The 210,459-nt window shown below is 38.4% G+C and overlaps 6 protein-coding genes and 2 long non-coding RNA genes across 12 annotated transcripts; 4 read left to right on the top strand and 4 right to left on the bottom strand.

Annotated features, from left to right (window-relative positions):
- Positions 1-5,546: 5,546 nt before the first annotated feature.
- On the bottom strand, positions 5,547-19,499 carry b4galt7 (xylosylprotein beta 1,4-galactosyltransferase, polypeptide 7 (galactosyltransferase I)). The gene is made up of 6 exons (XM_077532818.1): positions 19,052-19,499; positions 12,696-13,034; positions 10,746-10,971; positions 9,403-9,486; positions 9,219-9,323; positions 5,547-7,015 (listed from the first exon to the last, which is right to left on the bottom strand). Exons 1-6 carry the CDS (start codon positions 19,105-19,107, stop codon positions 6,860-6,862), a joined length of 966 nt encoding a protein of 321 aa, XP_077388944.1. The 5' UTR covers positions 19,108-19,499; the 3' UTR covers positions 5,547-6,859.
- Positions 19,500-19,581: 82 nt separating this feature from the next.
- Positions 19,582-23,732, bottom strand: LOC144025353 (transmembrane emp24 domain-containing protein 9-like). The gene is made up of 5 exons (XM_077531232.1): positions 23,546-23,732; positions 22,586-22,686; positions 22,392-22,517; positions 22,165-22,311; positions 19,582-20,878 (listed from the first exon to the last, which is right to left on the bottom strand). The coding sequence occupies exons 1-5, from the start codon at positions 23,691-23,693 to the stop codon at positions 20,729-20,731; spliced, it is 672 nt and encodes a 223-aa protein (XP_077387358.1). The 5' UTR covers positions 23,694-23,732; the 3' UTR covers positions 19,582-20,728.
- Positions 23,733-23,975: 243 nt separating this feature from the next.
- Positions 23,976-27,334, top strand: tmem216 (transmembrane protein 216). Its single transcript, XM_077531233.1, has 6 exons — positions 23,976-24,047; positions 25,270-25,283; positions 25,367-25,460; positions 25,549-25,641; positions 26,901-27,102; positions 27,183-27,334. The coding sequence occupies exons 1-6, from the start codon at positions 24,038-24,040 to the stop codon at positions 27,196-27,198; spliced, it is 429 nt and encodes a 142-aa protein (XP_077387359.1). The 5' UTR covers positions 23,976-24,037; the 3' UTR covers positions 27,199-27,334.
- Positions 27,335-35,039: 7,705 nt separating this feature from the next.
- On the top strand, positions 35,040-57,272 carry sparc (secreted protein, acidic, cysteine-rich (osteonectin)). Its single transcript, XM_077531231.1, has 10 exons — positions 35,040-35,159; positions 41,933-41,998; positions 42,217-42,339; positions 44,443-44,527; positions 46,447-46,568; positions 49,294-49,414; positions 52,299-52,432; positions 53,974-54,122; positions 55,183-55,331; positions 56,495-57,272. The coding sequence occupies exons 1-10, from the start codon at positions 35,067-35,069 to the stop codon at positions 56,521-56,523; spliced, it is 1,071 nt and encodes a 356-aa protein (XP_077387357.1). The 5' UTR covers positions 35,040-35,066; the 3' UTR covers positions 56,524-57,272.
- Positions 37,099-72,796, bottom strand: LOC144025355 (uncharacterized). Of its 2 annotated transcripts, none has more exons than XR_013284842.1 (4): positions 72,639-72,796; positions 58,431-58,588; positions 39,613-39,695; positions 37,099-37,418 (listed from the first exon to the last, which is right to left on the bottom strand). It is a non-coding gene; the product is annotated as an uncharacterized LOC144025355 (long non-coding RNA). The 2 variants fall into 2 exon arrangements; XR_013284841.1 differs by lacking the exon at positions 72,639-72,796 and adding an exon at positions 59,920-60,195.
- g3bp1 (GTPase activating protein (SH3 domain) binding protein 1) lies at positions 60,206-70,367 on the top strand. The gene is made up of 12 exons (XM_077531230.1): positions 60,206-60,361; positions 61,178-61,283; positions 61,351-61,432; positions 63,710-63,883; positions 64,000-64,090; positions 64,169-64,265; positions 65,830-66,082; positions 66,162-66,266; positions 67,140-67,260; positions 67,344-67,469; positions 69,049-69,158; positions 69,957-70,367. Exons 2-12 carry the CDS (start codon positions 61,189-61,191, stop codon positions 70,218-70,220), a joined length of 1,518 nt encoding a protein of 505 aa, XP_077387356.1. The 5' UTR covers positions 60,206-60,361; positions 61,178-61,188; the 3' UTR covers positions 70,221-70,367.
- Positions 72,797-75,011: 2,215 nt separating the features above from the next.
- Positions 75,012-144,344, bottom strand: glra1 (glycine receptor, alpha 1). 4 transcript variants are annotated; one of them, XM_077533013.1, is made up of 11 exons: positions 143,611-144,344; positions 134,865-134,989; positions 133,115-133,126; positions 121,144-121,182; positions 104,306-104,373; positions 99,706-99,929; positions 95,691-95,773; positions 93,695-93,832; positions 90,286-90,500; positions 82,121-82,267; positions 75,012-77,292 (listed from the first exon to the last, which is right to left on the bottom strand). In XM_077533013.1, exons 1-11 carry the CDS (start codon positions 143,679-143,681, stop codon positions 76,960-76,962), a joined length of 1,455 nt encoding a protein of 484 aa, XP_077389139.1. In that variant the 5' UTR covers positions 143,682-144,344; the 3' UTR covers positions 75,012-76,959. The 4 variants fall into 4 exon arrangements, with proteins under 4 accessions (XP_077389139.1, XP_077389140.1, XP_077389142.1 ...); XM_077533014.1 differs by lacking the exon at positions 133,115-133,126; XM_077533016.1 differs by lacking the exons at positions 121,144-121,182; positions 133,115-133,126.
- LOC144026369 (uncharacterized) lies at positions 111,149-127,813 on the top strand. The gene is made up of 3 exons (XR_013285118.1): positions 111,149-111,381; positions 111,713-111,817; positions 127,331-127,813. It is a non-coding gene; the product is annotated as an uncharacterized LOC144026369 (long non-coding RNA).
- Positions 144,345-210,459: the final 66,115 nt, after the last annotated feature.

Below are 210,459 nucleotides of genomic sequence, written 5' to 3'. Positions count from 1 at the left end.
CTGGTTGCCAACCAATCGAAGGGCACACAGAGACGAACAACCATCCACACTCACACGCACACCTAGGGACAATTTGGAACGCCCAATTAACCTGCCATGCATGTTTTTGGAATGTGGGAGGAGACCGGAGTACCCGGAGAAGACCCACGCGGGCACGGGGAGAACATGCAAACTCCACCCAGGAAGGTCCGAGCCAGGACTCGAACCGGAGACCTCAGAACTGGGAAGCGGACGTGCTAACCACTCGACTACCGTGCCGCCGTTAACGAAATAGTTTTTTGAAATTTAGTTTTCCTTACTATTCGTTCACTAAAATAACCTTGGTGTTGACCAAATTATTTTTGTTCAGTTTTCATTTGGCAAAATGAACACTGTTGACGAGCAGAAGATCTAACCCGAAGAGATGCTCGCGAACACGCTAACAAACGCACTTTTAACGCGTTGTTAGCTTGCGAGCTAACGTCGCCGTGTCGACCGCGAGGGCCTTTTTTGGTGGTCACGTGCGAACTTGATGTCCAATCAGCAGATGACGCAAATCGGACACACGTTGTGTGTCGCGACATCTTTCTTGTTCTCGTTATGGTGGCTAATTGAGATGATTAGCCGCAAGTGTCACGACATACTAGCGCTAATGCTAATGAGCTTTTTTTTTTTTTGCATCGTAAACACCCCCCTACTGATCCCATATTTAATTGATTCCAGCTCAGCACAATTAAAAACACTCACACTCGCCGTGGGGTGCAGATGGGGGGAGGAGGGGTGAGAAGAATTTGGGCGGGAGGGGGCGGGAGGTGTGTAAGGAGGAGAGGAAATGAGAGGAGGAGAACAGAAGGTTGAATAGAAGTGACGACTTGAGTTGTTTTTGTCTTGTGTGAGCAAAGAAACAGCTTGGAAAGAGGTGTCACGCGCACACGCACAAGCCGTGTGTGCGCGTGAATGTGAGGCGACAAGGAGACAAATTAAGGAGCAATTAGACTTTGGCATGATGAGCGGCATGTGACCACTATGTGGCGCTAATCCAGCTCGACGCTCTTTGACGCCAAGTTTGGCACTTTCAAGCCGCACAAATAAAAAAAAAAAAAGTTCAACATTCTCATCAACGAACGCGCTTCATGAGATTGGAAGCAGCTCCTCCTCCTCATGCATTATATGTCAAACAGATAAATAATTTAAAAAAAAAAGTCCGATATATCATAATATATATGTAATAAGAAAATGTAAAAACAAAAAATCAGCTCATCAGCTAAGGCTCTGCAGAAGCTTATATTTAATAATTATCATCATCATAATATATGATAATAAAAAATAAAATGTAAAAAAACAATAAAAAAAAAATCAGCTCATCAGCTAAAGCGCTGCAGCAGCCTATAATATTTAATAATAATAATAATAATATATAATAAAAAAATAAGAATAAAATGTAAAATAAAAAAAATCTGCTCATCAGCTAAAAGCTCTACAGAAGCCTATATTGAATAATATATAATAAAAAAATAAAATGTAAAAAAAACAACTAATTTTGTAAAAAAAAACAACTAATTTTTTTTTTTTTTAAACAAAAAAAACAACAAATCAGCTCAACAGCTAAAGCTCTGCGGAAGTCTTTAATATTTAATAAAAACAAAAAAGTAACAATAAAATGTAAAAACAAAATAAAATTAAAAAAACTTTAAAAAAATCAGCTCATCAACTAAAGCGCTGCGGAAGCCTATATTTAATAATAATAATAATAAATGTTAAAACTATTAAAAAAAAAAAATCAGCTCATCAGCTAAAGCTCTGCAGAAGCTTATATTTAATAATAATCATCATCATCATAATATATGATAAAAAATAAAATGTAAAAAAAAACAACTAATTTTGTAAAAAAAAAACAACAATTTTTTTTTTTTTTTTTAAACAAAAAAAACAACAAATCAGCTCAACAGCTAAAGCTCTGCGGAAGTCTTTAATATTTAATAAAAACAAAAAAGTAACAATAAAATGTAAAAACAAAATAAAATTAAAAAACTTTAAAAAAATCAGCTCATCAACTAAAGCGCTGCGGAAGCCTATATTTAATAATAATAATAATAATAAATGTTAAAACTATTTAAAAAAAAAATCAGCTCATCAGCTAAAGCTCTGCAGAAGCTTATATTTAATAATAATCATCATCATCATCATAATATATGATAAAAAATAAAATGTAAAAAAACAAAAACTAAAAAAAATCAGCTCATCAGCTAAAGCGCTGCAGCAGCCTATAATATTTAATAATAATAATAATAATAATAAAAAAATAAGAATAAAATGTAAAATAAAAAAAATCAGCTCATCAGCTAAAAGCTCTACAGAAGCCTATATTGAATAATATATAATAAAAAAATAAAATGTAAAAAAAAAAAACTAATTAAAAAAATAAATAACAAATCAGCTCAACAGCTAAAGCTCTGCGGAAGTCTTTAATATTTAATAAAAACAAAAGTAACAATAAAATGTAAAAACAAAATAAAATAAAAAAAACTTTTTAAAAAATCAGCTCATCAACTAAAGCGCTGCGGAAGCCTATATTTAATAATAATAATAATAAATGTAAACACTATTAAAAAAAATAAAAAAATCAGCTCATCAGCTAAAGCTATGCGGAAGCCTAAAAAGCATCCTGATGATTTGATTCAGGCATGTTGGAGGAGGTAGACACACAAAAAAATAAAAAACAGCTCGATGGTCAACAAAATGATTGACCGGTTCATCAAACTCAAATGCTGTCATGACAACACAAACAACAAAACCATCAAGACTGACACAGGTGAGTCTATAAATGTGTTTGCATTAGTGTTGTTCCGACACCGTTTTTTAGCCTCCGATACCGATTCCGATACCCAGCTTTGCAGTATCGGCCGATGCCGATACCATACCGATATCTAAGGTTTTTTTCTCGACATGAAAAAGCTGTCCTGCCATTGGTTCAGAGCATTCAAGGACCAATAGGATATCTTAGATCGGCATGCAGTGAACATGTCACATATCAGTGAATGTCGTGCACGAGCAAGACACAAGATGCTGCATCCAAAACCCTATATTAGCGTTGGAAATAATGGTATCGGCATGTTACTTGTGAGTACTCACAGATACCGATACCACTGTTTTAATGCAGTATCGGGGCCCTGACGATACCAGTATCGGTATCGGAACATCACTAGTTTGTATCTGATCCGCTTCACCACTACACCTGTGATGTCTACAAACGCCAACCAGAAGCACGACGGGGGGCCGGAAGTAGCAACAGGAAGCCCCACCCCCAAATTTACAACACAAACACAGAACAATTCCAGACCAGTCTGCAATCGCTGGCATTTCAACAAACTTTTGATGCTAATATTTTCTCTGTTACTGCAAATGAATATTGGCTTGAAAAATTGGTTAAAATCGGCCTCCTGGACTACTAATAATAATTATCGGTATCAGAAAGAAAAAAAAAAAAAAAAAAAAAAAACATATCGGCCTCTACAACTAAAATATTTATTATATGACTTCAAGTCATTGAAAATACTTGATGGACTGCTGGACTAGAACGTTCATTAGCATGACTTCAAATGCATTAGGATTAAATGGCACATACAGCGGCTCCTACCGCAAATGAGTGGAAGCGGCGTCAAGAAGTCGGACGAGCGCCGTTGACGTTCAACGACATTTGCAAAGAGCGCAACTCAAAAATAACCGAACGACAGTGAGCAGATGGCGGCGAATGCGAGGGACAGATGACGACGGCTTGCGCCGACGTATGCTGTTTTGTTTTTCCACACCGGCGGACGACGGCGTCCGTCGCTCATCTGCCGCTCGTTTGTATCTTCTGACAACAAAATGTTCTGTCAGACCAAAACTCAAAACTTTACGAGTTGCCAAAGTGTCAAGGGGAGGCGGATCGATCCAAACATCGATATCATCGATACCAAGTCAGTATCAATTTTTGCACTAAAATATTGATCTAGTATTTTGTTTGATGATCACTTTGTGCACTTTGCTTGAGAATGTGAGAAATTTTTTTTGTCATGGTTGGAATGTTTGTTTAAAAAAAAACAAAAAAAAACACTTAAAGGTTAAAATTTGATTGCGAATAAGTAATTCAATGATACAACTACCCTATTGTTTTTTTTTAATTATATAATTTTAAAAAAGTATCGATATAGGTATCGGCGATACAGGCACTGTATTTACTTGGTATCGTACTGATACCAAAATTTGCAGTATCGCACACCACTAAGTGACGACAGACAAGATGGATGTAAAGTATTCAGCCCTTTAGGTCCCGTGACCACTGCCTGTAGGACCCCATCAGACATGCCACCAAAGCTCCAGAGAGCCAATCACAAAGCTCCTGACTTGATGGATTTATGTTGCATTCCAAACAATCATGCAAATGAAATTATCTTTTGCAAAAGTCGTTCCTTGGTTGGTTGGTTGATTCTCACTGCTTTACGTCAACACGCAAGATTGAAATGCCAGGAAGATGTCATGTGACGTTTGCTGAACATCACGTTTCACGTCTCTATGTTGCCAACATTATCAATTTTTTGTACATTAAAGTGTGTGCGTAAGTGTATAAATGTCACAAAGAGCAAACATTTCATCACCGAGGCACAAAGTGTCAATCGCCGTTTCCGGAAAGATTTATTGAGACAAATTACGGCAGTGGGACGAGATGCTAGCTATTAGCTACGCAAAACGCGCACGCATGCTACAAATAAGAAGAATGTCGCAAGCTCCATCAGACATGAGCAGTCGATTTCAAGGTTACTCTTTGCCACCGTCAGACATGGCTAGTCGACTTCGGAAGAGAGAGTTTGACTGTTGCATTTCAAAAGTTCTGATGTTCAACTCCAACTGAAGCTTGAAGAACATGACTGGCTGGCCCGTACATACCTGTGTAAGGCGTTGAAATTGCAGTGTGGCCATCTTGCTCCTCCCACCTCGCGAGCAGATAACTGTATCACCTATACACACTTTTTTTTTTTTTTTTTTTAAACAAGTTAGAATAATGATGATGATAATAAAAATGTCTGAAGTCTTCTTGTTTATGTTTAAAACATTTAAAATACCGTCAATCATGCTGTTTCTACTAAGTACTGTCTCAAATGTCTGATCCTGTAACTGTATAGGATGGTATGGTGAGAAACTTTCCTTGGGAGGAGCAATATGGCGGCCTCGCCATCTCAAGTGTCTTGGCCTATCAGCTATCCAGTCATATTAACGTAACATGCATCAGAACTGCCGCCGAGCTGTATATGTCTCATCTGTACGTATAGTTGATACAGTAGACTGCTTGCGCGATGGGCAGAGCAAGATGGCCGCCCTGTGACTTCAACGACTTGCACTGGCGATCTGCTATCCAGTCATATATTCAGGTCAGTGAACTAACCGCACCATTGCAAGTAAGCTGCATATTGGAATGAATGGGGTTGGAGCGCCATCTAGTGGCCAGTCGTTGCTCGGCTGTCCGAAATCTTTGAGACAGTTGAAGCACATGGAAGGAGCAAACGACAACAAAGGAATAAATAAATGAATAAATCTCATGTTATCATTTATTAGCAACAAAATGGATGACAGCAGTCTAAGGTTTATTCTCGTCAGAATAATTCAGTGATGATGTCATCATCTTACAACAAAGTAACGAGGCGTCTGTCAGTCTGTGGCGCTCCTCAAGCAAAAACGACACTTTTGAAAAAAGTAACAGCACTTAAATAGGAAAAATATAACAATAATTCAATAATAATAATTGTCTTGTATGGTGTCCACTTGATGTCAAGACTGAGTTTAAAAAAAAAAAAAAAAAAAAAAACTAAGAGGCTACGTGCTGCTAGCGCAGTTGAGGGGTGTGCAGACTTTTGATCTCAGGGTTTGGTTTTTCGAACCGACGTACCGACTGTATGCTTGCTTTTGACTATTAAAAATAAATCAATTTTCAAATGAGCGAGTCAGAAAAATGAATACAAAATAAATATATATTTTTTAAATATCATGTACCCCAAAAATATAAATGAATGCAGCAAATGTAGTTGTTTTATTAACAATGATAGAATACTGCTCACTTTTTTGTATAATTTAAATTAGTTAACCAATTATTTCATACAATTTTAAAAACTTGCAATAAAAATAATTTGCGCTAACCTTTGACTATTAAAATAAAAAAATATAAGAAAACGTATTCAATATTTCAGAATGAACCTATTTTTGGAACACTAAATGAAATTATTATTAAAATAATTACTTATCTGTATCAATTACTTTCAGTTTATTATTTCACAAAAACTTCAATTTTGTACACTTTTGACTTTTTTTTTCTAATTTTGTTCTTTATAACAAAGCAACTAAGTAGTTATTTAATTAGATAAAAAATGAATTTTAGAGAGCAAACCAATGCAAAATTAATGCAAAAAAAAAAAAATGAAATCGTAGTAAAATAATCCTCATACGTATTTTCAATTCTAAATCATTTAGCAATAATTAAAAACAATCAAAAATATTCAATGTCATTCTTTCATTTGACTAATACTGTTGACATTTTAAATTTGGTGTGAATAATAAGGATGATGTGGTCACTTAAATGTGTCGGAAAGTTGCAAAAAGTGGTGGCAGTAGGGAAGGACACCAGTTGGGGGCACTGTTGCACACATTGTTCAGCATCCTGAGGGAACCCCCCCCCCCTGTATTAAAAAAAAAACAAACAAAAAAACAAACAAAAAAAACGCCATTTTATTGTTTTATATGTCCATGTCTGTGATTTGATAGGGTTGTTTCCTCATCCGCTTCCTGTTCAGGAGGAGCTTTCCAAAATAAAAGTGAAGCCTGTGTGCGTGTGCATACGTGTTTGCATGTCCTAGGCGAGGAGGCACCAGGGTGTCTGGTCTTGGTCGCACTCCAGCCGGGTGTTGATGACGGTGCAGGGGGCGCCCCCTATGGTCAGCTCCTGGCGGGAATCCACTTGGTAGCGTAGGTTGCTGAGGCCCCCTTCAGGATCCACCTTGAACTGCTCCTGCACGCCAAGCAAAAACATTGGACTGGGTGAAAAGACGGCGAAAACAAGTTGCAATTTGGAAAAATTAATTAATTTGAAATTCTTCAAGGCCACCATGTGTCAAAATGTGGAATAGTAAGCAGGCTGGACAGAATTCACCAAATGAAATTGCATACGTTCAATAACATTTTTATGTTGTTCAAATTTAAATTCTAAATGGATTTAAATAAAAATAAATTAATTAAGTTAATATGAATTCTTTAAATAATTTTAATTAAATTAATGTCATTACCATATATATATATATATATATATATATATATATATAAACATTTAGAATTTATTATTTAAATTAAATCAAAATTAATTATTTATTAATTAAATTATTATTAATTCTAATAACTAGTGAAAAATACATTTTGAAATTTGGTGAATTCCAATAATTCACCAAATAAAATTGTATACATTTAAGAACATGTTATTCAAATTTAAATTCTAAATTCATTTATATTAAATTAAATAAATTAATAAAATTATCAATTATGCAATTTATTAAAGTGAAATTAATTTTAATATATAATTGTATAAAATATAACAATTAAAATAATAACGTTATATGATATATATATATATATATATATTTATTGATTATGTGATAATTATTTATAATTTTATTTCATTTTATTAAATTATTAATTCTAATAACTAGTGAAAAATAATACATTTTCACCAAAATTCACCAAATAAAATTGCATACATTTAATAACATTTTATGTTATTCAAATTTAAATTCTAAATGTATTAAAATTAAATAAATTAAATAATTAATATAATTAAAATGAAATGTATATATAATTGCATAAAACATAATGAATTAAAAATAACACTAAATTTATTATTAATGATATAATATATATTAAATCTAATAAGTATTTATAATTTATTATTTTATTAAATTATTATTAATTCAAATAACTAGTGAAAAATAAATAAAATAAATTTAAATATTCATTTACTGTTCAGGAGAAAACCTGAAGCAGCTTCTGACTACTGTGTATGAATTGAATACTCTATAACAATAAGGATGTTCTGAATATGAAATTATACACATTATATTGTTCATTATTATAACCATATTTGACTTATTGTATGGAAATCTGGGGAAACGCATATAAAACAACTACTAACCCTGTTTTCAAGTTGCAAAAAACGAGCCATAAGAATTGTTAATCAATCAAAATACCAGAACCAACACATTCACTATTTATTAAATTAAACACAATGAAATTTTATGACTTGGTTGAGTTTAAAATAGCCCAAAAAATGTATAAAGTATATAACAATCTGCTCTGCCACAGTATTCAGAAGCTATTTGAAATTAGAAAGAGCCCTTATGACATAAGGGGTACATGTCTACAAAAAAATCTTAAGAAGAACAAATGTTAAGCAAAGGTGTGTTTCTGTAAGAGGTGCTCATTTTTTTAAAATCATTTTGATAATGACTTGAAAAGATGCAAGTCAATAGTTGAGTTTAAAAAATGTTTAAAAGTAAAGTTCAAGAGTATTATTAAAATCAGACATGAGATAGTACAATTGCAGAAATGAAATTTTCTTTTTCGATGTACCATTATGAGTGTAATGAAAATTGTATAAGTGAGTACGATGATGTATTATTTACTGTGTAGGCCAAAGAAATTCATGCACATATGTTTCTGACAAATGTATGTATGTTAAAGTGAAATTGTCTACATGAATAGGATTACACGTTTTCTTTTATTGTAATGTATTAATTTACTGTATTAATAATGAAATAAGATACAAAGAATAAGGGGTAGGATTGGATAAGTTGTTAACTTCTTCCTACGCCCTTTGGACATGTAAACCATCACTAATGATTGTTATGAGTTTTATGAGGTTTTTTTTCCTTCTTTCTTTCAATTTTTATTGGCTATTTGTTTATATGTTCAATAAACTTGAAAAAAAATACATATTTTTAATTTTATTTATTAAAATAAAAATTCACCAAATAAAATCACATGCATTTAATAACACTTTACTTTTTTTAAATGTCATTATTTACAATATATGAATGAACTAATGATGAAATGAGACGAATAAAAAAAATAAAATACAATTGTAATCAGGTCAATTTGTTAGCATATTTTGGGGCTGCAAACAGTTGAGTGGTGAGTGGTCAAAAGTAAGCAAAAAGTTGTGCCACCTGCTTCTGGGCTGCCACCCGCTTCTGGTCCCGCTTGCGCCAGGCCGGGTCGTGCACGTGCAGGAAGGTCTGATAGCCCGTGGTGACGCCCACCGGCCGAGATAGCTGCAAAAATAGGCCGTCAACAGGAAAATGCACGTCATCGGCCTTGGATTTTGAAAAGATGGCGTCAGGTGAGGCTCACCTGCAAGTTGGCCTTTCGCAGACGTCTGTAAAACTCGTCGTCCTCGCGGCCCCACCCCCAGAAACGATTAGACATCCCGTTACACTGACGACAAAAACGCAAACATGAATTTATTCCAATGTGAAATTGATCATGTCCAAATGAGAAACTGATCAGGTAAAAATGCGAAATGACGTCCAAACGAAAAATTTATCACAGGAAAAATTCATCATGTCTAAACATGACACTGGTAACATCAAGATGAGAAATTGATTACGGCAAAAGAAGTTGATCATGTCAAAATGTGAACTCCATCACAAAAACGTGAAATTGATCATGTCAAAATATGCTAACATGCGAATTGATCAGAGACAGTTGATCACATCAAAACAAGAAATCGATCATGTCAAAACGAGAAATGGATCACATAAAAATGTGAACTTGCGTCAAAACGAAAAGTTGATCACGGCAAAAATTTATCATGTCAAAAATAAATTGATCATGTCAAAATATGAACTCGATCACGAAAACGTGAAATCAAATCATGTCAAAATATGCTAACACATGAAGTGATCATAGTAGGCAGACAATTGATCACATCAAACAAGAAATTGATCATTTCAAAACGAGAAATTGATCATGTCAAAAAAGAGGAATGATCACATAAAAATGTGAAATCACGTCAAAACGAAAAAATTGATTGCAGTAAACGGCCAATTGATTGTGTCAAAACATGAAATTGATCACACTGAAATGTAAAATTGATTACGTCAAAATGTGAAATTGATCAGGCCAAAAAGTGAAAACTGATCAGATTAAAGCGATGACTTCAAAAACAAACCGTAGTTTGTAAAGTAATAACGCAAACCGGATTGTGTCCAAATGTGAAATTTCTCCTGCCAAAAAGGTGAACTTCGTGGAGGTGATGAAATTGATTTTTAAGTTAATTAATTTCAAACGGTAAAGTCAACTTTTTAAAATTAAACCTAAATGTATTTATTAAATTAAAATTATTTATATATATATTAAAATTCTCTCTCTATATATATATTTTTTTTAATATATAATTTTATTTAAATTAAAATCTCAATTTATTAATGATTTCTATTTTTAAATTTCGTTGACTGATTTAAATTGATCATAGTAGCAGACAGACAATTGATCACATCAAACAAGAAATTGATCACATCGGAATGTGAAACCGATCATGTCAAAAAGAGGAATTGATCATGCAAAAAAAAAAAAAAGTGAAATCACGTAAAAAAAATAAATAAATAAAAAGATCACAGCAATCGGGCAATTGGTGAAAAGGTGAAATTGATCACACCAAAAGGGGAAATTGATGACATGTGACGGTCGTTTACCATGCGGAAGTGATTCTTGGTGAGCAGCAGGATGCCACCCACGTAGGTGTTATAGTGGTAGAGCGGGTGCAGTTGCGGTGACGCCACGTGAAAAGGCCCGTCGGCGGGGAAGCCATAATCCAGTGCCTCGTTGAGCGGCAGCAGGTCCACGTCGTGCATGGCCAGGTAGTCGCTGTCGTTGGCGCTTTCCAGGTAGCCCACGTTGATCAGCGACGCCCGGTTGAACCTGCAAACGTGACTACGTTAACGTTGCCTTCAATGTCATGTGATACACTCATCGATATAAATATGACCGGATAGCCGATAGGCCGAGAGTTTTGAGGTGGCCATAGTGCTCCTCCAAAGAAACGTTTCTTGCCATACCATCCCATACATTTACCGCATCGAACATTTGAGACAGTACTAAGTACCATCAGCATCATTTATCGTGTTTTAAATGTATTAATCAAGATGACATTTTACAACTTGCCTTAAATACATGTAGAAATTATATGCTTAATCATGTTTAGTACAGGAGGAAACGTACATTTTTTTAAATTAAAGAATTATAACTAATTTAGTGCTGCCCGATTATGGAAAAAAATAATCACAATGATATTGGCAATCATTGAAATCACGATTATGTATTCTTTTTGGTAGAAAACTAGAAAAATGTTTACTCATTTAAAAATAAGACCAATTAAAAAAAAATAGAAATACTCTAATTATGTAAGTTCCTTTTGGACCAAACAGAATTTATAATAATATATATTTATAATAATATATATATTTATTTATTTATGTTGGCAAAAACTTAAAGTTGGAGTGCAGCATGTGCACTGTGCAGGACGACAATTTTTTTGGTACAAAACAAGAAAATGTTTAAACATAAAAAAATAAATACAGAAAAATATTAAGACAAATAAAATTATTTGAAACACTAATTATGCAAGTACCTTTTGGGAGAAACAAAATTTAATAGTTATTTTAAAATTTTGAAAAAGATGCAAATGTATACATTTAAACAACTCAAAAATCAGTATTAATAATCTTTTTTTTTTAAATGATTATGCTGATTTTTTTAATTGTGGAGTGTAATAACTGAAATTGTAATTGAATTTCCATTAATTGCACAGACCTACTGTAAATCAACAAGAGATGCCACTGCCAAATCTAATACAGTGTTCCCTCGTTTTCCGCTGGGGTTCGGTTCCAAAAAATACCCGCAATTAATGAAATCCGCGAAGTAGTTAGCTTTATGTTTAACAACTCTTATAAATGTTTTAAGGCTCTAAAATCCCCGACCACACAATTTATACACTTTTCTCATTGAGGCATTTACATGTTCTCACATTTCTCTCTTGTTCAAACATTGACAATGTTCAAACCTTCATAAATTTTATAAAATGGGTATATTACTGTAAAAAAATATGCAAAATTGCACTTAAAAAAAAATCCGCGATACAGCGAGACCGCGAAAAGTAAACCGCGTTATAGCGAGGGAAGACTGTATTGTGGTCTAAGGAACTGAGCGATAAAAGACAAAGGTGGTCTTCAAAGCAGCACATAATAATAATAATAATAACTATTATTATTATTATTATTATTATCATCATTTAATTTTTTTTTTTAAACCTGTTAAAAAATAATGAGCACCCGCCTCCGGCCTGCTACTGCCCGGCTCCAAGCTGTATATGTCTCATCTGTACGTATAGCGCATAGTTTATACAGTAGTCTGCTGGCGAAGTGGGAGTAGCAAGATGGCTGCCCTGTGACATCAACGGCTCGCACTACCGTGTATGGGCTCTTGGCTATCCAGTTATATATACAGGTCAGTGATAGGATGGTATGCCCAGAAATGTTTCTTGGGAGGAGCAATATGGCGGCCTCGCGACCTCAAAAGTCTTGGCCTATCGGCTATGCAGTCCTATATCCAAGTGAGTGATGTGATCCCACATGACGTGTTGTCACCTGTAGTGATCCACCTGGTTGATGATGAGGATCTCGTGCTTGATCTTCTTGTTGTTGAGGAAGGTGTGCATGAAGGGTACAAAGACCAGCAGCTCCTCAAAGCGCTCGCGGAAGGGCACCAACAGCGCCATCTTGTGGGGGCCCCACCGCACCTCATCCTGTGGCCGGCTCTCCGAGCGGCACGGCGACGGTGGCGGCTGGTGCGGGAGGTGTCCGTTCCGCTGTGCAGCGGCGGCCATGTCGGACGAGCAGCTGAGCTGCAGCCACAGCAGTGACACCAGCAGCAGCAGCAGGCAAACGCCGAAAAGCTTGTACGACCAACAGCGGCCCCACGACAACCTGGACATGCACGACAACACAACAAGACAGAAATAAATGATTTTTTTTTGGAAGGGGGGAGTCAGTCAACTTTGACAAGCAGCCATTTTGAAAGGATTCCAACAAGCCACAACAGGTGGAATGCAACATGCTTTTTTAGGAACATTTTTGGATGGTGTAACTAGCTAATGAAGTGAAGAATTATTTGACCCCCCCATATTATTAGTATAATATTCTTAAGTATAAGAAGAAAAACAAAAATTCAAATCACAATTTTGTTAAAATGAAAGACGAAAATGCTTTTTAAAAAACGAAAACTAACTGAAATACGTTTTATGTCCACAAAACTAACTAAAACTAACTAGAATTATAAGAAACATAATTAAGTTAATGCATGAGCCTTTGTGGATAATTTTAAATGTGATCATAAGTTTATTATTGATTTATTTTGATATTAATAGAAGTGACGTCATCTCGCAGAAGCCAATAGAAAAGCACCTTCATATGATGTCACTCCCATGGTGTTTTTTGTTTTGTTTTTGTTTTTAATATTGTGCACAAGTCTTACACACTTATTTAAAAACTAAAACTAACACTGAAACTAACAAAAACTAAGCATTTATTAAATAACTAAAAAACTAATGAAAACTAACAGAACCACCCTGAAAACTAACTAAAAATAAATAAATAAATAAAATAAAAGTACAATGAAAAACTAACTAAAATTAAAATTCCAAAACTATAATAACCCTGGTACGCTCCCAAAAAAATGTGACAATGTCACCAAAAATCATGTGTAAATGTGATAATCCATCCCAAACAAAACTCATATTTTAGATGACACTAACGTACAAATGTGGCAAAGCTTCCCAAAAGCTAACTAAAATATTGCAAGTTTCATTCTAATACTTTCATACCATAATTATTAAATGCCCAAAAAAGTTTGGGTGACAAAAAATGCAAGTACCTTTCTCCAAGGAAGAATATCAAGCCTGGCACAATTAGCGCTGCAGTGCCATCAAAATTATAGCAATACTTGACAATGCCAAACGGCATTTTTAAGAAACAATAGGCCAGGAAACCAGGAAGTCCAAAATGAACAGTCATGCTTGTAAGTGATGACGTAGACTGAACAAAAATGTCCAATATGACAGCGGGCAGGTGAGAGGTCAACATTTGGATAACTTAATCAGTGTAAACCTCAGATGCCATATTTGCACTTTTAATGTTGTTCATACACACTGCTCCATAAGATGAAGGAAAATGCCGCATGTAGCTTAAATAGCTTTCTGTTGTAGAATTCAAACATGGATGCAATCTCGTTTGGAAACAATTGAAATGATTACAATGCAAGAAGACAAAGTCAAATTCATTGACAGGCTGGCACGCCGCAGGCAACCGTTTAAAAGTACACATTCTACCATCTGGTTTGATGTCCGTTTGGATCATTGATTTTGCATTGATGAATCACAAAGTGAGAGATCTCTGAAGTGATATGTCAAACTATTACTGAACTAAACCAAAGTTGTTGTTTTTTAAAATCCTGTACAATATTTTAATTTTTATTATATTTTATTAGTTCATTTCAGTGACTATTTGAATGGCGCATATTGCACATATGCATTAGTTCAAACCTTTAAAGGAACACTTTACTTATTGATCCATTTTTAGCAGCAAAAAGTTGCTACTTTTTCAATAATTAAAGGAAGGCTCCTTTAATTTTACATGTATGGCTTGATCGGCAGTAAATAGTTAGTTTAGCTACGAAAAATGCATAAGAGCTGAAGAATACACCCTTATATTGATTTATTTAACTTTTCTTCAACATAGAAGTACTTCCGTGTTGGAACGCCCCCGAGTGGTGACGTAACAAGTGTGTATACTCGCTTGGCGAACAGTAGTTCACGCAGACATAACAACGAGGAGGACACAAACTGTCACTTATGCCTTTGTGTATTGCAAAATTTTGCAAGGCGTCGGCAAGGAAAAACCCACGAGACCCCCCTAAAAAAAAAAAAAACAAAAAAAAAAACGACTTGAGTAGACAATGGTTTGTTTGCTAAGTGCTGTCAACCTCCCGAAGGACAAGCAGGCGTGCGCGCAGCGAACATTTCAGGCATGAGGACTAAGAAAATATGTTACAATTTGAGATGGGGTACGCCACACGCCTAATACTAAAGCCCAACGCAGTACCGAGTATCTTTAAAGAACCAGACGTGGGAAATAATCAAGCCGATGGAGGATCTCTGGCGGCTACTTTCGCAACTGCTAGCAACACGGAGCCTGCACTCTCACAACAGCCGGCACAAATCGAGGTCTCCCTACGGCCACTGAAAGATCTCGGAGAAGCGAAGCAAATTTAAAGCGAAAGGTAGGCATGTTTCGTTATTATACTGCACGGACTGTTTTATTTCATAATTCATTTGAGTGTGAACATCGTCAAGTACGGGGACGAGGACGTTATGTTTTATTAGCTCGTAAGTTGTTTATACTAAACAAACTGACCATGTTCATAATCTTATTTTAACAAAAAAAATTATAGAATGTGGATTAGTGTCATTATCATGTGTCATGTGCGACGTACTACATTTGTGTTCTGTCCCGCTGTTCTTCCTGTGGTAACCAGCCTAGGTAACGGCGTCTCGCATTTCCTTACTTCATTCTGTCTATAAATAAACACGGTTAATACACAACCTTCTGGCAACCTTTCGTTTACATCATCGGGACGCTACGCAAAAAAAGAAAAGAAAACAAACAGCTAGGGGAGGTTGGGCGCTGTAACGATGATACATTTAATTTTACTATTTTTTCCTTTTCCTGAAATAGTTCGTCAGTTCCACACGTTTTGCATTGCTCGTGCTGTGTGTCACTTTACCTGTTGGATATTGGCAGTTGAGATTGTCCGCAAGGAACCGATCCTCGAGTTCTTTCATTTCCAGACAGCACACATTCATTAGCGGATTGTCCATTCCTGTGCAGCTCCCGCACCACCCCCCGCCTGATTCACTCGTTCGTTAAAGTTTATTTTGTGCCCGAAAAGACCATCTGGCGCCACAACTTTCACATCCAAGGCAGACTTTCCTTCGGTGGGGTTATTTTGTCGTGTTGGATCGAAGCGATAAGGTTTAATCCTTCCGGGTTTGACGCTAGATGCACGGCTGCGTTGCATAGTGCTTCCATAGTGTAGCGTTTACACACTAGTGACGTAAACATCCGGGTTATTTAGTCACGTGTAACAAACATGCCGGCGTTCGATTCATTTTAACATCGGTTTAAAAGTTATTAAATGTACATAAAAAAATAATCACGTCACCAAATTAATTATTGAAAAAGTAGCAACTTTATGCTGCTAAAAATGGATCAATAAGTAAAGTGTTCCTTTAATTTGGTGACGTGATTATTTTTTTATGTACATTTAATAACTTTTAAACCGATGTTAAAATGAATCGAACGCCGGCATGTTTGTTACACGTGACTAAATAACCCGGATGTTTACGTCACTAGTGTGTAAACGCTACACTATGGAAGCACTATGCAACGCAGCCGTGCATCTAGCGTCAAACCCGGAAGGATTAAACCTTATCGCTTCGATCCAACACGACAAAATAACCCTACCGAAGGAAAGTCTGCCTTGGATGTGAAAGTTGTGGCGCCAGATGGTCTTTTCGGGCACAAAATAAACTTTAACGAACGAGTGAATCAGGCGGGGTGGTGGTGCGGGAGCTGCACAGGAATGGACAATCCGCTAATGAATGTGTGCTGGCTGGAAATGAAAGAACTCGAGGATCGGTTCCTTGCGGACAATCTCAACTGCCAATATCCAACAGGTAAAGTGACACACAGCACGAGCAATGCAAAACGTGTGGAACTGACGAACTATTTCAGGAAAAAGAAAAAATAGTAAAATTAAATGTATCATCGTTACAGCGCCCAACCTCCCCTAGCTGTTTTTTTTCTTTTCTTTTTTTGCGTAGCGTCCCGATGATGTAAACGAAAGGTTGCAAGAAGGTTGTGTATTAACCGTGTTTATTTATAGACAGAATGAAGTAAGGAAATGCGAGACGCCGTTACCTAGGCTGGTTACCACAGGAAGAACAGCGGGACAGAACACAAATGTAGTACGTCGCACACGACACATGATAATGACACTAATCCACATTCTATAAATTTTTTGGTAAAATAAGATTATGAACATGGTCAATTTGTGAAGTATAAACAACTTACGAGCTAATAAAACATAACGTCCTCGTCCCCGTACTTGACGATGTTCACACTCAAATGAATTATGAAATAAAACAGTCCGTGCAGTATAATAACGAATGCCCCCCCACCCCCTAAACATGCCTACCTTTCGCTTTAAATTTGCTTCGCTTCTCCGAGATCTTTCAGTGGCCGTAGTTAGACCTCGATTTGTGCCGGCTGTTGTGAGAGTGAAGGCTCCGTGTTGCTAGCAGTTGCGGAAGTAGCCGCCAGAGATCCTCCATCGGCTTGATTATTTCCCACGTCTGGTTCTTTAAAGATACTCGGTACTGCGTTGGGCTTTAGTATTTTTTTTTAGGCGTGTGGCGTACCCCTTCTCAAATTGTAACATATTTTCTTAGTCCTCATGCCTGAAATGTTCGCTGCGCGCACGCCTGCTTGTCCTTCGGGAGGTTGACAGCACTTAGCAAACAAACCATTGTCTACTCAAGTCGTTTTTTTTTTGTTTGTTTTTTTAGGGGGGTCTCGCGGGTTTTTCCTTGCCGACGCCTTGCAAAATTTTGCAATACACAAAGGCATAAGTGACAGTTTGTGTCCTCCTCGTTGTTATGTCTGCGTGAACTACTGTTCGCCAAGCGAGTATACACACTTGTTACGTCACCACTCGGGGGCGTTCCAACACGGAAGTACTTCTATGTTGAAGAAAAGTTAAATAAATCAATATAAGGGTGTATTCTTCAGCTCTTATGCATTTTTCGTAGCTAAACTAACTATTTACTGCCGATCAAGCCATACATGTAAAATTAAAGGAGCCTTCCTTTAAATGGTTTTATACGGAAGCGTATTGCATTCACTTGCCCCCCCCCCCAAAAAAAAAAAAAAAACTGAATTTTTTTTTGAGGAGCTTTTTTTTTTTTTTTTTTTTTTTTTTTAACGGTCATTAAAAAATATTCAGGAAAAACAGGGAAAACAATATTCAGAAAAACTGGGAGAAAAACAGAAAAAAAAAACAGAAAAAATAATATTCCAAAAAACAGAGCACCAACTTTTTTTTCTTAGCTTTTTTTTATGTAATGTTTTCCCCCTGTTTTTAGTATTTTGTCCTGTTTTTCGGAATATGTTTTTTTTATGACAGAAAAAAAATATTCAGTAAAACAGAAACAAATTATTCCAAAAAACTGGAAAAAAAAATATTCCAAAAAACAGAGCACCAACCTCTGTTGTATTTTTCTGTTTTTTTTCCAATAATGTTTTCCCCTGTTTTTCTGAATAATTTTTCCTCCTGTTTTTCGGAATATATATATTTTTTTTAATCACAGAAAAAAAAATCAATAAAACAGAAAAAAAAATAATCAGAATTTTTTTTTTTTTTTAAATACTTAAAAAAAAAAAAAGTCAGAAAACAGTTTTCCAAGTGAATGCAATACGCTTCTGTAGTTTTAAACACTTCCGTACACATTTTTTTTTAACTTTCTCAAATTTACACTTCGTGTCGAGCCTGTGCACGTTAACAGTGGCTATACAAAATAAATAAATAAATAAAAAAACAAAAAAAACAAAAAACAAACATGAAATACACTTTTTAGGGGTATAAAAATGTCAGGTCTTATTGTTTTAGGTGTACAAAGTTTGAGAAGCAGTGTAAAGATGTTACAGTGTGCACATGCCAAGTTTGTGTCCAATTCCAAACTTTTCACTTACTGTTTGAGGTCTTCCTGCTCGACAACTTTGGAGGCGACATTTCTTCAAACAATATATTTGAATTTAAAATCATGAAGGTCCATGATAGATTGTGAATGTTGGTTGAAATGAAGTTGCTTGAGATTTTTTTTTTTTACCTTCTCTCTGCCTTAAAGTAGAGCACAGGTTTCCTCCTGGACGAGAACATCTTCATCGTTGAGTCTTCAAAAAAAGTTGGCTTTTTCAAGAAGACATTTCAAAGTGGAGCGAGAGTCCTCCTTATTGTTCGCCATGCTGACAAGTGCTTGCGTTTAATCGGACTTGTCAGCAGTCGCTCATGTCGGCGGCGTCCGTCCTCTCGCGCAATGGTTGGACACGTAGCATTAGCATACCTCCGCCAAGCTAAGCTAACGTGTTGCTAGCTAGGCGAAGACTCGCGACAGGCGGCCCGGCATGCGACAAGCGCCTTTAAAACGGACTTGACGTCAGCTGAAATAAAGCGCCAACATTGATTTTCTTCATTTTTATCCGCAACAAGAAGAGAGGGTGGAAAAAAAATTCCCTCAAAGCGGAACGTGATTGGGTTCAACCTGATTTACTGCACGAGCTGCAACAAAGCACACATGCTGAATAGTCCTACCCACTTATGTACGCTACGGAAATTTGAAGGACAAAAAAACAATAAAAAAATGTTTACATTAACGTTTATTTCAACAACAGCTTTCAAATGATTAAATTTATCACATTCAAATGATAAAAGCATTAAAAACTCGTTTTCTCATAAAGAGCAAATTGGGCTAAACCTCAAAACACGAGTATTGTAGTGAAAAAACATCACTTCTCTTTCAAAAACAATTTTTTTTTTCTAAAATCCAATATTGACACAAACATCCAGAAACACACATAACAGTGTCACACTACTGAATTCAACTTCCTACCTGCATAGATCAAATGTAGAACACATTAAAAACAGCAAAAACGTCAACATTCACCACTGATCTGGATATATGTCTGGATTCAACTTCTGAAGTCGTGGGGCCGCCATATTGCTCCTCCCAAGAAACGTATCTCACCATACGATCCTACACATTTACAGGATCCAAATTGAAGAACATTTGAGACAGTACTTAGTAGAAACAGCATGATTTATGCTGTTGTAAATGTATTAAACATAAACAAGAGGACTTCTGACATTTTACAACTTGACTTAAACACATGTAGAAATTATATGGTTAATGTTTATAGGAGGAAATGTACATTTAACAAGCCATATATGACATTACTAAAGAATTATAACTAATTCAACATAATTAATTTTTGTAAAAAAAAATAATAATAGCGACCCGCCCTTATACTAACTGCCTACGAGCCGTATACGTCTCATCTGTAAATACACCGTGTAGTTTCGTCTGTTCGCAAGATGGGAGGAGCAAGATGGCCAACCTGTGACTTAATTGGCCGGATATGTATGGATTATCCTGTCATATATACAGGTGAGTGACATTCACACTAGATGCAGTAACTCATTTTCTCATTGCAGACAAATCTGATTTTTTTTTTTTTTTGGTGGCTGGGAGGGAGTAAAACCACATAAATGAAATTGACACGAGTATGCTGTCGTCCAGCCATCAGCCAAGACTTTTTGCAAAAACAATCTGTCAACACACGATGCCGCAGACCCACTTCACATTTCACTGTATGATGCAATTTTTTTTCCCGTCTTTAAAAAAAAAAAAAAAAAAAAATCATAAATATGAGTAAGTCTCAAGTAACTTTTTGTGCACGCCATCTCCTCTTGGTGGAACACTGCAAACGCACGTGAGCAAACGTGCGCTTTAGACCAGCTTCTTGGCCTCAAAGAAGCTCTTGAGGTGCCTCATCTGCCAGATGCCAATGGCCACCAGGATGAGGGTCTGCACAATGGACCACCACAGGACGCGCTGGTTGGTGCTCTCGCTGGTCTGCCGGAAGCGCTCCTCCCGGAACTGCACCGAGACATTGGACAGCAGGGGGCGCATGTCAACATCTGCGACACTGCATATTTGATACCTTTTTTTTTTTATGTACAGCCATTTTTTTTATGTACAATTAATACCTTTATTAAAAAGTAATGTTTCTACTTGCTGTCGACTGATGATGACATCACCTGTGCTGAGGAAGTCGGTAACGACCAATCATGGCTCAGTTTACTGACCAAATCCAGAAAACAGGTGAGCCGTGATTGGCCATTACCTACTTACTCAGCACAGGTGATGTCATCAGTCGACAGCAAATAGGGACATTACTTTTTAATAAAAGGTATTAATTGTACATGAAAAATAATGAAGTTATCACATTAATTATAGGCAAAATATGAACTTTTCACTGCTGAAAATAGTTCAATTAGTCAAGTCTCCCTTTAATTAAAAACGTGATAAAATCGAAATCGTGATTTTTTCTCATTATTTTTCTCGTTATTGTTTCTTAATGAAGGTTTTAGTCTAATCTAGTCTATTTTTAATCCGGTGAAAAATGTGTGTTGATGAAATTATTTTTACTTTTGCGTTGACGAAATTAACACTAATCTGCACTGCTGCTCGATTATAGAAAAAAATAAACAATTCAATTATTTTGGCAATAATTGAAATCACGATTATTCAAATGATTATTTATTTTTGGGTAAAAAAAAAAAAACAAGAACATGTTTACACAAAAGTTAAAGTTCATTTTATTTTTTTTAAATTATTGTTTACTTTTGTTGACGAAATTAACACTAATCTGCAGGGTTGCTCGATTATGGAAAAAATAATTATTTATTTTTGGGTAAAAAAAACAGAACATGTTTACACATTTAAAAAAATATTAAGACCAATTAAAAAAAATAGAAATACTATAATTATGTCAGTTCCTTTTGGATCAAACAGAATTTATAACATATTTATAATAATAATAATAATAATATGTATTTATTTATGTTGGCAAAAACTTAAAAAGTTGGAGTGCAGCATGTGCACTTTGCCAGTAGGATGATGATTATTTACTTTTTTGGTACAAAACAAGAAAATGTTTAAATGTAAAAAAACAAAAAAAATATTAAGAAATAAAATTCGTTGAAAACACTAACTTTGCAAGTTCCTTTTGGATGAAAAATATATATTAAATTATTTTAAAATTTAAAAAAAGGTGCAACTGTATAAATTTAATCAACTCAAAAATTAGCATGAATATATATATATATATATTTTTTCTGATTTAGTAATTGTGGAGTGTAATAATTGAAATGTGCAGCGACCCTCTGGTAGTTCTGCTCCTTCTGGATCTGGTCCACCTGCTCCACCAGCTGCCTGACTCGCAGCTGCAGCTCCGACAGTTTGTCTTTGGCAGCGATCTCGGCGTAGTTGTTGGCATGCTCGCCCACCTGGATGTCCAGGTGGACCCTCTGCGGGGGAAAATGGCGGTGGTCAGAGCAAAAAACGGGCGGCAGAAAGCCCAGCGGTCAGCGGTGGTCGGCGTCCTCACCAGCATGCCGCCGGCAAACAGGGCGAACTTGGACGAGTTGGAGTGCAGACAGATCTGATGTTCTCCCGGCGTGTGAGACGTGAAGGTGAACCTTCCCTCAGAGCCGTACTGGCGAGACAGGATGACCTGAAGGGAAAATAAATGGATATATAACATTATTTGTCGGGAACGAGTCCCACAGAGAATAACCGAACCTTCTCATCAGGGTCTTTGACTTCCACAAACATGCCCAGACCCTGAGTGGCCGGCAGGTATTCTTCTCTCTGTTTGTCGTACAGCTGAGTACGATAGTTGCCTGCAAACCACAACAACAGAGGCATGAAACTCAATTACAATTTTGATTATTACACTCCACAATTACAACATCAGCATAATGGTTAAAAAAACAAAACAAAAAACAATTATTAATACTAATTTTTGAGTCATTTAAATTTATACGTTTGCACCTTTTTGAAATTTTAAAATAACACTTGTTACATTTTGTATCAACCAACAAAAGAAACTTGCAGAATTATAGCCTTTCAAAGAATTTGATTTGTCTATCAATTACAAGATTAGCATAATGGTAATAATTAAAAAAAGATTATTAATACTAATTTTTGAGTTGTTTAAATTGATACATTTGCACCTTCTTGACATTTTTCACTTCACTCAAGTGCCATCACGTAAAGACTTTACTATGGAGGACCAAAACTGCCAAATTTCAAAATAAATAAAATGCCTAAATAAATGACTCAATAAATAAATGGCTAAAAGTGAAAATAAAAACTGATATTAAAAAACACAATTCAAATATTGAATACAAATGTATTATTTTTATTTTCACTTTTAGTCATTTATTTAGGCATTTATTTATTTTGAATTCTGGCAATTTTGGTCCTCCATACTTTACTACGTTCTGTGCATCACAATTCAGACCTCCTAAACAAGACAACTTGAAGAAATTGAACGCTATTATAGCTGAAGTATCGCTAGATTAAATGACAGAAAGTTGAATAGAAATCCCAGGCTTAAAAAACAAACAAAAAAAAGTCACACTTTAAGAAACTGTCAAGCAACTTTGACGAATAACTATGTTAACATCTCCAAAAAGTTTGCGAGCTAGCGGTTAGCTTGTTTAGCAAGGCCGCTTCCGCCGTCGCCGAGGCGCTCACCGATGATCATCGTCTCATCTGGGATTTCTTCGATGAAACACTTTTTCTCTGTTTCTCCGATGTGAAAGTACAAGGCGGCAACGAGGCCGTAAAAAACATTGAGAAGGAAAAACGACAACAGAGCCGAGCACATCCTGACGGCCGCCATCTTTTAATGTCAGGAAAGCGCGCCACTGCGGCTGCGCAGAAGCGGCAGTGCCACATCAACCAAAGAGCAATGTACAGGCCAATCAGCGCCTTTGGGAGTTTTTTTTTTTTTACTTTAGAAAATGTGTATATATTTTTTGTTGGAACCTAAAACTACAGATGCGATGATCAGATAAAAAGTAAAAAAAAAAAAAAAAAAAAGAAGAAGAAAAAAAAAGTCGAAATAGAAAAACACCCAGCAGTGCTCCTTTCATACACTAGAGGGCAGCAGAACAACAACCAGCCAGCTACGTCGACAAGCGAAGAAGTGTCACTTCCGCCACGCTGTTTCCAGGGTAACCAGAAATGGCGCCGGGTAAGTAGTTCGTCTGTCTCCGAGTCTGAACCGATCAAATAAATCCATATGTCGTTCTATTTGTATTTCCTGATGTGCTTTAGCGCATTCTCATGTGATGAATATGAAAAGTAACACGTAAGACTAGTTAATTGCAGTATTTAGGCGATGAAAACAGTTTTTTTTAATGTCGTGAATGTGTTTTAAACGATTACACAGCCAATTGAACTTTCAACAACGTTTTTCCATCAATTATTTTTGCTTCTCCGAATCTGTTACGTCATGGTTGTTAACGCTGCATCGTTCACATGCTTGCGTGTCACCGCTGTTCCTGTTTTTGTTCCCCTTCTTGTAATATACGTTGATAGAACAGAGACAGATGCATTCAATTTAATATTATTTGAACAAAAGAGATCATGTGACGCATTCAGGTTTTGAGCCACAGCTAATTTTTGCAACTCTTGTCTGGCACTGCAAGGTTAATTTAGTGAACTCAAACAAACGAGAAAAAAATACAACTAAAATAATAAAAAACAAAATAAAAAAAAATTGTTAACCAAATTAAAATAAAATCGAATTTTTTTTTTTTTTTTTAAAAGAAAAATAACTGAAACTACATTTTATGTTTACAAAATTAACTATAATGATAGCAAAAAATGTCGTTTGTTTTAGTCTTTACTTTAATGCATGAGCTTTTGGGAATGATTTTAAATGTGATTTAGTTATTTTTATTTATTTTATTTATTTATTTTATTATGTATTTACTTTTTTATATTTTTTTATTTTTATATTTACTTTTTATTATATTTTTATTTTATTTTTTAGATTTATTTTGATATTAAGCGGAAAGGGCGTTTGAAATTGTGTCACACAGAAGTGATGTCATCTAGCAACAGCCAATAGAAAAACACCTTCAGACGACGTCGCTCTCATGCTGTTTTTTTTTTTTTTTTAATATGGCGCACAAGTAATATACATAAAAAAACTAAAGCTAATACTGGAACTAACTAAAACTGAACTATAACTGAGCATTTATCAAATAACTAAAACTAATAAAAACTAACTGAACCACCCAAAAAACTACTTTTCACTACCATGTGAAGTAGTGCAACTAAAAAGGAAAAGATGAACATTAAAAAAAATGTAGTTTTGCTAACTGCAACAAATGTTGAAAAAAAAAATACACGGTAAACATGACTAAACGTATAATAGTTTTGAGTGTGACATCATCATTTGTCTACAGGCAACCAGCCAATCGTATCCTTCACGTGATGTCATGCGTGCGTGCGTGCGTGTGCTCGACCTTGACGCGCGGGACCTTGACGCGCACCCTCCTCTAGCTTTCGTCGACGCTCCTGCAGGTGCTCCTATACCTGAACTGCTGGTACTTTGCCGCCTTCTTCCTGGCGCATGTCCTCATGTTTGTCTACAAAGGTCAAAGGTCGTCCGCAACAACGTCTCAACTATTGCGAGCGTTTGCAACGCGTTTCTTCAACATCTTCTTCTTCTTCTGGGCATGCAGGCCTTCTGCTGCCCTACCCGACGAGCAATCTGATCCTGGACGTGATGCTGCTGCTGCTCTTCCTCGGTCTGGAGATTCTAAGAATCTTCTACGGTGGGTGCAGATCAACAGGTCCAGATCAGCAGGTCCTTTTCAGTGTAAAAAAAAATAATAATAAAAAAATCCACAATAATATACAAATAAATAATACATTTGAAATAAATAAAATAATAAAAATAATAAAAATAAATATAAAATATATAATAAATATACATAAATATAAAACAAATATAAAAAAAATATAACGATTATCTCACGATACGACAACACCCGATTATCGATATATTAGTTAGGTAATAAATCCACGATGATCTACTGATAAATAATACATCCATCCATCCATTTTCTTGACCGCTTATTCCTCACAAGGGTCGCTGGGGGTGCTGGTGCCTATCTCAGCTGGCTCTGGGCAGTAGGCGGGGGACACCCTGGACTGGTTGCCAGCCTATCGCAGGGCACACAGAGACAAACAACCATTCACACTCACAAGCACACCTAGGGACAAATCGGAGCACCCAATTAACCTGCCATGCATGTCTTTGGAATGTGGGAGGAGACCGGAGTACCCGGAGAAGACCCACGCGGAGAACATGCAAACTCCACCCAGGAAGGCCGGAGCCTGGACTCGAACCTGAGTCCTCAGAACTAGGAGGCGGACGTGCTAACCACTCGACGTCAGGTAATAAATCCACGATAATCTACTAATAAATAATACATTTAAAATAAATAAGATAAAATAATAAAAATAAATATAACATATAATAAATATAAAACAAATATAAAAAATATAACGATTATCTCACGATACCCGATTATCGATATATTGGACAGGTCACAAATCAACGATAATCTACTAAAAAATAATGCATTTAAACAAATAAAATAATAAAAATAAATATAAAATATATAAATATATATTCATATAAAACAAATAAATGTAAAAAATATAATGATTTTTTGTGAACAAATTTGTGTCTTTCGTAAACACTATTGTCATGCAACATGTCAGTCAGTTACATAGTTAAGGTTTTAATTTTTAAACTGACCATTTTTTTGCGTAACATTGCAAAAGTAAATAAATAAATATATAAAATCCAATTAAATCAATATTCCTCAGATATTGCGTGCTTTCAAAAGTCTAAACATAAAATATGTTTTAAAATGTTCAAATTGAAGATATAATCCACATTTTTCATCGAAAGTATGCAAAACTGCTGGACAGATACATATCGCGATACGTGCGTCGCTGAAATGATAATCTATCGGGAGACAAAGTATCACGATTTATCGTGATCCGTATGCGTTCGTGTCAGGGTGGAAGGGCAACCTGTGCGAGCACGCGGCGACCACGGCGGTGTCGGTGTTCCTGCTCCTGCCGTGTGTCACGTTGTCCGTCTACTTCCTGCTGCTGCAAACGTTCGTGCTGCGTCTGGAGTTCCTGCTGGGTTTGGTGCTGATCTGCTTCTACGGCCTACAGTTCCTGCTCGGCGTGATGGCCTTGTCCACCTTTGCCAGGTGAGCCGCAGGCGCCCTCGCCCAAGCCTGACATAACCGATCAAAAAATGTGCTTTCGTGTTTGTTCTTTCTTCTTGCAGGGCCAAAGTCTACTGACGAGCATCACACACTTCAGATTGGATTTGTACATCATTTTGATACCCGTCAGACATGTTTTGACATTTCTACTTTCATACAAAAATAAGAAATAAAGCTCTGAATATCAGAGAAATAAATAAAATATAATCAGGTATTTTCTTGTGGTATTTTATATTTATCTTCAAGTGGATAAGAATTTGTGAAATACTGTTATGTATTAATAATAGGGGTGGGAATCTTTGACTCTCACGATTCCATTCCGATTTTTGGGTCTGCGATTCGATTCAGTATCAGAACACATGGAACCACACTGCCCCTAAGTGGCCAAATTGGGTACAACAGCATTCCCAGGACACAAACATGGGCAAATATTGAAATAAAATCCATTTTAGGACATTTGAAATCAATTCTGAATCATACTAAATGAGTGGTTGGAACAGGAAGAGAGTTTGTACTTCTTCCTGATCCTTTCAAACATGCAAATGATCACGTTATGTGGAAGCAGCATAAACTTGTATTGACAATTTCTATTCTTCAACTACAATATTTAACTTTTTTTTTTGTATTTGTTGTTATTGTCAATTGTGCTTTTTTTTTTTTTTTAAGTAACCTTATTATACATATGTCTGAATGTTCAAAATAAAACAAGGTGCCCACGGGAGCAGATTGCAACATGTCATTTCGAGGTCTGAAGGTCAACCAAGAAACTTTTTCTTTTGTGTTTTTGCCGCGCACACCTGAAGACAAAAACATGTGTCCTGGCCAAGGTTATTTTAGTTAACTAAAACTAACAACAACAAAAAAAAAACTAAAACTGAAATTCAAAAAACAATTTAGTTAATTTAGTTAGTTACGAAATAAAATAAAAACAAAATTCTTTAGAAAAAACGAAAACTACTATAATTATGGCAAAAATGTCCTTCATTTTCGTCTTTGGTAATTAATTTAATGCATGAGCCTTTGGGGATGATCTTAAATGTGATTTGAAGTCGATTTACTTTGATATGAACCGGAATAAGGACTTTTTTTCTTTTTTTTTCACACACAAGCTCACTTCATGTAAGCCACATGGGTCTCCCAGGCGGAGGAGCGAACCCACGCCAACCGGCATCAAAGGCAAGTTACGGTTCCACTCCTCCACCTGGAGCCCAGAATAAGGACATTTGAAAGTGTGTCACTCACACAAGTGACATCATCTAGCAGCAGCCAAAAGAAAAGCACCAAAAGATGACGTCGCTCCCATGCTGTTTTTTTAAATATGGCGCACAAGTAATACACCTTTAAAAAAAAAAAAAAAACTAAACTAATACTGAAACTAACTCAAACAAAAAATTTATTAAATAACTAAAACTAATAAAAACTTACAGAACAACACTGAAATCTAAAACTATCCATCCATCCATTTTCTTGACCGCTTATTCCTCACAAGGGTCGCGGGGGCTGCTGGCGCCTATCCCAGCTGGCTCTGGGCAGTAGGCGGGGGACACCCTGGACTGGTTGCCAACCAATCGCAGGGCACACAGAGACGAACAACCATCCACACTCACACGCACACCTAGGGACAATTTGCAGCGCCCAATTAACCTGCCATGCATGTCTTTGGAATGTGGGAGGAGTAATTAAAACTAACTAAATTCAAAAAATAAAATTCAAAACGAAATCAAAACTAAATAAAATGAAAATTCCCAAACTATCACAACTAGTATCTGCTGAAGAGAAAATCTCCAAAGGTCACCAGGTCATCTGGAGACCTTTCAGACCAGCATCGCGAGAGAGAGACTTCTTTCCTGAGCACGATGACAATCCTCAGCAGGGGGCGGCAGAGTGCTTGAGTTGCGTTGCAACAAGGTCAGAGGTCAGAGCAGAATCCAAAATGAATATTGCACGCCCTCCAGACGACCTTCAGAGTATCCTCAGATGATCCCCATCTTGTTTCCTTTCATGATGAGGATCTTGCTTTGTCTTGACAGGTGAGCGAGCGCACGTGGTCAGGTAACGCTCATCATCCAAACGTGTTTTTGTCTCCCAATCGCCACCAATCTGATGTCGGCGTGTCGGGTTTTGATCGTGTCCTGACCTGACGATCTCATCCGAGACAAACAAACTCTGGGAACATGTCAGCGCGCGCGTGCATGCGTGTAGAAGCATGTTCCAACGCATTCAGAAAACATGAAAAACATTTCACTGCACTGTTCAAACTATTTAGTGATATATAATTTCATTTAAAAAAGTACTGTAAAATAGTTATTATTTCGAATAAAATGGAAAATAATTCAGTTAAATTAAGATAGACTAAAATATAAAATAGTTATTAGTATATATTTTCAAGTTAAATCTTAAGCTCTTATTATTTATATATTAATTATAAAATAGTTATTAATTACAACTACACAACTGCGATTGGCTGGCAAACAGTCCAGGGTGTCCCCCGCCTACTGCCCAGAGCCAGCTGAGATAGGCGCCAGCAGCCCCCGCGACCCTTGTGAGGAATAAGCGGTCAAGAAAATGGATGGATGGATATAACTACACTATATACAGAGCTGGGATGTCAGCACGTGCGTGCAGCAGCACATTCCATCCTGTGCAGAAGAAACATGAAAAACAGTTCACTGCACTGGTGAAACTATTTAGTAATATATAAATTCATTAAAAAAATAGTAAAACAGTTATTAATTATTTAGAATAAGATAGAAAGTAATTCAGTTAAAATTAAGACTAAAATATGAAATAGTTATTAGTATATATTTTTAAGTTAAATTTGAAGATTTTATTAGTTATCTATTAATTATGAAATAGTTATTATCACTACACTATATACACAGCTGGGATGTCAGCGCATGCGTGCGTGCAGCAGCAACAACATGTGCAGAAAACATCAAAAACATTTCACTGCACTTTTGAAACTATTTAGTAATACATAAATAAGTAAAAAAAAAAATAGTAAAATATTTATAAATTATTTAGAATAAAATATAAAATAATTAAGTTAAAATTAAGATTAAGATAGATAGAATAATATATAAAATAATTATTAATATATATTTTTAAGTGAAATTTTAATATCTTATTACTTATATTTTAATGATAAAATAGTTATTAATTATACAACAGCTTCTCTCACACTAGTTTTTTGCTAGCTTCTCCCGCGAGCTACTTTTGTTGGCTACTCCAGCTAGTTCTCGCTAGCCGCTCTTGCTAGCTTCCTCCCTCCAAATAATCATTGGTAGTAATTGGTGGTGGGCTTCAAAATGATTGCATTCTATTATTTCACCACAAGATGGCACTAAATCCTACACACTGTCACTTTAACGTCATCTCCTCGTTCCACTACTCTAAATGATGTTTCAGAACTTGCTTAATTTAAGGACGCTTGGATAGGCCTGGGAATCAAACCAGCAACTGTTCGGGTCACACTAGTTTTTTGCTAGCTTCTCCCGCGAGCTACTTTTGTTGGCTACTCCAGCTAGTTCTCGCTAGCCGCTCTTGCTAGCTTCCTCCCTCCAAATAATCATTGGTAGTAATTGGTGGTGGGCTTCAAAATGATTGCATTCTATTATTTCACCACAAGATGGCACTAAATCCTACACACTGTCACTTTAACGTCATCTCCTCGTTCCACTACTCTAAATGATGTTTCAGAACTTGCTTAATTTAAGGACGCTTGGATAGGCCTGGGAATCAAACCAGCAACCCTTCGGGTGGGCAAACGACACGCTCCATCACCTGAGCCATGCCACCTCTCAAGATGATTTTTTTTTTTTCCCCAAAAAGCTTAATTTGGGCGAACGCGACCGACGTTTGAATTTAGTTGCACGCTTTCAGTGCAGTACCACGTTCTACCACAACATGCCAGGGCAGCACTGAGCTCTATCGGAAGAGATGCAGCGGAATTGTGGAAGGGTTAAGAATTCTCGCTTTTTAAACATTGCACACTTTCCCCCAAAAGAATTACACAATAGTCGCACCTTCAGACAAATACCCGTGAAATTACAGTACATTTGTGAATGTATTTTAACAGTCAATATATGTATTCTAACGCTCAATGTTTTTTTTTTGTTTTTTGTTTTTTAAAAGAACAGAAATATTGTGTGTATTTTTTTTTTTACAGTTACAATGATCTCATGTTATTTTACATTTGACATGTAAAATTAGTCTTTATTTTTTGTACGTTAAAATGGTATTTTTAAAATACTGAAAAAAACTAAAATTTCTCAGCGGATTGACAAAAAAAAAAGAGAAAAAAATCAACTTCAGCATGATTGACTCATTTAAACCAACGTGAATTATTCCCATTCATCAAATTCCAAATAAAATTTTTGAATATTCATCAGCAGTTTGGATATTTCTTACAGATACATTCAAACTTTCCAAATGAAAGTTTCAAATCAGGGTTATTATAGTTTTTGGAATTTTTCATTTGAATCAGTTTTGATTTCATTTTTGAGTTTCTATTTATTTATTTATTTATTTTTGTTTGTTTTAATTAGTTTTCAGCGTGGTTCTGTTAGTTTTTATTAGTTTTGGTTATTTCATTAATGCTTCGTTTTATCCATCCATCCATCCATTTTCTTGACCGCTTATTCCTCACAAGGGTCGCGGGGGCTGCTGGCGCCTATCTCAGCTGGCTCTGGGCAGTAGGCGGGGGACACCCTGGACTGGTTGCCAACCAATCGCAGGGCACACAGAGACGAACAACCATCCACACTCACACGCACACCTAGGGACAATTCGGAGCACCCAATTAACCTGCCATGCATGTTTTTGGAATGTGGGAGGAGACCGGAGTACCCGGAGAAGACCCACGCAGGCACGGGGAGAACGTGCAAACTCCACCCAGGAAGGTCCGAGCCTGGACTCGAACCAGAGACCTCAGAACTGGGAAGCGGACGTGCTAACCACTCGACTACCGTGCCGCCCTGCTTCGTTTTAGTTTAATTTTATTTAGTTTCAGTATTAGTTTTAGTTTTTTTAAAATGTTTATTACTTGTGCGCCGTATTTAAAAAAAAAAAAAAAAAAGCAGCATGGCAGCGACGTCATCTTTTGGTGCTTTTCCATTGGCTGCTGCGAGATGACGTCACTTCTGTGTGACACACTTACAAACGTCCTTTTTCTGCTTAATATTAAAATAAATCAACTTCAAATCACATTAAAAATCATTCCCAAAGGCTCATGTATTAAATTAATTACCAAAGATGAAAACCAAGGACATTTTTGCTATCATTATACTTAGTTTTATAAACATCAAATGTAGTTCGAGTTAGTTATTAAGTGGGAGGAGCCCAAATGTTTTGGCTACCACAGGTGAGTGCAGAACCCGATGGAAAAACAAAACACGCCTCCTCCTCTCCTCTACCTTTGACTTGAATCACACCCTTTTCAACCGCACTTGACCTCTGACTGCTCGGTACCGTGACGGCGCCTCCACGCACCAACCTGCCCGACGCCACGTCGGCACACCGGCGAGGAAGAAGGGAGGAGGAGGTAAATAAAAGAGGGAGACAAAAAAAAGTTAGCAGTCTGGCAAGCAAAAGGGGGAGTGCCTCCCTCCCTCCCTCTTGTCAGCCTTTTCTGGAAGGTTCCCGGCAGGATGGAAAATGCCACGTTTCGTGTCACCCACCACCAAACGCTCCCACCCAATCCAGCTGTTCCTGTCATCAGGGATCAGCACTCGATCGCTTCTGTCTGACTCCATGTGAGAAATGGCTTGATTGGAGTTGCGGCAGCAGCGGCGCCCACATTTGACATGTAAATATCGCCGACAATCAAGATAATGGCAGCCAAAATTGGTGGTCACGCTAAAAGTTTGATTAATTGTACGGCAGCGCCTGAACCACACAAGAAAATTGCCCCAAATGTGCTGGAAACAGGCCACAGTTGTAAATAATTTGTTCTTAATCTGTCTTACCTTGCTAAATAAAGGTTAAATAAAAAATAAAAAGCAGCCAGATGCAAGAAAACGCAGAATTTGGATGGACGCAATATGACATGACTCCTTCTTGTGAGTGCAGGACAAGTCAGTCGTTAAAGGGATACTTGACTCATTGAGACATTTTCAGCAGTAAAAAGTTCATATTTGGCCCAGAATGAATTTGATAACTTCATTATTTTCATGTACAATTAATACCATTAAAAAGTAATTGTTCTACTTGATGTTGACTGATGATGACATCACCTGTGCTGAGGAAGTACGTAACGGCCAATCATGGCTCACCTGTTTTCTGGGGTTGTTCAGCAAACTGAGTCACGATTGGCTGTTACCTACTTCCTCAGCACAGGTGATGTTATTATCAGCCAACAGCAAGTAGAAAAGGTACTTTTTAAAAGGTATCAATTGTACATGAAAGATAATGAAGTTACCACATTAATTTTAGACAAAATATTCACGTTTTGCTGCTGAAAATGGCTCATTGAGTCAATGAGTTTTAAAGGGATACTTATCCCTTTAAAAGGAACCCCGGCTGTCATGACAAGTTTTCTCTATACAGTATTATTTATTTGGTTGTTACTAACATAACTATGGGATTCATTTTTCACAAATAATTTCCAGTTTAATACATTTTGTAGAAACATTATTTAGACGTACGCCCCATTGCGTGCGTAGTGATGTCGAATGGCGGTGGTTCTCAAACTTGATACAATATGATCAAACCATTGTTTTAAAAATGTCAAATATTTTGGAAAAAAATCCATTATTTGGATTTTGTTTACAATATTTTGAGGGGGGAAAAACATTTCAAAACATTTTAAAAATTTCCGCAGTGTTTCACCACCAGCACCAGCCAGTCCTTTTTTCTTTTGGTATATACTAGTGTAATTTTGTCTGCCATTTTTAAATTTAGTCTAAGTTTTAGTCCAATTTCAATCACACTTGTTAGTTTTTAATCACAGTTAGTCAACCTCCTCCCATTTTTATTTAGTCCATTTTTAATCGACTATAAATCTATCATTTATAGTCCAAGAACATGTAATTTTATTTGTCTAGTTTTAGTCAAGTTTTATTCACGACAACCATTTTACCCCTGTAGATTTTTTTTTTTCGTCAGCAGATTTTATTGAACTTTTTCGGGTCTAAAACTATTTCACATCAAATTTTCTCGCATGTTTTTGATGAAAAACAACTTAACACACAATTACAGTGGCTACTATGGCTCCATGCTACAAGCTAGCAAGTTAGCCAGCATTAGTTAGCAGTCGCATTAACATTATTGTTGGAAGGTTATAGCCGTTGGATTCATGTTACGTTATAACTATAATTTCATTAATTTTAATTTTATTTATTTATTTATTTATTTATTTTCCCTTTCACTATTAATCCCCCTCTTGTCTGTTCCGTGTTTGTGCTATGTCACATGACAGCGTAACAAACGTGACACAATTTTACAAAATCATATCATTTTTGACGTTTTTGTTTATGAACTAAAATGTCCATATATTTTAGTCCAGTTTTTTATTAAGTGACGGATATTTTCGTCTCGTCTTCATGAGTCGACGGAAAATGCAGACTGATTTAGTCCCAGTTATTGTTTATTAATCAGGGTTTTAGTCTAGTCTAGTTTTTGCCAATGGAAAATGTGAATTGACGACATGATTTTTGTTTAGTTTTTGTTGACGAAATTAACTGATTGAAATGGTTGGTCTATACTGACCAATCCTTTGTTTGTCCCTGTGCACCTATATAAAAAAAAAAAAGATGTTTTTTTTTTCCATCTGGTTGACATAAACATGAGTTATTTTTGACGTTCTTTTTAGCAGCACTTTGGTCTGCAATGTCAACAAGAGCAGCTCAATTTGTGGTCACACAGTTTTTGGCCTCTCCCATCAGGCGGGGTAAGAAAGGGAGGGGTAGGGTGGTGGGGGGTTGAGGGGGGTGGTCCTACCACAGTGCATGTCCACAGTGGGAAGCAGCGTTCACAAGTCCTCAAGATCTTCTTCTTTTTGTGCCGACTTGGTCTGCTGCTTGTCTGCTCCCCCCAAAAAGGTAAGACTTCACTTCGATCCTTCTCGTTTGTTTGAAACTTTCTACACTTCAGCAAAAACACCAAAGTGACATGATTGTAGATCTTTTTTGTCAACAACACGTCACGTGAAAAAGCAAAACAAAAATAATCTTTGAGCATTTGGAGGAAAACAGTGGCGATATGGATGAAGATTGTTTGCCAATGCGGGGGAGGCAAGGGGTGGGGGTTGCGGGGGGTGAGGTTGTGTGGGGGAGGGGAAGAAAGGTCCCGAGTCAGACGTTTGACTTGGAACGGACAAGAAAAGGACCGGCAAAAAAAAAAGAAAAAAAAGGCGACAACACCTCTCAGCCGGTGCGCCCTCCCCAATGTGAAGGAATGTGGGTTGTCATGGCAACCGCTCGTTTGCTTACAGCGCCACTTCAAAGAGATTAGCAAACATTTACAACTATAAGACGTCCAAATGGAATTTGCTTACATATGCACAAAAAAGAGCTCAAAACAAACTGAAAGCGCTCCCAAAATGAGACCAAAATGTTTTTTTTTTTTTTTTTTTTTCCAAAATGTCATTCTAGTTGTTGACGCTTGATCCTCTCCCACACGACACACACAAAGGGCCCGTTTTCATCAACGTCGTCAATGTGGTTATTTCGGGGACCGGCACAGCCCAGTGGATCTGCAGGTGGGGCAGGCTGCGCCGATGTGGGAAGGACGGTTTGCAGTTCATTGACGACTCATCTTTTGCCCTTTAAATATGATACAACTGACAGTCTGGAAAAAGACATCCATTTGCCGAAAAGGAATGACGTGTATTGGCAGCAATTTTCACCTGACTGTCTCTGCTTGTGGCAACCAAGGTTATTTGAATGAACTAAAACGAACAAAAAAAAACCTAAAACTAAAATCCAAAAAACTATTTTGTCAATGAAATAAAATAAAAACGGACATGCTTTCACTGAAACTACATTTTATGTTTACAAAACTAACTAAAACTATCTATAATTATAACACAAATGTCATTTGTTTTCGTCTTTGGTTATTAATTTAATACATGAGCCTTTGGGGATGATTTGAAATGTGATTTTATGTTGATTTATTTTGATATTAACCGCCGGAATAAAGACGTTTGAAAGTGTGTCACACAGAAGTGACATCATCTCACAGCAGCCAATAGAAAAGCACCAAAAGATGATGTCACTCCCGTGGAGTTTTTTTTTAAATATTGCGCACAAGTAATACACATAAAAAAATAAATAAAAAACAAACAAACAAAAAAACCTAATACTGACACTAAGTAAAACGAAGCATTTATGAAATAACTAAAACTAATAAAAACTAACAGAACCACCCAGAAAACTAATTAAAATTAACTCAATTAAAAAAAACAATACTCAAAATGAAATCAAAACTAACAAAAATGAAAATTTCCCAAAACTATAATAACCCTGATTTGAAGCTTTGATTTGGAAAGTTTTGCAAATAATGAGCTGAACAGTTTGAATGTGTCAAGAAATGTCTGAATGAAGATGACATCGCTCCCATCAGCTTTTTACATCAGCTTTTTAAATATTGCGCACAAGTAATACACATTAAAAAAACAAAAACAAAAAACTGAAACTAACTAAAACTAAACTAAAACAAAGCATTTATTAACTAATAAAAACTAACAGAACCGCCCTGAAAACTAATTAAAAGTACAGAACCACCCTGAAAATGAATTAAAAGTAACTACATTTAAAAAAAACAAACTCAAAAACAAAATCAAAACTAACTAAAATGAAAAATTCCAAAACTATATTAACCCTGGTCAGCAGGTGCATATTTGCAAGCCGGGGTGGGGGAGGGGGTTAGGGTTAGACAAGCCCCTCCCACACACATTCCCCACCAAGCCCCAGCACCTTGCTAGAATGCTACTAGCTGTGCTAATGACAACAATAAATTTTGCGTTTTCTGTAAAGGGGAGAGAAGCAAGCATGAATATCTGAAAAAAAAGAAAATAATTGCTTTAATTGTTGTTATCTTTTAAGAATTATTTGGGGGCAAGAGACAGGATGAACCCTGCAACATATACAGTATGTATGTTCACAACTAACCAGATAAAAGTGGGCGTTGAGGTTAAAGTTGCAGATGGATGAGAATCTCGAGGGAACGTCACAGAAAAGACGAAGAAAGGAGAAGAGAAGATGAAAAAGTCATCTCAGGTTACTTTTGCACTCCGCTGAGCTCAACTTACCTTTTCTTTTTCTTTTTTTTCCTCAACTGTGGAGCCTTTGTCTTCACACCTGAAAAGAAAAAAAGAAAAAAAAAAAAACAGCATGACTTGGATGGTGTCCAATGTTCTTTCAGGGGCATGAAAGTGAAACTAGTAATTTATTCCACCACTTTCACATGTTGCAAGTTTCGCTGCAATTTGATAACCATCACAGTGGACCAAAGTTAGAAAAAACAAAAACAAAACTAATATATTAAAAAAAAAACATTTTCGTTAACAAAATAAAAATTAAAATGCTTTTAAAAAAACGAAAACTAACTGAAACTACACTTTATTTTACAAAACTAACTATAATTTCACCAAAAATGGCCTTAATTTTAGTCTTTGGTAATTAATTGAATGCATGAGCCTTTGGGGATGATTTTAAATGTGCTTTTTACTAGATTTATTTTGATATGAACCGGAATAAGGACCTTTGAAAATGTGTCACACTGAAGTGATGTCATCTCGCAGCAGACGACAGAAAAGCACCTTCACATGACGTCGCTCCCATGCTGTTTTTTTTTTTTTTTTTTAATATTGTGCACAAGTCATACACACTTTTATTTAAAAATTAAAATTAAGACTGAAACTAACTAAAACTAAACATTTATTAAATAACTAAAACTAATAAAAACTAACAGAACCACCCTAACTTAGCATTAGCATGCTAACTTAACATTAGCATGAGCACGATACATTAGCATTAGCATGCTAAGTTAGCATTAGCATTAATATGCAAACTTAGCATTAGCATACTAATTTAGCATTAGCATGATAAGCTAGCATTAGCATGCTGACTTAACATTAGCATTAGCATGCTGACTTGGCATTAGCATTAGCATGCTAAGCTAGCAGTAGCATGCTGACTTAACATTAGCATGCTGACTTGTAATTAGCATGCTAACCTAGCATTAGCAAGCACATAAAACTAAAATAAGAAAAACAATAAAAAAAATAAAATAAAAAAATAAATAATAATAAAAAAATAATAATAAAACCTCAAAACGAATCAAAAACTAACTAAAATGAAAATTTGAAAACTAATAACCCTGCAGTGAACATGCATGTACAATAAGCAACTGCCGGCCTGCTTTAGCATTAGCAACACTGTTATTCGAGTACTTGGCACAGATTCAATCTCATCATTTTTCAGCAAGCGGTATCATCAAAAACTGACAAAAAAAAAAAAAAAAAAAAAAAGGAGTATTGAATTGTCGAATGTCACGAAATATTTGATTGGTTACAACATTTTTATGGTCTCCACTGGAAACGGAAGTCGCAGTCGGGACAACTTCCTGTTTTATGCGTTGACACATCAGGATGTTTACGGCTATTTGCGTCAATCTCGCCTGGAAAGCACAACACTCTATGTGTGCACGTCAGGTAAGTTTTCCTGGCAAAGCGACGCTACAGAGTACCGACAGCAAATCAAACAGGTTCGCGTAGCAAAGAGCTACTTTATAAGAGCAACTGGGTGCCTTCCAAATAAAACACTTTTGTTTGCTACTTGCGTCACCTCCTCCTTTTCCTCGTGGCCCAATGAGGATGGTCCTCCAAGTCAAACACTCGGATGAGATCTTTTTTTTTTGCCCCCTTCTTCTTCTTCTTTTCTCAATGTTGCCTTCTGGCTATTTTTAGAAGAGATGCTGCCTTGTGCGCAATGTTCCCGTTCGGGAACTTTCCACCAACGAACAAACATGCTGGATGATGATGATGATGATGATCATCATCATCATCATCATCCTCCTCGTTGGGGTACAATTGTGTGCTTTCGTCTTGTAAGAACACAGACGTTGCTTTTGTGGGGAAAAAATGGAAATGTTCCAAGAGAAATGAAGACAAATACAAGTCATTCGTCATATACGATGCATGCACGCTAAAATTGGCAGAAAAAAAAGCTGAAGATTTGTTTCATTGGTTATCAAGTCATATATATATATATATATATATATATATATATATGTATATATATATATATATATATATATATATATATATATATATATATATATATATATATATATATATATATATATATATATACATACACATACATATATATATACAAAAACAAAAAAAATAAAAAATAATTCCAATAAACAGAAAAAAAAAATATTCCAAATAACAGAGCACCAACTTCTGTTTATCGGAGTCTTTTTTTTTTTTTTTTTTTTTTTTTTTTTTACCTCTGAACTCCAAGTGACTTGTTGCAGACCACTGACCTGCATATGACTGGATAGCCGAAAGCCCATACACGCCAGTGCAAGCCGTTTAAGTCACAGGGCGGCCATCTTGCTACTCCCACCTGTGGATATATATATTTATTTTTATGACAGAAAAAAACAACAAAAAAAAAACAGAAAAAAATACTCAAAAAAACAAAGCTCCCTAAAAAAAAATTGTCAGAAAAACAGTGTTTTTTTTTTGTTTTTTTTTAGTCATCTGATTGTACTTTAGTTTTAATCCAATTTTAGTCAACGAAAAAAAGAGCAATTTTATTTGACAAAATTGACATTTTAGTCACTATTTTCCTTCAGCATACATTTAAACTTTTATACAGAAAATTATAACACACCTATTTGTTACTAGTTTAACACGCAAGAAACATTTAATACAACGGCGTGTTTATTGTTTCAATGAAACATGTTGAACTGACAATAATATCACTTAAAAAAATGTGCAAAATTGCTTGATATTAATCTTACAGATGCGCAATGAATGTAAACACATTTGAACATTAAATAAAGTGTTTATTTCATTTCATTTTCGTTTTAGTCAGACGAAATTGTCAGTCTATTTTAGTTATCATTTTCATCTCATTGAATGGCTTCCATTTTAGTTTTTGTTTCATTTTCGTCTGAGAAAAATTTTCGTCAACAAAATTATCACTGCTGCTACTGACTACTCACAACATACATCATAGGAATAATCAAAGTTTCAGGAGCGAACGTTGTTTACTTCTTGTCGTCCGCATTGGCTCAAACAAAAGTTCAACTTGAGTTTTTTTTTTTTGTGTGTTCTGTTGTCGAGCAGCTTTGGCCTCTTTCATGAAGCAGATCAAATCTTGCCAACACTTTCAACCTGCTGAGGCAGGAACTCAAAAAAGAAGATAATCAGATCATCTGCAGGTGGATCGAGGAGAAGAACATTCCGGATGTTGATGTTGAAAGCAGTCCAGAAGAGCAGCAGGAGATTTTTATTTTTATTATTTTTCATGCTTTGATCAGCCTGCGAGCGTTCCTGGCGCATTCCTGATGTCTGCACCGATAGAGGAGACGCTGAGCGAGAGTCCAGCCAAAACAAAAGCGCTTTTATGGAATTCTTCGTTTGACGGGAAGATGGAGGCGGATGGAATTCCTCAACAGTGAAAGCTCACACAGACTCAGCCGGACCAGACAACGCTCGCTTGTTCAACATCTGGAAAGCAAACGAAGCAATCAAGCAGAACCAGCTAAAAGGTTCCGAAACACCTCGTACGTCCCTCAGGGGACCTTCGCAATGGTTGCACATGTTCTCCAAACTTTAGTGCAAGTGTTTATTTGTCAAGGAAAATGGTCCAAAAAACATCCAACAAAAGCAGAAATGCTCCATACCGGATTATAGCTTTGGATTTCCATCTGCATTCCTTATCCGCAGATAAGAACATGCAATCTAGCAGCAATCAACAAACAGGTGTATCAGGGAACGCAAAATTTGATGTTTTGATGATTTGATTTGAATAGTAGTTTCGTTTGTGCTGCCTTTGAGCCATAAAAAGTTTCGTTTGTGCAATTACTGTTTTTCAGTTATTAGAAATTATTTTTTTAGGTCATACAGAGGTCCCCCCCCCCCACCCCCCCCATCTATTGAGAAACTGACCCGAAATGGGTCAATTTGTTTGTGCCACTTTTGTGCTGTTAAAATTTTTGTTTGTGCCTCAACCAATAATCCATGAGTCTCCGTCGGACGCGACTGAACCACCAGTGCATTAAAGGGTCACGTCATCAATTGTTTAATATCTATAAAACCGTCGCAGCACAAACGAAAATTTTAAACAGCACAATCCAGCACTAACGGAGCACAAACGATTGGCACCATTTTAGCTCCATTTCAAACTAAATGGGGGGCTGGGTGACATCATTGCACAAAACTAAAATGTTTAATATCTATAAAACCGTCGCGTCCGGCGGAGACTCACAACCACATGGTTTCGGCACAAACGAAAATTTTAACAGCACAACACAGCACAAACAAAATGGACCTATTTCGGGCCCGTTTCTCAATAGATGGGAGGGCTGGGTGACCTCTGAATGACCTAAAAAATAATTTCTAATAACTGCAAAACAGTAATTGCACAAACATTTTATGGCATAAACCAGCACAAACACAGCACAAACGAAACAGAAACAGACTATTTCCATCAAATTTTGCGTGGGATGGGGGGCCAACTACACGCACGTCCTCAGGGAATCGTCTGAGGGATCCTACTGATTCTCACGTTTGGTTTCAAAGCATGTTTGTTGAAATCCAAATAAAAAGTCATCTTGTTTTTTGTGTCCACAGATACTGAAGATGAAGGTGTGGATTATCTTCCTGGTTTGCCTGGCCGGACACGCCATGGCCGCTCCTGTAAGTTTTCTTGATCTCTGACGAACAATTGCTGCAACGTCCTCAGCTTTCTCAGAAAAAAACTCAAAGGTTCCGTTAAGAGATCTTGAAATCATCAGTCACTCCAAGTCCATAAATTCCAGATAAGTTCTTTGTAGTCGTGTTCCTGTAGGAGTTTCTTGCAAATGCACCGCGCGTGTTTAATTTAAGCGGCGTTTTTTTTTCCTCGTGTTTGTCAGACTGAGGAGCAGCCGATGGACGAGGAGCTGGTGGCAGTCGAGGAGCAGCCGATGGACGAGGAGCTGGTGCCAGACGAGGAGTTGGTGGTGGACGAGCCCGTAGTGGAGGATTCAGTTGTTGAAGTGAGTTACAAACGGTCATGCGCCAACAAATGTTTGCAGTTTTGTTAGCTTGGATCTCAGGCAAACCTTCATGTCACCTCCGAGGAATCGCTCAGTTGAGTCCAAAGGTCTTTGAAGAAGATGAAGACCATAAAGCAGAATTAAGGGTACAAAGGGAGGCGATAAGGTAGTACGGCAGAAACGACAAGGTAAGGAATGGGAAGATTAGGTAATACGGCAGACACCCAGAAACCAGAAGGTTGCCTGTTCTATCCCTGTCATGTCACCTCCCAGCAACCTCTGAGTTGAGTCCAAAGGTCTTTGAAGATGATGAACACCATAAAGCAGAATAATGGTACAAAGGGAGAAGATTAAGTAGTACGGCAGAAATGACGAGGTTTGAAATGAGAAGATTAGGTAGTATGGTAGACATCCAGAAACGAGAATGTTGCCTGTTCCCATCCCTGTCAGGTCACCTCCCAGGAACCTCTCAGTTGAGTCCAAAGGTCTTTCAAGAAGATGAAGACCGTGAAGCAGAATTAACAGAACAATGTGAAAACCACATTGAAGCATATAGACTCTCCAGGGACCAGTAGTTCAAAAAAAAGAATCCGGATCAGATTGATACAATTTTGCTAATACCTTTTCTTGCTATTCCGGATCAAATTAATCTTGTAGATTTTACCCAGGTTTTTCACACAACTTTCGGATCTGATCCAGACACCAGAACCCAGATTTGAGGTCTTAGGATAGCGAGACTTCATGGATTCATCCCACTTGTATTTTCCCCCCTTCATTCCAATTTTTATGCTGCTATGCAGCACAAGATTATGCGGTTCGTCCCTAATTCTTTTAGACAAAATAAACGTGTGAATTTCCTTTAAGAGCTATTCAAAGTATCTTGGAAAAAGTGCCTCCTAAATACGCAAAGGAGAAACCGAATCTTCATTTCCACCTTTTTGAAACGATTTAAGGAAAGAAAAAACATCTGATAGATCAATGGATGTCCAGCAAGGAGACGGTTGCATGTGCGATCTCAGGTGAGTCCAAAATGGCATTCAAGACTATGCAGACCAGGAAGCAACATGGAAGGTGACACGGAAGCATCTAGAACAGAGGCGGGCCTCGAGGGCCGAAGTCCTGCAGGTTTTGGAGGGTTCCCTCTTCCAACACAAGCTGATTCCAATCAACAGGCTCGTTATCAGGGTTATGCGGAGCTTGCTGATGAGCTGATCATATATCAGCTTTGTTGGAGAAGGGAAATCTCCAAAACCTGCAGGACTTCGGCCCTCGAGGACAGAGTTTGCCCAGGCCCAATTTAGAATCTTCCGGAATCCAAAAAAGACCACGGACCGACAAGAACGTTGTGGATGTCTGTCCTGATTTGTCAGTCATCCCGGTCATGGTCATTCCAAAATGATGACTTGAGGTTCACGAGGAACTCCATAACTAATATTTAGAACTGAAGGAAAAGACTAAACGAACCGTCTTCAATAACCAAGAAGAGTCCAGTTGCCTTAAAATATTTGCGGAACATTCTGGACGTTGATGTTGAAAAGAGGAAAGTGTTTTGATTCTGCACCTGCTCCTGATGATGTCACCATGTTTACTATCATTCCCCCATCATATTCTTTATGGTTTTCAAATCCCAAATTTCCGTCTGGAGGCCTTCATGCGAATAAAGAGAAGCTTGGAAGTCATTCAGCAGGAAATCAAGCGCCAAGACAGAATGTTCTGGAAGCAATTTGTTGTTTTCAGAAAGAAAAAAAAAAAAAAAAGCAACTTGAGCGTGTGAATGTTGGCTCCCGAAGGACCACAAACACCACAGCTGGAAAAATCCATCTCATGCGACCTCTCAGGAAACGCTGACGTCTTCTTGGCCTCACCGCATGCAGACGCAGCTGCCTCGTTACCCGTCAGCCTTGCCGTTTGGGTCCTGCCGCCGCTCACGGGCGGAACCTTCTGGAGGCGACCAGAGTCCCACCTCAAAAGCCTCGGAGGTCACAAATAAAACCTTTACCCGAGCTAGGAATCACTCCCCACCCTCTACTTTTTCAATGAAAATTACATGTTTTGCCTTTAAACAAACACGCAGCTTAACCTTTAGCCTCCTTTTTTTCCCAGGAGACAGAGGTGGGTGCCAACCCGGTGCAGGTGGAGATCGGCGAGTTTGACGAGGCCATCGAGCTGGAAGACGACGTTGTCGAGAGTGAGTGAGCTCGCACGCGCGAGCACGGTTCGCTGCAACTGTTACAGTTTGGCGGGTTGAGGACCCAGGTGCAGGGAAGCAGGGCGTGGAGGCAGAGGTGTGGTCAATAAAGGGATTTAATTAAACAAAAACAATGATCTTGCTAACAAACAAAACATCCCAAAAAAAAAACAAGCAAGGCAAACCATGGTGGGAACTCCAAGGCAAAAACGGGCAACATGACGGGAGGAAACCACAATGAATTGACGCGGACAGCAGGGAGACAAAAGACTAAATCCACACACACTAATTGACACAATTAGGGCGAGACCCAAATTTCATGGTATGCTGATTAGTTGACACTTGAGGAAAGGCAAGCAAACCCAGGTGGACATGACAGTGCTTCACAAGACTCGGGGGGGCACACAAGGACAACAACGCACAACACAGATCATGACTGAACTCAAAAGAAATATGAGGACAAAATCAAATTAAACCAAAATTAAACCTGAGCCATGACAAAAGTAACAAATAAAAAACAAACCAAAACCCAACCCAAACCATGACAGCAACGGTTCGCCGCAACGGCTCGCCGGCTACATGCTCGTCTGGACTCCAAATTCAAAGCATGGAAAACCACAAGCAAAATGATATGTTAAAAACCAGAATTGTGTAGAATCAGGACAACACTCGTAAAGTACACACTGTGGTTGATTGCGGTAGTGCAGATGGCACAACATCACAAGAAATGCAAACACAACACACACTGTTTGAAAGCGCTATATAAATAAAGATGACTTGACTTGATAACCAAATGGGATCATTCCCAAAAATCTATCCAATCTACTATAAATATCTCCTGACAAAAAAAAAACACCACCACCACCACCACCACCAACAATAACAACAACAAAACGAATTGCACACAAATATAGAGGGAATCCTCCAGTTCAGGGCTTGACTAGGACCAAAAAATAATAATCTGCCTCTTGTCTAACGTGTAGTTCTGCAAATGATGTTTATTGATCACGTTTGTTATCGATATTCGCGATGGATTAACAGGATTGGTCCCTCCAAATTTGTGGGCCAGTCTCTTGGGGTAAAATGTAGGAAAATAATTTTAAAAACACTGCATCGACCCACCGGGCATCTGCCCTGTATGCCAGATGGCCAGTCCAGAGCCCTGCCGCAGTTTTTGACAGAGTTACATTCCGATAGCTCAATCACTAAGCTAAGCTAACACAGTCATAAATTTTACCCCCATAAACCCAGAACCATGAACATGAGCGAAAATTCTGATTCAATTTATTAGTCCTTTTGAACAAACACTACTTTTTTTTTCTGAAAATCAACTTCCACATGTGACTTTTGATTTGTGTCATATTTGATACATCAGGTCACAATGCTTTAAAATCGTACATTTAGAAATGTCAAAAATATAATAATAAACAGACATATCGAACATATTAGTATTTCCAAAAATCAGAAAGAACATTTCCTCCCTATTAATAAGTATAGGTGTCGCCCCTTTCTCAGCTGAAAGGTCATTGGAAAAGCCATCAGCTGTGTGATACTGCCCTCTAATGGATTACCCGTGCAATGCATGTGTCAGATCATATACGTCAGGCTTTTAATGGGGAAAAAATATATATTCATGAAATAGAGGGCTCAAAACGTCTTGTATTTTTAATATGATACATTTGGCTTTATAGGGATAATTATTAACCTTGTTTTAATTTCAAAATGAATTCCAATTTATTTATAATTGATATTTGTGCATTTTCTCCATCTTATATTTGGGTAATTCTTCTTGCATTAGCCTCGCTGTCTTTATGGGCCTTAAATATGCTTTTGTTTGCACTTTTTGGAGGAAGCGTGTGACTTGCACAAAATGCCACTTTTGATGACGCTGTGTTTTTTTTTTTGTTTTTTTTATCCAGACCCGTGCCTGCAGCACCAGTGCAAGAAGGGCAAAGTGTGCGAGGTGGACGACAGCAACACCCCCATGTGTGTGTGTCAGGACCCCTCCACCTGCGCCGCTGCCGAGGGACAGTTTGAGCATGTCAGTTACCAGTGGCGACCATTCCATACACTTTACCCATCAAACAAAAAGCTTTTCGTCCTACTTCCTGGAAGTTAAACAGTTGTAAATAGGGATGTAACGATATCCAAACATCACAATACGATATTATCATGATATGATAAGACTTGTCGTGAGTCTATGGGGTGAATACTTCGAAGTAGGGGTGTTAAAAAAATCGATTCGGCGATATATCGCGATACTACATCGCGCGATTCTCGAATCGATTCAATAATCGGCGGAATCGATTTTTTTTTTTTTTTTTTTTTTTTTTTTTTCTTTTTTTAGGATTCACACCTTGAGCATGGAAGAATGTTATATGAACGGAACATTAAGCCTTAATATTTTATTTTAATGCTGTTCAAACATGAAACAGATTACAACCTCTATAAGACTGAAATTTCAGATAAATAAATAATACATTTTCATATAAATCTTACACTCTACAAGCTTACTGATTAGTATTTTCTAAATTTGAATGAAAAAAATCGCAACAATCGACTTATAAATTCGTATCGGGATTAATCGGTATCGAATCGAATCGTGACCTGTGAATCGTGATACGAATCGAATCGTCAGGTACTAGGCAATTCACACCCCTACTTCGAAGACCTCCTCAATTCCACTGACACATCGTCCTTTGAGGCAGCAGAGTCTGGGGACTCTGAGGTGGGCTCTCCTATCTCTGGGGTCGAAGTCACTGAAGTGGTTGGAAAGCTCCTTTTGTGGCAGGGCCCCAGTGATGTGGATGAGGAGGAAGTGGATGAGGTCCGCCCGGAATTCCTAAAGACTCTGGATGTTGTGGGGCTGTCGTGGCTGACACGCCTCTACAACATCACGTGGACATCGGGGACAGTGCCTCTGGATTGGCAGACCGGGGTGGTGGTCCTCCTTTTTAAGAAGGGGCACGGGAAGGTGTGTTCCAACTATAGAGGGATCACACTCCTCAGCCTCCCTGGTAAGGTCTATTCAGGGGTGCTGGAGAGGAGGGTCCATCGTGAAGTCGAGTCTCGAATTCACGAGGAGCAGTGTGGTTTTCGTCCTGGCCGTGGAAGAGTGGACCAGCTCTACACCCTCAGCAGGATCCTCGAGGGTGCGTGGGAGTTCGCTCAACCAGTCCACATGTGTTTTTGGATTTGGAGAAGGCGTTCGACCGCGTCCCTCGGGGTGTCCTGTGGGGGGTGCTTCGGGAGTACGGGGTACCGATCCCCCTGATACGGGCTGTTCGGTCCCTGTACGACCGGTGTCAGAGTTTGGTCCGCATCGCCGGCAGTAAGTCGGATTCGTTTCCAGTGAGGGTTGGACTCCGCCAAGGCTGCCCTTTGTCACCGATTCTGTTCATAACATTTATGGACAGAATTTCTAGGCACAGCCGGCGTCAAGGGAGTCCGGTTTGGTGGCCTCAGCAGTGCATCTCTGCTCTTTGCAGATGATGTGGTGCCGATGGCTTCATCAAGCCGGGATCTCCAACTCTCACTGGAGCGGTTCACAGCCGAGTGTGAAGCGGTTGGGATGAGGATCAGCACCTCCAAATCCAAGACCATGGTCCTCAATCGGAAAAGGGTGGCGTGTCCTCTCCGGGTCGGGGATGAGATCCTGCCCCAAGTGGAGGAATTCAAGTATCTTGGGGTCTTGTTCACAAGTGAGGGCAGGATGGTGCGGGAGATTGACAGGTGGATCGGTACAGCATCCGCAGTGATGCGGACTCTGTATCGGTCTGTTGTAGTGAAGAAAGAGCTGAGCCTTTTGGCTCAGCTCTCGAGTTACCAGTCCATCTACGTTCCGCCCCTCACCTATGGTCACAAACTGTGGGTCGTGACCGAAAGAACAAGATCCCGGATACAAGCGGCCAAAATGAGTTTCCTCTGCAGGGTGTCCGGGTTCTCCCTTAGAGATAGGGTGAGAAGCTTGCTCATCCGGGAGGGACTCAGATTCGAGCTGCTGCTCGTCCACATTGAGAGGAGCCAGCTGAGGTGGCTCCGGCATCTGGTTCGGATGCCTCCTGGACACCTCCCTGGAGAGGTGTTCCGGGCATGTCGCACCGGCGGGAGGCCCAGGACACGCTGGTGAGACTGTGGCTGGGGAGAGGGAAGTCTGGGTTTCCCTCCTAAATGCTGCCCCCGCGACCTGACCCCGGATAAGCAGCAGAAGATGGATGGATGGATGGATGGATGGATGGATGGATGGATGGATGGATGGATGGATGGATGGATGGATGATATGACTTAATATTGAGGCACTTACTTGCTAATGCACGCACACATCGAGTTCCTCAACATGTTGACTCGGTTCACAAGCATATTATGTTCCCCTTCATCTGACCATTAGTGTGGATTTTAAACATAGAAGGGCCAAAACATGCCTTGTGAAAATTAACCTGCACTAAAAAACTAGCCACCAGAGGGTGCTAAAACTGCACAAATGGAAATCAGCTGGACTTTTTTTTTTCTTTTTTTTTTTTTAACAGATGTGCTTCTTTTAATATCGTGACATGACGACGATGATATATTGTGGCAGTTTTAATATTGCGATATCACGATATTGCCGTTATCATTACATCCCTAGTTGCACCCCAAAGGCTCCTGGACCTAGCTAAGTGTAAAAAGTCCCAGTGTTCAACTCAACGAGAAATACAAAAACTTAAATGAAGAACTATTGACGAGACACAAATGATTGCATCTCACTGTTGTTGTGTCGTCGCATTCAGGTTTGCGGCACCGACAACAAGACCTACGACACTTCCTGCCACTTCTTCGCCGCCAAGTGCGCCTTGGAGGGAACCAAGAAGGGTCACAAGCTGCACCTTGACTACATTGGACCCTGCAAAGGTAAACCCTCCCTTCCCCCAGCAAATATTTAGACGGATAAATAACACTATTGTTATTTCCAACAAAATGCCCAAGGAAAACATTTGCAAATTGAAAAAAAATCCACATATTGTACAATTGTTGCCCATTTTAACTGCCTTAAAATAATAATACAAATACCTTGACTTATAAGTCGAGGTAGCACCGTACTGCCAAGCGTGAAAATCATTCCAAGCGTCAGCAGCAGCAGCTGTCAGCGGAGATGCGCCCAAACATGTTTGTGCTCACGCTCAAGCTGGGCTGGCGTGCGGGAGTGCGGGGTTCAAGCGGAGAACAGGCCGACGGTTTTGATATGTTGAAGTTTTCCCACCGGTCTCGTGAATAAGATGCTAACTTGCTGGCATGTCAATGTTAGCATCAAAAGCTGTTCTCATCAAGAACTGGCCAGTGCTTTTTTTGTTTTTGTTTTTTTTGTTATAAAGGTCCTACACACAGCAATTTTCAGCAAAATTGCGGAGTTTGTCATAAGATTTGGGCCAAATGCTGGGCGACCCAAAAAGATCATAGTAGTGTTAATTTTATTTGCCATTTTTTAATTTAGTCTCAGTTTTAGTCCCGTTTCAATCACGCTAGTTAGTTTTTAATCATAGTTAGTCAACCTCATCCCGTTTTTATTTAGTCCATTTTTAGTCGACTATAAATCGAGCATTTTAGTTTTTATTATTAGTCTAAGAAAACCTCATTTTATTCATCTTGTTTTAGTCAACAAACACTGTCAACGTTTTAGTCTAGTTTTCTTAAGGACAATCATTTAACCCCCGTTAACATTTTGGATCTAAAACTATTTCGCATCAAATATTCTCTCATCTTTTTGATGAAAAACAACTTCAGACACGATTACAGTATATCAACAAGTGGCTACTATGGCTCCATGCTATGAGCTAGTAAGTTAGCATGCATTAGTTAGCAGTCGGATTAACATTATTGTTGGAACGTTATAGCCTTTGGCTTTTTTTTTTTTTTTTTTTTTTTTTTTTTACAAAATCATATAATTTTCATCTCATTTTTGTTCTTGAACTAACATTTTTAGTCCAGTTTTTAGTCTAGTTAAGCACATTTTTGTCTAGTCGATGAAAATGTATACTGAATTAGCCCAAGTAATTGTTTACGAATGTGGGTTTTAGTCTAATCTAGACTAGTTTTAGTCCGGTGAAAAATGTGCATTGAGGAAATTACTTTTGTTTAGTTTTCGTTCACAAAATAAACACTAGATTGCAGGACTTTTTGTGTGAGGGACTTTTATTTTTCTCCAGACCAGATCATTTCAACCTGTGCAGGCAAACAATTTCAATCATTACCCAGACAAAAGTCTGATTTACAGACGTTTGGTAAGTTCAGGACCAAAGGAAGTGTTCAGAACCTGAAGTGGTCCAAACTAGATGAGGTTTGAGAGTTAATGTGGATGGGAATGTTGAGAGACTGTCGCTCGCAGTCCTAACAAGTTGATTCGGAGGCACAGCCGGGAGCTAGACATTCCTCGGAAATTACTCAGTGGGATTTGGATCATGGACATCAATAACATTCACAATCATAAGCTTCACGTACAGGATTCGGGACAAAACAGTTGTCATGCAATTTGTGCTTCTCAAACGAGGCTCACTTTCTCCTCTCCGGTCATATAAAAAGCAAAAAAAAGTGCAATTTCTGCGGTACAGCAGCACCACCAGAGGCCATTCTCAAGTGTGGAGGCACCGACTGGACAAATACATTTCTGGAAGAAAAATCAGTTTTCCGTTGTAGAAACTGCAGGCACATATAGGCTGCAATCATTTTGGGGTCCCTTTGCCCAACTTTTCTTTCCCGCAGTAAGTTGGACATAGCATGATGTTAAAATTTAGATAGATAGATAGATAGATAGATAGATAGATAGATAGATAGATAGATATAGATAGATAGATAGATAGAGCTAGCGATCTTGTTAAGTTTTGGCAGCTTAACGATGCATTCGGATGAATGGATGACGGAAAGATGAAGTTTCTTTAGCCAAGTATGGCGTATTTTTTACGGAGCACAACAAAGCACCTCTGCACTTCAACAGCCTTCAGCCTCAACACGGAAGTAAAAAAAAAAAAAAAAGAGAGAAAAGAAAAGTGTTTGAGCGCCTCACGGTGGCACAAGCGCAACATTACACATCAATTGAATACATAATCTCTCAACATATCTTTTTAGCGCGCTAGAGCTAGCTAGCTAGTTAGCGAGCTAGATATAGCTCGCTATCTAGCTAGTTAGAAAGAGCTACCTAGCTAGCTATCTAGAATGAGCTAGCTAGCTATCTAGATAGAGCTAGCTATCTTGCTAGCTAGATAGAGCTAGCTCTAGCTAGCTATCTTGATAGCTAGCTCGCTCTATCTACATAGCTAGCTCGCTATGTAGATAGAGCTATCTATCTAGATAGAGCTATCTTGCTAGCATAGATAGATAGATAGATAGATAGATAGATAGATAGATAGATAGATAGATAGATAGATAGATAGATAGATAGATAGATAGATAGATAGATAGATAGATACTTTATTAATCCTCACAAGGGGAAATTTGACCATCATTCTGCAATTTCTCAGAAAGCGTTGAATGCCAAATCTCGTATGTTGAGCATAAAAGCATGGATGTCCTTATTAAATCTTTGACTTTTTAAACGATAGAAAGATGGCGGTCATATTCAAACTAACAAACTTGATCTTCAGAGTAGCTCAGTTTTCAAGTCAAGTGTTTTTCAACTAACCTTCCACTTTTCATATGTGAGTGAAAACACGACATCCAAGCAGGATGATTATTTTTTCCTTCCATGTGAAAGCGTACGTGATTCCTCGCAGGCAGCTTCACGGGCGTTTTTGTGCTCACGCAGACATCGAGCCCTGCATGGACAACGAGCTGAGCCAATTTCCTCTGCGTATGCGCGACTGGCTGAAGAACGTCCTGGTGACTCTCTACGAGCGAGACCAGGACAATGACCTGCTGACCGAGAAGCAGAAGCTCAGGGTGAGTCCGCCCCTTCACCTTCACACCACGTCACTCACTCGCCCCTTTCACACCGTCACTGCACCAGGAAAGTGAGTGGCAGGTGTTAAACTTCACACTGCAGCTTCAACTTTCAACAAATATCCTACTGTAGCACTTCTGTTACCCCTCAGACGCAAGGAAAATTCCAGGTGGCCTATAACCTGTCGCTTTCTATAGCTACCGTCCACACAGAACATAATCAGGCCACTTTCATGGAGGACTACAATATTAGGAGAACATGCTTTCTATAGCTACCGTCCACACAGAACATAATCAGGCCACTTTCATGGAGGACTACAATATTAGGAGAACATTCATTTTTGAGAGGCTGAACCAACAAGGCAAGGTCTCCAGTGCCACAAAGCTCCCAGCGATGCCACATTCTGTTACCCTAAGCATCCTTTAAGCTGTTTAATGACACCGTAGTTGGAGTTAATTGTAAAACTAAATACACGACATTAAGAATTACATCCACTGTATTTTTAAATACAAAATATGCTTAATTTTTAAAACATCGCTAACGTAGCACTAACAGGAAGTTAGCCAATGCTAACAGGAAGTTAGCATCAACTTCAGGAGTGTTTTTCCTTCAAATAACGAATATCCACACTCAAATGTTTTGGGAACACATACCCACAGATGAGATAACACTATGTAAAGGCACAAATTCGTCCCAAAATGTGGAAAAAAAACCCGAGTTATTTTAATAGAATTCAAACACAACATTCTCTGGACTCACTTTAAGTGTGTAGCCCAATGGATGCATAGCACCACACTGCCCCCAAGAGGCTAAAACGCACAGGAACAGTCAGTATTTGTTCTACTGTTTTTTCAGTTGCTATTTTTTTTAGTTTATTCTATTCTTCTTTCACTTTCTTATTGTTTTTATTTTGTCAATGTCCTTTCCAGTTATATTATATTATAAAGTTATTTCAAGAATTCAAAGACTTTCTTTTATCAAAATTCCAGGATGCAAACATCCAACATTTTTTTTTTGTCTTAAAACACATTTCCACATGAAATGGCACAAAATACAATCCCCAAGGTCTCAGGTTAACAAAGTAAGTCCCAAGACTTGTGAAAATAACACAAGATAAAAATACATAAAAGAAAAGGTTCATGCTTTACAGCAGTTGTAAACAAGTAAGAATGGTTTTATTATTGGTACATAAATCTATACAATAAACTTGTCTAACTTCATGAAATTTTTTAATATGGATTTGTCATTCAAAGCACAGAATCTTAATAGCGAGTTTGTGCCTAAGTGGCACCCATTGAAAAAGGAATTTGGGAAGGGGTTCATTTTATGCATTATATATATTTTTAAATAATCGGCAGATTAATCTGTTTTTTTTCTGCCAATAATCGGTATTGGCCTAAAAAAAAAAATGCATATTGGTCGGGCCCTAAAATAGTTGTCAATGGTCGTCTATGACATCTTCTTCCACTGCGACACGTCAACAAAAGGACGCATTTGTTGTTGTTGCTGTGTGTTGACCTGCTGACTCGGGGCGTGGCAGGTGAAGAAGATCTACGAGAACGAGAAGAGGCTGAAGGCAGGAGAGCACACTCTGGACCTGCTGGCTCACGACTTCCTGAAGAACTACAACATGTACATCTTCCCCGTGCACTGGCAGTTCAAACAGCTGGACCAGCACCCCGCCGACGGGTACGTGCGCGCAAAAATGCTCCGATGCCTACGCCCATTCCCAGAAACCTCCGTAGTGGTTACAGGTTTATCGAGTGGGGGGGTCATGTTCCAGGAACCCAATTTGAGACCCCTCGCAAAAAATTCCAAATTTCCATCAGTTTACAAGATTTTCTCTATTTTTTCCCCCAATAATACATGTATGTGCTGGCACTAAAACATGGTAGATGGACCGGGCTGGCCTTCAAACAACAAAAATCTGCGTGTAATTGCTGCTTGTGAAAAATGCAAGATACAAAAATTCTGAAATAAGCAGTGATGATGGCCTATTAGGGCCACGTATAAATATATATAAATTTTTTTTTTAGAGGGCGGGGGCAATATGCCGAGAACCCCCCCCCCCCCTCAAATTTGCCACTTTGCAAATTTGCCACTTAGAAAGTAGCAAATTTGCGAGAAAAAGAAATCGTAAATTTGGGAGTTTAGAAAGTGGCAAATTTGCGACTTTCTAAAGAAGCAAATTGCAAGATAAAAGTCAAAAATTCGCGAGAATAAAACTCATAAATTTGCGAGTTTAGAAAGTGGCATATTTGCAAGAAAAAAACTGATAAATATGCGAGTTTAGAAAATGGCAAATTTGCGAAAATAAAACTCCTAAAGTTGCGAATTTAGAAAGTGGCAGATTTGTGAGAGAAAAAAACTCGTAAATTTGCGAGTCTAGAAAGTAGCAAATTTGCGAGAAAAAAATTCGGAAATTTGCAAGTTTAGAAAGTGGCAAATTTGCGAGAAAAAAACTGAGAAACTTACAAGAAATACACATAGCGTACTAAATTATGACTAAAACTTTAATTAATTTTAGTCAAAAGACTATTAGTAAAACTAAATGAAATTTTCCTGTCAAGATAAACACTGCAAGGATGACTGAAAAATCTGAAATTTTCTCTCAATGATGTATTTGTTGTCAAACTAGTTGCCAATTAATGTAACGAATCGGTTAGTTGCCGATTAATCCTAACCACTAGTAAGCATCCATAAAAAATATAGCAGTGCTTGACGGTACCCGCGCATGTTTGATCGGCAGCTACCTGACGCACAGCGAACTGGCGCCCCTGCGCGCTCCCCTCATCCCCATGGAGCACTGCACCACGCGCTTCTTCGAGGAGTGCGACGCCGACGCCGACAAGTACATCGCCCTGGAGGAGTGGGCCGCCTGCTTCGGCATCAAAGAGGGTGAGTAGCCCACACCCCGAGCCGACCGATTACTTCCCTACGTTCCTCGGCCGCACGCACGTGGACATGATGCCTTCAACGTCTCAACCGGCAGGTTGCAAAACATAGCTGCAGTGTTGCTATCGCGATCCGTGGGGGATAGCCATGCAGACATGCTGGCCATAGGCAAAATGTATATAAAAATCATGAGGGATGTCCCCTCCCAAGGTTATTTGAGTTAACTAAAACTAAGGAAAAAAAACAAAAACAAAAATTCAAAAAACAAATTAGTTAACAAAATAAAATAAAAACAAAAATTCTAAAAAAAAAAAGAAAAGAAAAGAAATTCTGAGAATAAAGGCATAATTCTCACTTTAAAGTCGGAATTCTGAGATTAAAGTCAGAATTCTGAGAATAAAGTCAGAATTCTGACTTTAAAGTCAGACTTCAAAGTCAGAATTCTGAGAATAAAGTCTGAATTCTCACTTTAAAGTCAGACTTTAAAGTGAGAATTCTGACAATAAAATCAGAATTCTCTCTTTAAAGTCAGAATTCTGAGATTAAAGTCTGAATTCTGACTTGAAAGTCAGAATTCTGAATTGAAAGTCAGAATTCTGAGAATAAAATCAGAATTCTGAGAATAAAATCAGAATTCTGAGAATAAAGTCTGAATTCCGACTTTAAACTCAGACTTTAAAGTCAGAATTCTGAGAATAAACTCAGAATTTCAGAATTCTGAGAATAAAATCACAATTCTTTGACTTTAAAGTCAGAATTCTGAGAATAAAGTGAGAATCCTGCCAACCTTTTTTTTTTGTCTCTCTCCACTGGCCCTAATCCTCTTCCGTAGGGTCTGTAACCGCCGCCAGAAAATTGTCAAAAAATGTTCATCATTGTTTTCCAGATGATTACGCACAAACATGATTGATACATGTTAATGCTGAGAAAATAGTCGTTTGAACACTTGTTTGCTATTAGATAACATTAACATTCTCAGTCCATAGACAGCGGAAATACTTGCGTCTTCTCAATTTATTTTGATCATTTGAAAGCGCTGCTGACATGTGTAGGACTTCCCAGCAACAGCTGCTATTTGAATTTGAATTCAATCGGGCTTTCAAATTCTTTCCTGCCACTAATATGGTCAACGTCACGTGCTGGTAAACGCTTTTGTGTCTTTGCAGAGGACGTGGACAAGGAGCTCCTCATCTAAGTTCCAAGCAGAGGCGCCACACGACCAACCGGCCGGTCGCTTCTCTGGGGACGAGGTGCTCATCGCTCAGTTTAAGAAAAAAAACAAAATTCACTTTTGGTGCTAATTGCTTTTTTCATTTTGAGTTTTAAGTAACAACCTTTTCTGCCTATACCACTATTAAACAAACACAAATTCCAAAACGTGAGAAACGTGCACAAACTAACATCAAGCTAAAGACTTCTGATGTACATTTTTTTTAATTTTTTTTTTATCTCTCTCTCTCTCTCTCTCTCTCTCTCTCTCTCTCTCTCTCTCTCTCTCTCTCTCTCTCTCTCTCTCTCTCTCTCTCTCTCTCTATATATATATATATATATATATATATATATATATATATATATATATATATATATATATATATATATATATATTTAACATTTTGTTTCAGGTCTTCCATTGGACATCAATTAGACTAAAGTCGGAAAATAAAGTTTGGAAATAAATGTTCCCGGCGCTTGCTTTTCTACTGCACGCTTACGTGGTTTAGTTGTTGTGCTCCACTACTGCGCTCGCTCGCTCTTGCCTGGTTTCCATGGCGACGTTCATTGCCGCCCGGTCTCCACGGCGACAGCGCTCAAAGAAGATGGGCATGTTTAAACAGGAGAAAGTCTCGCAGGCTGAGTTTTTTTCTCTCTCCAAAGTGTTTCTACTGACAACAGCGGCTAGTTAAGCTTCCTTGAAGAAATACAATAAAGTCAATCAAACCATCAGACGTCTGCATGCCTTTCGTATCTTCATCACAACCTCAGCACGCACTACACATTCCGACATCCTCCCCTCTTCATCACATCGCTGTCTCTAGATATAAAATTACATTATATAACATATACATATTTATTGTAAAAAAATTACATGATAATAAATTTAACTAAATTACTAATTTAAATGAATTAAATTTAATGAATAAATTAAAATATTAATATTTTAAATCATTAAATATAAATATATTTAATATGCATAATTTATAATAGATTACTCATATTTTTTAATTAATTTATACATTATTTATAATTTATAAAATAATCAAATGAATTATTAATTAATTTTATTATTTTTAATATATTATTTAAAAATGTAAATGTTAACATTTATTTAAGTAAATGTAAAATGTTATATATATATATATATATATATATATATATATATATATATATATATATATATATATATATATATATATATATAATTCTAATAATTAGTATAATTTTTTTAAATAAAATAATAAAGTCAATTAACACATTCACTGCCAGCCCCGCAAAAATACATCATTTGACGTCTTTTTCCGTCAATGGCAGTGAATGAGTTAAACCTCAGCACACACTACGTTCGGACATCCTCATCTTCATCACATCACTGTCTCCAGGTATTAAACACGCCCCCACGCTGACATTAGCTTCATTAGGAGACCTGCTGTTAGCATGAGCATTTTATGCCCATCAATTTGGATTGCTTATATTTAGCAATGTCGTAAAACAAAATCATTTTGAGATTTCTTTTGTACATGACTCCCGTAGCTTCATCAGAACCTCCGGGGACACTTTTAAGTTTGGACCTCCTCAATTTGACCATCAGTCATCATTGAATCAATTGTGTAGCACTAAATATTAGCTACAATCACACACTGACATTTAGCTTCCTTCATGAGACCTGACGTTAGCGTTAGCATTGTGTGCTAAGCAGTTTGGACAGTTTAGTCTTCACAGTGGCACGACCTTTTCATTAAATAATAACAACTTTGAAGAACAATGTTGAATTAAAGGCAAACTACATGACTTGTATAAATAAATGTGATGGTGGAAAAACATTTGAAGAAAATGAAATCATTCATTTCTATTGTTCCACATCAAAAGTGAACAAGACGCTTGCACCTGAACTATTCCAACGTCATGCATGTCTCGACCCATTGCCTGCCGTCGGAATGCTAACATTAGCATGGCAGCCAACGGCTTCCTCCCGGCGGCGGGCCCCTGGGAGAAGACGGAGGGCCGCGCCCAGTCACCGTGCACACCTGCTCATCCCGACTAGGCTGCAGAGGGAAAAACACGAGAGACCACAAGATCGTTTTCCTCCTTAAAAGGAAACAGAAATGGCTGAGTGACTCAACAAATCTCAAGTGCTCAACAAAATGTCCAAACAATCCATTAGCGTTATTGTCCAGTAATCCTCAGACTAGGTGATAAAAATCAATCACCAGAAAAAGACACTTTCACACTGAATTGAGCTTACACTTTATTTTTAATGTATCCTATTCACTTGATGATCATGTGTGAACACTGATTACAGTAAGTCATGCAAGTTTAAGCTACTTTACTTTCATACTTTCACACTTTAAGCAACCAGTCTAAAGTATACTTATTTAGGGGACTTCTTGTGCATTTATATTGTTTAAATCCATAATGAACTTAATATAGCAACTAGGGGTGTTAAAAAAAAAAAATCGATTCGGCAATATATCGTGATACTACAGCACGCAATTCTCGAATCGATTCAATAGGCAGCCGAATCGATTTTTTAACATCCATTTTTGATGAAAAAAATATTCAACAAAACGTCTTTCACACCTTAAGCATGGAAGAATGTTATATTAATGGAACATTAAGCCTTACTATTTTATTTCAATGCTGTTCTCACATGAAAAAGGTTACAACCTGTTTGTTAAATACAGTGGCTCACAGTTATAACACTGAAGTTTGAGATCAATAAATAATAAATTTTCATACAAAAATCTTACAGTGTACATTTACAAGTTTAGTGAATGGTATTTTCTAAATTGAGTAAAAAAAATCGTTAAAATCGACTTGTAAATTCATATCGGGATTAATCGGTATCGAATCGAATCGTGACCTATGAATCGTGATACGGATCGAATCGTCAGGTACGAGGCAATTCACACCCCTAATAGCAACTATAAAATATTTAACGACAATTCCAGATGCTTCCCCGTTGTTTTGGTGCAAATAATGACTACGTTGGAAAAGTAGTCACATTCATTGTTTATTACTTTGTTACAAATCATTTGAATAAGGATTATTTTTTAATAAAAAAAAATATTATACAAAAAACAAACATAATACAGTATTTTTACATAAATAAATAAATTCAACTTGTCTATGTAAACATAGACAAGTTGAATTTATTTAGTTATTAAAACATTTGGATAACCGGTACTTACATTTAGAAATATTCAGTTTTGTTTCTATACAAGTACAGCTAGCTAGCTAGCTATATTAATGGACTTTGCATTTAGCTACGTTTGAAGAAGAAGAAGAAGAAGAAGAAGAAGAAGAAACAACAACAACAACAACAACAACAACAACAACAACAACAACAACAACAACAACAGTTTTAGGATCGTACAATTCTGTAGAAAGACCAACAGTTTCAGGAACGTAAGATTCTTGCCAAGTACAGTAGCATGTACAGTACACAATCCATTCTTCAACTTTACGGACGGAGCTATTACGGCCGAGTTCGCCTCCAAGCGGCCAACCAGTAGCAGCGCAGCCTCCTCGACTTGCGAAGCATTTTTTACGATTGGTTGCGCCGTCGAGGCACATTTCGTTGCGATTGGTTGACGGCAGGAGTGACCGGCGAGAGCTGCGTTTGATTGGCGGCAAGCAGCCGAACGCAGGATGTGATTGGCTCAAAGTGCGGCTGTGGGAGGGGAGCGTCAGGGGGGCATGCGCGGCTGAAACCGGCGAGCGAGAGAGCGAGCACGTTGTTAAAAGTGCTTGTGTTTCACTTATTCTAAGACCACTTTTTGTACTAAAGCGACTAAAACTGAGACACCCGACCTCTGGTGAGTAACATTTACGATTGTGGCGCGAATAACAGCGTGAAAGATGACAGTTGTTCTCCTTCCGCCGCATCGGGTTACTTAATTGGGTCGGAGAGGTGGGCGCCGTCTATGTCCTGGGGAAAAAAAAAAGAAAAAAGAAGGCTATCTGTTAGCAACACTTGAAAGGCGTCATTTTCAATAATTGACGCAATTTCACACGGCCGCGAGACACTTGACGTGAGAGGGCACGTGTAAGATTTTATTATGAGGCCTCTCGTCGTTTTTGTCCTGGAATTAGCCAGCATCATTGCGGTTCTCCCCCCGCCATGCTGCGCGCTTTCGTTTTTGCTCCAGGCCGCTGCCTGTCTTTCTCCTCGTTTTTATTTCGTATATGTATATATATTTTTTAATAAACCATCCCTAGATTCGCCTACCACTTCTCACAAGACTTCTCCTGTTCTCAGCTCGTTTTCGTTGAGCAGCTCGTCAAGGAATAACTCTAAAGTCGACCAGGCACGTGCTATAGCCGGCGTCGATGAGCCTCCCTCGAGGCCCCACCGAAAAAGTTCTCGAACCTTCACATAACGTCCCCTTCGGAAAAAAAAACAATTCCAACCACTTTATTAGCAGAGAGGTGGCCATTTTGGACTGCTTTTATTATAGGTTGTCCCTTTATAAAACGCGATCAATTTCAGGTCGATGACGATGATCAGCAAAGTTAATGATGATGATCACCTCACCGGATCATAAACTCATGCTCGACTACCTCATCATTCCAAAAATGATTTGAAATATTTCAGAAAGCTGATGTTGCCTTTTTTTTGCTTTTGTTAACAGAAGAAGAAGAAATGGTGATGGAGAAGCCAAGTGCCCAGCTGGTCGGGCGGGAGTTTGTCCGACAGTACTACACGCTCCTCAACCAGGCGCCCGACTACCTGCACAGGTACGCCCCATACCTCAATGTGTGTGCGTGTACCCGCCAGCGTTCTCAGCCTTTTATGTTTGTGCAGGTTCTATGGCAAGAACTCGTCGTACGTCCACGGCGGGCTGGACGCCAGTGGCAAGCCGCTGGAGGCCGTCTACGGACAATCGGTGGGTGACGCAAACTGCCACGCGAGAATTTGCTGTGCAGCGACCGTTGTAACACGATTATTACACAATAATTATTTGGGCTAGTGTTGATTTTAACGGGCATCTTTAAATTCCGTCTCAGTTTTAGTCTAGTTTCAATCACTGTTGTTCGTTTTTATCATAGTTTTTATCATCCCCTTTTTATTTAGTCTTATTTTTAGTCGACTATAAATCTATCATTTTAGTTGCACAGCACTTACATCTGCAGCAATGAATGGATTATTTGATCGTATGTGATTCCGATTGTTTTGCAATGATTTTCCAACCCGAATCATTGTGACACAATCCCAAAGCGGCACTGTTACACTACATATTGCGACACCGCTTCATATGCTTACACGTGCTACGAAACGTCTTCAAAATGCTACACAAGCCTTGTGAAAGGGCGGCTTGGATCAGTGGTAGAGTGGTGGTCTCCCAACCCAGAGGTTGTGGGTTTGATTCTGTGCCATTGTGACCACGTGGACGCATCCTTGAGCAAGGTACTGATGCTCTTGATGTTTTCGTCATCCGTAGATGGATGAGTAGTCGGATGTAAGGCGCTTTGAGGGTCTTGTAAGGTGGGAAAGCATTTAATTTAAATTTCAAATTTTTACATTTTTTATTTAAATGTATTTTTAATAGTATTTAAATTTATTTATTTTTAATTTTTTTTAAATGTTTTTTTTTTTAATTCAGTTAGTTGTAATTAGTTTTCATTGTGGTTCTGTTAGTTTTTTATTAGTTTTAGTTATTTAATAAATGCTTAGTTTTAGTTTAGTTTGTTAGTTTAGGTATTAGTTTAAAAAAAAATAAAGTGTATTACTTGTGCGCAATATTCAAAATATATACTGATGCTCTGTCATCCCTAGGTGGATGTGTAGGCGAATGTAAGCTGCTTTGGGGGCCTTGTAAAGCCTGTTTCACACGGAAAGATTTTAAAATTGTCGGCCGATTTCCAATCTTTGACAGACACCACACATGAAGAGAAAAAAATCACGGGAGTTCCAGTTTTGAACGTACCGTGCGTGGTGTGCGGCCACACTGCACAATCAACACTCCACACGAGCCGAGTTCATTCAAGAATGTGACGGGAAGTCTCGCAAAACCTCTCGAGATTAAACGTGGCTTCCGAGTCGTCAACATGAGTGGATCCTGGTTTTCAGCCGAAAAGCGGCATAAAAAGAAAAGGTGTTGTTTAAAAGGAGTGTAAATTGGCACTGGCGAGACATCGCTTGCCCTCGGCTCGGTGCTGGCGGCGCGCGTTGGCGGCCCACCCGGAGACCACGTTTATTTGTGGAGAATGTGTGTGCGTGTAATTAAAAAAAAAATAAAAAATTGGGCCAAGCGAAATCGGGCCAAAAAAATCCAACATGTTGGATATGCCCGATTTCAAGTCGGGGGTCCTTCCCAGCGCCGATATCGGGAGGCGATGTGTGTGGTGACAAGACACACGGCAGGATTATTTGTGAAGATTATCGCTTGCGTCTCGGCGCGTCCTTACGATTGTCAGGAGGGGAAATTCGGGGCTAAAATCGGGCCAATTCTCCTGCCTGCCGTGTGAACCAGGCTTAAGGTGGAAATCGTTTAAATTAAAATTTTTACATTTTTTTTTTAATTTAAATGTATTTTTAATCGTATTTAAATTGATTATTTTTTTTTTTTTTTTTTATTTAAAATGTATGTCTTTTAAATTTAAAATAAAAAATATCCATCCATTTTCTTGACCGCTTATTCCTCACAAGGGTCGCGGGGGGTGCTGGCGCCTATCTCAGCTGGCTCTGGGCAGTAGGCGGGGGACACCCTGGACTGGTTGCCAACCAATCGCAGGGCACACAGAGACGAACAACCATCCACACACACACACACACACAAACACACCTAGGGACAATTCAGAGCGCCCAATTAACCTGCCTTGCATGTCTTTGGAATGTGGGAGGAGACCGGAGTACCCGGAGAAGACCCACGCGGGCGCGGGGAGAACATGCAAACTCCACCCAGGAATGGCCGAAGCCTGGACTCGAACCGGAGTCCTCAGAAAATAAAAAATAAACATTTTTAAATTTATTTTATTTAAATTAAAAAATAAAAAACTTTTTTTACATTTATTTTTTTTTTAATTTTAAAAAGAATTACATTTTAAACTTATTTTTACATTTATTTCATTTAAATTATTTTAATTTTAAAAACACTTTGTAACTGAATGCTTGCTATCTGCTTGTTGCGCAACCAATGTTCCACATGCGTGTCGTGTTGCAGGACATCCACAAGCGCGTGATGGCGCTGAGCTTCCGCGACTGCCACACAAAAATCCGCCACGTGGACGCGCACGCCACCTTGAGCGAGGGCGTGGTGGTGCAGGTGATGGGGGAGCTCTCCAACAACATGCAACCCATGAGGAAGTTCATGCAGACCTTCGTGCTTGCCCCGGAGGTGAAAAAGGGGGAAAAAAAAAAAAAAAAAAAAAAAAAAAAAAAAAGATTCTTCGTTTGATGGTTTTGTGTGTCGCTTCAAAAGATGCAAACGTTGTCGTCGTTGTCCTTCCCTAGGGTACAGTGGCAAACAAGTTTTATGTCCACAACGACGTCTTTCGCTACCAGGATGAAGTCTTTGCCGATTCGGACTCTGAACCACCCGAAGGTTCGTTAGCTTGTTTTAATAACAACATCAAACGATGGAAAAGGTGCTCAGTGTGTGCGCGCGTGTGTGTGTGTTCAGAGTCTGATGAGGAGGTGGAGGAGCTGGAGGAGCGAGTTCCATCGCCGGACGTCATGGCCGACGAGTCGGTCCCCGCGTTCTATCAACCTACTTCCATGTAAGCACCACGTTTTTTTTTTATTTATTTTTTATTTAGTTGGTTTTTATTTTGTTTTCAGGGTGGTTCTGTTTATTTATTTAATAAATGCTTAATTTGAGTTAGTTTCATTATTAGTTTTAGTTTAAGAAAAAACGTGTGTTGTGTGCAGTATTCAAAAAACAGTATGGAAGCGATGTCATTTTTTGGTGCTTTTCGATTGGCTACTGCGAGATGATGTCACTTCCGTGTGACACACTTTCAAACCTCCTTATTCCGGTTAATATCAAAATAAATGTACTTCAAATCATATTAAAAATCATCCCCAAAGGCTCATGCATTAAATTCATGACCAAAGATGAAAACAAAGGACATTTTTGTTATAATTAGTTAGCTTTGTAAACATAAAACGTAGTTAGTTTTCGCTTTTTAAAACAAATTTTTGTTAGCGAAATTGTTTTTTTGAATTTTTGTTTTTTCGTTAGTTTTAGTTCACTAAAATAATCTTGGCAAGCGCGCACACAGATGCATTCACTCCTTCCCTGATCACGATTTTCACGATTTTTATTTTTTATTTTTCCTCTAGAGGACCTAGAAAGCTTCTAAAATGTCCGCTGACAATCTTTCTGAAGTTCCTCTGGAATCAGTTTATGAATACATGTCGCTTGTTTTCATAATAAATGAAAATGTATATTCTTGTTTTTCAAGATCAAATGAAGTTTTTGCAAATTGAAAAAAAACAAACAAACAGATAAATCAGTGTGCTTTCATGGAGCGAGCGCTTGTTGAGCAGCTAAAATCAAGGCAATTTGAAGTGAAGCAATTAATCAATAATGTCAATAGTTTTCTGATCATTTGATAAATGATTAATCATAGCGATTCACTACAATATTTCAGCAGCATCACAACATGGCCAAGTCACTATAGTTTCTCACAAAAGTGAACATACCCCGCTCACATTTTTAATGGCTTACTGCAACCATGTCCAGTGGTCTGATGAGACCAAGTGTGGGTGTAACATATCCAAACATCATGATACAATATTATTACGATATTGTGGGGCGGGTGGCCATACAAAAAGGTCACAATATTGTGTTAAAAAAAAAACAAAACAAAAAAAACAGTTCACACTTTAAAACACAAAAAAACATAATATTTTGCTTTTGTACAACCCTGCCATAAAAAATATAAATATTATATCAATATAATAATGCAAGCACACATTGAGTTCCTCCACATATTGACACGGTTCACAAGCATATTCCGTTCCCCTTCATCTGACCAATTTAAAATATTGAAGGGCCAAAACATGCCTTGTGAAAATTAAACTGCACTAAAAAAAAAACTAGCCACCAGAGGGTGCAACAACTGCAGAAATGGAAATCAACCTGACTTTTTCAACAGATGTGCTGCTTTTAATACTGTGACATGACTATATATTGTGGCAGTTTTAATATTGCAATATTACGATATTGCCGGTATCGTTGCATCCCTAATTGTGACATGCTGTATGTTGTGTCTTGGGAGTCATTCCCCAAACACTACACAACAAACGGTGACACTTTTTTTTTTTTTTTTTGTTTAGTCCGGAAGTAGCACACCCTGCTGATGAGCCGGAAGCGGCGGCGGCGACAACGGCGAGTCCAGAACCGGAACCTGAAGCGGAGAAGGACGTCGAGGCAGTGGACGCGGTGGAGCTGAAGGCCGTCACCGCCGCCGCTGCACCCGAGACACAAAGCGACGCGCGCGCACACCCGGCCAACGAGCAGACGGACAAGACGACGGAATCCAGCACGGAAGCCGCTGAGATGGCGCCCGCCGCGCCGGAGGAGAACCGGGTCAGTGGCTGCTTCCTCCCGCACTAACCGGACGCTAGCTAGTGAGATGCTAACGTCTTGTTATTGTTGTCGTTTGCAGCCGTTCTCCTGGGCGTCGGTCACCAGTAAGAACCTCCCGCCCAGCGGGGCCGTCCCCGTGTCGGGCATCCCGCCGCACGTGGTCAAAGTGGCCCCCGCCGCCCCGGTACGTTGCACCGTCAAAAAGTATTTGAGGCCCCCCGCAGCCATTTTTTGGAACACATTCAATGGATTATTATGTTTTTCATAAATTAATTATGATGTGCCGGAAAATTGGAGTAAAATGTTGATCATTGTTGTCCCAAGTAAAATGAGATGTTTGCAAATGTCTTATTTTTTTGGGGGGGGTAAGATAGCACTGAGCAGCAACACATTTTAAATCAGAGAAGGCTTTGTGTCCCGAAACATATTTTTGACCAAAAAGCCCCCCCCCCCATTTTATTACATTAAAATGTGTTATATTTTTTTTCATTTGTATTCCTTTTTTTTTTATTATTTAATTTTTATTATTTAATAACATTCACATACATCTGTCTACTTTGTGGACAACATTTGGGACATTTTAAGGTACCCAATGTATTAAACGTAAATTAAATGTATTAACATTTAATAACATTATTTAATTTTCAATTTAATTATTTAAGTTTTTTTTTTTTATTAAATAATGAAATTAAAAAAAAATTTCACTTTGTAAATTATTTTTTATTATTTAATTTTGCAATAGCTATTATTATTATAATTATTATTAATATTTAATTATTATTATTTAATAACATTATTCACATACATCAGTCTGCTTTGGACATCAACATTTGGGACATTTTAAGTTAATGTATTAAACATGTACATATAAACACAATAAGATTTGTCATTTATGACCAAAATATATTTGTCGAGTTTTCATGCAAAAGAAATCATACTTGCAATCGATAAAGTGTAACTTTTTTTTTTTTTTTTTTCCCCTCCCCCCTTGTGGTAAGGGGATCCGGGTCCCAGCTCCCTAGCCCTAATCTCAAGATGTGCGTATTCTTGTCCGCAGGTGCGCGTCGACGTCAAGTCAGAGTCTCAGTCAGCGTCACAGAGACCTCCGCTGCGCGACCCTCGACCCCGGGAACTGCGACCGGGCGCCCCTCCCCCTGCGCACAGAGGACCACGCCCCGGTACGCACAAAACAGGAAGTGATGGCGTCAAAAAAGCCGACTGCGCGCTGCCAACTTTTGTGTTTTGTTTTGTTTCCTTCCAGTTCGCGAGGGCGAGCAGGGCGAGGTGGAAGTGCGGCGGACGGTGCGTTACCCCGACGCACATCAGCTGTTTGTGGGCAATGTCCCGCACGCCGTCGACAAGAGCGAACTCAAGGAGTTCTTTGAGCGTAAGTCATGTGACCGCTCACCTCCCGATGATGGAAGAGCCACCATACGATCATTATCGTGAATTTGTGGAAATGTTGGCGAGACAAAAAAACAACAACAACAAAAATCACAATATTGTGCTTTCCAATATTGCAGTAGCAATGCATATAAACGGCATACAATCTATAAAAAGACTTCATATTGAGGCACTTACTTGTTAATACTAGCACACATTGAGTTCCTTCACATATTGATAGTAATAGTATATTATGTTCCCCTTCATCTGACCATACGTGTGGATTTGAAACATAGAAGGGTGAAAACATCCCTTGTGAAAATTCACCTAAACTAAAAAAAAAAAAAAAAAGTAGCTTGAACTGCACATATGGATATCAACCTGACTTTTTTTTTTTTTGAACAGATGTGCTCCTTTTAATATCGTGACATGACGACGACCAAAGTTAGTTTAGTTAAATAAAACTAATGAAATAACTAAAATTCAGCAAAATTTCATTAATAACAACATAAAAACGAAAAGTGCTTTTTCCAAAAATGAACACTGAAACTACATTTTATGTTCATAAAACTAACTAAAATTATCGAAAAAAACGTCCTTCATTTTAATCTTTGGTGATTAATTAAATGCATGAGCCTTTGGGGATGATTTTAAATGTGATTTGAGGTCAATTTAGTTTTGATATTAAGCAGAATAAGGACGTTTGAAAGTGCGTCACGCGGCAGCGACGTCATCTCGAAACAGCCAATAGAAAAGCACCAAAAGACATCGCTCCCATGCTGTTTTTTAAATATTGCGCACAAGTAATACACGTTTAAACAAAAGTAATAAAACTCAGCATTTATTAAATAACTAAAACTAATTAAAAAAAAAAAACTAACAGAACCAGCCTGAAAACTAATTGAACTCAAAACAAAATCAAAACTAACTCAAATGAAAAATTCCCAAACTATTATATCCCTGACGACGACGATGTATTGTGGCTGTTTTAATATCACAATATTGCCGTTATCGTTGCATTCCTAACGTGGACTGGAAAAAGTCACGAAAATACGATAGCTTATTAACTCATTTGCTTCCAAAGACGTATAAATATGTTTGATTTTAAATGTGTATTTATACTTTTTTTTTTTTTTTTTTTTTTTTTTAATGTTTTTTTAATGCTAGAGCTAGAGCATACAGAAGGCTTTGATGCAGCCACTGAATGGAAGCGAACAGTTGAAGCAATGGTAGTTGTTAAAAAAAATAAAATAAACGGCCAGCAGGTGGCAGCAAAGTATAAAAGATTGGGACACTGTTGCAACAAGCTCCACGGTTTTCAACAATTTGTGAATAATGATGACAATTCTAATGCAAATTGCTGAAAAACTGAAATGGATAGAAATGCTATTTGACCCCCACGGTGGGTTCCATGTTTTGATAGCAATAGAACAGAATATTGTGTGGGCCTTGTAAAATCCGTCAAACATCTGGGAGTGAACAGGGTTGATGGGGGTGCTGGAAAAAAACAAAAGTATTTCAGTGATGTCATGACATGTGACGTGGGGTGAATGATGACATCACACGTGCATGTTGTCCCGCAGAGTACGGAACGGTTCTGGAGCTGCGGATCAACAGCGGAGGCAAACTTCCCAACTTCGGCTTCGTGGTCTTCGACGACTCGGATCCCGTCCAAAAGATCCTCGCCAGTCGGGTCAGTTTGTTTCACATTCACAAACATGAAATATCCATCACCGCTCCGCCCGCTTTGGGATCACAGGGGCAATTACAAAATTAGCAGCATCAGTTAAAAAAAAAAATATATATATATATTCATATATATTTTTGAGTTGCTTCAATTTATACGTTTGCACTTTTTATTTTATTTTAAAATAACTAATTTAATACATTTTGATTAATCCAAAAGGAGTTTGCATAATTCTCGTTTCAAATAATTTTATTTATCTTCATTTTTATGTTTTTATATTTAAACATTTTCTTGTTTTGTAACAAAAAGAAATTAATGATCGTCCTACAGTCCACAAGCTGCACTCCCAAGTTTTTAAGTTTATTTATTTATTTATTTTATTTAGTTTTTTATGGGGCATTTATTTATTTATTTTTCTATTTGGTCCAAAAGGAACTTGCATAATTAAAATGCTTCAACATTTTCCTGTTTTGCACCAAAAAATAATTGTTTGAATAATCGTGATGTCAATTATTGCCAAAATAATCCTGATTATTCTTTCCAGAATTGAGTAGCCCTAAAACGATACCACTAGTAAATAAAATTTCCCAGCCATAAATGACCCAATATTCCTTAATTAAAATTGCATGAAGTTAATGTCAACTTTGTATCCATATCATTTCACATTTCTTGTCCTGATGGTAAAAACGGCTTTGTATTGGTTACCGGCGTGAGTACCGATACCTTTTTAAAATAAGACGGGTATCGGCATCTAACGATTCCTGCCGCTGACGTTTGCTGTCGCATGTGGTGTCGTTCCTTCAGCCCATCAAGCTTCGCGGCGAAGTGCGCCTCAACGTGGAGGAGAAGAAGACGCGGTCGGCCCGCGAAGGCGAGCGGCGAGACATGCGACCACGTGGGCCGCCGGGACTGGGAGGGGGCCCCCCGCGGGAGCGCATCGGCGGGGCTCCCAGAGGCCCGCCCGGCGTGGGCCGCGGAGGAACCGGAGCCGCCCAGAAGCCCAGCTTTGGTGCCGGCGGCCGTGGGGCGCCGTCCGGCGAGGGCCGCTACTCGGCACAACGCCCGTGAGACCACCCGACCCAACCCGACATCGGCGACGAACATCTCCACGATTGGACTTGACCAAATTGACCGCCAAGCGTCCTTCATGTCTTTGCATTTCCCGTTAGTTTGCAGGTTTTGGTCATGTCACTGTCCCGCCCTGTTTTTATTTTTGTTTCCCCTCCTCCAAGCGGACTGGAAGTGGACTTGAATCTCCCGCCCGTTCTGTTTCTTAAAGGAACGCTACATCGGTGCTGGAGGCACCGGCGGCCTTTTTTTAAATTTTTTTTTAAGCGAGCTCAGCACTTCCCGCCGAGCCCGCCAACCACAATTAAATTAAAAAATGTCTTTTCGAAAGCTGCCTTGTCTTCTTCTCAACCTCACTTGGGCTCGAGATCGTTCACACAGGACACATTAGTAACGAGCCTCCATCGTAGGAGTAAATAAATAAGTAAATAAATAACTGGTGATACTTTCTCCCGATAGATTATTGATACGCCTACGCAAGTATGGCGATATTTGTAGTTAATATACAGCCGCTTGAACGGCTCCATTGTTGATGACTTATGGAGCAATGACTCGGCGGGCCACTAGGGGGGGGGGGGCCTCATAAGAGTGGCAGGGAAATGGACGCAAGTCTTCAGGCGAAGAAGACTTTCTTTTATTATTTTTAATTTATATTTTTATCTATGTATGAATTTTTTAAAATGTTTTTATTTTTTTAATTATGTATTGATTATTTTTATATATTTTATTTTTATTGATTGGTTCATATTATCATTTATTTTATTAGTATTATCGTGGATTTATTACCTGAGCAATATATCAATTGCGGTAAAGAAAAGTAAGAAAAACTCATCTTACAACTGACTTAATTTTGCATACATTTCTATAGAAAATGTGGATTATATCTTCAATTTTAACGTTTTAAAACATTTTATGTTTAGTCTTTTTGAAGCACACAAAATCTGATTTAATATTTATTTACTTTTGTAATGATATGCAAAAAATTGTGTCACAGTTTATAAAATGAAACAAGTGATTATGTAACATGTTGCATGACAATAGTGTTGAAGACAAATTTGATCACAGAAAGTTAAGAACACATTTGTATTTGTTTTTAAAAAAAAATACACAAAAGTACTCAGTGTGAAGAAGACACAAAAAGAAACGATTTTCTCATTGAAAAAACATCCGTTTATGTGTTCAGTAGTTTTATAGATTAGCATGGATTTATTACTTGACCAATATATCGATAATTAGCCGTTGGATTAATGTTAAATTATGAGTTTTTTTTGTTTGTTTTTTCACGGTAAATCCACCTCCTGTCTGTCCCATGTTTGGCCATGTTGCACTCGCTAGCTGCAGATTTAAAAGGGGGGGTGTCACGTGCAAGATTATTTTAGTTAACTACAATTTAAAAAAAAAACTAAAATTCAAAACCAATTTCATAAAACGACATGTTTGTTTACATTGCATCTCAAACAGAAAAAACATTTACCATGTCACCTAAGTCAATAACTAGCGAAAAATAACCCTCCAGTGTGGACTGACAAGGAGTAGGTATAGATTTGTGAGAAAATACGAAATGTGCCTAATTGTGACGTAGTCGAGTGAATCCCAACAGAAAGCCAAAACTTGCTCCGTTCAACAAAAGCAGTACAGTACACTGCCACCAGGGGGTGGTGACGCATCACAAGCAAAATTGTAGACCTTCCGTTTTAGTTGTGATGTCATAAACGACAAGGTCAGCCAAAAGGCGTCACTTTTGACACTTGAAAAATGTCTTGCTTGTTTTTCACGTGACTTTGACAATCATACAATTGACATCTGAAGCTTTTCACACGCGCCAACGTCGCTTACAACACATTTAATTTAATTTTATTTTTTTAACCACCACCTCGTTCAAACAAAGCAGCTCGCCACCGTGACGTCTTCACGGAAGTCAATCTAACGCCTCAACTGTCCACGTATTTGTCACCATTTTTATGTCACCATGCATCATTATCATCATCAATGTGATCATATGCTCATGGATGACCATGAGCATATGATCACATTTTAGGCTTAAGGATGATAACATTAAAAATAAAGATGCAGTAGGCAGCAGTCGCAATTAATAATAATAAAAAAATGTTCACATTTCTTTGTTGGTCCGCTTGCAAAGTTCCCCTAAATTAAATCATTTAAAATCATTGGAGGTGAAATGATTAATCAACAAGTAATCAATTACCAAACTGAGCAATTTGGACAATCAATCTAACCAAAAATTGGTCAGAATCCTCAGAAATTGGGTCCCTCAGTAGCAAATCTCCTAATTCTGTCGACCTTCATGAAAGCAATCGAATCTTTGTGTTGATCCAAGTAGGAAAAAAAAAAAGACACTTGCAAACATCTGCTGCCACTTTTGAAAACATGACATTTGTTGTTGATTTTTCCACTTACCACAGAATTAATTGCAGCGTCCGTTTGACCATGTTAGGTTTGTTTGTTAACTCCGGCGTCGGAGCTGGCTTCCTGGTTTCGTCACAGTTGGATACCCCCCCCAAAACACAATGTCGCTCTGTGATTGGTCCGAACCACTGAAAGGCGGTTATCGGCGGGAGCGGTACAAGATGTCTTCTCCGGGGTTTGTGAACTTACAAATACCGCGAGAATTCATCTTGCGAGAGCAAGGCACCATAAATAAATAAATACCTCGCGGTGAAAAGTGTGGCAGCTCGAATAGGCCAGCTGAACAACAACTCGGAGGAAAGTGAAATGTTGTCAAATACTGCCACCTACTGTCAACTTTGTCTTAGTGTCAGCTGCCAGCCTGTACAACATTTCAATTGGTTGCACAAAGTCCAGTTTTTGTTGTTGCGCTTTGAAAGGCACTCAACTCAAAAGAATATAGCACTTATCATCCGATGATCAGCAAATCTTATTAATAAATAGCATAATCAAATATGACCACAAAACACCAAGGAGAGAAATTTCAATCAACAAATCAGCCATCACAGTGTCAAGTTTTATTTGCACTTTTTAATCTTTCTGTTATTTTTTATTTTTTGGAACATGACACAGATCTTGGCGCGAGCAGTCGTCGACATTGTTCGAAATGATGTTGATAAAAGGTTGTTAATAGAATAATTAGTAGGACATATTTCAATAAATAGAATATGTATATTTATATATATATGTACAGTTACAGCAGAAATGCTACATTCTTTTTTTTTTCCTTCAAATTGCTTCACAGTTTTTGTTGTTGTGTGCAAGCAAACAAAATAAAAAATAAATAAATAAATAAAAAAGCAAAAACAGCCGCCAATCTCGTCACCTTTATATTCATGCAAAATATTCTTGGTCAGATTTTGGGGAAATCCAAAGTGATTTGCGCCACCTTTATTTTTTTTGTTACATTTTTTTTTTTCATCCGTCCGTTCTGCTCGGATGGAGCACGAAGCAAAGCCAAAAGGCTCCAAAAGCCAAACAAAATGGAGGAGAGAAGCGTAGAGAAGAGAAGAAGAGTAAGGCCATTCCGACGTGTGCAAAAAAGAATCGGCAAGAAGAATCGAGAATCGGTCGTCTCAGACGTCCGTCAATGCAACAAATTCAACATGCTACTTCAAAAGACAAAAAATCCCCCCCCCCCCCCGACAATAATCATAATTCCTCATAAGTGTGGTGTGAGAAAGTCACATGACCTCATGCCAGCACGGCTTTGAAGCGGCGGCGCTCCTTTGGAAGCACAAAAAGGTTTGCAGGTCAGAGGTCAAAGGTCAGCTAGAGCAAAAACAAACACGAGACTCCCAGCATTTACATCAGCAAACCCTCGGAAATATATTGCACGGTTCTTTTTTTTGTTTTTCCCTCAAAAGGTATTCCTTCTGTTTTTTTTTTCCCCACTCAACTTCATTAAATAATTTGATGGATGGAAATAAAAATCAAAATTCATCTAATTAGATCATTTGATGGACGTATTGTAAATAATACAAATAAAAAAATATCAAAATGAATCATTTTACATAAATGCCAAAGAACAAATGCATATATTATTAGATTGGTTATATATTTTTTTCTATATATTTTTTCTAACAAAAATCTAATTAAAAATAAATTCATAAATATAGAAATATTACATGCAAATAATGAAATGTTAAAAACAAACATGCTTTAATTAGTCATCTCATTAATTTGTCAATTGATTTGCAGCAAATAAAATATAAAAATAAACAATTTTATATAAATGCAATAAGGACATTTTATTAATAACTAGTACATTATGATTTATTTCTATTAACCATTATGACTCAATAACTAAATATTAAAAAAAAAAAAAGTAAAAAATGATTAAAAATAAAAACGGTGAAAAAAAAACTATTTCTACTTTTAAATATCTATAAAAATGAGAATAATATATGTAAATACAATAAAGGCATTTTATTAATTACTGGCTAATTACAATTTATTTCTATCAACCATTATAACTCAATAACTAAATAATATAAAACAAAGTCAAAATGATTAAAAGATAAATAAATAAAACAACAGTGGAAAAAAGGTAGGTACTATTTGTAATTTTACATATCTATAAAAATGAGAATAATTTTGTTAGCATTTTTTTTTTTCTGCCCTCACACTTCAAATCAAACGGGGTCCAAAACTTTGTCCACCCCCGATAGGTATTCTTTTAGTTTTCCTTTGCGTGCCCTCAAACTGTTAGCCAGCTAGCTTGTTTGCCAGCTAGCTCGCGAGTGAGCAGCGGCGGCTATATGGCAGAAAACTGTCATCATAAAAACATTATTTCAACATCATAAGATGATAAAATATGTGCTGTTAGCATGGAAACAAGCAGCAGGAATTTTAATCTCTGAAGCAAAAAAAAACAACAAAAAACAAAAAAAACAAACAACTGCGTCAAGTCACCATTTGCATTTGTTTACGCACCATGTGACATCTTTTAGCGACATTTAGCGCATTTTGTTTGTTGCTACGTGATTCGAACAACAAGCAAGCTTAACAGCTTTTTTTTTTTTTTTTAAATCGTGTTCATGAAATGACGAATTGCTAGTTGCAAACATCCGGGAATGATTTGCACGTTAATGCTAATAGCGCAACGCTAGCCATTACCCAACTAGCATTAGCGTCTGTCCCAGATTCATTTTCACACGTTTGAGACAGTTTTTCATCGTTTTAGGGCCAAATGGAATGCAAATAAAGGATTTGCCCGTGCTACCTGATGCTAACTTGTTAACAGCAGGTTCAAGATGCTATTAAGCTAGTGTCATTCACACCAAATAAATCACGAAGAACACAAAAAAGCAGAATGATTTGAATATGTTGAAAATAGCAGCTGCTGATGAGACTAGCGTTGTAATGCTAGCTGTTTGTTAGCCAATTAGCATTAGCACTTGTCCCGCTAGTTCCAAACCATCTTTGACCCTTTTTATTCCTTCCTACGAAAATCGAACACAAACGTCGTTAATGTTCACGTCGACATTTTTTTTGCACAAATTGCTGCTGCCCCCTGCTGGTTTGGAGTGTGGTTGACACACACGACATCTGCTGGGAAAGGAGAAAAAAAGAAAAAAAGACAATAAAAAAAAGCAAGGCTTTTCTGTTTTGCGATCGGAGAAAAAGTCTTGTTTGTCCAAATGAAATGATTTGAGTTCTTGTATGACGTGTCACGTGACACAGATCATTGGTGGATGATTGGCAGGCGATGGCGACATCATTTGCATACAGAGCGCTTTGCATAGAGAAGCCGAGGTGAGGATCAAGTTCAGGAAGCACGAGTCACACCAGTCAAGTTTGGCACAAACACCCCTCGCACTAAAATAAAAATAAATAAATAAATACATTGAAAAATAAAAATAATAATAAAAAACAATATAATAAAAAATAAAATCATTTTATATATACACAAATAAAAAAATCGAATAAAAAAAAAACAAGCCTTCAATAAATTAGGAAAATAAAATAATTTTATACATACACAAATAAAATAAAAAAAAATCGAATAAAAAAAAATAGCCTTGAATAAATCAGGAAAATAAAATAATTTTATAAATACACAAATAAATAAAAAAAATTGAATAAAAAATAAGCTTTAAATAAATTAGGAAAATAATAAAATATTTTTATACATACACAAAAAAAAAAAAAAATCTCTTTTATAGAAATTAAAGGGGAACAACAATCTAAAAAAATAATACTGTACAATAAAAAAATAGAAATAGTCAATCATAAAAAAAAATGAAAGAAACTACTACAAAAAAGTATAATCCTTATGAAACAAATCCACAAAAATACAATAGTACAATAATCGAATATTAAAAACAAACACAATTTAAAACAAAAAATCTAAATAATCATAAATAAAGAAAGAAACTAACACTAATAAAAAAAAATATATAATAAATTGGTTGAATAATTCGATAATAATGACGAGTAAGTACAGGCTGCTGTTGCGCGCATCACGTGACGGGGTTAGCGTGCTAGCATTAGCATCAAAAGCAAAAAAGTTCATAAATATTCTGGGAGCTTCCGGGTTGGGGGGATTGAGTTTGTGATGCTTATAGAGTGGCTCCGCCCCCTCCACACACATGACTCCACCCACCCGACCAGGTGGGCGTGGCCTCTTCTGCTCAATAGACTTTCTCTCCGCCCCCCCAGGTTTGTTTGTCATGCAGCCGTTCACTTCCTGTCCGGAGGAAGAGGAGGACCAAAGGCAGGATGAAGAGCTGACGGAAGATGATGCTGCTGCTGCTGATGATGACGGCGCTCATTGTTTGTGTATGTCCTCGCTGCGTATGATCTTGTAGGTGATCCAGTAGAAGATGTTGAAGATGAGGAAGACGAGGGGGAAGGCCACGCGCGACACCGTGTCGATGCGTTTGGCGCGGCTGATGAACAGTTTCTTCATCTCCTCGATGCTCTTCTCGGGCGCCGCCCCGCCTCCGCCGCCGCCGTGCCCCGCCCCCACGCCTCCGGCGCCCGGCGCGTTGTTGTTGTTGCCCTTGATGGCCGCCATGCCGTCTTTCTGCAGGCACGCCGGGCCCACGCCGTAGCCCGAACCCGGGAAGCTGAAGCGACCGTCGCCGCCGCCGTCGTCCTCCTGCAAACAAATGCGAAGTCACAGGGAGGCCGTCTTGCTACTCCCATTTCGCGAGTGGTCTACTATACGTACACATGAGACATATCCAGCTCATAGCCAGTTATGATATATGTTACGATAATATATGACTGGATAGCCGCGAGGCCGAAACTTTTAGAGGTGGTGATACGGCCATATTGCTCCTCCCAAGAAACGTTTCTCACCATACCATCCGATAAATTTACAGGATCCAAATGGGAGAACATTTGAGACACTACCTAGTAGAAACAGCATCATTTATAGTGTTATAAATAGAGATGTAACAATATCCAAACATCATGATACAATATTAGCACGAAATGAAGGTCACGATATAATTATTACAATATTGTGGGGAGGTTGGCGATACAAAAAAAAAAGGTCACAGTATTGTAAAAAAATGAGCTCATAGGAAAAAAACAAAACAAAACGTAATATTGTGCTTTTGTATGTTACAGCAATGAAAAATAGTCTAAAAATATTACATCTAAAATATGTATATAAATATATATATTCCTCCACATATTGACTTGACACAAGCACATTACGTTCATCTGACCAATAGTGCATATTTTAAATATAGAAGGGCCAAAACATTCTTGTGAAAATTAAACTACAGTAAAAAAAAAAAAAACTAGCCACCAGGGGGTGCTACAACTGCACCAATGGAAATGAACCCGACTTTTTTTTTTTTTAACAGATGTGCTGCTATTGATAAAAAAAAAAAAAAATGACATGACAACGACGAATAATTGTGGCAGTTTTAATATCGCAATATCACGATATTGCCGGTGTTACATCCCTAGTTTTAAATTTATTAAACATAAACAAGAGGACTTCTAACATTTTACAACTTGCCTTAAATACATGTATAAATGATATGCTTAATGATGTTTAGTTTTTATTAAAGAATTCCAAGTGTAATTCAACAAACGATGCCTCTGCCAAATCGAATATTGGGGTCTTGAGCGATAAAAGAAAAAGGGTGTCTTCAAAGCAGCACATTTTGTTTAGAACTAGTTAAAAATTTGTGAGCACACCGGCACAAATGCCTCCAGCCTTATACTAACTGCATATGAGTTGTATATATCTCATCTGTATGTCTACCGTATACTTGATGCAGTAGTCCGCTTGCTAGGTGGGAGTAGCAAGATGGCCGCCCTGTGTATTGGCTATCCAGTCATATACTGTATACAGGCCAGTGGTTCCAAAGTACTTGTAGGCTAAATACTACAAGCATAGCATATTTTCCCATAATGCCATGAGGTAGTGATTAAAAAAACAACAACCAATATTTAAATACATTTAAAATTATTTGGCCCACATTATGTCAATATGTTCAAAAATCACATAAAAAAAAACATTGTTTATTCAATCACAACTTGTATGATTAATTATTGTTTCCACAACGCACGATTTAGGTTTGTCATTTTTCCCCACAATGCACCTGGCATATGACTTGCACATCTGCACGCAATATCCCTGGTGCATTGTGGGAAAACATGCGATGCTTGTAGCATGTAGTCTACAAGTCCGTTTTCAACATATTTGCCAGTATGTATTTGAATACGTTTGCTCGCCAGTCAAAAATGTTTGCGTATGCATGAGCGCTTCCGGAAAGCGCCAACAAACAACATGCACACGCACACACGTGTGCGTGCGTGCGCATCAGGTAGCACGCTCCATTTTTAGCCTTGGTGTCCCAATTCTGTCCTTGACTTCAGGCAACACCATCTATTACACTTTTTTTTTTTTTAACTTCACACACACGCACGCCTGATGGCCTCGGTGCGCCCTTGAGCTAAACGATGACAGATGTTGGCCGCCAGAATCGATGGGAGACAAAAGATAGGAGACACAATGAGGAGGAGGAGGAGGAAAAGGGGAGGAGCCTCCATGGCAACTTCCTGGGAAAAGTCAACAGGGAGGAGAGGAAGCGAGCGTGAATGATGCGGAAGAAGCGACAACGAGAAGGAAGTGGAACAGGAAGTGGATGTAACAAAACAGGAAGTTGAATCAAAAACAAGCTAACGTGGAATAAAAGCAGCAACAGAACAAAAAGTCACCAACAGGAAGTTGATGACAAAAACAAACAAACAAACAAACAAACAAACAAACAAAAAACAACGCGCGTGACAAACAGGAAGTGGAAACAAGCGGCGTCCCTCAGGGCTCCGAGCGGATCGATGGGTGCGCCGGCTAACGAGTCGCTGCCGTCGCCACCGTGCTAATGACTTCGCCCCTTAATTGGAGCTGACAACGTGGCGGCGTCTCCTTATCGACCGGTGTCCAATCATCTTTCGCTTGAAATGACAACTTGGAAGAGAGTAAAATATTCAGAGTCAATTTTACTCGAGTATTTTTACTGGGCACAAGAGATTTGGACTATCCATCCATCCATTTTCTTGACCGCTTATTCCTCACAAGGGTCGCGGGTGTGCTGGAGCCTATCCCAGCTGGCTTCGGGCAGTAGGCAAGGTACACCCTGAACAGGTTGCCAGCCAATCGCAGGGCACACAGACGAACAACCATCCACACTCACAAGCACACCTAGGGAGAATTTGGAGCTCCCAATTAACCTGAGAATTGGACTATCTCATGACAAAAACCTAGTAAACTTTTTTTTTTTTTTTTAACTCAGAAACTTTAATTACATTTTAGAATGAAATTTTGTGAGTACATTTATTTGTTTATTTATTTAAAAAAAAGAAAAGAAAGAAAAAAGGTTGCACAAGGGTTGAGGAACAAACTGAACCAGCTTGGGAGACAGTTACTCTACCACGTGAGCTATGCCATTCCTACTGTTTGCTACTATCCAAAACGAGACCAAAAGAAATTTACCCTGATAATAATTTGTTAATTTAATTTGTTAATGTTCATTTTAAATTTAAATTAAATTGATTAATTAATTAATTAATTAAATTTTAATTTAAAAATTTAAATTAAATTTTAATTTTGTTAATTGATAATTTTGTAAGTAATTTGTTAATGATTTGTTAATAACCTGTAAACTATGATAATAAAATAATAATAATAAATAAGATATTAAAAATGAATTAAAGTAAATGTTAAATTAAAAATGTACTCTGATCTGTTAATCTGTTAATAATTTGTTAATGTTAATTTTAAAATAATTAAATTAATTAAATTAATTAATTAAATTCGAATAAAAAAAAAAAATTAGATTTTTGTTAATTGTTCATTTGTAATGTAATTGACAATTTGCTATCTTTCGACCCGGTAAAGAAAAAAAGCAATTTCTAGAGTGTTAAGTTTGATTTGTAACGTTCCCTTACCATGTCTAGTATTAAAAACGCCTGGGAGCAGGATCTGCAAATCTCGATCAGTGAGACAGTCTGGTCTGAAGTGTTGAAGAAAATACATTCGTCCTCAATGAGTGCGAGACATGCTCTTGTCCAGTTCAAGGTGGTGCACAGGGTTCATCTTCACAAGGCTAAACTAGCACGCATTTACTCTCATATCAACCCTATATGTGACCGATGTAAATTGACTGATGCCACATTAATACACATGTTTTGGTTTTGCCCCAGGATACATTATTTGTTTGGTATTTGCGATACACTTTCGGCTGTATTCGGGGTGAAAATACCTATGAATCCACTGAGGTTACTTTTTGGGGTTGTAACTGAGGAGCTTGGACTACCTGCCAGGGGGCGAAGAGTTATCGCCTTCTCAACCTTGCAAGCACGCCGCTGAATTCTTCTGTAATGGAAGGACGCATCTCCTCCGACAGTGCCACACTGGATTAAAGATGTATTATTCCATCTCAAACTTGCGAAATTTAGATGTGTGATGGCGGGCTCTGAAAAGGAGTTTCATCGGATGTGGGAACACTTTTTGACATTCTTTAATCATCCATCAACATTGGTGCAAGAATGAATATGTAAGTAGTATTCTGGCAGACTTGTATATTATTGGCCTATAGGTATCTGTTTGTTTGTTTTTGTGTGTATTTTTTTGTAAGTGACAGGAGAGATGGGGGATTTGAGTTTTGTTTGGGGTGGGTTTTTTCTGTTTTTCTATTATTGTTGTATTGTTTGCATTGAATTGCAATAAACATATTGAACACTAATTGTTCATTTGTAATGAATTTGTTAATAATCTGTAAACTGATCATTTTAAAAATAGAATATTTTACCCTCTTCCAAGTGTAAATCTGACTGTTTAGAGTGGCATCAAATTGGCTATCCCATGACAAAAATCTAATAAAGTTGTTTTTTTGTTTTTGTTTTTTTAACTCAGAAATTCTAATTAAATTTTAGAAGGAGATTTTGTGAGTAGATTTATTAGTTTATTTACAAAAAAAAAGCATGGATTTTAAACAGAGAAGGGCCAAAACATGCATTGTGAAAATTAAACTGCACTAAAAAACTAGCCACCAGAGGGGTGCTACAACTACACAAATTGAAATCAACCCGAATTTCTTTTAACAGATGTGCTGTTTTTAATATCGTGACATGACAACGATGATATCTTAGGGCAGTTTTAGTATCACCGTATCTTTTTTTTTTTTTTTGTTAAGTTTTTGTCAACGTTTGTCTTCTGAAGCCTAATTGAAAGCATTGGTGTCAACATTTTTTTGTTGTTCAATTGTTTGTGTGCATTTTTTACTTGATTTTCTCGTACCAACCAAAAACAACATTTGTTTTCCTTTCCTTTCCGACAACAAAGTGACTTTTTGTCAATGTTTGACTTTTGTTTGGGTTCTGACACCACAATAGCAAGATTTTCAGATTTGCGTGTCAAAGACAAAAAAAAAAAGAAAAAAAGAAAAAAGTGATTATGTGACCTTCATGTGCCGTCGGCGGCGGCGGAAGCGCAGGAGCTCCTTGTGCTGGCGAGCGATGAAGTTGACGGCGGCGTACTCCAGCAGCGCCGAGAAGACGAAGAGCAGACAGACGGCCATCCAGATGTCGATGGCCTTCACGTACGACACCTGCCCTCAAAAAAAACAACAACAAAAAACACCACTGACTCCTCCTTCTTCATTTTTTGCCATTGTGTCACATGCTTGACGTTTGATCATAACGGCTTTATCCTGGTGAGATCGCCCCCTCTGGCCACACATGCTTATGACATGCAAATTGTTTTTGGTGCCTGCCAATTTTCAGGGAATTTTCGAAACATTCCGGCAGCTGCGATGTGCGCAGGAAGCTAACTGTTAGCGCTAACACCGTTCCGCTGGATGCCCGTGCACTCGCATCCGTTTGCTCGTCTCACCTTCGCAATGACGTGCAGCCACCGGATGCGCAGCAACGTGTGTGCGTGTGAGCGACACTCAGGTGTGCGTGCGCGCACGTGCGTGCGCAAAAGCTCAGCTGTACGGCGTGATCATGATTGTGACAGCTGAACTGCAGCGGAATCACGGTTCACTTGTTCAATTTTTGGAGCGCATGAAGCGCCGAATGGCCACAAATCGTTTGTGTGTGCGTGCGCGCGTGTGTGTGTGTGCGTGTTGGGGATTACATCTTCACTGGACGTAATTATACAATCTGATAGTGGGTCACGCAAGCTACGACTGTTTTACTTTCTTTAAGCTGAAAATCCCTCACAGGAAAAAACATTTTGTTGCCTTAAAAAAAAAAAAAAAAAAAAAAAGTCCTCTTGTCATTTTGGTTTGTCTTTTTTTTCCTGGCTTGTGAATGTCGTCTGTGTTGAAATTCAATGAGTCCAACATGATATCAGGATACAAAGATAATCCACAAAATGGGGATTGCCCCCTCAAAAAAAAAGTGAACAGTTTTGCCTCGTTTATCACAGGTGTTATGTTCCAAAACCTACCCGCGATAATGGGAATCCGTATGCCAACCAATCGCAGGGCACAGAGAGACGAACAACCATCCACACTCACGAGCACACCTAGGGACAATTCGGAGCGCCCAATTAACCTGCCATGCATGTCTTTGGAATGTGGGAGGAGACCGGAGTACCCGGAGAAGACACACGCGGGCACGGGGAGAACATGCAAACTCCACCCAGGAAGGTCCGAGCCTGGACTCGAGCCTCAGAACTGGGAAGCGGACGTGCTAACCACTCGACTACCGTGCCGCCTAAATGGTATTTCATTCATGATAAATGTTTTTTTTTCATTTACATTAATTTTTTCCCATTAAAAGTATGTTTTTTTATTTACTTAATACAGCATATATATATATATATATATATATATATATATATATATATATATATATATATATATATATATATATATATATATATATATATATATATGTTGTTTGTTTTGTTTTGGTATGAGTTTTAGTTTATTATGATTTTTTTTTCATTCATCATTTTTTATTTTCTTTCTTTATTATTTATTTTTAAATCAAAATCTCTTTATTTATTTTTTGCAATAATAGTGCATAGATTTCCAGTGCAAAAAAGACAAAATGAAATGAAACACAGGACTGACATCCAGCACACACACACAAACAAAAAAAGAAACAAAAATAAAATAAACCATAAAATTAAACCCCGTCACTGCCAATAAGATTCATGACCATTAAATATTCAGCTTTAGTAATGATTATGGATAACCAATGTCAACAAAATAAACAACATAAAAAAGAAGTCAAATTGTGGAATGTCAAGGGCCTGAGAGGACTGACACATGTTTAAAAAAAGGTCCCCAGGCACGCAGGAATCTCCCATTAGAATAATGGAGAGAGTATCTGATCTTTTCAATTTTCAAGCATGTCATTAAAGCTGCCAGCCAATCGGCGTGCGTGGGAGGAGAGGGATCCCTCCACCTGAAGAGGACAGACCTCCGCGCCAGGAGGGTGGCAAACGCTAAGGTGCGGCGCTGTTCAGAAGAAAGTCGAACGTCCCCTGTGACTCCGAATAAACCAACAAGGGGGTTCGGCTCCACCCTCACTGTCAAAACCTGGGAGAGGGAATAAAAAACCTCTGTCCAGAATTTGCTAAGTTTAGGACAAGTCCAAAACATATGAAAGAGTGAGCCGTCTGAGATATTACACTTGGTACAGAGTGGGCTGATGTCAGGATAAAAGCTGGCCAGTTTGGTTTTGGAGATGTGAACTCTGTGAACCACTTTGAATTGGATTAAATTATGACGAGCACACAGAGATGAGGAATTGACTTGTTTTAAGACGGATGACCATGTTTCCTCAGAAAAGGGGGCACCTAGGTCCTCTTCCCATGCCGCCCTGATCCTATCCATAGACGTCATCTTCAGAACCAACAGCATGCTGTAAAAAAGAGAGACAAGCCTCCTCTGGTATGGATTTGAGGAGAGGACAATGTCAACAATATTCCTGTCGGAACTTAGTGTGGTGGGCAATTTAGAAAGTATAAAATGTCGAATTTGCAGATAACGGAAGAAATTAGAATTTAAAAGTGCAAATTTATTACGTAATTGTTGGAATGATGCCAAACTATTATCAATAAACAAATCTTGGAAGCGTGCTATTCCCCTCTGACTCCACTCTTTGAAGGCGGCGTCATTGAGTGAGGGTTTGAAAAAATGATTACATAATATTGGGCTAAATGGTGAGAAGTCGTGTAATTTGAAAAACTTCCGGAACTGAGACCAGATCCTCACTGAGTGTTTAACCACCGGATTTTTTAAAGATCTGGTTGAGAGTGGAAGAGAGGAGCCGATCAATGCAGCCAGGGATACGTCATCCTCTGATCTCAACTCCATTGCCACCCAGCCAGGAGGATCCGGACGATTATGAAAGTGAGACCAGAATGTGAGACACCGCATGTTGGCAGCCCAATAATAAAAACGGAGATTAGGCAAAGCCAGACCACCGGCGGCCTTCGTCTTTTGTAGATGGGCTCTGTTAAGACGGGCCCTTTTCCCCTTCCAAATATAAGAAGAGATTGTTGAATCAAGATCATCAAAAAAAATTTTGGGAATGAAAACTGGTAGAGCCTGAAATAGGTACAAAAATTTCGGTAAAACGGTCATTTTAATAGAATTTATTCGCCCAACGAGGGACATGGAGAGTGGTGACCATTGTTTGAGCATTTGTTTGATATAAGCTGATAAATTCAAGAAGTTCTCTTTAAAAAGGTCTTTGTGCTTTCGGGTAATCGTGACGCCCAAATAGGAAATTTTGTAATTTTCAATTTTAAATGGAAAATTACTAAAGTCTGAAGCAGATACGATATTGCCAATTGGAAACAGTTCACTTTTTTCAAAGTTTATTTTATACCCAGATAATTGACTAAAGTGATCGAGTAGTGACAGAGCCGAATGGAGAGAGGTGGTCGGATTCGAAATAAGCAGCATAAGGTCGTCCGCATAAATCGAGGCCTTATGTTCAATGCCGCCTCTCCATACACCCGTGATGTCATCTCGGCTACGGATGGCGATGGCGAGAGGTTCAATAACCAGGTCAAATAACATGGGGCTGAGAGGACAACCCTGGCGGGTTCCACGATGCAGGCTAAACGGATCAGACAACTGGGAGTTGGTTCGGACCAAGGCCGTAGGATGAGAATACAACAGTTTAATCCACGCAATGAAGTTCGGCCCAAAACCAAATTTCTCCAGCACTGCCCACAGGTAGACCCACTCCACGCGATCAAATGCCTTTTCAGCATCAATGGAGACTATACACTCAGGGGTATCATCAGGAGTGGAATAGATAATATTTAATAATCTACGTATATTAAAGAAGGAGTGTCTACCCTTTATAAAACCAGTTTGATCCTCAGATATGATGGTCGGAAGGATGTTTTCTAATCTGTGAGCGAGAACTTTGGCCAGGATTTTTGCATCCGTGTTAATAAGAGAAATGGGCCTATAGGAGGCGCAATATGTGGGATCTTTGCCTGTTTTGGCAATAAGGGTGATGCAAGCTTCCGAAAATGATTTAGGAAGGGAGCCTTGCCTAAACGATTCGCAAAGCACAGAACAAAGTTGTGGAGACAAAAGCAAAGAGAACCTCTTAAAAAACTCAACTGGGAACCCGTCGGGGCCTGGACTCTTGCCTGACTGCATTGAAGTGATAGCTGAGACTATTTCAGCCTGTGTTATGGGCTCATCCAGTCTCTTACCTTGGTCTGGTTGGAGTTTGGGAACATTAAGGCTGTTTAGAAAATCGTGTATGGCATTAGGATCAGGGGGAGATTCCGAAGAATAGAGATTTGAATAAAAGTCTTTGAAGGCATCATTAATTTGAGTATGGTCCATGGTGATTTCACCGTTATATGTATGGATTTTAGTTATGTTTTGCTTCGCAGAAAAGCCCTTCAACTGGTTTGCAAGCAGCTTGTCGGCCTTGTCTCCATGGGCATAAAATGTGGCTTTGTTTTTCAGGAGCAAATATTCAACCGAATGGGTAGTGAGTAGGTCAAACTTAGTTTGGAGCGCTAATCGTTTTTTATAAAGATTTTGATTTTCAGTTAGCGCATATTGTTTGTCAATTTCCCCAATTTGATGAGCCAAATCTGAACGCTCCTTGTTAGCTCTACTTTTCATTTGAGCTGTGTAAGATATGATTTGTCCCCTGAGGTAGGCCTTAAGGGCATCCCATACAACCAGACTGGAGACCTCAGGGGATATGTTAGTGGACAAGAAAAAAGTTATTTCGTTTTCTATGAACTCCACAAATTTGTCGTCAGACAGCAGAGTGGAGTTGAAACGCCACTGTCTGCTCCTCCGGGGGAGATTTGGGAGGGAGATGGCCATGGAGACGGGCGCGTGGTCCGAAATGACAATACTATGGTAGTCACAGGATCGGACAAGGGGGAGCAGACCATGGTCAAGGAAAACATAGTCTATGCGTGAATATGTGTGATGAACGTGTGAAAAAAAGGAGTATTCCTTTTCCTGGGGATGTAGAGAACGCCACACATCACAAACACCATACTGCATGAGGAAGGCCTGAATAAGGTCGGCTGATTTACTAGGCGTGCCAGGGTTGGTGGAAGACCGGTCTAAGAGCGGATCCAGCCAGCAGTTCAGGTCACCTCCAAAGATGAAAGAATGTGTATTTAGGTCTGGGAGTAATGAAAATAGGTGCTCAAAAAAAGTTGGTTCATCCACGTTGGGGGCATAAACATTAACAAGAACCACCATTGTGTTGTATAATTTCCCAGTCACAATAACATATCGGCCAAACTTATCAGAGGTCACATTATGAGGCTCAAAGGTAATATTTGGAGATATTAAGATTGAAACTCCTCTGGCCTTAGCCTGAAAGGAGGAGTGGAATGCTCCTCCCCCCCAACCCATCAGCAGGCGGCTGCTGTCTGAGCTGCGAACGTGGGTTTCTTGCAGAAAAGCGATATCTGCTTTAAGCTGTTTCAAGTGTGAAAAAATCTTCCTTCTCTTCACTGGGTGGTTCAAGCCTCTAACATTCCAACTAACAAAATTCACACAACTATCCATGTGCGATAGAAAAAAGTAAAGAGTGTGAGATTAGATAAATGGCAGGTCAAAAGAAAAATATATGTATGTACATTTGATTCCCCAACTGTTGGCAGTGACACCCCCCCACCCCCCACCCCTCCCAAGAAAGCTGCTAAAAAGAAAAGCAGCAAGCTCTCAAACCCAAACATCTAACTCTAAATCTTCCTGTTTCAACTCAAACTACTCCTCCGGTATCAAACATTAGAACAGTAAAAATAAAACACCCCTATAAACAATATTAGAACATTAAACAGTCCTGAAAGATTTACCAGACTCAGATTAAATCAAATTAAAAAGAGTTGAACAGAATTACATTACATTAAATTAAATACGGACCTAGTACAAAAAAAAAAAAAAGGAACAACTGAATGTAAAACAGTGCACACTGACATGACTGTAATCTTAAAGTTATAAATGTGCTGGCTCCACTACAGCAGTCAATCAGATTGCGAACATATAAACAAAGAGACAAAACAAAACATATAATATGTATGGCACGCACACACAATTGTAACTACGGGCAAATTATTTAAGTTCTTTCATATTGAAACAGTTACGATAAACGCGTTCCAAGCGTGTCCTGCATGGCTCGGCTGCGTTGTTGTAATAAAGTAATTACGGTCGACATGTAAACAAACCAGCGTGTCGGTGCTCCTTGGCCGTCCGGAACCACGGCAGAGTTACCTCTCATCCAGTCAGGTTATAGGAGGTGTCTATGAAGCATGGGATGACTTGGGAAGGCCGTCGATGTACTTCTGCGCCTCCTCGACTGAGCCGATCCATTTCCTGGCTCCACCGGCCAGCGTGAGCCGCAGCCGGGCTGGGTACAGCAGCGCGGGTTTCAGACTCCGCTTGTACAGCTCCGCCATGACATCTCGGTACTCTGCGCGCTGGCTGGCCACCTCGGGAGTGTAATCCTCCACCACTCGGATCTTGTGGCCGCGGTAGTCGAGCATCCCCCTCCGGCGCGACTCCCTGATGAGCAGGTCCTTGGTCTGGTAGCGGTGGAGGCGGACGATCACCGGCCGCGGTCGCTGCCCGGGAGCCGGTTTGGCCGCCAGGGTTCGGTGGGCTCTGTCGATGTCCGGCTTGGAAGGCAGCACCTCGGGGCCGAAAACCTCCAGCAGCAGGTCCGCGAAAAACTCGGAGGGTCGGCCGCTCTCGACAGACTCAGGGAGCCCCAAGATGCGGATGTTCTGCCGGCGGCTTCGTCCCTCCAAGTCAGTCACTTTGGCTTTCAGTTTGGCGTTGTCGCTGCCAAGCGCGGCACAGGTATTCTCCAGGTCGCTAACCCGTTGGCTCAAGTCGTCCGCGGCGAGTTCTAGTGAGGACACACGCTGGTCGTGGTCGTCCACAGTCTGTCTCAGCGTGTCCAACTTTGAGTCCAGTTGATTGAAAGAACTTTTGAACTCGGCCGCGAGCTCCTCGCGGTGCCGCTCAAGTAGTGTCGTGATAGCATCCAGTGTTAAGCTAGGGCTAGCTTCTTCTTTCTTGCTCGACTTACTGCCTTTAGAAGCCATTAGAAAAGTTGATTTGGCCGTTTAGAGCGTTGTCAAGCAAATAAATGAGTGACTTAAGTTCGAATGAACGGATTCGAGGGCTTTGTTGTTGTTAAAAAAGGTAAATTAACCGGAGAGCACGCACTGCACAACTACTCCATCTATCTCCGAAACCGGAAGTCTTATTATTTATTTTTATTCATTTATTATTATTTTTATTTACAGTCATTTTTTTCCCATTAAAAGCATATTATTTGAATTTACTTGTCCAGCATAGTATATCTTTTTTTTCATGCATTATATTTTTTCGTTTTGGTATGATATTTACTTTATTATAAATGCTATTTCATTCATGATATATGTTCTTCTTTCATTTACATTTTTTCCATTAATAGTATGTTTTTTTAAATGTACTTATTAATACATTCTAAACCTTTTTTTTTTTTTTTACCAAAAAAATCCAAACATTTCTTTTTTTTTTTTTTTTTTTTTTTTTTTTTTCAAAAAATCCAAAAATTCTCAACCAGGGACGTATTTTTCCATTTCTTATGTTTTTTTTTTTGTCATGAAGAGGGATAGAAAAGTCTCTGATGACGTTCCCCTTAAAATGTCAAACTTTTGAAGTATGCTAATGAGGCAAAGCCACCGATAGATGACGACGATGCAACATTTCTCATTTAACGTTGCCACCAAAGCAGACGTTTGCAAATGCGGAATTTGGAACAAAAACAATCAATTTGCGCTCATGAAGGATGAGACGGATGAGAGAAGACTTCCTATTGGCTGGCTGCAATTTTAAAGATTTGGACAATGTTCTCCTTCTCAATGACGAATCGATACTCAAATTTGTTGTCGATGAATTTGATAGTTTATAATTATTATTATAGTCGAATATCTGTTGATGAATCGATACAGCAATGCTTGTTTTCAAGTGCTTTAGAAATAAAGTTTTGTTGAGAGCAGCGTGAAAGGTACTACGCGACTGGCGTACAGCATGTGGGTCACCACCTAGTGGCCGGGAGGTGCGATGTTTTTTTTGTTTTTTTTGTTTTTGACTTGGGGCTGTCTGACCTTGGGCAGGGAGGCTCTGGAACCCGAGCTCTGCGTGGTCATGGTGAGCACGGTGGTGATGCCCAGGCCCACCCGGGCGGGGGCGGCATCCATGTTGATCCAGAAGGACACCCAGGACAGGATGACGATCAGCAGCGACGGGATGTACATCTGGATCAGGTAGTAGCCCATTTGACGCTCCAGGTGGAAGCGGGCCTCGATGCACGTGAACTTGCCTGAAGCGAAAACAAAAAACAAAAACAAAAAAACAAAAAACAAAACAAAAACAAAAACGCAAAAACCGTGAATGCCGTCACATCCTCGGGCACTTGCACGAGTGCCACAAAAACGACAAACTCTCATTTAGGTACAGCCAAAGATCCATCGTTAGTTCATTTCAGCTTAAATTAATAAAGTAAAATTAATTTTAAATTAAAATTTAAGATACAATTTTAAGATAAAAATTACAAAAATAAAAAAAAATAAATTAAATAAAAATAAAAATTACTTAATTAAATTAATTAATTAATCTTAATTAAATAAAAAAAATTAAATTAAAATTTAAAATTTTTAAAATTTCAAATGAACATGTAAATGAATAATTAAAATGAATTAAATTACTACATTAAGGAAAGTTTATTTTTATTATTTATTTATTATTTATATTTAAATCCATCTTTGCTTCACTTCATCTTAAATTACTAAATTAAAATTAATTTTAAATTAAAATCTCTTAAAAGAAAAAAAGAAGAAGAAAAAAAATTAAATTAAAATTTAAAATAAAAATAAAAAAATATTTAAAATTATATTAAAATAGAAAATGGCTTAAATAAATAAATTAATTAAATCTTAATTAAATACAAAATAAATAAATTAAACTAAAATTAAAAATTAAAAAAACTTAAAATAAAAACGTAAACTAAAAATTAAAATGAATGAAATTATTAAATTAATGAACATTTGTATTATTTATATTATATTCATCCTTGCTTCACTTCAGCTTAAATTACTAAATTAAAATTAATTTTAAATTAAAATCTCTTAAAAGAAAAAAAGAAGAAAAAAAATTAAATTAAAATTTAAAATAAAAATAAAAAAATATTTAAAATTATATTAAAATAGAAAATGGCTTAAATAAATAAATTAATTAAATCTTAATTAAATACAAAATAAATAAATTAAACTAAAATTTAAAATTAAAAAAACTTAAAATAAAAATGTAAACTAAAAATTAAAATGAATGAAATTATTAAATTAATGAACATTTGTATTATTTATATTATATTATATTCATCCTTGCTTCATTTCAGCTTAAATTACTAAATTAAAATGAATTTAAAATTAAAATTTAAAATAAAAATTAGTTTTTTTTAAAAATTTAATTAAAATTTAAAAATGGCTTAATTATTAAATAATTTTTTTAAATTCAATTAAACTTTAAAATTAAAAAAAATTAAATACTAATTAAATTTAATTAAATTACTAAATTAATGAACGTTTATTGCAACAAAAATTGGTTCTGTTGAGCAGTCGTGTGGATCCACAGGTGCCACTTCAAATGTGAAAGCTTTGCATTGCTAAAATAACTTGTTTACAAATACATTCAAATTTCTCGTTTATGTTGTGATGCGCAATGTTAGAGTGAAGGATTCCAATTCGACCCGAATCTCAAATTTTTGGCCCCGCCTCCAAACAAAGAGTCGCGTCCGCCATCGACGTTCGCTCGTCTCAGATGAACGAGTTGCGATTCTGCAGCGAAAGTTGACGGTGGTGAATTCGGTTGGAGAGCGGATAAGGTCAAGGGTCAAGGAGGCAGCGAGGAGAAGGAGGCGAAGGAGCATCTGTGGCGGCTGAAGCGTGAGGACGAGTTGAGGAGTAAGAAGTTGACGGCGTAGAAAGTCGACTGGCGTCTTTGTCATCTCGGGCAACATTGAAACGTAGAAGAGCAAAACGATGGCAAGTCAAATGGCCGCTGACGGCAACAACATGGCCGACGTCACGCTGGAAAACCGTCAACAGACGGTTTTCACTTGGGCCGCCCGTTGCCCATTCTCGCCGAGTTGACTCAAATGGCCGTGCAAAATTGCTGCTTGCTGAGATTGAGACGTTTACTGACTTGAGAGTTTTATGCTATTATTTAAAAATAATAATAATAACAAACATGACGGCTTCTGCAGTTATCAGCAAACCAAATGTCATGCTTTGAATGCCATTTTTCATGCAGTCAAACTAATGAAACTCCCCTTCCCACATCACATTCAAATACGTACACACATATATGCATATGCTGTTCATATATTACAGCTGTCAGTTCATTATAACTTTTAATCATAATTAATTGCATGATTTCCATAGTTGACTCCTGATTAATTGCAAATTAATATTTTACATCATTTGCAAATGTATAGTAAAGTATTTTTTTCCAGTTCGTCATACTCTTGTAAATTAACAAATGTGGACAAATATGGTTATCAAACACAAATCCTCCCTCCCTCCTTCCCTTCGTTCGTAATTTCCTTCTTTCCTTCCTTCACTGTAGCCTTCCTTGTTTCCTCTCTCCCTTCCTTCCTTCCTCCCTCCCTCCCTCCAACCCTCCCTTCCTTAGTCCCTCCTTCCTTCATTGCAGCCTTTCTTCCTTCCTTCCTTGCTCCCTCCATCCCTACCTGCCTCCCTCCCTCCGTTCTTTCCTTCCTTGTAGCCTTCCTTGCTCTTTTCCTCTCTTCCTTCGTTCCTTCCTTCCTCCCTCCTTCCCTCCCTTCCTTCATTGCAGCCTTCCTTCCTTTCTCCCTCCCTCCCTCCTTCCCTTCCTTCGTTCATTCGTTCTTTCTTCCCTCCTTCCTTCCTCCCTTCCTTCCCTCCCTCTTTCCTTCCTTCAGATGGAAGGCAGATTGTTGCCAAGTAGTGATGACCATTTTGACGGTAGACTGTTGTCCAGTAAGGGCAGTTGTGACTCGTATTGCTGTTGTAGATTTTTTCAGTCCAGTGTTGATCTTGTGAAGACGCGCAAACATGAGAGCAATATTGTCAAGATTATTGCAAGGTGCGAAAGACGCATTGCTCGGGTTGTGGTTGTGTTATTGTTCCTGCGGCGTGCAGGGAAGGCGAGTTGTGCAATGCAGCAGGCGGCGAGTTAATTAGTATTTCAAGAGGCTTTTTTTGTCGCCCCCTCTTTGTGTTGCCGGGCGGAATCGCTCCTCTGGCAGTCACACTGCAGCTAATAAATCCCGGCCGCACAAAACAACGCACCTTCACCGGCGTGTTTTGGGAGACAGCCAACAAAACACGCACGCACGCATACTGAGAGAGGATGGACGGAGAAAAGTGTAGGAAGGTTTTGAGTCCTTTTTTTTTTTTTTTTTTAAAGTGTCTGTGGAGTTTTAAGGTGTTACGGCGTAAACGTTAGCCCGTCGTGTTTGCGCCACTCACTCACCCGTGTTGTAGTGCTTGGTGCAGTATCGGAGGTCTTTTTCCTCCTTGAGGATGAACTGCGGCAGCGTCAGGCCGTCGGCCACCTGCACGGCGCCCTTCTCATCCCACTCGAAGATCAGGTCGTTCATCGTGTAGCCAACTGCACGCACGCAAACACGCTAGCTTAGCATCACTCAGCATCTTTCACTCATTTGATGCCAAAAACGGAAAAATATGTTCCATATAAATGTGTTAAGTGTGCCAAAGACGGATTTATACGTTTTTTTTTAATGTTTATTTTTATGCTAGAGCATAGAGAAGGCTTTGTTGCAGCCTCTCAACTGCAAAAAACGCTTGAAGAAATGGTAGTTATTACAAAAACGGCCAGCAGGTGGCAGCAGAGTATAAGAGATCAACCAGGGCCATGTTGCAACAAGCTCTTCTTGCCAGTGGTTTCACCAGGAATGTGACGAATAAAACTTAGCTATATTCTAATGCTAATTTCTGCAAAACGGAAACAGGTAGAAAGATACTTTTTTTTTCGTGATGAAAGAAGAGACTTTAATCTTTCTTTTGGCAGGTTCCATGTTTTGATAGCAATAGAACAGAATATTCTGTGGGCCTTGCAAAAGCAGTTCAAATCTGGTCAATCAGCCAGAGGTTGCTTCAGTCAAAATGGCCGCCAGTCAATTAGTTAATAACTTGTAGCCGCTTAGCGTAGCACCGTTGGCAGCGTGTCCGCTTTTACTGATCACATGGATGCTTTTCTTTTCTTTTCTTTTCTTTTCTTTTCTTTTCTTTTCTTTTCTTTTCTTTTCTTTTCTTTTCTTTTCTTTTCTTGTTGTTATTGAAAAGCAAAAGTAGAGAGGAAGGAGGCGGGCCAAGGGATGCGGTCGCTATGGTTACTAAGTGACGTCACCGCCGGGCCCGGAGTGCATCCGCCCTGCTTGCCAGCCGCCTCACGTCTGCGCACACACATCTATACGTACGTGCGTACGTGTGTGGATCATTTCACTGTTTGCACATGCACTACTTTAATTATGTGAGTGTGTTCATACATGATAAATGTGTGTTTATGTGTATATATTCGAAATGTGTGTTTTTGTTTGGATATTTTGTGTGTACCATATGTGTGTATATATACTACAAATGTGTGTGTGCTTTTACTATAAATGTGGGAATGTGCGTCTTTGTACTCCTTGTGTGGGTGTATATATACACAAGAAACGTGTAAGTGGCAGTGTATTAAAATACAAGACTACAAAATAGTACTACAAAAATACTAAAAATAAAAATATAAAAAATACTAAAAAACTAAATACACAATACTACAAAATACTAAAAATACAAATGTAAAAAAACCTAAAAAACAAAATACAAAATACTACAAAATACTAAAAATCAAAATATAAAAATACTAAAAAGCAAAATAGACACTACAAAATAGTACTACAAAAATACTAAAAATAAAAATATAAAAAATACTAAAAAACAAAATAAACAATACTACTACAAAATAGTAAAAAATAAAAATATTTAAAAATTCTAAACAAAATACACAATACTACAAAATACTAAATAAAAATATAAAAAAATACTAAAAAACAAAATGCACAATACTACAAAATACAAAAAATACAAATGTAAAAAAAAAAAAAAAAAAAATACACAATACTACAAAATACGACTAACAAAATACTAAAAATAAAAATGTAAAAAAAATACTAAAAAACCCCCACAATAAACAATACAGCAAAATACTACTACAAAATACTAAAATTAAAATACAAAAAAATACGAAGAAAATACACAAGACTACTGAATATTACTAAAAATACTAAAAATAGATGTGAACACTATAAATGTGTGTATATGTGTGTGTTTGTGTATTATATGTGCGTATAATATATGAGCAAACGTGTTCAAGTGCGTGTACGTACATATATTACAAACACTTGTGCACATTAACTTTGAAAATGTGTGTGTGTAGGTGTGTGTGGGTGTGCGTGCGTACTCACAGCTTTCCAGTTGCATGATGCACGTTTGCACATCCATGGGGAAGTTCTTCAGATCCATGGGACAGGCCAGCACCAGCGTTATTCTGACACACACACACACATACACACGCATGCGCGCAGTATCAGTGTGTGCGTGACGACGGCGTTGATGTGCGTCAGCCGATTAAACATCCGACTGCATTTGCTGCAGTCGTTGAAATCATTGAAAATAAACAATTGCTCGAAACAAATTGATGCGGGTGTTGCGTAAGTGACGGTCAGCGCGGTGCGCTAGTGGTTGGCGCGTGCGCCCGCCAGCCGAGAGCTTCCGGGTTCGAATGCGGGCTTGCGGGTCTTGGCACGCGTCGAGCGAAAGGGACGGACGGGGTGGCGATGCGGCAAAGCGAGCAAGCGAGCGCTCCGCCTCTAATGCGGATTTTTCCCTGGCAGGAGGCAATAAAAATGCGGCCATCAAATGCCGGCGTCATAAAAATCGCCCGCTGCTCAAAACTCAACAAGTGAAGGCAGAAGGAGGACATTTTAGACATCCGAGCGTGCGAGCGCAGCGGACGCCGTTAAACACGTTTTGAGCAAATGAAATTCAACAAAAGGACAAATAAATGCCACAGCAACCATTATGATTTTTTTTTTGGTAATATTATGAGAATAAAGGTGGATTTTGATTTTGTCAAGAAAAAGATTGTTCATCATTTTTACAACAATTGAGACATTTTTTTAGTGTGATGAAAATTCACTATCTTAACAGAATTTTTTTTTTTGCATTTTTCAAAGCTGCACTATTACAAGAACAAATTCTTGGTTTTGTGTTTTATAAAAGTTGAAATGTGAGAATAAAGTTGTACTTTTTCAAGAAAAAAAAAGTTGTTTATAAATTATAATAATAAAGATGTATTTTGTTAGGGCAAAGAGTTGCAATCCGAGCAGAATAAAATCATATTTTCACAAGGAAAAATATATAAATAATAGAATAATTGCAAAATATACGTTGTAAAATGTAAATATAAAAATAAATTGTAACAATAAATAAATAATTGTAAATAAATAAATAAATTACAAATACATTGTTACCGTTCTGCTTTGAAGTTGAAGCTGAAAGTTTGTGGGAATCAAGTCCTAGTTTGCATATAATAAATAAATTGTAAATAAATAAACAATAAAATAATTGTAAAATATAAATTGTAAATGTAAAAACAAATTGTAAATGTAAAAAAAATAAATCATTGTATATATATATATATATATATATATATATATATATATATATATATATATATATTAGGGGTGTGAATTGCCTAGTACCTGACGATTCGATTCGTATCACGATTCACAGGTCAAGATTCGATTCGATACCGATTAATCCCGATACGAATTTATAAGTCGATTGTTGCGATTTTTTTTCATTCAAATTTACAAAATACTAATCAGTAAGCTTGTAGAGTGTAAGATTTATATGAAAATGTATTATTTATTTATCTGAAATTTCAGTCTTATTGAGGTTGTAATTTGCTTCATGTTTGAACAGCATTAAAATAAAATATTAAGGCTTAATGTTCTGTTCATATAACATTCTTCCATGCTCAAGGTGTGAATCCTAACCCGAAGTCAGACGTTTTGTTGAATATTTTTCCATTAAAAATGGAAGTTTAAAAATCGATTCACACACACACACACACACAAAAAAAAAAGGCAATGATGATAAGACGTTGAATCGGTAAGACTACCGAATGAACAATTCTGAGTACTTGTAATGTACCTGTAAAAAAAAAAAAAAAAAAAAAAAAAAAAAAAATTAATTGAATCGATTCGAGAATCGCGCGATGTAGTATTGCGATATATCGCCAAATCGATTTTTTTAACACCCCTAATATATATATATATACACAATGATTTATTTTTTTTACATTTACAATTTGTTTTTACATTTACAATTTATTTATTATATGCAAACTAGGACTTGATATATATATATATATATATATATATATATATATATATATATATATATATATATATATATATATATATATATATATATATATATATATATAAATAAATAAATAAATAAATGAATAATAAAATTGCAAATAAATTGTTCCTTTTCTGCTTTGAAGTTGAATCTGAAAGTTTGTGGGAATCGAGTCCAATTTTGCATTTAACAAATAAAGTGCAATTAAATAAATAATAAAATAGTAAAATATAAATTGTAAATATAAAAATAAATTGTAAATTGCAAAAATAAATAAATAATTGCAAATAAATAAATAAAATATAAATAAATTGTTCCTTTTATGCTTTGAAGTTGAACGTTTTTGGTAATCGAGTGCTATTTTGCGTTTAATAAATTGTATATAAATAAATAATAAAATAATTGTAAAATATAAATTGGAAATATAGAAATAAATTGTAAAACAAAATCAATAATTGTAAATATAGAAATAAATTGTAAACAAATTGCTCATTTTCTGCTTTGTGGATATCGAGTCCTATTTTGTCTTTCCTGTGAAATAACAACATAAACGGAGGCCTCCGTCCTAATCATCCTTTTTTCAGTCTCGCCAAATGCGCCAAACTTTGAGACTTGCAAAATGCGCGTTGAAAATGAAGTCATTTTCGGGGCCCGCAAACGACAAAGCCTCGCACCTGCCACCCGTTTTGCAAAGGAGCACTTTTCATCCCGCTTTGCGAAGGAATCTCCATTGTCTCGTCATCATCTGATGTGATGCGATGCGATGCGAAGGACTCTCGGAGCTTCTCCTCCTCCTTCTGCTGCTGCTGGTGGACACCATGATGGACGCCGCACGCCGCCGGAATACTAAAAAGCTTCCGTAGATTAGCGGCGAGGCGAGTCCGAGCAATAAAAGGAAGCCAGAGGAGGAGGAGGCGGCGGCTATAAACTGGCGCAGCCTTGAATCGGACGCGCACGGGCCGTGAAAAGAAAAGCGGCCGGCCGGTCCCACTCTGATCACTTGCTTGGTCAGGAACGACGTCAATGTCGACACGAGACCATACATTTGTATTGTAAAAGTCGTGATTTGTACCTGTAAAAAAAAATGAACTGTAAAAATAATTATACCGGTAAAAAAAGAAAAATCAGTACATAAAAAAAATGTACCTGTAAAAAAAGTGTACTAAAAAAATGTGTACCCGTAAAAAAAAATAAAAAAAATGTACCTGTAGAATTTTTTTTCGTACCTCTAGAAAAAAGTGCAAATTTGAACCAATGAGGTTGAGCTTCAGCCCACGCAAATCCTCCAGAGCCCGCCCCCTTCTCTACGAGTACAAATCAGTTTAGCACCATCTGTAGCAAGGGAAAAATTTGGTGCAAAAGTCACATGACTCCGAGTGGCGACTTCTTTGACTACAAGTTGTCATTCCTACAGGTAGAAATCACGACTTTTACAGATATGCACATATTTTTACATGTATATTTTTTGTACATTTTTACATGTACATTTTTAAAGTGCAATTTTTTACAGGTACAAATCACAACTTTTTCAGATGTATTTTTACACTTTTTTTCTACAGGTACAAATTTGTTTTACAGGTACAATTTTTTTTAATTTATTTTTTACATGTACATTTTTCATTTATTTTTTACATGTACTTTTTTTTGTACTTTTTTTACGTGTACATTTTAAATTGATTTTTTTATAGGTACACGTTTTTTACAGGTACAGATTATGAATTTTATAGATACATATTTATACATTTTTCTACAGGTACAAATTTGTTTTAAGGTTGATTGTTTTACATATATTTTTTTTACATGTACATTTTTTTAAACATTTTACATATATATTTTTGTACATTTTACATGTACATTTTTAAAGTACAATTTTTTACAAGTACAAATCACGACTTTTACAGATATATATTTATACTTTTTTTTTTTTTACCAGTTACTTTTGCAGCAGATGCAGCTGCATAGGCAACCAGTCGACTTGCTGTCCAAGTTGCGCTTGCACCCAAACGATAGGAAAGCATCATGGGATAATAAGAAGAAAGCGTTTGTTACCGTATGCTGTAGAGCACGTTTCCGTTCTTGGAGATGCGCAGCAGCTTGTTGTCGGTGGTGACCTCGTGGAAGTTGGCCCCCTTCTCGTTGGCGAAGAACAAGTCGGGCTTCCAGATGGAGTCCAGCATGGACGGGTCCAGGTCCAACGAGTCGTCCGGGTACTCGCTGTACGCCAGGCGCGGGTCGTTCCACTGCTGCCTCAAAAAGATGTTCACGCGGTAGTCCTGGAAAAAACCCAAGATAGTCCTCGCAATAAACAAGTCCGACATCAAACGACACAAAAAGAAGGCGTCAAATAAGTGCAAAAGGCATTGGACGCAAAACCGTTATTTAGGCAATTGCGAGCAGATCACAAGCCGGACAGTCATTTGGTGCGCAAAAACTGACAATCACAGGTTTGAAATATAGCAATATCTACCATATTAGGGGTGGGAACCTGCAGGTACCTCATCATACCATACCAGACCATATGCCATACAAAGGCGCACCAGAACGATGATCTCACGATATAACGATACCATGGTCATCGATATATTGCTCAGGTCATAAATCCACGATCATCTACGATAAAACTAATAAAAAAATAAATAATTAAATACATACATTCATAAATAATAATTAATAGTAATAATAATAATAATAAAATAAATATCAATAAATAAATAAAAAATACCTAATAATAATAATAAAAAAAGATTCATAATATTATAACAAAATAATATAAATATAAATATAATATAAATACATAATATAATCTATATATACTTAATATATATATAAATATATAAAAAAAATAATAAAAACAAAAATAAATAATATATAATAATAAACTAATAATTAAGATAAAAATAAAAATAAGAATTCATAAAATTATAACAAATATAATATAAATATAAATATAATATAAATGCATTATATATATATATATATATATATATATATATATATATATATAAATGTATCAATAAATAATAAAAATAAATAAATAAATAATAAAAGTAAAAAAATATACAAAAAATAAGAATTCAGAATATTATAACAAACATAATATGAATATAAATATTATATAAATACAAAATATAATATATATATATATATATATATATATATATATATATATATATATATATATATATATATATATATATCCATAAATAATAAAACATAAATACATAAATAATAATAAAAATAAAAAATACCAAAAAACAAAAATTCACAATATTATAACAAAATAATATAAATATAAATATAATATAAATACATAATATAATATATAAATATGTATAATAACTATCAAAATATATCAATAAATAACAAAAAATAAATACATAAATAAAAATAAAAATAAAACATAAATACATAAATAATAATTAAAATAAAAAATACCAAAAAACAAAAATTCATAATGTTATAACAAAATAATATAAATATAAATATAATATAAATACATAATATAATATATAAATATGTATAATAAATATCAAAATATATCAATAAATAACAAAAAATAAATACATAAATAAAAATAAAAATAAAACATAAATACATAAATAATAATAAAAATAAAAAATACCAAAAAACAAAAATTCATAATGTTATAACAAAATAATATAAATATAAATATAATATAAATACATAATATAATATATAAATATATATATAATATATATATATAAAAATATATCAATAAATAATAAAAATAAATAAATAATAATACAAATAAAAAATAATACCAAAAAACAAAAATTCATAATATTATAACAAAATAATATAATAATAAATATAATAATACAGAATATAATATATAAATATATATAATAAACATCAAAATATAACAATTAAAAAAAAATATTAACGTTGAATTTTTGCTTGTTTGTGTGAGTGTTTCCATCAAATGACACAAAAAGATGAAGTCGTCCAAAAGATTCAAATGAATACGTTCGCTATCAAATATTTTTTAGAATTGACTTATCTATTGGGTATTCAATTGATTAATCAACTAGTCAGATTCATTTTATTTTTGCATTAAAATGGATTACCAAAGCATTATTTTTCTCTGATTACGGTTTGTCAATTAAGTGATTGATTGGTGTGTTTTTTTTTCTTCCGTATTTTGTACTCGTATAGTGGTTTAAAAATCAAAAAAATATATATTAAAAAAAAAAGGGGGAGATTGATGATTGATGTTGTACTATGTTACCGGTTCGGTGATTGTTTTCCAAAATAAAAACAGATGTTAGCAAATGTCTTATTTTGAGTCAACACAGAAGATAATCAATAGCAATAATCGTCTTCTTTTTTTTTTTTTTTCCACATTTAGGGCGACATAAATCAGTGAATCATTACTGCTATGTTGAAATCAGAAGATTTTAAATTTAAAAAACATGGCCCCAAACGATTACTCCATTATTAAAATAGTTGTCGATTAATTTGATAATCAATCAATTGACAGCCCTAATTCAAAGTGTGCTCACACACACACGCACACAAACACAAACACGTTGTTGTCACGGGATCGTCTAAATGAATTTGGCGGCGGGATAAAAGATGAGAAATCCGATTATTGACGTACTTTGTTGTTTTTCTTTCTAATCTGCTACCGCGGATTAGCGAGCGCCACTTTTCACTTGTTTCTCTCTCTCTCTCTCTCACAAACACACAGACACACGCGCACTATATAAAAGCTAAATATGATGAACATATGCAACATTAACGATGTAAATGCTGTATATTATTTCAGAGTTACATATAACAATTATTTGATTAATCTATCAATTATTTTTTCCATGTAATCGATGATGTCTTGTTGATATCCTGTAATTGTGTGTTAAGTTGTTTTTCATCAAAAATTTTGATGTGCAATAGTTTTAGATCCGAAATGTTCAACATTATATGCTAACAAATAAAAAAATAAAATAAATAAAAATAATAAAATAATAATAAAAATAAAAATAATAATAATAATAATTATGTATATATATATATATATATATATATATATATATATATATATATATATATATATATATATATATATATATATATATATATATATATATATATATATATATATATATATATATCGGGGTCAAATGATTGTCCTGACTAAAATGTTGACAGATTTTGTTGACTAAAACTAGACGAATAAAGTTATGTTTTCTTGAACTACAATAAAGAATAAAATGCTCGATATATGGTAAACTAAAAATGGACTAAATAAAAACGGGATGAAGTTGACTAACTACTAACTAAGTTGACTAACAACTCGCCGTCATGTTCACAATATTTAAATGCAACACATCTGTTAAAGTCAAGTTGATTTGCATTTGTGCGGTTCGAGCACCCTCTGGAGGCTAGTTTTTTTTTGTGCAATTTAATTTTCATTAGGGATGTTTTGACCCTTCTATGTTTAACATATCCGCTAATTGTCAGATGAAGGGAAACGTAATATACTTGTGAACAAGTCACTATGTGGAGGAACTCAATTTTGTGCGTACATTAACAACATAACATAATAATAATAATAATAATAATAATAATAATAATAATAATAATAATAACATAACATTGCTGTTATGTACAAAAGCACAAAATTGTGCTTTTTTTTAGTATGAGCCCTTTTTTTTAATTTTACAATACATTAATTAAATCTCGCCCACCTCCCCACAATATCGTGATAATTATCGTATCGTGAGCTTCATATCATAATAATATTGTATCGTGACGTTTGGATATCGTTACATCCCTACTAACTACTAGGGGTGTGCCCCCCAAAATAAAAAATAAAAAATAAAAAATAAAAATAAAAAATAAAATCGATTCTCAAAGGGAATGGCTATTGTCATTTACAGGTACCGGTAGTATGATTCAGAATCGATTTTAAATGTCCCAAAACCGATTTTATTTCAATTATTTTAGACTGTATTGGCCCTAGTTTGTGTGTGTCTTTATTGGGAGCACTGTTCATGTTGTAAACGATTTGGCCAGTTAGGGGCAGTGTGGTTCCGATACACTGTTATGTTTTAGCCACAATAGATAGGTAGAAGGAAAAAGTCATGATCAAGTTATGCCAATAAAAGTAAATTTTTTGGGGGGAAGAGCATGTGCCGGTGAGTCATGTTAAGATGCTTCTCTGTAAACATTCCTGAAGCATTTTTGTATGAATAGCCGATTCTTTTAAGGGATAAAAGTGCAGCGAGTAGCGCGATAATTAGCATTAGCGTGCGACGAATAGCATGCTAATTAGCATTAGCGAGTCAGACTGGAGTAGATTGTGACGATTATTTGCACATCTATAAATTGAAGCAGAAACCATTGTCAATCAAATCATTGTGAATCGAAAATCAGACCCAAAAATCTGAATCAAATCGAATTGTGAGAAAGTCAAAGATTCCCACCCCTACTAACTATGATAGAAACTAACAAGCGTGGTTGAAACTGGACTAAAACTTGTGACTAACTTGAAAAATGGTGGATAAGATTCACTAGTGTGCTTTCAACATTGGAAGCAGGAACCAAATTTACGATTATGGCCCCGAGAGGGAAAACAAAACCAATTGGTGACATTTGATGAAGCCAAGCGAGAGAGGGAGAGACTTACCATGGTAGTCTCGGCGATGGAGCCAAAACTGTTGATGAAGATGTTGCAGGTGACGTTGACGGGAGGACCTGAGGAGGAGGAGGAGGAGAGCAGCAGTCACATGACACGCATCAACATTCGTGTCATCAAGATCGGCACCAGATTCAGAAATATCAATTTCAATAGCCCCCACTCGGTTTATTTTGAAAAGAAATATTGGCGGTCCAATGTTGTCCCACACGGGTTCAAGTGCCCCCCCCCCGACAATGTCAACGACATTCTGTCAATCACCAGACGTCACAAAATTGATCCAGGAAGTTACAATCACGTCATGATGACCTCTTCCCTACCGTCAAGTCACATGACTTCCTTCCAACATCCAAACAAGTTCTGGAAGGAGCCCAAAATGGCTGCCTCAAACCTCATGGCTCACTCAACAGGAAGTACAATTATGCTCCAATTTTCGCACCTACGATTTTGGTTTGGGGAACCCAAAAATTGGTACGTTTAGTTCTATTACTATCAAATATTTTTACAACTGATTCATCTATCAATTATTCAACCGATTAATCGGATTTATTTTGGGGTACCAATAAATTGATACGTTTGGTCCGATCGTGCTGTCACTATCAAATATTTTCACAATCAATTAATCTATCGATTATTCAATCGATTCATTGGACTTAATTTCATTGTGCATTAAAGTGTATTACGAAAAAACATTTTCCCCCGAATTACTGTTTATTAACTAGTGATTGGTGCTTATTTTGTACTTCATAATTGCACAACATTGGAAAATCGTGCGATATAGTTGCTGAATATAGCGATATCGATATTATTATGATAGTTAACATGTGCGTAAAGAAATTACATTTTTATTATCTAGTGAAATAATTACATTTTTTTTCATGCAGACAACATAAGCAAACTCAATATAATAATAATAATAATAATAATAATAATAATGTATTTTTTATTTTATTTTATTACCTGTTCTTGTTGCTGCTGGAAATGTAAATTTCCCAGAGGGAGCCAAGTCTAAGTCTAAGTCTAAGTCTAATCTTAATTAATTAATTGTAATGATCTCTCGATAATCAACTATTGGATGGTAGTGCACATTTTAGTTAGCGGCTGATTGGTCAAATAAAAGCATCAAATTCCATATGGAACTTGTTGCATGTCTTTGCGATACGCATTTCGCATGGGCCAATATCGCAACATCGATATTTTTTCGATATGTTGTGCAGCTGTACTTCATATTCGTATAGTGATTTATAAAAAAGGAGGATTGATATTGGACTATATTACCCATCTGGTCATTGTTTTCCAAAACCGATGTTTGCAAATGTCTTATTTGGATTCAAGGCAGACGATAATCGGTCTGCTTTCATCAAGGGTAACAGAAATCAGTCAACGATTACTGTTACTGATATGCTAAAATCAGAAGATTTGGGCCATTCTAAATGTCTATTAATCAATTAATTTTGACTGCCCTAGATAATTTTCACCAAGGACACAAACTGTTGAGTTTTTTTTTTTAGGCATGTTGTGGCCCTCCGAAGGCCAATCAATAATATTGATCAACACAAAAATTGTAATATCACAACAAGACATACGCAGCGAGTACGCTCAAAAAAATATCATCATCATCATCATTCAATTTGTCTTCTTTCGCAAGTTGCAAGACATCACTTTTCTTTTACATGTTAGTTGAGTTGAACTCCCCGATATCAGAAACACAAACATCTTGAAGAATATTTCATACTAAATATGTCAACGTCAAACTTTTAAGTCCACTACCAAGCATGCACACACACAGACGTAGAGGTCAATCAAAGTGTTTTATTGTCTTTCACGCCGCCATCTTGCTGAAATATGACCTATAACGCAGATGAAAAATCCATGTCACGTGACCCGTGAGGACACCTGCATTCATCAATTTGCTTCAAAGTCAAACGTCCTCCTTCATAAACACTCACGTTGCTCAGCGCGTGCGCGCCATCTTGGACTCCAAATCCGAGTTCCCACTTGGGATGGAACAGCTTTTACCGCTAACAATTTCTCCCCGTCAGCATGAAATATGATTTTGCTGATTGTTGCTGATGTTTTTTTTTTTTTTTTGCATTAATCTGGCTCACCACTCAAACGTTGCAAAGCAAAAGATGCTAAACGACAAAAATGGCAGCCAACAGACTTTTTTTTTTTCAAAAGTCTAGAGTATATATACATATATAGATATATTTTTACTGTGTTCTTTTAAAAAGCGAGAAACGTTTAGCGATAACCCTAACCCTAAACCATAGAGTATTAAAGTGATATTTAAACAACAAAAACACAGAACACCCCCCTCCCCTTCATCTGATTGTAAATGGTTTGTTCCACCTCGACTCCTACCACCTGTGTTTTCGCTTTAACAAGGCACTGATGATGCTCAAAATGGCGCCGACGACAATGAAATCCGATTTCAGGCTCGCAGCGTGAAATGTGACCGTGAAACATCGACGAGTTGACTTTATACGTGATGGCGGCATGTGTGTGGGGAGTGTGCGTATACGTGTGTAATACTGCATTCGAGGATGGTCGGAAGTCGGATATTTTTCCCAGTTCCGACCTGAAAGCGTTCAAGGCGAAAGTAAACAACCAAAATTGCGGATAGTGGTAAACTGTTTTTGATTTTGGTCATCAAAACTCATTTTGACCTCCAGCAAACTTACATTTTCGTGATTTTGCTTCATTTTTATAATCTTATTTCATAAGCATTCCATACAATTTAATAGTATAATTTCATACAGGGAGATAGCAGCATAATGTCCTGTATGTTGCGTTTACGTGAAGTTATGTCAAATATTTATGAATGAAGAACGATATCTAGTTTTATGCTGTATTGGAGGACGGTCAGAAGTCAAATATATCCGAGTTGGTTTTTCCCAGTTCCGACCTGAAAGCATTCAAGGTGAAAGTAAACAAACAAAATGGCGAATAGTGGTAAATTGTTTTTCATTTTGGTCATCAAAACTCATTTTGACCTCCAGCAAACTTACATTTTCGTAATTTTGCTTCATTTTTTAAATCTTACTTCATAAGCATTCCATACAATTAAATAGTATAATTTCATGCAGGGAGATAGCAGCATATTTAGTTAGTTTAGTTTTAGTTTAGTTTATTCATTTTTTCCTTTCGGACACATTACAGTTTACATCAATCACATCACATTATTTGCAACATTGACATCCGAAAGAAGGGCTGACGGGTAGAAGCCGAAGCTTATTCGAGACCCGTCCCCATCGACCCATTACTATAACGCATCAATCATATACATTATTTATAATAGTCATTAATTTTTATCGTTATCCATCCCATACTATCCCAGACACTGCTCGCTCAGTTCATCTTGAATGTCCGTGTGTAGATTGTGGCTAGTCCCAGTCATTTGGAACTGGTGAGTCGGTCCCCAGACGCCACCAGCAAGCCCACCCCGCCAGGCGAGCGCAATTCTTCTCTTTCACCAGTAGGGTCTTCGCTGACCTCGGATCAGCTTTCACACATGTTGTGCTTTCCAGAAGAGTAGATCGGCTTGCATTCGGCCCATTGCTATTCAAGCAATTTCAGCACTCGATTCTGGTCAGGTAGCACCACTGGTTGCTAGCATGTTGTGGATCTGATGACTCCTGTGCGCTGCCCAGCCTAGCTCACCCAGCAGAGCGGCCCACGCCAGCCGCATTCCAGGAACCAGACCACCAACCCCCATTTTGCGTATTGACAGCAGATTCATTGTAGCCACAATACAGCCTTATCATGTAGCCTTGACTGTTACAACAAATGTCCAAACGGAATTCGAGCCAGACAATATTTAGATTCAAACGGGAACAGCAATACATGTTATCAATGCAGGTGTATAAACAAGAGTTAGCCTTGGCAAAGTCAGCAAATAATCATATACAACTCCAGCTTTGGGTAATTAGTGATGTTGTTGTTGTTGTTGTTGTTGTGATATTGTGAATTACTGTTGTCTCTCAAGCGCTGCCAATTCCTCAGCTCCTTTCACGATTCGTGTTTTTAGTTGACCAGAGTTATCTTTAGTTTGAATAAAAATTCGGCAGTCTTTTGTCCACGTGCTTTCGATAAGTCCATTCTTTCTCATTTGTCGAGCTTTTTTGGCGATGTCAGCATTCCGTTTGGTGAGGTTTTCGTTGATGTAGACATGTTTCCCACGAAGCTTGTGACGGTCTCTCAGAAGAGCAATCTTTTTCTTTCTGTCAACAAACCTGATCAGAACTGCCGGTGGTCGTGTCCCTCCAGTTGGAAGCGAAAAGCACATCTGAATGTGCGCAGGATCAACAGTTAATCCCAAATCTCTGAGTTGAAGTGTCACTTGCTGTTCCACAGTCTCGTTCCCTGAATATTGGTCAGAATCTTCCGTGCTCGTGCTAGCCGCAGCTCTCAAAGGGCCACGGCGCGGCTTGATCTTGATACCGGTGACTATCACATCGTTGATACGAAGATTTTGTTCCAAATCATCCACTTTTTGTTCCAAGGCAACAATGCGTCGATCTTTTTCCTGTGTCTCTTTCTTCAATTGCTGTATCCTGAAGAAGTGGCTCAATGCTCTTCTTCATTTCAAGTAATTCGGCAACCATTCCACTGAGTTTTCTAAGAGAAGATTTTATCTCCTCATTCTCGTCAGCTCTTTTTCCGCCAGGCATTCTGCAACAATGTAGTTAAAAATCCCAATGCAAAAATCAACAAGTAGTTAGATTCACGAGCGAGTGCAGGAGCAAGTACAGATGCGTCCTTCCTCAACAGATGCGTCCTTGAGTATATTGTCATGTATGTTGTGTTTACGTTAAGTTATGACGAATATTTATGAATGAAGAACGATAACTAGTTTTATGCTGCATTGGAGGACGGTCAGAAGTCGGATATATCAGAGTTGGTTTTTCCCAGTTCCAACCTGAAACCATTTGAGGCGAAAGTAAACAACCAAAATGGCGGATAGTGGTAAATTATTTTTTATTTTGGTCCTCCAAAATCATTTTGACCTCCAGCAAACTTACATTTTCGTAATTTTGTTTCATTTATTGTTTTGATTTTATTTCATAAGCATCTCATACAGTTGAGTAGTTGAGCGTATAATTTCATGCCGGGAGACAGCGGCATACTGTCACGTATGTTGCGTTTACGTCAAGTTATCTCCAATATTTATATGAATGAAGAAAGCTATACGACGCTGAAGTTGGCCCCACGGTCGCGCTCCTGTCAAATCATCTTTTCATACCGCCTTAAAAACCCGCAATTGCGCTATCTCGCCTGTAGATGGCAGCGTTTGCCATTGCAGAAGTACCACTCACTTTGGGTGAAACCTGTTTATTTTGGAGGGCTCCCGTTTCCACAAAAACGAAATGGCGTTCACTTTCTCACCTGTTTCACAATCTACACATTGCCAGCTATCAAATAAGACCTATTTTGAAAAATCTGTTTGGCAAAAAAACGAGAATAAATTGCGTTTAAAGTTGCCAGCATCGGCGTTTTGACTGCAGAGGCTAATGGATGAAATTGGTGATTTTGGTGACCTGTCATTGCCACAAAAACAAAATGGCGTTGATCTTCTCACCTGTTTCACACTCTACACATCACCAGCTATCAAATAAAACCTATTTTGAAAAATTCGATTGGCAAAAACTGGAATAAAACGTGTTTAAACTTGCCAACATAGGCGTTTTGACTGGAGAGGCTAATTGATGAAATTGGTGCGTTTGTCATTGCCACAAAGACAAAATAGCGTTGACTTACTCACCTGTTTTCCAATCTACATGTTGCCAGCTATCAAATAAGACCTATTTTGAAAAATGTGATTGGAAAAAATGAGAATAAATTACATTTAGTTGCCATCAATTTCACCCATTAGCCTCTGCAGTCAAACGCCTTTGTTGGCACGTTTAAACCAATTTCATTCCAATTTTTGCCATTCATATTTTTAAAGATATGTCTTATTTGATAGCTGGTGATGTGTAAAGTGCATAACAGGTGAGAAAGTCAACACCATTTTGTTTTTATGTCAACGGGAGACCACCAAAATCACCAACCTCACCCAAAGTGACTGTAGCCTCCTCAGTCAAAATGCCGATGTTGGCAACTTTAAACGCAATTTATTCTACTTTTTTGCCAATTGGATTTTTAAAAATAGGTCTCAATTGAAAGCTGGCGATGTGTACAATGCAAAACTAGTGAGACAGTCAACGCCGTTTCGATTTTGTGGAAACGGGACTCCTCCAAAATCAACAGGTTTTACTCAATGTGAGTGGTACCTCTGCAATGACAAACGCTGCCATCTACAGGCGAGATAGCGCAATTGCGGGTTTTTAAGGCGGTATGAAAAGATGATTTGACGGGAGCGCAACCGTGGAGCCAACTTCAGCATTGTGAAAGCTATCTAGTTTTTTCTCGAGTAAATTGTGTTTCACCATTCACAGTCTGTGGTCGCCATTTTGTTGAGTGACGTCACTCGTAGCCCGTCGGTGAAGTCGGGGTCCTTTTTTTTTTTTTTGACTTTGCAAGTGGAATTTCACGAGTTCAAGGGGCCACTTCCTGTTTGAACTCCCACTTCCGAGCATCCTCGAACGCGGCATAAATGTGGGTAAATATCGGCAAGTATATTACGAGCCTGTACAAACATGGTGGCAAACATTGTTTGACTCCAACCCTGGAAACGCGCCGCCCGCATTTGTTTGTTGAACTTTGATTATTTATGGGATTTATTTGCCTTCAGGTCACAGCGGACTTTGGGCAAACACGCACCCACACTGGCTGGGGCGTTTAAATCCCCTGCCTGCGAGTGGGTGTGTCATTCCACAGGAAGAAGCGCACGGGATGACTTTGATGACCAATTACTTGCCCTGTCAGCGCGCGCGCGCATCCCTGCAGGCGCTCTCCCCGCGTGTGCACGTGCGTGTGAGACCATTTCATGGCGAAGGATGAGTGCACGAGTGGCGATTTGGCCGCCCGTGGGTGGCGTGACTGAAGGCCGGCGAACGGGCGGGACAAAAAGAGTGCCTTTGTCGTTGCGGTAGGGAAACACAAACACAACAAAGAACAACTAGGTAAGAAATGTGTTAACGAAAACTAGTACTGAAACTAACTAAAACTAAGCATTTAAAAAAATATAAATCTAATAAAAACTAACAGAACTACCATGTATGCTAATTAAAACTAACTAAAAAAAAAGTCAAAACAAAGTAAAAACTAATGAAAACGAAAATTCCCAAACTATAATAACCCTGTTTTGAATTGATTGTAACTCCTGTAAGTGTTTGTTGCCAGGTCACTCCTAAAAAAAGAACATTTTCATCTCAGTTTTTTTTTTTTTTGACCTGCTTAAATCAAGCAAATGAAATGACAGAGACAGAACTGATCCCCATCTCTCGATTCCAGTTGGAACTTGCAGCGATATGAGACCCACAAAAACCACAAAAAAAATCCGCATTTGACCTGAACCAAAAGAAGCGGGAAAACCTACACAACAAAATGCTCCAAATTGTGAGTTGATTCCAGTTACAATTGTTGTTGTTTTTTTGTAGGGATGCACGATAATATCAGTGGCTGATAATTATCGGCAATTATCGTCCTATTTGATGCCATACAGGTAAACCAGATAAAGAAATTCGCCAATAATCATCGGCAAATATCAACCAATTTGACGTCATACAAATAAACCAGATAATGAAGAATTTGCCAATAATTATCGGCAATTATCAACCAATTTGATGTCATACAGATAAACCAGATAATGAAGAAATTCGCCAAAAATTATCGGCGACTATCAACCAATTTGATGTCATGCAGATAAACCAAATAATAAAGAAATCTGCCGATACTAATCGACATACAATGTTGGTCATTTTGCAAACCGTTATCAGTTGACTTATCGGTTATCAACATCGGCACTTTCTAAATGATTGGTTTATCGGTATCCGTTGAAAACAGCATTATCATGCATCCCTAGTTTTTTTGGGTTGTGTTAACTTGTGGCACAAAATTTGAGTTACAAGCAAGTTTAGCTTAGCTTAGCTAGCCGAGTTACATTCAAAGGTCACGTTGACGTCAACACGCGCGATCCAATCGCACGATTAGCAATCGAGTTGCCCCCGAATCATTCACAAGCAACTCCTACTTGCTCGACCAACAAATGGCGTCAATTCAACTCGTAAGTCCAGCTTGTCGCTGAATTTCCTTTGAGCCACCAAAAGCCAAACAAATAAAGTGCAATTAAAGTCCGCCATCGTCGTGAGCTCGACTGCGACGTTTGCGAGGACGTCAACAAACAAACACAAACACAAAGAACTTTCAGCTGAGCTCGTTAAAGCAAGGGATAAAAAACAAAACAAAAAAAAAACAAGCAGAATTTGTGACTTAATGAGGATTCTGCCGCTTTATTAAATATTCATGGCGTGAGTTTATTGAGCTAATACTTGCATTTAGTGCACACCCGAACAACTCTTAGGTGGATGAAAACACAAGCCCAATCTTGAAAGCACATTCTCACACCTGCTTCTGGAAACTTTTTCATCAAGTCCTCATAAATACACAAAGAAAATAAAAATACATGTTTTTTTTTGTCACAGCAGCATATCATGAAGACATCCAAACAATCTTTTTCTTCCTGTGAGTCTTTTAATGAAGTCGCATTTGCGAAGAATGCAAACGCTGCGAGACGCATTTTTATTGTCGCCGCTGATGTGACGGCTAACAACAAACGCTTTCAAGCTGCTTTATTTCCTCAAACTTCATCACGCACGCACGCTCATTTGCATACAATCTGTTAAAAGAAGACAACTCAAGACAAACGATGACTGAACGGTCGCTTGATACATTTTCTGTCCACCGTGTCACACGGGCAATCCTTGTTGGCACTGTAAAGTACGGGTGGGAACCTGACGATACGATACATTATAAGGCTTACGAGAACGAATATCTCAAGATATGATGATACCATCATTATCGACGTATTGCTCAGGTTACAAAGTTGAAAATATAATCCACATTTTTCATAGAAACATATGCAAAAGCCAGTCAGATAAATGTCTTCCACAAGTCCAAAGTGCACTGATCAGTCTTCTTTGCCTGAAGACTTGCGTCCATTTCCCTGCCACTCTTATGAGGCACTCCCCCTAATGGCCCGCCAAGTCATTGCTCAATAAGTCATCAAGAATGGACCTATTATTAGTGGCTGTATATTAACAACAAATATCGCCATACTTGCGTGGGCGTATCGCTAATCCATCGAGTGACAAAGGATCATGATTTATCGCGATATCGAAATATCGTCACACTCCTCGTCATGAGACGAGAAAATGTGATTTCGTCACTTGAGTCCAACGTTCATTCTCGAACCAGAAGAATTTTCTCGGTGATGTAAACGTGAGCATGGCACTGATCCTTGTGGCACGCCAAAGAATTGTTTCGTGCCGAGTTGTAGAATTGTAAGCATGTGTTGACCAAGGTTATCTTAGTAAACTAAAACTAAAGAAAGAACTAAAACTAAAATTCAACAAACAACTTCATTAACAAAATAAAATCAAAACGAAAATGCTTTTTACAAAAAACGAAAACTAACCAAAACTACATTTTATGTTTACAAAACTAACTAAAATTAACTATAATTATAGGAAAAATGTCCTTGGTTTTAGTCTTTGGGAATTAATTGAATGCATGAGCATTTGGGGATGATTTTTAACGTGATTTTAAATTGATTTATTTCAATATGATCCAGAAAAAGGACTTTTGAAAGTGTGTCACACATAAGTGATGTAATCTAGCAGCATCCAATAGAAAAGCACCTTCAGATGTCACTCCGATGCTGTTTCTGAAATATTGCGCACTGTAATACACATTTAAAAAAAAAAAAAACTAATACTGAAACTAAACAAAACTAAATCAAAAGCATTTATTAAGTAAATAAAATTAATACAAAAATAATGAAAACTCCCTAAATTTAAAAAAACAAAACTCAAATGAAAATTCCAAAACTATAATAGTCTTGGTTCTGACATCCGACATCAAGTCACAACGACGTGAGCGTGGCATTGATCCTTGTGGCACTCCAAAAAAGTTCATATGAATGAAGGAAGTCCATATTTGGGCATAAGGTGGCGGGACTTAGTCAAGAAGTGAAGGGTGCGGGACTTCGACTGGAAGTCAAGTGGGTGGGCCTTAGACCGGACGTTAGGGGGCGGGACAGGAAGTGATGTCACACGTGTCAAAATGATTGAATGATACTCTTAATATCGAATTAATACTTAATTAATATTTGCGGCAAAGCGGTCATCATCTCCATTCAGCAAAAACTCGTCAATCCCAGTTCGGCCGGCAAGCGCTCAAATATTTGACTTCAAGCTCAGCACACACGCCGACAATCGCAGATGCTCCGCTCGATGAATTGGCAACCAATTTCAATTTCAAGCTTCGGCGGGTGTCGTTAGCCGTGCGCTCCAAAGTAAGCAAAGTCTGCGTCGTCATCTTTACGCATTTTGGTTTGTTGAGAGACATTTGTGACCACCATCACAACATCAATTGTTTTTTTTGTGTGTTTTTTTGGTTTTTTGTTTGTTTTTTTTGGGCTAAATCCGATGTAGTCGTTCACATTTGACAACCAAAATGTGACTCATAATGTAAAAGAAATGAATCCATCAAGCAAAAAACACGACATTTGTGACATCTTCTCGCAACTTGTGTCCGCCTTTCATCAATTTCTTTTTGTTTGGTTTCTTTTTTTTTCTTTTAATTGTGGGAATGCTGAAAATGCTTTTTTTGTGCTGATTTTAGCTGAAGTCTGATGATAATCCCCTTTTTCTGGCACCAGCACCCAAAGATGTGATTAAGGAGTATAGGCATTGCTTATAAATAAATAAAAAAATAAATAAAAACTCTACTATACTAATAATTTATGGTAGGTGACTACTGCTGACTTCTGACTGAGAATGGGTGGATGCCTGGATGGGTTTGTATTTGTTATTTAACTACAAGTTACTACTTAATAATTACTACTAATACTACTACTGTTTCATTCAGTAGCATTCAGCTATTAGCATTCAACCTTCAGCATTACCACGCAATTTCTTCAGAAATTGCACTTAGTCTAGTTCAGTTAGTTATTTTTTCAAAAAGGCTTCGTTTTAGTTGAGCTTTTATTAGTTTTAATAATAGCTTGTATTTTTTTTAAATATACGGATTATTTGTTGAGTACAAGATTAAAAAAAAAAAGGTAACAAAAATGTTGCGGAATAAAATAAAGTACAATTCTCTAACTTCCTTCTTCTGCAGCTACAAATGGAGCAAAATACACAAATCAATAAGTTTCATATCAACCCCGATAGCACATTTATGATTGACAAAGAGGAAAACAAAAGACATTTTTGCTATCATTAGTGTGACTTTTAGCTAGTTCTAAAAAACATCACATGTATTTGCAGTTTTCATTTAGAAAAAAAAAAAAAAAAAAAAGATGAGATGTGACACTGTTCTGATCAGGTGGATTGGGTTTGGACGAGACCTTGCATTTTATCGACTGTAATATTTTTATTTGCCTGACTAATCAATGACATCATTAATCAGCTCCGCAAAATGATATTTCATGTTTAACTTTTTTTTTTTTTTTTTTTTTTTTAGGGGTGTGAATTGCCTCGTATCTGGCGATTCGATCCGTATCACGATTCATCTAGGTTGCGATTCAATTTGATACTGATTAATCCCGACACGAATCTGCAAGTCGATTATTGCATTTTTTTTTTAAACTCAAATTTAGAAAATATTAATAAGTAAACTTGTAAGATTTGTATGATAATGTGTTGAACTGAAACTTCAACACTGTTTTAAACAAACCGGTTGCAATCTGTTTCATGTTTGAACAGCATTCAAATACAAATATTAATGCTCCATTCATTTAACATTCTTCCATGCTTCAAGTGTGAACCCGAAGTAAGCCTTTTTGTTGAATATTTCCATCAAAAATGGATGTTTAAATATCGATTCGTCCGCATATTGAATCGATACAAGAATTGCGCGCTGTAATATCGCGATATATTGCCAAATCCATTTTTCTTAACGCCTCGTTTTTTTGGAAGAATTTGTTTTTATTTTTTGGTTGTGTTTTTTTTCTCTGCATTTCAATTGATGTCAACCAAACGTGAGTTTTCACAATTAGTGATGAAAATGGCGCCCGGTTGACTTTGAGTAAACGGTTTTTTTTCTTGTTTTTGTTTTTTTTTTTTAAATACATATCCTCTGATAAAATCTGTGAATGGTTAGTTTTTTGTTTTTTTCCAAACTTGATCATTGATTGGATGAAAAATCCTGATTGTGTAAAGCCCAATTTTCATTTTGATTTTAATAACAAAAAAAACATTTTCTTCAACTTCAGTTTGATTTCGTTATGAACCTGTCATCAAAATAACAAATTTAGCAGACAGATTGTATGTTGAGTCCAATTTTTTTAAATTGGTCGAGTGACGGCTTGTATCTCAAAGCAGCGCTGTCATTATCATCCTCATCATCATCATCATCATCATCATCACTTGCTGCTTCCCGTCGAGGTTTGCCTCGTAGCTTCTTCCCGTTTGAAAGATAATCTCGAGTCATGTTTCTTTTGTTTTCGTTTTTTGTTTTGCTTGACGTTGCCGTCAATTGGATTTTGCGTCTCGTCTTCCTGCCGGCACCGCACCTCCGCCTCTTGAACTTCATTAGCGCGTGCATGCGTGCACGCTTGCATGCACGTTTACAGTTGCGAGTCAACACACTAAAGTCGCAGATAAACAAACGAGAGACGACGACGACAGCAAGTTTGATCAAGTGTCGCCTCCACACTAGGATTATTATTATCGTTTTGCAATTTTTCATTTTGATTTCGTTTTGATTGTTGTTGTTTTTTAAATTTACTTAGTTTTAATTCAATTTCAGGGTGGTTCTGTTAGTTTTGATTAGGGGTGTTAAAAAAATCAATTCAGCAATATATCACGATATTACAGCACGCAATTCTCCAATCGGTTCAATATGCGGGCGAATCCATTTTTAAACATTCATTTTTGATGGAAAAATATTCAACAAAACGTCTTTGGGTTCACAACTTAAGCGCGGAAGAATGTTGTATTCATGGAATATTAATTAAGCCTTAATTTAATATTTGATTTCAATGCTATTCAAACATGAACAAGAGTACCGTATTTTCCGCACTATAAGGCGCACCAAAAAGCCTTCAATTTTTTTCAAAAGCTGACCATGCGCCTTATAATCCAGTGCGCCTTATATATGGATCAATATTGAGCCGCAACAGGTCTCGCTGTCAAGACGCTGTCGGTGACCCTGCACGGTCGGTGACGCACATGCGCAGAAGATCCCGCCATCTTGGATCGCTTGCTAATACTAATACTTTACCTCAGAGAAAATAATAAAACAGCTGTTTATTCATTTTGGGAGTGAATGGAGTTGTCAGAAAGCTGGTTTGTAATCTATTAATAAAGTTTGACTGACCTATCTGACTGTTTTGTTGACATTCCCTTTAGCTCAGCACCATCTAATGGATGCATAACATAACCCCAGCCTCTACTGTCGCGCCTTAGATATGGAAAAAGTTTGAAAATATGTCATTCATTGAAGGTGTGCCTTATAATGCGGTGCGCCTTATAGTGCGGAAAATACGGTACATAAGAATGACGTTTCAGATAAATAAATAACACATTTTCACACAAATCTTACGCTGTACATGTACAAGTTTACTGATTAGTATTTGCAAAATTTGAGTAAAAAAATTGCAACAATCGACTTATACATTCGTATCGGGATGAATCGGTATCAAATTGTGGCCAATGAATCGTGATACAAATTGAATCGTCAGGTACTAGGAAATTCACACCCCTAGTTTTTATTAGTTTAATAAATGCTTAGTTTTAGTTTAGTTTAAGTTAGTTCCAGTATTAATTTTAGTTGTTTTTTTGTTTTTTTGTTTTTTTAAGTGTGTATGACTTGTACGCAATATTTAAAAAAAACAGCATGGGAGCGATGTCATGTGAAGGTGCTTTCCTATTGGCTGCTGCCAGATGACGTCACTTCTTGAGTTTTGTTTTTTTAAATTGAGTTAGTTTTAATTAGTTTTCAGGGTGGTTCTGTTAGTTTTTGTTTTAGTTCTTTAATAAATGTTTACTGTTTGTTTAGTATTAGTTTTTTTTTTTTTTAAATGTGTATGACTTGTGCCCAATATTTAAAAAAAAATCAGCATGGGGGCGACATCATCTTTTGGTGCTTTTCTATTGGCTGCTGCTAGATGACATCACTTCTGTGTGATACACTTTCAAACGTCCTTATTCGGCTTCATATCAGAATAAATGTACCTCATATCACATTTCAAATCATCCCCAAAGGCTCATGCGTTCAATTCATGACAAAAGACTAAAACCAAGGACATTTTTACTATAATTCTAGTTTTGTAAACATAAAATGTAGTTTCAGTTACTTTTCCTTTTTTTTTAAGGGTTTTTGTTTTCATTTGATTTTGCGAACAAAATTGTTTCTTGAATTTGAGTTTTTTTCCGTTAGTTTTGGTTGACTCTAATAACCTCGGTGTCCATTTCCTCAACATTTGGCCTTTTACGATTTCTTTCGAGAGCATCTCGTGAGCGCGCCAGCGGCACCTGCAGGACCGAAGCGGAAGTGCTGCCATTGGATTACAAAAATGGCGGCCGTTGTTTGCATACTGGATCACTTTGTGTGTGTGTGTGATCAAATGAGTGTGTTTTTCATGTCGGCGCGTGTTAACATATGTTTAAATGTGTGTCTGTAAAAATATTTTGTGTGTGTATTAGGGCTGCACGATATTGGAAAAACATGCGATATACGATATAGTTGCGATATTTAACATGTACCTAAAGAAATGACATTTTTATCATCTAATGAAAGGATTACATTTTTTTTCATGTGGCAAAATATTCATATCAATGTATTCTTAACTAATTGTAATTACCTCTATTGGATGGCAGTGCACATATTCGTTAAGTACACTGTGTTCCAACTATGTTTTGCATTTGCATTATTCGGGTTGGAACACCCATGGAACTAGGGACGTGGAAACCAAATAAAAGGAGAGGGTGAGGAGGGGATTTTTTTTCAGAGCGCAGTTGTGAATTGGATCAGTCACTTCCTCTCCTTTCTCCTCGCAACCTTTGAACTGAGTGTCTTTTTTGTCATGTTTCATAAATGTCAAACAGGTAAACCTGACAATGTGACTGGTCAAATTCAGATCAAAGCATCAAAGCCGTAACAAACTTATTTCATGTCTTTGCAATATGCATATTGCATCGGCCAATATCGCGATATCTATATTTTTTTGATATATTGTGCAGCCCTAGTGTTGATGAACGTATGTGTGTGATGGTTAAAAGAGTGTTTGCGTGGAGTTGTAAGTATGCGTGTGGGTGCGTGTGTGTTTATGTTCATAAAATAGGCGGCCATTTTGTGTGGCGTGCGTTTGTGTGTGTGCATTTGAATGAAGTGTGTGGAAGCTGCGCTGTTAAACTCGATGCTTGGAATCATCTTGACAGGGAAAAGGATGTATCATTGCAGCTGAGTGCGCGCGCGCATACGCACACCGAGGTTGAGTCAGTGTGTGTGTCTACATGTAAATGTCATATGAAGGTGAAGCGATGTGTGTTTCCGCCGCTGTAATCATGTTGTCAGCCCTCCCCGGATAATCAGGACTGCGCGGTGATCATCACGCTCGCTTCACTTCAATTTTGGTCTTTAAAAAACAACTACAACAAAAAAAGTCTCTTTGAAAGAAAATCTAGTCACGCAGTGTATGGTATGATACGTACAATATGTATTTCGTATCATTGGGGAAAACAAAAACAGAAAACTCAATTTGCTGTCTGGATTCTTTAAGCCGAAAAGAAAATATGACTTGTGTATCGTTTATTGTTTTGCATCTCATGTTATTTTCGAGCAATGCCTTTCATATCATATCAATTAGGACTGCAACAAACGAACATTTCAGTCATCAATTAATCTGTCGATAATTATTTTTTCGATTATTAACTGATGTGTAAAAAAATGTATTTCTATCCTTTCCCCCCAGAATGGAACATTATTCCAAATTGACAGTACACAAACAAACAATTTTTGGAATGTAACATGATAAAAATGCAAACATGTTGATCATTGTATTACAAAGTAAAAATTAATTTTCTTTTGCTTCAAAACAAAGAAAATCGATCCACTTTCATGCACGATGACAGAAATCGGAAAAGGTTTACTCTTGACGAGACAAAATTTGGAGCATTAATACAGTACAAATCTAAATAAATAAATATATATCAAAATGTTTCATCGTTGATCAAAAATAATTCTCAATTCATTTGATGAGTTGTTAATGAATTGATTAATGGTCACTGCTCTAATATTAAAATCAGAAAAGACAAAAATGTTCGGTGTGATTTTGTTGCGTTTGTGATATTTGAAACGGGCCGGCGTTGAATCGCTATCTGGAAGGTGGCTCCGCCCAGTGCCAGACGGGCCATCATTAATATGTCAAACCCGGCAATTGCACAAAAAAGTCAAATCTTGTCAATCTGATCGCAACTTTTGCGGAAGAAAGTGAGCGCAATCCATTTTGGAATGCGGCAAAGAAAGACACGACGGCGCTCGCATGCATCAACATCACAAGTCAAGGAAGGAAAAAACACGATTGCAATTAAGATTCTTCTTCAAGTCAAAAAAAAAAAGTTGGCTACGCCCATGTAGCGTCACCGCCATGGAGGAAGAGGACAAAAAAAACAAAAGAAAGGGTTTGTGGGAAAGAAAAAAACAAAAGAGGAAAGTACCTTTCTTGTGAGTAGCTTCATTTTTGGAGCCTTTGGGGTCTAATAATAAACAAAAAAAGATGACAATTAAACAACAACACCAATTTGTTTTCTTTTGTCTATTGAACACGAGCTGAGCGACGACTCGTTCGTTGTTTGTCCCGCTTGAGGAAAACAACGCGGCTATCGGGCAGGGGGGAGCAGGGGGGGGGGGGGGGGGGGGGGGGGGGCATCGCACGCTGCCAACAAGGGAGGGGGGCAGAGGGGGCGGGGCACGTTGGCAGCAAGGGTGGAGAGGGGGCGGGGCAACATACTCTGAAGGCAGTAGCAGCAGGGCAAGAGGAGGAGGGGGGGGATGCACAATTGGAAAAGAACAAAGTGGCGGCCGGCCATGGACAAGATGACAAAGAGGAAGAAAGAAGCAAAAAAACGCGCCACTCGCTTACTAGAACCCGAATGATGATGCAAGGGGCGGGTGCTGGTGCTGGGGGGGGAGGGGTTTTCTCAAAATGCATCAAGACGACATGTCAAAATGGCTTCCTTGTCATTTTAGCTCGGCATCGTCCACACAGGAAGTGATGTCACACTGCCACGCCCGCGTTGCCATGACAACACGAGAGCGACCCAGAAAAATATTGCGTCACGTACGCCGTGCTTGTTCCAAAATGTCAAACTTTTGACCCACATCAGAAATACAAACCACAATATGAAAACACAATTGAGTAGTCGGCTTGCGACGTCATGTGACCTCAACTATCCTCGAACCGTTCACAGACTCAAGTTCAATTAAGTCAACAAAATACTCTTACAACAAATAAACCCATCCATTTATTTTCTTAACCGCTTGCTCTTCACAAGGGTCGTGGGGGCTGCTGGAGCCTATCCCAGCTGGCTTCGGGCAGTAGGCGGGGTACACCCTGAACTGGTCACCAGCCAATCGCAGGGCACACAGAGATCAACCACCATCCACACGCCCAATCACACCTAGGGACCTAGTGTTCAATTAACCTGCCATGCATGTCTTTGGAATGTGGGAGGAGACCGGAGTACCCGGAGAGGACCCACGCAGGCACGAGGAGAACATGCAAACTCTACCCAGGAAGGTCGAATCCTGGACTCGATCTTGCGTCCTCAGTCCTGGGAGGCGGACGTGCTAATCACTCATCCACCCACGAATAAACACAACACATTTATTTAAAGGTTTCATATTTATTCCAAAATTATTTCTGTGCAAAATGTTGAGACAATATTAATGTATACTGATTTGAAATCAGTTTTACCTAAACAAAGTAGGGGTGCACCGATCGATCGGCCGGCCAATTTACCGGCCCTGATTTCCTTAATTTTGGAAGATCGGTGATCGGCTAATCCCTTAAAAATAAACCGATCTTTTCCACCAATCTCATCTCCCTCCTCAGAGGTCCGAAAAAGTCAATAACAAAACAAAACAACCCATTCGTATTATTTCGCCGATACTGTTCAATGTTTTCCAATACGACAAGATTGGAACAGCGAAGGTGTGTGCTGCTTGTAATGAAAAAAAATCGATATCGGCAAAAATCGGGATCGGCAGGTCACACTTTTTAAAAGATTGGCGATCGGTGATCGGCCGTAAAATAGTGATCGGTGCACCTCTACTAGAGGTAAGATCTTTAGCGCGAGCCCGAGCCGGCCCGAAATTCGGGTCGGGTCGGGCCGGGCTTCTCTCTCGCTGACTTTAAAAATAAATAAATATATGTTTATAAAAATGAATACTAAAACGATGTGTGGATACTAAACTAAGGAATACTTGTAAAGAAATAATTTGGATAAAACAGAGAAGGCGGCGCTGCAGTATTTCTCCGCGTAATTAAGCGAGTGCGCATCAAGATCTCTCTTTCACTCTCTTTGTCTGGCCTCTTTTTCTGTTCCAGCGTTATTTCGTTGTGCAAATGTATTTATCATGATCATAAAAATATGTAAATTATTTTAACCTTAAAAAATCTTGTTTTTTTTCTGCCAAAAATACTATGGGATAAATTGAAATTTCGGGTTTGCTTCGGGCTTGGGCCTGCAAATCAAGTTAATTGGTCGGGCTCGGGCTGGGTCGGACTTTAATGCCGGGGTGGATTTTTTAGGTTCGATTTTACCTCTAACCTCTACTAATAATAATCCAGACAAGAGTGTCATTATTTACACGCACCTCACAATTTAACTCATTTCCAAAGATTTGATTTCTTAAACGATGAATTCATTCAGTTTATTGCCCAGCCCAAAGAGGTGCAGTACTTTCAAAGTAAAAGTAGGTGTTTGGTGTTTGCAAAGCTCTTATTTTGTTTTTTGTTTTTTTTGTTTTTTTTTTATTTATTTTTATTTTTATTTATTTTTATTTTTATTTATTTTTTATTTATTTATAAAAAATAAAAATAAAAAAAATAAAAAAAGCAAAGCTCTTATTTTGAAAGAACGCCCAGCAGACAATCAGTTACACTCTTCCGGAAGACGATAGAAAATGGAGAAGATTTATTGTTGAGAGGCTGGAATTTAAAACATGTTTTCTAAACGATTCAGCAATTATAATTAATTTGATAATTTAGTTGTCAATTAAATAATTGATTGCGTCTTGATTGCGTGTGGCAGGGGCAAAACAATGGGGAAAAAAAAAAGATTTTTTTTTTTTTTTTTTTTAATCATGACTTCACCATATGACCGATTCTCACTTAGAGTGTGCAACATATCTCCAAGATAAATGTGGCTTGCCTACAAAATGATGGATGGACAGACGGATGGATGTTTTTGGGTTTTTTTTGTACATTTTTGTGCTAGCTTGAAGCCGTGTTGTCACGCTTCAGGATGAAAGACGGACTCGGGTGGTGAATTGTTCTCCGGATTTCACACCGTGTCGACGTTTACCTCCGCGCGCGCTCGCTAGCTCGCTCAGCCCGCCCGCCCGCCGCTCGTGTCACGCTAAACCCCGGCTTAAGTCGGGATTAAAAGTGAGCCGGAGGCAGAGCTTAGCCTCGGGCTGTCCCAAACATCACGCTAGCTGGCATTCAACGAGCATGCGAGCGCGTCACCGCTATTCCCCGACGCCACACGGTGAGCGCGGATAATTAGCGGCGCCGTGTGGATAACCGCTGCTAGCATTAGCGACGACAATGATAAGGCGACACTCGCTTGCAGGTGTGATGGGATTCCACACGGGCACGAACATATTAGCATCACATGAGCTGCCAGTCACGTTGAACCAGGAAAATATTCATTCATACCTTTTCAAAGATGGCTTTTCACTTTTTTTTTTTTTCTGTTCAATTTCTAAAAGACAATTTGTGTTGCGTTGTAGCGTCGTCGTGAAGGAAGGTGGTGGATAGTGCATTTCGTCTGCAAGCTTTGTATTAGTTTTAGTTATTTAATAAATGTTTAGTTTTAGTTTAGTTTTAGTTAGTTTCAGTATTAGTTTTAGTTTAAAAAAAATGTGTATTACTTGTGCGTATAATTTAAAAAACAGCATGGAAGCGACGTCATCTGAAGGTGTTTTTCTATTGGCTGCCGCGAAATGACGTCATTTACAGTATGTTAATATCAAAATAAACCAACTTCAAATCACATTTAAAATCCTCATGCATTCAATTAATTACCAAAGACTAAAATGAAGGACGTTTTTGCTATAATTATAGTTTTGTAAACATGAAATGTAGTTTCAGTTAGTTTTTGTTTTTTAGAAATCATTTTCATTTTTATTTTATTTTGTTAACAAAATTGTTTTTTGAATTTTAGTTTTTTCATTAGTTTAACTACAATAACATTGACTGTGACAATTTTTTTTTGTGTAACAAAGCAAAAGTAAATAAATAAAATTATTTAAATATGAAATCAATTTTAATATTCCTCGGAAATTGTGTTCTTCCAAAAATTATATAAAAATATAAATATGTTTTCCATCCATCCATTCATTTTCTTAACCGCTTATTCCTCACAAGGGTTGCGGGGGTGCTGGAGCCTATCCCAGATAGCTTCGGGCAGTAGGTGGGGTAGACCCTCAACTGGTTGCCAGCCAATCGCAGTAAAATATGTTTTAAAACGTTAGAATTGAAGATGTAATCCACATTTTTCATAGAAACGTATGCAAAATGTCTTCCACAAGTCAAAGAGCACTGATGAGTCTTCTTCGCCGGAAGACTTGCGTCCATTTCCCCGCCACTCTTATTAGGCGCTCCCCCTAGTGGTCCGCCAAGTAATTGCTCAATAAGCCATGAAGAATGGAGCCATTCTAGTGGCTGTATATTAACTATAAATATCGCGATACTTGCGTCGGCGTATCGATAATCTATCGGGAGGGAAAGTATCACGATTTATCGCAATATCGATATATTGTCACACTCCTATTCCTGCCTGTCCTGGTTTTCCTGTCTTCATTGTCCTTCTGTTGTTCAAGCTATTCCTATCTTTCCCATGTCTGCTTGACTTCCTGTTTTTCGTTCTTCACTTCCTGTTCTCATAGTTTTCTTTTCTGCTGATCTCATCTCCAGTACTTGCCTTTTTCATCTCTTCCTGTACTTCTTACTTTCGTTTCTTCCTATTCAACATGCTTTTCCTTTTCTTCCATCGTCACGCTATTCCCAATTTTTACAGCACTTCCTTTTCTTGCTATCGTAAATCTCTTGCATAAATCTCAGTTAAATCGCATAGTGTCTGGTGTTAACATGGATACTCCAGCTAACAACTGTCCGACAGTGCTCTCCTTTTTTAATAAAATATCGCTTAAAAATCTTACACATTTGATTAGCGCGGCAAAACAAACAACTTGTATGCTTGACCCACTTCCGGGCAAACTGGTTAAAGAATTGTGTACAATCTTGGGTCCTTCCATTTTAAATATTAGAAATTTATCACTTTCTACTGGCATTGTCCCAGTAGCTTTTAAAACTGCTGTTATTCAACCTCTACTTACACGACCTAACCTCGACCCAGATAGCCTCTGCAATTATCGGTATCAAATTTACCGTTTACTGCAAAAATACTTGAAAACTAGCAATGGACTGTAATACCTCGTCGGTTTTATTATTACTTGATCTTAGCGCCGCCTTCGATACCGTCGATCATAAAATTTTACTAGATCACCTTCAAACATGTATTGGTATTTCATGCTTAGCACTTTCGTGGTTTCGTTCGTACCTCTCAGAGCACCGTGTAATTCATGGCAATGCGACCTCTGAGCTCTGTAACGTCACGTGTGGAGTCCCACAGGGGTCGGTACTAGGCCCTCTCTTGTTTAGCATTTATATGCTTCCGCTTAGCGATATTATATGTAAATATAATATAAATTTTCACTGTTATGCTGATGATATCAATTATATTTGCCTATAGAAATAATACATTCGCAAAACTGCAGTAATCTGGAGGCCTGCCTCGCCGACATTAAACAATGGATGTTGTTTAATTTTTTGCTTCTTAACCCAGATAAAACCGAGATGTTGATTGTCGGTCCCGCTCGTCATCGGCATCTGTTTACTAACACCTCTCTAAACCTTGATAAATGTACTATTAGCCAAAGTTACTCAGTAAAAAATCTTGGCGTTATTTTTGACCCAACTCTCTCTTTTCAAATGCATATTAAAAATATTACTTGAACTGCTTTTTTTCATCTCCGTAATATTGCTAAAATCCGCCCGATTCTGTCTGATGGTGATGCAGAGATTATAATTCATGCGTTTGTTACGTCTCGCCTTGACTATTGTAATGTATTACTCTCTGGTCTTCCAAGCCTTAAAAGTCTACAGTTAGTTCAAAATGTAGCAGCTAGACTTTTGACGCGGACGAGAAAGTTCGATCATATTACCCCGATATTAGCCAGCTTGCATTGGCTTCCGGTCCACCTGAGATGCGCTTTTAAGGTCTTGTTACTTACATATAAAATAATGTATGGCTTGGCGCCTTCCTATCTCGTCGATTTAATAATACCGTACGTTCCGACAAGAAACCTTTGTTCACAACACGCTGGTCTTTTGGTGATTCCAAGAGCTAAAAAGAAGTCCGCTGGTTCAAGAGCGTTTTCGATCTGGGCTCCAGTGCTCTGGAATGCCCTACCCTTGGAGGTCAGCGCTGCTACCTCTGTTGAAACGTTTAAATCACATCTTAAGACGTATTTTTATACTTTTGCATTTGGCTGAATGTTATGGGCCTGGTGACTGCCGCTTCTTTCTTTCCCTCCCTTCTTCTCGGCTTGGAGGGGGAGTTAGGTGTCAGTGACTGTTTGGATGCTGTTTTACGTGTTCTACACTGGCTGATCGTGATGAGATCCAGGTTGGACCATTACCTTGAAGTTGCTGTCATGGAGATAACTACACCGATTGTCCCGCCTGGTTTTGGATGATGACCCACTTCCCTGATGACGTCTTCTTGCAGTGCTTCAACTTCCTCAATGGACTTTTGCACTATTCTAGTAATAATGTTTAGTATCATAAACTATGTCAATTGTTGCCCATTTGGCATCCATTGCAGCCTGGTCATCCTGGGAGGGGGATTATCACATCTGCGGCCCCTTCTCAAGGTTTCTTATTTTTTTTCCCTGATGGTTTTTTTTTTTTGAGTTTTTCCTTGCCCTTTTGTGGTTTGATCAGGGGATGTCGTTACTATTTGTCAACTGTGGGCATGTGAAGCCCTTTGAGACTTTTTGTGATTCAGGGCTATATAAATAAACTTGACTTGACTATCAGCGTTCACGTCTTGTTTTGTGCTTCCGTCCTCTTACTGTTTTTCTTCCTCCCTTCCTGTTCTTTCTTTTCCCTGATATTCCAGTCTTCGTGCTACTCCCATTCTTCCTGTTCGTCCTGTCTTGCTTTTTTTTTTTTTTTCTGTCTTTCCCTGTCTCCCCTGTTCGTGTCCCAAAGTGACATTTGGGATTTTCCGCGTGACGGCCAAAGCGTGCGCTAAGCTAAAAGCATCTGAACTTGTTCTTGGTCAGCATGTCGTTCGCACGCTACTACCTTAGCTCCATCACCCCCAGCTGCTGTGCACCCCCCTCACCCCGAAGCTGATTACTGCACGTCCATTCGTGGCATGAAGCGGCTATTAAACAAGTGCTGACGGCAGCAAATCGACGTCAGTTGCTGACGGGTCATAAAGCACGACGGCCCACCTGGACACATTTCAGCACGCCTTCTTCAGTTAGCAAAAGGGGAAGGACTAGATCCGTTTTTAACTTCTTCCTACTCCCTTTGGACATGTAAGCCATCACACGAATGATTGCTTTGAATTTCTTCTTTCTTTGAATTTTTATTTGCTACTTATTCATGTTTATATGTTGTGTTTATATGTTCAATAAACAAACAAACAAAAGCCTGTTAGCTGATTCGATAACTTCTGATGACTGTTAACGCCTGCCAAAGAAGCTCATCTCAAGCATCAATAGCACAAGTTGCTCATTTCTAACGTTTTTTTTTTATTTTTTATTTTTTAGCAGAGCTAGCTAACCATTATAATAATATATGACGTGATTTACCAAAAAAATGAGCAAAAATACTTGTATAGCATGTTTAGCTCATGTATAGTTCAGCATTAGCAAGGTGACAAGATTGGAAAAAGATGAAAGATGATCTGGTTGGATTGAACGTGTCTGCTTGTGGATTTAGATCAAATGTCGATTAAAAATCCCGTAGCAGTGCTTAGGTATCAAAGAATTTATTTACTTATTTTTTAATGCCGTAACTGCCACTTAAGACATCATTTACAAGTTTAAAAGCACTCCAACAAATACATCGACATAATGACATCTACACAAGCAAGGGGGAAACAAGTACAAAATAAATAAAAGATACGAAAAGATAAAGTCATGAATCCCAAAAAATAAACTCAACTATAAAGGGCCCTTGCAGCCCGAGCCACTTTGGGGTACTTGCACGTTGGGGCACTGGCACACTGGAAGCAGAATTTCTTTGAAAATTGCATAATAAACCTTAAATATGTTGGGGGGGGTTTTGCCAGGTGTGATGAGTGTGTAAAGCTCAATGAGTTTTGGTGAATATCAAGATCCTCAAAAATCAGCGTCATTTTTTATTTTTAGGCCCTGATTGGTATTTTTTTTAGAAAAGTATATACATACTCATCATTGTTCGTTGTACTCATTGCTCAATATTGCTTTTATTGTCCATAGAGGCCATCAAAAATAAATAATAAAATAAAAGTACATATATATATATATATATATATATATATATATATATATGTATATATGGATCGTCTGATGCCACTGAACATTTTGAGTGGCGACAAGTAAAAGAATATTCATAAATGATTTAGTTATCACATTTACAATGAGTATCCAAATTTTGTACAAAATACCGTATATGGGGTATTTTTTGTTATTTTTGCCTCAAGGGCTAGGTGGAGCTGTATTTATCACTGAATGTTGTCATAGAGATACCTTCAGCCTTGACCCGAAGAGTGTGAAAAGTTTGGTGAGTTTTCGGAAATGTTTAGGTCCCGAAAAATGCGATCGTTTGCGAATAATAATAATAATAATAATAATAATAATAATAATAATAATAATAATTTGAACGAAAAACAAAAGGTATCTCACAGCGGCAGCTGCTCGGGCCCTAATAAATAATAGATATTAAAAAAGTAAATAAATAAATAAATGGTGTTTGTTTAAGACATTTACAAGTTTAAAAGCACTTCAATAAATACATCGACAAAATGGCATCTACTCAAACAAGAAAAAAAAAGTATAAAATAAATAAATGGTACAAAAAAGATAAAGTCAGGAATCCCAAAAAATAAACTAAATAAATAATAGATACAGTGGTACCTCTACTTACGAAATTAATTGGTTCTGGAAGAAAGTTCTTAAGTAGAACATTTTGTAAGTCGAGACGCATTTTCCATGTAATTGCCCTAATCCGTTCCAAGCCTCCCAAAATTCAGACATAAATGTTTTATAAAGCATAAAAATGCATCAAAACAAGTAACAAATACATGTTATAATTAGATTATTGCACAATAAATGAGAGTTGTGCATAATGTAAAAAACAAAGAATAGAGTAAAGAATAAAAATGATGGTCATTTACCTTTTTAACCTTTTTTCGTTTTTTGCCCTCTGGTTCATGTTCCTCTCTCTCAGAAGTGTTTTTTTTTTTTGCCTGGTGTTTTGTAAAGAACTGATCCATGGATGTTTGCTTTTTTTTTCTTTTTTTTTTAAACAATCCTTCGGAAATGTCCAAGGCAAACATCATTTTAGTGAGCAAACGCCTGACTGGTGAACACTTTTTCTGGGCGATTCTTTGAAACAAATTCTGAAACTTTATGGAAACTTCCGGTATGGCGAGGCATCTTTTTCAAAAAAAGGCCCATCTCGTCGCAATTAAAAACTTACTGTGCCTTCATCAATCACCAATTGTTTGAATTTTTGCACAAATTCGTTGGCCGTTAGTTCATACATTTACGAAAAACTATCGAACACTTCATGGGCCGCGGGATGAATGATGAGGACGCTGTATAGACACCAATCTAGTATACGCTCATAGATACCTATGGTAGAGGTTCCTCTTAGCCAATGGGATGCCAGAAACATGCACCAACACCGATCTAGTATACGCTCATAGGTACCTATGGTAGGAAATAGCCATAGCCGAAAGTATGTTGCGTTCGGTAATGTATTTTTACCTTTCGTATCTAGAAATTTCTTTCGTAACAAGAGGCAATATTTTCCCGTTGAGGCGTTTCGTAACTCGAAAATTTCGTATGAAGAGACGTTCGTAAGTAGAGGTTCCACTGTATTTAAAAAGTAAAAAATTAATAAGAGTTACGAAGATAGTCAGGAAGTAAAATAATAATAATAATAATAATAATAATAATAATAATAAATATTTAAAAAGTATAAAATAAATAAAAGGTGCCAAAAAGATAAAGTCAGGAATTCCAAAAAAATAAAAATAAATAAAATAAATAAATAAATAATAGATATGAAAAAAGTATAGAACTAAATAAAAGGGACCAAAAGATAAAGTCAGGAATCCCAAAAATAAACTAAGTCAGTAAATAAATAAATAAATAAACAAATAAATAGTGTTTTAAGAAAAAAACAGATAAATACTGGTTATAAAACAAAGTAGTCTTCATCCATTCCAAGTTCAACTCAAAAATGGAGACGTGAAACTCCTTTTTAAAAATATCAATACTCTCAGCGCGCCTGACGTTCTCCACCATCTGCCGACAACCGTAGACTTGGGAACAAAGCCTTGCCGTGGCTCTGACTAAAAGCACAGGCCACTAATGGTCCGTGAGGGTTGATCATGTGACAAAAGGTGCGAGATACGAAGGGGCCCACGCCGTCAAGCGGTTCATACGTCAGCAAAAACAACCTAAAAAATGGAGCCAGAAACAATCCAAGCGCAAAATCCAAACAAGCTTCTCTTCAATTCAAAATTCACTTCAAAAAGGGGGAGCTCGGACACTGACGTCCAATTTGTCAGCGTCCACGTGATTTCACTTTCACAACGGCCGTATGAAATAAATACACATGGAACAGTATTTGTGTGTGGTTTGTGTTACGTTGGATTGTTTTGTGTGATTCACCAGTGTCGTGTGTGTTTGTTGGTTGTTGTCGTCAGCCCTCTATTGCGTGTCAGGGCCGACTGAGCTGGGCTGCACTAGTTTGCCTTTTATAAGTGACGCACACACACGCACACAAATTAAAGTGCATGATGAAGGAGCAAGTGTGAGCTGTCACGCTGCGCAGGCGACACGACGGGCGTGATAGAGCGCGGACAATCAGGTCACCTCGTCACAATTATCTCTTTAAACGATCCCTGAGACCAAGACGGCCTCCTCCTCCTCATCCTCGGTCATGTCGCAAACATCAAAGGCTTTCATTCGTTACGTTCGTTAATCAGGCGCTAGCTTGAGCGGAAAACGCTGAAAGCTGGCCCCACTTTGGTTGCTAGCGTAATGTGCTCATGGTGACACGTTCGCTACGGGAAACAAGCAAGCACGTCTGTCCAAAGTGTCCAAAGCGCTAGCTCGCTAATGCTAAGGAAGTTAGCGTCCGTGCCAAATACTCAGTTGTTTCCCCGCAAGCGGCTTTGAAAGTTAGCATTGAACTGCTCGTTAAGACAATGTCATGTTAGCGCTGATCAAAATAATGATATTCGGTTGAGGTTTTGCTGACACAAACATTCTCTATTCTTATTTTCTCATTAAATACATAGAATGATGTCTTTCTGCCATTTATCCACTAGGTGGAGCTCCAACTCAATTTGATGGAATAAAAAAAAATATATATATATTTCTTTCGATGAGGCGTTTCTCGCAACCACGTCGGTTCAGCTTATGTTTTTACTTTGACAGCGAAGTTTGTGCATGACAACGCCAAGTGGAGATAGAAAACACATCTTCAACGTTTTGTTTCAACCTTTAAGGGACTAAAAACAAATGTTTTTATTCATTATTTATATATATTTTTAATTCATTGGTTGGTTAGTCATTTTTTTTTCTGCTAAATATTGGAATCGGCCTCAAAATTTCCGTACAGAAGCAGACTGAAAAGGGCTTTAGACGTGTTCCGTAACAAAACCTGCCTGCCTGTGGACCGCTAGCTCACTAATGCTAAGGAAGTTACCATGACCAGTCAACAACCACATGAAAAGTGAAAACAAACAAAACAATCAATTATGCAAAATCAAACGTTGACCTCTTTGAATTGATCCGTACTTGCTAAAAAAAAGTGAGAAACCTGTGACATGTGTCTTAAAGGGGGAGTGTCCATTCAGGGAGGGTGGGCGGTTGCTTCATTTGTTATCATTATCATCATCATCATCATCATCATCATCATCAAAAAAAAAAAAAAAAGCAGTCAGGATAGCATGTGGCTACAAGCAATGTAGCCAGCTAGCATCGGAGGCGGGGAAACAACATCCTGCGAGCCGGGTGCAAAAAAGGGAGAGCAAGGAATAAGGCGGGGGCAGGGCAAGGATGGTGGGGGGCTTAAGGTCAAACATTTTATCATTCCTTTACCTTTGTTCCACACTGAAAGTTGAGAACAAGCACATGAGACGATTAAACAGAGCGTTCGCATTAGCACTAGCCAGTCAGGGGTGTCATCGTTCTCCGGTCGGGATTTTCCCGTCCGACCGCCAAGTCCATATTGCGGATGGACCCAAGTCCGTTACGGACTCCTGCTAGCTCTGCAAATGCAAACTTTGTCAGAACTGATGAAATGATTTAAGGTGGATCTGGGAACTTCTCTTCAAGTGGAACTACCTTGTCTAGGAAGTTGACTTAAGCTGGAACAGCATGATGTGGGAATTTGACATAAAGTGGAACAACTCTATCTGGGAATTTACGGTGGAACACGATTTTGGATCTAGACCTAAGGTGGGACAACATTCGTATTCAGGCCCGATTTAAGGTGGAACAAAATGATCTGGGAAATAAATTTAAGGCGGAAAAATGTGATGTGGTAGTTTGATTTACGACGGAACAACAATATCTGAGACCTTGACTTAAGGTGGAGCAAAGTTATCTCAGAACATATTTAAGGTGGAACAAACATCCGGCAACTTGAATTAAGCTGGAACAACAAGAACTGGCGACTTGACGAACATGAACCGTTTTTCAATATGTGTTCTTGTTGTGTTGTTCTAACTGTTGTGATGATTTAAGGTGGATCTGGGAACTTCTCTTCAAGTGGAACTACCTTGTCTAGGAAGTTGACTTAAGGTGGAGCAAAAATATCTAGGAACAAGGTGGAAATTGAGGTGGTTACTTGAATTAAGGTGGAACACCATTAACTGGCGACTTGACTAACATCAACCGTTTCTGAATATGTGTTCTTGTTGTGTTGTTCTAAATGTTGGGATTATTTAAGGTGGATCTGGGAACTTCTCTTCAAGTGGAACTACCTTGTATAGGAAATTTGACTTAAGGTGGAACAACATAATGTGGGAATTTGACATAAAGTGAGTGGAACAACGTTATCTAGGAATTTACAGTGGAACATGATTTCGGATCTGGACCTAAGGCTGAGGTGGGACAACATTGTATTGCAGCCTGACTTAAGGTGGAACAAAATGATCTGGGAAATAAATTTAAGGCAGAAAAAGGCGATGTGGGAGTTTGATTAACGACGGAACAACAATATCTGAGACCTTGTCTTAAGGTGAAGCAAAGTTATCTAGGAACAATTGGAACTTAAGGTGGCAACTTGAATTAAGGTGGAACAACATTAATATGTTCTTAGTAAGAACATACTTGAGAAACATATGTTGAGAGAAACGGCCACCATCTGGGAGCAAAATTTGAGGCGGAATAACATGATCTGAGCTTAATCTACGGTGGAATAACACAAGGCGGGGAATTTAAGGTGGAGCAACCGGCTAAGGTGAGGTTGATTTAAGGCGGAATGACAGGAAGCGAGAGTTTGTCTTAAGGTGGAAGCGCATGATCTGTCAAAGTGTTACTATCCACATGGACTTTTAAGGCAGAAGAACACAATTTGGGCGCAGGCGAGCTAGTGAGAGTCCGTTGTCGTGCTAGCGTGCGCTATCTAGCGGCTCATCTTCAAAGTGCGATGACACCCCTGCTACAACTTGAGATAGTCGACAATTGAGTTGAGGAAAAACAGCTGCTAAAAACCCTGACGAGCGACGAGGAAGAGATTTCAAACAACCCAAGTGACAAATACAAACCTTTTTTGGAGAAGTTTCGCAGCGTCATCAAAAAAAAAAAAAAAAAAAAAAACAAGTCTCGTCTCTCTCCTTCCTACCTTTGAAGTTGGGTCGGATCCTGGCGTCGTAGCCCGACACTTTGCCCATCAGCTTGTCCAGGAACTCGGACGGTGGCATCGGCGAGGCAGCTTTCCGGGCCGCCGCTTCCTTTGACGCCGCCAGGCTGTCGCACACACACACACACACACACACAAAAACACAATTCACATTCTGATTCATTTAGCAGAGTGGAAATTAGTTTGTTACATGTTACTCGATAATGTTGTAATTTATTAAAAGAAAACAAACGGTATTGACATGAACTTCGAACTAAGCTGTTTTGCCGACGGATGGCCACCGATCTGCGCCTTTTGATGTGCCACCAGGGGGCAATATAATACAGACAAATGGCAATATAAAGTAGGAGTGTGACGATATATCAATATCGCCATATATCGTGATACTTTGTCTCCCGATAGATTACTGATACATCTATGCAAGTGTGGTGATATTTGTAGTTTAATATACAACCACTAGAACGGCTCCATTGTTCTCCATTACTTATTGTGCAATTACTTGGTGGGCCACTAGGGGGAGCGCCTCATAAGAGTGCCGGGAAATGGACGCAAGTCTTCAGGCGAAGAAGATTTATCACCTTACTTTTTTTTATTATTTCCATATATATATATATATATATATATATATATATATATATATATATATATATATATATATATATATATATATATATATATATATATATGTATATGTTATTTTTATTTATATTTATTCATATGATTTTTTTTTTTTTTATTATTTATTTATTGAATATTTGTTTTATTATTTATTTTGTTTTAATTCAATATTTATTTATATTATTATTTATATTATGATCAGTTTTATCGTAGATAATCGTGGATTTATTACCTGAGCAATATATCGATAATCGCAGTATCGTATCATGAGATAATCGTTATCGCATATCTTAGCGTAGCGTGAGGTAGGCAGAGGTTCCTACCCGCAATATAAAGTCACTAATATTCATCGTTTTTGGTTTCCTGAAAGTGTTTATGACACGTCGACAATCGATGCTAATCATTACCGCCCCAATGGCGTTTTCCATTATGTACTAGCATGAAGCTAGCAGGGACTTTTCTCGAGCTGTCAAAATGAATTGATTCATCGACAAGTACAGGAAGTCGTCGAGTGAAGGCGCACTCAACCTAAGACGTTTCGACTTTTACAATAGTTACGCCCGGTCCGCCATTTTGCCTCCTCGTCCACCATTTTGTCCACAGTGTTTTCCTCTCGTCTGCTATTTAGCGGTTGCTCGCTAGAGTTAGTTGCTAGCGCTTGTGCACTTGTGGGAGTATCTTTGGCTTTTTCGCCCTCTTCCATCCACCTCTAAGCAGTAATATTAAGTACAGCATCTTATTTTTTTGTTTTTTAATGTATTTTAGATTTTTGATGCAAATTATTTTGATGTAAATATTGAATTAAGGGGAAAATCAGAACTTATGTCGAAATTCAGGTTACATCGCCAGCGTAGGAATGGAACGTCAACGAACTTCAACGAATATATATATATATATATATATATATACTAGGGGTGTGAATTGCCTAGTACCTGACGATTCGATTCGTATCACGATTCACAGGTCACGATTCGATTCGATACCGATTAATCCCGATACGAATTTATAAGTCGATTGTTGCGATTTTTTTTCATTCAAATTTAGAAAATACAAATCAGTAAGCTTGTAGAGTGTAAGATTTATATGAAAATGTATTATTTATTTATCTGAAATTTCAGTCTTATAGAGGTTGTAATCTGTTTCATGTTTGAACAGCATTAAAATAAAATATTAAGGCTTAATGTTCCGTTCATATAACATTCTTCCATGCTCAAGGTGTGAATCCTAAAAAAAAAAAAAAAAAAAAATCGATTCTGCCGATTATTGAATCGATTCGAGAATCGCGCGATGTAGTATCGCGATATATCGCCGAATCGATTTTTTTTAACACCCCTAATATATACATATATATATATACATATAGATACATACATATATACATATATATACATACATATATACATATATATATATATATATATATATATATATATATATATATATATATATATATATATATATATATATATATATATATATATAAATCTTTTATCACTATACAAATACTAAAGTACGACATAATCGCCAATCACTGGTTAATAAACAGGAATTGGGGGTAAAAAATTCTTTTGTAAAACACTTCAATGCTAAATTAAAATGAAACTGATTTGTCGATTAATCAAGTGAATAATCGATAGATTAATCGATTCTAAAAATATTCGATAGTGACTTTTCCAAGGCAGATTTGTTCCTTGTTTAACTCATTCACTCCCAACCATTTTCACTGAAGTGTTTTCCTGGATTTTGACTGATTTTGCCAGGCCCGCGAAATATTATGTTCTATTGCTATAAAAATATGGAACCTACCAAAAGAGAGATTAAAGTCTCTTCTTTTATCAGGAAAAAAATGTATCTTCCTATCTGTTTCCGCTGTGCAGCAATTTTCAATAGAACATAGCTAAGTTTCATCATTATTCACAATTATGCTTAGAACTGTGGGGAAATCAGCTAGTTTTAATATGGCCTGGTTGATCTCTTATACTCTGCTGCCACTCAACCATTTTCTGCAGTAGAGAGACTGCATGAAAGCCTTCTCTTTGCTCTGGCATAAAAAAACAACAACAACAAAAAACGTATAAATACGTCTTTGGGACACTTAAAACATTTAAAATATGACGTTTTTATACGTTTTTGGGAGCTAATGAGTTAAAATACGCAACTTGCAGTTGTCTTTGTTTTGTGTCCATTTGGCTCCGGCTCTTTTTGGAACATTTGCCGACTATTTGGCAAATTTTCGTTCACTTGTTTCTGTTTTTTTGTTTTTTTCCCACTATGATAACAAACATGTCTGAATATTTGTCATTTTGTTTTAAAACGGTTGACGGGTGTGGAAGGACAAGAAAAGGTGGAGCAGAATTATGTAAAAAAAAATAAAAATGAATGCCTCTTACAATAGCAACATGTCAATGCACGCAAACGCACACACAAACAGTCGGGCGCGTGTGTGTTTGCGTCCACAAGAGGTTGCAGAGAGCAATAATTAAAAGATGCTAATTGGCTCCCAGGACACAACAAGCATCAGCAATTAATTAACAGTGGACTCATTTAGCTTCAATGTCAAAGTTGTTGCAACAAGAAGCAACGTTGACGTTATAAACACACTTCATCGTTTGTGACTCACCCTCACCCGCCCATCATAACGTACCATTTTTTTTTAAGTATTATGGTCTGTATTCTGTACAACAAAGTCCCAATTTTACATTATGCATCGTGCAGTGCCACGTTATGCCACAACATGTCTAGTGGCAGCACCGAGTTCTACATGCAGACAAGCAGCTGAATTAAGAGCAAGAAGAGGACACGAATGGCATTCTCGTTATTTGCAGTTTTTTTTTTTTTTTTTTTTTGTATTTTATTGCAAAACAGGAAGTCAAGTCAAAATTTGTCTTGATGATAATAATAATAATAATATATTTTATGTGCCCCACTTGCACAAACACGACATTGTGATGTTCCAACCACTGACCTGGACCATATGACCATATGACTGGATAGCCGATAGCCCAATGTAAGCCGTTGAAGTCACAGGGCGGCCATATTACTACTCCCACCTAACACTTTTTGTCGCTCAGTTCCTTAAACCTCAATATTACCATAATATATATATATATATATATATATGTGTGTGTGTGTGTGTGTGTGTGTGTGTGTGTGTGTGTGTGTGTGTGTGTGTGTGTGTGTGTGTTAGAAATTCATTTGACTGTTTAACAAAACCAAAATATTTTTTTTAATATTGAAAAGATTCCACCCCAAATTAAATTGAAAAATTTTGAAAAAAAAAAAAATATCTCCTCAAAAATTGATACACTGAAAACTATTTGGGGGAAAAAAAATCTCCTAAAATTTACTTTTTTTTTTAATTTAAAAAAGGAAATTAAAAATGTAGTATTCAAAAAAACGTAGCTCAAAGGTAAAAAAAAAAATTAAATTGGAAAAACAAACATAAAAAAATAAACCTTAGCAATTGTTTCAATTTTATTGATTGAAAAAAAGCTTTTTTTTTTAATATAATTTATAATTACAGTTATCGTTGATGACGATTTGCTGACACGATTTTGCTGACATGATTTCGACGAATAGGATCTGGCGAGTGTTTTTTTATTCTGAAAAGCAACCAGAATTTTTTATTTTTTTTTTAAACCGCGTCGGTCTTCCTGTCACGCTTGATGTGTTCTGGTGCTTGTTCGCCATTTTGACGGATGCTGATTTCTGATATGGCAATGGGGTATATGCCACGGAAGAGGCGGGACTGTTTTTTGCACAACAGTTTGTTTCCGGTTCGGTTTGCGACGTGTGGGCTACTTCAAAAATACTTCCGACTTTGTCCCCCTGGGTTGCACGTTCGCAACCCGGACCGGAAACAAACGGTTGTGCAAAATCACGTCCGCCTCTTCCGTGGCATATACCCCATTAAAAAACAAAAAACAAAAAAAAAACGATGCTAGTTCTGTTGTGTGATGTGGGCGCAACCAGATGAGCGAGTGTCTCTTGGGGTCGTGTGGGGGTCGTTGTGTCGAGACGAGGCCAATTAGGAAGTGGAGGTCTTCAGAGGAACATAATGAGCAACACTTAGCGCTAACGATCGCAGGACGGCCTCGGCGCATGCCTTCCTCTCGCTCGCCACCCGCGCATTACGCACACACACACACACGCGCGGCCAGTTTGTTCTCGACGCCATTGATCCGGAATAATCACAGCAAGCGCAACTTTGATCATGAGAGCGGGAGAAAGAGGAAAGCGACGGCTGAGGAGGATCGCTCGGCTTCTCGCAAAACTGTCCTGGCTCGGACTCTGTTTGAGTTTAGCGTCCGTTGCATCACGTTTACACGCACAAAAATTCTAGAAAAAAATTGTTTTCCGCCTCTGTTTGGAGCCCCTCGTCGATCGATCGGTTGATGTTTTGTTGCACACTTTTTGTCAACTTAACTTTATTGTGGGAATGCTGAAGCATTCCCACATGTGTTATTGTGATTTTTATTCTCCACACTTTTTTGACGCATAATAACTCCCACATAATGCTTCCGATTTACACCGTTCAAATTTCAACTTGCTTAAAAAATTCACGCCTCCTGGGGTATTTATCGCCTGATTCCACATTACTTACAGTGTTTGCACAATTTAACGTTTAATATCAACTTTTCCCCATTCATTTTCAATGAGACAGACATTGAACTTTTTCTAAGTATCACTTTCCACGCCTACTTCCATACACAGAACTTATCATCATTAACAGGTGTCTGATACTGCTCAGAGGCACAGTTGGTAAAGTGCATTGTCCAGTAACCAAGAAGTCATCATTTCATAATTTATCTCTCAATTTACTTCATATGCATTCCACATGCATTCAAAATCTTAGCATTCAACTTTCAGCATTCCCACACAATTTCTCCAGAAATTGCATTTAGTTTAGTTTTTTTAAGCACTTTAAAACAAGCACTGCTGTATACAAAGTGGTGTACAAGAATCAGAAATCGGTCAGCCAGGAAAAAAAATTAGTAAAACAAGAACAAAACAAATATTGTAAGTAAGTATACAAGTGAATACAATTGACATTAATAAATCCATAACAAGAAGTAGGTAAGTGAAAGAATTTCTGTATGTTTGAGATCATCGGCATGTTCGACGGGCTGTCCCAAAAGTCCCGCTTACATGTCGACACTCTCTTTCTCCAATTTTTGCTTCAGGTATCGGACGTGAGGCCATCAGCGTCAGCAACTCAGGCTGGCTCGTTTTTTGGGTTTTTTTTTCCTTCCAAGTACGTCGTGGCTCAGCAGTTGAAATTCATTAAAAAAAAACAAACAAAAAAAACACAGGAGTTGAGGACTGAAGTGAAAGATCTGTTCAACTGCCCTTCTCGCTAATCATGTTGCACAATTTTGCTCCAATTATTTGGACAATTAATTGATCATGTTTGGTCAACTTGGAGAATTTAGTGGTGGCGATTGCCAGATGAAATTTGTCAGCCAATCGGAGAAGGGCTCACTGGAGGAGCAGACCAAATCCAGGAAATATATTGAGAAATAATCAAATTGATTTAGCAGCTGCAACGATTAATCGACAACTAATTGATTATGAGCTTCATCAATAATTTTTTTCTACACTAAACTAATTGTTTAGAGAACTTGTTGAGCTTAAAATTGCCTAAAACATCCCATTCCAGCTTTTCACCGGTGAATCTTTTCCGATTTCTTTCGTCCTCCCTGAGAGAATACTGATCATCTTTGTGATGAATCCAAATAAAACATCAATGATTAACTTTTTTGCAGATTTTTTTGGTGTTACAGAGTAAATTAGGAATGGAATCTGAATTTATTTATTTAACTCGATTAATCGGTGATTCAAAAAGATATAGTTGCAGCCCTACAAATATCCTTTTTTTTATCACAAGAAAACGATCCCCAAAACAGAAAAAAAAAAAAAAAAATGACTCCAGCGCTTCATCATCCCAGTCCCAAACGTTCAGGACATATTTTAGAAATAAAAACGATGACATCAAAACATTCTTGCTATTTACCTCAAATCTTATGCATTTGTAACCTTTTGAATGGATCAAGACATTTTACCGCGCACATTTGAAAGACATTCAATATGAAATCATACTTCATCATATTATGTTGGGATGTGTGAGTACCGATACCAGGTATTGTATTGAACTGATACCACGTAGGAACTAGAATTGAGAAATCAAATAAATAAAATAGAATAGAAAATTGCCATTCATTTCATGCAATTTGAAGTAAACATTTTATTTGGAATTTTATGCTTTAAAAGTACCCAAGGTATCGTTACTTAGTAATGGGTAGGAGTGTGACGATATCGCGATAAATCTTGATACTTTTGTCTCCCAATAGATTATCGATACACCTATGCAAGTATCGCCATATATGTAGTTCATATACAGCCACTGTAACGGCTCCATTGTTCATGACTTAACGAGCAATAACTTGGTGGGCCACTAGGGGGAGCGCCTTATAAGAGTGTCAGGGAAATGGATGCAAGTCTTCAGGTGAAGAAGACTCATCAGTGCTCTTTGACTTGTGGAAGACATTTATCTGGCTCACTTTTACATACATTTCTAAGAAAAATGTGGATTATATCTTCAAATTTAAACATTTGAAAACATATTTTATGTTTGGACTTTTTGAAGCAGACAATTAGTGAAAAATAAAGCAAGCTAAAAGGATTCGTTCCAGTGTTTGTATTTGAAGCCAGCGCTGATGTAATGATAGCCGCCACCCCGCTCGGCCTTCACGGGTCAGTCCTGAGCGACCTCGCTTATTCGGCGTCTGTGACATCATCGTCCATCGCTCGGCTACATCTCGGCGGCGAGCAAAAGTGACAAGCGGCAAACGCGCCGTGTTCGGCCATGTTTTTTTTGTTTTTTTTGGAATGGGGTTGTACCTGCTTGTGAATGTCACATGACCAAATCCAGAAAACAGATGAGCTGTGATTGCTCGTTATTTTGGCCCGTCAAGGGTACTGTGATGTCATTTTCAGTCGACGTCAAAGTGACAAAATGGCCGCCCTCGTGATATGGATCAAGTCGGGTGCATTTTGGATGCTTCATTCATATTCCACAATTATTATTTTTTTTCCCAAAACATAACATCAAATTGCAAAAAAAATGTTTGAATCAGACATGGTTAGTGCTGCTGCTTCGGAAATTTCCCATCAAGCCACATAGCAGTCGTGTTCCCGTCCTGTCCGTCCCCCTTCTCCGACCCAAAATGTCCGCGGGGGACGATGGGACGAAGGGGGGCGGTTGTAAGATGATGACTGGGTCAGAGGCCGTCATGAGGAAACGCGTCTGCGGGTGGGTGAGGAACGACTGCATGTGACCTCAAAAACACACAACAGGACCAAGACCAGGAACAAAATACAAAACCAGAACCAGCAATAAAACCGCCACAAATACGACGACAAGAAATAAGACCAAAAGCACAACCAGGACTATTAGAACTGCACTGAAGCCAGGACATGGACTCAAAACAAAACCACAAATAGGACAAAGGCAAGGCGGTCGGGGAACACCCTGGAATGGTCGCCAGACAATGTCAAGCCAAAAGAAAGGACTGGTCGCCAGTCTGTCAGGACACATATGTACAAAAAAAATGACTGGCTGCCAGGCAACCTCAAACAAAGCACAGACTAACAAAATGAATGGTCGCCAGTCAATTTCAAGTAAAAAAACGACTGGTCGTCAGTCTGTCAAGGCACATATGGTCAAACGATAGAGTGGTCACCAGACAATGTCAAACCAAGCATTAGACAAACAAAATGAATGGTCGCCAGTCAATGTCAGGCTGAAAACAGTGCCAAAAAATGATTGGTCGCTGGATGAAGCAGTCACATCCGGCCAAACGCAGACCGCTCGTCAGACCGTCCAATTCACAAATCAATTTGTTTGCAAGATTTGAACCCGGAACCTGTAGATTGCGAGGCAGACCCGCCATCCACTTTGGACCGCGCTGCCTCCATCAAGTGCCAAATTTGGAATGGTCACGTCCAAACAAGGCCTCTCATTGGTCGAGCAAGTTGCGTCCACTGCTGCTCCCAATCGCTGCCCCCCCACCCCCCAATCCCAAACAAGTGTCCATTTTGTGGTCCTTACCTGAAGAAGACGAGCGTCTCCCACAAGTAGATGCTGAGCGCGTTCAAGCGGCACATTTTGGACAGTCTCATTTTCTTTTTTGGTGTGGGAGGGAGGGGGGGGGGGTCAAGTGAGGGGAGTAGGGGGGCCTCCAAGGTGAGTTGGGAATCTGGGGGGTGGGGTGGGGGTGGGGGGGTCAGGGACGGGTTTGGGGCGGGGAGGGGGGTCCGTCAGACCTCTGCGGCCATGCGATCACACCTGTGTCCTCTCCGGGGAAAAGGGGGGTCGGTGAGGTGGTAAGGGGGCGTTTGGGTTGAGGTGGGGGGGCTCCAGAGTGGGATTAGAGGAGGAAAAGGAGGATGAGGAAGATGAGGATGAGGAATTCCACCTGCTTACAGATCCTCACAGCTGGCAGGAAAACGAGCCCATATTCCTTCCTTGTCCGGCAAAAGTGTTAATCCAAGTGAGAGACGGAGAGCGCCCCGCCCCCCCACCACCACCAACCCCCCCGCCCTCTCCCCCCGCTGGTCGTCGGCGCCGGGCACACGCACGCTCAGGGGCGCGCGCGCTCGTCAGCCATGCCGTGTTTGACGCCACTCGGCGGCGGACGCCTCCTCGGTGCGCGTCGCGCCGCGTCTGCCGCTTTCCGTGCGCGTCCGCGTCCGAGACAAAGTTGAAGGCGAGCGAGCGAGCGCGGCGCCTGTGCCCGTCACACGTCACGTCAGGTGGGACGCCGCGGCCGCGTGTGATGCTCGTGCTGCAGTCATTTAGCAAACTAAAGCCCCGGCCCCGCCCCCGAGTCTCGACACGCCCAACAGCGCCAGACATTGGCCCGCCAGGCCTGAGCATGCTCGCTGCTGATTGGCCAACGCAAGCGTCAGTCGGCCAACGACACCGTGAGGGGCGTGACGTCATCAAGTTCACTTTGACGTAGCGGGAGAATTTAATTATATATATATATATATATATGTATATATATATATATATATATATATATATATATATATATATATATATATATACATATATATATATATATATATATATATATATATTTAATTCCACTTGGCGACATTTGATTCTAAAACAACAGAAAAAAAAGGTGAAAATGTATTATTAATATTTTTTTCTGCGCATTTACAACAAACCAATTCAACAATTACTGAATGCGATTAATTAATTAAAAAAGAATAAACATGGCTAATAATAATAATTATTATTCTTAGGGATGTTCGATACCACTTTTTTTCAGACCAATACCGATACCGATACTCAGACCCTCAGTACTCACCAAAACCGATACCAACTGCCGATACCAGTAGTACATTTTGACAAATAAAAAAAATCACTAAAAGATATTTTTAAACAAATATATTTCCTTTAATTTTGACAAAAAAAAAGCACAGTCAATCTTCAATAGTCTTAATGCTCAAAATAAAACACAAAATGCTCTTTTAGTTTAAGATTCACAATTTTGAAGTATTTCCAAACCGGTGAAGTTTTGGTGAAAAACTGCAGCAAGCTAGCGCCAGTTACAGGCAAGGAGGACTTAACATCTTGTCCCTCTGCCATCGGTCGCTTGTACTCGTCTGCATCACGAGTACTCGAGTACTTGTGGGGACGGGTCTCGAATAAGCTTCGGCTTCTACCCGTCAGCCCTTCTTTCGGATGTCAATGTTGCAAATGATGTGATGTGATTGATGTAAACTGTAAAGTGTCCGAAAGGAAAAAATGAATAAACTAAACCAACTTGAAAAAGGCTGGTATAGGTATAGCTATATTATTATTATTATTTCAAATCATGTCCTGCTTTTTTCAACAAAGTCCACAAACAACAAATAATAACTGTTAAATTATTTAGTTCAATTAATAATAATAATAATAATAATAATAATAATATAATAATAATAAAATAACAAATAACTATTGTTAAATTATTTATTTAAATTAATAATAATAATAATAATAATAATAATATTATTATTATTATTATTATTATTATTATAAATTTAACAATCAAGTAATTTATGGACTTTCTTGAAAAAAATATAAAAATAACTATTATTATTATTATTGTTATTATTATTATTATTATTATTATTATCATAATAATGAATTTAACAAAAAACAGGGCATGATTTGAAGCAGTCAGTTCCAGATTTGCTCAGAAACATCTGTCAGAAAATGAGCAACAACGCTGATCATTGTTTTTCAAAGTAAAAGCTGATTTTTTACTTTTTATGTGAAAATGTCTTATTTTGAAAAACACAAATAATCTGCAGGATATTTGTGCATATCAAGCACAAAAGTAGAAACACACCACTCGTGTGTAAAAAGGACAAACAAACAAGCAAAATTGAGAGTTGTCGTAGAACTGAAATACAACGATGCAACGATACAACGATGAATCGGTATTTGGACCCACCGTAGCAGATTTTCAATGTATTCCCTGCCGACAAAAAAGCACACAAGCCGCAATGTTAGCCGCTATGTGTTAGCGCAGTTAGCGCGAAGGCGTCATGGCCGCCACACGCTTCACGTCGGCTTCATTTAGCCCGACTTAACGAATCCCTCGCTTTGACGCTATACGAGAGGCGCCATTTTCACCGTCGGTAACATTTTGGTGTGGGCGCGGCAGCGCAAGAGGGCGGGGCTTGGCTCACCTGCCGCAAGGAGAACGATAGAGAAAAAAAAAAGAAAGAAGCGTTGCAGTCAATTGAGCAAAAGGCGCTCTGTCACTTTTCATTTTCTTCAAGCTGCAAAAACCAAACGTGACCTTTACTGCAGCGCACGCGTGTGTGCGTGAGTGAGTGTGCGTGCACATTCACCGTCAACCCTCAGCAGACATTGACGTCATGACTCAGCGGACACTTCATTAGGCACCAATAAAAAAAATCAGAAAAGCAAAATGCAAAAACAAGAACATTAGGACGAGCAACTATGGAGAGAAATTTGTGTCTTTATTTTCAATCAAACAAAAAAGGAATTTGCAATAAAAAAAAAAATTTCAATCAAACAAAAAGGGGATTTGCAATCAAAAAAAAATTTCAATCAAACAAAAAGGGGATTTGCAACCTCAAATAAATTTTAATCAAACAAAAAAGGGTTTTCATATAAAATAAAAATTTGCAAACAAAAAAAAAACATTTCAAACATGGATTTGTATTTTAATAAAATCTTTTGCAAACATTTTTTTCGTTTTGTTTGCGAATCTGTTTTTTGGTTGCGAATCTGTTTTTTGGTTGCGAATCTGTTTTTTGATTGAAACCTGTTTTTTGGTTGTGAATCTTTTTCTGTGTTGTGTGGGCGGGGTCCTCCGTTCAACCGATGATAGAAGCCTTGTCATTGGTCAGCTTGGAAGCCGCTGCGACAACTTTCATTGGTCAGATAGGAATGGGGGTGTGACAATGTTCGTCTAACTATTTCCTGGTTCATTTTGTCCAGTCGCCGCCAGCATCGAGGTAAATATGACACCCCCCCCCCACTTCTAGTTTTCCGTTTTGTTTATCTGACATTTATCTAAAAGCAACCCTTGATCTATCGTTTATCCGGTGATTTGTTCTAACCATTACAATTAACGTAATCACTCACTCAGCATTGCTTAGCCATGTTAGCTAGCTAGGTAACTGATGGTCCGATACATGAGTCAGTCATGAAGCTATGTTGTTGGCAGTCAAAACACAAATATACGGCTAATTTGGGATAGCTGTTAGGATGAAGTTTTTTTTTTTTTTTTTATACTCATAAAGAAACCTTTGCATTTGTTTCACATACAGGCAGGGCTGGGAATCGAATTTATTTACACTAGCTGCTTCCCCTTAATTTTGGATGTTTGAAGTAGAGATTAAATTCGTGATAATTCTGTGATTATTATTTATTGGTCCTGGTTGTTTACTGTACGAGTCAGATTGAAACAGAAGGGGAATCTGAGTTGTAGGTGTACTTTTGCAATTACACTGACTAGATTTTTTCTTTTAGAGTGCGAGCAGACCAAGGGGTAGAAAATGTAGACATAGCGAGATGCATGTTTACTGTAAGAGGAGCAGGCCAAGGTAGTTTTATTGCTGGTAAAAGCGTACATAACCAGAGGAAAAAACTTTATATGAGTAAAAGTTCTTGGAGTTACTGTAGCTTTCATAAATGTATTTGATATTACAGATCCAGCAAGCTGAAGAGACACTACCCTTGGACCATCACGGTGAACACGGGATCGTTATACCTGACATCCACTGTCGTTTACCTGAGGAAAGACTTGTTGCTTTACGGCAAATCAATCCAAACAAGGAGTCCTTGAGTTTTGGTCGCGTCATTTATTTGCAGACTCTCAATGCTGCTTCTAGTGCTAGTGTCTCGCGGCCCAAAGGGTCATTTAAATTTATGTAAAAAATGAAAATAAATTCCTGTGTAAAACAGTTTGACTTTTATTTCATAAAAAAAAGCATGCATATGAGCTAACAACCAGTCAATTATTCAGCATTTTATACAGACATTTTTCTCAAGAAATGATTGGCCTGCCAACAAGAAATCAAGAAAGCTCAGAAAATGAACTGTTAAACTTAAAACAAACATTTTGGTAGGAACAGCCTGTAATTACTCAAAAAAATGAAATGGATGTGATTTTTTTTTTTTTTTGCCCTTTCAATTACACTGTGTCAAATCTGGCATCAAAGGTGATAGCAGTCAGTAGATGTGATTTAAAGGAATGGTAATCACTCATATGAGCAGTTGGAAATGTAATGGTGTTTGTGCAGGGGGTAACATAATGTGTGACCTGGCATTTGTACCTCACAATTGTGGTCAAAGTTTATTGATATTTTAAATTGCTCTCTGTCTGACATAAGCAGGTGCTTGTGGCCCTGCTCAGTTATCCACAGCATCACCTCATGAAGAGAGGTGACCAACCACCAACTTCATCTTCTGCATCTAAAAAGTAAAGAAAAGTGTGCTTGAATTAAGTACCAAACATGTAAAAAAAAAAAAATTCTGACAAAGTTATGTTTGACACATGTTTTGAACATTATTGAAACAGGAAAACTACAATGAAACAATCACAGGAACTAAATGTATTTATATTACGTAATCTCAGTCACTTCCTCTGTATTTCAAACACCCAAGACATAATAAATGTAGCAGAGGCTACTTATTTCAATGACCAGAACTTCTCATAAGTGATTAATAATTAGCATTTTATTAATGTAATGATGTAATGTAATAAAATAATCAGGAATAAGCATAATAACAGCTATCTCAGCAGGCCGTTTATTTGGGCCGTTTCTCGTACCAACAAAACATCACGATTCATGACTAGACTAACCAAAATCAAACGTTTACGTGGCCTGGATCCTAGTAGTAGCAGTGTCACCGCTTTGACGGTGCATGAGTTCCCCCTCTTTTTCAACCTGACTCGTACAGTAAACAACCAGGACCAATAAATAATAATCACAGAATTATCACGAATTTAATCTCTACTTCAAACATCCAAGATTTAGGGGAAGCAGCTAGTGTAAATAAATTCGATTCCCAGCCCTGCCTGTATGTGAAACAAATGTATGTATGTATGTATCATGTATCGGACCATCAGTTACCTAGCTAGCTAACATGGCTAAGCAATGCTGAGTGAGTGATTACGTTAATTGTAATGATTAGAACAAATCACCGGATAAACGATAGATCAAGGGTTGCTTTTAGATAAATGTCAGATAAACAATACGGAAAACTAGAAGTGGGGGGGGGTTATATTTACCTCGATGCTGGCGGCGACTGGACAAAATGAACCAGGAAATAGTCAGACGAACATTGTCACACCCCCATTCCTATCTGACCAATGAAAGTTGTCGCAGCGGCTTCCAAGCTGACCAATGACAAGGCTTCTATCATCGGTTGAACGGAGGACCCCGCCCACACAACACAGAAAAAGATTCGCAACCAAAAAACAAGTTTCAATCAAAAAACAGATTCGCAACCAAAAAACAGATTCGCAACCAAAAAACAGATTCGCAACCAAAAAACAGATTCGCAAACAAAACGAAAAAAATGTTTGCAAAAGATTTTATTAAAATACAAATCCATGTTTGAAATGTTTTTTTTTGTTTGCAAATATTTATTTTATATGAAAACCCTTTTTTGTTTGATTAAAATTTATTTGAGGTTGCAAATCCCCTTTTTGTTTGATTGAATTTTTTTTTTTATTGCAAATCCCCTTTTTGTTTGATTGAAATTTTTTTTTGATTGCAAATTCCTTTTTTGTTTGATTGAAAATAAAGACACAAATTTCTCTCCATAAGCAACCGGGCAACAATTCATCGATTTATCAACAATTAATTCATCAGCAAATTCATTGTTTAGCTTCCAATTGTTTCAGCCGCTCAACATTTTTATATCACAATAATATATAAAATAAATAATAAATAAATAAATAAATAACATTAAATAATATATAATATAAATAAATAAATAAAACAATAATACAATAAATAAATATATATGAAAAATAATAACTAAAATAAATACAAATAAATAACATATAATATAAATAAACAAATAATAAAAATAAATAACAAATTAAAATAAATACTATATAATATAAATACATTAATAAAAAAATTTAAACTATATAATATAAATAAATAAAATAAATGAACAAATAAAAAATAATATATATAAATAAATTACTAAATAAAATAAATATAAAAATAGATAAAAATAAATAATATATAATAAATACATAAATAAATAAACAAATAATACAAATAAATAATAAAAATAAATAATAATATATAATATAAACTGCGATTGGCTGGCAACCTGTTCAGGGTGTACCCAGCCTACTGCCTGAAGCCAGCTGGGATAGGCTCCAGTACTCCCGTGACCCTTGTGAGGAGTACGTGGTTAAGAAAATGGATTGATGGATATAATATAAATGAATAAAATAAAACAACAAAATAAATAAAATAAAACCAATTTGTGTTTTCCTCCTCGATAGCAGACTGAGATGTGGGTCGGGTTTGGCTGGGACAAACAGGAAGTGTGTTCTGAGTGAACTTCCTGTCTGTGTGACTGCGAGCTCAGCATGTGGACAACCATGACCCAATCGTTTGATTGACTGTGATCAATGTCCAACGAGCGACTCAGCGAACAATTGGTACTCGCGGAAGCTGAAGGTGCCGAGAGGCCGGCTCATAACGCCGACACGGGTAAGGTCTCAAGGTCAAACACTGGCAGGTGCAAGGTCGCCGGTTGCATGGCGGGAGAAGAGAGACAGCTTTTAATCCCAGATAACAGCTCGCTTGAAAGGAGCCAAAGGAAAACTATTAGCGGGCGGTACGCGCACGCGCGCCCACACGCGCGCCCACACGCACACACTTGCAGGTAATTGGATGGAGAGCGGCGGTGCAGGACGCCGACGACCTCCAGACGTACAATGATGGCGCTCATGAATAAAAGAGCGACCGTTAGAAGACATCCTCAGTCAGAGGGAGCGAGGGAAAGAAATATTTATTTAGATGCACAACAGGTTAAAAAAAAAAAAGTTAAACAAGGTGTTGGGAAAGGAGGACTGATTGTTTGGCCACCTTCTTGCTTAGCGACGACATCAAGGTGTTCATTCAAGATGGAAAATTCTCTTACTTGTCAATTTTTTGAAGCAAGCAACAAAAAAAAAAACACACGTTATATATATATGTATATATAATTTTTCAAAGAAAACAACATCAAGTGCAAGAGGTCATTTTGTGCATTTTTCCCCCCTAAAAATCAACTCTGTCCAAATATGAATACTCTTAAGGTGCTGTGTTTGTCCTGTATATCAGTCCAAATCGGAAAAATAAATAAATAAATAAATAAATAAATAAATAAATAAATACATAAGGATCTGGCCTACTAGTGTTGTAGTTTGGGACAGTTGAAGAAAGCACAATTAAGCCACGTCTGCCATCTACTGGTGAATGGTGATATTGCAACTTCCAAATACATTTGGTGATTTGGCAACCGCACAATTGCAAAGACACTGATTACTGATACCCCGCATAATTTCTGGCCATTCTTCATTAAAAAAAAAAAAAAACATACTTTGAATGTTTGTCAGCATTTTTTTTTTTAAGAATTTGTTCTGATCTGGGTGATAATTCACAAAAGTTGAATTGAGTCAACTGTTCTTTTTTTTTCTCTTTTGAGAAAACGTTTGAATATGGAACAAAGAGACATTTTGAATGTCTTTTATTCCTGCGTAAATTAACACAAATTGGCTTGTGATCAGATCGTCATTTCATTTTTTTCTGTAATCAAAAGTGGAAAATGAAGAAAACAAAAAAAAAACCAGCTGTGAGAAGAAGCATCAAATTGGACAGAAAGGGAAGCAAACAACAACTTTTAATTCACTGACTTTGCCGACGAAAACCAAAATATTTCGTTGGCGTGAAATGCAAAGCGGGCGTGTCAATCTCATTTTGTTGCTTTTCATGCGGAAAGTGAGAGAAGAAGAAGAAGAACGAAGAAGAAAAAAGAAGAAGAAGAAAAGTAGAAGTTTTTTTGTATTAACAAATTAAGCTTACAGGCTTACAGAAAAATTGAAACATACAACTGAGTGATACAAAAAAAAAGTGAAAACCAACAACATAAACACATCATAGTACAATGGGGTCAAACAAAAAGAGAAGAAGAAGAGGAAGATGAAATGAAGAAGAAAAAGAAGAAGAAGTGGAAGATGAAGAGGAAGAAGAAGAACAAGAAGAAGAAAAGAAAGAAGAAATGAAGAAGAAGAAAGAAGCAATAGAAGAAGAAAAAAAGAGGAAGAAAGAAGAAAGAAGAAATGAAGACGAAAAAAGAAGAGGAAGAAAGAGGAACAAAGAAGAAGTAGAAGAAGAAGAGAGAAGAGGAAGAAGAAGAAAGAAAAAGAGGAAGAAAGAAAAACAAAGGAAGAAGTAGTAGAAGAAGAAAGAAGAGGAAGAAGTGCTGAATTGTTGTTGTTTGTGTTTGTTGAAGGTCGGCCCCAGGAAAGGAAAAGCGAATCAGCGCAAATGACAGAAGAATGCGAAATGAACTTTGACCTTGTCAAAGCGGTTGTACTGCATGGCGGCGGCGGCGGCGGCGGCCCGGGGCTCGCATGCTAACCTGCTCGCCAGCGCTAACGCCGTACACAAAACACAAAAAAAAGCAACAACAACAAAAAAACAAAGAAAAACAAAAACCAACTGAAATGGGAGCTGCAGAGAGGCTGGTCATGTCATTTTTCATGTTTGAATGGAAAGCGATGCTGCACGTCATTTATTCAGACATAAAAGATTCAATTGTATAACTTGATCATTATTTTGCAATGAATACCTTGAAAAAAGGTTTTGGGTTTTTTTTTGCCTGTTGACTGAAAGTGACATCACATGCTCAGCTTGCAAATGTCACATGACTCAACAGCTCCTTCTTAAAAAATGCACACGGTGGTGAAATCGGGATGTAAACGATATCCAAAAGTCACCATACAATAATTATCACGATATTGTGGGGAGGATGGCAATATTAAAAAGGTCACGATATTGTTAAAAAAAAAAAAAAGCACAATATTGTGCTTTTGTGATGAACACAACATAATTGTAATAATAACTTATGTTTATTACTTATACCTTTATTTTTACTATTCTCCTCTGGATCATTTAATGAAATTTTATTTTATTTTTATATGTATTTATTTTTACATTTATCATGGGTCAAGTTTTATATATTGAAAGGTATTTGTTCAATTAATTTTTAAACAGATTTTACTATTAAATAAACAAAGATGAACATTTACTACCACCCAAACAATTTAATAAATGAAAATGAACAAATTTAAAAAAGAAAAAAAAAGAAAAAAAAAAAGAGCGAGTACAAAAGTACCGATAATTGGTACCATTGAGTACTGGTATCGATTCCCAGGTAGGGAGTATTGGAACAGTACCGGTTGAAATGTGAAAAGGTACCCATCCCTAATATTTTGTCAAGAATGAATTTGATAACTTCAGTATTTTTCGCAAACAATTAAAAACGATTTTTTTCCACTTGCTGTCGACTGAAGATGACATCACCTGTTCTGAGGAAGTCGCTAGCAACCAATCATGGCTCAGTTTGTTGAGCAAGCCCGCAGAAAGCAGAAATGTACCCGAAACCGTAGTTTGCGGAATCAAGGAAGGCGTCCGATGTGATTGCGAGACGGGCGAACACCCGACGCGAGCGTCCGTCCTGCACGTGTGGCTTATGAAAGCAGAAGCCATTGGTGGTGCGTCCCGCCCGCGTTCGTTCGCTCGCTCGCTCGCTCGCTCGCTCGTCTACGTTGTCCCGCCAAAGAAAGCCCAGCTGTGATCCCGCGGGCAGTGCCGACCGGAGATGCACTTGCTCGCTTTTTTTTTTTTTTTTTTTCTGTTTCATACACGGACGCCCCCTCCAAAGAGGGGGGAGGGGGGAAAAAACAACAACAACACAAAAGCTCTTTTTGAGTCATCAAGCAAGCGCACACGTTTGACTTCACGCTTGACGGGAGACGTCCGAGTATTTGCGAGCAGATTTTTTTTGTCATGATGAATATTTGCACATTTGCACCGACGTGTCCCACGCGCAACTTTTTGCACCGCTTTGCTCTGGCATCATACATAAAAGATGGCGGCGCGCATCAGTGAACGCGCTAATGTGGCGCAGCGGGCTAATTGCTAATATTTATTTGATTTGATGTGGTGCACGCTTACATATTCATGTTGTCATCCTTCAACATATTCATGTTGTCATCATTCAACATTTTCATGTTCTAATCCAACATATTGATGTTGTCATTCTTCAATATATTGATGTCATTCTTCAACATTCATGTCGTCGTTCAACATATTCATGTTGTCATTCAGCATATTCATGTCATCGTCCTTCAACATTCATGTTGTCATCCTTCAACATATTCATGTTGTCATCATTCAACATATTCATGTTCTATTCCAACATATTGATGTTGTCATTCTTCAATACATTGATGTCATTCTTCAACATTCATGTCGCCGTTCAACATATTCATGTTGTCATTCAGCATATTCATGTCATCATCCTTCAACATTCATGTTGTCGTTCAACATATTCATGTTGGCATTCAACATATTCATGTCATCCTTCAACATTCATGTTGTCATCCTTCAACACATTCATATTTTACGTTTCAAGTTTTTGACGTACACAATTTCGGAGGAATATTAATATTATGAGAAGACAGCATTTTGAATATTGTGTTTCCGTGACGGTACAAAAAGAAACAATTTTCTCATTGAAAAAACATTTTATTTCTTGAGTAGCATGATCGTAGATAAAACAATCCATATTACCTGACCAATATATCGATAATGGCGGTATCGTCATATCATGAGATCATTGGAACTGGATATCGTATCATATCATGATTTATTTTCCATTTAACGGCCATCAATCGATGGCCATCGATGGTGTCGTTTGTGTTTATTTTCCAGCGCGGGACGTCCTCACCTTGCCCGTATTCGCACGCACGTCGTCCATGAAGCGGATGCGGAGAACGGTGAAGGGGAGTGGTTACGTAACGGCGGCTGTCGACTCGACTAAAGCGGGCCGCCCCCCCTCCCCCTCGCCGCTGGCGGCCATATGTTGCTGCGAGGACGAGCGGCGTCACTTCCACTCGTGTGCGCTGAAGGTAAGGAAAGCTGCGCGGCGTGCGCCCCGGCCGTGACGCTGATGGCGGACGACGGACGAGCCTGGGCGAGGTGGACTCATTAGACGCGGACGCGGCGCCCGGGGGTGTGTGTGTGTGTGTGGGGGGGGTTACAAAACGGGGAAAGCGCTCCCGTCTTGCCGTCGTCACGACAACGGGCGCCGTCATGTCAGAGACGAGGATGACGAGGACGAGGCTCTAAACGATGTTACGCTTCGTCCGCTCGCATGAGTCACGGCGGACGAGAAGCCGTGCGGGTTGACGTGCCGGCGCGTGATGTGCGGGGGGGGGTCAAAGGTCAACTCGCTCCCATGGGGCCAAAGATGGCAGACGCGCTCTTCAAAGGGTGACTATAAGGACGACTTCATCACAAACTCAAATCGGACGACATTGACCAAAAAATATAAATAAAAAACTGTAATATATATATATATATATATATATATATGAGGGGCCTGGAAGGAACCTCGTATGAAAAAAATAGTGTTGAGCATGTATTTAGTGGTGTTGACGTGTATTCATGACGTGGCTTAAAAGCCGAAGAGCGGCTGCCTCGATGGGAGCTTTGCACCTGTCTGCTGGCATCATCACTATTTCCACTCAACGTGCACTTTATTATTTGACGCGCGCACGCACACGCTTGCTCAATGAGTCTGAATTAATTCCATCCGTGCCAATTGGCATCAAGTGGAGAGAACACCTTTCTTTTTCAAACAGTCAAGGATGATGACACCACTTGTCAAAAGGCCTGCCTGACACTTTGCGTTGCTCCGTCAGCGTTAACAGTTGCTACAATAACTAATGACAGTTTTTTTTTTTTTTTTTTTTGGGGGGGGGGGGGGGGGTAATCTTTTCAAAAGAGTTCCCGCAGCATACCGCTCGGCTGTCGTCCTTTATTATCTTCATCATCCATCCGAAAGATGCCAACTCAAACTCAAAAATAAATCAGAAACGAAACGTGACTACTCGCGACCACAAAACAAATATTAGCGCTTTCCACGAGCTCAATTTAGCAGCAGCCATGTTGTCTCACTTTCAGCCAACCAGAAGCTGGGTTGTTGAATCGCTTGGCTTGCGCGTCCAGTGACAATCAAATTTCAATTTCAAATTTGTCAATACACGACACACAAAAAAATAACATGTTGACCTCAAACGTAGTGTTCATTTGTCAACGAAAACTAAGGAAAAATAATTTTGTCAACACACATTTTTTACCATAAAAAGTCATGTTGATTTCCATTTATGCAGTTCTAGCACCCTCTAGTGGCTAGTTTATTAGTGCAGTTTAATTTTCATTAGGGATGTTTTGGCATTCTATGTTTAAAATCTATGTTAATTGTCAAATGAAGGGGAACCTAATTTGCTTGTTGATCAATGTGTGCTTGCATTACCAAGTAAGTGCCTCAATATTGTTATTAGAGATTATAGGTGAAGCTGAATGCTTATGAAGGAATTTGAAGGATAAATGATATGAAAATTACAAAGTAATTAACCATTAATTACTACTAGTAGTAGTAGTAGTAGTAATTATTAAGTGCCGTATTAACTTGTAGTTGAATGATAAATGAATACAAAGAAAACTTGAACTTCAATCTGGTAAAGGTGGGATTCGAACAATCACTTCCTATTTACCAGTGAAAACTCCGCCCCACTAGCTGAAGTCTGGCAGGCAACGAGTCTAACCACTGATGTAACTTGTCTGGTTCAAAATCATAGCTAATAGCATATATATTTTGAAAAATATGATCTGATGCTGAAAATTATCAATGCTGAATGCATTTAATCATCCATCCATCCATCCATCCATCCATTTTCTTGACCACTTATTCTTCACAAGGGTCACGGGGGGTGCTGGAGCCTATCACAGCTGGCTTTGGGCAGTAGGCAGGGTACACCCTGGACTGGTTGCCAGCCAATCGCAGGCGTTTAATCATTTCAGTGTAATTATAATACATTTTCCTGATACAATACTCAGTTGGTTAGCATGTAATCAGATAGCATAAAGGCACTGGATATATTTGCAATGTACAGTCGGAGGTGGGATTCGAACCCACGACCTCCTGGTTGCTGGACAATGTGTGCCACTGAGCAGTATCAGAAAGCTGGTAATGATGAGAAGTTTTATGTATGGAAGTGGGTGTGGAAAGTGGGACTTTGAAAACATTCCCATTGAAATATGAATGGGGAAAAGTTGAATATTTAACGTAAAATAGTTTGAATACTGTAAGTACTGTGAAATCGGACGATATATTCCCAAGATGGTGTCAATTTTTGAAGCAAGTTGAAATTTGCAAATCGGAATTAGTATGTGGGAGTTATTACACGGCAAAAAAGTGTGCTTTCAGCATCCCCACAATCAAACTCTTCTTCTCTTCAATCTTGTAACACAGCGTTGCTCGATATTTACCAGTGTGCGTTACCACACTCTAGTGGATGAAAACGGTAATGTTTTACTATGCAGTAAATCAAACAATGTAAAGTATAGCGACATTAGTTAAACATTAAATATGACTCTAATACGAACGTCATTCCCTTCTCAACCAGGTGCTAATCAATCGTTCAGTGAATTACTTCTTAACTTTAGTTTGATCTGTTTTTCTCTGGCGCGCACGTCTTCTTTGATCCTGGAAGAGGGCACGAAGTAATGGCGTTACGTCAGTTACTTATGTAATTTCCTGCCGGTTCATGAGACCTTTTCCTGTTTCCATCAAAATAAAAGCATCAACTATATTATAATAGCACAACAAAACGAAGTCATTCTGCAATACAAAATGCAAGAACAAAAATAATAGCCGGGTCATTTACAATGAGGTTGACGCTAACTATGATAAAAAATAAAACTAACAAATGTGATTGAAGCTGGACTCAAACTTTAAAAATGAACACAACCCTCAAGCAAAGGAAATGATTTTGGGTTGGGTTCAGGTTGGTTTCACAGCAGTCTGTGTTGTGTTTGAAATAAACGTTGCCAACATGTCTCGCAAGATGAACGTTGACGTATGAGATTGGACAGGCATTTGCGCATTCCATCCATCCAGCACGGTCGCAGCGCTGAGGCGCGGCCGTCCGCGTCCGTGCGGCACCGAGAGGGGAAACACGTCAAGATGGAATCGTCCTGAGTTAGAAACACCGCAGGGAAGGCGGCAAATATGGCAGAGGGAAGCGGGAAAGTGTGGTGGGGGGGAGGCGGCTTTAAACTTCATGCACGCTCCAAATAGCAGCAACACAGCGGCGGCTCAGCTCAGGTGTGTGCGCAGTGCAAAAGGCGCCGCCGCAGCGCGCGACGTGAAACGTTGTGACGCGAGGTCACCGGGACCAGCCGGGCCGTCAAGACGCCAAACGTCGCCCAGATGTCACGTCCTGACGCGTCGGCTCGCCAGATGCAAACAGCGACTTACGAGTGAGCTTGTGTGACCCACAAATGCACAAAACATCCTAAAAAATAAGAAACATAAGACGACTTACTTCCTGTGTCTTCGACCTCAGAACGTCTTGAGACATTTTGGTGGGTCCGCCGACCAAACTTCATGTCGCTAACTGAAATTGCTTCCACGGCATCAATTTTCAAAACATTTCTCGCTAGGGCTGTGAAATTAATCGATAATTAATGAATTAAGTAAGTCAATTACAATTTCAATGATTACACTGCACAATTACAAAATCAGCATAATCGTTAAAAAAAAAGATTATTAATAATATTTTCTGAGTGGTTTAAATTTATGCATTTGCACCGTTTTAAAATTGCAAAATAACTAAGAATTTTATTTGTCTTAATATTTTTCATTTATTTTTTACGTTTAAACATTTTCTTGTTTTATATTTAAAAATAAATGATTGTCGTACTGCACAGTGCACATGCTGCGCTCCAACTTCAAATTTTTGCCTAAATAAATAAATAATATATACTATTATTATAAATATATATTATAAATTATGTTTGGTCCAAAAGGGACTTACATAATTATAGTGTTTCTATTTTTTTCTTTTAAATTGGTCTTAATATTTTTAAATGCTTAAACAAAAAATAATCGTTTTAATAATCGTGATTTCAATTATTGCCAAGATAATCTGGATAATTTTTTTTTCCATAATCGAGCAGCCCTATTCCTCCCTGTGCAAGCAAAACAAATATGAATATTTGCCACACATTCCTCACCAAACTTTGCTGACAATAAAACTCACATTTTTTGGGCAATTTCAAATCATTTATTCATCTGACTGGTATACATACTTGAAATTTGGTCGCAATTAGGGGTGTGAATTTTCTATATCACGATTCATAGGTCATGATTCGATACCAATTAATCCCGATATGAATCTATTAAGTCGATTTATTGTATTTTTTTTAAACTAAATTTCGAAAAATACTAATCAGTAAACATGTACAGTGTAAGATTTGTATAACTGTGAGCCACTCTATTTAATAAACAGGTTAAAATCTATTTCATGTTTGAACAGCATTAAAATCAAATATTAATGTGCCATGAATATAACATTCGTCCGTGCTTAAAGTGTGAACCCTAAGTAAGACATTTTGTTGAATAATTACATCAAAAATTGATCTTTAAATATTGATTCAGATTCACATTGTAATGTCGCAATATATTGTGCCAAATCCATTATTTTTTTTAACACCCCTAGTAGCAATTGAACATCGATTGGCGTTTTGTCTCTGAAAAACAACAGGACACGACATCAATAACCCCAAAAGGCAGCTTGAAACCAAAATGGCGGACTTTCTGTCTTTTGACTTCGTGAGACTTTTTTGTGGGTCTTCTCATGACAGACAATGAATAACCAATTTCATGTTTCAAAATCACCATTATTCACACTTAACAGTTCAGTTAATGGTATGCTATTGTATCGTTTATATATTGATAAAATTGTTTACGATTTCAACACTGTAACTTGCAGGAAGTACTGTATATATGGGTTTTATAGATTAGAGTTGGGTTGGGATTAAATACATTTTCTTCTCCCCACTCTCTTTCAGGCAAAATCATAATTTTTCCTCTTTTTTTTCCTATTTTTTTCTGTTCATATTATGAAACTACAGTATGAATTGTTGCTCCTGTGTTCAACTGTAAGTTATTGCCTGAAATAAATGATGATGATGATGATGAATATGTCTGAAGAACCAACTGAGAAATGCTCAAAATCACCCTAAAAAATCTGATTCGCACCCATATGGAAGATTTCCTTCATGTTGAGTCAAACTGTTTTTATAATTTTTATGTTTATGATGCTATGGGTGTAACCTAACCAGTTAACGTTCAGTGATCGATTTCCCAAACAAAATATAATCTGCAACAGTTGGCACACCTGTATCAGCGACGGCGTCGTTTCTTGAACCAATCCAATTTGAATTGTGTCCTGATGTCATCGTTTGATACGACCAAAAGTAGCAAAGCGTCAAACACAAATAAAGTGCTGTCTTCTCCTGCGAGCAGGCTCGCTAACATGCTGCAGAGGCGGGGGCGGAGCTTCCAAACGGGGGGAGCGTAACGACAGCGGTGGCGGCGCCATCTGCCGTGTAGTAAAAACATGTTATTGTTATCTCATTGTCGCTTTTTATGGCACTGTTGTGATTTCCACAGGACATAGAAAAAGATGCGTAAGATTTGACTGTGGCGAATGTTCTGGAATTGTATTTTTATTCTCTAGTGTTGACACAGAGAAACAAACGTATACTTACTGATTATTATGGAACCAAACAAAGGAATCGTTCTCAATGTTTGGCTGCAGACAAATGATTAGCCCCTGGAGGGCGGATTTATGTAAATGAGGTCCAATCAGAAGCAAGTATCTGAGACAGATGGACAAAGGGGCAATTTTTGTGGGCGGAGCATGAAGTCAAAGCTGGATGATGATTGACAGAAAGTTTTGAGAAAAATATCGGCCCTTGACAGCACTTTCTTTGACCGATCGGCAAAAAACGGGGCGGATGTGTTGATCGTAACAGGACACACAAAAAAAAGCTTAAGGACGCAAAGTGAACAGGAAGGCAGCCATTTTGCTTTGAAGCAGCCATTTTGGCAAAATTCCAGGGCCTGACAATTATTCAAATGATTATTAAATGATTATTTTTCTTCGACTGCAAGCAGGGGTGTGAATTGCCGAGTATCTGGCGATTCCATCTGTATCACAATTCATAGGTCACGATTCGAATTGTTACCGATTAATCCCGATACGAATTTGTAAGTCGATTATTGCGATTTTTATTTTTAAACTCAAATTTAGAAAATACCTAATCAGTAAACTTGTCCATATACACTGTAATATTTGTATGATAATGTGTTTAATTGAAACTTCAACATTGTATTTAACAATAACGTGTCGTTGCTTTTGCCGATCGCCAAACGTTTTTCCACAGCGCGTGTAGCAAGAATGACTCAAACACTGCAGCTCCTGTCTGCCAAATGCCAAATGGCTCTTTTGTAGCAGATGTGTGCGTCAGACGGCCCCGAGGTCTAAAATGACTCCCGTGGTAAAGATTGACTCTCATGCGCTGACCTCGCTCGCCTCTTCATTTCCTCCTCCTCCTCCTCCACATTCCCGCATTCGGTCTTTCATTGCGACGCGCTCGCTCGTGTCGGAGGACGCCAGCAGATGGACGGACGCCAAACGAGCTCCTGACGTCACCGGGCCAAATGATGATGCTGTTGCCACGGCAACAAAAGCGCCCCAGCTAATTGGCCCGCTTCGCTTCAAGCGCCAAACGAGCCGTGGAGAGACGGCGGCCAGACGGCGAACGTTCCGACGCCCTCCAACCCGGCATTTTGATGGACGGGCCTCGTCAAAGACACGCTATAACGTCCGGCCGGCTCAACAAATCGACTCACCAAATTACGCTTGCAGTTCGGGGTGTTAAGAAAAAAACGATTTGGCAATATATCACAATATGGAGTATATGCCACAGAAGAGGCGGGAAGTGATTTTGCACATCAGGTTTTTTCCGGTCCGGGTTGCAAACGCGCAACCGAGGGGCACAAAGTCGGAAGCACAAGTATTTTTGACGCAGCCCACACGTGGCAAACCAAACCGGAAACAAACTGATGTGCAAAAACAGTCCCGCCTCTTCCGTGGCATATACCCCATTACAGATAGTAGTGTGACGATATATTGATATTGCGCTAAAATGTAATACTTTGTCTCCCAAGAGATTACCGATACGCCTACGCAAGTATCGCAAAAGTCGTAGTTAATATTCATTCACCATAACGGCTCCATTGTTCATGACTTATTGAGCAATTACTTGGCGGGCCACTAGGGGCAGCTAGCAGGAAAATGGACTAAAGTCTTTGTGAAGAAGACTCATCAGCTTAGTTTTTTAATTTATTTTAATTTATTGTTCATTTTGTTATTTATATTTACATATGGGCGTCACGGTGGCTGACTGGTTAGCACGTCCGCCTCCCAGTTCTGAGGACTCAGGTTCGGGTCCAGGCTCCGGCCTTCCTGGGTGGTTTGCATGTTCTCCCCATGCCTGTGTGGGTCTTCTCCGGGTACTCCGGTCTCCTCCCACATTCCAAAGACATGCATGGCAGGTTAATTGGGCGCTCCGAATTGTCCCTAGGTGTGCTCGTGAGTGTGGATGGTTGTTCGTCTCTGTGTGCCCTGCGATTGGCTGGCAACCAGTCCTGGGTGTCCCCCGCCTACTGCCCAGAGCCAGCTGAGATAGGCGCCAGCACCCCCCGTGGCCCTTGTGAGGAATAAACGGTCAAGAAAATGGATGGATATATATATATATATATATATATATATATATATATATATATATATATATACATATATATACATATATATACATTATTATTAATTTATGATTAGTTTTATCGTAGTTTATCGTGGATTTATTACCTGAGCAATATATTGATAATCGCGGTATTGTCACATTGTGAGATCATCGTTAAAGTGAGCCTTGTATCGCATGTCGCATCATATCGTGAGGTGGCCAGAGATTCCCACCCCTAATTACAGTGTGCAATCCTCGTATCGATTCACTATGCGGCCGAATCGATTTTAAAACATAAATTTCTGATGGAAATATTCAACAAAAAGCCTTTCGTAGGGTTAGGGTTTACACTTGAAGCATGGAAGTGACTGCAAGCTCAAGTTTGAATGTAAACAAACAACTGCCGTTTTCTAACAACTGTTATTCTGACCACTGGAAAGTCACAGATGCAGAATTTGGTTCAAATCTTCGGTGTCATTTCGTCCTCACGTTCACTTTACTTTATCGCCGGCTATACAAGATCAAATATGGAACGTTGCATTCCTACTTGGAATCATTAATGGTCTCCATTTCCTGTCCTGGATGAAGGTCTCAAAACTCACTCGCTCGCTCTCCCGTCGCCCGACATGCCTCCGGACATTTTGTCTGACTTCCTCATCCCGATGAAGATGATGTCGGAAAAGGAGCTGACTCATCGCTCTTTCTCCTTTTTTTTTTTTTTTTTTTTTTTAAATGATGTTCTCATTTTAACGAGGGAAGCTAATAACCAACAAGCGGCGCTCAGTACACATAAAAAAATAATAATTCCAGCTCGCTGCTATTGCAAATGCGGCTGCTCGCGTGGATTTGACTTTTACTGAAGGGGAATAAATAAATAAATAACTAAATAAATCACACATACACACACGGCTACACGCTATCAACACACTCGCAGGCCACGCCTCTCGTCGTGCCATTGGTCGCCTCAGAGTGAGGATGTAACCTTGTACAAGGTGTGAGGTGTTCCGCGTTCAAGCCCCCGTGGTGAGGACATGAACCAGGCCAATATCAAAATGCCGCGTTTGGCTTTGGACCAGTGCACACGCACACACACAAACGCACAAACACACACACGCACACATCGCACTATAGGTGGCTCTTTATCACATTACAACAAATAGATGGCACAGCTTGAAGTCTTCAAAGTTTATGGAGATGTGTGAGTATACACACACACCACAGAATAACACGCACACAAGCGTTTGTCTGTCTCAATGTGGGGACTTCTCATTGACATAATGCCTTTCCCTAATCTCAACCATCAAAAATGATTGCCTCCCCCCATTCCTGACCCTAACCTCAACCATAACCAAATTCCAAGCTAAACTCTAGAAAGTCTTTACCCTCAAAAAGAGGTCTGAACTTGTGGGGACCACCAAAATGTTCCCACAATTTCGAGTCGGTCCCAATAAAGGTGGCTAAACCTGGAAAAACATGCATGTATGGCCCCCCCAATGTAGCAAAAACAAAGGCGCACACACACACACACACACACACACACATACGTTTGTCTTTGTATCATCGTGGGGACTTCTCATTGACATAATGTCTTTCCCTAATCTCAACCAAACCATCAAAAATGATCGAGTCGGTCCCCAAAGGTGGCTAAACCTGGAAAAACATGCGCATATGGGCCCCATAATGTAGCAAACCAAAAGACACACACACAAACACGTTTGTCTTTGTGTCATTGTGGGGACATTTCATTGAGATAATGCCTTTCCCCAACCGCAACCATCAAAAATGATCGAGCCGGTCCCCACAAAGGTGGTTAAACCTAGAAAAATCACGTGTATGGACCCCACAATGTAGCGAAAACAAGGGGCACACACACACACACACACACACACATTTGTCTTTGTGCCATCGTGGGGACATTTCATTGAGATAATGCCTTTCCCTAACCTCAACCATCAAAAATGATCCAGTCGGTCCCCACAAAGGTGGTTAAACCTAGAAAAACACACGCGTATGGACCCCACAACGGAGCAAAAACAAAGGCACACGCACACATTTATCTTTGTATCATCGTGGGGACTTCTCAGTGACATAATGCCTTTCCCTAACCTCAACCATCAAAAATGATCGAGTTGGTCCCCACATACGTGGTTGATCCTGGAAAAACACGCATGTATGGACCCCACAATGTTGCAAAAACAAAAGGCACACACACGTTTGTCTCAACCATGAAAAATGATGGCCTACCCCCATTCCTTAGCCTTACCTCAACCATAACCTAATTCAAACCTAAAATCTAAAACCAAGTCTTGATCCCCCAAAAGAGGTCTGAAACTGTGGGGGCCACCAAAATGTCCCCACAATTTTGAGTCGGTCCCCACAAAGGTGGTTAAACCTGGAAAATCACGCCCCACAACGTAGCAAAGAGACAGGCAAACACACACACTGGTACGTGCGTTGCTGCACCGTCGCTGATGAATGCGACGCCGCAGGGAAGTGGACGAAAGAGACGAAAGTGTGTGTTGGGAACGTTTCACTCATTCCTTCATCCCTTCTCATCACTCGACAGTCGACTTGATTTGATTTCTTTTTCTGTAGTCACCTTTTAAAAATGAGCGTTGTGATCTGCTTTTTTCTCCTTGTCAAGTGCATGAAGCCGTTGCCGGTATTTGCCTCGCACCTCACGCGCCGTCATGCTTGTCACCGTGACGACTGGCATTACCAGATTGTGGCGAAACAATGCATTCGTTCATTAATATGAAATCAGCGTGGCAGCGCCGGGGAAATGTCAATTCTTATGTGAAATGTCATTTTCCAAAATGAAACTCGCTTAGCGGCTGCTGGGGTGCAACGATTCACTCTGTTCGCTCATAGTGAGCGCCAAGCCTTAAGTCATTACGTGATGCACACAGTCAATGAAACACATTTAACACGCACGCACACATTTCCACATGGATGCTTGAAGATTGTAAATAAAGCGTGCGTGCATAAAGGGGACAACAAGCGTCAATAAAGCGCTTGTCTGCATGAGACACGCAACTTCTCCATTCCGGGGGAACTCGCTTTGCTGTTGTGTGTACAATACAACACGCAATACACACGTGTAGTGGATGTGTAGATTACAGTTTGTAAAGGAAGCCAATTTCCTGAATCTTTGGTCCTGGCCTTGCTTAGAATCTGAATTATTTTGTTCACACTTACTTGAGGTTTGCCTCAACTGGTCTCCTCCCTCCAGATGCAGCCTGGTTCAAAAGTCAAGCCAACCAAGAGATCTGAACTAAGAGAGTTGGACACAAACACCGGCACCAGGAGATCTACACTTGGCAGTCTGGTCCAAGAGATGTAGACCATGAGACATGCACTAGTAGATCTAGAACACAAGGTCTAGATCAAAAGAAAATGTTCAAGACTCTCTGGATAACAATGCCTGAACCAGAGATCTGCACCAGGAGACATGGACTACAAGATCTGGACACAACGATATACACCAGGAGATCGCCACCTGGACACCTACCCCAGAAGGACTGCACCTGAAGATCTGAAATACAGGAACTGGACCAATAGCACCTGAGACGGTCTGGATCATGCAATCTGCACCAAGAGATTTGCATCAGGACAGATGTCCCAAGACACCTGAACATAAAAGCTTTGGAAAATAACATTAGGACCACAATATCTAGACTAGAATATCTAGACCAGAACCTCTTAAACAGGACAACTAGATTGGGAGATTAGCACCAAGATAACCAGACAAAGAGAAATGGATGTTAAGATCTTTTCCAGAATATCTCGTCAGGGAGATCAAAACCAAGAACTCTAAGCCAGTAGGCCTGCCCCAGTAGACTTTGACAAGTAGACATAGAACAAGAGAACTCGAGGAGGTCTGGAACTTGCAATCTGCACCAGACGATTTGGCCCAAGGCATCTGCACTAAAAGATCTGGAAACAACGATATACACCAGGAGATCTCCACCTGTACACCTACACCAGAAGGACTGCACCTACAGATCTGAACCACAGGAGCTGGACCAATAGTACCTTGAGACAAGTCTGGACCATCCAATCTGCACCAAGAGGTTTGCATCAGGACAGCTGTCCCAAGACACCTGAACAAAAAGCTCTGGAAAATAAAATTAGGACTAGGACTAGACTCTTAAACAGGAGAACTGGATTGGGAGATCACCACCAAGATAACTAGATTAAGAGAAATGGATGTGAAGATCTGTTCCAGAATATCAGGACAGAGACGTCAAGGCCAAAAAATTTGAGCCAGTAGGGCTGCTCCAGTAGATTTTGACAAGCAGACCTAGACTAAGAGAACTCAAGGAGGTCTGGAACTTGCAATCTGCACCAGTCGATCTGGCTCAAGGCATCTGCACTCACAGATCTGGAAACAAATCTCTGGACCAGACAATGCAAATATGGATATCTGTACCAGAATCTCTGGGACCAGGAGAAATGGACTGGCTTTGCACCAAGAGACCTTCACTAAGATGGATGTGAAAATGCTTTTGAAGATCTCGCAGCTGAAGATGAGGACCAGTGGAGTTGGACAGAGCGCTCAAGAGGAGGAAATCGGAACCAGAAGTCCTGCGCCAGGTGACATAGAATGTGTCAGGAAAACTGCACTAGGAATTGTGGACCAAGAAAACTGGAACCACAAGATCTGCATCAAGAGACTGCAGTGAGAGGTTTGCACCAGGAAATTTGGACTGGGAGACCTGGACAAAGACAACAAAGGAGTTTCATTTAAAAAGAAAAAAATCTGGTGTGTAAATGTAGTATGTAATGGTGTGTAAGTGTAAAAGTAATGTACAGAAGGTGTAGTGTGCACGTTCCGGTTCCTCATGTTGACCTTGTCTCCACGGCGTCCTCGCCCTCCCTCCCCTCGCCCTCCATCTTCCCCGCTCGCTGACGACCATCTGGCCTCAGTCAGCCATCTTTAATGGCTTCATCACGGGCCGCAGGAAGCTGCTGAACCGAGAGCACTGATTGGCTCGACGGACCAGCGCGCTCGTAACCAATGAAATGACCCCCTCCCACCCCCCCGTTATGGGCGGCGCTACGGTGATAAATGAAGCCTGCAGTGCTGAACGGGCCCAGCCGGAACAAAACAACACAAACACCGAACCGGCGCTCACTGTCTACTACGCACAAGCGTCAATGGCGCAACAAAACGCAACCGCCACCGCACAGGAACGAAAGAGAACGACGATACACTATCACCTTCACAGTACACACACACAAACCATAACTACACACAACAATTGTATATAACCTCTTTAGGGAGCCACTAAACAGAACAACTATACAGAGAATGATGATAAAGAGCCACTGCACAGCAGAGCACACAAAAAACACACAAAAAAACAACCACTACACATTATCTTCACACACATCCACTACACAAAACCACTACAGACAACCGTTGAACATTACTCCACAAAACAACAACACAAGATCTCAACACACAAACACAACCACTCCAAACTTCCACTGCACAGAACAATACCAAAGAATCACTAAACACAACCTCAACACAGAACCAGCAACACAAGCATGAGTGTGGCAAGCACTAAACACAACAACTACACTAAATGGCGAAAAAGAACCACTGCAGAGCACAAGAGAACAGAACCGTGGCACACGCCCCGTACATACTGTATATATTCACACATTTCACACAAACACTTCCACCACACAAAATAATTACACAAAACCCTTTTAACTACACACAATCTCTAAAAACAACCACGACACACACAAGCACAACAGACACTACACACAAGCTCTAAAGGAAGAGGGAACCTGGTAATGGAAGCATTACGCACAACAAGTACACAATACACACACAACCACTACACACACGCACTATATGCACAACGAGTGCACGCAACCATAGCTGTATAAATTTTACACAGCACAACTAAATGGAAACAGTACACAGAACAACTCTGTCAACATTGGTTGCTCTCCTGATGTGGTGGGCGGAGAGCTACCATATGCAAGGACAGGCTGAAGGACGTGTGATGTCATCAGTCAGCGAAGGGGGGAAAGAAGCGACGGAGCTGAACTCAAAATGACCCGAAGGACAAAAGATGATGATGATGATGAAATCTTCGTCACTTACTGCCATCTCGTCGTTAATTATTAAATTATTACAACATTCATTAATCACACGCTACACTCGAGGGCAACGCTCACATCACACTCACAAAGTTCTATCTGCGTGCACGCACGCAAAGATGATTGACAGGTGGGGATGGCTACGCCACATAGCGTGCTCGCTCATTTCAGGGTCAACTTGATAGCACTTCCTGTTTGCCTACATCACTTCCTGTCAATTTCGAGTTCCCTTTGAGAGCAGATAGATATATTCCGGAATAACATCACTATTGCAAAGGAGATGTTTGCCCGTCACATTCATCTTGGTAGTGGTGGTGGTCTTCCTGGCACTGGCGGTGGTTTCACAAGAGCAGCATGAGAGTGAAACAAACCAGGAAGTGGAGCAAGAGGATAGGAAGTAAATTGTCCCCAGCTTCCCGTTAATGTGCCGACACGACAAGAAGACAACGAAGAAGAAGAAGACAAAAGAACTTCTCACACACTCAATCCACAATCCATCCAAATTTAATCGATATATGTTTTTCTTTGTACCGTATCCGAGACATTATATATTAAAACCGGTCCAGGACAAGCACTAGGACAAGAGCCAAGAGAAGAACCAGGACAGAACTAAAACAGCAACAAGGACCAGTCTAAGACTAGAATTACAGACCAGTATATGCAGGAACAAGGCTAAAATCAGAACCAAGGCTAAGATTGTTACGCCCGGCTCGTCAAGGGGAAGGGAAGTAACACAATAACAGAAAATATAGAGTAGATAAACACGGGGTTGACTTTAACATCTGAGTAGTTTAATTGAAGTTTCAGGCAGGGGTTTGACAAGGGAGTGGAAGTGGAAGGTGAACAAATAATAACCGCATTTGACAGAACTGACAGAACGGAGGAGAAACAACAATAACCAAAAGGGAAATAATACAAGTCTACACAAGAGCACAAAAATGGGTTACCCAGCTCACGGGTCTAGCGAGTGTCTCACACCAACAGCAAAAACGAAAGAGACACGAACGAGGCAAGCTGCACTGAGAAGTTCCAGCCGCCCCGAGGAGCGGCAATGCAGCGCTTTTTATTGTGGAGCAGTCCGGCCAGGTGGTAGTCGGCGATTGGCGGAGAGGGCTGGAGCTGCTCCACCGAGGGCGTAGGGGCGGACGACCACCGCCCAGGACGTCGCGCCAGAACATCCGTCCAATCAGCGCGTCGCGCTGGCACAGTCGTCCAATCAGAGCGTCGCGCTGGCACAGTCGTCCAATCAGAGTGTCGCGCTGGCACAGTCGTCCAATCAGAGTGTCGCGCTGGCACAGTCGTCCAATCAGAGTGTCGCGCTGGCACAGTCGTCCAAGCAAAGTGTCGCGCTGGCGCATTCAAACTGAAGTACCATTATACGGGCACCAGCCGACACAAACACACACATACATACTAGGGGAGCGGAGCCGGCGGCGGGCCCGAGCCGCCAGCCGTAACAAAGATCTTGTCCATGTTTAAGACTAGGGGAAGGATACCAACACTCAGAGTAGAAGAAGTAACACGACCAAGACTAGGATGATTTCAAAGACTAAGACTAGAACCATGACAAAGACCAGTACCAGGAAAAGAACAATACATGGAAACATGAGTAGGACTAGTACCAAAATGAGAATCAAGACAACATGGAGAGGACTAAAACCACAACCCAGACTAATGTCATGCTAATAACCAGGAAAGGACTAAAACTAAGACCGGGAATACCACCATGACAAAGACATAGACTCGAATGAGGGGAAAGACCATGACTAGCAGACTAAGACTTGAGGTAGGTCCAGGACCAAGACTAAAAATACCGCCACAACAAGAGACTATTATCAGGACCAAGTCCAGGAACAGAACTAAACTAGTACAAAACCCAGAAACCAGAACTACTAGGACACGGTTAAGGACTAACTCGCACTAGCAACCTTCAAACAAGTACACCGAGCATGCAACAATACTCTAATTTTCGGAGGTTACTCTTTCTTTCTTTCTTTCTTTCTTTCTTCCTCTCTTCTTCTTGCTGTTAATCACGCTGCATCTCTTCCAGTAGAGCTCAGTGCTGCCCTGGCATGTTGTGGCACAATGTGGTACTACAATGAAGGTGCATAAAACACTTTGAAAATGTGCTAAATGCATCACCAACACTTTACTTTATATCTTCTATAATATATATTATTGAGACAGGAAATTGTTTTAAAGTTTTAAGTTAATATTCAGTGGCTGGATGAAGGTTAGCGTTTATTTCGTTGCAACGCTGCGACGGAAAAAAGACGGCAGTAGCGCGCGTCACTCAGCACAATCAAAGTGAAGAATATCTTCAAGCTTCAATTAAAACGCCGACTTCAATCAACTTGAGCGGCGCATGCGGCACTAAATCTAAAGTACGTGTGCAAAGGAATCATATTCACACGGCGCTCCAGAGACTCGTCAGCCTCTGATAAAAGTCAATAGACGTTTTCTCCATTTTAATCTTTCTTCAAATAGTTCATTATGCCCAAGTGCGTGCGTGTGTTTGTGAGCGTGTGTGTGTGTGTGTGTGTGTGTGTGTGTAGTTATGAAGGAGGGAGTACACGCTGAGCCAAATGGGATCTTCCTATGTGCCTCCAGGCAACTGTTGACTGTGCTGGAAAATATTGGACTTGTAAATAGCTGACGTTTCAGTGTGTCTGCGCCACGCACACACATATATTTGCACTCACACGCTTTACAGGCGAATGAGGACTTCCTTTCATACGATGTCAACTTTTCCTCCTGTTAGCACAAAACAAGCAATAATTGACACGTGTGCACTCACACGTGCTCAATTAGTATGATTGACATGTGCGTACACGCACACACATCCCGTGTGATTGACAAGTGCGCATCCGGAGGAGGAAGTCGAGGAAGGGAGATCTCATTCGGCAGCAGAACAGATCGTACGTTTCTTTTCACCAGCTATTTCCTGTTTCCTCTTTCTTCCACTTCCTGCATCCGGTCGCTTCTACGTCCTGGTTATAGTTATTGGTGCATTCAAGGATGGTTGGAAGTCGGATGTTTCCGAGTTCAAACCAGGAAGTGTGTACGGGAACGCCCACTTGAACTCGGAAATTACACTTGCGAAACTTCGGAAAATAAAAAGGACTTCACCAAAGGATTACAAGCGATGTCGCTCTACAATGGCGATTTACTCAAGTATAAAACCAGCTTTCTCCATTCATAAATATTCGACATAACTTGACGTAACGCAACGTACGTAACAGTATGCCGCTATCTCCCTGCATGAAATTATACTATTTAATTGTATGGAATGCTTATGAAATAAGATCAAAACAATAAATGAAGTAAAATTGAGAGAAGGTTTTCTGGAGGTCAACATGAGTTTCGAGGACCAAAATAAAAAACAATTTACCGCTATCTGCCATTTTGGTTGTTTACTTTCGCCTTGAACGCTTTCAGGTCGAAACTGGGAAAAACCAACTCGGATATAGCCGACTTCCAACCGTGCTCGAATGCAGCATTACTGTACTTCAACTAGCTGCTTTTTGTTTGTTCTACTTCCTTGTTGTTTTTAGTCGCGTCCTCATCTTCTTGTTGGCTTCACTTCCCGATTCCTGTTCTGCTGCATTTCATGAGTCAGAATTTTCTGTCCACCGACATGGAAAAGCGCACTCAAACTCAAGTCGCTAGTAGGAAAAAAAACGGAGCTGATTTCAGCAAGCGATTCCAATCTGACATCACTAGACAATGGAGACCACCGCCGAGACATGGACTGTGAATGGCACAGGGCCACAAAACACATTTACAAACAACAACAAAAAAACCTGCCTTTAGAATTTGCTTTATTAATATGAATAAAGGAATATAGTTTGAGTGGTGTTCGAGTGCACTTTTCCTGGTCAAGAAAACTTCCTATTTTCCTGGAACACAGCATTAACTCCATTTCTACCTTTCAGTTCGGCCCTCTTCATGTATCGGCCCACTTCCTGCTTCCTCTTCAAACTATTTCCTGCTTCCTGTTAGCTCTACTTCCCTGCCTGGCCATTCAGATGTTCAAGAACAATAATCCTGTCATCAGTAAAAAGGATACAACAACAAAAAAGTTGTTGACTGATGTGTTAACTTTTTACATCTTTCCGCACCCCCTTCGGGCCAGGCTAGGCGGTTAGCGCGTTCATTAGCGTCCTGGTGTTAAAGAGCCACAAGGCGTCTTTTTAAAACATTAAAATGTTGAATTATTCAAAGGACCTTTTGCATAATTGCAAGAGATTTTTTTCCCTTCCCTGCTGAGATTTTTTTTTCTTGCTAATGTGCACTCTACTTGATAAATGGTTTTATCCATCCAGTAAAGTTTTTGTGGTGCAGCAGAGAACAACAAGATGGAACCGGCATCAATAAAAACAAAACAACTTGGGAATCATCAAAGTCCATCAAAACAAATCAACTACGTCACTCTTCTCATCTTCGTCTAGTTCTAGTCCTGTTACTGCTTCTGGTTCTTGTGCTTGTTACGGATACAGGTCTGGTCTTAGTCCCAATCTGATCATCTAGTCCTGACCTCAGTTTTAGTCCTTCAATCTTAATCCTGCCCCTAATATTCGTCCTGATCTTCGTCCCAGTCCCATTCCCAGGACTGGTTTGATCTTGTACTAGTTTCAGATTTGAACCTTGTTTTATTCCTCATCCTGGTTATGGTCTTCGTCCTGGTCCTAGGACGTAGTAAGAGGCCTGGTTTGGGCTTACTCTATGGTCCTAGCCTGTGAGTTTCGGGTCATTGATTCAATTTCCCACTGACAGTTTATGACAAAGTTTGAAAACCTGCGTCATACCAATCATAAGCTACCAGCCAATTACAGCCGAGGGTCGACCTCCATTCAAGTACTCGGCAGGACGCTGAGGACGACAGCTGCGAAGGCAAGGACGAAAGGTACGAAGCGACAAATGTGACGCTGATAAACGACACGTTAGCCAATTAGCTTGACAGCGTTCTTGTTTGTCCCATTTCGCCGGCCCACCCCCACCCCCCGCCGCTGGCTTTGAAATGCAAATGAGGCGGTGGCGTGGAAAAAGCTGACGCCTGCGGGAACCCGGAATGTGTGTCACATGGATGGGCGTTGGGTGGGGCCAAAGTGCTGTTAGCTGGCAATGTGTCCGGGGTGTGCAGGGACCAGATGGTAAACTCTCAACGGGGTTGGCGGCATCTTGGCGAGGAGGAGGAGGAAGAAGAGGCATCTGCTTCCAGGGATCCCACTGTGGCGTTGCTGCGAAACGTCAGTGCGTCGGCCATATTGGATGTGTCAGATCTGCTCAATGCAAGTCAGCCAATGGTCTGAACTGATCTACGAAGCGGGATTGCATCTGCCACACGGGTTAAGTTGGCTATGTTTATTTTGTTTACCCTCGAACTAGATTTGCCCTCAGGGACACGTTAACGCAACTGATTGGTCCAGTTTCCGATTCTGATCTCCAGGCAACGAACAAGACATCTCAACAACTTCCCAACTTCCACTTTGCCACTCCACTACGGCAGACATTGACGCATGATTGATGCATATTTGATGCCTATGTTCCAAATGTGATGTCTCCCATGGGGCCGCCATCAAACACATCCTCCATGGATGTGCACTGGGACGGGCCTGGTCTAAAAATAGCACGCCCTCCGGCGTTGTCATCGGCAACCGACAGAAGAGGAATCCCCCCGTAAGCTCGCCTTTCGGGTCTTGCTGCTACTTCCTGGAACTAAAACTTTCCAGTCCAATTTGTTGAGAGTTGCCTGCATCTCTTAAGTACATACAAAAAGTTTCAAGCAAGAAACAAACAAAAGTTCCTGCAGTCCAAACACACAACTTCCCCCACATGAAGTTTCACAAACTTTTATCTTCAAGATTGTCATCATACTCATTCAGAACTGCAGGACCTGCTTCGAAAACCTCCAAGACTCATGACAGAAACCGGTTCAGGCCCCCGATACATTACCCTGAAAGTACATTTTGACAAAAGAGGAAGAGGATGCAAAGACGAAAAAGAAAAAGATGAAGACGTGCGTGGCCCATCCCAAGAAGTCGGCGACCAGTCAGCAGAATGCAAATGTTGCGGCCAATCAATCTCATCTCTTTGGCATTGACCTGGTCAAAGGAATCAATACTTGATACCGCTGATGTCGACCAGCACACACACACACAGACTCATGTCCTTTTGCATCACAATGCTAATCATGCTAAATGCTAAACAACTTCACAAACCAATCAAATGGACACATCAGCATTGCATCATAAAAATCCTTCCAATTGGACTATTTGCGTAATATCGAACGTGCGTTGAATGCAGTGTTGCCGGTAACGCGTTAACGCGTTACTCAAAAAAGTTGCTTTCTAAAGTAACTAATAGTCTAACGCGTTACTTTATTCTACAAAGTAGTCTGATTAAAGTTACTGTCCAGAGAATCAATGCGTTACTCCACATTTTCATGAAGAAGGCAAACTATCTCACTGTTGTAACAGTCACAAACAACTACTGCTAACTGCGAAGATGAGGCAGAAGTCATTGATCACCACACTGAATTCAGCCATGGTCTGGTCATGAATGGTTTGCACATTCAAAACAAAAGTGATGATACTTTTACTACTAGTTTTATTAACCAACAGGCACACAACACAACAAAAAAGGTGTGCATTATGGACCATAAAAGTGGTAAAAAAAAAAATTTATTTCCATCCTCAACTGGTCCGTGAAGCATTATGGGATGCGGTCGTCTCCGCCCTCTCGCCAGGGGGAGTGACGTCAGACAAGTTACGTTTTCAGTAGGGGTGGAACAAAAAAACGATTCGACCGAACCATCGTTCGTCAAGGGGCTAAACGACCGTATCGGTTGCGAGTGAGGCTTTATGGTTTTCATAACAATAGCAAGAGTTCTGCGCCGTGCTCTACTTGTTTTGTTTACATTTCAGTAGCATCACCATTATTTTCCATGTACAATTAGTACCTTTAACTCATTCACTGCCAATGACGACTATAGATGTAAAAAATCCAAGCAAACAGCCAGTGCAAATTTTGACAAGAAATTTGAATTTAGTTTTAGTTATACATTGTTTTCATTCAGAGTTATTAATCCCAATTGTTATTAATAACAACGACAACAATTTCATTACTAAGTGCTACCATCGTGCATAGTGATTGGTCTTGGTCTTACTGAGACCACAAACTGGGTCTCGACCTCCAGAAGTCAATTTAGTCGACTAAAATTGCTCTTTATTTTTTTCGACTAAAGTTGGATTAAAACTCAAATACAATCAGGTGACTAAGTTATGACTAAGACTTTAATTATATTTAGTCAGAAGACTATAACTAAAACTAAATTGAAATTTCTTTTTTTTTAATTAAATTTTTTATTTAATTTTATTTAATTTTATTTTTGACGTCTATAGTCGTCATTGGCAGTGAATGAGTTAAAAACACATTTTGCAACTTGCTGTCGACTGAAAATGACATCACAAGGGCTCAGGTAATCAATCACAGCCCACCTGTTTTCTAGGTTTGGTCATGTGACATTCATAAGCTGAGCTGTGATTGGTTACCTGAGCCCTTGTGATGTCATTTTCAGTCGACAGTAAGTTTTTAAAATAATGAAAACATCAAATTTGTTATAGGCAAAATATTAATGTTTGACGGCCAAAAATTGTTAAATAAGTAAAGTATCCCTTTAAGAAAACAGCATGGGAGCAACATCATCTTTTGGTGCTTTTCTATTGGCTGCTGCTAGATGACATCATTTCTGCGTGACACAACTTCAAACATCTTTATGCTGGTTCATATAAAAATAAATCGACTTCAAATCACATTTAAAATCATCCTCAAAGGCTCATGCATTCAATTAATTACCAAAGACTAAAACCAACGACATTTTTGCTATTGTTATTGTTAGTTTGTTAGTTTTGTAAACATAAAAGATAGATTCAGTTCGTTTTTGTTTTTCAATAAGCATTTTTGTTTTTATTTCGTGAACGAAATTGTTTTTAATTTTAGTTTTAGCTTTATCGTTAGTTTTAGTTAACTAAAACAAAATGGCAAGAAGTACTTTTTTTTTTTTTTTAAACCAAACTTGTGAACTACACGATGCGGCCCAGACGTCGTCTCTAGCAGCCCCCACAAAAAGCTGAGTTTGAGACCCGGACTTAAATCAAAGCGCCTTGATCTGCTGCGGTCTACGAACCCGATTCGAAATACAGTCATCCAAAGTAATCCACTTTGGTCGACTGTTGACTCTATCGTCTTTATGACTCAAGGTAGTTGTGATTCAAAACAATGCGAGGTAATCCCACATGATCCATCGTAATCCACCAGCATCCTCCGCACGGTGGATTGATCGACTCATCGGCGTGTGCGGATTCACCCCCGCGAGGACCCAAACTGATGTCCCCACACGTGATAAAAATGCTTTCAAAGTCAATGTTTTTGCTAGCAAAGACGGTAAAATGCGCTTCAAGGCTCTCGCTGCTGGAGTGAAACATCAGGGGAACACGAGTGGCGTGCTGATAGTGGAACGGGGAGAGGGGGGTGATGGGGAGGTGTGTGGGGGGGGGAGTCGAGGGGGTTGCACCTGAGAGGCTCAATGATTTATTGCGAGGCGAAGCTGAAGCCCAGTCGCCGGCTCTAATTAGAAAATCTTGCACAGGCAAGCAGCCGCTTTTTAAATCTCAACACTGCGGCAAGCAATCCAGACGGGACGCGGTGCCGGCCGTCGCTACTTCAACAACAACGCCGCCATTTTCACCAGGACACACAACCGCCTCACGTTTAACCCAAGCGGGCGCTTGGCCATCTTTTTGTTTCGTGGCCAGGCGACTCATTCAAATCCATCTTGTCTCAAATGATCTTACCGTTGATCCATCATGAAGCATTTCCAACCTCCACAAAACAACAACATGACTGGCAGCCATTTTGACAGAGGCAACCCCCTTCGCTCCCGGCTGTTTTACTGGATTTGGACTGATTTTGCAAGGCCCACAGAATATTGTGTTCTATTGCAATAAAAACATGGAACCTACCCAAAGAAAGACGAGAGTCTCTTCTTTCATCAGGAAAAAAAAGTATATTTCTATCTGTTTGTCGTTTTGCAGCAATTAGCATTAGAATATAGCTAAGTTTCATCATTAGTCACACATCTGTTTAGAATTGTGAGTAATTCAGCTTTTTTTCAACACGACCCTGGTTGATCTCTTATACTCTGCTGCCACCTGCTGGCCGTTTTTGAAATGACTACCATTTTTAGACCCGTTCTCATCCGTATGAGAGGCTGCATCAAAGCCTTCTGTATGCTCTAGCATTAAAAAAAAAAAAAAAAAAAAAATGTATAAATACGTCTTTGGAACACTTAAATAATTTAAATAGAACGTATTTATACGTTTTGGGACCAAATGAGTTAATATAAGACAAAAAAATCATTCATGACATTGAAATGGCACTAAAACATGGCAACATAACATAATTTAACAAACTGGCTTCCTCACCTCCAGAAAAATATTTGAAAAGAAATCTGCACATTTTTATCTGTGATTATAGAGTGAAACAAATCAGAATATTGTAAACTTAAAGCATTGAAATGTTTTGCCTGTAATTCACAAATTTATTTTTGTATTATTATTATTATTATTATTATTATTATTATTATTATTATCATTGTTTTTTTTAAGTGTTAAGTGACCACAAAAGAAGTTATTTTATTGATCTTACTTTTTTCCCCAATTAATCAGCAAAATTAATGTGTTGTCGGAATTTTGTTATATCAGATTCAAAAACTGATATTCCATCGTACTTATTTTAAATCTCCGATGGCCGAAAATCTTTTTCTGCAAAATCTTTTTTTTATCTTCTTTTCCTGCAAAATCAATCGCGCTAGCTTACAAAAAGTGACAACATTTCGCTGTTTGAAAATGCACCAAGCTGTTGTGACACATTTGTCGCCATGACATTGCAAACGCAGTTCAAAATGTCACCAAACGCGTGACGACAACTTTTTTAAGCAGGAAAATCCCTCGACACACGCACACACTCACACTAGCATGGCCTCCATCTGCTCGGTCGTGTCGCGGTCGTCGACCTGTGACCCGCGCACACCTGCTAGCCGCTAATGATACTGGCAAGGTGCGCATATGCTAACGCGCTTGTCGCTGGCGTGCTAATGACAAGCTACACGTGCGGCAGCGGCAACAACAGTCTGCCTGCGCTTATCAAAACAAAACAAAATCACGACATTTACATTCCTGTGACATATTTGATACTAAGTTTCCAGTTTTAATTAAATGAAAACAAATCGACCTGTATTATAAGACACAGCCATCGTACATAATTATGCATACACATTTTGTGTTTTTATGCCCACTTCTTACCTTACTTCTTTTGTCGGGTATTTGGCACATTCATTTATGAGGACGGAAAAGCTGTATTAAAAGTATTGATTCATGGTTTTATGAATGGATATTGGACTATGAAAAGGAATATCCATTCGATATCGATATTTTAGACCCAGCCGTATAAATAATCTTGCTTTAGCGATAATCTGCCAGTAAACACTCGTTAACACTCCTGTTGATATTTTAGGTAATACGCTCCCCTTGAACACACCAATAAATAATTTGGGTACATTTCCCGGTTTATACTCTTGCTAACATGATCAGCAAGCATCTCGTTAACGTTCTGGTTAATACTCTCACATTATTACTTTTGTTACTGTTATTACTCTTTTTACTACGCCAATCCCCAATTTTTATCCGTCAAATAAGATTTTTACGGTTGTGAATATAGAACAGCAGAGTGACCGGTACGCTGCCTTGTGGTCCGCCATTTTGTTATTTGCAGTTCAAGACGACTTCCTACGCTGATGGACTACTAGGCAAGACAAGGCAAGGCAAGTTTATTTGTATAGCACATTTCATACACAAGGCAACTCAATGTGCTTTACACAAGGAAAGACAACACATAAGCATCAAAAAACAGTAGTTAACATTCAGAGGAAGAAAAATAAATGAAAATAGGTTAGAAAAATTACTAAAAAGAACATACAATAACAATCTTAAAACATTATTCAACAAAGTTTAAAACATTTAACATAAGGAAGTTTAAAATAATAAAAAAAAAAACACTGTTTAAAGCTGTTTAAAAGTCCCTAATCAAAGGTATAAGAAAAAAAGCAAAGTTTTTAACCTGGATTTAAAAGCATTTACACTCGGGGCTGACTTCACTTCTGTTGGTAGCCTATTCCATCTGTGTGCAGCATAATAGCTAAATGCAGCTTCATCATGTTTGGTTCTAACTCTGGGTTCCACTAGTTGGCCCAAGTCTGTCGATCTCAGAGCCCTGCTGCGTTTGTACTCAATCAGCATTTCTTGGATATATTCAGGACCCAAACCATTTAGCAATTTATAGACGAGTAGCAGAACTTTAAAATCGATTCTACAGCTGACTGGGAGCCAGTGTAAATCCTTAAGTACTGGAGTAATATGTTCTGATCTTTTTGTTTTGGTCAGAACTCGAGCTGCAGCGTTCTGAATGAGCTGCAAGTGTCTCATGTTCTTTTGAGAGAGTCCAGTCAGAAGACCGTTACAGTAATCTAGTCTGCTGGAGATAAAAGCATGGATAAGCTTTTCTTGGTCTGCTTGAAGCATGCAGTCCTTCAGTCTGGATATGTTTTTCAGCTGGTAAAAGGCTGTTTTAGTGATGAATTAAATATGATTGCTGAAGGTCAGGTCTGAGTCTATTAGTACCCCAAGATTTCGAACTTGGTCTTTAGTTTCTAAAGACAGTGACTCAAGCTGTTTTTTTTAACAGCAATTCTCTTTTCTTTATTGCCGAAAACAATGAGCTCTGTTTTGTTTTCGTTCAGCTGAAGGAAATTTTGGTTCATCCAGTTGTAAATTTGCTCTAGAGAATGACACAATACGTTAATAGAACTGCTGTCATTTGGGGACATTGATAAATACAGTTGTGTGTCATCTGCATAACTATGATAGTCAACATCTGCGTTCTGAAGCATTTGACCCAAAGGTAACATATACAGACTGAACAACAGGGGTCCAAGAAGTGACCCTTGAGGAACCCCACATGTCATGGCCTTTCGATCAGATTCAAAATTTCCAATGGTCACAAAGTAACTCCTTTCCTCCAAATAGGACCTGAACCATTTAAGGACTGTTTCATTTAATCCCACCCAAGTTTCCAGACTGTCCAACAGTATATTATGATCAATCGTGTCAAATGCTGCACTGAGGTCCAACAAGACGAGCACTGATACCTTACCTGCATCAGTGCTCAATCTTATTCGTTCAGTACTTTAATCAGAGCTGTTTCTGTACTGTGATGAGGTCGGAAACCTGACTGGAATTTATCCAAAAGTTGATTAAAAACCACTTTTTCAATATTTTAGTTATGAAGGGAAGGTTTGCGATTGGTCTATAATTTGCTAGCAGGGAGACATCCAGTGTTCTCTTTTTTTAGAATGGGCTTGACGGCGGCTACTTTCAGAGATTTAGGAAGCTCACCTGATTGAAGTGAGCAATTAATTATTTGTTGTAAATCGATCTGAACAGATTTCACAATGGTTTTGAAAAAGCCAGATGGTATTGAGTCAAGACAGCTCGTGGAAGGTTTCAATTGCTGAACCAAGTCCACTACAGTATTTTGATCCACTGAGTCAAATTCTGTCATGGTAATTAAATTATTCCTAGGTGATTTTAAGTGCTGCATCATTTTGTTATTTTGCTGGTTTGTAACAATGTTTGACCTGATGGCTTGCACTTTTTCACTAAAGTAGCAGGCAAATTCATTGCATTTATCTGTTGAGAGGAGTTCTGGCGCTGTTTGATTTGGGGGATTTATGAGTTTGTTAACCACGGCAAATAGTACTAGCGCACATACTAACGGCATCGCATGTTTTTATTCACGATGTGCGGGAAAAGTGCTGAGTAACGTTCGCTCATCGATGAAGTCATCAAACGGTCGATAACATGCGTGTGATGTGGCAAAACCCGGGCTAATCACGTTGCCGCACGTAATCGTTCACATTCGCGGTCCGCCAGTATCCGTCCGAGAGACGCTGGCGCCGACGTGAGCTCGCCATATTGTTTATTTCCTGCTTGTCCGCAGCTTCATCAGTAAACACGAGCTTCCCCCTCGCTCTCCCGAGGAGGGGGGAGCGAGCAGGAGGTTTGGGGGGGGGGGGGGGGGGGGGGGCGTGATAGATTGCTCTCAGTGGCGGGAAATTGCTTTGTTTTGTTAGCGTCCGGCGGCGAGTGATGGAACGCCATCTTTCTTTTCTCTCGTTGCTTATCTGCAAAAGACGCAGAAGAAGAAAATGACGGGCGCGGACGACGTGCGCTGCATGCTCACCGCCGTCGCATTAATAACATAAATCACGTCACATGGCGCACGTACAAGCTATAAAAAAAAAAGAAAGAAAAAAGAAAAGAAACGCTTCCCCAACATAAAGAGTGTGGTGGTGGAATTTTCCAGAACTGGCGACGAACATGAGAACAGACAAGATGAGGGATTTTTGGAAGTGACACAAACGTGCGCTCGCCTCCTGACACGCGGCCAGGAAATGTGAAAGAAATGTCAAATACGGCCATATACGATTGCCGCAGGAGTTGAACTTCTCGTGCGTGGTTGCTCAAAATATGGAATGATGAGGATGATGATGATGGCGATGAATCAGGGATGAGACAAGAGAAGAAAAAGTGAAGAAAGGCTTCGTTCGACGGACTTCATTTCAACACGCAAGTCATAAACTGATCCCTGGTTTGAAAAATTACATATAAATACATAAATATAATAATAAATAAATAATAATTAAAAAGACAAAAATAGAACAATAGTAAAAATACAAAATAATAATAAAAATCATAATAAAACAAAACAATATTAATATTAATAAAAATAAATAATATAAACACTGCTAAAAAAAAAAAACAGGTCACTGTAGCACTTTTTCCATCTTGAGATTTAGTAGAGGTGTCAAAATGAGTGTGTCAATTTTAAGTTAATTTAAAGTTCCTTTCACACCACTATTTATTTATTTATTTAAATGTGCGTTTTTAAGCCCACCCCTTACTTGTAAAATTTGTTCTGGGGGAATTCCAGTTGCAACATAAAATTTCGTCCACGTCAAAATTTTGCAGTAAAATAAATGTAACAATAATGTACATATCTGTGTAGACCGGGGTCAAGTTGCATTTTACAATTTGAAAAAAATGTGCACAAGCTACTTCATGTTAACGATTATTATCATGAAAAGAAAAAAATGCACTGAGCTGTCACCGTCTTACAAATGCAATAATGCCATCTAGTGGCAGATAAACAACCTCAACACAAATCTATATCACGCTCGTTTTTTGTTTTGTTTTTGTTTTTTTACACTTCAGTACATCTTTTTCATTTGAACTCAGTTTTATGATTTATTATATCAGTGACTAAAAGATGCCGCCATATTTCTATAAGTTTAACATATTTTATTTCCACTTTTATGTTAACAAGAGTATGAAACGTTTTATTGTATATTTTATTGTACATTTAGAACAGATATGGAATTTGCAATTAATCATGAGTTAAGGATTGAAGTTATGCGATGAATTATGATTAATAATTGACATCCTTAATATTGACATCTTCAAATAAAAAAACAGTGGACCCCTGCACACTCACAGTTTCCATATCATATGGATAGAATTGCAGGATTTTTTACAATTTGAAAAATGTGCATAATTTCACAAGTGACTTCATGTTAAAATTTCTTAATCTGGAAAGAAAAATGCACCCAGCTGTCACAAATGCAAGTATGCCATCTAGTGGCAGAAAAATGACCTCAACACAAATCCATATCACACTCGTTTTTTTATATACATCTTTTTAATTTTCACTCAATTTTATGAATTACTATGAAATTACAGTATCAGTGCCTAAAAGATGCAGCCATATTTCTACTATTGTTTTTTCCACCTTTATGTTAACAGGAGTATGAACCTTAGAAAAAAAATATTGTATGTTTTATTGTACATTTAGAACAGATATAAAATTTACAATTAATTGTGAGTTAATTATGATTAAAAATTGACATTGAACGTGTGTATGTTTTCTTTAGGCAACATTTCTTCTCAATATTAATTCAAGATTAATATATAAATATATATATATATATATATATATATATATATATATATATATATATATATATATATATATATATATATATATATATATGTGAATTGCCTAGTACCTGACGATTCGATTCGTATCATGATTCATAGGTCACGATTCGATTCGATACCGATTAATCCCAATACGAATTTATAAGTCCATTGCTGCAATTTTTTTTTATTTAAATTTAGAAAATACTAATCAGTAAACTTGTACAGTGTAAGATTTGTATGAAAATGTATGTATTTATCTGAAACTTCAGTCTTGTACAGGTTGTAATCTGTTTCATGTTTAAACAGCATTAAAATAAAATATTAAGGCTTAGTGTAACATTAATATAACATTTTTCCATGCTTAAGGTGTGAACCCTAAGACATTTTGGTAAATATTTTTCCATCAAAAATGGATATTTAAAAATCGATTCAGCCGCCTATTGAATCGATTCGAGAATTGCGCGATGTAATATCGCGATATATTGCCGAATCGATTTTTTTTAACACCCTTAATATATATATATATACATACATATATATATATATACATATATATATATATTTATATATTAAGTGCATTCATAATTAGCGTCAATCATGATTTGTGAACGTGGCCATGTGACTTTCCCGTCATCACACGAGCACCACGGAGGAGGAACTCTGCTTTTTTTTTTTTGTTGTTGTCACCTTCCGCATTGCTTAACTGCGTTTGTGCAAGATGTGAGCGCGCGTGCGAGTACGCGCATGTGAGTATGTGAGTGCGTGCGTGCGTCCTTGGGGCTGACGCCAAAGCGAAGTGACAACGGAGGCGGCGAGGGGGGCGTCGCTGAACTCTTTCCCTCTTCCTTTGCCCTCGCTTTTTTTATTTTTTATTTTTTTTAACGTGACACGCAACATGCTGCCGGGCCAACTTCTGTCACCGCGCATTACAGGTATGCGCACACACACACATTCCCGTTAAGTACTTATCACCTCAATAAAAGTGTCGTGACACGAGGAAACGCATCAGCAGAGTTTCAGGGGATGTGCGTGCGTGTGCGTGTGTGTGTTCGCTGTGAAGCCACTTTGAAAGTTTGACTGCAATGAAAAGTTTGTTGTTTTGACTCGGCGATTCAATATGCGGCCGAATCGATTAAACATCAATTTTTGATGGAAATACTCAACAGAAAGTCTGACTTAGGGTTCACACTTTAAGCATGGAAGATTGTTCTATTAATAGAAGATTAAGCCTTCATATTTGATTTGAATGCTGTTCAGACATGAAACCGATCGCGACCATCTCGTGTTGTACTTTCAGTTCAATACATTATCATACAAATATTACAGTAGACAAGGTTGCTGATTACTATTTCTTAAAGAAGAGAATCCTTCAAGCAATGGTAGTTATTACAAAAACGGCCAGCAGGTGGCAGCAGAGTATAAGAGATCAACCTGGCCCATGTTGCAACAAGCTCTTTTTCCCACTGTTTTAAACTGATTTGTGAATAATGATGAAACTTTGCCATATTCTAACGCGAATTGCTCCAAACAAATACAAATATACTTCTTTTCCTTGATGAAATCTTGATGAATCTTTGATTTGGTAGGTTCCATGTTTTGATAGCAGTAGGACACAATATTCTGTGGGCTTTGTAAAAATGACTCCAAATCCAGTAAAACAGCGAAAAAATATGCTAGCAGTGAATGATTTAATTAACCCAGGATCAAGCTCAGATATACTAGGAGGCTTTTCCTGACATATGTGATGCAAACGATTACTACAATTGTTGATAATTCCCTCCGCCTTGACGAGCTTGCAAAATAGCAAAATGTGGAAAACATTTCAACACTGTAAATACATTCACTTTTTTTCAAACACACCTTCACCAAAGCGGACAAATGGGATTCCACTAACACACGCACACACAATTGATGGTGGAAAATTCCATCAGAGTCTACCAGGGGGATAATCTTAAAATCAGCACACACACACACGTGCGCGCGTGTGTGACAAAGTGCGTGGCGGAGTGTAGGATGCTGAACTTGATCTTTTTTCAATTTCCTGTCACGACACAGATTCATCCATCACGTCCGCACCTCGACTCACCGTGCTGACCCCGCGTGTTCCCCACGCGCACACACACAAACACAAGTATCACACTTAGGACCGGCTGAGGATACAAAAAACGGCACTCGTACGATTGTTAGCATGCTAAAACATCCCAAACGGCTGTTAGCATGAAATCACAACATTGATGGTGAGCCCAAGTTAGCATGCTAATAAGGCCCCCCCACGTACCTGTTAGCATGACATCACAACATTGATGGTGAGCCCAAGTTAGCATGCTAATAAGACCCCCCACGTACCTGTGAGCATGACATCACAACATTGATGGGACCCCAAGCTAGCATGCTAATATGCACCCCCACGTAGCTGTTAGCATGACATCACAACATTGATGGTGACCCCGAGTTAGCATGCTAATGTTAGCATGACATCACAACATTGATGGTGACCCCGAGTTAGCATGCTAATATGCCTAACGTAGCTGTTAGCATGACATCACAACATTGATGGTGACCCCAAGTTAGCATGCTAATATGCACCCCGACGTAGCTGTTAGCATGACATCACAACATTGATGGTGACCCCGAGTTAGCATGCTAATATGTTAGCATGAAATCAAAATATTGATGGTGACCCCATGTTAGCATGTTAATATGCCCTCCCCCCACGTTGCTGTTAGCATGACATCACAACATTGATGGTGACCCCAAGTTAGCATGCTAATATGCACCCCCACGTACCTGTTAGCATGACATCACAACATTGATTTTGACCCCGAGTTAGCATGCTAATATGCCCCCAAGTAGCTGTTAGCATATCACAATATTGATGGTGACCCCCAAGTTAGCATGCTAATGTGCCCCCTCCACGTAGCTGTTAGCATGACATCACAACATTGATGGTGACCCCGAGTCCGCATGCTAATATGTTAGCATGACATTATAACATTGATGGTGACCCAGAGTTAGCATGCTAGTACGCCCCCATGTAGCTGTTAGCATGACATCACATTGATGGTGACCTCAAATTAGCATGCTAATATACACACCCATGTAGCTGTTAGTATGACATTACAACATTGACAGTGACCTCAATTTAGCATGCTAACATGCCCCCACGTAGCTGTTAGCATGACATCACAACATTGATTGTGACCCCAAATTAGCATGCTAATATACCCCACCATGTAGCTGTTAGCATGACATCACAACATTCATGGTGACCCCAAATTAGCATGCTAATACGCGCCCACCATGTAGCTGTTAGCATGACATCACAACATTGACGGTGACCCCGAGTTAGTATGCTAATATGCCGCTCCACGTAGCTCTTAGCATGACATCACCACATTGATGGTGACCCCGAGTTAGCATGCTAATACATCCTGAATAGCTGTTAGCATGACATCACAACATTGATGGCGACCCTAAGTTAGCATGCTAATATACGCCCAGCACGTAGCTGTTAGCATGACATCACAACATTGACAGAATCCCGAAAGTAGACAAAAAAAAAGAAAAAGTCTATGGTTATTAATCAAACTTGATGAAAATGTCACGGATAGTGTACAAGAAGACCTTGTGGGTGTGAGCATGATGCCACACGGCTCAACATTTCCATCGGTTATTTTTCCTGGAGGACGCACAATTGTGTGCGTGTGTGCGATTGTATCCAACAGCCTTTGACAGCTTCACCCCGCAGCGTTAGCATGCGGGTAGCCCGAGTGCGTGAATACCAAAACATTGTTTGTTTATTCATGAGCGTCAAGGGCAAACGTGTTTACGCGCTCGACTCGATCAAAACACCATCGCGCTAGCTAACGGCGTTAGCGCTGATCCATGCTGCTAACGACTACAAATGCTAGCTAGCGCTAGGATGAGGAGGCCTTTGGCGAGGCTTGTCGGCAGGACACGGCAACAACTTTTTTGTTCACGTTCATGTGGAGATTTACCACTCGGGGCCCCACCTACGCCCATTCCATCTTTCGATTCAACACCGTGTGACAAAATGACAATCAACCAACTCCAGTTTGATTCGACTGACGCTTAAAAATGACATCACAATTGAAAAATCAAAATCTCATTTCATGATTTTTGTGTGCTTTTAAATGGATTTATTTTGGGTTTTTTTGTCCGATTCTTGAGTCAAGGTGACATCCAGCAATGACATCACACGCCAGGAGCTGGCGCTCATGAATAACAGCGCAGGTGAGGCGAAGTGCCTCGTCGTCCATATTGATGAGTTTCATGAATGATTGGCGCGGTAGGCAAGCGGACGTTCAGCGGCGCTCCAGGTCACAAGTTCGACTCCCCACCCCCGCTCCTCATCCATAAATAATCTCACATTCACAAGTCGGCGTCCAATCACAGTGAATACGATGCGTCGTCGCCGATTGTACAGCATTGAATTCATTTGAGTGCGTAACTCATGGAAGATCATCAAATACAAATGAAAACAAAAAAAGACAAAATATAATAATACAGATGAAATCACATGGGTGGGGGAAGAAAAAAAAATCACACATTAGAAAACAAACAAGTCAATAATCAGGCAAAAACAGGAAAAATAAAAGTAAATACAATAAAATGCAAAAAAATAAATACATGAATAAATAAATTCTGCTAAATTTCAATAGATTTGGTAAACTGAAAATCAATTGAAGAAACAACACAAATAAAATATGAAAACAATGCAGTCAAAATACTAACAAAAAAATGGCAATATAATACAAAAAATTTACATGGAATAAAATCCATCCATCCATTTTCTTGACCGCTTATTCCTCACAAGGGTCGCGGGGGCTGCTGGCGCCTATCTCAGCTGGCTCTGGGCAGTAGGCGGGGGACACCCTGGACTGGGTGCCAACCAATCGCAGGGCACACAGAGACGAACAACCATCCACACTCACACGCACACCTAGGGACAATTCGGAGCGCCCAATCAACCTGCCATGCATGTCTTTGGAATGTGGGAGGAGACCGGAGTACCCGGAGAAGACCCACGCGGGCACGGGGAGAACATGCAAACTCCACCCAGGAAGGTCCGAGCCTGGACTCGAACCGGAGACCTCAGAACTGGGAAGCGGACGTGCTAACCACTCTCCACCGTGCCGCCCATGGAATAAAATAAAAATTAAAACAAGTAACATGCTGCGATTGGTTGGCAACCAGTCCAGGGTGTCCCCTGCCTACTGCCCAGAGCCAGCTGAGATAGGCGCCAGCAGCCCCCACGACCCTTGTGAGGAATAAGCGGTCAAGAAAATGGATGGATGGATGGACAAGTAACATGAAAAATATAAAACAAAATAAAAATACAATAAAATAACTAATAATACTCTAAATTCACAAATTATGAAAAACAGTAAAATATGACAAATGAACTTGAACTATTAAATAACATACAATATAATAGTACAAATAAATTGAAATGGCAATATAAAAAGAGATATAATAAACTGGCAAAAATACAAACTAAAATGAAAAATGAATACAAGAAGTGTGAAAAACAAGATACAGTAAGATGTCAAACCAATCAAATAAATCAAATAAATTCTACTAAAATTCAATAAATTGGGTAGACTAAACATCAATTAAAAAAATAAAAAATGAAAATAAAATATGAAAACAATGGGGTCAAAATACCAAATAAGAAAAAAGGCAATAAAAATGTTAATGAAATAAAATAAAAAATAATGTAATATATAATGTAATACTCAATTTCACAAATAATGAAAAACAGTAAAATATGACAAATGAACTTGAACTATTATATAACACATACAATATAATAGTATAAATAAATTAATAAATAACTACTCAATTTCAATACATTTTTAATAAAGTTCAGTAAACTAAAAATCAAAAAATAAAATTAAAAATACAAATTAAATATGAAAACAATGCAGTCAAAATACCAACAAAAAAAAACAATTGGCAATATAATAAAAAATGTAGATGAAATAAAACAAACACAAAAATAAGTAACTGATATAACAAATATAAAACAAAACATAAAATTAATATAATACTTTAATTTCACAAATAATGAAGAACAGTCAAATATGACAAATGAACTTCAACTACAGAAGAAGAAAACATAATAGTAAAAATTAATAGATACCGTAATATAAAGAGACAAAACAAACTGAAAAAAATACAAACTAAAATGAAAAATAAAATACAGTAAGCTGTCAAACCAATAAAATAAATAAAATAAAGAGACAACATAAAACAAACAAAGACTGAAAAGTGCAAATAATTCAAATAATACAACTAAATGTAAGAAATGAATTCAAAACAAAATCAGCATCAACCGTCTTGACATTTGAATATATGAAGAAAAGCAAACCAAAATGAAATCGGCTCAAGTCAAATGTGAGTAAAAGGATGACATAATGAATGAATGAATGATGAAGGAAGCGCTTCCTGTTTAAGACTGCGGCGGTGGCGTTGGCCGACGTGAGGATGTTGCAGATGTCGGGCGGAGGAATTTCAAGGCCACTTGTGGACGGGATGCATTTGGAATATGGAATGGCCCCTCCCCCTTGGCGCCCGTCAAGCTTTTACTGCTGATTGCGCACCCCCCCTCGCCACTCCCTCCCGTGTTTACGACGACCACGTGACCGCCTCATAGCCGTCCATCACCTTTTGTCTCAAACGGCGGCGGCGGCGGGACGCGTTCCGGACGGGACGTCGTCAAGGTGAACACCCCCCCCCCCCCCCCCCATCTCATTTCGCTCCCCGAGGCTGACGTATCAACGGCCATCCACAAATCAATGTGAGAGTCTCCGCAATGCGACGCGTGCACACAAACCCCGGCGGCTTCGCCTTCCTCGCCTTCTTCTGCTTTCACGCGTCAACAACTTGAACCCTTTCCATGCTGGCGGCCATCTTGAGGCGGGACCAAAACACGTTTGCATCACTCACAACTTTTGTCACTTTTAGTGCTGTCACAATCCAATATTATTACAATAGATTCATCGACTAATCGGATGAATTTTAATGTTTTTCATGAATGACTACGGAAATCGGTGAACAATTACTATAAATGAGTGTATTTGGGCAATTAAAAAAAAGGCTCCAAACGATTACACAATGATTAAAATAGTTGTCGATTCATTTGATAATCTATTACTTGTCGATTGTCAATCTGGTGGCCATCTTGGGCAGGACCAAAGCCTCTTTGCGTCACTCACCAATTTGTGCATCTCACTTTTAGTGCTGTCACAATCGAATATTTTTACAATCGATAAATCTATCCATTGGTCAATCAATTAATCGACTAATTAGATTCATTTTAATTTTAATGTCTTCTTTCATGAAGGACTACAGAAATCGGTGAACAATTGATGTTGATATGCTGAAATGAGAGGATTTGGACAATTAAAAAAAAAAAGGCTCCAAACGATTACATGATTATTAAAATAATTGTTGATTAATTTGATAATCGATTAATCGGTTAATTTTGGCAGTTCTAGTTACTTTGTTTGTTGGCAGGTTACCGACCGACTTGAATGTGCGACCAAGGTTATTTTAGCAAACTAAAACTAAAAAAAAAAAACTAAAACTAAAAATTCAAAAAACTATTTTTGTTAACAAAATAAAATAAAAACGGAAATGCTTTTTAAAAAACGAAAACTAACTGAAACTACATTTTATGTTTACAAAACAAACAAAAACTATAATTATAGCAAAAAATGTCCATTTTAGTCTTCGGTAATTAATTTAATTAATACAGTTTCAGTTAGTGTTTGTTTTTTAAAAAGTATTTTCGTTTTTATTTTATTTTGTGAACTAAATTGTTTTTTGAATTTTAGTTTTAGTTTTTTCGTTAGTTTTAGTTAACTAAAATAACCTTGCATCGTATCATAGTCCTCCAACAATACGACCATATTTGGTCATTTTGCCATGCAACAAAATACAACCAAATGTTACGTATTGTAGTTTAGCGACCCCTATCGGCCAATGAAATTTGATCAGCAGTTTTTGGTGCAAATGAAGGCCGGCGTGTCACGCACGCACGCACGGCAGGATTGAAAAGCGGTCGCGCGCCAGCGAGCTTCTCCCGTGATCGATAAGGCGCACTCGTCCTTCTCCGTCTTCGCTTCTTCATCACGTTGTCGGTGCTAGTTTATTGCTCAGCCGGCTGGCAAATTTAGTTTTCCAATTTACTCGTCGGCGCCGCTTCCAAACTTCGATTGTGTGTGCGTGTGCATCTCAGCAAATGGAAATTGATCGGCGATGCATCTTGTTAATTGTTTTCTGATCAGCAAGCGTTTAGATGCCTCGACTCTCCTGCAACTTCTGTTACCATGGCGACAAACGGCAACATTCTAAATATCAATAAACAAACATCAATAATCGTCTGCCCGTATCGATTCCGATTTTTGGGAGGCACTATCGTGCAGTCGTGCAGACACCAACAAAGAAGAATAAACTTCTTCTTCTACTACAATTCTGACATTTTTCAGAAAAGGGTAACGAATGTCTGCGATTCAAATTTTTAATCATAATTAATCAAATGACTTCATAGTTAACTCACGATCTAAATGTACAATAAAATATACAATAAAAATGTTTTTTCTTAAGTTTCATACTCTTGACATCAAAGTGGGAAAAAATAAATATAAATATGGCTGCATCTTTTAGTCATTGATACACCAATTTCATAATTTGTAAAATTGAGTTAAAATTTAAAAGATGTACTGTACTGTAAAAAAATTTTTTTTTTAAATTAAAAAAACGAGCGTGATATTGATTTGTGTTGAGGTCATTTACCTGCCACTAGATGGCATAATTGCATTTGTAAAACATTGTTGACAGCTCAGTGCCTTTTTCTTTTCATATTAATTATTCATCTTTAACATAAATTATCTTGTGAAATCCTGCACATTTTTTAAATTGTAAAATACAACTTGGACCCCAGTCTACACCAGGCTTATGATAGTTTTGGAATTTTTCATTTGAGCTAGTTTTTATTTCGTTTTTATTTTTATTTTATTTTTTGTTAGTATTAATTCGTTTTCAGGATGGTTTTGTTATTTTTTTATTAGTTTTAAGTATTTAATAAATCCGTAGTTTTAGTTTAGTTTGAGTTAGTTTCAGTATTAGTTTTAGTTTTTTTTTTTTTAAATGTGTTAGTTTCAGTATTAGTTTTATTTTTTTAAATGTAGTTTTAATTACTTTTCAGGGTGGTTCTGTTAGTTTTAGTTATTGAATAAATGTTTAGTTTTAGTTTAGTTTGAGTTAGTTTTAGTGTTAGTTTTAGTTTAAAAAAAAAGTGTATTAATTGTGTGCAATATTTTTAAAAAACAGCATGGGAGCGACATCATCTTTTGGTGCTTTTCTATTGGGTGCTGCGAGATGACGTCACTTCTGTGTCACACACTTTCAAACGTCCTTATTCCGCTTTATATCAAAATAAATTGTACTTCAAATCATATTTAAAATCATCCCTAAAGGCTCATGCATTTCCTTAATTACCATAAACGACAATTAAGAACATTTTTGCTATAATTACAGTTCGTTTTATAAACATAAAGTGTAGTTTTAGTTAGTTTTCGTTTTTTAAAAAGCATTTCCGTTTTTATTTCATTTCATGAACGAAATTGTTTTGAATTTTAGTTTTAGTTTTTTCTTTAGTTTTAGTTTACTAGAATATCCTTGGTCTACACCAATATGTGCATTATTGTATTACTGCTAAATTTTGACTGGAATTCCTCCAGTACAGGCTTTCCAAGCAAGTTGTTAGTTAACTAAAACTAACGGAAAAAACTAAAACTCGAAAAATGTCATTAATGAAATAAAATAAAAATGCTTTTTCAAAAACGAAAACTAACTGAAACTACATTTGATGTTTACAAAACTAACTATAATGATAGCAAAAACATCCTTCGTTTTCATCTTTGGTAATTAATCGTACATTTAAAAAAACGAGTGGCGTTAAAGGCAGTCCAAATGAAGGCAGTCATTTTGACACGCCTACTGTGAGCATTGTGATATTTCACAGCGACACGCAGCAGCAGCAGGAGCAGCGGCAGCCAGCGAGGCTTGAATGTTTGATGAGGACAACGGCGGAGGCATTTCCCGCACGACGGGCGCTCAGGTGTCCCCCCCCCCCCCCCCCCCCCCCACACACACACACACACACACACACACACAAACCCCACCCACTCGCTCGCTCAAGCGACCTGATGAGCGGCGTCAGCTCCGCTTCGGCGACGCATCCGTTTTCGGAACCCTCGCCACGCGACACGCGCTCGCTCCCGCCGCGTCCCTCGTTAACCTCGCATTTGCCGCAATCTCGCCGCGTCATCTTCTCGTTGGATGAACGGGGCAACGCAGCCCGGGGAAAAAAAAAATAAAAAATCTTTATTGGAAAATCTGATTTCGTTTCTACTACCACGACTGGACAACAATCAATCCTATCACACCATCACTACCACTGATCTATTTATGACCGGATAGCCGATAGGCCAAGACTTGTGAGGTGGCAAGGCGGCCATATTGCTCCTCCCAAGAAACGTTTCGCGCTATACCATCCAATTAGGGCTGCACGATATTGAAAAAAACGATGTGATATGCGATACAGTTGCTGAATATAGCGGTATCGATATTATTGCGATGTTTAACCTGTACCTAAAGAAATTATATTTTTATTATCTTATGAAAGGATTAATTTTTTTTCATTCAGCAAAATAAGCAAACTGAATGTATTCTTAGTGAATTAATTGTAATTACCTCTCAATAATGTTCAATAATTGGACGGTGATGCACATTTTTGTTAACGTTCGACTGGTCAAATTCAGATATAAGCATAAAATTCCATATGAAACTTATTACATCTCTTTGCAATATGCATATTGCATGGGCCAATATCACGATATCGATACTTTTTCGATATATTGTACAGCCCTAGATCAGCTACATTTACAGTATCAAAACTGGACAACATTTGAGACAGTACTTAGTAGAAACAGCATGATTTATTATGTTTTAAATGTATTAAAAATAAACAAGAGGACTTCAGACATTTGACAACTTGCCTTAAATACATGAAAAATGATATGCTTCATGATGTTTAGTACAGGAGGAAACCTATATATATATATGTGTATATTTTTTTAATTGAAGAATTTTGTAATTCAACAAGACGCCTCTGCGAAATCGAATATTGGGAGCGAAGGAATGTAAAGATTTGCAAACATCACGATACGATATCGCAAGGTCACGATACAGTAATTATTACGATATTGTGGGGAGGTTGACGATACAAAAAAAGGTCACAATATTGTAAAAAAATGGTCATAATCAAAAAAAAAAACACACACACAATATTATGATTTCATTTACAATGAAAAATATCCTAAAAATATTATATATATACAATATACATATATATATATATATATATACAATACATACATACATACACATATACATTGTTGAATATTTTTCCATCAAAAATGGATGTTAAAAAAAATCGATTCGGCTGCCTATTGAATCGATTCGAAAATTGCGTGCTGTAGTATCGCAATATATTGCCGAATGGATTTTTTAACACCCTATATATATACACATACATATACATATATATATATATATATATATATATATATATATATATATATATATATATATATATATATATATATATATATATATACACATATATATAGGGTGTTAAAAAATCCATTCGGCAATATATTGCGATACTACAGCACGCAATTTTCGAATCGATTCAATAGGCAGCCGAATCGATTTTTTTTAACATCCATTTTTGATGGAAAAATATTCAACAAAACGTCTAACTTTCACACCTTAAGCATGGAAGAATGTTATATTAATGGAACATTTAGCCTTAATATTTTATTTCAATGCTGTTCAAACATGAAAAATGTTCTTAAACCTGTTTGTTAAATACAGTGGCTCACAGTTCTAAGATAATAATACATTTTCATACAAATCTTAAAAGTGTACATGTATAAGTTAACTGAATGGTATTTTCTAAATTTGAGTAAAAATATCGCAACAATCGACTTGTAAATTCGTATCGGGATTAATCGGTATCGAATCGAATCGTGACCTATGAATCGTGATACGGATCGAATCGTCAGGTACTAGGTAATTCACACTCCTAATATATATACATATATATACATATATGAAAAGAGAGAGAGAGAGAGAGAGAGAGAGAGAGAGAGAGAGAGAGGCACTTACTTGCTAATGCGCTCACACATTGAGTTCCTCCAAATATCAACTCAGTTCACAAGCATATTACGTAAATCTGACCATTAGCGCAGACTTGAAATATTGAAGGGCCAAAACATGTCTTGTGAAAATTAACCTGCACTAAAAAAAATTAGCCACCAGAGGGTGCTAGAACTGCACAAACGGAAATCAACCCGACTTCTTTTTTTACCAGACGTGCTGCTTTTAATATGGTGACATGACGACGACGATATATTGTGGCAGTTTTCATATTGCCATATTATTGCCGTTATTGTTACATTCCTACTAAGGAACTGAGCGCTAAAAGAAAAAGGGGGGTTTCAAAGCAGCAAATACCATCCACTTGTTTGTTTTTTTTTACTTGTTAAAAATACCAACTAAGTGCCTCCGAGTTGTATATGTCTCATCTGTATAGTGTATTAATGTAATTAATGTAATAATGTAATTAATGTAATAATGTAATATAATGTAATGTAATGAATGTAATGTGATCTAATAATGTATTAATGTATTAATTAATGTGTAGTTAATACAGTAGTCTGCTCGCGAGGTGGGAGTAACAAGATGGCCGCCCTGTGACTTCAATGGCTTGCTTTGGTGTGTACGGTCTATGGGGTATCCATTTATTTATAGAGTTTCTCCTCCACCTTTTTTTTTCTCCATCCTTGACTCTGGTCTCTTTTTTTTCTCCCTCATCACGCGAACACGCTACACGTGTCGGCCATGTTGCCGTGCGCTCATCATTTCGGAGTCGCGATGACCTTTCCAAGACGTCAATCAAAAGTGACACAGGGCAGACTGTCAAGCCCGCATGTTTTTTGATTGACAGGACTTCTTCCAGGCTCACGGTTGCCGCGGCGACCATCCGTACATCTGTCCGTCCGCTCGGTCCTGTGGGGTTGTCGCTCAAAGTCACAGGAAGTGAACGGAGGCCGGAGGAATTTGGACGGTTACCGCGGCAACCGTCGACAGCGAGTTCCGTGAGGTGCCACTCGAAGGGAGGAGAGGAGAAGACGACGACGATGGCGGCGTTTGCACTTTTGCAGCCAAACTACTTCCTATCCGCAGGGGGTGAGGAGGAGAAGAAAGGAGGAGGAGGAGGAGGAAACGCAGTCAGGCTGAGTGATGATGGAACATCTCTGAGGGGACGAGCAAGCGCTCCATCAATCATACGCCGCAAATCTTCAACATCCATCAGCATCTTCCGCATCCATCTCGATGATGGAGACAGGCCCGTCGGGATGGGGGGGGAGACGCAGAGAGAATGTGGAGAAAATGATGAGAGTTAGGTGGAGGGAGACAGTTAGGGGGGAGTGAAAGAGGAGGAAAAAGAGAAATGGTGTGAAAAGACAAGGTGGAGGGAGAAAAAGAGAGGGAGAGAAGAGAAAGAGATGGAGAAAGAGGGAGAAAGAGATGGTTGAGATAGAGAGAGGGAGGAGTACAAAGGAGAGAGTGAGTTAGGGGAGAAAGAGGGGAAAGGAAGAAATGAGGGATGAGACAGACACAGATAGAGTGAAGGAGATGGAAAAGAGAGTAGGTAGACAAAATGGGGAGATGAGAGAGGGGGGGAGACAAATCGGAATGGAGGGAGGGGTGAGCTAGAGGGGGAGAGATGGAGAAAGAGAATTGGGGAAAGGAGGAGAAAGAATGGGGCAAAAAAATGGAGAGACAGTTGGGGTCAATGGGGGGAAGGGGTGATACAGAGATGGAGAAGGGGAGAGTGACATAGCGGGATAGAGAAGGGGCAAGGGGGAGAGAGAGAATAGAAAGAAAGAAAGAAAGAAAGAAAGAAAGAAAGAAAGAAAGAAAGAAAGAAAGAAAGAAAGAAAGAGGGGGGAGGGGGAGGGAGGATGGATGGATGGATGGATGGATGGATGGAAGGAAGGAAGGAAGGAAGGATGATGGATAGATGGAAGGAAGGAAGGATGAAAGAAAAACAAAGAAAGAAAGAAAGAAAGAAAGAAAGAAAGAAAGAAAGAAAGAAAGAAAGGAATGTGTCAGAGAGTGAGGTAGGAAAGGAAGTCGGTCGGCAGGTAGGGAGTCGTCCATCAGCAGGGCCATTGAGCACTTTTTATTGATAGAACTGCAGCAGTCGCACACGCACACGCACGCGCACGCACACTGCCAGCAATTAGACGAGTGGAGGCAGCCTGGCCTGAGGCAGCGAGCGCTCACAACTGAAAGTGAGAAGGACTTTTGTTTTTTGTCAGGGGTATTGCACTGCTATACCTTTTGACTTGTGAGCGGCACAACTCGCCACTTTTGACACTTTCCTCTTGTGGCTAGATTGTTGTCGTGTACTGTGTAGAATTTAGAAAGTATGTTTTGACACGCACACACTGAACAATGTTTGTAACTTTGTCCAATGTGGAGTCAACAAATCAGACTGCCTTTCAAACGTATTAATCGAGTCATTGGTCAAATGTGAGCTAAATGCTAATAGCATCTTCTCCCCCATAATGCCACAAAGCTAACCTGAGTGACTGACATAAAATACTCCGAACGGTGGATACAAAACAGTAACAGCGCACTAGTAGCAGTGTTTTTGTTTTCAGCCAAAACAACACAGTTTTACAGTCATAGCGGCAACACAAGATGGCTGCCGTCCGGCTTCAGCCACCAGGGGGCCGACTGTTAGTCCATGTTTGCCCATATTGACTTGCACATGATATATGACAAACAAAATTCAACTTTTTTAGCAGTTGGCCAAAATTTTTTTTTACCAGGAACTTTGCAGTATGTTCAAATGACTGGTGATACATTCGAACGACTTTACCAATTCATTAAAATGACTTTTGCGGGATGTTGGAACAAGTTTAGCAATACGTTGAAACATACGACAAAACTGTTTACGCCACATTAGGGTACCTCATGTTATAAAACAATATGCGTTACAAGGCTAACGGGAACGATTGTCTCAAGATTTGACGATTATCGATATATTGCTCAGGTCATAAATCCACGATAATCTACGATAAAATGACTCAAGACATAAACTGACGTTTTCCCATTGAGAAAATCGTTTCTTTTTGTACCATCACTGAAACACAATATTCAAACTGGTGTCTTTTTCACACTGAGTACTTTAGTGTACTTTTGTTGTTTAAACAAATACAAATGTTTTCTTTCTGTCAACAAATTGGTGTCTTTATCATGTCTTGAAACATGTCAGTCAGTTGCGGGGTTTCATTTCATAAACTGACACATTTTTTTTTTGTTATATTGCAAAAGTAGATAAATAAATAAAATGGCTTAATATGAAATCAATATTAATATTCCTCAAAAATTGTGCACTTCAAAAGTCAAAAGATAAAATATGTTCTAAAATTTTAAAACTGACACATTTTTCATAGAAATGTATTCAAAACTGAGTCAGTCGATTCTTCTTCTTCGTGAGTTTTCTTCTTCACCTGAAGACTTGCGTCCATTTCCCCGCCACTCTTATGAGGCGCTCCCCCTACTGGCCCGCCAAGTAATTGCACAGTGAGTAATGAACAATGGAGCCATTATAGTGGCTGCATATTCACTACAAATATTGAGAGAGAGAGAGACAAAGTATCAGGCAACAAAGTATAGCGATTTATCGCGATAATCGATATATCGTCACACTCTGACTCCACGTTGGCAGTAGCACACTTTTTTGTAATATTGCAGCTCGAGTTGAAGAAAATCATTAATCCAATTGAAATAAATGGCGGCAACATCTGTCCAATCATTTCAATCTTTTCCTAAGTCGATGATTGAAAACGGTGCGAAAGGACTCAGGAGTGGCGAATGTGCGCTCTCACCCTCCTCTACCTCACCTTTCATCCCAGGTGCATTCTTCTTCCTCACCCTTCCTGTCCTCCCTCTTTCTGATTCATCCTCTTCCTCATTTCCTTCTTCCTCATCCTTTTTTTTTTTATTTTTTTTATTTTTTTATTAATACTACTTCCTTTTGGACCATAGTCTTCTTCCTCACCCTCTGAAGGCCCAAGGAAGACGAGAGTGACATCCCGGTGAGTGCGCGAGTGTCAGGTCAATGTCGTCAGTTGAAGTCTTTGACCTTTGAGGCTTCGCCGCGAAGGCGAGTCAGCTCACTTCCAGTGTGACGGACGGACGGACGGACGGACGCACGTCCAGTCCACTCACTCACTCGCTCGCTCGCTCGTGCGTCATCCGCCAAAAGCCTCAGGCACGCACATACAATTCTGTTCCCAACTGGCCCAGTGACAATTGAAGACGAGCTTAATGCTAATGCTAACGATGAGCTAATGCTAAAAAACGCGATGCTAATCATAGCTATGCTACTCAGCAAAGAGCGCAAAGCTATATCAGCCCTCATTTGTTTTTTTACATAGAAGATTCCGTTTGACTTAACACTAATCAGACTGCAAAATGTGGCTAATTGGCTTAGCATTGGAAGTTGGGAGAATTTGGAACACAAAAGGTGGAGCTACACAGGCAGACAACAATACAACAATATCCACAGGCATCGATTCTTCATCTTCTGCAAAGAATGCCTCATTACAGTGCATGTCCAAGTAGGGATGTAACGATAACGGCAGGATCATGATATAACGATATTAACCCCATACAAATATCCAAAATCAACACAAAAACGCACAAAATTAAGAAAACACCGCACACATCCCATAATATCCTCATCCTCATCACATGTGACGCGAACAAGAAACGCGAGCGTCGACGGTTGCGAACAAAATGGAGGCGAGCGTGACGCTCGACGTCAACGACCCCCGCGGGCAAAGTTCGTCGACTGACGACTCGACGTGTCACTGCGGTGAAGGTCGGCGCTTTTTCAAGCGTGGTGCCAAGACCACCTCGAGCACAAACAAACCCCCCAAAAAAAAAAAAAGTGGTCATGTTTGGGTGATTGCAAATGTCACGAGCGTCAACTCAAGTTGTCGGAGCGCGCGCCTGCCAATCATGCGACTTGGCTGGAGGATGGTCGGACGAACGGACGGACGGACTACTTGATTGGCTGTGCACGTCTCACCTCACGTGTGACGTTCGCGGCAGCGTCACTGACGACCATACAGCGCCTCCTGCGGGCGATGTCCCGTATGAACAAAGGCCACAAACCAACGCAAACCGGTCACATGATGTCAAGTGAGCTCAGCCAATCACAAGCCGGACTAAAAAATCAGCAGTGGCAAAGACACGACGATAACAAAAGGACACAAAAGCGCTAACATGCTCCATAACATAACATTCTCCAACTAATGTCAAAATTTTGGCCTGATATTAGCCAATTTTTTTTTAAACACATTAAAACATTACTATGCAACATCAGAAACTCACAAATTCAGATTTTTTTCTTGCAAATTTGCCAATTTCTAAACTCGCCAATTTATGAGTTTTTTTGTCACAAATTTGCCACTTTCAAAAAGCGCAAATTTCCGAATTTTTGTCTCACAAATTTGCCACTTGAAGTAGCAAATTTGCCACTTTCTAAATTGGAAAATTTGCCACTTTAGAAAGTTGCAAATTTACAAGGTTTTGTCTCGCAAATTTGCCACTTGAGGAAGTAGAAAATTTGCCACTTTCTAAACTCACAAATTTATGAGTTTGCCACTTTCTAAACTCACAAATTTACAAGTCTTTTTTCCTCACAAATTTGCCACTTTAGAAAGTCGCAAATTAGTCACTTTTTAAACTTGCAAATTTACAAGTTGTTTTTTTTCTCGCAAATTTGCCACTTTAGAAAGTCGCAAATCTTTCACTTTAGAAAGTCGCAAATTTACAAGTTTTTTTCTCGCAAATTTGCCAATTTCTAAACTCACCAATTTCCGATTTTTTTCTGTGGCAAATTCTGCCACTTTAGAAAGTCGCAAATTTGCAACTTTCCAAAATTGCAAATTTAGAAGTTTTTTTCCTCACATTTTTGGGCCATTTTAGAAAGTCGCAAATTTACGATTTTTTTGCTCGCAAATGTGCCACTTTAGAAAGTCACAAATTTACGTGGTTTTTTTTGTCCCAAATTTGACACTTTCTAAAGGGCAAATTTGCAAGTTTTTTTTTTCTCGGCATATTGCTATTGCCCTCTAAAACAAACATACGTGGCCCTAATCGCCTTTTTTTTTTTTTATTCTTTTCTTAACACATTAATACATTACTATGCAACATAAGACAAAAATAATAATGCACAAACTTTCCCTTTACCATCGTCCTCAAAAACAATTAATAAAAATTAGCCAATTTTTCCCTCCGTTGTGAAATTAAATAGCCTACTAAAAGACAAAGTATTATAAAACGGTGGTAGGATCTGCATGTAATTCATATTTTATTATTTTTTTATGATATTTTTTAATTACCGTATTTTCCGCACTATAAGGCGCACCTGAAAGCCTTCAATTTTTTCAAAAGCTGACTATGCACCTTATAACCCAGTGCGCCTTATATATGGATTAATACTGAGCCGCAACAGGTCTCGCTGTCAAGACGCTGTCGGTGACCCTGCACGATCGGTGACGCGCATGCGCAGAAGATCCCGCCATCTTGGATCGCTAGCTAATGCTAATACTTTACCTCAGAGAAAATAATACAACAGCTGTTTATTCATTTTGGGAGTGAATGGAGTTGTCAGAAAGCTGGTTTGTAATCTATTAATGAAGTTTGACTGCGCTATCGGACTGTTTTGTTGACATACCCTTTAGCAGAGCACCATCTAATGGATGCATATGCATAACGTAACCCCAGCCTCTACTGTAGCGCCTTATATATGGAAAAAGTTTCAAAATATGTCATTCATTGAAGGTGCGCCTCAAAGATGTATTTAGACGGGTTTTTTATGCTAGCGCATACAGAACGCTTTGATGCAGCCTCTGAACGGAAAAGAACGGTTGAAGGAATGGTAGTTATTACACAAACGGCCAGCAGGTGGCAGTAGAGTATAAGAGATCAACCAGGCCATGATGAAAACAGATTTGTGAATAATAATGAAACTTAGCTATATTGTAATGCAAATTGCTGCAAAACGGAAACAGATAGAAATATACTACTTTTTTCCTGATGAAATAAGAAACTATAATCTTTCTTTTGGTAGGTTCCATGTTTTTATAGCAATAGAAGACAATATTCTGTGGGCCTTGCAAAATCAGTTAAAATACAGTCAAACAGCGGGGAGTGCTCAAAATGGCTGCCAGTCAATGAGCGAATCATCCGAAATTTGATTCTGCCAAATGTTTGTTTCGGCATCGGCCTGAAAAATTCAATTTCCGTCGGGCCTTAGTACGATTATTACGCAAAAAAAAAACACACAAAATGAATAAATAAAAGCAACGTCGAACGTTCCGAATGCTAAATATGTTTGTCTTTGTTGCTGTTTAGCCTTTGGGCAGCATCAACAAACAGCAACGTTTTTCCCATGTTCTTATTTTTCTTTGAGAGACAAGCTAGTGGCGAGCGACACGGCGTCAACACGTTTAGCACACGCCAGCGCCACAAGACAGGCGGCCTAGTGGCGTTGGCGACTGTCGTTCCAAATTAAGAGCGCTCACACGTCAAAGGCGCTGGAGGCCAACACAAGCCCGCGTTTTTTTTTTTCTCAAGAGTGGACCAGCGCAAACAAATGCAAAAAAGTTTCCCTTCAGCCCACCTCCACAAAACGACGGGCACCAATTAGCATCCGTGGCTAAATGATTGCGCTAACGCTAGCAGTTGACATGATGTGAACTGGATGGATTGGAAATTACACAAAAAAAGGGCAGGGGCAATATGCCAAGAAAAAAACTTGCAAATCTGCAAGTTTCTAAAGTGGCAGATTTGCGAGAAAATTTACGAGTTTAGAGAGTCGGAAATTTGCCACTTTCTAAACTTGCAAATTTATGATTTTTTTTTTCCTCACAATTTTGCCACTTTCTAAACTCGAAAATTTACGAGTTTTTTCCTCACAATTTTGCCACTTTCTAAAATTGTAAATTTATATATATATTTTAGCAAATTTACCACTTTAGAAAGTCTCAAATTTGCCACTTTCTAAACTCCCAAATTTACAAGTTTTTGTCACAAATTTGCCACCTGAGAAAGTGGAAAATTTTGCCACTTTCTAAACTCGCAAATTTACGAGTTTTTTCCCCCCCCAAATTTGCCAAGTTCTAAACTCGCCAATTTATGAGTTTTTTGTCACAAATTTGCCACTTTCTAAACTCGCAAATTTCCGACTTTTTTAATGCAAATTTGCCACTTTCTAAACTCGCAAATTTATGAGTTTGCCACTTTCTAAACTCGCAAATTTACAAGTTTTTTTTCTCGCAATTTTGCCACTTCCTAAAATCGATAATTTACCGTTTTTTTCTCTCGAAAATTTGCCACCTTAGAAAATGGCAAATTTGCCACTTTCTAAACTCGCAAATTTACGAGTTTTTTCTTGCAGTTCTGACACTTTCTGAACTCGCAAATTTATGATTTTTTTTTCTCGCAATTTTGCCACTGTCTAATCTCGCAAATTTACCTTTTTTTTCTCGCTAAATTGCCACCTTAGAAAGTGGCTAAACTCGCAAATTTATGCACTTTTTCTCCCAAATTTTCCACCTTAGAGAATGGGAAATTTCCCACTTTCTAAACTCGCAAATTTATGAGTTTGTTTTTTCTCACAAATTTGCCACTTCCTGAAGTGGCAAACTCGCAATTTTTCAAGTTTTTTTCCTTGCAAATTTGCCACTTTAGAAATTTTGCAAATTTGTAAGTATATATATATATATATATATATATATATATATATATATATATATATATATATATATATATATATATATATATACGTGGCTGTAAAACGCCTTCATCAGCGAGGTATCTTGGAAGTTATTTGAAAAGTAAAAAAAGTGAAACCTTTCCAAAGGTCAGCACACGCTGGTGTACACTCCGATATTTATGTCTATAAATACTGTCATGAATATGAGACACATTTGTAAAGCACAAAGAAAAAGAAAGCACTGTATGCTCTCCTTTGCCCATGTTGGTTGAAATTGAATTTGTCATTTAATTTCATCAACGATGACATGTTTTTTGAACGATGACATGTTTTTTGAGCAAAAACTACTAATGATTGGAATTGATTGGGAACTCGTTTGAATAGTGGGTGCAGATGTCTGAGCGCTAGCATGCTAACATGCCAACTGCCATTCTTAGCCGTCCAACACGACAATCGTGTCACAACGCCAGTTCCAGCAATACAACAGAGTCGCAATAGTAAATGCTCATATGAAAAAATATCATCAATAGAATACATGTTATCTGTGTGTGTTTGTGTCATTTGCGTATTTTCTCAATGGTGTTTTAGTGTCACCTGTGTGATTTTGCCATTTGTGTACATTTGCGGAACGTGTGGATGTGTATTTTTTGTGTGTGTGCGTGATTGTATATTGGTTTCATTTGTTGTTTGTGTGTGTGTGTTTGCTTTATTTGTGTGTTTGTGTGTGTTGGCGCGTTGCACACATGAGCAGTTCCTTTCTCGGCTGCACATTAATCATACAGGGGCACATACACACGTATTCCTGCAGACGGGTGTGTTGTACCTTTTTGTGCTAGCGTGCGTGCGTGTGCGTGTCCATCCTCTATCTGAGAATTCCTAGTCGTCGTCTTCTTCTTGTTGTTTAGGAATTCCGTGCGGCTCACAGCAGCTCCGTGACACGCATGCAGCCAGGTGCTTCTTTCCTAATGGGAAAGGTGACATTGACAAGTCAGGACAAAAGACAGAAAAAAAGGGTTTTACAAAATTGTTTTGGTTAAAAAAAAAAAAGGATTCAAGTCCAAGGTGAAGTCACGGTGCCCCCTGGCGGCAGCTGAGGGATCCTACAATTCATTCAGTCAGCATCAAACTTTATTGGAATTCTCCCCTTGAAACTGAGACATTGGGATTTTTCATTTGTATTTTTTACCTCTACAATGTCAAAGAGTTCACATATCTTGATAAGAAGGCCTCTCTCACAGACACACTTTTTTAATAAATAGTGAGATCACAAAAGATTAAATTAGCCAATTTCATACTAGGCGGACGGGCAAGAACCCCCAAACTTTCAATCTATCTATCTATCTATCTATCTATCTATCCAGAGGTCCAGAAAATAAAAACCCTGCCACAGTTTGGGTTTAGTCACAGGAGTAGGGATGTCCCGATCCCGATCACGTGATCGGAAACCGAGTCCCGTTCACGTCATTTTCAGCTGATCGGTATCGGGAGAAAATGATTGGGGTTTTAATTTTTGGCTATTTCATTATTATTATTATTATTATTATTATTATTTTAGGGGCTACAAAGCAACAAAATCACCCAGCGGTAAACATATTGCCAAACCAAACGTTTTATTTATTTGTATTTATTATTTTGTGCACTTCTGATGCCCACCCCTCCTAAAAATAAACTCCACTCCTTAATACTTTGCCGAGGAATTGGCTCGGGACTCGGTATCGGCAGATCCTCAAAATTAGGTGACTCGGACTCGGGTGCAAAAAAATGTGATCGGGACATCCCTACACAGGAGGTTCTACTTCATCGATTGGTAAGTAACTTGTTTATCTGCTGGTTTGATTAGATGCACCTGTGGCTAAAGCCAAACTCTGTCAGGATTTTTACTTTCTGGACCTGGATTACCCACGTATGTATGTATGTGTGTATGTATGTATGTATGTATGTATGTATGTATGTATGTATGTATTAGGGGTGTGAATTGCCTAGTACCTGACGATTCGATTCGTATCACGATTCACAGGTCACGATTCGATTCGATACCGATTAATCCCGATACGAATTTATAAGTCGATTGTTGCGATTTTTTTCATTCAAATTTAGAAAATACTAATCAGTAAGCTTGTAGAGTGTAAGATTTATATGAAAATGTATTATTTATTTATCTGAAATTTCAGTCTTATAGAGGTTGTAATCTGTTTCATGTTTGAACAGCATTAAAATAAAATATTAAGGCTTAATGTTCCGTTCATATAACATTCTTCCATGCACAAGGTGTGAATCCTAAAAAAAAAAAAAAAAAAAATCGATTCTGCCGATTATTGAATCGATTCGAGAATCGCGCGATGTAGTATCGCGATATATCGCCGAATCGATTTTTTTTTAACACCCCTAGTATGTATGTATGTATGTATCTATCTGTCTATCTATCTATCGCTACTGTAACTAGCCAAACATCCATCTATCCATCGCTACTCTATCTATCTATCTATCCATCCATCCATCCATCACTACTGTAGCTAGTTAGCTAGAAATCTATAGCTACTGTTGCTGACGCAGTACCACCAGAAACAGAATGGTGGCAGTGTTCGAGAGTCATTGCCATCTATATTAAAATACAGAAATTATGGTTTAAACGAATTATGTCAATGTAAACGTGTCGTTACGCAGACTAGTACACTGCCATCACTTTTTCTTTTTGTTTTAAACAACACAAAGAACAACACAAAGCTGAATTTTGATTATCTTTTTTTTTTCTTTTTTTTTTTAGTTGGAGGGGGCATTTAATTGTCTTGAACTTTCATTCAAACACAATTGAGGGACCGAAGAGGCATGACGAACTACTTAAAACACATTAATGTGCAGTTTCACTGGGATTTGGCAGCACAAATGCTCTTAAATCAAATAAGAACGTGAAAAATACCTCCTCTGGCGTCGCCATGTTGGATGTTGCTTCTTCGAAAGGGGTGAACGGCGGTGTGTTTGACAGCGGCACCATCTGGTGGACAAATGCTGAAGGGCCATTTGAATCAATTCAATGTTTGTTTGTTTGTTTGTTTGTTTTTTAACCACTCACTCACACACAAGCTTACTTCATGTAAGCCACATGGGGTGAATCAATTCAATGTTCAACAGCCTAATGAGCTTTGATGATCGTCATAATTCTTCATCATCTCACGATCACGTGGGGCAACATGTAGGCTTCACGTTCTATTATTTCGTCCCTCTCGACCGTCTCACCAACTCCAATGTCACACGTGTCGGTTCGTTGGGTGACGTTGCCATGGCGACGAGTGCACGCCTTGCTTGTCAATCGCACCTGTGCACACGCCGACCAATCGGCTGTCAGAGCCACTCGAGAGGGTCGCGGCGTGTGTGCTTCTATATATGCCACATCACATGACTTGGCACAGCAAATAATTACAGTTAAAAAAAATAAACTCAATTTCAGACACTTGATTTGGTACACACGTATAGAAAAAAAAAACGTTGTCAGTTCATTGTTTAATTTTATTTGTATTTTTACATTACATTTGAACATCTTGTCTTCAAGTAAAGACCAGCAAAACGTGATTTTATTTATTTTTTTATTAAAAAATAAATACAAATCTGTCTGGCCTCCACATTCATGTGGACAATCGTACAAGGGAGAAAGAAAGAAAGAAAGAAAGAAAGAAAGAAAGAAAGAAAGAAAGAAAGAAAGAAAGAAAGAAAGAAAGAAAGAAAGAAAGAAAGAAAGAAAGAAAGAAAGAAAAGTGAAGAGCGTTTAAACAATGAAACAAGAAAAGAAAAGAAGTGAAGAAAAGAGCAACTGTGACCAATTAAACCCAACATTTGCCAATGCGATTTTTTTTTTTTTTTTTTTGCCTGACCCACTTTCACTTCCACCAGACAAAAGTATTGGGACACCAACACAAACTCAAAAGATCGTTTGGACTCATCTATTGAGATTATGTCGGAAAGAACATTTGGAATTTTGGACAAAAGCAAAGCGGGAAGTGCGACCCTTCCAGAAGTCAAGTAAATGTGGACAAAAGTATTGGGACAACCATCAAACTGTTGAATTTGATGTTTATTTACTCCTGTGTACAGTATATGAACTACATTTGCTTTTATGATCTGTTGATGAGGCACCAGTTTGAAATAAACCACGGAATTGAATTACAGTGTATTAGTGCGTGTCTATAAATAGCACATCACATATCACAGTGCAGCCGAGTATGATTGATGTTAATAAGTCTACTGGACAGAAATGGGAGCCGTGTTATGGATGTAAAAAAAAAAAAAAAAAAAAATGTTTACTGGTCGAAATGAGACACACACACACACCCCCACCCCCACACACACACACCCACACATAATTATTTTTAACACCTGAAAGTCATTTGAGGATCGACTACTCCGAGTATTTTCAACTTCTCGCATACACTGGAAATATGTTGTTCAAAATGTTCACACAACATTAGATGGCAAAAACAGATTCAGCATTTTTCATCAGCTAGCTATGACGGCCACATAGGGCCACATATCATTTTTTTATTGTATTATTTTTAGCAAACATTCAAGTAGTATGCTACGTATAATTCTCATAAGTTTCTGATTTTTTTGTCTTGCAAATTTGCCACTGTAGAAACTCGCAAATTTCCCACTTTCTAAACTAAAAAATTTATGAGTTTTTTTTCTCGCAAATTTGCCATTTTAGAAACTAACAAATTTATGAGTTTTTTCTCTCGCAAATTTGGCATTTTAGAAACTAACAAATTTAAAAGTTTTTTTCTCACAAATTTGCCACTTTAGAAACTTGCAAATTTGGCACTTTCTAAACTCGCAAATTTGCCTTTAGAAAGTCGCAAATTTATGAGCTTTTTTTCTCACAAATTTGACATTTTCTAAACTCGCAAATTTCCTTTTTTTTTCCTCACAAAGTGGTAAATATGCCACTTTAGAAAGTCAAAAATTTGCCACTTTCTAAACTCGCAAATTTACAATTTTTTTCTTGCAAATTTCTCATTTTCTAAACTCGCAAATTTACAATTTTTTTTCTTGCAAATTTACCACTTTCTAAACTAACATATTTTCAATTTTTTTCCTCACAAAGTGGTAAATTTGCCACTTTAGAAAGTCAAAAATTTGCCACTTTCTAAACTCACAAATTTACTATTTTTTTTCTCACAGAGTGGTAAATTTGCCACTTTAGAAAGTCACAAATTTACCA

The sequence above is a fragment of the Festucalex cinctus genome, chromosome 9 (genome assembly GCF_051991245.1).
Source record: "Festucalex cinctus isolate MCC-2025b chromosome 9, RoL_Fcin_1.0, whole genome shotgun sequence".
Classification (NCBI taxonomy): Eukaryota; Metazoa; Chordata; class Actinopteri; order Syngnathiformes; family Syngnathidae; genus Festucalex; species Festucalex cinctus.
This window is presented reverse-complemented; position numbering and strand designations above follow the sequence as displayed.

Coding starts and splice junctions, on each gene's coding strand:
- b4galt7 (XM_077532818.1), bottom strand. CDS start 19,107: ATGAAGATGTTCTCGTCCAGGAGGAAACCTGTGCTCTACTTTAAGGCA. Junction 10,972..12,695: donor AACCAGGTGGATCACTACAG/GTGACAACACGT, acceptor TCACGTTTGCAG/GTTCAACCGGGCGTCGCTGA. Junction 9,487..10,745: donor CCAAGAATCACTTCCGCATG/GTAAACGACCGT, acceptor TTTTGTCGTCAG/TGTAACGGGATGTCTAATCG.
- LOC144025353 (XM_077531232.1), bottom strand. CDS start 23,693: ATGGCGGCCGTCAGGATGTGCTCGGCTCTGTTGTCGTTTTTCCTTCTC. Junction 22,518..22,585: donor TCAAAGACCCTGATGAGAAG/GTTCGGTTATTC, acceptor TTTTCCCTTCAG/GTCATCCTGTCTCGCCAGTA. Junction 22,312..22,391: donor TGTTTGCCGGCGGCATGCTG/GTGAGGACGCCG, acceptor TTTCCCCCGCAG/AGGGTCCACCTGGACATCCA.
- tmem216 (XM_077531233.1), top strand. Junction 25,461..25,548: donor CCTCATGTTTGTCTACAAAG/GTCAAAGGTCGT, acceptor CTGGGCATGCAG/GCCTTCTGCTGCCCTACCCG. Junction 25,642..26,900: donor GATTCTAAGAATCTTCTACG/GTGGGTGCAGAT, acceptor CGTTCGTGTCAG/GGTGGAAGGGCAACCTGTGC.
- sparc (XM_077531231.1), top strand. CDS start 35,067: ATGTCCACAGTGGGAAGCAGCGTTCACAAGTCCTCAAGATCTTCTTCT. Junction 41,999..42,216: donor GACACGCCATGGCCGCTCCT/GTAAGTTTTCTT, acceptor CGTGTTTGTCAG/ACTGAGGAGCAGCCGATGGA. Junction 44,528..46,446: donor GGAAGACGACGTTGTCGAGA/GTGAGTGAGCTC, acceptor TTTTTTATCCAG/ACCCGTGCCTGCAGCACCAG.
- g3bp1 (XM_077531230.1), top strand. CDS start 61,189: ATGGTGATGGAGAAGCCAAGTGCCCAGCTGGTCGGGCGGGAGTTTGTC. Junction 61,433..63,709: donor AGGCCGTCTACGGACAATCG/GTGGGTGACGCA, acceptor GTCGTGTTGCAG/GACATCCACAAGCGCGTGAT. Junction 69,159..69,956: donor AAAAGATCCTCGCCAGTCGG/GTCAGTTTGTTT, acceptor TCGTTCCTTCAG/CCCATCAAGCTTCGCGGCGA.
- glra1 (XM_077533013.1), bottom strand. CDS start 143,681: ATGAGACTGTCCAAAATGTGCCGCTTGAACGCGCTCAGCATCTACTTG. Junction 99,930..104,305: donor CCATCGCCGAGACTACCATG/GTAAGTCTCTCC, acceptor GGTTTTTTCCAG/GACTACCGCGTGAACATCTT. Junction 95,774..99,705: donor AACGTGCTCTACAGCATACG/GTAACAAACGCT, acceptor TGTGTGTGTCAG/AATAACGCTGGTGCTGGCCT.